The 288,358-nt window shown below is 39.6% G+C and overlaps 5 protein-coding genes, 1 long non-coding RNA gene and 1 other non-coding gene across 12 annotated transcripts in view; 3 read left to right on the top strand and 4 right to left on the bottom strand.

The window, feature by feature from the left end:
* Positions 1-62,587: 62,587 nt before the first annotated feature.
* foxd1 (forkhead box D1) lies at positions 62,588-64,454 on the bottom strand. Its single transcript, XM_073048315.1, has 2 exons — positions 63,623-64,454; positions 62,588-63,524 (listed from the first exon to the last, which is right to left on the bottom strand). Exons 1-2 carry the CDS (start codon positions 64,179-64,181, stop codon positions 63,223-63,225), a joined length of 861 nt encoding a protein of 286 aa, XP_072904416.1. The 5' UTR covers positions 64,182-64,454; the 3' UTR covers positions 62,588-63,222.
* Positions 64,455-108,505: 44,051 nt separating this feature from the next.
* On the top strand, positions 108,506-122,074 carry btf3 (basic transcription factor 3). 2 transcript variants are annotated; one of them, XM_073048314.1, is made up of 7 exons: positions 108,553-108,629; positions 109,741-109,783; positions 111,233-111,301; positions 115,664-115,777; positions 117,937-118,138; positions 120,117-120,173; positions 120,457-122,074. In XM_073048314.1, exons 3-7 carry the CDS (start codon positions 111,233-111,235, stop codon positions 120,501-120,503), a joined length of 489 nt encoding a protein of 162 aa, XP_072904415.1. In that variant the 5' UTR covers positions 108,553-108,629; positions 109,741-109,783; the 3' UTR covers positions 120,504-122,074. The 2 variants fall into 2 exon arrangements, with proteins under 2 accessions (XP_072904414.1, XP_072904415.1); XM_073048313.1 differs by lacking the exon at positions 109,741-109,783 and having other exon boundaries at positions 108,506-108,629.
* On the top strand, positions 115,160-115,287 carry LOC140729883 (small Cajal body-specific RNA 24). The gene has a single exon (XR_012099426.1).
* An 8,294-nt stretch (positions 122,075-130,368) lies between the features above and the next one.
* Positions 130,369-154,160, bottom strand: LOC140729038 (low-density lipoprotein receptor class A domain-containing protein 1-like). The gene is made up of 6 exons (XM_073048312.1): positions 154,027-154,160; positions 147,383-147,464; positions 143,218-143,340; positions 138,986-139,123; positions 135,425-135,547; positions 130,369-130,640 (listed from the first exon to the last, which is right to left on the bottom strand). Exons 1-6 carry the CDS (start codon positions 154,057-154,059, stop codon positions 130,501-130,503), a joined length of 639 nt encoding a protein of 212 aa, XP_072904413.1. The 5' UTR covers positions 154,060-154,160; the 3' UTR covers positions 130,369-130,500.
* A 9,846-nt stretch (positions 154,161-164,006) lies between these two features.
* On the bottom strand, positions 164,007-202,956 carry ankra2 (ankyrin repeat, family A (RFXANK-like), 2). 4 transcript variants are annotated; one of them, XM_073048310.1, is made up of 10 exons: positions 202,715-202,956; positions 200,299-200,620; positions 190,710-190,862; positions 187,967-188,032; positions 187,515-187,612; positions 185,420-185,545; positions 169,436-169,502; positions 168,031-168,111; positions 166,904-166,979; positions 164,007-164,561 (listed from the first exon to the last, which is right to left on the bottom strand). In XM_073048310.1, exons 2-9 carry the CDS (start codon positions 200,585-200,587, stop codon positions 166,936-166,938), a joined length of 924 nt encoding a protein of 307 aa, XP_072904411.1. In that variant the 5' UTR covers positions 200,588-200,620; positions 202,715-202,956; the 3' UTR covers positions 164,007-164,561; positions 166,904-166,935. The 4 variants fall into 4 exon arrangements, with proteins under 4 accessions (XP_072904411.1, XP_072904409.1, XP_072904410.1 ...); XM_073048308.1 differs by lacking the exon at positions 166,904-166,979 and having other exon boundaries at positions 202,715-202,868; XM_073048309.1 differs by lacking the exons at positions 166,904-166,979; positions 202,715-202,956 and adding an exon at positions 202,529-202,708.
* Positions 202,957-203,194: 238 nt separating this feature from the next.
* On the top strand, positions 203,195-262,023 carry utp15 (UTP15 small subunit processome component). 2 transcript variants are annotated; one of them, XM_073048307.1, is made up of 15 exons: positions 203,195-203,365; positions 203,864-204,066; positions 217,690-217,781; positions 218,617-218,748; positions 219,264-219,356; positions 225,214-225,398; positions 237,000-237,178; positions 237,381-237,506; positions 238,147-238,282; positions 243,329-243,413; positions 245,988-246,146; positions 247,675-247,776; positions 249,802-249,935; positions 253,780-253,838; positions 260,620-262,023. In XM_073048307.1, the coding sequence occupies exons 4-15, from the start codon at positions 218,659-218,661 to the stop codon at positions 260,850-260,852; spliced, it is 1,581 nt and encodes a 526-aa protein (XP_072904408.1). In that variant the 5' UTR covers positions 203,195-203,365; positions 203,864-204,066; positions 217,690-217,781; positions 218,617-218,658; the 3' UTR covers positions 260,853-262,023. The 2 variants fall into 2 exon arrangements, with proteins under 2 accessions (XP_072904408.1, XP_072904407.1); XM_073048306.1 differs by lacking the exon at positions 217,690-217,781.
* Positions 262,024-282,562: 20,539 nt separating this feature from the next.
* LOC140729036 (uncharacterized) overlaps positions 282,563-288,358 on the bottom strand; it is a 37,957-nt gene continuing 32,161 nt past the window's right edge. The window contains exon 3 of the long non-coding RNA XR_012099236.1: positions 282,563-282,652. This is a non-coding gene — a long non-coding RNA (uncharacterized lncRNA). The remainder of the gene's footprint in view (positions 282,653-288,358) is intronic.

Genomic DNA, 288,358 nt, shown 5'->3' with positions numbered 1-288,358 from the left:
AACACAGTACTCCAAGTGGGGTCTAAGGTCTTATTATAGCTGTAACATCAAGAATGCCTACCGTGCAATTCCACGCTCTCACTTCGGGAAGTCTGATCACCTGGCTGTACTTCTCCCTGAGTATAGGCAGAGACTGAAGACTGCAGCACTAACAGTGAGGACCAAGAAGGTTTGCACAAAGGAAGCACAGGAGCGCCTACAGGACTGTTTTGAATCGGTGGACTGGACTGTATTCAGGGATTCATCTTCGAACCTGGATGAATCTGCTGCAGTTGTCACCAACTTCATTAAAATCTGTGTGGATGAGCGTGTGCTTACGAAGACTTATTGCACATTCCCAAACCAAAAGCCGTGGATGAACCAGGAGGTACGTCGCCTGCTGAAGGCTAGATGTGCGGCATTCAAGTCTGCCGATCCAGGCCTGTAACAGAAAACCAAGTATGATCTGCAAAGGGCTATTTCAAGGGCGAAGAGACCACTTCGAACGAGGTTGGAGGTGACTTCAGATGCACGACAACTCTGGCAAGGCTTGCAAGACATTACTTCCTACAAATCGAAACCCAATAACATGAATGGCAGCGATGTTTCACCTCCAGATGAACCAATGACTTCTATGCCCGCTTTGAAAGGGAGAACACAACTACAGCTGTGAAGATCCCGACTGCACCTGGTGACCCTGTGATCTCTGTCTCAGAGGCCGATGTCAGACTGTCTAAAGAGAGTGAACCCTCACAAGGCGGAAGGTCCCGATGGAGTACCTGGTCAGGCTCCGAAAACCTGTGCTTTGAGAAGTTGACCATGACGAGACTGAACTTTTGCCTCAGCAAGGACCTGGACCCGTTGCAATTTGCCTATCGCCACAGTAGGTTAAGGGCAGATGCAATCTCAATGGTTCTCCACGTGGCTTTAGACCACCTGGACAACACGAACACCTATGTCACGACGCTGTTCATTGACTATAGCTCAGCATTTAATACCATCATTTCCACAATACTGAAAAGTTGCAGAACCTGGGCCTCTGTACCTCCTTCTGCAATTAGATCCTCGACCTCCTAACCGGAAGACCACAATCTGTGTGGATTGGTGAGAACACCTCCTTGCTGATGATCAACACTGGTGCACCTCAGGGATGTGTGCTTAGCCCACTGCTCTCCTCTCTATATCCACATGACTGTGTGGCTAGGCATAGCTCAAACACCATCTATAAATTTGCTGACGATACAACCATTGTTGGTAGAATCTCAGGTGGTGACGAGAGGGCATACAGGAGTGAGATATGCCAACTAGTGGAATGATGTTGCAGCAACAACCTGACTCAATGTCAGTCAGATGAAAGAGCTGATTGCGGACTTCAGGAAGGGTAAGACGAAGGAACACATACCAATCCTCATAGAGGGGTCAGAAGCGGAGAGAGTGAGCAGCTTCAAGTACCTTGGGTGTCAAGATCTCTGAGGATCTAACCTGGTCCCAACATATTAATGCAGTTATAAAGAAGGGAAGACAGTGGCTGTACTTTATTAGGAGTTTGAAGAGATTTGGTATGTCAACAAACACGCTCAAAAACGTCTATAGTTGTACCGTGGAGAGCATTCTGACAGGCTGTATCACTGTCTGGTATGGAGAGGCTACTGCACAGGACTGAAAGTAGCTAGTTGCAGAGGGTTGTAAATTTAGTCAGCTCCATCCTGGGTACTAGCCCTTTTCTCACTGTTACCATCAGGTAGGAGGTACAGAAGCCTGAAGGCACACACTCAGTGATTCAGGAACAGCTTCTTCCCCTCTGCCATCTGATTCCTAAATGGACATTGAACCCTTGGACACTACCTCACTTTTTTAATATATAGCTTTTCTGTTTTTTGCACAATGTTTAATCTATTCAACACACGTATACTGTATAAAGTATACTGAATAAGATTTACTTTATTATTATTATTATTATTATTATTATCTTCTGTATTATGTATTGCATTGAACTGCTGCTACTAAGTTAACAAATTTCACGTCACATGCCGGTGATAATAAACCTGATTCTGATTCACTGCTCTGGAAATCAATCCCGTGATTGATGAAGACGAACACACCATACCTTTTTAACAACACTGTCAACCTGCGCAGCAGCTTTGAGTGCCCTATTGACATGGACCCCAGGATGTGGTGGTGGTGGTGGTAGAGGAGTGATTTAATAGCGAGGTGTAAAGCGGCGTCCTTTGCGAGATAATGGATCATATTAGAGATTCTGCGGATGTGGGGAATCCAGAGCAACTCACGCAAAAAGCCGGAGGAATTCAGCAGGTTAGGATGCATTTTCACAAGCTGTGTACAAGTCTATTACTTTGTGGCTAGAGACATGTTACATTACGTTGTGAAAGGTGCATGGAGATCCCTCTGCGTGCAGATGCGGTTGTACAGCTGTGTGCGGTTGGCGCACTAAGAACCATTATGGGCGTAGGCAGGAGAGGATGCTGATGGCGGCATTATTCTGTTGTATGGGGATGGGGGTTGAAGTGTGTGAAGTCCTGTATCACCAGAGGTTGTGGCGCTTTTTGGGAGGAATGTTCCGCTGAGTGGAGCACTTGGGGAGGTGTTCTAAGCTAGGCAGGAGGCAGGGGCCCAAGACGGTAAGCAATATTGTAGAACAATGGCAGATTGGGAAAAAAATACTGCCTGACTGCCTCATTCCACAGAATAGCCAGCTACTAAATAAGCATAAATAACTGCCAAGCCGTTTTGAACCAGGATCAGGCAAGCTTTAAAATAATCTGTAGTTATTAACCAATCTGGAAATACATTTGTGGCTGCTTGTTTTGATAAAAATAAATCAAAATGCCATTCTCGGACAAGAAATCCCACCTCAGCGAGCCCCGTTGACCTCGGCTGAGTACTCAGGAAAGGAAGGAAGGATTTGACCCATAGCAATTCGCGAATTAGTACCTTTTTTTAAGAACTCATTGGCAATGTAAAGGAAAACTGCCCAAATGCAATTGCTGGTGCTTCCCCGTGGGGCCTATACTAATTTACTCATAACGTCTAAATATAGGTCTACACAAACTTAACTGAGGTGTTTTATTTCTCTCTAGATACATCCCGGAGAAGTCATTATGTGCATGTTTGATCTATATTCAAACACAGCACGTTAAGAATTGCATTAATTTAGCACCAATAACAGCATAAAGCTGCCGGCAGGAAAACATGAGAACTTATTTATGATTTGAGGAAATGAATTATTTACACCACGTTGTTCGAATACTCTGACGTTCTCACTATTTATGGTAAAACTACTGAAATTCTGTTCTGCACTGGTGACATAGCGGCACTGCATTATTTTCTAGTTTTATTTGTTAATGTCCGAGTGTTTGTGAACGCTCCAATTTATAATTTTCTGGTTAGTGCTCAAGGAAGGAGTAGGATCGGCCTTGTCGAATGAACTGGAGATCCGGAGGCCGGCGGTGCTAGAATCAAGGAGAAGATAATACAATGCGGAGTTTCGACCCGAAACATAGACCAGCGTTTTGACCTCACAGATGCTGCTTGACTCGCTAAGATCTTCCAGCGGTTTATCTTCTGTTTCCAAACGAATTGTTTATTGAACCCCTTGTTATTCTTTCTCATCAATTTTCAAATATTTTAATAAGAAATGCGAAGCTTTGGACTTATTAGTTCCTTAGAACAAACTCATATATGTCTATTCTTTATCTTATACTGTATTCCGAATGACCTTGAATTGCACAATGTAACGCATTTCATTATAATAGCCTGCTACATTTTAGCCAGTCCATAAGGGTATTCGTAATACAGTCAATGTGGAGAATCTGGAAACCTGTTAGCGGAATAAATAATTTTTAAAATTACTTTCAAAAATGAGCGACTTTTCCAATCATTTAAAAGAGAAACTATATTGCACTAGTTTTAATGAATGACGTAACAAGTATTCCAAATGACCCATGAATACTTCTATTAAAACCTTAGAGTTCGAAGTCTTTCTTTCCCCATTATTACTTACCATCTAACTTTCTAAACCCGCTTTCATCTGTAAAAATTATCCCGAGTTTCAAAAAAAAAAGAGATTTTGTTAATTACAAACTTGATTTTAAATGTTCTCCTATGCTCTGCAGGGAGATATTCCATCATTCGGCAATTATGAGCCCTGTGAACTCGCCCGTCAGGGAAGATTTCCCCCCTCCTTATTAATGATCCGAACCATCAAAGTGACCTTCTATTTCAGCTTATGCTCAATTGCCATATGTGAGAAAATTGTACCCACGGGAATTCTGATACACGGCAAGACTGGGCAATAAAATGTATAAAAAGTTACTTTGAGGTATAAATGAATACACTGGCCAGTGGATCGATGGTCAAGAATATAACCATTGCATTTTATTGTCCTGAAATACTGTGCACAAGCTATTTGCTAAGTTTCTTCCTGGACCTTTTAGATCTTTCTATCCAGGTGCTTCATTAATACCTACACCTTTAAACTTGAGTTTGGCTCGATTCATGGGTCTTTCAATATTGAAATGTTATTAAATCTAATTTGAGAATGCAAGAACACAATGAAACCAAGGTGCTGAGGTAATTACATTGTGATTACTAATACTCTTGCATGAGGCATTACAACACTTTTCAATAGCATTTAACTATGATCATCTCTTGCTTGGTTCATAAATAATACATACTTATCATCAACTACTTGACATCTAAAATGTGTACCTGAAAGCTTCCTTTCATTCTGTGGATGTGATACAAGGTTTCTGTATAAGTATCCACTGTTAGCAGGGAATCAAGCCAGCAGTAACATTATACGTGTGTTTAGAATTTTGCTTACGCGACATAAATTCCATAAGATGGGTACAGTTTGGTTTAAAAGGTTACATATCGTTCACACGGCCACAGGTAAGTGTCGTGTTTCCGTTTTGATTTTGACGTGGTCACTACAGCTTTAAAACTTTACAAAGTCACGTAAAACGCAGTAACAAGTTGTGGCGGTTTTAAAGAAGGTAGTTTCTCTTTTTCCACAGGCATAATAAAACATGGACTTGCCTGCTCTGGATAATTGCAGACGCGAATGTTGTGGGTGTAGGTGACATCAAAGGAAGGATTTATACATTAAAGATTAACTGGACTATTTGCTCATCCATTATTGGGAATAGTCGATTGTGTTGAGTGAGCTGCACTAAAAGGCAAGCAGTGTTCCGTTTCCGTGTCTAGGCTCAATACAACACTTAAAAGATTTGGGTCACTTCAAAAGGCTGAGTTTGTTTTGGATGCACATGTTTTATGCACAAAGGGGTTGTGCTGGATTTTAGTAGTGATTAATCTTAACCAGATAAGAACTGCAAACTTACCTCGCCAAGAGAGCAAAGATCCGTAGCTTCTGGTTATTTTACAAAATTCTACTTGAACTGCTGGCTTGCACTCCTGTACCATTGGCATTCTGTCAAAAGTATCTGGAAATTTCTTGAAAACAAGGGATCAGGATCAGCTCTCTACCCAGAGTGTGCTGAGCTCCAGACTAGACCCAAGTTTAACCAGCAGAAAAGACTACAGTGTACCTTGTAATACTGTTGAGTCATTCCACCATAATCCAAAAGTGAAAATGTGCAGAAGCTGTAAATCTGAAATAAAAGTAGAAAATGCTGGAAGAAATGGAAAATGCCTCCAAGACAGAGAAAGAAATACAGTTACCATCTTCCAACCAAATAAAGGACCAGCATGAAAAAAATTGCAGAGCCAAGGTGGAACAGGAAGATTGAAATGAAGTGTTTGGGATACTGAAAGGATGAATAATACAAAGTATAAGTAATGCTGATGCTGGGTGAGAGAGGGCAAGAATGTTTGTCAATCGCAACTGAGGTGTTGTTTCTAGAAATAAATAAATGAGAAGAGAGAAACAGGCACTGGAACTGTGGCATACAAACACTGCAGAAATTCTGAACTTCAACAAGTGTTCATTTAGCATGGCAAGAAACAAATGTGATGGAATGCATATGAAAAATATTAGAAATACTTAGTAGGCCAGGTAGAATCCATGGAGACGGAAAATCAACCTGTGGGATTAATTCTGGTTTTTTTTTCCTTCATGGATGATGACTGATTACAGAGTATTTCCAGCATTTTCTATTTTCATTCCACAGCAAGATGACTTCTTAAGAAACTGACACTGAGATTTAAAGCACAAATAGTACCTATTGGTAAGTCTAATCACAAAGTAATTTGCAAAGCAGAATCCACCAAGCCTAAATGCTTACATTGACCTAACCTTGACTGAAGTGATGTTTTAAAATTTAGCTAGGAAACAATTTGAAGCACCATTTTTAAAGAAAGGAGTCAAAATGGTGATAGGGTTGAAGAGAAGCTACAAAATGAAAGAACATGAATGATATATAAGATACTATAATGTGAAGGTGGTGGGGAAGATAGAGTCAACTCCAAAGAAAGTTGGGCACATGATCATAATTTTGATTTTAAAAAACACACAGAAGTCTGGAAACAAACAGCAGATCAGATGAGGGCAAAGATAAAAATACAGTTAACTTTCAGATTAATGAGCTTTGATCAGAACTGGAAAAAGGTGAAGATAAGATGTTGACAAATGGAGGTGAGGTATGGAAATAGAGCAATGGCAGTGATGATGGGGTTTGACATATGGAATAAAATGAATGAGATTAGAATCAGATTTATTACTGATTTATTACCGCTAATGTTTGTGATGAAATTTGTTGTTTTGTAGCAACAGTACGGTGCACCACATAAAAATCTAAGTTACAAAATTAAATAAATAATTCCAATGACGAATAAGAAAGTAGAGTCCACGGGTCCATGGTCCATTCAGAAACCTGATGACAAAGGGGAAGAAGGCATTCCTAAAATATTAAATGTGCATCTTTAGGCTCCTGTACCTTGTTGCCAATGAAAAGAGGGCAGGGTGACGATCCATATTGGATTTCACCTTTTTGAGGCACTGCCTCTTGAAGATGTCCTCCATGGTGGGGAGGGTTGTATGCATGATGGAGCTGGCTGGGTTTACAAATCTCCACAGCCTCTTGTGATTCTGTGTATTGGGGCCTCTATACCAGTCAGCAATGCGAGCAGTCAGAATGCCCCCCACCATACAGCTGTAGAAATTTCCATGAGTCTTTGGTGACATACTAAATTTCCTCAACTCCTAATGAAGCTGAACAGCTGGTGTGCCTTCCTTCTGACTGTATCAATATGTTGAATCAGGACTCAACACTTCTCATCTCCTCACACTTTTCTCTGCTGACCTTCAGTGAGGACTACTGTGTGTTCTTCTGAACCCCACTTATGATTTCCCATTGCTGAAGTCCACAATCAATCTCACTGATGTTGTGTGTGAGGTTGTTGTTGGAATACCACTCAACTAGCTGACCTACAATATCTCCTGTACACCTCATCACCATCTGAGGTTCTCCCAACAGCAGTGCCATCTCCTCTACCATCAGGGTATCGTGGGACATGAAAGCAAACAAAATTGGAAATGTAAATGGGCAAGGCAGAATCATTTTCTGAAACCAGTGAAATCTGCTTTGACCAGGCCACACCAGAACAACAGCATCAAAGGATGTATTTTTGAGGTTATACTGAGATTCATATGATTGGTTTGGAAGTCAAGCACAGCAAAGAAGTCATTGTGGAGAAATAAAGTAACAGGTAACAGGTAACCAAAATCTGGGAGATAAGGGAGAAGATAAGAAAATACCGTTGGGAAATGGACCGACCTATTCAAGAACATTACCTGCTATGCAAAGAGCAGGGATTCCCAACCCGGGGTTCATGAAGCCCTCAGTTAATCGTAGGGATCCATGGCACAGAAAAGGTTGGGAACCCCTGGTGTCGAGGAATACCTGGCTTAGGAAAATGAAAGGCACATTGGAAGCATTTGTGTAGCATGTGGCATTGTCAGAGGAGTTGTGACTATAATGCAGAAACTGCAGGTAAGGAGTGAGAAAATGTGGTTAAGAGAGTTCTGGGAGATATGAGCTCATAATATGGATATTAGAAAACTATGGGTCCCATTCAAAGAAAAATATCAAATCGCCAATGTGCAAAAAAAGGAACAAATGCAAGCGAAGAACACAGAAAATAAAACACAAAACCACAAAGTCATCATAAACATTCCGAGCATAATTCAGTTCAGCTCAGTTCATTTTAATCTGGTGCTGTGTCATTTGTGCCAGTCCGCCCTGGTCAAAATCACACAAAATAGCAGCAAAAAGGAGTGACCAGAAACCAGAAACACATCATAATGTGAACTAGAGTTCGATCCACAGTCCCAGTGATAGGTCTCAGCCTGATATATTGACTGTTCATTCAATTCCATAGTCGAGTTCCTCCAGCATTTTGTGTGTCTTGAATGGAATAGCTCACATCAGATTCTGAGTCAGATTTACAAACGTATAATTTTCAGGCATATTGAAACTTGCAGTGAAATGTGTTGTTTGTGTTAACAGCTAACACACCCAAGGACGTGACGGGGCAGCCTGCAAGTGTACTATTTTACTTCAGCAAATAAATTCTCCAGTGTTGTTTAATGAGTAATTTTAATAATTGGATAATTGAAACTTCTATAAAGATGAAAATATACTGAAAATAGATTAACAAGAAAAAGCTGTGCTTGGGTATGTTGTTGATTGATATTAATAGGTACTGTGTAGTCTGCAATATGTGATACAATATGATTTTATCTTGATTTCATCAAAATTTACCTCTGTTGAAAATGAAGGACAGTTTTAGCGTTCTACATTTGTCCAAGTGAATGACATATAAGTTTCCACTAATCTGCGCAATAAAATATATGGCACAGATTTCCTTGTTTTTCTCCATCTGATGACTTCACCCTTAAGTGAACTCAGTCACGGATCCATTCCAGCACGCTTTCAGACCTCATCTCTACACTTTCATTCAACTTGTTTGCTTTGGCAAGTTCTGTATTCTTAAAAACTAATTTAGCCGAGAATATCAATCACTCCAAGCACCCAAACACAAACAAAGTTGTGATGACAAAATGAAACGTACTGCAAGGAAAACATTTTGGGGTGAGTGAAAAATATATTCCATGCTTTTGTTATTGTTTCTGTCAAGCAAGTAAGGTTCATCTTGGGTTGTCAGGCCTTGTCATGTGAGCTTTTTACAATTGCTTTGCTAAAGAACCAAAACAGTTATTTCAATGGAATACCAATTGCTGAACTGCAATTAAGATAATTTTACCCTTTATTATAATCAGTGTTACACTGTAGTGCTGTACCAGCAATTAGACTAAAGGCCAAACCTGTAGACATGTTGACAATGAACTAAAGAAAATAGTGGCAAGCAAAAAATAAATCCAGAAATATGTCACAGGAATCGCATACACTTTCACAACTGTAGCAATCATGAGAGTGATCAACGTTTTACATTTTCAATGTTCTCACAGAGTTGCTCCACAATCACCAAAAGTAATAATGAGATTTTTTAGAATATCTTTACATACCTTCTGCTGTATAAAAGGAAGTAGGTAGAAACTTCCCTCAATCTAAGGGACTATTATCTTCAGCAACACAGACAAAATGCCAGAGGAACTCAACAAACCAGGCAGCATCTATGGAGTGAAATGAACTGTTAGCATTTAGGACTGAGAGCTTTCATTATCCTTTATGGATGCTGCCTGACTGCTGAGACCCTCCAATATTTTGTGTGTGTTGCTCCGGGTTTCCAGCATCTGAGGTTAATGATGAAGACATGTAACTGATGAGGTGAAAGCCTGATCTCTAAAACCATCTGAGGTTGAACAGCAAAATTCATCCACTTTCTCTAGAGTTCCCAAATGCTGTGCTCAGTTGATACAAAAGAAGCTGTTCTCTGTGAAGGAAACAAAAGAATACAAAAGCAAATACAAAAATGTGACGGAGTCCACTCTGGGTGTTTCTGATAGCTAGGTTCTTTAATGTAACCGTTTCAAGGACTATTTTTCATTCATTCACCTGCCTAAATCCCAATCAAGCTGAAGGCCTCCTCAGGCACTACAGTACATAGATTATGGTATAAGATTTGTAATAAGCAGTGTAACCTACTAAAGGGGGGATTATACTCTGCAACACACACAAAATGTTGAAGGAATTCTGCAGATCAGTCAGCATCTATGGAGGGGAATGAACTGTTAACGTTTCAAGCCGAGACCTTTCATCACCCTTCTTAGATGCTGCCTGAGTGCTGAGTTCCTCCAGTGTTTTGTGTGTGTGTTGCTCCAGATTTGCTCAGCATCATGTATCGCTGTTTCTTGGAAAGCAACTAGCCACATTTAGGTGAAGGGAAGTTTATGTAGGAATCTCCTAAGTGCAACAGACACCTAAACAGAAATATACTGAAGAAGGAGCTGTATGTACTTCACAACAAATATACTGGAAACTCAGCAGGTCAGTAGCAGAAAGAAAAACAAAGTATTTCAGGTCAGAGACCCTTCCAAAAAATCTTGGTCTTGAAACATTAACTCTGTTTGCTTTTCTACAGGTCCTGCCTGACCCGCTGAGTGTTTACAGTATTTTTTTTGTTTTTATTGCAGACTTCTAGCACTTGTAGTCTTCTTTCATTTTCATTTTCTGCATGCAGTTTTGACTTGTGATGGGAATTCTGAGGGTGGAAGACCAAGGAGCCCATTGAAAATTAAATCAGTGAACAAAATGATCTGTCATTCTGTTTGAGAAGATGAGAGTCTTCAACACGCAAAGAGAAAAATAAAAGTTTTCTTCGATGACTAAGAACGAGGGATGCTTATTCCATTGGTGTTAGGTCTCTTATTTAGATTTCCTTTATATAGTTCATGCTCAAATATGTATTTTTTTAGTTTGTTTGGCACTGTTTGTTATGTCCCTTTGATTATGTGGTCGATGCTGGTTAGACTAAAGAATGATTAAAATGTACATCCCAGCTATTTGCTTTGGATTTATGTTGCTGCTCCTGTAAGAGAGGTTTCCAGGCCGCTTGAAGTGTAATTCAATAATCCAACTGAAATTAATGTTTGCAACATTGGATTAAGACTGGTCAAGCCATGTTGACAACTCACAATGCACCTAAGGCTTTCAGTTTTTCACAAGAGCGCTATGGCTAAAAAGAAGGGTCACAGAAGAAAGCAGTGGAATCAGTTTTCACCAAATACAAAAGTATTCTACATCAAGCAGTGCATCAGAGATCAGGGCTGGGCTTCATTTCTTTGAAATCAATTCACAATCACTTGAATAAAAGGACTGAGTGTACTGTCGTCAAATTTGCTAATGGTATAAAGGTGAGCAAATTGTGAGAAGGAACATAGATAGGTTAAATGAGCGGCCAACAAGTTGGAAAATGGACATACTGTATTATTTTTCTCAGAGGGTTCTGAAACTTTGGAATTGTTTACCCCAAAGAGCTACAGTGGCAGAGTTGTTGAATATATTAAAGAGAGAGATTGACGGGTATATGAAGTACAAGTGACCTAACTTAAGAAGGATATGGAGAAAGACAGGGAAAGTGATATTCAGGCCAAGGCTGGATCAGTTTTAATTGGTGCAATGGGCTCATATTCAAGATTAAAGATTGTTTAATGTCATTTCCAGTATGTAAGTGTAAAAGAGAACAAATAATTGTTGCTCCAGATCTGATGCAACACAAAAAGCCGCAATAAGATAAAGAACATAATAACTATAAATACATAAGATAGCTTATATACACAGATTGATGACATGTCCAAAAAGTAATGCTAGGCAATTGAGCGTCTATACATAAGGTGACTCTGACAGGAAATTATAAAGTAGTAGTGGTGAGGGGTGTGGAGGGGTCAGTTAGTGGGTTGAGTGGTGATCAGCTTCACTGCTTGGGGTAAGTCACTGTTTTTGAGTCTGGTGGTCTTGGCAATGATGTTACGTAGCCTCTTCCCTAATGGGAGGGGATGCTGCCCTCAATCCTGGAGTCAGAACAGTTCTCAGACCAGCCAAGAGAAACTCCATCTTAGGCATCAAAAGAGCAAACACCACCTACAAACAAAATACTCAGGGACACCAGTCCGGTAATGATCCTCAGCATATGTGACTGGGCATCAAGGGCATTACTGACTACACAAGGAAAAGTAGCATTGACTGTACAGTGACACCTCCCTCGCGGACGCTCTAAACAACTCTAATGCATGCTTCAAGGAATGCAGTAGAACACCAGCCACAAAAGCTATGCCCCTCCCGGGTGAGCAGCCACTGTCTGTGACAGCAAAGAAGAACTCTGCAGAGAATCAAGGCAGACAGACCAGACAACATCCCAGGCCGGGCACACCAGCTCACCGATATCTTCACAGACATCTTCAATACTTCACTCATCCAGGCTGTTGTCCCCACATGCTTCAAAGCAGCCATCATCATCCCTGTACCAAAGAACTCTAAACCTTCAGAACTAAACGAATAGCGCCAAGTGCACTGACACCAATCATCAGGAAGTGCTTTGAATGGCTGGTAATGACATGTATCAAAAACCACATTCCTGCCACATTGGACACTCAGCAATATGCTTACTGACAGTACTGCTCTATGACAGATGCCATATCATCTAACATGCCCTTGGTTGTGACACATCTCGAAAACAAGGACACTTACATCAGAATGCTGTTCTGGATTTCCGCTCAACATTCAGCAGTACTGTCCCATAGGTGAACAAGCACTTCCTCCTCAGTCTAAATACACCACTGTGCATCAGAGTGTTGGACTTCCTCACCAACAGACCTCAGACGGTCAAGGTGCAGAACCACTCCCCCCTCAACACAGGTGCCCCTCAGGGCTGTGTACACTCTGCTCACACATGACTGCACAGCCAAACACCCAAGTAAACTCATTGTCAAGTTCATCGATGACATGAATTTGGTGGAGCTCATCATCAACAACGATGAGAGGAGGTGGAAGAGCGCAAGGTTTGGTGCCAGGCAAATAACCTCTTCCTCAATGTCAACCAGCAAAGGAGATGGCGATTGACTTCAGGAGAACTCGCACCACACTCACCCCTCTTTACATCGGTGGAAAGTTTCTAACTTTTGGGAGTGCACATCTCACACAACCTCTCATGGTCCCAGAAATCAAGAAAGCTGACCAGCGCCTCCACTTCCTGAGGAGGCTGAAGGCAGCTGGACTGACTGGACTGCAGCAGACAGGAAGGCTCTACAACAAGGGGAAATCTGCAGATGCTGGAAATCCCAGCAACACACACAAAATGCTGGAGGAACTCAGCAGGCCAGGCAGCACCTCTGGAAAAAAGCACAGTCATCGTTTCGGGCAGGACTGGAGAAAAAAAGCTGAGGAGTAGGTAGAATAAAGCTGAGGAAGGCTCTACAATGGGTAGACAAAACTGCCCAACGAATTACCTACATCAGCCTACCCAGCATCAAGGACATACGTATATACAGAAAGATGCCAGAGAAAGGCCATCAATATCATGAACCATACCACACATCTTTATGACTTCTTATGGTCTAAATGGAAAACATAAAAAACAAATTGCTGGGATTGCCCCCAATGGAGTTAAGGGGTAGGAGAATCAGTAGAGGTGGAAATAATGGGGAAATGAGAGGGAAATTGAATTAGTGCAGAGGTATGTGTTATGGTCAGCACAGATACCATATAACCATATAACAATTACAGCACGGCAACAGGCCATCTCAGCCCTTCTAGTCAGTGCCAAACGCTTACTCTCACCTAGTCCCACAGACCCACACTCAGCCCATAACCCTCCATTCCTTTCCTGTCCATATACCTATCCAATTTTACTTTAAATGACAATACCGAACCTGCCTCTACCACTTCTATTGGAAGCTCGTTCCACAATGGACCAGATTCAATGTACCAGAGTCTGATGACAAGCTGTATGACTTCATATTATACTGTCAATCAATTATTTTTGAAATCATTAATTTCTGCACTATGATACAAATGCTATGTATTATATAACATAAAGCCCAGAGAGTGTGCATTATGCTCTGTTTTTGATGTTAGAAATATGATAAGATAGAAGTGAAGAGTACAGGAAATACCCTGAATAGCTTTCTTTCAAAATATAACTTTCTATTAATTCTATTTCACTTAATAAAATTCAAAGCCAAGTTCTAACCGAAAGCTGATATGCCAGAATCCATATCTTTTTCATTTTCTGTCTCATTGTATTGCAACAATCCATTACAAATAAAAGAAATGCAAATTAAAACTAAGTTCTAGCTCGTTATTGTAGGATAAGAGTGTTAACGTAAGGTAGTGTACAAAACAATTAGATAATTAAAGCCTCTTGAGTTTTCAAGGTTATTGTGAATGAGTTATGAGGGGCATCTAATGGAGAAATAGAAAAGATTAACTCAGTGGTTTGAATGATCTTACTCCATGCCATAATAATTCTCTCAACTTTTCCATGAAAAAATTAGAATAAATAGTTGGCCCTGATTTTAATCAAAGATGATTATGTGGAAGCTGGCCCTCTGGAATAGAAAGCCTTGTCCTTATAGATATGCCAGACAACTGCTTTCTGTTTAGACTATGAATAATATTACAGAAATGGACATTTTTGCCATTAACTTCAGTCTGAGAGACTGCAATGGAGATGGCAGAATTGCTGGTGCACTACATGAGCTAAAATGATCTCCTGTCTTGTCACTATTAAGATGGAGTGATCAAAGGTTTGACCCTGCAGAAGCAGACAAAGTGTTGTAACGTCACAGATACAGAGGGTGTAGAAGGAAAGCTGAGTATGTGTAAGCAAGTTGTGAGACAACCACAATGACCTGCTCTCTTTTCCACCACAAGTGGCAAGAAATGTGTGGTTCCTGAATGAACTGAGTATCCCGAATTCACCAACAGATAAATAAACCAACTTCCAGGCTGTGCTCTGCTGCTGAACACCACATGGGACCTAATGGTAGTGGAGGAACTGGCTGCGAGTTTCCAACACATTATCTGTGAAATCCTCTGTGTGAGATGCTCTGTCAGGTAGGGCTTCCTAGCGTATTATTTGGATAAAGGTTCTGTGGAGAAGAAAGCTAGCTCCACAGTTATCTGAAATACATCTCCTCTAACCTTCTTTCCATTCTCCCTGTCTTTGTCTCTATCCTACTTGTGCTGATGATGAGACCAGCCTATGCTTCACAGCTGTCTTTTTTCCTGTCCACCATGTTCTCAAACACATCTCACTTATTTCCCATCGGGGACCTGAAGAATTGGAATGTGGAGTGCATTGCCTGAGAAGGTGGTGGAGGCAGATACTTTCACACCACTTAAAATGCATCAAGCACAGTAGACAATGGACCACATGCTGGTTAATGGGATTAGTATAGATAGGGGAGCAAACAGTCTGCTGGAAGAACTCAGTGGGTCAGGCAGAGTCTGCAGGAGGAAAGGAATTGTCGACATTTCACATCGAAACTCTGCATCAAGAATGGATCATGAACTTTCGGCTGGAGTTTCGTCAGTAAGTTTGGGACCATGTAAAGGAGCTGTTAGCAAACGTTAACCAAATCCAGGCCATAGCTTGATTATTTTATTTTTGGCTTTCTTCCACCATCGTCAAGATTTGATATGGCAGCATAAAGATCATGCTGAAATCAGACTGCCACAAAACAAAATCTCAATTACACATTTAGTGAGAGTGCTGAAGCCTCCAGAATCTGGATTACTCTTACCTACTTCCTTACTGGGAGGCTATTTGTCACTCACTATGTCTAGACCACAACTTAACCATGCTTTGCAATAAGATCTGTCTGTGTCTGAGCTAGTTGCTGCAGTCACAGAATGGAGTGTCTTTTTAATTCAGCTTCTATATTCACTTGAAAATTCCAAAGTGGAAGACATTTGTGGAGGAAATCATAGTGAAGTATATGGAGACCCAATGTACTTTCTTGCATTTTATACTGAACATCTACGTCCAAAACCACCACTGTTGCAGTAATTCATGGCCAATACCCTCTGTTATGATGTGATCATTGTAGGCAGTCAACTAGACCACATGTAGATTGTAAAAAACTTATGATACAGTGCTGTAACCAAAACCAGCTGGTGTGCTCATTGTTTCCTCCACAGGTAAAAATGCAGACACATAAACCAGTCACAATTAAATGAAAATGTTAACTTGTAAATGTGTCAAAACAAAGACAGGGGCAACAAATTTGCAACTTGGTGACATGTGGAGGTTGCTTTGACCTCCTATGAGAGAGAAATTGGATAGCACTGGAAAGTATGTGCCTAACCCCGGTTCACATTTAGCCCTGCGCATGTTCGACCCAGCGCAGATGCACATAAAGTTCGTGCTCTCGCCTCATTTTCATGACCATAGCACCCAGCTGTCATCAAAGAAACTGATGCTTGCATCAGCTTTGCCCACAGGGAACAATTTCATGAGTGGCTAGCATTAGTTCAGACTAGTTGGAACTGACTAAGGCCATATCAGAACCTCTTAAATCAAAAGTGTTCATTGCCTCTAGGATCTAGTCGATGGGAGGATTTTGGAAGCCGAATACAAGCCAGCTCCCCTGCATTGTGGCTTGTGTCACTCCTACTGGCTTCTCTTCTTCTTCTGCTCTTGCCTTCCAGGGTTAGGCTGCACTTTTAGACATGGTGACCACCATCTCAAGAATCTCAAGGTGGCACTGAACTGAAACCTCCATTGAGTCCTGGCTCAGATTTAGCAGTCTCTTTTTAATCTCTTTTTAGGTTTGTAAGGATGATTTAGTGGACAAAGAAGGGAGTTAGAGGTCATGTTAGGGTTTACGGACAGGGATGTGGGGGAATTTGAGGTCAAGTCGGAGTCTAAGTCTCCGTTCCATGTTTGAAGGGCTGTGGTGTGGACATGGGTCATCCGTGGTCAGATGTCAGGCCAGCAGAGAGTGGCTGAGAGCCACTTCACCAGGTCAGCAAGTTTCAGCAGGTTCAGGTCTCATCCTGAAACATTAACAGTTTATTTCCCTCTATAGATGCTGCTTGACCTGATGAGTTCCTCCAGCATTTTGTGTGTGTACCTCTCCTGTCAATTTCACAATAAGGGTCTGATCTTCTTATTCACTCCCAACTCCAAGTTTGCCCATTGTGATATGGTACATTCATACATCTGCTCCAAAGGAACAACTTCACAGGAGACTCTGGCCATCTCTTTGGTTGTCTTCGGAAAATCATTATCCACAATTAGCAATTGAAAAATGCTTAGTTCTAAATTAGTCACTACCTCCTTAAACTATATCAATAAAGCCTCTTACAGCTTCATTTGTAAGTTAACAGCACTTAAAACGGATGCTTACAGTGATACTGGACACTGGTCAAAGTCTTTGTAGACTGATCTCCCACTATGGCCGGTAGCTCCAGGTTCCTGGTCAGAAGGTCAGGCTCAACTACTTGTATGTGGAGACCTGTCAGGGAAGCGGGGTCAAGGGATTACATAGAGCCAGACATTATTTAAACGCTGTGCGAATTGGACATGTTATCATCAGAGGTGGACAGAGGTTGGTACTGCAATCACAGTGACTCAATTACCTCCCTAGAAATGATGGCCTTAGAAACATTCTTGGCCAATTGAAGTTCACTGTCAACCTTGCAAATAGGTAATTAAGGATCCCTATATCCAAGCTTTTGGTGGGATGCAATCCTTGTATTGCAGGATTATAGAGTAAGACAGCACAGAATGCCCCTACAGCCCACCCACCCATACTGACGAAAGTACCTTCCTGAGATAGTCCTACTTGGACCATTCCCCTCTAAACCTTACCTATGCAGCCAGATTCAATGTCAGATTTCCCAAAAGTGATATCCTGGTGAAGAGGTATATAGTCAGTGATGCATGGGGGTTAGATGTCACCATCTGTCAATCCTGCATACTTCTGTGGTACATGCCCAGTCATACTAAAATTCCGTGCTTACTACTTCCACCTGAAACTGCAAGCTAATTGATACCTGCAGCAGTGAAATAAAATTAGCACCATGCAGTACTACATTACAGCCCAAGTGTAACATTAAAGTGTAACAAGGCAGTTGCAACATTAAAGTATGGATGTTTGTACAACTCTGCTGGTAGCAACAATGGAACTTGCTCTGGATGACTGAATGACATAGGAAGGGTGAGAGAAGGAACCCAATCTCATCATTCCTGCATCTTATTCCATTTGATTCCAGTTATTTTGAATGGAAAGGATAACTTTTACTAAGACTTGAATGAAGCTGAGTTAGAGGGTAGGGGGTGTAGGGAGTGGTTACAAGAGACTTAGACAACTCCTACGATCACTCACTAAGTTGCATGTTTCAAATTCCAGACTTGGTTACCAGCCTATGTAAAACTGGTTCATCTTAGTCAGTTAGCAATAGATCATATGAGAACCATAGAACATAGAACATTACAGCACAGAAACAGGCCTTTTGGCCCTTCTTGGCTGTGCCGAACCATTTTTCTGCCTAGTCCCACTGACCTGCACCTGGACCATATCCCTCCATACACCTCTCATCCAACTCATCCTCTCATCCATGTACCTGTCCAAGTTTTTCTTAAATGTTAAAAGCAAGCCCGCATTTACCACTTCATCTGGCAGCTCATTCCACACTCCCACCACTCTCTGTGTGAAAAAGCCACCCCAATGTTCCCTTTAAACTTTTCCCCCTTCACCCTTAACCCATGACCTCTGGTTTTTTCTCCCCTAGCCTCAATGGAAAAAGCCTGCTTGCATTCACTCCATCTAAACTCATCATAATTTTATATACCTCTATCAAATCTCCCCTCATTCTTCTATGCTCCAGGGAATAAAGTCCTAACCTAGTCAACCTTTCTCTCTAACTCAGTTTGTTAAGTCCTGGTAACATCCTTGTAAACCTTCTCTCACTCTTTCAACCTTATTAATGTCCTTCCTGTAATTTGGTGACCAAAACTGCACACAATAGCTACAAATAGCTAATCATCATAGCGTTTCTTTCTAAGTACGGTGGCCAGGAAATTATTAGAGAAGAGCTACAGTTTGCGAAGAAGGAAGGAAAATTGTACAAGTTAAAATTTATTTTCACCTTCGCGAAAAGATAATTTTTAGTCCAAAGCACAATTTTTAAGTGATAATCTCTGATATTTTTCATACCCTGTGTGGAACAGTTACATTTGATATAATTCACTAGGATAAGATGTTCTTAAGGAAATCTGTCTCAAGTTCATAGCCATATTGCAATGCACATTGGCTTGTGTGGCTGATCTCCTTTGCACAGAGAGAGACCATTTTATGTAAAATAGATAATGTTATGAACTCTTAAAACTGCAAAATTGGTGAAAGTTTTATTTATGCCAATTTATTCTCAGAGCTAACATTTATGCAATGGCACAAGAAAAGATGTGACAAGCTGCACTATTTATCAAATGATTTGCAATGGGCAAGGAATAGGAGAGAGATGCCCATGTAACTCATTGTACCTGCTCATCACTGGTTAAGCTGCAGAACAACACTAAATGCAATTTTTTGTAGGTGACCATTCCAAACATTACTGCTACATGCATATGTAACACAATACAAATAGGTCAAATCCAATTGATAGGCAAAATGCAATTAAAAATACAGAGTTGCATGTATATTAAATAATGAAGCTCTTTCAAATGATTCCCATAGTTGTTTGATGTAATTGATACGGCAAAACATATCACAGCCCCGGTTAAGTAAGTTGAAACCACTGAACCATTTAGTTGATAACTATATTCTATTGAAAGCTAGTGCACCACTAGAAAGGAGCCAAGCATTGGCCTTAATCTAGTCAACTTTTATCATCTTTACAGACTGAAGCTGGTGTTTCATTACTTTAATTATGTGTGCTTGAAGCAACCATTCAACATTTTTTTGTAACAAGTTCAATTATTTTATTAAAATAGCATTTACTGAGTCAAGATACTAAGAATGCCTTCATTGTTATATAAAGTTAGAAGCAGTGGTTGATTTATGTTACTTGTTACCGTCAATGTAATGAATACTGGTTCTCCTTCGGGAATTCCTAATCCTCCCATTGTGGCTATAATCCCATGGATAATGTTATTACAGGACTGCACAAATAAACATCTCAACAAATTAAACAGAAGTTAAACGTGCAGAAACATTGATCACAAATGAAAAATGACTGACTATAACTTAATCCATCCTTTTTCTTCTTATTCAGTCAATATGAAATAATCATCATAGTGTTTCTTTCTAAGTACAGTGGCCAGGAAATTATTAGAATTGAATCAAAGAACAAATTGCCAAATAACACAAAAATTGGAGGACATTAACTTTGAATTCAAGAGTTGAAAATCTTTTGATATTGTATCCTGCACAACAATACGTTATCCGTATGTGTATCCATTAGCTGAACTCCTGGTTATGCTATACTTTTGCCTATACTTGGTTGATTCTACAGCTGTCAACTATTACATTTAGGCACAACTTTCAATAACATATTCTAAACATGGCTTAATAGCCAAGGGTATTCCTAAACACAAGTCAAGTAAGGTAAAAGTAGAACTTCACTTGCAATTTATATTGCTTATGTCAGTGAATTTGAGTGGAAAGTTAAAGGAAGTATCAGCAAGCATTTCAGAGTGGTAGTAGTTTAATTTTATCTGAAGGACTTGGGTTGACATGGAATTCTATTCCACAAACTTAGTTTAGTCCCATATAAAGTTGCTCCAACATTTCAGCAAGAATTGCCTTTTCTAGAGCGAGTAGAAGCAGATTTCAAAGATCAAGAAAATATTTGAAGTCTTGCATTTCTATTGTGCTTCTAACAACCTCAGAATGTTTCAAAGTTCTTTATGGTCAATTAATCCTGTTGATGCTTCATTGCAGTTTTAGTCAGGAAATATGACACACAAGTTTTAAAAAAGAAAACAAACAATTGATCCATTTTGTAATACTTAATGAGAAATAAATATTTTTAGGATTGTACTGTGCTCTTTTTTTAATAATATTCTGGGAGAGTGCTTGAGAGAGCAGATACTGTCCAAGAAGGATTAAAGTCTGATTTGGTGGATGCTCCATTGCGAGTACAGTATTCCCTCTCTACTGCACTAATCCCAATGTGGATTACAGGTTCAAGTCAAGAATGGGGATTGCAACACTTCATTTTGAGGTGATATTGTTACCACTAAGCCAAGAACGACACCTTCTTTTAGGAATCTGTGCTAAACTAGCTCCTCTCAGAAGGAGCAATAGGCAGGGGTTGTTGTTTTTTGATCATAGCTGTAAAAAGTGTTTTGAGTCAGATTTACAGACACTTGAGCTAGAAAGTAGTTATATTTAGACTGAATTGTCCATACTTAAAAAGGAGAGGTAGGAAACTAAGCAGGCTGTGATATGACCACCTAGATACATTTGTGAAAGATACTGTAGGCAGCTGAGTGAGAGCTGCTGATAATGGAAATGTACTACATATGGTATCAGTCTTTTTAACCAATCTTGGGAGAAAATTGTTGGAGCAGTAGGAGGTCTAGATAGTCAAAAAGATATTTTTATTGTCCTGAAATGGTATTGCTATATATTTATCCACAAAATTTTGGCACAAAGATATCAAGCAGTAGTCAAGGCCTTTTCTCCTCAGTGCCTTATGACTGGAAAGAAATATGAAAGTGAGTTAGCTAATGTTCATGTGACAGTCTGGGCACCATAGAGGTGAAGTTAACTTGAGTCATGATGCTATCCAGAGAATTTTGCTGGAAAAAGAATGTATGTGGACGTTTGGTGTCGAGCCTCAGCAGAATTGAGTCAGAAATTCCTAATCACAAAATAACATTTGAAAAACAACAGTTTAGTTGAGATTGAACTTGTGCCAAGTGCCCACAAAATGTAGCTCAGTGGGAGTCAATGTCTTTGGGAGGGCAGAAAACTGACTCAATTAATCTGATGTTTTCAGACTCATCTTATTACTGGATTCTCGCAACATGGAAATACTTACCCCATTAAGAAAAGACTTATTTTAGCCTACAGTATGGGTACCAAGTTAACTCCATCAAATTGATTTAAATTCTATAATATTCAGAATAATTTCCTGATAGACATAAATATTGGACTATTTGCAATTTTTACAACACTAAAAAAGAAGAGTGAAGCAATTCTGAACTTACTGTTCTGAGTTTTAAGAATATCTAGAATACTGATGTTATAATATATTAAAGAAAAAACTGGAAATGTTTAGCTTGTACAGATCGAAGCAACAGCCATCAATGATATTAAAATTCATACTTAATTGTTCACTTCCTCCCTGAAATTTATGTTAACATGTGTTTGTTAGTCACTATTTATTACCAATCATAGAACACAGCCTAGGGTTACATTAGGAAGTGTTGTGTGGAACAATAGTATCATCTATGTACTTTCAAAATTGTATATTGTACCTTCAGAAACTTGCACCAAGTTGCTACAAATATGAGTCCTAAGAGTGTAAATGGAGTTGGTTTAGAATTTTTACAAATTAAGATTTTGAGTGCTCTCTTCTCTACATATTTTAAGCTTCCATTCAGTACTCAAGTTATTCATAAAAAAATAAGAGAATAATCTTTGAGATTCACCTCTGTCTTGATTTCAAACCTTATGAGAATTGCACATAAATCAATATGACAATCAGGAAATGATTCAGATTGCAAGGAATCTAAACAGATACACATGAATTGAAGCTCAAGTTCCATAAACAGAAATAACTCAGAAAAGCATATTTGTTAAAATTTGAAATTTGGTGGAAATGTTTTTGACTTGGCTGTTAGTTTAAACATAGTTTCCTTTATCAAAACCCCTCAACTAGTGATAATAAATAATCTCCTTGAATACACCGAATTATCTATAATAAACTGAGAATGAATAATATTCAAGGTTTATGTTTTCAAAGAACAGTCATGCTTTAACAAGTATCATACAAGCTCTGATCTAATCAATAGTGGAAGTTTTATAGATATAATTCACAATTTTAATCATTGATATACAAATGGCATGTGTACACAGCTTCTTCTTAAGTGCGATCACTGCACCATAAACATTTAAGGTGTGGAAGTGGCTGCTAATGCATTATATCCAAACTGGATAAAACCAACAGCTGTTTAGATTAATCCCACTTCTCATCTACTCATCTATTACATTGCAGGTAACAGCTCTAGAATGGTTTGTCTCTTCATATGTGATGGGAATTCCTCCCACAACCATCCTTTCAAGCAGTAAATTCCAGACTCTCACAGTTCTTCAGTTGAAATTATTTTTCTTCAACTTTGCTTCAATCCTTCCATTAATTAACTGAATTCTATTCCCTCAAATGATAAAACATTCTAGTAAGAGAAATTGACCCAGGCTAGTCATTCTGTTCAGTCTGGAGTCATTTTATAGAGTCTATATATAGTCATTTGTATTGTCTTTTGTTTCCAATGTCACACAGTAAACAATGTTAACCTAGTCCTCCCCTTTTCTACCATTTAGCCTGCATTGTTTAATAACCTTCTATGTATTGTCTCCCACTTCTCTTGAATGACTTTCACTTGCAGCTTTTGTTCTTCCAGACCTGGTCACTAATTTCATCCTACAGCTGTCTACTTTTTACTATCAACAGAACTCCCAGTTAGTGTCATTGGAAAATATTTTAATTACGACCTCTAATTTAAATCCAAAGCACTAACATATATCTCATGAAATAAAGGCTCCCAGTACTAAGCTCTGCAAAGCTCCTTTGCAGTAGTGGCTGAAACTAGCATTGAGCATTATCCTTTCCTCACTCCCTCAGAGTCATTTTCAATCCAACTGGCCACTTGTTTTGGATCCCATTGGTTTTACAATTTGCCACTTTACTAAATGCCTTGCTAACATGAAGTAAGCTACACTGAATGTCCTTGTCCTGTCTCATAAAGTTCAGTCAACATAACTGGAGGTAACTTTCCCTTAATTTATTCCTGTTAACTGTCCTTGAATACTCTCTGTTTCTCTGAATGCAAATTTATGCTATCCATTGGAATATTTTACATCAATATACCCAGCACCAGTATTAGGTTGATTGCCTGTAAATATATGATCAATTGCTTTCTGTTTGCTTTACACAATAATACCACAGCCAGTCTTGAGTCCTCCTGCAACACAACTCTGGATGAAGAAGAGTCAAAACTGTTAGCTGCAGCTGCACTGTGTCATCCTTTGTTTCTTTTATGAGGACCTAGAAATTAGTCCAGTTTGAAGATTTCAAACTCATTCTTTCTCTCTACATTCCAATAAATTACCTTAATTTAAGAATGAATCAAGTGCCTTCATATTCATCCTCAGGGTACTATTTTAGATTCTGATTGGAGTTTCTCATCCTTTGAGGTCCCTTTATCCTGTATACATTTAATTTTACTTGTCACGATACCTTGTGTGCTCTTTTTGACTTTATAGCTTTCTTCTGAGCTTCTGTCTCGAGCCCCATCCACTTTATTGAAGATTCTCTAGGGATAGTTATTTACTAATGCCACATATAACTTAAAATGCAATAGCAAACTCTCCATAAAATGTATTGTGTACAGACTAATGTAATTCTGAATATAAATCTGTAACAAGCAAGTTTTATCATCTTCTTAGAAAATCTCATGGGATTGAGACTGACTAGCTTCCCACACCAGTTTTGTGGACTCTGAAGTGGCTAATGAAGCATATACAGGAAACACAGGGTCTTCCACAGAAAGGATAGGAGATGGCGAGTAATGGGCTAGAGGCTCCCAGGATATAAGCAATCACTGGGGATGTTTCACTTCTTTGAGAAGACTTGGAGCATAACATTGAAGTTTTTTTTTCTTTCTGACCACCAGGTAAATTTCTCCCTTTACAGAGTCTGGAGGAGGATGTCCAATAACCTACTGGAGGAACTCAGGAATGATGCAGGGTTTTGATCTGAAACCAACAATTTCCTCCTGCAGATTCTGATCAACTAATTGAATTCATCTAGCAGATTGTTTGTTATTCTAGATCCCAGCTTCTGCAGTCTCTTGTGCCTCCAGTGGAACAGAGTGCATTTAGGCAGTCTGATGTCAGGAATAGACAGCCTGATATGGCTGAATGAGAGTAGCCAGGGCCTCATTGATGGGAATTTTGGCTTGGGAGAGCACACTGATTCTGGTTTGCTTATGCTCCTTGTGGATCTGAAGGACTTTGCTGAGGCAATATTGGTCATACTTAACCATTGCTTTAAGATCTTAGCTGCAGGTGGTACATATTTCAGAAGCTTATACTAGGATACAGATCTCTGTGAGTTTTATGTCAGGAGCAAGGTCTTAATTTTCAAATAATCTTTTCCTAAATGTATCAAAAGCTGTGCAGATGTATTGAAATTACTGGTAAACTTTATCATTAACATAAGCCTTTTCCAGGAGATTTGAGAACTGGTCCATGTTTTCTAATGTTTCATCATTGTGAACATCAGGGAAACACCAGAGCACCTAGAAATGCCATAATCATGGCCATCTTCAAAGAAGGGACAAATGTGATTGCCATAACTACAGAAGGTTTCTGCCACAGTTGTTGTCAGGGTTCTCGTCAAATGCATCCTCAAAGTTGCTCCAGTTCTCCCCAAATGTAGAGTTATTTCTTTCTATCTAGATCCTGTCTAACTTTCAACATGACCTTCAGTGTATGGTAACTCCCAGGAATATGCAGCTATTAAACAAAGCCTTCTTTAATCTCACCATAGCTTTTGATTCTGTCAATCAGGAAGGACTATGAAATACCCTCTTCAAATTTGGCTGCTAATGGAAATCCATCTCTATTGAATATTTGATCCATAATAAAATGTAAGCCATGATACTAATAAACAGGCCTACATCAGATCCAATCTAAGTGAGGAATGGTTTCAAACAAGGCTGCCTGTATGTACCAGTAATGTTTTTCTTGCTCCAGCAAAGTTCCCATGGAGGTGGAACTAATCTTTAGAACTAAGAGATCAACCCACAGAAACTGAATCAGGATCACCCAAACCTCAGAGGTCCAGCTGCAGTAAGGAGGCACCATTTGCATCTGTGTGCACTGAGAGGCCAGGCTTCAAAACCTTGTCCAATTGTTCATGGAAGAACTAGAGAGGATGGACCTCATTGTTGTTGTTGCTTGTGTTGATCTGCTGAAGATTAAGGGCATGTTATGTTGGCACCAGAGTGTGTGGCGACACTTGTGGGCTGCTCCCAGTGCATCCTTAGCTCATCGACATGTCAGTCCGTGGCCTCCTCTACTGCCATAATGAGGACACACTCAGGATGGAGGAGCAACGCCTTATATTCCGTCCAAGTAGCCTCTAACCTGATGGCATGAACTTCGATTTCCCTATGTTTTAGTAATTGCTCCCCCCTTCACCATTTTCTCTCTCTCACCTTATCTCCTTCCTGCCTATCACCACCCTCTGGTGCTCTTCCCCCCTCCCTTTCTTCCATGGTCTTCTGTCCTCTCCTGTCAGATTCCCCCTTCTCCAGCCCTTCTTCTCTTCCACCAATCAGCTTCCCAGCTCTTTATTTCACCCCTCCCCCTCTTCTGGTTTCACCTATCACCTCTACCTTGTACTTCTTCCTCCCCGCACCCCACCTTCTTACTCTGACTTCTCACCTCCAGAAAGACAAGGGACAATAACAATCCGTGACCCCCTCACTTGCAGAAAAGGACAGCGACAGTAGCATCAAAACTCCTAACCACCCCACTTACACACAAAAAATATCAACAGAATGGTGTCCACAATTTATTCCCTTTGGCAATCCCAACCTAACCCTTTCGGAGCTATCCCCTTCCTCCTGTGTATTTCTCCCCATTCCCTGAAACCTAAAACAAACTTGTTTTCCCTGTTCCTCGTTTCTGACTAATGGTTTTCAACTTGAAATGTTAGCTACTTTTAATTTCATAGATATTTCCTGGCCTGTTGAGTTTTTCAAGCATGTATTATTTTTGGTTTGTTTTAATCCTGTTTGGATTGCTAACTGTGAACAGGTTTTAGGCATTTTTTCATTTTCATTGGTCTGGTAAAACGTAGCTGGTGGACTGCCACAGGCACCCACCATTCTCTGTAAAAAATGGGTGCCATATATCTCCTTCTTACCTTAAATGCAAACCCTCTATTATTAGATATTTCAAATCTTAATCTCCTTATTTAAGGAGCAATGTACGGGAAATGCATTGGAAGAGGTACAGAGGAGGTTACTAGACAAACACATAAACAGAAAAGCTGAGTTTCTATTGCTGTCCTTAATTGGTACATTCACAATTGGTATATGTTCTCCCTGCCTTCTACATCCTGTACCTCATTTGCACAAGACACTGTCTCCGTCATTGTTACTTAATTTTAAAGAGCAAGGAGATCAGTACCACCAGAGAATATTTCTCTACATATTTCTGGCACTATCATGCTATATCATTTGCCAGATAGCAGGAATGTTCCTAAAAGTGTGCAATTGATGTTGGAAGATGTTCAAGTTCAAGTGCATGCTCAAGTTGAATAAAAACATCAAATTGTAAACCATTTTTTGTGGCCAATACTGTGAATTTGCAAGAACAGTGATTGAATTATAAATATGAGCAGAGCATATCTAATAACAGTTACACCAATAAGAGTAAGTTCAGCTTGTCAGTTAATCATTTACCCAATATACAAGATATTGCATTTTATAGTTCAACATAGACAAGTGGACTACGTCAGAATGTAAATGTGTGCTGAATTTGTATTTATATTGGAGTAAGTTGTGGAACTTAAGACATATTTTCTTTATATTGTCTGGAATAACCATCAAGTCATTACATATTCTACCAAACATTCTGAGAAATATTTGTTTCTTTCAAAAGAAGGTTAGCACTTATAAGTTGTATGCTAAATTGAGTTTTTAGGTCTGCAATGAAATTATCCTTCTTCTACCAGCTTTTACATCTATCTACAGTCCAAAGTATAAAGTTTAAGCACCAACGACTTCATTTACAATGATAGGTATCTTAGACAACCACAACAAATGTTTATTGTCAGTTGTGTTAATATTTAGCCAAAGAAAATGACATAAGATGATTTAAAATTAAGTTGCCATGCATTGCATCCTGTCTCTGAACCTAGATGTCAATAGTGAGCTGGTGCTCCTACTAGGAAAAGAAAGTGAAACTAACTTACACTCCAAGACATTCCCCAGATTGGCATCAATGTGAAACATGTATTTAAAGTATCTTGAATTTACATATGCAAATATTTCATTGTGGGTAGCAGGGTGGAGGTACATCTCTACCAAAGGAGGTGTAAAGTATTCCTTCCTTCTGCTACCTGCAGGTCACCCTTGGGCAAGGTGTAGCACTTGCTTAGCCTCCCCTTCCCAATCAGGGTCATGTAAAGCCATGGGAGGAGGTGGTAGATGGTTGCATGAACAGCTGGCGCATATCACGAGTCCTGGTTATGCGACCACTGACGCCAAGCAGACAATCTCTGAAGGGTATTGGTAATGGCTGGGGTCACCTGTCTAGTAAAGACACTGCCCTGAAGAAGGCAATGGCAAACCACTTCTATGAAAAAATTTGCCAAGAACAATCATGGTCATGAAAAGACAATGGTCTCCCATGTCATAAGACACGGCACATAATGATGATGATGATGAAATATGTCATTAACTTTCATGAAGTTGTATAAATTTATTTTATATTCAAAAACATTTTAATACCTGTCAAATAACTAAATTAAAGAAATTGTTATCCATCTTGTACAAATGCAGCATAAAATATTTCTTTCACACACACATATCTATTAAAAGCCTATGTCAAGAATATCAATGAACTCCAGTCTCTATATTTTTATGTTTCACGTTCTTCTGTTATGGAGTGTTCACTCTATCATGGACGATATTATATAAACTGCTTCACAGTAACCATTTTGTAATGGAAGCAAATGTGTTTGAAACAAATTTATATGTCACAACTGACCGTTAAATCAATCCGTATATTTTTACTAATTATGCAAGCTCAGGACATATTCTGCAGCACTTTTTAAAGTTATTCTTTGGATTTGGACATTGTTGGCAAGGCCAGCATTTAATCCTCATTAATTGTCCTTGAGAAGATGGAGAACAACGTGTTTCCGACGTGACCTTCTCTGAATTGGTGAGAACTGTCATAAACTTGGGGTCACTTCGGCAAGCACTTCGGCAAGGCGGAACCTCCCAGTGGCCAATATTTTCATTCCAAATCCCGTTCCTGTTCCAACATGTCAATCCCTTGCCTCCTCTTCTGCCACAATGAGGCCATGCTCAGGGTGGAGGAGCAACATCTTATTTTCCGTCTGGGTAGATTCCAACCTGATGGCATGAACATCAATTTCTCCTTCTAGTAAAAAATTTCCCTCTCCTTCCCCTCTTTTTCTATTCCCTACTCCAGTCCTTTATCTTTTCTCTCCTGCCTACCACCACCTCCTCTTTCAGACAGACAGACAGACATACTTTATTGATCCCGAGGGAAATTGGGTTTTGTTACAGTCTCACCAACCAAGAATAGTGTAGAAATATAGCAATATAAAACCATAAATAATTAAATAATAATAAGTAAATTATGTCAAGTGGAAATAAGTCCAGGACCAGCCTATTGGCTCAAGGTGTCTGACGCTCCAAGGGAGGAGTTGTAAAGTTTGATGGCCACAGGCAGGAATGACTTCCTATGATGCTCAGTGTTACATCCCTGTGGAATGAGTCTCTGGCTGAATGTACTCCTGTGGCTAACCAGTACATTATAGAATGGATGGGAGTCATTGTCCAAGATGGCATGCAACTTGGACAGCATCCTCTTTTCAGACACCAACGTCAGAGAGTCCAGTTCCACCCCCACAACATCACTGGCCTTACGAATGAGTTTGTTGATTCTGTTGGTGTCTGCTACCCTCAGCCTGCTGCCCCAGCACACAACAGCAAATATGATAGCAGTGGCCACCACAGACTCTTAGAACATCCTCAGCATCATCCGGCAGATGTTAAAGGACCTCACTCTCCTCAGGAAGTAGAGACGGCTCTGACCCTTCTTGTAGACAGCCTCAGTGTTCTTTGACCAGGCCAGTTTATTGTCAATTCATATCCTCAGGTATTTGTAATCCTCCACCATGTCCACACTGACACCTTGGATGGAAACAGGGGTCATTGGTGCCTTAGCCCTCCTCAGTTCCACCACCAGCTCCTTAGTCTTTTTCACATTAAGCTGCAGATGATTCTTCTATGGTCCACCCTCCTCTCCTATCAGATTCCTTCATCACCAGCCTTTTAGCATCTTACCCAGCTGGCTTCACCTATCACCTTCTTGCTATCCCCCTTCCATTCTGCCCACCCCCCAGCCTTTTTATTCTGTCATCTTCCCCCTTCCTTTCCAGTCCTGAAGAAAAGTCTCTGCCTGAAATATCGACAGTTCATTCATTTCCATAGATGCTGCCTGACTCTGACAAGTTGTGTGTGTTGTTTTGGTGAACAATGTGTTTGGACTGCTACAATTCCTTTGGTAGAGTGCTTCCTCCGCTCTATGGGCAAGGGATTCCAGGAATTGGACCCAGAAATGATGATGGACTTACAGATTTCCAAGTAAGGATGGTGCATGACTTAAAGGAGAACCTGAATGTGGTGGTGCTCCCATGCATCTGCTGTCCTTTTCCTCCTACAAGGTCACGTGTTATAAGTGCAGTTGTTAGAGTAAACTGTGCAAGAGAGTGCAGTGCATTTTGCAGATGGTATGCTCTATGTCCATTACGTGCCAATGGTAGAGGGAAGGAATGTTTAGAGGTAGTTGAGAGGGTGCAAATCAAAAGGGTTGCTTTGACAATGTTGAACTTCTTAAGATTTGTTGGAATCATTCATTGCAGGACACATAGCCTCTAACCCCGTCTGGGAATTTAGATGACTGGACTACTCTGAAACCAGATGAGTTTCTAGTCTGTGGTGATCCACAGGCTATTGAAAGTGGGGGACGACAATGCCAATGAATGTAATAGGAAGATGGCTAGATGCTCTCTTGTTGGAATTGGACACGTCTGGCACTTCTGTGGCACAAATATTGCATTAAGATTAACTGTGCTGCAAATACTGAGCCTCAGAAGAATCATTCTAATTTGATGTGCACGTAAAAAGCTATAGGAAGTTCCAAATGGAAACAATCATGGATGAATGCATTTTCTTCACTTTGCCTGAAGTATGCCAACATAACTGTGACTATGGTTTGAATCAGAAGCAATCACAATTCTTATATACAGTATCTGATACTTCAATCACTTGATTCCACAACATATTGACTCATTTTCAAGGACTCTACAAATCATATATTTGTGTTTTTTGTATTTACGGTGTGTCTTCTTTTGCCCATTGGTTGTTTGTCAGTCTCCGTGTGTATTTTTCATTGATTCTAATGCATTTCTTTGTCCTACTGTGAATGCCTGCAAGAAAATGAATCTCAGGGTGATATATGGTGATATATATATTATGTACTTTGTTAATAAATTCACTTTGAACTTTGAACTTTGATCCTCCAATAAAACATTTCAATTATGAAATGCTATAAATTTTTATTTCCTGCAATCTGTATTTGGGCAAAACATTTCAGTTCTATTCATATGGTGGACATTTATCATGAGGTGATATGAAAAAACTAAGATTAATTTTACTTGCAACCTTTACACCCTTGGGAAACAAATATCTCAATCTAAGCAGAAGGTTGGAACGCCAAGGGAAATAACAGTTGCAGATTTATTCACTCAGAGTTCACTCACAGCTTAAATTAATTTCTCATATGGTCTTTACATCTATGCAAAGTTAATGTTCTTCATCCCTAAACATTATGCCTGGGTGGCCTTTTGAAGGGAAGTGAAAGTTCATAACAATAAGTTGACTGATAAATGCATTGTGTGTACTAAAACATGAAAAATAGCATACTTTCTAGCAAAAAAATCATAGTTTATTTCTAATGGAGCTATAAAAAAGGTAGATTATAAATAATCCTACATTTATGCCAATGCATGGAAACATCAATTCAGATGTTATTTGAAATTAGCCAAATGAAAAGCTATTTAATCATTGCTAATCCAGGGTTGACAAGAGAGGTGGTACATTTTGTTCACTTCTCAAGAAGAAAGCATACTTAAGGTTAGCTCAAGTTTAATTATCATTCAAACATACAAGAATATTGCCAAACAAAACAGTCTTTCTCTGGGGCCAAGGTGCAAAACACTTTACCAACAGCACACAGCACACTGCCCATAGTGCATAGCACAAACAGCACACATAGTTACGATCTCAGGAAAAGGTACAGTGATCTCAGGAAAAGGTACAGTCACAAAGAAAAAAATTAATATAGCCCCCAGTCCTTGAGTGGCATGACTGCATGGCATGTAAAGTTGTCCTGGTCCAGCTTGTTCTTCCACTGAGCAAACATTGCAGAGCAGCACCAAGCAAAAACCAGAGGGCAGCACTGAGCAAACACTGGAGAGCAGCACTGAGCAAACACTGGAGAGCAGCACCAAGCAAACATCAGTAGGCAGCACCAACACAAGGGGCCAGCCCCAACCTCAACCTGGAACAGATTCCAGTGCTCCCACAGAGGCGTCTCTTTCCCTAGGTGAATGCAACAGGTGACCCTTTGGACAAGGCCTATTCCTTGCATAACCGAGACAATGCAGCAGCCCCGCCATCAGTCTTGGCAATTAATCAATGAACTGGACTTACAGTATTCTATGTTACCAATGTTCAACAGGGTCTTGTGCTCATAATAAAAGCAACCAAGATAATCAGGGCTATTGGTAGGAAGCAATAATCAGACAGAACTCTTGAAAGTGATCAGGTAGCCTGGAAAGAACATAAGAAAGGCCTTAGGAGAGTTGGAAGGGGACATGAGAATGCTTTGGCTAAGATTAAGGAAAAGCCCAAGGCATTTTGCATGTATATGAAGAAAAGGAGGATGACTAGATTGAGGATAGGACCAATCAGGGATAGACAAGGAAACATATGCCTGGAGTCGGAGGAAGTAGAGGAGGTTCTTAATGACTACTTTGTTTCAGAGAGGGACATTGACAAATGTAAGGCCAGTGTAGAACAGGCTAATGTGTTGGAATATAATGAGGTTAAGAAAGAGGATATACTGGAACTTTTGGAAAACATCGTGATTGATCAGCCCTCAGGGCCAGACAGGATATATCCCAGGTTACTAAAGGAAGAGGTTGCTGCACCATTAGCAATGATCTTTGTATCCTCACTGGCCACAGAAATAGTACCAGATGTTTGGAGGATAGCAACTGCTATTCCTTTGTCTGGGAAAGGTAATAGGGATAATCCTAGCAATTATAGGCCAGTGAGTCTTATAATCAGTGATGGACGAACTATTTTGGAGGATTCCTAGAGTCATGGTTTCCTAGCATTTGGAGAAGCACAGTCTGGTTAAGAATTTGGTTTGTGAGGGGCAGCTTGCGTCTCATGAGCCTAAAAGAGTTTCTCAAGGAAGTAACGAAACATATTGATTAAAGTAGAGCAGCGTATGTGGCATATATATATTTTTAGCAAGACATTCAACAAGGACCCCCCAAGGTATGCTCATTCAGAAAGTCAGGAGGCATGGGGTCCAGGGCAAGAGGGAGTGGGAGAGAAGTAGGGGAGAGAGGGGGAAGAGAGAGGGGGAGAGAGATGAGATAGAGGGAGAGAGAGCAGAGAGAGAGTGGGAGAGTAAAGAGAAAGGTGGGGTAAGAGAGAGGGGGAGAGAGTGTGTGTGACAGAGAGAGAGAGAGAGAGAGAAAAGAGAGAGAAAGGTGGGGTAAGAGAGGGGGAGAGAGAGTGGGAGAGAAGGGAAGACGGGGGGAGAGAGCGTGTGTGACAGAAAGAGAGAGAGAGAGAGAGAGAGAAAAGAGAGAGAAAGGTGGGGTAAGAGAGAGGGGAGAGAGCAGAGAGAGTGGGAAAGAAGGGAAGAGAGGGAGGGAGAGAGCATGTGTGACAGAAAGAGAGAGAGAAAAGAGAGAAAGGTGGGATAAGAGAGGGGGAGAGAGAGGGTGGGATGGAGAGAGTGGGAGAGAAGGGGGAGAGAGGAGGAGGGCAAGAGAGGGGGCAGGGTGAAAGAGAGAGAGAGAAGAGGGGAGAAGACAAGAGAATGGAGTTTAGAGAGAAATAGATCAGCCATGTTGAAATAGCAGAGCAGGCTTGATAGGCCAAGGCTATATGACTATGTCTTATGGTCTTGTAACTTGGCTACATGGATTCAGAATTGGTTTGCCCACAGAAGGCAGAGGGTGGTAGTAAATCAAATGTATTCTGTCTGGAGGTCCATGACCAGTGGTGTTCTGCAGGGATCTATTCTGGCATGCCTGATCTTTGTGATTTTAATAAATGACTTAGATAAGGAAGTGGAAGGCCAGGTTAGTAAGTTTGTAGATGACACGTAGGTTGGTGGTGTGGATAGTGTGGAAGGCTGTCACAGGTTACAATGGGACATTGACAGAATGCAAAGTTGGGCTGAGAAGTGGCAGATGGAGTTCAATCCATTAAAGTGTGAAGTGATATGCTTTGAAAGGTTGAACTTGAAGGCAGAGTACAAGATGAATGGCAGGATTCTTAGCAAGGAGGAGGAACAGAGGGATCTTGTGGTCTGTGTCCATAGTTGATAGAGTGGTTAACAATGTGTATGGTGTGTTGTCCTTCGTTAGTCAGAGGATTGAGTTCAAGAACCACGAGGTAATGCTACAGCTCCATAAAACTCTGGTCAGACCACATGGGATATTGTGTTCAGTTCTGGTTGCCTCCTTAGAAAGGAAGTGGAAGCCTCTAACGGGAAGCAAAGAAGATTTACCAGGATGCTGTTGGGATTAGAGAGCATGTTTCAATAAGATAGTTTGAGTGAGCTGGGGCTTTTCTCTTTGAGTGAAGGACGGTGAGAAGTGAATTGATAGGGGTGTATAAGATGGTGAGGCATAGATAGAGTAGACAGACAAAGCCTGTAATCCCAGGGCGGCAATGGTTAATAATTTAAAGGTGAATGGAAGAAAGCAAAAGGGGGGACGTCAGAGGTAGGTTTTCTATACAGATAAGTGCATGGTATGCACTGGGGGGGGGGGATAGTCGAGATACATAGGGACATTTAAGAAACATGGGACATGGATGAAAGACAAGTCGAGGGGTATGTGGGAAGGTCGAGTTAGATTGATCTTAGAGTGGGTTAAAAGGTTGGCACAGCATTGTGGGTCGAAGGGCCTGTACTGAGCTGTAATGTTCTATGTTCTATTAATTCACTACACTTAGAGGTAGTAAAAATTAAAATTGTGACACAAGCCATGTTGTAATCGTAATGGTTACATTATTCAAACATGATTGAATATGGTTTGGCTTTATTAATAACTGTGGTCATAAAAAGCATTACTGAGCATAGCAGATCCTCAGTAGTTATCAGCCACCACTAATAAAATAACTATATATTTCTTTCATTACTACTTCTCTTTCCAAAATGTTTGTCTTGTGATTAGCTCTCTCCATTCGTATCACTATTTATCTCTTTCATTCTCCATACACTATCCACATACAACCTTCTTCCCCCATGTTCTTGCTTGTACATTAACTTAAACTGTTTTTATCCATACAATTCCCAACATTAAATTTCCGGCTAAGAAAGATGTAGATGCTAAAAGACAAAATGTGATGACAAAGCCCCCTGTGATGTGAATCTGTCAAAACAGTAAATTCTAACCAGAATTTTGGCAAGCTCTCTGCTGCTTTTGAAAGGCTGCCGTAGAATCAACAAAGACCATAGAACTGTACAGCACAGGAAGAGGATTTTTGGCCCATCAAGTCTGTGCTGACCATCAAGCACCTATTTAATCTAAAATGAGCATAAGTCTACATCAGTATACTTCCTTGGATCTATATTCCTGTGTAGGCTTTTTTTCCATAGATTGATTTATTTGTTCTGATTATGATTACGGGATTGAGAGAGAAAATAAATCAGCCATGAATGAATGGTGAACCAGACTCGATGGACTGAATGGCCCAATTCTGCTCCCAAGTCTATGGTTTTGTGGTCTTAACTTTAACATTTGGGCAAGCCATGCCCCTAAACATTTATCATAATTTTCTGTAATCTTTCTCGAATCTTCTAGTAAATTGCAGGCATTCAGAAACATACAAAAATGATCAAAAATCAGTTGACTAACTGAATAATTAAAAATTGCTGAACACTTTCTAAACTGCTTTTTTAAAGCACTAGAAATATTAACACAAACAGTGCTAATTCAATAAAATGTATATAAGCTTACCAGTCTTCTTTGCAGCCAGTCATTTCCATTTAAAGTCAATGAATGCATTTGCTGACCAGCACCAGGTCTAATCTAGCACATGTTCAGTGGATCGATTCCCCAATATAACTGAGGGAGATTTAGGAAGAATGTATGCTGTTATGGGGCTCCATATGGTACATACCTTGTCTGTTGCCATAGAAGAAATAATTTGACACCTGCAACACCCCAAATAATGGGTCATATTTTAAATCTACAAAGATCTAAAAACCTATAGTAATAAATCCTACCTTGTGAGAAAAGAATAACTTTTAATGACTAAACTAATGTATGCTGCTGAATGATACTATGACAGGAATAATTGGATGTCCATTTACAGCCAAGAATGCCTAAATTACTTGCTTATGTTTATACAGTAAGTACTGTTATAGACAATAGACAATAGGTGCAGAAGTAGACTATTTGGCCCTTCGAGCCTGCACCGCCATTTTGAGATCATGGCTGATCAACTACTATCAATACCCGGTTCCTGCCTTGTCCCCATATCCCTTGATTCCCCTATCCATAAGATACCTATCTAGCTCCTTCTTGAAAGCATCCAGAGAATTGGCCTCCACTACCTTCCGAGGCAGTGCATTCCAGACCCCCACAACTCTCTGGGAGAAGAAGTTTTTCCTTAACTCTGTCCTAAATGACCTACCCCTTATTCTCAAACCATGCCCTCTGGTACTGGACTCTCCCAGCATCTGGAACATATTTCCTGCCTCTATCTTACTCACAAAAGACAAAGATACTCCATCTTTTCTGTATTGACATTCACATTAGTGGTTCCACTCCAACTACTGACCTACACAAGGCTGTTTGAAGAACCACTTTAGTCAGTTGACCAGATGAACTCAGCAGCAAAACATCAAACATAAGCAGGTTAACTTGTGCACTGGAGATGAGTTTACAAGATAAAATAATTAGTTGTTAAATGCAACAGAAATCCTATCCGTAAGTTCTAGATTTCAGAGCTCTGGCAACACACAAAATCCTGGAGGAACTCAACAGGTCACGCAGCATCTGTGGAGGGGAAAAAGCAGCTGACGTTTCAGGTTGAGACCCTTCATCAGCATTCCCTTCAATAGATGCTACCTGATCTGCTGAATTCCTCCATCCTCTCGTACATTACTCTGGATTTCTAGCATCTGCAGAATATCCTGTGTTCAGAACATTGGCAGTGAGTTTTGATTGGAACAATAGATTCATGTTTGATTTGTACCCAGCATATTCTGACCAGTGTCATAGGTGATAGGTGCATAAAGGGCTTATCCAGTATAATTAGTTTTATGAGCCAATAGAGCAAGACTTAAATCTGCTGTCATTCCTAATACACACCACTTCTGCACACTCCAACTACCCACACCACCACCATCACACCCATCCCTGTACCACTGCCAGTACTGTCCAATATTAATCATGAGACTGGACACTCATTTTCTGTACCACAGCTTACCAATCTGATGTATTTGACCTCAATATTGAAACCATCACTCCAATATCAGTGTAGTACCCTGGCAACTGCACTCAGTATTCTCAACTGCACACAGTAACTGCCCATCCAAAACTGAACACTGAATTCAAATGGATGTGCTCAGATGAAGCCAGGGAATAATTGGGGTCACAACAAGCTGATGTAATTTACTCATTGTTAGATGTGGTGTAGAGTAAATTTGAGTGAAAAGGAATTGTAAAATAGTATTTATGAAGTTACACTGTGGAAGTAGCTGGCAGCAATCTTTTCAGCTTGTAGAATTCCAAAGTAGAATATGATGTCAAGTACACATTTTGCCAGATGAAGAATGGGAAAAGATTAATGTGGATGATGTGTTGCTGGAGCTTATAACCAGGTATGGCAGAAAGAGCAAGCACACACTTTGTTTACTTATAAATAAACTCTTAATTATTTGTCTTTGAAGTTACAATTGCTGACATAAAAATAGGACAGGCTGGAATATGCTGAAGCTGAGAATGGGGGAAGGGCCAGGAACAAAGCAAAATTTCTTCCAGGAATTTGGAGATCTGTATGAAATGTAAATCACGAGAGACAAGTTGATCAGTCTGACGACAGCTGGGAGATTGATGAATCTAACCTTCACACTTATCTTTCACATTCACAACTAATCCTCATTTTAGCATAATGGAGTGTGCATTTATGTGTCCACTCACAATTAACTCTCCAGACAAAAAGCTTTGAACAAATTTTAGCTATGAAAACTGCATGTTTTATATGTAAAAGTATGCAGCAATGTAAAAGTTCAGCCAGGCTGTACCTAGACTCACTTTCAAATGGAAGACCCAGAAACAAATGAAACTTAATAAGATGAAGCGGAAGAAACATTCACATATAGATTATTAACTGATTTTTGTTAAAAAGCATGCTTTGGAAAATTAATAATTTAAATGAACAATTTGGGTCCAAAAAGAGTGCAAGAATAACTAAATGATAAAAGCAAAGTCTGTTTATTTTGTCTTCTGTTTTCTTGGTACTTGCATGATACAATAGGAACAGGTACAGTATTTTGATGATCTGTGGCATTAAGTCATAGAATCACAGAATAATAACAGCATAAATGAGGCTATTTGCCTGTTCAAGGTCGCGGCGTATCTCTGTACAAGGAATACACCAGCCTTCCTCTTTGCCCTGTGCAGTCATTTCTCTTCCTTTAAGTGTTCATTCAATTCTAATTTGAAAATTATAATTGCGTTTACCTCCAACACACTGCCATGGCAATGCATTATAGTGCTGACTATTCATTGCATAAAGCGATCTTCCAGATGCCATGTTTGATACAATCACATTATATCTCTGGGTTCTGGTTCAATGGAAGCAGTTTGTCTCTGCCTATGCTGCGTGGGTTCTTGTTATTTGAACTATTCTTTCATGTCTCCTCCCAACCTTGAATAATCATTGTAGAAAACCCCAAAGCATTCCATCATTCCCGTTACCAATCTCATAAAATCATTTAATCTACAAGATTTACTGAGACATGAAGCAATGAAAATATACTATCAGCAAAAACTTGGAAATCACAGGCCCAAGGCAGAATCTACTTCAAGCATGCTACATGCAACATATGCTGTATTCAAAATTAATTTGATATAATATTTTAAAATGTTATTTTCTGAGTGCATTTTAATAAATTAATCCAAACTTCTTCCCACATTTTCTCAGTCTGTTCCATTGACTTAGAATTTGATCACTAGAATGCTTAGGTGAGCCAGTGATGATGAATGGAGGTGAGGTGCTGGATTAGAAACTTGGAGGACCTTCTGAATTTGTCGGCAACACATCGGGAACAGCCAGACTGGCTTTTCAAGTTTGGCCATTTCTTTTATACCAGGCCCCTTTCCCCCAACCATTCTGGATGAGTAAATATCAAGGCAGATGCTTGCATAGATTTGAGTTTATGTCTCTTCAGCTGATGGCTATTTTCTCAGGTATTACTGCTTTAGGCAGTGTATTGTCTATGTTAACAATCCCTTCGGAATACTTAAAATAAAATCATATCAGATTTTTCCATTCAGATATGCCCAATTTACATAATTGTTGCTCATAATTCAATTGCTTCATCATTTGGATAACCACCTCAGAATGCTTTCAACAATTTTTATCATTTTTGCACTGCATTATTGAAAGAGAGATTATAATTTTAATAACAATTTGTAAAATGGCAGGATTACATTACAACCAACCCTTTAATATACCCCTTGCCTTGAATTTTCTTTAGATGCTGATCTTGATATTGTTCATTTAAAAAAATACTTCTAATCAAGAGTATGAGAATGCTTTCATTGTGCATAGTCATCGGTTTCACTCCATCTGAATCCTGAACCTTTGCCCAAGACTTTTTATTCCACTGCAAATTACTTACTTTTTAAAATTTCCCATGGCTGAATTCATTTTGTCTATATATGTTTCAAGTGCAGTTGAGAGAGTAAAACAACTGTTCACCATAAACTGTGGGAGGAACACAGGAAAATATTTCAACCCTGATTTTTTTAAATTAATTTTATATTTGAAAATTCGCTTGCCCATTTTAAACTTACACAATTTGCCAAATGTATGACACATTAGATGTAAAAATATGTAGACTTGTGTAGCAGAAACTGTTAGGGAATAGATTCTAATGAAAAAAGAAAGGATGGAACAGTATTTACAAAGGAGGAGAAAAATAATATTTCCTTTCTTGGCCAGGAACATGTGGCAAAACTTCATAACTGCAGCTTATCATTCACTACCCATTAAACTTACAAAATAAAAATCCAGTTTCGAGTTCAAGATTTCCTTACATGCTTTGTTTTCTCTGGGAGAAAGTTTTATGGCTAATTTTATGAATACTGGTCCCAGATGAATCCTGCTACTATTTCACATTAGGAAGTTGCAGGCATAATCACGGCAAGAGTAACTATGAATTCGCTCTAAATATTTTTATTAGGTGTACTGTGAAAACTCTTCATTATGTTTCTGATTGCACATTACTGGAGATGAGAAATGAAACCATGGAAAAGCTCCTAATTTAGTAATTTAAAAAAACGTAAAAAATTGATTAATTATTTTGGACTGAATTATCATGTTTGAAAAGAGTTACAGATAAGTAAGCCTGCCGGTTTCAAACAAGAGCGAAAATTGAAAATCACTTCAAGTTATTACTGATGAAATTGCTAAATTTGAAAATAAAATCCTTATACAAATTTCCGATAAAAAGCATTATATACTTGCAAAATAATTGTGTTCATAAAATGGAGACAGGCGTTGGGACAGGTTTGCTCCCTTTACTAAGGAAATGAATCTGTTTTAAGTAACCCATACAATGTGTGGCTTAGCTAATGAGATATCCTATGGGAGTTATATATGTTTGACTCCTTACAAACAGAAAGATTCTGCGGTGGGAAACACGGCTTCTTCAAAGGTTCTATACATAAATTGTTTCCATTTGGTTAAAGCAAGGTCATCTTTTAGTGGAAAGATTACTAAAAGTGAACTGCTTTGAATTGCACCTTCATTCCCACACATGGTACTGTAGCAATAATTTGCATTCACAGTAACCCCTCTGGCTGATTGTAAGAACCACAGACATTGTACTCTGGATCCTAAATCAACCTTCAATTACATTTCAACCATACAAAATGAAACCTAAGCTTTTACATTAAACTTTCATTCATCTTTCATATATTTGACAACTTTAACACAACGTTATTGTTTCCTTGACCAAAGTTGTGATTGCTTGTCCTTCCACAAGCATCAGCTTGGACGATTTTTGTATGAAATGATTCCGCAAAGACCAAAATTTACACCTAATTATATTCCTTTGTTCGCAGAAAATTGAGACCAGTGTGGCAGCCACTGGCATTGATGCAGCCCATGCCATGTCTTACCCAGGAAAGAATTTTAATAGAATGCAGCCATTGGAGAGTGTCCCTTTAAACAGGAAGAAAAGCAACAACAGGCTTCTAGGGTCAGCAACCTGTGGAATCTCTTTAACAAGTTACGTGTGGCTCTTAACTCTGACCTGTGAAACTTCCTTCAGTCATTACCTACATGGGATCTGGTTTGCATTGGCCTCCTTGACAGTCCTACAAGTTCTGCTGCACCCAACAGTTACTGTGCCAGTGGTCATGACTATAGAGACACCAACAGAATTCATATTTCAAATTTGTCAAGATCAAGAAAAAGGCCATTTGGCCCATTGGGCATACACCAACTCCCATTAATACCATTCCCCAGATTACTCCCCTGAAATCTACTTTCTCTCACATACACATCAGTGCCACACTAGTTCCCCTGTTGCCCACCTAGGCCACGAGCATTCTACAGTGGCCTACTAACCTACAGGCACAGCTTAGAAAAATAGGCATGAGCTGGAGGAGCATGCCAGGTAACCCCACTGGGTCCCAGGGGGATGTGCAAACTCCTCTTAGATAACATCAGAGATCAGCACTGAACAGTACTACCTGCCGTGCCAATAATTCACTGACTTAAAAGAAGGGGCACTTGACGTTGTCAAGCAGAATACATGAGATTTGGAAGGAATGAAGTGAAAGTCTGAGATAGGAAGTATGGCTTGTTGTTTTCATTTCACTTTCTTCCCAGGGCCTGAAACGACTACCCCACATTGACTTCAAAGACCAGGAGCTCCATGTAGCACTTGACTGTCAATCCGTACCCTCTGGTACAGAACTACTGGGGAGAGGACTATGACAACACAACTGGGAGGGAGTTGTGATTGGAGAAAGAGGTGGTATGAGTGAAGAGTGAGGGGCTGTGAGTGCAGAGAGGAGGGGCAGTGAGTGGAGAGGGGAGGGGCAGTGAGTGGAGGGGGGACTGAGTGGAGAGGAGAGGACTGAAGGGCAAAGGGAGGGGCAGTCACTGGAGAGGCGAGAAGACTGAATGGAGTGGGAAGGGCAGAGAGTGGAGAGAGGAGATGAATGGAGTGGGAAGGGTAATGGGTGGAGAGGGGAGACGACTGAGTGGAGAGGGAGAGGCAGTGAGTGGAGAGGGGAGAAGACTGAATGGAGTGGGAGAGTGTGAGTGGAGAGGGGAGGGGCAATGAGTGGAGAGAGGAGAAGACTGAGTGGAGTAGGAGGGACAGTGAGTGGAAGGGGAGACAGAGCAAAGAGGGGAAGAGACTAATGGAGTGGGAGGGGAAGTGAGTGGAGAGAGAAGGACAGTGAGTTAAGAGCTCAGGGATAGTGAATGGGGGAAAAGGGGGCCTTGAGTGTTCACCATCAATGGTGGCATCTTCCAACAAATTTGTCTCCTAATCATAAAGAATGATCACCATTGAATGCACCAATGAGGACAAAAGGTTTGGTAGGGAATTGACAAGGTAAATAAATTCTGACTTCTTTAATCTTTGAATAGTGGGGCTGCAGAGTCTAAGAACGTATACTGGGGACAGGGGGAGGAGGGTATATCAGGGGATATCCATTTAAGGGAAGAGTTGTTTCATATTGTTGACATTTTTTACAGCTCTTTGGGGTGCCATACAACAAATTTGTGCAAAGAAAGGGAAGTTTAAAGAAATAACAGATGGCCAAAAATATTAATTTCAGCTGACATATTACAGTGAGAAAGATGCTCTGTAATTGCTTCCTGCTGGAAACAGGATATTTGATTGTGAAACCCCAGTAGTATCCTGTTAATGCATATAAATATTTTGTGTGAGTGTGTTAATCAGAGCAACAATACTTAAATTTCTAACTGTTGCTTCATGGGTGGCATTATATTTCGAAATGCTTGTCAATTTCTCTCTGTCACAGGCAGTGAACACTGGCTTTTCGTATGCAGTATTCTGTAAAACCTCATCGGCATTTCCTCTGCTCACTTACCCCAAGTGACGCTGATGAGGTGTCTGTCACTTTTATCGCTGAATGTGATGTTAAACAGATTTTTTTATTGTTCAGTGGTTCTATTTTCTGAGCCTCTTATATAATTTTTTGTTACTGTCTACTGTCAGCCAGATTAGGCCAGGGCAATCTTACCGCAAGATCAATGCTCGAGCCAATCCATCCGCAGAAAGCAGGATTTCCCAGTGGCCAACAATTTCAATTCCTATCTCCATTCCTGTTCAGCATACTGGCCCATGGACCCCTCTTCTGCCCCGATGAGGTCACGCTCTGGGTGGAGGAGCAACACCTCAAATTCTGTCTATGTAGCTTTCAACTTGATGGAATGAACATTGATTTCTCCTTCTGTGAATTTTTATTTTATTGTTTTATTTTTTCCCTCCCCCTCCCTCCTTCTATTCCCCGCTCTGGCCTCTTATCTCCTCTCCTCACCTGCCTATCACCTCCCCCTGGTGCCCCTCCGTCTTCCCTTTCTCCTATGGTCCACTCTCCTCTCCAACCAGATTCCTTCTTCTCTAGCTCTTTACCTTTCCCACCCACGTGGCTTCACCTTTCACCTTCCACATTCCAGCTATCCTCCTTCCCCTCCTCTCAACTTTTTATCCTGGCATCTCCCCCCTTCTGTTCCAGTACTGATAAACGGCCTCTGCCCAAAATATCAACTGTTTATTCATTTCCATGGATGCTGCCTGACCTGCTGAGCTCCTCCAGCGTTCTGTGCATGTTGCTCTGGATTTCCAGCATCTGGAGAATCTCTTGTGTTTAAGACTAATTTGAATATAATCTTTATTATTCTATTGACTTATTTTACAAAATAAAATGGAATCTATGTTCTCACTCATGTTTTTGTAAGATCTGAAGTTTTCATATTTTATTTACTGTTTTCTATTGATAAAACAGAGGAATTTCTTGGGGTGCTTAGTTTGAAAGCTTTGAGCTAACATGTACAGTGTTATTATAAGATCATTTAGCTGCCCAAGTTTAATATTTGTATTCATTGATACTAACTTTACTTTCTTATAGAGTGTTGGGACCAGTTCTCTGTTGTCATAATGGCTTGAAATTTAGTAAAAAAGAACCGCCATCTGGGATAAATTTCATGAGGACCAACTAAAGACTATACTTAACAGAACATATATTCCATAAATGCGGTCAGCACCAAGCAAATTCCACTTTTATAGCATCCTTAATGGATGGCAAGCCAAAGGAATCAATGAGCATATTGTTCCTCTTGGAGACGGAGGGTGAACGGCGCAGTGGAGATGTGCTTAAGCAGACAATTCATCACAGGGAAAGTAAGCTTGAATCAGCCTGGGTGGCGGCTGTTTCAGCTGAGGGAAATGAGACCAGACAGCACTCAGCAGGTTAGGGCTGGAGGTAGATGCAAATCCCCCTGAGCACCATAATCAGTCAAGTCTGAATCTTTTGGTTTGCACTGTGGCTATAAAAGGGAGAAAAACTGGGATGAGGGAGTGCTGTGTGTCAAAATGATCAAGGTTAAAATACAGGTAGTACCTTGACCAATCTGATAGCTGCAGAAATATCATGATGGTGGAAGACCAAGACCAGGCAGATGGGAATATGAATGCAGACTGGGAATTATTTCTGAATTATTTTTGAAGAAAATGAAGACATTTTGCAGGGATGAATGTGGAAGTGATATTGGAAAAGACAGAGTTTTAATTCCAAACTCTATCGCAGAGGGGATTAATGAGTGACATGGCTAATAGTCCATTCTTATTTTCACTGTTCTTACATGCAAGTGATCACAGTCAATCCTGATCTTATTGGTGATCAAGATTATAGAAGTGTGCTGGCCACTGGAGCTGGTGAGTCGAAAGGGTGCCCATTAATGCAGATAGCAGGATTGCTAGAATAGCTGATATTAGAAGGATAGCACATGTTAGTTATAATTGGGAGTGTAGAACCATGGTTATATTTGTCAGTACTATTGTACAGGCAACATAAGTTACTCCAGTATGAAACTAGTACAGTAGTGCCAATCAGTAGTGCCATTGGATAAAAAATTGGCTTAAAGGAAGAAAGCAGAGGGTAGTTGTGGAAGGAAAGTATTCTGCCTGGAGGTCGGTGACTAGTGGAGTGCCGCAGGGATCTGTCCTGGGACCACTGCTATTTGTGATTTTTATAAATGACCAGGATGTAGAGGTGGAAGGATGGGTGAGTAAGTTTGCGGATGACATGAAGATTGGAGGAGTTGTGGATGGAGCTGTAGGTTGTCGAGGGTTACAAGAGAATATAGACAGGCTGCAGAGTTGGGCAGAAAAATGGCAGATGGAGTTCAATCTGGACAAGTGTGAGGTGATGCATTTTGGAAGGACAAACCAGAAGACTGAGTACAGGATTAATGGTCAGTTACTTAGGAGTGTGGATGAACAAAGGGATCTTGGGGTTCAAATCCATACCTCCCTCAAGGTCGCTGCACAGGTTGATAGGGTAGTTAAGAAGGCCTATGGGATGCTAGGCTTCATCAACAGGGGGATTGAGTTCAAGAGTAGAAAGGTCATGTCGCAACTCTACAAATCTCTGGTGAGACCACACTTAGAGTATTGGGTTCAATTCTGGTCACCTCATTATAGGAAGGATGTGGAAGCTATGGAGAGGGTGCAGAAGAGATTTACCAGGATGTTGCCTGGTTTGGAGAACAAGTCATATGAAGCAAGGTTAGCAGAGCTGGGACTTTTCTCTTTGGAGCATAGAAGAATGAGAGGGGACTTGATAGAGGTCTACAAGATTATGAGAGGCATAGATAGGGCGGATAGTCAGTACCTGTTTCTCAGGGCACCAATAGCAAACACCAGAGAGCATATGTACAAAATTAAGGGAGGGAAGTTTAGGGGAGACATCAGGGGTAAGTTTTTTACACAGAGGGTTGTGAGTGCCTGGAATGACTTGCCAGGGATGATGGTGGAGGCTAAAACATTAGGGGTATTTAAGAGCCTCTTGGACAGGCACATGGATGAAAGAAAAATGGAGGGTTATGGGGTAGTGTGGGTTTAGTACTTTTTTTTTAAGGATTATATGGGTCGGCACAACATGGAGGGCTGAAGGGCCTGTTCTATGGTTCTGTGGTTCTATAATAACTGGAAATACATTGCAGTGGACAGTAGTCCCTTATTTGATTGAGGCAGCAGAGGTATGATTCCTAATTATACAATTAATGTTCACCTTCATGCTGAAAGGCTTAGAAAATCAGGTATCACATTATCTATTTGTAGGGACACATCAGAAAATCTTTTTCTCCTATTCTAAAATCATCCATCGGAAGGAAAGAACAGAGCAGAGCACATCGTATTGGTATTGGTTTATTTTTGACACACATACCAATGTACAGTGTAAAGCTTGTCTTGCATGCTATTTATACCGATCTAATCATTACACAGTGCATTGAGCTGAACTAAGGTAAAACAATAACAATGCAGAATGTAGAGTGGAGGCTACCAAAAATATGCAGTGCATGTAAACAATAAAGTGTAAGATCATAATGAGGTTGACTGTAAGGCCAAAAGTCTATTTTATTGTACAAGAGGTCCATTCATCAAGATTGAGATGACAACCAATACTATCGCTATGTATCATTTACCATTTACCCTAATATATTATTAACCTCACTCTTGCAACAATTCTTTATAAGATTACTGGCTATTTAGATTGTACTGATTTGTTTTTTTTCTGAACTATCCTTTCTCATTCCAATGCTAAATCATTTTAGTCTTCCTCAAGCACATGATTGCAATCACAAGGAAAGCACACCAGCATCTTCTCTTTCTTAGGAGAGCAGCCACAATCTTATGAATGGAGAAGCTACATGGTTCAGAGGGCTATATGGTCTACTCCTACTTCTTAAATTTATATCCTTATGCTCTAATGTTCAATATCAATGTTTCTTCAATATTTATATATACTTGCAAACTTTGTTCCAAATGTGAACTTAACTAAGGTTTTGCACATTCAACAATTGTGCCACACATGTAAATTTTGTGCCTTTGGATATAAATCCAAGATTCCATTTTCTTTTTTTTTCAAAATTGCTTGTAAGAATTAATATTTCTTACACATATATGTACATCCTTATCAACACCCTCCTCTACCCAGCTGCTTTCCAGCTTCTAGTTTGTTACCTGAGAGGTAACGACATTCATTTAGTGTCATTGCTTTAGAACATAGAACAATTCCTGTGATTTTATTTGAACATTTCTAATGCCTAATATTCCCATTAATAAATATAGATGATATCAGAATGCACATGAAACACTCAGTGAGTGTTAGGCAGACTCGTGGCAATAGATTGTTCCATGCAGCCATAAAGTTACACAGCATGGAATTAGGCCTTTTGGACCAGCTTGTCCAGGCCAACCAAGCTTAACTTAAAGTTCCTGCTCCTCTTTTTGAACCTTGAACACTCAAGCTGCAATGCAATTTTCTGGATTCTTCCACTTATTATTTTATTATCCAGCAGAAACGCTGCAGGAATATTTGCAATCATCTTCTCACACCCCACAATAGTAAATAAGTTAAAGAAGGAAACAATAATGCAGTGTGCATCATATTCAATAGTACTGTGCAAGGAGGTGCATTAAATTCAAAACAGTCCTTCTGTGTCTATCCATCATGTATAACTGGATTAAAGCAGAAACCTTACGTAGAAGGTGCTAACTTAAAAATAACTTTGTAATGACTTGCAAAATAAACCACAAAACATTCGTATTTCAAATGTATGTCAGATAAAAATTGACTTTCTCAATTTGGTCTTAAATTTACTCAACCTTTCTTTAAGCCCATTAACATCCTAAGACAAAATGAAAAGAAAAAAAACATGTTTTTCAAGTGTGAGAATGATCTGGGAAAATTTGTATCTATCTTCTGGCTATTTTAATTATTCTAATATATCATTCCTCACTAACTATAAAAGTAAAGCTGGGATGAAAATTCATTTCTAAGATTCTACTTATGAAATACATCTGTTGGACCCTGCACATAATTGTTACTATAAACCAGTGCAGATGCCATAAGCATCAAACGTAATCTCCAGAGGTGGTTTCCAGCTGTGACTTAAAATTAAATAGCAGATGTTAACAGCCTTATCCTCTACCTCTAAAAAGTACAGTATTTATTCTTAGTTTCACCTTAATGTTATCCCCTTCTCTTTCTCTCATGAGGGGTTTGGATGCCATGCTGAGTAGATCCTATAAGCCAATCATCCACAATACTATTATTGTGTGAGAGATTTCTCAGTAAATGTCAGCAGGTTATTCAAGCACAGGGCACCACAAGTAAACCCATTCACATTCCCACCTGGAATTCACATCAATTCATTTCACAGCATTGATTACTGCATAGTGATTTGGACCGAAACCCTAGCCACATTCCATCATAATACCCTACCACATTTTCTGGGATCAATCGTCAGCGCATACTAAGTATGAAACTTGGGACTTGCCTAATTTGTTGAGCTCAATGGTTCATCACATAAATTTATGGTCTTCACTTTTCTGAGTGAACTTTGTGTTTATTTTGAGGAAGAGTGTTTGAATAAGAATATTATTTGAATGCAAATTTATGTCTTAGATTAATGCATGCTGGATATTGGACTGAAACTGCCTGTGCCTATTTTCCATTAGAGCGGGCAAAGCTTTAGCTCATCAACTTGAAATAGATTTGAACTGAGGTCCTAGAGGTAACAGGATAATATTCAATTTGCCCAAAGGAAGGAGCTCTTTAGTAAAAGAAAACATACACAATATGAATTTGCACAACCCCTTCATCGGTTCAGCATACGCACAGAGGTGTATTCACTCAAGTGAAAGTGCCATCTATTTACAGAACAGCTCTATTCATTTTATGAGTTGGAACTGAACAGTACTAGAATCAAATTAAATGAGCAGAATTAATCCTCCACACCAAATATAAAGCACTAAAATATGAAAATAAACTTGAAGTAACTAAACTAGAATTTATAAAAAATAATTTTAGAGGCACTATATGTTTAAATGCAATTGTGGAAACATATTAATAAACCAACTTTTGTTGGGTGAGCAGAAGTCAAAATAAAGTGCAACTTATTCTGAGAATTGGTAATAAAACCAGATTCTCTTTCTGGATTTTACCTGACTTTTATGCAGGCCATCTGTATTGCTTACTTAGGAATAGTAAATAATGCTGATAAGATAACATGCCATGATCTCACATTATAGGGTCGAAATTGTATGAAAGTAATCTTTTTTTTAAAGTATTTAGTTCTTAGGAGGATGTTTTTATTAACAACTAGTGCAGAAAAATCAAAAGAAAAGGGTTTCCAGAAGCAATAAGATGTATATTTTCTTTAGAAAGTAAGTGGATGCACTGCCAGGCAGTGACACAGATCAATACATATTATTCATTGAGGAGTGAACAATTATCTGAAAATAATCTTCAAATGTATAGGGAGTGGACAGGGCAGTGGGACTGGCTACATTGAAAAGAGTTTGTACCATCTTGACAAGCCAAATGCCTTCTCTCCATGCTGCAGCCATTTTGTGATTCAATGATTTAAAATATTGTAATAGTCATATTGTTATTACTATACTGGATGGATTATTGTTTCCTTACTATTTTAAACTAGAAACCAGGATCTGTGTTCATTATCTTTATTTTAAAACAATAAGATGCCATTCTGAGCTCACTGTGTCACAAGTGTTCTGTGACACTCTGGAATTCACCTTTTAGCTTTGAAACAAATCCTTACTATATGCATTTAGAACAGGCCTACTTTAAAACGTATATTCCATTATCATTGCATTTTAGAATACAATATTTAATGAGTGATTAGCATCTTATCAGTTTATTCTGCGAATGTGATATATATACTGTATATTGCTCACTCAAGATGGTGTAATGCAGGATTCACAGAAGAAAATCTGCGCAAATTTTACTCATGGCTTATCAAGAAATAATTCTGCTTGTTTTTTGTGGAATCCTTTGACTAATACTTACTTTAAGTTTATGCATTGACTAAACTGCAATGAACTGAAGAGGGTAATGCTACTTTTCTAAATAGCAGACCTGTGCATAATCGATTCCATAATGTATACTTTGGTTCGATACCCTAATAGACATTATCTTATCATTTAACTACACCTATTACTCTTAAGGCGGCACACCTGTGCCAGAAAAACCTCCTATCCTGCAATTTAATCATAGCTTTTTTAACCAATTAATGCACTTTTTATAATGTGCTAATTTCTAAATAGAACAAAATTTTATCAGTTAAAAGCAATCCTGCTGTGATTGTTACAGAAAAACTTTGATATTTGATTTATTGTTGAGATATGGTGAAACTAAGTTTACATTGTAACTACATGAAGATCAAAAAATTGCATGATAGTTGCAACCATAATAGTTTTAAAATTTGATAGCAAATTCATTAGCAATAGGTAGACCCAGGTCATGTTATATAATTTATCTCAATTCTATTTCTTTTCCAAAAATTGCCACCCAGTTAGTCTATTATATTGTTCCTCAAAAGAATTCATTATCAGAAGGCCTTCAATGCCTGTATATAAAAAGTAACAATTTAGAAAACAGCTTCACCTGGAAATGTTAAATTATAATTGATGTAAAAGGTTAATCTAATTTTACCTGCATTATGATTAAGGTTCTTTAATGTTGTCATAGATACAGGTGGTAATGGGGATAAGCCCCTACTACCTATTAAATTCTCGCAATGGCATGCATCTCAAATAGGCTCTGACAACCAAGTCCAACTGCTGGCCTTCACGTGTGGCTTAGTTACTAAGCCTGGCGGAATGTTTCTACTGACAGGAGGAGGAGCAGGTTTCTGGTGCCTTAAAACCAGTTGCTTCAGATAGTTGGGGCTCATCAGCCATGGTTAGCAGCTCAACTAGGAGAAGGAAAACTCTGATCTCAAACCTCCACTGCCTTGCGGCTATACCCACTCATGGCAAAGGCTTTGGGAGTAAACCCTGGCAAAAAAATCCGGAGCTGGGGTCCCTAACTGCTGATTGGCAACCTGCTACGTCATTACTGTCAAACTGTATCGGTCTCTGTTGTTCCCTTGGATTGGAGGAAGAGATTGCTGCAAGGACAACAGCTTGTTCTCCATATTGTACTGCCCCAGCTCATGTACTGGCTTGTGTATCTCAACACTGGTGGGCCCCATGATGAATTGTGTCACATTTTGCATGGACAGGTGGGCAGACAGTAAATATGTAATATTGAGGAAAGTTAGTAAAAATCTAATCTGAATGATTTAGAATCACATCGGTAATATACAGAGAATGTTGTAACCATTTTTAAAAATGAGTTTTTTGGTGGCATGAATTGAGCTTTATTTGCTCATATTTTTCTAGGGGTTAATGGTCTTAATTGCCAGACGGATTCTATTTAAGGTTTTTGGCCAAGGTGAGACAGACAACAGATACATTAGATATTCCCTCTGACTGTGTGCACAGACTTACACTAATCACTTTGGCCTTGTGAATTTAGAACTCATTTCATTGCAGGTGCTGTTACCGAGAGACTGCAAGGAGAAACCAGAACTGTTGGGGAAACTGCTATTGAATAACCTCTTCAGAAGAATCAAAGTCCTCAAACCAAATAGCTCTTACCTGGAAAATCCTACTTGTGGAAAGCACATAATTAGACATGGAAAACACAATGATCTGTTTGTACTGGATTTTAGGATCAGAATACTGCAGAATACTCAATGCTGAGTGTTTACATTACTTCAGATTATGCTATAAACTGAAAATTTAGGACCTGGGGTACTCTAACAACAGAACAGGATAACCTGAATTACTAATGAACAAAAAGGGCTCCAGCATGTAAACTTAACCAAAATATCAGAGCACTGTGGTTAAATGGCATTTCATTATGCTGCACCCCTCCCAGTCCTGATATACTGGATTTTAATCCTCCTCCTCCTCCCCTTTCCACTCTTTAAAAGCTTGGTTTTGACCAGTTATTTTTGGTCCAAGGCTGACTCAAAGGAATAAAGCCACTTCAGGACTGGGCAATGCAGTCAAAAGGTCAAATCCATTGACAAACAATTTTAAAATCTATTTATAGATCAAGCCACTTACACCCCATCTATTTGTATCTGTACATTCTCTGATTACATTTATCTATTTTTATCTTTGTTTATTCCTTTTAATTTCTTTATCTCTAAATTAAACTGTCTGTCCATAATTATAGGCATCTAAGCATATTGAAAACAATTTGAATATCCGTATTTCTTGCCCTTTATATTAAATGTCTTTATCAATTGGTTATAATTATATTAATCAATATATAACTCTTTACATGCATTCCTATTCTTTACGGTAATTTCTTATTCTTTCTCTTTCTCTTTCTCTCTGTCTCTTTCTCAAACTTTTTCTCTCTCCCTGTACATTTCTGGATTCAGGACAAACGGCAACAAAAGAAATTACTGCAATATATTGTTGGCAAACGATATTTATTAGGCAAATAGAATGGAGAGATTCGGATAATTCACCTTGGAACAAAGAAAGAGAAGATTTAGTAGACGTTTTCAAATTCAGAGCTGAAAGATGAGCTCAATTAATATAAACTCTTTCCAGTTGTTGAAACGTCGATATTTAAAAGGCATAAATGTGATGTGATTAACAAACGTATCAGAAGTTGGTTAGAAAAGTATTATTATTTATCCAAAATGTTTTAGGACGTTTTGCTGGTGTCTTGGAAACAATTATGTAGTGGGACAGGAATATTTAAAAGAAGCATATAAATTATTTATCATCTATGATGTTATCTTTCGTAAATTAACGAGACATTCGCAATAAAATTTTCCGATATCTAAACTTTGTGTATGAGCTCAAAGCATTGATTATTCTGAATTACTATGTTTTTTAAAAATCTTTGATACTTTGCAAACTTGAAATATAAACCTACCAACTTCATTCACCTGAAACGCTCTAAAGTTCAGGGTATTTTAACCAATTTTGGACAAAATAGCCCAACTTGCGCATAAATACGTCAAACAGTTGTACTTTGGGATCTCACACATTATTTCATAGTCCTTTATGTGCTGCAGCAATATGCCAGAATTAATTATTTTCTCTTTTAACATTAGATCCCTAACGTCCCGAAGATTGCAGAATTTGACAAAAAAAAACCCCCATTAAGATATAGTTTGAATTCGAGTGCTGGGAATAGGTTGAAAGCCAAATGAAGATTCTCCGCTTGAAGCAACATCCCGGGTGGCATAAGTTCCCAGGCGTGAAGAGAAGAGTGAGTCAGAACTCCTTTTTAGTGATGGTAGATGAGTATAGCAACAGTTACCATGGGTGAATGACGTATATAAAGATTTTCCACCACCCATGGCATGTATTCAGGCCCCATTGTACAAGCTCCAAACTAACGTAATGCTAACAATCTATGGACTCTGCAACACTCCACATTTCTTCTAATTGGCCTCATTAGGGAGACGGTTTGAGCTCTTCTTGGTACGGAAACCTTCCTATCAAAATCAAAATTGCCAGATAATAACGAACAAATGCATCTTCTCTCCAACAGCAAGAGAGCTGAGGAGACAGGAGAGGCTATCTCACGATTTAAAAGATTATTTTCCTTGTGTGTAATGGACGGGCTGAGGGATATTAATGAGGAGACGCTCGATGAAAATTTCATGGTTCGTCTTTTCATTGTATTCTTAATAAAGCTTTATACTGATAGTTCAATTTAGGCTTAGAAATATAGGCAAAAGCACAACATGATCTATAAACAACCACATTAAAAAGACTGCTGTCATTTCTACATATGGTAAATACCACCAACCCCTTGCATGCCTCTTGCAAGTCCTCGACGTAATTTTAAAAAAACCTTATGTTTCAGCTGACCGAATGAAAATGCGCTAACATTCAACTAAGAATGAAGAAGGCTTGCTGGTATATTAATAAAACAATGCTTGATTGATATTAATAAAATAGACGCTGGATGAAAAATCCGTCGTTCATCTTTCATTGTTTTAAAGATAGCTCCATATATTACAGCAACTTCGTATGCTGCAGGAAGAAATTACGGAAAATATTTTGCTTATCGACCGGAAATTTAGTGTTGTCGAGAAAAATTTAGAAAAGTCTTTCTATCATTATAAAGCAAGAATACCTAATTCTATGAGATTCTGCTGCATATTTACACTGAATTTAGTAATTTATTATTGGTCAGACTACAACTTTATTACAAAAAGTCCTGTGTTCATTGAGAAATTCGCACATTCAAAAATGCACGATAAATCAGAACAAATTTAAATAACGGGTACTCTAACATCTCAATAAAATTATCCTCTGCGTGTGGTTTACTGGAAGTTAAGCTTTTAATTGGTCAATAAATTATAAAGGGATTTCATTGGTAGGTGCAGGTGTAAAAACAAAGTGCTTGTATTTGGCCAGGCTCATCGGGCAGGTCACCCCACACCCACACTGTCACCATCAGGTCAACTGACAACAAAACAAACAGCAGTCAAACAGAGAGCACAGCAGATGGGAAACGCACCCGTTTAAAGAGACAGTATCCTTGTGTTGGTCTAATTAGTCGGTAATTCGAACCCCCCACAAACCAGAATTACAAACTCCATCCTTTAAACATGCCGCCATTGCATTGATGTGCAACGTATTGAGGATGCAATCCAATTGTGCACGCTTTTAAACCCAACTACTATTGTCAACTCATTTGTTTTAAATAACTCCGTGTAATTAAAATTAGCTTCACTTTGTCAAGATGTAAAACATGTTGAGGCTGGCCAGCACTACTTGGTACCAGCTCTAAGCATATAAAATACTCACAACAAACCTGTCGATCTTATGTCGTGAACCTCGTGGCTTAGGTTCTAACTTTAGAACATTCAGTTGTCAATGTTACATCTTATCATATGTTCAACCGTAATAAATGACTTACAACATCTTATTTTTCTTACCATGTAACGCATATGATATCAATTGATTTGCGAAGATCTAAATAATATAACAGATATAAGAGCCTTAATTATTTCACTACTTTTCTTTAAAAAAAACGTGTTTACAGACACCAATCCCGTAACTCACAAGGTTGATTTACTAGAGAGTTACTGAAAACTTACGACATAGGAGGCTATTGGGCCCCTCGTGCCCTGCTGGTTATAATTAGCTACCCAATCCCATATTACAGCACTAGATTCTGTAGCACTGCAGGTCGGGGATCTTCAAGTTTATACATGCAAGCATCCAAAAAAAGTTTAAGTGCAATGAAAGTTTTTGCTTCCAGTGCTGCGAGGTTCCAACCCTTGCCATCCTTATTGCCCATTACTTCTTTAAGTGAATCCTCCATGACTTTTGGTACTTTGCGAAAGGAAGAATGTCCTTTCTGTATATTATATCTGGGCTTCGTGTTTTATACACAAGTCATCCCTCAGCATTCCTTCTTCCTAGAAAAACAACCCCAGCCTATCGGGGTTTTCCTCACAGCTGTAATTTTCCTGAACTAGCAATATCCTGGTAAATCTTATCTGTACTGTCTTCTGTCCTAATCACGTCCTAAATATGCATGTTACCTTACATACAGTATGAACTAGCTCTCTGATAGATTATAGAGTGACTCTATTTATTCACAAAAGTTTTGGTCTAAAAATGACCTTTGCAGCAAAAGAATCGTTTTTTTTTAAATTTGGGATTCTAGGATTAGGCGGTTTTTCCATGTGCTTCAGTTCCTGGTATTTCACGCAAAACTTGTGTACACAAAGGGGCACAAATTACTGCAAATCGTGCGATATAATCAGATACAGACTTAAACAAAGATATGACTGCTGACTGTAACACAAATATGGTCTGATGCCTTACAGACATGTGTAGTCTTGAAGAAGGAGACCGTGGCCTTCGGTGACTTTCGACAAACTGCGCCAACGGGCTAAACATTGGACCAGGCAGCGTTCGCTTTCTGGGCCACGACGTTTGTATTTCAAAGGAAAGCGATCGAAGAAAATATAATAAAATGTACATGCTACCTTATTTGCAGAGTTTCAGAAAGTATGCTGTAATTTCCGTTTCAAGTGAAATGGACGTTTTGAAATTTATGTGTTGAGCTCCTAAGGACATAAAATAATTTCCCAAAGGTGGTTTCTGCACAGGATGCCTTTAGATTTTAAAAAATTATTCCTCTAAAACAACTGGAGGTAATACCAACTATTCTTGCGATCAAGATCAACATAGCTGTTTTAAATAAGAACTTTAAATAAGTTTAACTATTTTCGTTGAGTACTCAATTTTGAAGGAATTAATATATATTTAGTTATATAATAATACCGAAAAGCTTGATTTTTAATGTGGTTTGAACTTGGCGAACCGACTGTTTTCTGATTGATTACAGACCATAATCACCTGCTTAAGTGTCATTGATAATGTCAGAGCAAGTATTCGGACAACAGAAGGAGCTGAAGCATAATAAGGCATTTCAAACATTAGTCCCTTCACTGATATGCAGATCAGTTACATAGAACCCGTCTACGCAAACAGCAATGGAAATTCTATGTACTCCAGTCTCCACATAAAGTACATTAGGGCTGGCGGGACGGTGATGTGGCCAGTAACAAGGGAAAGTGATGTTAGAAGGGATGTCAAGGCAAACATGGCCTATCAAAGCAGATAAGTGTGCCTCGTTTTTCACAGTGGGCAATGGTATTTAGTTTAATATTCAGCCGTTAAGTGTTAACGATGACAAGTTTGTTCATCACGCCGGTGCACTTTGAATAATCTCACGGTTATACACATGAGAATGAAAACATTTAACGGTGCTTGATAATTGAAACAGTTCAGTATTTCTGTAACTCTGTAAGAAAAGAAGCCTTTAAATCTTACTCAATTTATTTTTGTTTTGATGTTTATAGCTGTAAGGTCAATCCCAGTCACCTAAGAAATTCTAACCTTTTCCATTTACTGTTGTGGTCCGTCTAATCTGATTTATTACCCTGAATTCCCTCCCCCCCCCAAATTACTTCATACTTGACCTTTGTTTATTTTCCACCAGGGAATGTGTCTCGCCTCTTGTATTAAATAAAATAATAAATATTTTTCTCAACTGGAGGAGTTCAAATATGTTCAAAAGAATTTTCCTTTGATTTGCACGTACACTTTGTAATGAAACTAATTCTGCACTTGTGACTTGTTCAGTCAAGGTAATTTATTTCAAATGGTAAACCATTAATCTGCGGATATTTGTCTTTCTACAAGCGGTTATATAGAGATGGAGATCTAAGGTTTTTGACAGGCAACTTAATCAGTAGTTTCTTACTTTCAGTTTCAAATATTACTTTTTGTTTAAGATTCTGAGTATGGTTCAGAGAAAATGTACTCATCCATCGCCGTTTATTTAAAAGCTTTGCGAAACAAGGAAACAGAGAAGACATCTTGAGATAGCGTGAACCTAGTCACGCAATACCTTATAGAGCTGCTGACTTCCATTACTCAGGCGGTTCCGGCTGATGTGCGGATGTAAATGCTATAATTCACCTTTGGTTCTCCACTGGTTTCATTTGTGAAATGTTAAACCTTCTCTGAATACGTGAGATTGTCGGGAGGAAATGTGCGTTGATTTTAAAATAATTCAACTGTTTAGAAATATCTCAAGATCCGATCGAGTGTTTCCCTTAAAATGGTCAGATAAATCCTCTTCCCCTTGTTCTGAAACCAAATATGTGGCAGCGGGCCCCTATTGGGTTTAGTGTCCCTCTTGTGGATTGCGAAAATTCGGTTTAGATGTAATGCCAGGGCTTCCCCGTGCCATGTTTCGTTCAATAGGGAAGAATGGTTTCCATTTCAGCTCTTCTTCTGTGCATAAAATTCTTGAAGGTTAGTTAATGTTTTTAATAATCGCTAAATTACAGGACATCACCCTGCACAAGTCGCGGACCGAACTTACACCGGTGATAGCGGTGGGAGGCAATGATTTTTTTTAAGTACTTTGAACCATTTGGACAGTCGGGGGTCGTGCTCAAATAAGAAGTTATTTCAAAAACTGCAGTTCGAGAAGATCACGAAATGAAGGACAACCGTACAAGTTCGGCCAATGCTAAAACACGCCACGCATTCTAAAAAATGGAAGAGACCCTCGTTAGTATTGCACTGACCCTGAGATTTATAGCATTCATTACAGATAACAGACGGGGATGACGGTAATTATTGAAAATTCAATCTGAATTGAACCAAATTGAATAAACTCGGATAAGCACTGTCAGATGGAGTGGCCGCTTGGAAAAAACGTAATTCTAATGGAGTCTTTAGGGTCATCATTAAAAGCCTATTTTATCTGAAGTACGGATCGATCAACTGATCTGAATTTTAAGCTTTGTGCTATCGCTTTTTAAATACTCATTCATCCTTTACCTGTATAACCTAAAAGTGAACTGTCATAAGACCAAAGTTGCAGTGACTCGTGTTATCACAGATTTATCTATTTTGATCTACTTATTCATCTTGTCCTTTGCTAATCAAGTCATGAACTCTTTCATTATATTTGGATTTTTCATTGACAAGAAAGTAAGTAAAGACAAACTGCGTTTCATGTTGCCAGAGCTAATAGAATCTCTAATACAAACGCAATTTAGCCTGAACACGACTGTAACTTTGATTAGTCTGCAATTACTTTGCTAGCTTTTAGCCCAGTAAAATAGGGCCAGCCTTAATCTAGTTGATACGTGGATTCTTTGTGTTCGTTTATAACAAATAGAAACGCTCTCAATGAATTCTGTCAGTAGTATCAACGAATTGATTTGGAGTTGTCATTCATGTTAAACACGGCAATCTGACTATTTTAAAATACGAAACGAATAGTGTTTTTTTGTATTCCTTTCACAGTCTGGCGTTGTACAACGTTTACGATTTTTATAGAGAAGTCAGTTTCTCTGAGAAATTTGTTACTCACTATAGAGTTGAATGTTGCGTTCTTCCTGTTTAATGCGCAGCAAATGGATTATAACAAATTCAAAACTATTCGTTTAATTTGTTGCAGTATTTTGGAGTTTGTCATCGTAACTTTTAATTAATTTAGATTATATTAAATGATGACAGCCAAACAGTCCCTGGATTATTATTGGTTCAGAAAATTATAGAGGATGCCTTGGGCTTCAGATTAAAACTGTTCGTGTATCAGCCTGTATGTTGTTTTAAATCGAAACAACTATTTGTATCCAAGTACAGTAGCCGCCTAAATTTATCTAGATCGTTGGCACGATTAATAACATTTTTATTCGATTATCGATGGGCCAAATTGCCTAATCCTGCTCCAATGTCTTACGGTCTTCAACATTCGTACTTAAATAATCTTCGACTTCGAGAAAACCTCCATGTTTACAGTGTGTTGTCTGTGCGTCAGGATCGTTGATAGAATATGTGAACAGTGCGGCATATGATTGTAACCTAAATCTGAGGGTGCTTGACACAAATTCGTCGCATTGATTGTCCGGGTGTGTGGGTCTTTCCAACACGTCTGAACAGGGAAGGAAGGACAGAACAGAAAGAGCGGTTGAAAGGCGTTGATGATTCTCGGGCGGCAAGAGAAAGAATTCTGATATAAATTATTGCATTCAATTTTGATATTTAACGTATGTTACTAGACAATTTCTCATTTTCCAGTGTTTGTCGAAATTATACTTTTGACACAGAGATCATAAGTTTCACTCATTGCAACGATGGAAGAAGACGGCTATGACTGTTGCAAAGTGGTATTGAAATAGTTTCCGCCATCGTCTCTCCCATTTTTTGTAATAACTCGAGAAAGAAAAGTTACTAATTTGGACTCAGATGAATTTCTAGGTAAACATGCGTGTATTAATAGTTTCGTGTAATCTTAAGTGTTGTTGAATCTGTTCGGGCGCCCAATCTTCCTGTTTCTTGTTGAGAATGAACCGTGGTGTGATGGTCTATAATAGCGCTTTAACACAATTTACTCTAAATCATTTACCTCCTTTAAGTGTTGCTTGAAAACCAGAACTCTGCAAATTTCCAAATTGCCAGTACAAGGCGTGGGTAACCGAACGCATTAATTGCATCCCTGGTTGTTAGGCAGATAGCGGCGTTGATATTTCTGATTCTGTTTGCTGAGACACGTCTTGTGAACAGTAAAACAATTACTACAAACTGTTCCGCTCCATTCAAAGAAGAGTAGCCGTGTTGCGTACATGCTAAAGGAAATCCCATTGAAAGAAATATTGGAGTTCTTTGTTGTCACACTTGCAATGCACTAAATCATCCCGATTTGCGTTCCCAGTGCAGCTCCGCAGTTCGTCGCTTTGAATTTTACTTGTACTTCGTGCACCTGCTCCTGCTCCTTGGTCGTAAAGTAACCGCTGATAACTTTTAACCGCAGGGAAAACTGATTTTTCTTTTGAATGATACTAAATTCAGAGATTACTCGGCGGGAATTACTATTGCAAATGAAATTGACGTTTGGTAACATTACAGGTTGATTTTAGTGTATTCCAAGCTGAGAATTTCGGTCTGTTTCTCAACATTTCACTGATATTTGTCGCTTTCAGTGGGCGGCGCTGCTCAGTAGGTAGATAGAACTTCCCTATTAATATTGATGCTTGCTGTTACCAGCCGTTTTACCTATTTCCCACATCCGTGCGAGAGGGAGAATAATTAGTGGGCAATACCTAAATATATTCTTAAATAAACATCAAAGTTTAAGGTTATGAATTAATGCCTTCCTAAGCGAACTATATTATAATTAGCTACTAACTTAGTATAAAAAAGATGTGTGAACTGAAAGCCCTGAAGATTATCCGTATTCTCGGGGCGCAACAGAATTATTTTATTGGAATCGGGCTAATAAAATTAAATGTCTGTCAGTCAGATTTGAAATGATTATTCGACTTGCTACAGATGAGCTTTTATGAGTGTAACTCGTTCGCTTGGAAGTTATTTAGTATAATTGTAAAGTTCCTTATCTAAAATACTTCCATGTTGCACTTAAATAAAAATAAGAGTGGTAACAAGCATTAATATCTTTATGAAGTGTTTTGGACTTAATGGCTGTATGGTTTAGCTCATGTCATAATTAAACCCAATGCCAGTGTTTATTTGATGGGTGATTATTCAGGATTCTAGCAGAGCAGACTAGTAGAATGAGTAGAAAGTAACTCTCCGCCTTCAGTGTTTCCCCCACATATGTACCTCTCTCCATTACTGTGGTTTATGTGATTTTCTATTATTATCGTTTGATTTATTAATTGGAATTACCACTTTAAATGTTTCAATTAGTAAGTTCGATGCATGTCAATGTCGTGCCGCGTATCAAGAAAACACCGATAATAAAGCATTTTCCAAAAATCTTGTAACAAATGCAGTACCGCACAATCCATTGATGGGATAGTGTAAATGTGTGCACCAACACGATTTAAGATATAGGGAATCGCATCTTGCTTTCACCTTTCAGCAGATGGTTTGTAAAGTTTGACAAATAAACAAGTTTAGTTTTCCTGAATATAATAATAAAATATTACAATAAAATCCAAGTACGATAACGGGGTTATTCAGGTTCAGACAGTAATATTAAACGCGTAATACTATGACTTCATAATATAAAATACCAAATATGCCTTAAAACTGAAAACAAAAATATTTTATAGCTAATTGCCAGTATTTATCATTTTCTTAAAATTTAAGATGTTCTTTCCAATTTGGGTCTTCCATGTAAAACAGTGCATTGTGGACACAATAAAAAGACATGAGATTCTTCACGTTACATACTGTTAATATTAGTGGAAACTGCTTTTGTATTTCAACGGCCTGTCAGTTCGATTCTGAAATGTGATTTTTAATGATAAGCTAATTTTGTTATATACTGTTTTAGCAATCTAGGCTGCAAAATTTACGCGAAGCATAATTTATACGTTTAGGAAATCAGTCTCTTAAGAGCTAAAATCTCTTACGGGATATTATATTTCAAATATGCTGATACTAACATTTTAATTCGTTCCTAATTAATTTAATTAAACACACCAAGAAATATTTTAAGTTATAACTTTTATTTTAAGAAAGTGAGAAAACGTTGCATTAAAATAATACAGGAATGTTCGCCAGTAACCATTTCTTAAACAATTATTTTGTCTTAGAAAGGTACATAGTCTATAAAACGTAATATCCATATACAAAACACAGGTTAAAAAATATCAGATAGAAAGACATTTCAAAATCTTCTGTTTCACAGTTTTAAAACTTTGCTTTCTTTTAAATTTTACCCATTACATTCTTTTAAAAGGTTCTTATACTGTACATAGTGACCGGTCAATAAACTATCAGATGTGCTGCTGAAAACAGGATTTGCTTTTTATTGCCTTCAGTTCTCTTTATAATTTTCTGAGTCAATTTGATTTTTTTACACCTGAGATGTCCTATAAACACCACCGCCGAAGGTTTGCAAACAGTACCTAGTCAGTATCTTACAACATATCGCTTTACAGATATTTCTGTATTTTAACTCAAGTCTTTGGAAAGATACATAAATATATATACAAGATTAAGTCTGCTGAACTCATAGTTGTCCGCATTTTGTTGACGTATAGGAAATGTACAAAAATAATCCTACCTTCAGATAGACGTGCATTATACTTTATTAACAGCCGTTAACATTTGGAATCCTACCATTAAAGTTCCCTGCATTTTGTGTAGCAGTCTCTTGGAGCAGACTCGGTAGAGCCGATGAAGAGGAAGGCATTGATGATAATAGAGAAGCGGCTGGAGACTGGGATGCGCAGCTGGCTGGACTGGCGTTGCCTCCTATGATATTTTCGATGGAGAAGGGGGACCTCGATATGGTTGAGCTGTGTTTGACAGATTGCACTGAGGTTAGCGGAGGGCTGAGTTGCGGGTAGAAAGAGTTCCTGGCGAGTTCGCCTGCGGGCAGCATGGACGGCGGGGGGATGGAATGGGCCTGCCTTGATGGATGCTGAAAGGCAAAAACGGCAGAATGAGGATGATAAGCTTGGATCTGAAGCCCGTATCCACAGCCGTATGGTCCATAACCACAAGCAGGGATATAATTACCATGCTCCCGGAGCAGATCCGCTGATTGCTGCCTTTTGAACCGTTTACGCCTCCGTAAAAAGCTGCCATTGTCAAACATATCTGCAGATTCAGGATCCAGAGTCCAGTAGTTGCCTTTTCCCGGATTACCAGGCTCCCTGGGAATTTTTACGAAACAGTCATTTAAGGACAAGTTGTGTCTGATTGAGTTTTGCCAAGCGGGGAACTTCTCTCTGTAGTAAGGAAACCTATTACTGATAAATTCACAGATCTCACTCAGAGTTAGTCTTTTTTTTGGACTTTGGAGGATTGCCATTGTGATTAAGGCTATGTATGAGTAAGGAGGCTTCACCAGAGGGTTTTTACTGGTTGGTTTGTAAGGGTCCCGGTTCGACGAACTATCCACGCAGGAGGGCGATCGAGGCGTTAGAATATCAGAGTGCATTTGGCTAACGACCTCCCCAAAGGAGTTGCCCCCATGGGCCTCGTCTTCCTCCCCTTCCGCTCCGTCTCCCACCACATCTATGTCGGTCTCTTCTGAAACGATGGACGCATCGGACATTTCAGAGCTCAGAGTCATAATACAAACAGATCCGGGGACTCACGAGCAGATCTGAGAGGCTCTAGGGCGATTCTCAGTAACCCTCCACCAGCCTCCCACATAAGGAATCCGAGCGAAATAAAGGACAGTTGCGCCGAAAATTGTCCCTCCTGCCAACTTTCTCAGTTCCTCGGAAAGCCTCCGTTCTAAAGATCAGACAGGTCCCGAATAAACCGAAATGGATCTTCTTTCAGACTTTCATAAAGAATGTAAAAATCACCAATAAAGCGAGATCTCGGGCACAAATTGTAAGCAAAGGAGTGAGGGCGGATCTTACTGAAGCTTTATATTACAGCAGAGATCACATGGCCCCAAACGTCACTACGGAATTAGAAAATCTTATCACATTCCTGCTCCTGAAAATCGAAGCGCTTTGTAAATAAGTAATGAGCAGTGAGTTTTGTTCGCTCCACATACGAGTTCATATATTTGGCTTTTTTTTTTGCCTTTTATCTAAGATTTATTCTCTATTTCTTTTGTGTGAAATAGATATATAGTTTGGATTCTTTTCAAATCCACGCGAGGAAATATAATTCACTAAATATAAACTTTAACAGGATGTAATGATAAATGCAGGAATTGTTTCATAGATTTAACCGAAACCAGGAGTATTTTAATGAATGGCCGGAGGCAAATTGCAATTATGAAACCAAACGTTTAAGTTTCCTTTCTCGGCTGCAGTTTGCTTAGAAAGAAACTTTTTTTTCTTAACAATAAAGTTTTAAAGTCCCCGGAGAAAATGCAGAGGAGACAAAACATTTTGCATTCTAAATTGCTGCTTTCGCCTTTTGAAGTTTGCATGGAGCTCCGTAGATTTTGTAACTAGGTTGGAGGTCTATTAAAGCCTACTGTTGCAGTTTACATTTTTTCTATGAAGTTTGTATAGAAGACAAAGCAAAGAAACATCCCGAGGGGGGGAGTTGCCATAAACACACAAGGTAACCGCTTCCTCTCCATACTTCAGTTTTAATTAATCTTCACGCTTTGAGAACTTCCACTGCAAATGTTGTCGGAGCATATTCAATATTTCAACATTTAGCGTGGAAATTCCGAAAGATGGAGAGATTCGGAACCTTTTGCATTCATCCCTAGTCCCCTTGGCACATAACAGGAGAAAGATGCAGAATTCACCCAAGTTCATAACTTAGAATAATATATCAAAAGACTTAAGTGGTATTTATAACACAAATGTAGTATTTATAATACGACATAAGTAGTATTTATATCTTAAATAGGCTTCGGCCCCTTTACCAATATTTGGCGATGTCACAGAAATTTGATAAAAAGAAATGCAATATCGACTGTTAAGGTAATTAACAAGAGGAGCACAAAAATGCGATGGAAAACAGCTTCTTCTACTTACTCCCACTGACCCTAATGCCTGTTCATTCTCCAAAGCAATCAGTTTAAATGCTACAAATAACGCAATTCCATTGAGCTGCTTTCATCTCGAATTCTCACCAAAACCAACCTGCTGCAAGCCGTTACAGCTTTCCCGAAGCTAGTATTTACAAAATTTGTTCTGAAAGGAACAAAGTTTAACGGAATCTGTAAGAAAATGAGAGGTTTTTTGTTTGCTTGGGTGGTACATTGTGTAACTTTAAGGGAATGGTCAACATGCGTTTTTATGAATTACCTGTTGCATATCCTGCCATTAGATTGCTGCATTGTGTTATTCAGACACTACCTTCTGTTCTCTGACTTGTAAGAACTCAAGCACAGAAGAAAATATTGGAATAGGTCAATAAAATAACAATAAACTATTTCAAGCAAGGAAACTGTAAATTGTAGCTGAAGAGTTCTCCCTGAACAAGGATTTGAACTGTATATCAAGTGAGTGATTACAAATTCTGCAGGTCTGATCTCTTTTGTACAGTCTACATTTTTATAAGTTTATATTGAGAGACAAAATTTGGCAAGAGTGGACATATTAAATTAAACAAAAACTCAATAGCTGTATAAAACCAGTATTTACATAGGCAAAAACTGGAAAAAAATTATTCAAGACATAATTAGATACACAGCGCAAAATAATAACATTTAGTATTAAACGAACAAATCTCGGACGTTGTTGGAAGAATATGACAGATGTCCTTTCGAAAAGAGAAAGAACCTCAGCTCACCATAACATTGTCATTCATTATGTAGTCGATTTGAAGATTAATGGAGCCTGGTTCATACAAAGTTAACATAAATATTGTTCTTTTCATGTTTCATTTGGCATTGAGCAAAAAGCCCAACACCAGACAGGAAGAACAACGGCGAGGATGGGATCTTTAAAAGCTATATTTTACGATATGGCATGTTAGCAGAAAATTGTTTTAGTTAGCTTCACTTTATTTTCTATTGCCTACTTTGGATCCGGGTACTTTTAAGATCTCAAGATTAGTTTTTATCGTTTTGTAGATGCTCAGATAATGTCAATGATCTGTGATTTTACCGGTGTTGAGTTAAGTAAATGCTGGTTTTCATGAAAGTGAACATTCCTCGCGTTTTTCCCCCAAAATGAACGGGAATCCTAACCTCATGCGTTATCCAGAAAATTATACACCCTTCAGTTATGGAATACTTAATAAAATTCATCTTTGAATTCTGGATTGCGCTAAAAAGTACGAATTTGACTAACTTACCGATTTTAACGACTCAATTTTAGACCAGTTTTAATTGTTAATGTTAAGACTCAATGCAATGTCAATGAGAGATCGAATCTAACGAGTTATTTCGATAAGTCTATAATGAGATATATTGAACGCTATCAATACATCATTACACATTACAACTTGTTACTGTTTACCTATATAAATTGAGATGTGTGGTCCAGAAAGAAATCTTAATATATTCTACCAAGAAAGAAAGCTGTCCCCTTTTACTTTTGTTTAGTTGCATTGAGCGACCGGACTACTGTTCTATGATCCATGTTCTACTCCCAGACGCTGTCTATCGACAGCACATCAGTTGCTCTGCTCCGGGATACTATTTGTAGCTATGCAGGCGCAATTCCCTCAATTCGATAGGGAATTCTCCAAAGACTTGCATGAGAAACTAACAGGTAGACAAACTATTATGCGCATTTTAGAAAGACTAAGGAGCTTTAGCAATGGTTTAATACATGGTATTGGCATGAGGGTTACCGTGTCAAGAGACATCGTTGTATATGTATAATGCCAATCTGGACTAGTGGATCAAATGTATTGTTTAGGATTCTGTGATGTTTCGATTAGAATCATGCAAACGAAAAGTGATAAATAAACTTGTTTTCCACTGCGCAGCGAAAACAAGATGCAAGGTGTTCAGCACGAGAAAGCTGTTTCAATCAGCTTCACGATTACCTTAAGTGCCACTCTCCATTTATTCGAAATTTATAGACGAATTACAAGAACCTTTAGTTCTTGAAGTGCTTTAATCGACTCCAGCGATCCTAATCCATTTTGTTTCTCCCTACCTGTCTGTTTCAATATACCATCTGATCCTTCTTTTCTCCTGTCTTACTGCCACCTGTTTATCTCAACAGCTTTGAAAAAATAGATGGCTTGAAACGTTTTAACTGTTCATCTCCAAATCGACTCTGTTTGAGTGTTTCAAGCATTCTTTTTTTTCATTTCGAAATTCTAGCATTTATGGTTTTAAAGCTTTTTCATTAAAAGTAATGAGTTTTTGTTTAAATACAAAAGCAAGACACTGCAGATGTAGGAAATCTGAAACAGAAAGTGTTGGAATTATTGAACAGGTCAGGCAGCAACTGTGGGGAGAGAAACAAAAAGGAACCTTGATATTGCAGCTTGATGACCTCTCATTGAAATTCATTACAAATAAACCAAGCTTTGAATTGCACAGAAAGATAAAGATTTTGCTAAAAGCAAAAGAATATGGAGATGTGATGGTGCCAGCTGCAAGAATATGGAAAGGCTTATTAACCTTTAGCTACATTGTGTTTTCCAGTATGTGAAACGGGGTATTCCTGTCTAGATTCAGCACCAGATGGGACTTTTCTTCCAAATAAATAAAGGGAAGACCGAAACCATGCGCCAATCTGGAGTAAAGCATCAAATGCATTGTTTGGGATTCACTGATGTCTAGATGAGAATTGTGCAAGTGAAAGTTGCAAATGAACTTTACTTGTATCACACGGAGAAAACAAAAAAAAAAACGCAAGGTGTTCAACATGAGAAAGCTGTTTCAATCAGCACACTATTGGACCAAACTAGACTGCAATCTTGCAGTCCAATTTGACCCAGGACTGAAATTGGGTCAATGTATTGCCCAGACCACTTTGTTCCAATGTCCACGTTCCTCGAATTTCAGGTAATCTGCTACTGACACCCTTAATCCTGAACTTGTTACCTTCACATTTATGAGTTCCAATTATTTCTTCATCAACTTCTTACCTTCAGTTTGAGTTACCTAAAACTCTTGTCAAGTTCAATTCACCCATCATCTGCATACTTGCTGAACTGGACTGGTCACAATCCGGCAATACTTCACATTTAAAATAATTTTTTTGTTCAAAATCCCCTCATGGCCCCACCTCTGCCTATGATTTAACCTCTCCCTCTTAGTAATGCAAATTACAAGATCTTTCTGAACTGCTCATTCAGAGTTTTTACACATTACTGATTGAAAATTCTCCAACACTGCTGAACATGTCTTCAAATACCTGGGCATTTGGTTCTGGACTTACTAATCTAATTTGCTTGCATTTTCCAAACCTCTCTCCACTTTTATAGAGATCCTTAAAATATCTCTCTTTGAACAAGCCTTTGGTCATCTAATCTACTATCTTGTTATGTGGTTTGGTATCCAATTTTGTCTAAAAATAGTGCTGAGACATTTCAGGACACCAACATTATTATCATAAATGAAAATTGTGGTGGATATTGACACAAGCACCAGTAAATTTCCAGATATATAAAGGTACAACAGTACAGCAAAAAAAGCATGATTCCACCATTGTATTGTGTCTAATGAAGCAAGTTTCTTCCTGTTAATTGATGTGTATAAACAGAGAAAAGTTTAGAAAGTATACCAAAAATAGTAATAAAAACCTTATTGTGGATGAATGGTGTTGGAAGTTGCTGTACTGTGTCCAGTTATTAGTTGTACAGTATGTCTGTTTCTACAATTGACACAAAATTGATCAACACAGATCACTAATGCAGAAGAGTCATAATTACCACTGCATTTTACATGCCATACTGCCCAAATATGCTATGTGAAGCAGACAGGTCCAATGGAGCAGAATGTATGAGGCCTTATTAATAAACCTGTGAGTTACACTAAAATAGTGGTGTTGTGGACAGTGATGAAGGCGGAGTTTATAAAATGAGGAGCACAGATAAAGTAGATGGTCACGGCCTTTTTCCCTGGATAGGGAAGTATAAAACTAGTGGGCTGAGGTTTAAGTTGAGAGGGGACCAATTTCAAGGGCACCTAAGGGGCAAGTTTTCCACACAGAGGGTGGTGGATTTATAGAATGAGCTGTCAGCAGAAGTGTAAGAGGTTAGTAAAATTACAGCTTTTACAAGACTTTTGGACAACTTCCAGGATTTAGAAGAATTGGAGGGATATGGGCCTCTAGGTAAATGGGACTTTCTGAGGAAGGCACCTTGGTTGGCATGAATGAGTTGGAGCAAATGGCCTTTTTCATGTTGTATGAATCTATGGTTTATGGTTCAACTTGTGGCACTCATTTTAATCCTATCTGATGAAATGCTCTTTGAAATGATCCACCATGAAATCTAAATGAAACATGTAATAACACTTACCCCTCCCTCAGCTTAATGCACGCTGCATGAAGCATGACAGTAGAGTATTATACAAAAGAAAAGTAGTTTTCAAGACTAAAAAGAATATAGGTAAGCCAAAATACAAATTTCCAATGAAGTATATTATTCTACTCATAGATTACTTATGATTTATTCGTGATTCATAAAGTTGCTTCTGTTTAGCTGCTAGAGATTTTGTTCTCATAATCAGCAATATATGATCCTGCTAATTATAGATTACTTATGTCTTATTCATGACTTCTTATAATTGTTTCTGTTTAGCTTCTAGATATTTTGTCTTAATGATTAGCATAAAAAATCAGAAGGATTTTTTACACTGGAAGAAACTTAGAAGCACATAGAAATTTCACATGCAAGCGGCTGAGAAAAACACTGGTTAGGATATCAGTATTGACATTTTCGGTGGGGGGGAGATATTATTATGTTTTCTAAATTCTACAATAACTTTACAATTGTTTCCTACATTTAGGGTGCCTGTAGTTTTCAACCCAACTTAGAATCAAAACAAATCCAGCGCAATTAAATACAGAATTTATTAATAATGCTAAATCAAGTTAACAGTAATAAGCAATGAATTATTGTATCAATTGTTCGCCATATCAGAAATGTCAATAACAGAAGTCAGTGGGCAGGAGCATATAACTTCAATATTATCTACCCATATTACAGTACTCTAAAATGTTAATGGAGTTAAATCTGCTACATAGCCGTGCCATTTGTTATAGAATTATAGCTATATCATGTATAGCTGCTTTGGAATATATTACACATAGTTCTTTTCATTAAACAGGAATCCACAAATCTTTTCAAGAGTTATTGGTATCTCCTGAGGTTCGTAGAACTTTCCATCAAGTTTGACACTTTTATTAATTTTGTGAGGTAAATCTGAAATAGGGTTGTTAAGGAATGTTTAGTTTCCCTTTTGGTTTAATCTCCTAAATTAAGCACTGTGCTCAAATCTAAATTAAATAGATAATAATCACCTTGGCAAGAGCAAACAGAAGTTAATTATTTTGCAACATTTCATTCATATACTGTGTATAAATGTTGTTAGTTAAATTCTCAAGGCCAAGTGATTTATGAAGGGCTCATTTTATGAACATACTTTTTTAAATATACTTAAAGAGTTATGTGCTTTGAGCTATAGAGTCAATTTAATGTTTTCTTTTTGAAGGAATTTCACTAGTCTCTGTTTCCTCATACCTTATTGTGTAAGATTAGAAATGTGAGAATAAATCATTCCTGCTTGAAACTCAGTATACTGTAAACTCATTGTGACATAATTTACTTACTGACCTTTATACAGCTCTTTTCCTCTCACTGAAAAGCAATGCACTTTGAATGCAAGTCAACATTTTTATTAGATTGATACTAAATTCCAGCTTTGTCTTCATATGACTGTGAACTTCACTGTATTAAAATAAAGCTTAACTTACTGTTTAAAGTTAATTGAAAATTAGCAGCACTTTATAAACCAAAGTAGAAGGTACCCAGCTATATGTTCAAGAGATGAGCAGTGACCCATGAAAAGTAGCTCAATCTATATAAATAATTCAAGATAAATACCAGTGTACAATGCAAGGTTGCACTTTCTAAACATAGCTGAAAATAGCAATGGGTATCACGAAAAAGGGAATAGCAATGAAAATAAATAATAAATAATAGTAATTGCTCTATCCATTGCATGCAATATTTGATCAAACAAGGTTTTAAATTAATTAGTTATATGATATTATTTTTTTCTTACTAAGCCTTGTTTTTTAATGTTCTATTTTTACTGTATTTTAATGAAAATTGGGTATTATTAGTGGCCCTAAGTATTGTTAAATATGCTCTGATTATCCAGCTGAACAGCACCTATCATCTTTGTGAACACATTCCTCTTTAGGTGCACACGTAATTTATTTCAATTAGTTTTTTTGTATAATATTTTATAAAATCCTTGTGTAACAATAGATTGTCTTGGCTTTTATATAGTTTGAAAGAAGTTGTTTTCAATTAATTCTATACTTAATCACTTAAAATACAGATAAATATTTTATTAGATTGCTTTACTGAGCATTATGCTTCATTTCTTTCTCTGTCAATGTGTTCTTGCACTTTTTTGTTTAGAATAGAACAAAAATAAGATTAATTAATCAAAATCTTATAAGAGAAGCCATTTTCCAATTCAAAGAAGGATGATTACAATTGTGAATCCCAAATGTTAGAAAACGTCATCAATTGCCAAGACAGAGCAAATTCATATAATGATAAACAACTGAAGGCTAAACTTCTTGCTGATTTCAAAGAGTGAATCTCTGGAAAAACATAATATAATTTGAGATTACAGTTGGCAATTAATATCAACTAATACGTGTGGTTAGCTAAAGATTGTCCACAATTTTGTTAAGGTGATAGCCTCTTTTATTTAACTAGAAATGAACATATTCATCAATACCATAATTAGCATACTTTAACCACATATTCTTAAGGTTTTTTTTGCTTTATATGAAGTAGTTGAATAAATTGAGCAATAAATTAAATCATTTTGAGAAATCTGAAACACAGTAACTTTTCAAACAAAATTCTGATCCTTTTTAAGGTCAACTCATAAATGAAAAATGCTATTAATTTCCTGAGAATTTTGATTTATTTATTTCGTGAGATACAGCACAGAGTAGGCCCTTCCGGGCCTTCAAGCTGCACTGTCCAGCAATCTCCCCGATTTAATCCTAGCCTAATCATTGGACAATTTACAATGACCAATTAACCTACCAACTAGTAGGTCTTTAGACTGCGGGAGGAAACCGGAGCACCCAGAAGAAACCCACATTGTCTCCAGGAGAAGGTACAAGCTCCTTACAGCCAGCAGCAGGAATTGAACCCGGGGTTGCTTGTACTGTAAAGCATTGTGCTAACCACTATGCCACTGTACCGTCCTATATATGTACACACACAGGTATACATAGTCAAAATAAAAATATTGTTTCTAAATACTTGTATTTTATTTTGAAGATTATAGACTCTTGATATGTACTTTAGTTTAGAAAGCAATACAAGCAGGGTGTATAACAGATGGCTGATCCACTACTGTACAATCTATCTTGCAATTTTACTGAAAAGTAATTTCAATTTCTTAATCTAACCAGACAGTGTGAGTAAATTGACTTCTGTCTTTCCCACATAACAATCTTAAAACAGAGTAATTCACATAACCTATGTGGAAATCTTTCTTAGAGAACAGTGAAGTGTTGCATGAATTCAAGTCATTCTTCATTAAGAAATATGATTTTGTAAGGTAAAATATGCTAGCTAGTTCACAAAGCCAAATGTTTAAATTTATGGATGAAAATGAAAAATACAAACACTGAAATCAGAAAGTTCTGGTGAATTACTCTACCAGAAATATTAACCTTTCTTTATTTTTCAGGCATTGAACCCCCATACCTTTATAAATACAGCATAGCTTCAATTTTATATTTTTTTAAACACATGTGAAATATTAGAGTTAAGGTTAATTTCCACAAATCATCTGAAGAAGGAAACATCACCTTACTCTGCAATCTAGAATAAAAATCTCCAAATAATTGAAAGATGGTTGTATCTTGGAATGAAGATTTAATATACATTAGAGTTTATCAAACAATAAGTACACTCATATAATTAAACTTACAATGCCAAAATACACACAGCTAATTTACAACAAATTCATTAGTTAAAAAGATAGTTATTATACACTATAGACTGTTAAGATTTGTATCCTGGCTTTACTCGTTGTAAATGACAATATCAAAGCAAGACAAAGATTTTAGTTCAAAGTAAATGATCAAAGATTTTAAATTATAATATATATTTAAGGTAGCATTTTGTAAGTATAAAAAGGAACAGTAAACAATGAAGCTAATGTGTGAAATACTGATATGTCTAAAGCTGTGTATGAGGAAATAATGGCTTCTGCTTAGCATTTGTTTATAAGAAAGCAATTTTAATCAGAGGCTGCTGCAGAAAACATTATATTTTTATAGTGCTGATGTGATATTGTTGACAATGTGGGTGGCACTGCTCTGGTAAATGTGCCAGGAAAAACTTACTTTCCACAGCTAATCCAGAGTGGAACTTCAGTACATACTTTTAATAGCTGAGAATGCAAGCAGTAATCTAGTACCTTCAATTTATATTGGAATCTAAGGTCTTTTTGAGCGTAAGAGACAAATATTGGTCTGGCTTAGCTGGGAAGCATTTGTGAGAAACATCACTGGTGGAGAAGCTGCCCAAAGGCAGACTACGATTTATTATTGGGCCAGAAGAAACTTTGTGGCTTCCCAAACTCCACCAGATGTGGTCATTTTGTGGGTGGGAATACCAGTGGTTACACTTTAGAACAGAATATTTTGGTTACTGCATAGACTCGATGGTCCAAATTATTGCTCATAACTGCAGACATTGTATGTAGTGACTTTAAATATATAAAAATGAATATGTCCTGACATATGATGTTTATTGAAAACATTGAACTCCTTGAAGTGTGTTCTATTACATTCAAGCCTCACCTCTAAAACAATTTAAGAATGTAACTCTATTCAAAAGAGGAGGGAGGCAGAAAACTGAAACTAAATGATTTTGCCTAGAAAAGCTTCCCCACCGATCCTTGCTCTACTCTACCCGGCTCATTTCCCAGGACCAAAACCAGCAATCTTTCCTTCCTCATTGGGCCAGAAGCTTGCTGATTAGGAAAGCTCTCCTAAATGTAATTAAGTATCTCCTGTCCCTCTTTTCCCCTTATGTTATTGCCACCCCAACTCTATTTTAATAGTTCAAGTCTCACATTATTACCAGTTTTGCACATCTCTGCAATTTTCGTGCAAAGTTGCCTCTCAATATCCTTCCCAATCATTGGCCACCCAGCCATGGTTTCTGTAACTGCCGCAGCTTCGAAAGTCCACCCAGTTAATTGCAGCTGCAGCTCACCAACCTTGTTTAATGTTCCCCTTGGATTTACCCATTTTTGACATTCTTCTACCCTATTTTAGTCTGCTCCAGTCTAAATTCTTCAATTATTTGTTCTGGTGCTATTTAACTCTCCTGATCCTTTTTGTTTCCAACTTTCTCCTTTTAAATTCTACTTACCTGTGTCAATTCCCTGCCAAATTAGTTTAAGCATCCTTGCACCACATTGGTAAAATTTCCTGCAAAGTTACTGGTCCTAGATCCAACAAGACTCCACCATCACACACACTCCTCTTCCTTTTCAGCATTTTGAACTGACTGCTCCCATTTCCACCGATATTACATAGAATGCATTGCACATTCCTTTCCTTCTCCCACCCTATATCTCCAGTCTAGGGATCGAAAGAGTGACTCACACTCCTTTCTTTCTAGTGAACTCTATTCAGCGCTAACAATGTGGCCTCCTCTCTCGGCGAAACCAAACACAGACTGGGAGACTACTTTACAGAACACCTGTGCTCAGTCTACAGGAGTGATCAGGAGCTTCCAGCTACGGGCCACTTTAATTCACCCTACCACTCTGCCCCTGACCTATCTGCCTATTGCATCCTGAAGGCCCAATCCACACTTGAGGAACATAAACACAAGTGATTCTGCAGATTCTGGAAAACCGGAATAACAAACACAAAATGCTAGAGGAACTCAGCAGTTCCAGCAATGCTATTCCTCTCCATAGAAGCTGCTCGACCAGCTCAGTTCCTCCAGCATCTTCTATCTGTTGTTAATTGAATTGACTTTACTTCTTACATCCTTCACATACATGAGGAGTAAAAATCTTTACGTTATGTCTCTGTCTAAATGTGCAATGTGCAATTTACAGTGGTTTGTAATAAATACTCTGTTCAACAGGGCAGTCAATATAACGTAGAAATACAGCCGTGTCAGCATGAGTTAATCAGTCTGATGGCCTGGTGGAAGAAGCTGTCCCGGAGCCTGTTGGTCCTGGCTTTTATGCTGTGGTACTTCTTCCCGGATGGTAGCAGCTAGAATAGATTGTGACTGGGGTGACTCGGGTCCCCAATGATTCTTTGGGCCCTTTTTACACACCTGTCTTTGTAAATGTCCTGAATTGTGGGAAGTTCACATCTACAGGAGCGTTGGGCTGTCTGCATCACTCTCTGCAGAGTCCTGTGATTGAGAGAACTAGTTCCCATACCAGGCAGTGATGCAGCATTGAGGGACAGGTTGTTTTCTTGACAACACTGTGTCAAGGCGATGACTTCTTCTCTGTAAGCTGCCTTGTTATTATTTGAGATTAGGCTAATCAATGTAGCATCATCAGCAAATTTAATTAGCAGATTGGAGCTGTGGATAGCGACACAGTCTGGGTATACAGGGAGTAAAGGAGAGGGCTTAGGACACAGCCCTGTGGGGCATCTGTGTTGAGTGTCAGAGGGGCAGAGGAGAGGGAGCCCACTCTTACCACCTGCTGGTGATCTGACAGAAAGTCCAGGATCCAGCTACACAAGGCAGGGTGAAGGCCAAGATCTCTGAGCTTCTTGTGTAGCCTGGAGGGAATTATGGTGTTGAATGCTGAACTGTAGAACAAAAACAGCAACCTTCTTCTCCATATGCATAAGGACGGTGTGTAGAGCTGTTGCTATTCCGTCATCTGTTGCTCGGTTGTGTTGGTAAGCAAACTGTAGGGGGTCCAGTGTGGGTGGTAGCAAGCTGCAGATGTAGTCCTTGACCAGTCTCTCAAAGCATTTGCTTATTATTGAGGTGAGGGCGACAGGAAGCCAGTCTTTCAGACATGTTCCCTTGGTCTTTTTAGGTACAGGGTCAATGGTGAATGTTTCGAAGCAGGAGGACACACTACAGTGGGAGAGGGAGAGATGAAAAAAGTCTGAAAACACATTTGCCAGTTGTGCCGGGCATATCCTGAATATTCGCCCTGGGATGCTGTCCAGTCCCACAGCCTTGCGACTGTCCACTCATTGTAAGTACCTACGTACTTCAGCATCAGAGCTGACTAAGGTGCAGGTCGTTTAGGCAGCTTTGAGGAATAGCACTGTCTGAGCAGCTGTCTGCACTCAGTATTGAATTCTCCAATTTTTAGAAAGCTTGCTCTTCATTTCTTTGCATATTAGAATTATCCATTTCTGTTGGCTCTCATTTTGGCTCAGTTTCTCTCTTTCTGTTTGTGGTTTCTGCTTTGGTTAGTTCCACAACCTTGCTATTAGCATCTCAATGCAGTCAGGTAGGCCAAAGAATCATAACATACCCAGCCCAGAACTGAAGTGTCCATTTCCCTCCACAGATGCTGTCTCACCCACTGAGTTACTCCAGCATTTTGTGTTTGCTGCTCCAGATTCCAGTGTCTGCAGTCTCTTGTAATTGACTTCTATCTGGCACATTAAGTAACTGGGTCTAACCCAGAGCTGTCCTGGTGTTGGAGGACTGTGTATGTGTGCGGGTGGGAGTAAGGAAAGGGGTTTGTTTCTCTGTTGTCAGTTTGTCACTTGTGTTCTGTGTCATTCTGCTGAGAATTGGGGACAAACTACGTTGTCACCAGAATGTATGGAGACCCCCAGCACACCCTTAGGTGTGTTGCTTGTAAATCCAAATGGTGCATTTTGCCATACGTTTCAACGTACATACATGTGATAAACATGTCTGAATCGGAATCGTGATCTATTCCCTTTCAGAATGTATATTGTATACATTTCTCTGACATTTAATGTACCTATTGAAACCTATTGTTTGATTTATACCTCCCCCACCTGCTCTGTTACTAAAAAAAACTTGTTTTCTTTCTTTTTCAGTTTATATAAGAATCTTGGGCTTTTCTCTTTTAATACAAGCTTGACCTTCTAAGTGTTTCCAGCACTTTCAGTTTTGGGTCTGACCCTATGGCATCTCAACATTCTGGGCAGCAGGAGAAAGAGAGGTGTGTCCTCCTTTCAGACATCAACCTCAGCCTTCGAGGCACTCCTGCCCTATCCTCTGAGTGCTATTTCCATGATGACATCCCAAGCTGCTCCTAAGGAACAAAGAAACAGAGCAGTACAGGACCTTCAGCCCACAACACCGTGCTGAATCAAATAAATTAATAATCAAGAAGCTAGCTAAAATAATCCCCTCTGTTTACATAACGTCCATATCCCTCCATTTCCCTCACATTCATGTGTTGATCTAAATCCCTCTTAATAGAACACAATAGAATTATGGGCATCCCAGGTATTCCCAGGCCTACTCCCATGGCCTCTGGTGGTTTTACAAGAAAACTTGCACCTTGAATCAAAATAGTAGCGAAGAGCCTATTTTTCACTACTGTAGTCAGTTCTAGCCCAATGTGTGAGCCATGGTCCCTCCAAGAGAGATCTGCTATTTTCTCTGGAGCCCCAATTGGCAGGGAATTTGGGTCTGGGTCTATTCACTGTCTATTAATCTCCTTTGTGCTCCTTTCTCAGCATTGGTAATCTGTTTTAATTTTCACTCTTGATGGCTATGATGAAAGCATATGAACGAGCAATGACTGGGGTTTAACTCCTGCTGCTGTCTGTCAGGAGCTTGTACCTTCTCCCCATGAATGTGTGGGTTTCCTCCAGGTGCTATAGTTTCCTCCCACATTCCAAAGCATTGGGATTAATGAGCTGTGGGCACACAATGTTGGCACCAGAAGCATGGCAGCACTTGTGGCTGCCCAGAGCATCCTTAGACTGTGCTGGTTGTTCACTCAAATGGCGGATTTCACTGTATGTTTCGATGTACAGGTGACCAATAAAGCTAATCTTTAAAACATCTTTGTGTCCAATTGAAGCATTGACGGAATATCTTTTCACTATATGTCAAGTCAATACTTACACCGCTGATGTCTGAATTGTAATATTGGATATTCTGAATGGAAATGTTCCCTTAATTATTGATTTCTACATTGTGCATGGGCTAAAGTATATAAAGGGTAAAAGAGAGTTGAGTGTAGATATAGGACCAGCTACTGTCTTTCCATAGCCTTCATTCTTTGCAGTGAAATGATTAACCAAAGAAAGATTTTGTGTACCAGTGGGAAGACAGAAACAGACTTAGTTGCCATTTTGGGTCAAAGTAGACAAATAAGTTAACATCTTCAAAAAATAAGAAGAGAGGTAGCTAAATTATCTCCAGTCAATAGGACAGAGGAGTAGACAGAATCAGGAATTCCTGTATATAGGAGATGAAAATGCACAGTTACATTGCTCTTATGGATCTCCGTCACCTATACTTGACTCACTTCCAGAACAGCAAACTAAACTAGGTTGTTCAGAGATTTGTTGCCTAGATGCTCATGAGTCACTTACAATGCAATATGTCAATAAGGAATGAAGCAGACCTCTGGCCTCTGACTCAAGAACAGGATCAGCTGTATGCAGGCCATACACAACCTCAAGCCTGCTGCACCATTCCATAAGTTTTATCTACTTTCATGGGAGGTCTTTGACGTGAAGCTTTCAATATTTCTCTCTCCACTGGAAATACTGGACTGTCTAATCTCATGAGTCTTTTCAGCATTTTCTGTTTCAGTTTGGGTCTTTCAATTAGATCATGGAAAATCAAATCTTTGGTTTTCATTTTCCCACCTTGTCTCTGAAATACTTGATTCCATCTCTTAGTGTCTGAGTACAACCTATTAAAAGTTTCAGATTAAGAAATTTGTAGAGAGATCACAAGCTGATGCAAGAAACATAAGGTTCTTATAGTAGGTGATTTTAACTTTCCACATATTGACTGGGGCACCCTTACTGTAAAAGGAATATAGGATGGGATAGTTTTACAAATATGTTCAGAAAAGTTCCCTTAACCAGTATGGAGAAGACCCAACCAGAGCGTGTGCAATACTTGATCTGTTACTTGGGAGTGAGACAGGGCAGGTGACAGAAGTTTGTGTAGGGGAACACTTTGCATCCAGTGATCATGATGATAAAAGTTTCAAGGTAATTATTGAAAGGATAGGTCTGCTCTGTGAGTTGAGATTCTAAACTGGAGAAAGGCCAATTTTGATGGTATCAGAAAGGATCTGGCAAGTGTGGATTGGGACAGGCTGTTTTCTGTCCAAGGTGTACTTGGTAAGTAGAAGGCCGTCAAAAGTGAAATTTTGACAGTACGAAGCTTGTATGTCAGAATAAAAGGTAAAGATAACAGGAGTATGAAATATTGGTTTTCAAAAGATATTGAGAGCCTGGTTAAGAAAAGAAAGGAGGAGGTGCATTGCTGGTATAGGCAGACAGGAACAAATGAGATACTTATGGAGTATAAGAACATAAGAACATAAGAGATAGGAGCAGGAGTAGGCCAACCGGCCCCTCAAGCCTGCTCCGCCATTCAACAAGATCATGGCTGATCCAATCTTAACTCTAGTTTTCACTGAATCCCACAAGGCAACAGTGCCAACCAACAGGGCACCATGCCGCCCATTATATTTTATTATTCATCCCGCCCAAACCCATGTGATCACCCGGGGAAAAAAAGACTGAGTTGCCAATTGAGGAGAAAAAATCTGGAAAATTCCTCTCCGACCCATCCAGGCTATCGAAAACTGGTCCAGGAGATCACATGGCTGATCTAAACCTAGCCTCATGTCCACTTACCTGCTCGCTCACCGTATCCCCTAATGCCATTTTTATCCAGGAAAATGTCTATCTCCGTTTTGAATTTATTGAGTGTAGTAGCTTCCACAGCTCTCTGGGGCAGTAAATTCCACAGCCCCACTACCCTCTGAGTGAAGAAATTTCTCCGCATCTCAGTCCTGGAACGGCATCCCCTTATTTTAAGATTATGCCCCCTAGTCCTAGTTTCACCCATCATTGGGAACATTCTCCCCGCATCCACCCGATCAAGCCCCTTCACAATCTTATATGTTTCAATAAGATCGCCTCTCATTCTTCGGAACTCCAATGAGTAGAGTCCCAATCTACTCAACCTCTCATCATACATCAATCCACCCATCCCCGGAATTAACCTAGTGAACCTTCTCTGCACTGCCTCGAGAGCCAGTATGTCCTTTCTTAAGGACATAAGTATGTCCAGAACTGCACGCAGTACTTCAGGTGTGGTCTCATCAATACCCGGTACAACTGCAGTAAGACCTCCCTGTTCTTATACTCCATCCCCCTAGCAATAAAAGCCAGCATTCCATTGGCCTTCTTGACCACCTGCTGCACTTGCATACTAACTTTTTGTGTTTCCTGCACCAGGACCCCCAGATCCCTTTGCACAGAAGCACTTTCCAGTTTCTCTCCATTTAGATAATAACTTGCTCTATTATTTTTCCTGCCAAAGTGCAAGACCTCACACTTGTCAGTATTATATTTCATCTGCCAAATGTCTGCCCAATCACTCAGCCTATCTATGTCCCCCTGCAGGGGGTTTCAATCCCCCTGGAGGATAGCTCATGTTGTTCACTTGTTTAAGAAAGGCTCCAAAAACAAACCGGGAAAGTATAGGCCAGTGAGACTTACATCAGTAGTGGGAAAGTTACCGGAAAGTATTCTAAGAGACTGGATATACGAGTACTTGGACAGACACAGACTGATTAGGGATAGTTAACATGGCTTTGTGTGTGGTAGGTTGTGTCTAACTAACTTTAAAGAGCTTTTTAAGTAAGTTACCAGGAAAATTCATGAAGGCAAGGCAGTGGAAGTTGTCTACATGGACTTTAGCAAGGCATTTGACAAGGTTCCACATGGGAAGTTGGTCAAGAAGGTTCAGTTGCTTGGCATTCAAGATGCAGTAGTAAATTGGATTAGACATCGGCTTGTGGGAGAAGCCAGCATGTGGGTAGCAGATGGTTGCCTCTCTGACTGGAGGCCTGTGACTGGTGGTGTGCCACAGGGATCGGTGCTTACCCTAATGTTTTTTTGTCATCTCTATCAACAAACTGGATGATAATGTGGTTAACTGGATCAGCAAATTTGTGGGTGACACCAAGATCTGAGGTTTAGTGGACAGCGAGGGTTGCTATCAGAGCTTGCAGTGGGATCTGGACCAGTTGGAAAAGTGGCCTGAAAAATTGCAGATGGAATTTGATGCAGACGAGTGCAAAGTGTTACACTTCGGTTGGACCAATGAGGGTAGGTCTTACACAGTGAATGGTAGGGCACTGAGGAATGCAGTAGAACATAGAGATCTGGGAATACAAATCCATAATTCATTGAAAGTGGTGTCACATGTAGTTAGATTCATAAAGAAAGCTTTAGGCACAGTGGCCTTCATAAATTGAAGTATTGGATACAAGACATGGGAGTGTTATGTTGAAATTGCATAAGACATTGGTAAGGCCTAATTTGGAGTACTGTGTGCAGTTTTGGTCACCTACCTACAGGAAAGATGTAAATAAGATTGGAAGAGTGAAGAGAAAATTTACAAGAATGTTCTTGGAACTGGAGGACCTGAGTTATAAGGAAAGATTGAATTCCAAGGACTTCATTCCTTGGAACATTCGAAGATTGAGGGGAGAATTGATAGAGTTATAAAACATTATGAGGTGTATGGATAGGGCAAATCTAAGGGAGTTTTTCCATTGAGGTTGGGTGGGACTACCTCTAGTGGTCATAGGTTAAGGGTGAAAGGTGAAAAGTTTAAGGGGAACATGAGGGGAAATTTCTTCACTCAGAGGGTCGTTAGAGCGTCGTATGAGCTACCAACATAACTAGTGGTTTCATGTTTAAGAGAAGTTTGGATAGGTACTGGGATGGTAGGGGTATAAAGGGCTGTGGTCCTGGTGCAGCCCAATAGGTGTAGGCAGCTAAAATATTTTGAAATGAACTAGATGGGCCGAATGGCCTGTGCCTGTACTGTACTTTCTTATGATTCTGATTAGGTATTGGTCTGCAACTAACCACATCATGCTTACAATAGGCATTCAATGTCAGTTATCTCAGGTCTAAAGCATGTTAGCTGGTGCCCTCTAAAGAATCTGTGAAGACTGCCACAGAATGGTAATAGAGCATATTGTGTTTGAATACGGAACCAGGAGCAGCAAAACTCAAGGGATTAACACCAACATCCAAGTTTCATGCAGCTGTTTTGTGCATAAATGTTTCAATGAGACTTAATGCTCAATTCCATGTGCAGATACATTCTCATTTCTTCTAGTTCCACTGGGTGATGACCTCAGCATGGAAATTTAGGATCAGCAAAATGTGAAACACAATTAAGATTGCATATTGATAAAACATGGACCCACCATAATAGGGGAGTTACAAATTAGCCTCATTGCAAACACATCACTCTTGTAATGTTATTGCATCATCCTCTTTCTTAACTTACCTCTAAATTTGCTGAAAAAATTGGATCCTATTGCCAAAAAAATCAAATGATAAACATCGCTGTGAAATCTTGAATTAACTTTCATTCATTGAGCATTATTTGTTTAGCCCTGCTTTTATAGGCCAAATTGTCAATGTGTCGAAGCTGAGGTTTTAGGCTTTGCTACTGTATTCCTGTTTAACTGCATACACTGTTCCACAAACCAGCGGTAACTCTTTGCCCTGATGTAGCTCATTGCACAGGTAAGTTCTGAGTTGTAGGGGAAATCATTACTACTAGTACATTCTGTGAAAATCTCATTGTACTGAGTAGGTGACACAGCACATTGTGCCTTGACTGCACAATGCCAGTGATGCCGGTCCAGTCCTGGCCTTGTGTGCTGCATGTATGGAATTTCCACATTCTCCATATGATGGGCATGGATTTCCTATGGTTGCTCCCACACATGGGTCGGTAAGTTAATCATCCAATGTAAATCGAGCACTGGGTAGAATCTCTACTACTAGAACAGATGAGAATGTGGGAAGAATAAATAGAAGATTAATGTCAGATTAGTGTAAATGCATGGTTCATAGTTGGTGAACATCTGGTGAGCTGAAAGGTCAACTTCTATGCCGAATATCTCTTTAATTCAATGGTGATAGCTATGTTATCAATTGGTGATAACATCTCCTCTTCGCTGACAATCAACACTGGCACACTTCAGGGGTGTGTGCTTAGCCCACTGCTCTACTCTCTCTACACCCATGACTATGTGGTTAGGCATAGCTCAAATACCATCTATAAATTTGCTGACGATACAACCATTGTTGGTAGAATCTCAGGTGGTGACGAGAGGGCGTACAGGAGCGAGATATGCCAACTAGTGCAGTGGTGCCATAGGAACAATCTGGCACTCAATGTCAGTAAGACAAAGGAGCTGATTGTGGACTTCAGGAAGGGTAAGACGAAGGAACACATACCAATCCTCATAAAGGGATCAGAAGTGGAGAAAGTGAGCAGTTTCAAGTTTCTGGGTGTCAAGATCTCTGAGGACCTAACCTGGTCCCAACAGATCGATGTAGTTATAAAGAAGGCAAGACAGCAACTATACTTCATTAGGAGTTTGAAGAGATTTGGCGTGTCAACAACTACACTCAAAAACTTCTGTAGATGTACTGTGGAGAGCATTCTGAAAGGCTGCATCATTGTCTGGTATGGGGGAGCTACTGCACAGGACCGAAAGAAGCTACAGAGGGTTGTAAATTTAGTCAGCTCCATCTTGGGTACTAGCCTACAAAGTACCCAGGACATCTTCAAGGAGCGGTGTCTCAGAAAGGCAGCGTCTATTATTAAGGACTCCAGCACCCAGGGCATGCCCTTTTCTCACTGTTACCATCAGGTAGGAGGTACAGAAGCCTGAAGGCACACACTCAGTGATTCAGGAACAGCTTCTTCCCCTCTGTTATCCGAACCCTTGGACACTACCTTACTTTTTTATTAAACATACAGTATTTCTGTTTTTTGCACATTTTTAATCTATTCAAAATATGCATAATGTAATTAATTTACCTATTTATTTATTATTTTATTTCATTTATTACTTGTTTATTTTTTTTCTATATTATGTATTGCATTGAACTGCTGCTGCTAAATTAACAAATTTCATGTCACATGCCAGTAGTAATAAACCTGATTCTGATTCTGACTCTGATTCTGGTGGAGAACCATATTCCTTTCTAAATACTTCTTGAAGATATACTTTAAAGGAATTACTAACCTCTTGGTCGTGACAATAATGCAACCTTTATGGATATCTGCTCAGGCCCACAATTTGTAATTTTGTCCTATGTAATCATTGTTGTAAATCAGGGGTCACCAACCTTTTTCACACCGGGAACCAGTTTAAAATTGACAATATTCTTGCGGACCGGCCGGCGGGGGGTTGGGGGGTGGGGATGTTGATCACGACTGGAATATAGGTGATAAGTCAACTATAAGTCACTAATACACTCAATTTCGTTTCTAAAAGGGTTTATCTAACAAATTTAATATTAAATACACAGCATATATTTTCCTCACATGAATATTGTGATAAGTCAATTATAGTTCACTTATAAGTCAATAGCATCATAATGTTTTAAGTAACGTTTGGATATTAAACACATAGCGCATATTTTCCTTGTATGAACATATAAAATCATTGCAACACACCAATATCACTGAATCAGTGGGAGCCCTGGCCTTGTTTCCCTGAAACAAGACAGTCCCATTGTAGACTGATGGGAGACAGCGATACTGGAAGGGGGTTCCTTATGTCCAGTCTATTCCGCAACTTAGTTTTCGTGGCTCTCAGCACTTGTTTCTGTCCTGTTTGCTCACGTTTTATTCACTCAAAAAACTCAATGGGTTTGTCTTTAAGTGCAGGGTGCTTGGATTTAAGGTGCCGAAGCAGTTTTGAGAGCTTCATTGCCTCATTAGACAGCCTCCGGGCCCAAACTCCAGCATCCCGCCCATCCGCCACCAGACACCTTGGCCAGGTGTGGCTGGTCATGGGTGGGGTGAGAGGATAAGTTAAGAGCCGGAGGTCCCCGTGCCGGGCCGCGGCGGTCGCAGTCTGGAGAGAGCAACTGACGGACCGAGGAGTGCGACAGGGTGCGAGCCCGCCCCCCCGTAGGTAGGCAGGATCTATCGGCCAACAAAAGTTTGGCTGGAGGGATGACTTTCAGTAGGTCGCAGCGAGGTAGCTGCTCTGCTTCTTACCAAACCCTGAGCCCGAATTAGGTCGTCTGCAAATATTTTAGCACTGGGTTCCTCACGAACATTCGGTGTGCTAAACAGGTTTAGAGACGGAGCCCGTCTGTCTGCGCTCCAGGTCAGTAGCAACGGTAGGCACTTCTCGCCGGCTGCACGAGGTGGCTGCTTACCCTAGGCCAACCAGTGATCCCTGGTGCGAGGGTATCACTGCGTTTAGGCGACTGATGACCTCGCGTGGGTAATGACTTCACGTGCGTAATGACCTCGCGTGCGTTCAAGTTCAACAGTGGGTGTGACAGGGAATGAGGAAAGGTGCAGCTGACTCATATCGTTTCATATCGACAAATCATATCGTTTCCTCACGGCCCGGTAGCACATGCTTTGCGGCCCAGTGGTTGTGGACCACTGTTGTAAATGATACTTTTTGTTATGTTTGTACTGACCAAGATAAATTAATTTCATTGATTCATTCAAAAATAGCTCACGTCTGTGGTGCATGCCTCGGTTAATGGATTACCAGGTGGAGCACTGCAATAGGCATCAGGGCCCTGTTAATGAACCAGAGTATATCATCCAATGATGCAGCACTGAATTTAGGAATATGATGGGACTGGGGTGGTCAGCTTCTCATTCCTGATTCGCCACTCCCAAATTCCATGATTCCCTTAAAATCTAAAAATCCAACTACTTCTGTCATGAATGGAGTCTCCACAGCCTTCACGGGGAGAGAGTTTCAAAGAAGAACTTACCCTCTGGGTGAGGAAATTTCTTCTTATCGCTCTCCTAACCCCTTGTTTTGAAACTGTGACCTGGTTCTTTTTATTGTTCATAGCACATAAACATTCATAAAGATGTCCAGGGTTCTTCAGCTTTGCACTAACCCTGTTAAACCTACAAGAACTTTGTACAGTTCAATGAAAGCACGTCTGATTAATCTAACCTCTAGGCATGTCTGATTCATCTAACCTCTAGGGTACAGGCCAGGTCTGGTTAACTTTTCCTCATACAACAAATATGCAATCCCGGGAATCAATCTGGTGTACTTCCTCAATCATAGGCCTATCCTTCATGCTGGGAGATCAGACTTGTATATAATACTCCAGACTGGATCTATTTCAATGGCTATGGGTAGCTGCAAATTAACGTTTTTTGAGAACTGTGTGCTATGTTGACTAATTTTTAGGAGCTCTTAACTGTGAATGGATTATTCTCTTTAATTAGTTAAGAATTAACTCTCTTTAATTGAAGTGCAGGATCAATAGAGTTCCATAGAGTTCAATGACTTCTGGTCAAAGTAGCACATGTGTACAGTGCTCCTTTGGTCGACACCTGGATGGATCATGAAACAATATATTTCACTTCTGTTATGTCTTTTACATTTGTTTTTCATCTTGAATGTGATTCTGGAACAGTTGGAGCCTATGATTTGCAGTGTGGAGATCATTTAGGTATTTCAGCGCTCTGCAGTCTCCAAGGGGATTCCGGGAGGCAGAGGCAGCATGCAGGAACCTCATGGCAAGAAGGCTGCGAACTGATGTTCAACTCCACTTCGCCTATTAAAGTTTCCATTGTTTGCCAATTAAAGCAACAAGGGAGATTAAAATGCCGGCTGCCTGCCTCTTGATCACCGGGGGATCGCTCTGCTGCCGGAGAGGGGAGTCTGTCTTTTTATCGCTGCTGAGATTGCTCTGCTATGGAGAGGGAGAATGTTGCCCAGGTTTTCTGTGTTGTGGATGTGGACTTTGACTGTGGACTTTTTTTTTCAGTCTTATGGATTTGGAGGTTGATACACCTGTTCCATTTTTTTTTGTTTTTTTGTGCGGCGAGGAGGGATTTGGGGGTTGATCCTTTTGCTGCTGTTCTTTTCTTTCGTGGTTTCATGGTGACTATCTGGAGAAGATGAATTTCAGAGTTGTATACTTCGACAATAGATGAACCTTTGAATAGAGTTTATTCATATTTATGTAAATGGAATGAATTGAATTTGGCTTGACTGTAAAAGGGATTGAGTAAATTGTATGATCTGAAATTGTGGTAATAAAACCAGTAATTATATGTAATAAAATCAATATGTCAAACAGTATGTCGTTAAATGAAGCGGTAAAGCAATGTGCTGCTTTATGTAATGAATGAAGTTTCTGTGCAGAGAGGAGTAATTTGGCATTTGGTTCAAGTATAAATTGAGTGATTTCAAATCAGCTGCTTCACATTCATCTCCCTAGAATGGGAAACTGTTGCATGTCTGACATTTCCCATTTTACAAAATTCCCTCGAAATTACCTTCGTTAAGTGGCAACATTTTTCAACCATGCACCTGATATACACTCAGTAGCCAATTTATTAGGTACACTTGTACACCGACTCGTTAATGCAAATATCTAATCAGCCAATCATGTGGCAGCAACTCAATGAATAAAAACATGCAGACATGGTCAAGAGGTTCAGCTGTTGTTCAGACGCAACATCAGAATGGAGAAGACGTGATCTAAGTGGCATTGGGATAATTGTTGTTGCAGATGGGGTGTTTGAATATCTCAGAAACTGCTGATCTCCTGGAACTTTCGCATACAATAATCTCTGGAGTTTAAAGAGAATGGTGCAAAAAACAAAAAAACATCCAGTGAACGGCAGTTCTGTGGGCAAAAATGCCTTGATAATGAGAGAGGTCAAAGGAGAATGACCAGACTGGCTCAAGCTGACAGGAAGGTGACAATAACTCAAATAACCATGTGTTACAACAGTGGCGTGCAGAAGAGCATCTCTGAGTGCACAATACATCAAATTTTAAAGTGGATGGACTACAGCAGCAGAAGACCGGACAATTAGTGACCACTTTATCAGTTATCTCCTGTATTTAATAAAGTGACCACTGCGTGTACATGGACACAAATGTGTCCAAGCCAAAATGCTGACAAATATTTATGTTAAGTTCTTGTTTCTTGATAGGGCACAGTCCCTGATCCTGCCAGGGCAATCCAGTTCACAGTGCTTGAGAATATAGAACCAATTTTGTAAATGCCAAAGCTTAATCACTCCCCCAACACATAGAGAAGGTCTGTAGTTTATTTGGACATTGCTCTTGACTTTACCACCCTTGTTATACAGTTACAATCAGACTACTTATGCAGATAGTGGGGTTCTCTCCAACTAACTGGGATAGGTTTCAGTCCCTAGTGAAAATTCTCTGTCTCTGAAACCTGCCAATTTGCCAGTCTTGATCATCAATTCCAATCAAAACTTCCATCTATAGTAGTTAATAAACAAATAATGAGTGATGTTTCAACTGTCCTGAGATAAATAGTGCAACTCCTCTTGAGTTCATAAGGAAACACAAATGTAAAAGGCTTATGGCATCTGTCTTACAACTTTTCAGAATCTTAGTGGCTGATTTGCCTGAGGTCTCAGCTCCTCGTTCTGTGTTACTCGCCCATTGCCCTGGATTCCCTGACCTTTCATTAGTTCAATTTAATATCAGAGAATATATACTGTATGCAACCTGAAATTCTCATTCTTCGCAGACATCCACAAAACAGAGGGAAAAAACAACGGCTCAATGACAGAAAAACATCAGAACCACAAAGCTCCCTCTCCCCTCCCATGCACAATCAGCAGCAAAGGCACCAACTCTCTCCTGCCACAGCAAGAGGGGAGGCCAACAGCTCACTGTTTCAATGTTACAATTTGCAGTGTTACTTATTCGAGTTCCCCCAAATTGAGAACCAGCAAACTTTGACTCACCATGGAGAAAGAGATCAGTTCTGCACAGAGAACTCCAAAGGTTGCAGCTGCTGTCTCCGTGTGTCAATCACCTGTGACGCTTCTGTCGGCGACATCGCTGAGGAGTCGGGTCATCCACAGGGCTTCACCCCGAGGGGGCACATCTTCCAGGCTGCCCCTGGAGATACCAAAACACCAAGTTGTTCAGCAAGCTCTGAGATTGATAATCCACGGCCCGTGAAGAACATAGTTTGAGTGCAGCTGTAATCTATTGACTCTGACAGGCCCCCAGCCAGCTTGAAAAGAGGGTAAAAAGACATGAGAAGCAATTTAAACTGTTTCGTGAATGAACTGGAAGAAGTTTCCCCTCATGTTCCCCTTAAACTTTTCATCCCCTTATCCCATGACCTTTAGTTGTAGTCCCACACAATCTCAGTGGAAAAAGCCTGCTTGCCCTTACCCTATCTAATACCTCTATCAGCTCCCTTCTCAATCTTCAATGTTCCAAGGAATAATGTCCTAACCTATTCAATATAACTCAGGTCCTCCAGTACCACAACATCCTTGTAAATTTTCTCTGCACTCTTTCAGCCTTATTTACCTCTTTCCTGTAAGTAGGTGACCAGAATTGCACACAATACTCAAAATTTTCCATCTTCCTGTTTAAGGTGGCACTACTGAAGGTAGTCAACAGCTTACTGGTGGTTTTCAAAGCATAAAATATGACTAAATAATAACAATTTTCTGTGGAAAATTGTGGCAAATGATCACTACAATCAATGAAGAGACAAGTGAAGGTGAGGCTGATCCAAGGGTCGAGGGGTACGGGTGCAAGATGGAGTCAGGGCTTGGTCGAGGCATCTTCAACTGGCTGGAGTGAGGTTAGGGCATGTTTGCGATGAAGTTAGAGTCAGAGGTGGAGTTGGAATCAGAATCAGATTTAATATCTCCAGCATATATCATGAAATTAGCAGCAGCAGTACAATGCAATACATGATAATATAGAAAAATAATAATAAATTAATAATAATTATTATTATTAATAAGTATTAATAATAATAAAATCATTCAATTATATTAAGTATGTATATGTATATTAAAAAGTTAAATTAAAAATAGTGCAAAAACAGAGAAAAAAGTGAGATAGCGTTCGTGGGTTCAATATCCATTTAGAAATCGAATGGCAGAAGGGAAGAAGCTATGCTATGCCTGAATCACTGAGTGTGTGCCTTTAGATTTCTGTATCTCCTTCCTGCTGGTAACAATGAGCTGCTATATCTTGCTCCTGTCTGCCCTCTCCATTGGAGTGAACGGAGTGGAGAACAGTTGGAGCGGAGTTGTTTTGGAGCTTGTCCACCTAAACCAGGAGCAAGGTTGGATCCATCTAAGTGCCAGGCCAATGTGGAAAGGTTAGGTACAGGCTGGAAGCGGCCCAGAGCGTATTGCTGTGGCGGGGCTGGGTCCTAGTGCGGCGGGCGATTAAACACCGGACCAGATGGACTAGAAAGACAGGGTGTCGGGACCGGAGGTGAGGTTTGAACCAGTTCTGCTCCACCACGTCTTACTCCATTTTCTTCACCGATGACGCTAAAGCTATGTCATGCTCCGGCTGCTGTAGCCTTAGTGCCCGCGAGCTTTGCAGTGATGAACCGAGACCGACGGTGTGGGCCCGCACCGGCTGCTTCGCACTTTGTGTTTATGGACTCAGTTTCATTCTGAATGCTGATGCTTTCTTTATTGTTTGCATGATCTGTTTATTTTTTCACTCTGTGCATTGGGTGGTGGACGTTTTTTTAAAATCGGATTCTTTCAGGTTTCTGTTTTGTGGCTGCCTGTAAGCAGATGAATCTGAAGGTTGTATAATTTATATATACGGTACTCTGATGATAAAATGTACTTCGAATTTTGAAAATTACGCCTCACCAACATCTTATTCAGCTTCAACAGAACATCCCATTCCTGTACTCAATACTTTAATTTATGAAGGCCAATGTGCCAAAAGCTTTCTTCAAGACTCTATCTACCTGTGACAGCACTTTCAATGAATTACGGCTCTGTATTCCCAGATCCCTTTGTTCTATTGCACTCCTCAGAGCCCTGTGTAAGATGGTCCTACTGAAGAGCAATGCTCACACTTGTCGGCATTAAATTCCACCAGCCATTTTTCAGCTCATTTTTCCAGCTTGTCCAGATTCCGCTGCAAGCCTTGATAGTCTTCCTCACTATCACTACACCCCCAATCTTGGTGTCATCCACAAATTTGCTGATTCAGTTAAGCACATTATCATCCAGATTCAGAAATGTATACCATATACATGCTGAAATTCTTTTTCTTCGCAAACTTCCATGAAAACAGAGGAGTGCCCCAAAGAATGAATGATATTTAAATGTTAGAACCCCAAAGCCCCCCCCAGCTCCCCCCTCCCACATGTAAGCAGCAGCAAAGCAATGACCCCCTCCCCCACCAGCAAGAAGCATCAGCACTCCCCACTGGGCACTCAAGCGTGCAGCAAAGCATCACTCACCCGGTATTCGACATACCACAGACACTCTCTCTCCCTAATAAGGGGAAAAGAGGTGTCCCGGTTTAACAGCGAGAGGGGAGACATAACAAAACAAGCCGCTGATTTATGATGTTAAAAGTCTGTTGTGTCACTTTTTCCAAGCTCTGTGCCCAAAGAACCCGGGTCTCTGGGCACACAGCCAGCAGCCAGCTCACTGCTTTCAATCTTCCATCTCCCACGACACACCAGGCAGTGGCACCGGCCTCGAGTCCGCCCATGTCCAGAGGCACAACATCTGGCACCCCTGAAGGTGTACTAGTCTTTCAGGCCGCATCAAGGATTGTTGATAAAGATGACAAACAACAATGGAGCAAACACCGATCCCTGCACCGCTCCACTAGTCACAGGCCTCCAGTCAGAGAGGCCATCATCTACTACCACTCTCTGGCTCCTCCCATAAAGCCAATGTCTAATCCATTTACTATCTCATCTTGAATGCCGAGCAACTGAACCTTCTTGATCAACCTCCCATGCGGGACCTTGTCAAATGTCTTGCTAAAGTTCATGTAGAAAACATCTGCTACCTTGCCTTCATCAACTTTCCTGGTAAGTTCCATGAAAAACTCTATAAAATTGGTTGGATATGACCTACCACGCACAAAGCATGCTGACTATCCCTAATCAGTCCACATTTACCCAAAGACTCAGAGATTCGATTCCTTAGAATACCTTCCAATAACTTCTCCACTGCCGATATCAGGCTCACCAGCCTATAATTTTTTAGAGCCTTTCTTAAATGACGGAGCAACATCGGCTATACCTCAAACCTCTGGTACCTCACCTGTCACTAAGGATGGTTTAAATATCTCTGCTGGGGCCCTGGCAATTTCTGCATTTGCCTCCCGCAAGTCCAAGGAACGGCTTGGCAGTCCCTGGGGATTTATCTACACTAATTTTCTTCATGTCCATGAAGTCGATGCCATTTTACCTTACTTCTACAAACTCTGTATCTATCTCCTGAGTAAATACAGATGCAAAAAAATCATTTAAGGTCTCTCCCATCTCTTTTGGCTCCACACATGGATTACCATTCTGATCTTACCAATTTCATCTCTTGCAATACTTTTGCTTTAACAGATCTGTTGATTCCCTTAGGATTCTCCTTCACCTTGTCTGCTAAGCCTAAGGCAACCTCATGCCTCCTTTTCGCCCTCCTGATTTCTTTCTTAAGTGATACCTTGTATTTCTTATACTACATAAACAGATCATTTGTTCCTACCTGCCTATACCTGTTATGCACCTCCTTTTTTTGCTTAAACGGAGCCTCTTGAAAACCAAAGTTCCCTACACCTGTTTTCTTTACCTTTTATTCTAACAGGCACACACAAGCTTTGCACTCTCAAAATTTCTCTTTTGAAGGCCTCCCACTTATTAAGTACACCTTTGCCAGAAAACAGCCAGTCCCAATCCACACTTGCCAGATCCTTTCTGGTACCATCAAAATTGGCCTTTCTCCAATTTACAACCTCAACCCACGGACCAGAACTATCTTTTTCCATATTTACTTTGAAACTAATGACATTGCAATCTCCAGGTGAAAAGTGTTCCCCAACACGAACTTCTGTCACCTGCCCTGTCTCATTCCGAAATAGCAGATCAAGTATCGCACGCTCTCTCATTGGGACTGCTACATACTGGTTAAGGAAACTTTTCTGAACACATTTGAAAAACTATACCCCATCCAATTCTTTTACAGTTAGGGTGCCCCAGTCAATATGTGGAAAGTTAAAATCACCTACTATTATAACATTATGTTTTTAGAGGCAGCCTGCAATCTCTCTACAAATTTCTTAATCTAAGGCTTTTAATAGGTTGTTCTCAGACACTAAGAGACAGAATCAAGTATTTCAGAGACAAGGTGGGAAAATGAAAACCAAAGATTTGATTTTCCATGATCTAATTGAAAGACCCAAACTGAAACAGAAAATGCTAAGAAGACTCATAAGATTAGAGTCATAAGAATAGTCTGCGATCTCTCTACAAATTTAGCAGCTTTTAATTTTCTTCTCATCTTATCTGAAGCTGGTACTTGTAATTGGAAGGCAGTATACTGTAATTATTTGAAACCCAAATATCATTCTTCCTGTGTGTGGTCTCAGACAATGGGAGTTAACAGGCTCTACAATATATGAGGACAATCTTGCTGTTAGCTTACAGCCACACAATACACACTTTACAACAGCATCAGGATTATGAAGAAAATTTATTTTCTACCCCACCAATGATGAGATCAAATCTACCTATGTGCATTACCTAACCCATTTCAGTTAAATTCTGTTAATTGAGCTGAGATCAAAGCTTTTCTCCTTGCAAAGCTGTGTTTTGCATTAGAAACATAGAAAACCTACAGCACAATACAGGCCCTTCGGCCCACAAAGTTGTGTTTAACATGTCCCTACCTTAGAAATTACTACGCTTACCCATAGCCCTCTATTTTTCTAAGCTCCATGTACCTATCCAAAAGTCTCTTAAAAGAACCTATCGTATCCGCCTCCACCACCGTTGCCGGCAGCCCATTCCACGCACTCACCACTCTCTGAGTAAAAAACTTACCCCTAACATCTCCTCTGTACCTACTCCCCAGCACCTTAAACCTGTGTATTCTTGTGGCAACCATTTCAGCCCTGGGAAAAAGCCTCTGCCTAGCCACACTATCAATGCATCTCATCATCATATACACCTCTATCAGGTCACCTCTCATCCTCCATTCACTCTAGTGTTCACTCTATCTATTCTCTTAGGGCATGTTCCCCAATCCAGACAACATCCTTGCAAATCTCCCCTGCACCCTTTCTATGGCTTCCACATCCTTCCTGTAGTGAGGTGACCAGAACTGAGCAAAGTTCTCCAAATGGGGTCTGACCAGGGTCCTATATAGCTGCAACATTACCTCTCGGCTCCTAAATTCAATTACACGATTGATGAAGGCCAATACACCATACGCCTTCTTAACCAGAGAGTCAATCTACGCAGCTGCTTTGAGCTTCCTATGGACTCAGATCCCTCTGATCCTCCACACTGCCAGGAGTCTTACCATTAGTACTATATTCTGCCATCATATTTGACCTACCAAAATGAACCACTTCACACTTATCTGGGTTGAACTCCATCTGCCACTTCTCAGACCAGTTTTGCATTCTACCAATGTCCCGCTGTAACCTCTGACAGCCCTCCACACTATCCACAACACCTCTAACCTTTGTGTCATCAGCAAACTTACTAACCCATCCCTCCACTTCCTCATCCAGGTCATTTATAAAAATCACGAAGAGTAAGGGTCCCAGAACAGATCCCTGAGGCACACCACTGGTGATTGACCTCCATGCAGAATATGACCCGTCTACAACCACTCTTTGTCTTCTGTGGGCAAGCCAGTTCTGGATCCACAAAGCATGTCCCCTTGGATCCTATGCCTCCTTACTTTCTCAATAAGCCTTGCATGGGGTACCTTATCAAATGCCTTGCTGAAATCCATATACACTACATCTACTGCTCTTCCTTCATCAACGTGTTGAGTCACATCCTCAAAAAATTCGATCAGGCTTGTAAGGCACAACCTGCCCTTGACAAAGCATTTATTAAGAATTGGGTATGCAAGTAACTACTTTTTTTCAGTGAAATTTATCACTTGGGGTAATATTGTAATTATTATAAACCAAACCAAAGCATTCAACAAAATATAATTGGCTAACCTCATACCCAAAATGCTGGAGGAACTCAACAAGCCAGGCAGCATCTATGAAAAAAGTATAGTCGACGTTTCAGGGGATGCTGCCTGTCCTGCAGAGTTCCTCCAGCATTTTGTGTGTGTTGCTCTGATTTCCAGCATCTACAGATTTTCTCTTGTTTGTAACCTCACACCCAGTTACTATGGCTGTCAAAATGTGTATTTGTGACATTGTCGCAGTTTATGAGATATGGTTAAAAATTTGGTAACACTTGTGGCAAAAGTGTAGAGGATATGTCAAGCTGGTTGTAAAATATTAGTTTTATTCAACACGGAAGTAAGATAAAACATTTTGTATGTCCATGGACTACAATTCTAACTTCAGTACTATTATTCCAACGAAACCTTGGACCCAGGGAATCAATGCCTCGCTCTCTAACTGGAGATTGAAAATCTGGCTGAGTGATGTCAGAACAGCAACCTTTCACTCAATGTCGGCTAGGTAACAGAACTTATAGACTGCAGGAGAGGGAAACCAGAGGTCCATAAGCCAGTCCTCATCAGAGGATTAGAAGAAGAAAGAGTCAGCAACTTTAAATGTCTCAGTGTTACTATGTCAGAGGACCTGTCCTGGGCCCAGCATGTAAGTGCAATTATGAAGAAAGCATGGCAGTGGCTTTGTTTCCTGAGGAGTTTGTGGGAATTTGGCATGACACCTAAAACTTTGACAAACTTCTATAGATGTGTAGTGGAGAGTATATTGACTGGTTGCATCATAGCCTGGCATGGAAAAACCAATTACTTTGAGCAGGAAATCCTACAAGAAGAAGGATTTTTATGGCCCAATACATTACATGTAAAGCCCTCCCAACCTTTGAGCACATCAATACGAAACGCTGTTGTAGGAAAGCAGTTTCCATCATCAGTGATTCCCCACCACCCAGGTCACTCTCTCTTCTTGCTGCTGCATCAGGTACAACGTACAAAAGCCTCAGGACTCGCACCACCAGGTTCAAGAACAGTTACTGCCCCTCAACCATCAGGCTCTCGAACAAAAGGGGATAACTACACTAATTTCACTTGCCCATCATTGAAATGGTCCCACAACCAATTAAGGACTCTTTATCTCATGTTCTTGTTATTTCTTGATATTTATTTATATTAGCATTTGCATTGTTTGTTGTTTTCTGCACTCTGGTTAATTTTTCAGATTCTGTTACAGTTACTATTCTATAGATTTGTTGAGTATGCCCACAAGAAGGTGGATCTCAGGGTTGTATAAGGTGATGGAATGGATATGTACTTCGATAATAAAATTTACTGTGGCATTTGAACTTTGACTTCCTGACTCACAGACCACAATCAGTAAGGATAGACAGCAACACCTCCACGATGATTATTCTGAACACTAGTGCTCTACGAGGTGCATCCTCAGTTCCCTACTCTACTCCTTGTATATTCATGGTTCTGTGGCCAGATTCTCCTGTATCTCCATCTACAAGTTCACAGATAATAGCCACAAGAGATTCTGCAGATGTTGGAAATCCAGAGCAACACACACACACACACACACATAAAATGCTGGTGGAACTCAGCAGGTCAGGCAGAATCTATGGAAGGGAATAAACAGTTGATGTTTCAGGCTGAGACCCATCATTAGGACTGGAAAGGAAGGGGAAAGAAGCCAGAAGGATAAGGTGCAGGGAGGGGAAGGAGTACATGTTGGATGGTGATAAGTTAAGCCAGGTCGGGAGGGGGGTGTTTGGGGAGAAGAAATGAGAAGCTGAGAGTTAATAGATGGAAAGTGGAGGAGGAATCTGATAGGAGAGGAGGTTGGATCATGGTTGAATGGGAAAGAGGACGGGCACTAGGGAAAACGTTAGGCAGGTAAGGAGAAGAGCGAAGAATGGGGAATGGAGGAAGAGGGAAGGGAGAGGAAGAAATTACCATCAGTTAGGGAAATCTATGTTCGTGCCATCAGGTTGGAGGTTACCCTAACAGATTACAAGATGTTCTTCCCAATCAGTGAACAGGAGTACAAAAAGAAGAGGTGACTTCACATTGATCCACGCTTGAAGATGAAAAAGGCAACACTTGGTGGCTGTTTTCAGAGTTTGAACTGCAACCAATTAGTGAATGGGATTCATTAACAAGGGTAAATAAAAATAAGGTAAGGGCAAGTGGAGCAGCCGATGTGTGAGTGAGCCAATGTTAGAGTGGGGAGGCTCTGGCTCATCAGGCTTGGGCAGGATAAGTATCTGGTAAGTTCCTTCGTCTTCTTCTTTATTTTTCATTCCTCATCTGTTAATGCACAGTTATTGCAGCAAGAATGGCTCCAGGGGCTGTATTGTGCTCTTTGTGTGCGATATGGGAATTCAGGGAGATGTTCAGCTACCCAGGTATCCACATCTAGCAATATGCAGCTGTATGCAGAATGTGTTAATAAACTGGAGTTGCAGCTTGATGACTATAGGCTCATACAAAAGACTGAGGAAGTGATTAACAGGAGCTACAAGGAGTGAGTTACCCCGAGGTTGCAGGAGGCAGGTAACCGGGTGACTGTCAGGAGAAGGAAGGGAAATGGGCAGTGGGTGCAGAGTGTCCTAGTGGCCATTCACCTCAATAATAAGTATACTGTACCATTTTGGATACTGTCGAGACCCGTCGGGGGTTGGGGGGGTGTCATAGTGACTGGGTGTCTGGCATTGTGGCTCAGAAGAGGTAAAGAGGACTGCAGTAGTGACAGGAGAATCCATTGTTAGAGAAACAGAGATGAGATTCTGCGGAGCGATAAAGAGTCACGGATATGTTGCCTCCCAGGTGCCAGGGTCAGGGATGTCTAGGATCGGGTCCACAGCATTCTAAAGGCGGAGGGTGAGCAGCCAGAAGGCTTGGTACATATTGGCACCAATGACATTGGTAAGAAAGATGAGGAAGTCCTGAAGGGAGATTTTAGGGAGCTTGGTAGAAAGCTGAAAAGCAGGACCTCCAGGGTAATAACCTCAGGATTGCTGCTTGCACCATGTGCCAGTGAGGGTAAGATTACGAGCATTTGGCAGATAAATGTGTGGCTGAGGAACTGGTGGAGGGGGTAAGGTTTCAGATTTCTGGATCATTGGGATCCCCTCTGGGGAAGGTACAACCTGTCCAAAAGGGATGGGTTGCACCTGAATCTGAGGAAACCATATACTTGCAGGCAGGTTTGCGAGGGCAGATTGGGAGAGTTCAAAAGTATTTTGGCAGGGGCATGGGAGCTGGAGTGATGGGGCAGTTGGTTTACAAACAGATGCAGTGTGTAGTGACTCCGCTAGCAAGGTCAGGCTGATGACAGGGCAAAGTGCAGTCAACGGGATGAGTTGCAATGCAAAAGGTGGACAGAATTGAAAAGGAGATGAATACAGAATCAGAATCAGGTTTATTATCACTGGCATGTGTTATGAAATTTGTTAACTGAAGGTGTTGTATTTGAATGCAAAGAATATACGGAATCAGGTAGGTGAACTTGTAGCACAGTTACAGAGTGGCATGTATGATGTTGTGGGCATCACAGAATTGTGGCTGAAAAAAGGTCATAGCTGGGAGCTTAACATCTAAGGAAACACATTGTATTGAAAGGATACGTAAATAGGCAGAGTGAGTTGGGTGGTTCTGTTGGGTAAAAATGAAATCAAATGCTTTGAAAGGGGTGACAAAGGATTGGAAGGTGTAGAATCATCATGGGTAGGGCTAAGAAACTGCAAGGGTTGAAAGACCCTGGTGGGAGTTATATACAGACATTTGAACATTCCGATTTTTATATGTCCACTCATGGTCTCCTCCACTGTCATGATGAGGCCACACTTCGGTTGCAGGAACAACACATATTCTGTTTGGGTAGCCTCCAACCTGATGGCACGAGCATCGATGTCTCAAACTTCTGTTAATGCCTACCACCCCCTCCCTTCATCATTTCCCACCCCTTCCCCTCTCTCACCTTATCTCCTTGCCCACCCATCACCTCCCTCTGGTGCTCCTCCCCCTTTTTTCTTTCTTCCTTGGCCTTCTGTCTCTTTCACCAATCAAAACTTCCCAGCTCTTTACTTCATCCCTCCCCCTCTAGGTTTCACCCATCACCTGGCGTTTCTCTCTCCCCTCCCCCCCCCTTTTAAATCTACTCCTCAGCTTTTCTCTTCAGTCCTGCCAAAGAGTTTCAGCCGGAAGTGACGATTGTACTCTTTTCCATAGATGCTGCCCGGCCTGCTGAGCTCTTCCAGCATTTTGTGTGTGTTGCTTGGATTTCCAGCATCTGCAGATTTTAAACAACACACACAAAATGCTGGTGGAACACAACAGGCCAGGCAGCATCTATAGGGAGAAGCGCTGTCGACGTTTTGGGCCGAGACCCTTCGTCAGGACTAACTGAAAGGAAAGATAGTAAGAGATTTGATAGTGGAGGGAGGGGGAAATGCGAAATGATACGAGAAGACCGGAGGGGGTGGGATGAATCTAAGAGCTGGAAAGGTGATTGGCGAAAGTGATACAGAGCTGGAGAAGGGAAAGGATCATGGGACGGGAGGCCTTGGGAGAAAGAAAGGGGGGAGGGAAGCACCAGAGGGAGATGGAGAACAGGCAAACAACTGAATATGTCAGGGATGGGGTAACAAGGGGAGGAGGGGCATTAATGGAAGTTCGAGAAGTCAATGTTCATGCCATCAGGTTGGAGGCTACCCAGCCAGTACATAAGTTCCTCCAACCTGAGTTTGGATTCATTTTGACAGTAGAGGAGGCCATGGATAGACATATCAGAATGGGAATGGGACGTGGAATTAAAATGTGTGGCCACTGTGAGATCCTGCTTTCTCTGGCGGACCGAGCGTAGGTGTTCAGCAAAACGGTCTCCCAGTCTGTGTTGGGTCTCACCAATATATAAAAGACCACACCGGGAGCACTGGACGCAGTATACCACACCACCTGACTCATAGGTGAAGTGTCGCCTCACCTGGAAGGACTGTCTGGGGCCCTGAATGGTGGTGAGGGAGGAAGTGTAAGGGCAGGTGTAGCACTTGTTCCGCTTACAAGGATAAGTGTCAGGAGGGAGATCGGTGGGAAGGGATGGGGGGTGTTACGAATGAGGAACAAATCTGATGGGCAGAAGGGTGTAAAGTCGCCCCCCTCTTTTTGAGAATCGCAAAATCGCTATTATTTCGGGTCTGATACCCAGGAAATGAGAGAGATACACAGCATGTCAGTAATGAGAGAGAGACAACGCAGGGATACACAAAGGTTGGAATGTCTCCTATTGACAAAGAGAGAGATTACTGCTATTGTCTCTTGAAGAAGGAATTGTGTATTGAGTACTGTTCTATTCATTGAAACCCCTCAGGGGGCAACCAGAGTGGTCTGGTTGATGTGTTGCATCATCCCAACCTGATTGACACCTGAGACCCCGTGAGTGGGGATAAAAGTAGGGTCTGGGGAACACCCCTCAGACGCACCAGGAGTGACACTACGAGACCTGTGGGGGCTTGTGTGTGTGTCCACCCTTGCCTGGGTGATGAGTCCTCCATGGAACGGTCTAGCTAAAGGACGCGGAGGGGTCATACGAAAACAACGCATCGACGGATCAAGATCGTAAAAGGAAAGTCGGCAAGTTACTCTCTCTCTCTCTCCAATAATTGCAACACAGTGATCAGCAACTACCGCAGCCTGCATGAACTGAACTGAACTTTATATTTCCATCGGACAATTCATTATCCCCTAGACAACGATAGAGCTTATTTCTTATTTATTATTATTATACCCACACTTTTAGGTTTAGTATTGATGTCGTATATTATCTGTATATTTGCATTGATATTATATTTGTGTATTTTTACTAATAAATACTGTTAAAAATAGTATCATCAGACTTCAACGGATACTCCTATCTTTGCTGGTAAGATACCCAGTTACGGGGTTCGTAACAACTTGGGGCCTCGTCTCGAGATTTGATACCAAATTGGAGGGCCAGAGAATCGGGCTTTTAAGTCCAGACTTGGATCTGGTTGCACGGGTAACCAGACGGGAAACCAGCAAAGATGGACGTAGACGAATTTACACAAAACCCGACTTTGAAGGCGCTAGAGGAGGCCACAAAGACAGACTTGGTAAATATTGCGAAAGGACTAAATCTCGCAGAGGTGAGGTCGTCAATGAAAAAGTGGGAGATGTGGAGGGCCATAACTCAGTATTATATTGAGACGAATGTGTTTTCGGCTGAGGTATTGGACAATATCCCTGAAAAGGTACCAGCTATTGGGACAGCTCAGTTAGAGTTGGAGAAATTAAGGTTGGAACAGAAGAAAAGGGAGTATGAGCTCCAGCTAAAGGAGTTAGAGGCAAAGAGGGAGCATGAAATTAGGTTAAAACAGCTGGAAGCAGTTGAAAAGGAGAAGGAAAGAGCTGAAAACCAGAGGGAGCATGAACGTAGGTTAAAACAGCTGGAAGCAGAGGAAAGGAAGAAGGAAAGAGCTGAAACGGAGAAGGAGAAACAAAGGCAGCATGAGCTGGACATGGAGAAGTTAAGGCAAGAGTGAAGAGCTCAAGGGTCAGACCGAGAGGAGTGGTTTAATGTTAGTCGGGAGTTTAGGTTAGTACCTCCATTCAAGGAGACGGATGTTGATAGTTATTTCTTGCATTTTGAAAAGGTGGCAGTGAATCAGAAGTGGCCCAGAGATCAGTGGGTGGCGTTGTTACAAAGTGTGTTAAAAGGGAAGGCACAACGGGCATATGCGGCGTTGTCTGTGGACGAGGAGGAGTATGAGAATTACGAGGAAGTAAAACAGGCCATTCTTCAGGCCTACGAATTGGTACCTGAGGCATATAGACAAAAGTTCAGAGATTTAAAGAAAGTGTGGAATCAGACGTATGCAGAGTTTGCCTATGAGAAGGGTGTGCTCTTGGATCGCTGGTGTGCGGCAGAAAGGGTGGAAGAAGATTTTCGGCGTTTCAGAGAGTTAATTCTGATTGAGGAATTTAAAGATTGTGTTTCGGATGATATCCGGATGTATTTGAACGAGAAGCCAAATAAGTCCATATCCGAATTTGCCAGGTTCGCAGATGAATATGCCCTAACCCACAAGACAAAGTTTTCCTCGAATAAGAGTTACCAGAAAGACTGTAGGAACGGTAGAGAAAGCCCGCTGGCTGAGGCAGAGATTCAGCCGGGAGCTAGTGGTAAAAGTAAGGAGGAAGAAAGGCAGGCTGGCAGGAGGGTTCCTGGCTTGACCTGTTTTAATTGTGGAAAGGTGGGTCATATTGCATCTAAGTGCTTTGCTCCGAGGAAGGAGACAGGAAAAGGGAACGCAGCAGTCCTTACAGGGTGTATTGTGTCGATCAGCAAATCGACGAGAAAGCCCCAGGTAGATAAAATACGAGAGGGGCATGAGAAATTTATTTCAGAAGGGACTGTGTCTGTGAAAGAGGGAGAAACACCAGTTCCAGTGCGGATCTGGAGAGATACTGGAGCTGAGCAGACATTGATTCTCAGTAAGGTACTAGATTTTGGTCCTGAGATGGGAGAGGTAGTTTTGAGAGGCATAGGAAAAGGGACAGAAGCTGTGCCTTTGCATGAGATCATTATAAATTGTGATCTGGTATCTGGACCAGTTGAAATAGGGGTATGGTCAGAATTACCGAGAGAAGGCATGGACGTCCTTCTTGGTAATGATTTAGCAGGTGGTGACGTGTGTTCAGCAAGGAAGCTGACGAGCAAGCCTGTAAGTGTTGAGGACCCGCCCCTAGGTTCCAAGATCTATCCCGCATGCGCGATCACTCGCAGCATGTCGAGAAAGGCAGCTGAGAAAGAGACCAGTTTAAATCAGTCCAGTGTTGATTTGGCTGAGACGTTTTTACCGACCCTGTACCGAGGGGGTTAGAGGATGGTAAAACGGAGAATAGGAAAGTGAAAGAGAGTAAAGGAGAGGAGGTAGACCTACCCTTAGCCAGGAGGAAATTTATAGAGGCACAGAGTAAAAATGAGAAACAGATAAGGCTGTTAGAAGGTCCAGGGTTGGACATGGATGATCTGTCTGGCTTGACAGAACTGTTTGAGGAAGTTGAAGAATTTAAATGTATTCCCGATAATGATATAAGGGCAGTCCTAGATGAAAAGGATGCTGTTACTTTGAAGGAGTCTGCTGGGTTAGCAGATGAGGTTGTTTCAGCCCGCAGGGTTGAGTTTACTCCGGAAGGGAGTTGCCCAGAGAGTAACTGGGAGGATCAGGGGAACTTAGAATTTGAAAAGGGGACGGGTATTGAAAGCCTAGAAGAGGTCGATGTCCCATTTGAGTGTGTTCAAGATGTGGATGCACATGGTACTGAACCTAGTAATGAAACTCAGGAAAAGTCTGAGGTATCCGATTCAGTTAAAAAGGAATGCAGTCCTTTCGGGTCAGATGGACTTGGTTCAGTGAAGAAAGGGTTAACCTTGGTACTAGTGGGAAGTGAGAATTCCCAGTTGCTTGTGTTCGAAGGTGTGTTCAAAGTTAGTGAGGAGATAAAAGGTGGTGATGTGGATATTATTATTGAAGGAGAAGGGAAAAGTGTAGTTCCTAAATTGACTAAAGAAAATTTAAAGTCTGGATTGGTGTCAGAAGCAGTAACCAGGCTGAAGGAACAATGGCTTGTTAACAAGGTGCCTGCAAATCAATTACAGTTTGATTTGGACTGTAAAGGTACCCCACTCGCTAATGTTATTTAAGGGTGTGCTGTGAAGAGGCAGAATTTGAAATGTTGTTTCGACAAAGAGGGATCACTTGCAGATGTTAACCTGAAAACTAATAGAATGAAGGGTCCTGAAGATAAAACTAACAACTTGCTTAAAAATAAAGAATTGTGTGGAAGTTCAGAAGATGGGCTAAGTTTGAAAAACATTGTTGATAAAATAACTCCTATGAAAGGAGTATGCGAAAGCCTATTCCACACTGGTGAGCAAGCTAACCACGTGAGAGTTAAGTGGAAAAGGGGTGAAGGTTGAAAAAATGCCACTTTAAATAACAGAATTTGGTTTTAAGGGATTTTGACAAAGCATGTAAATAATAAAGACAACACCATGGAAGATTGACTGTTAAGTTTAAAAGTAAAATAAAGATTAGTATTTGCATGAACTTTTTTAATGTTCTACAGAATAATCACACATGTATTGGTTCACATTTTGTATTATATACTTAAGATCACAACCCTTTAGTTTTGTTTTGCTGAAGAAAAGGAATAAAAATAGGTGGTTATTAAATTGGAGTCTGATGCTACAGGAATTTATTAAGGTACAAGATATTAAGATATTAAAGGAAGCGACAATGTAATCGCTAACTGTTTAGATGCTAAATTGAATGTATAACTGTATTACTCTGTAGTGAAAAACTCTTTTGTATTGTGTTAGATTCTGAAATTCTGTAAGACTCTGTATTAGTTAATTTTCCCTGTGGTGAAAATTCTTAGAAGGATGGGGGTGTTACGAATGAGGAGCAACTCTGATGGGCAGAAGGGTGCAAAGTCGACCCCCCCCCCTTTTTGAGAATCGCAAAATCGCTATTATTTCGGGTCTGATACCCAGGAAATGAGAGAGATACACAGCATGTCAGTAATGAGAGAGAGACAACGCAGGGATACACAAAGGTTCGAATGTCTCCTATTGACAAAGAGAGAGATTACTGCTATTGTCTCTTGAAGAAGGAATTGTGTATTGAGTACTGTTCTATTCATTGAAACCCCTCAGGGGGCAACCAGAGTGGTCTGGTTGATGTGTTGCATCATCCCAACCTGATTGACACCTGAGACCCCGTGAGTGGGGATAAAAGTAGGGTCTGGGGAACACCCCTCAGACGCACCAGGAGCGACGCTACGAGACCTGTGGGGGCTTGTGTGTGTGTCCACCCTTGCCTGGGTGATGAATCCTCCACGGAACGGTCTAGCTAAAGGACGCGGAGGGGTCATACGTGAATGGCCACAAAAACAACGCATCGACGGATCAAGATCGTAAAAGGAAAGTCGGCAAGTTACTCTCTCTCTCTCTCCAACAATTGCAACACAGTGATCAGCAACTACCGCAGCCTGCATGAACTGAACTGAACTGAACTTTATATTTCCATCGGACAATTCATTATCCCCTAGACAACGATAGAGCTTATTTCTTATTTATTATTATTATACCCGCACTTTTAGGTTTAGTATTGATGTCGTATATTATCTGTATATTTGCATTGATATTATTTTTGTGTATTTTTACTAATAAATACTGTTAAAAATAGTATCATCAGACTTCAACGGATACTCCTATCTTTGCTGGTAAGATACCCAGTTATGGGGTTCGTAACAGGGGAAACGAGTGAGCAAGGGAGTCGCGTAGGGAGCGATCCCTGCGGAAAGCAGATTTTCTCTTGTTTGCGAACAGTAGGAAAGATGTGGTCTACAAGTTACAATGGGAGATGGAAAATGCATTTCAAAAGGGCAATGTTACAATAGTCATGGAGGATTTCAATATGTGGGTAGATTGGGAAAATCCAGTTGGTGCTGGATTCCAAGAGAGGGAGTTTCTAGAATGCCTACAAGATGGCTTTTTAAAGCAGCTCATAGTTGAAATCACAAAGGGGGTCAGATATTTGGATTGGGTGTTGTGCAATGAACCAGAATTGATTACAGAGTCTAAAGCAGGGGTGTCAAACTCATTTTAGGTCACGGGCCGGATTGAGCAAAATGCAGCTTCATGCGGGCCGGATCAGTCGGACGCGTGCGAACGCAGCTTTCGTTGCCTCCATTTTTTCAGCCTGCTCTCATGTGTCTCAGTCTCTGCTATAACTACAAAGTGTTTCACTTTACAAATTCCGTTTCTTATGAAGAAGACTGCCGAGCAAGACTGCCGAATAAACACTAAAAATCCTGAAAACCTGGTACCTGAATAAACTCAGCATTAGCCATATCATACGCCATAGGCGCTTCGATTACTGGGGCCAGCTTTAATAGTAATTAGATATTATCTCGCGGGCCAAAGATAATTCCAGCGCGGGCCGGATTTGGCCCGCGGGCCTTGAGTTTGACATATATGGTCTAAAGTAAAGAAACCCTTTGAAGGCAGTGATCTTAATATGATAGAATTCACACTGCAATTTAAGGGGGAGAAGTTAATGTCAGCTGTATCAGTATTACAGTGGAGTAAAAGGAGTTATAGAGGCATGAGAGAGGAGTTGACCAAAGTTGATTGGAAGGGGACACTAGCAGGGATAACGACAAAGCAGTAATGGCTGGAGTATCTGGAGCAATCAGGAAGATGCAGAATAGATACATCACAAAGAAGTATTCTAAAGGCAGGATGATGCAACCATGGCTGACAAGGGAAGTCGAAGCCAAAGAGAGGGCATATAATAGAGCAAAAATTAGTGGAAAGTTAGATTGGGAAACTTTTAAAAACCAATAGAAGGCAACTAAAAAGTCATGAAGAGGGAAAAGATGGAATGTGAACTTAAGCTAGGCAATAATATTAAAGAGGATACCAAGACTTTCTTATATAAAGAGTGAATATCGGACCACTGGAAAACAATTGTTGGAGAGGTAGCAATGGGGGACAAGTAAATGGCAGATGTAATGAATAAATATTCACTGTGGAGCACATTAACAGTATGCTGATAGTTCTGGAATGTCGAGGGCAGAAGTGAGTGAAGTTGGTGTTACTTCACTCAGGAGAAGGTGAATGGAGGTAGATAAATCACCTGACCCAGATGGTGTACAGCCCAGTGATCTGAAAGAGCTGGCAGAAGCAACTGTAGGGCATAATGATCTTTCAAGGTTCAATAGGTTATGACATGGTTCTGGAGGATTAGAAAATTGCAAATGTCACTCCACTCTTTAAGAAGGAAGAGAGGCAGAAGAATGGAAATTATAGGCCATTTAGTCTGACCTCAGTGCTTGGGAAGGTGTTGGAGTCGATTGTTAGGGATGTGGTTTCAGGGTTCTTAGAAGGCCATGATAAAATAGGCCGAAATCAGCATGGTTTCCTTAAGGGAAACTCTAATTCATATTTTAACATGTGTTCTAGTTCTGGTGGCTCCTTTTTCGTTACTACTTTTGGACGATTTTTTTTGAATCGGGGCGAACTACAGATAATGAAAACTGAGCTAAACTGTACTGAAATACGCCTTTTGTTTTTGTGCTTCCGATGTTTTTTTCGCGGGGAGGGCGGGTAAGGAGGGGTTTGGAGCTTTTATTTGAACTGGTTGGTTCCATGGTTTCCTTTCGTGATTGTCTGTGGGGCAGACGAATCTCAGAATTGTACACTGCACGGATGATTTGAAAATAAATGTACTTTGAATATATATTTGATTAGCAAGGGCATCAAAGGTTACGGAGAGAAAGCAGGGTGACCTTACTACCTGTGGCGGCACTTTGAAAGAATTACGGATCTGCCTTCCCAGGTCAAAGTATTTTATCCTGGAGCTTGTTTTGGGTTTTGTTTCGGAATGGTAAGGTGAATAAGGCACATTTCTCCGATCTCCACCGACACAGCTCCACAGCCGTCCATCTCCGGCCGCCTTCCCCTTTATGAGCCTTCTTCCGCTTCCCGTGCGCTGCGGCATCACGCGGTCAGCGTCACATCCGCTCCCTCTTTGGCGGCCATCTTGCTGGGCTCCTCGTGTGTTTCCCTTCAGCTGTGCGTGTGTGCGGAGCCTTTCACGCGTGCTACCGCCACGGCCCCGGGAATTGGACACCACGCAAGGTAACGTGGCAACCGTGCGCCTGGAAACCGGGCTGGACGGCTGAAGGTTTGGCCGGGGAGATGGGCGTAGAAACGTGCTTGCCCGCCTGCTCGTGAGCTGGGCCCAGGCGCTGCGGTCCCCGAGACTGGGCTCTGGGAAACGGTTCGGCCGCTCCGCAAGGGAAGAGTGTCGGTACTCGGTGCGGGAGGCGATCTGGGTTAGAACCCATTACTGAGGAGGGGTCAGAACAGGATGGGACAGTACGCATTCCTGGGAAGGGGCTTCACAAATGGGTCTTTTTATACTTTGTACAGCTGTTCTATATCAACACGCTCACGTATCTGTACAAAAGGTTGTTTCACCGATTGTGGGAATCGCATCTATATTTTGCTGCAGAATGCAATTTTTGTTGGATTAGACTAACTATAGTTCCTTTTGTTTTAGTTTGTCGCCTATATATCTTAGGAATTTGTCATATATCGAAATGTGGAAAGGTGAGAATAGAGCTAAGGGTTCGGTTTGATTACCTTTCATAAAACCTTGAAATGAACAGTAAGGGCCAAAATAAAATTAGGCTTTATGGCGGTTGTCAAGCAGGACCAGTAATGTAGGGTATCGTTTGAATCAAGAACTTAAAGGTACATATAATATTGGTTATAAAATGGGAGAACTTACTTTCATGTAGAATAAACAAATAGTAGCATGAAGGATGTTTCTTGAAACGTGTTTCTCAGATTAGTATGTTGTCAAACCAACGAGGTAAATGCTACTTTAGATCTGAACACAAATTGGAATAGGACATTTAGTCCTGCTTTGTTAATTCTGCTTCATCATTTTTTGTTCTGTCGCATATTCCTTCGTTCATTAAATATTAAAGAATTTTTTAAAAATTCAGTTAACGAATGAGTTGCCACTTCCCTCCAGGATGGAAAATTCAAAAGAATCACAGCTATAGAACAAATACCTTTTTCCTTCAGCCCCAACTTATTTGGAGGTTGCAATCACTGGTCTTTGGCTCCTCAGCCATGTATCTGCCATACTAAGCTGTCTAAATGTGCATGGTTCAATGAGGTCATTTAATTCTTTTAAACTTATGAGAATAGAGGCCAACCTTAATCTCTTCTATAATAGACTTGCCAGTCGTGGATCCTTCACTGCACTCCTTTTTTACCAGGTATGTCCTTTAAGGAGACCAAAATGTTATATAATGTTCCAGATATGGTCTCATCTACTCTCAATGTAATTGTAGTAAGATGTCTTTAATTTTATATTCCTTGTGTCTAGAGTATTCAGTTTAATATCACTTGTACATGATGTGAACTGTGTTGTTTTGTTGTATCCGTACGATGTAAAGTCATAAATTTACTATAGATTACAAAATAATGTAAATAAAAAGCAATAATAGCATTTGTTCATGGGCCATTCAACAATGTGATGGTGGGGAGGAAGTTGTTTCTGAACAGTTGAAGGTGGGTCTTCAGGCTCCTGTACTGTCTCCCTGATAGCAAAAAGAAGAGTGCAAATTTTCAATGGTGAGGATCCTTAATGATGGGTGTGACTTCTTGAGGTGCCATCTCTTTCGGTGGGGAATGTTCTGTCTGTTGGAACCAGCTGAGTCTACAGCACTCTGCAGCCTCGTTTTGTCAAATCTACTTGCACTTTACCTTTCAGTAAATTGTTTACAGGGATTCTTGAATATCTTTTGGCATCAACCCTTCTCAGATTCAACTTTTATATATGTTTTTCAGTACTTGGAGTCAAATGTTTCCACATTGTGCTTCATCTTCCATGTTAGTCACTAACTCAGCTTGTCTGTCTCCTATTAACACTCTTTGCCTCTATCATTATTGAGTTTAGTGTCATTAGCAAACTTGGAATGTTACGTTTGGTCCCATCTGCCAAATTGCTGATGAAAGTTTATAAATAGCTAGGACATAATCTGATATCTATCTATGGATCTATAAATGTAGCAGGGCAAGTAGGTATGATTCAAAAGGCATATTGGAATGGGATTTAGTACCTGAATTATTGAGTAAAAAATGACTAGTGTATACTCCAATTATACTCTAGTACACGTTTTTGAATATGGCTTGACTTGCGCATAATTTTGGTTACAACCTTATAAGAAAGTTGTGGTCACAGTGGAGAAGTTGCAAAGGATTTGTAAAAATATTCCATCCTTGTTAACATTGTAGCTATGTGAAGAGGCGGGATACAATTGTGATGTTTTCCTTGATTTGAGGGTTACTTAAGACCTATAAAATTGGGGGGAGGGGCTGGATAAACTTTTTCTAGCACAGAGATTTGAGGTGGTTTTAAGGAATAGAATGGAGAAAAAAAAGTTCTTGTCAACCAAATTGTTTAAGGATCTGGAACTCCCTTCTGCTATCATTCTTTGGCAGCATCATAAATGGGCCTTGATGTGTATGAGTGTTATTTATTCAGCTTGCTTACTTGTTACTTACTTACTTACTTTGGGCTGAATGAAAAGCTGCCAGATTTTCCATGATTTGCCTATATCTGTGACAACCTGCATGGAAGTCAGGTGAACTTAAGGTGAAACTTAGGGAAATGTGATTTTTTTAAAAATTACACTTCATAATTTTTAAACTTGTTATTTCAGATGAAAGAAATAATAATGAATCAAGAAAAACTAGCCAAGCTGCAAGCCCAAGTACGCATTGGTGGAAAGGTAAGATATTTCACAAGCTTTTCTGATTCAGCCTAATACTGGAAAAAAATTACATGATATGGCATTCCTGATGCTTGAACAATTTGTTTTTGGAATCAAGTTGGATTGATTAAGATTCAAGTGAAATTTCTTGACTGAAGGTAAGGCAGCTAAAAATCTGATTGGGAATGGTAGAGTGAAAATAGGAGTGTGCGCAATCCCAGATTTAGAGAAATGTGTGAGTTGGTGAAGGAAGATTTGAAAAGTTTAGATTGAAGGAAAACTGTGCCTCTCGTTGTGGTCATTTCCGCCCAGGGGAAAAAGCCACTGACTATCCACAAGATCGATGCTTCTTATCATTGTATACACTTCTATCGGGACACTTCTCATCCTCTGTCACTCGAAGGAGAAAAGGCCAAGTTCACTCAACCTATTCTCATAGGGCATGCTCCCCAATCTAGGCCACATCCTTGTAAATCTCCTCTGTGCACTTCCTATAGTTTCCACATCCTTCCTATAGTGAGATAACCAGAACTGAGCACAGTACTTCAAGTGGGGTCTGACTAGGGTCCTATAAAATTCGTAACATTACCTCTTGGCTCTGAAACTCAATCTCACGATGGTTGAAGGCCAATGCACCGTATGACACCTTAACCACAGAGTCGACCTACACTGCAGCTTTGAGTGTCCTATGGACTCAGACCCCAAGATTCCTCTGATCCTTCACACTGCCAAGAGTCTTCCCATTAATACCGTAGATTCCGGACTACAGAGCGCACCTGATTTTAAGCCGCTGGCACTAATTTTAGAAATAAAATCATTTTTTTAAATGTAAAGGCCGCACCGGATTTTCGGCCGCAGGTGTCCCACGTTGTAATATGAGATATTTACGCAGAAAGATATTACACGTGAGGATTTTTTTAACTTTTAATTAAATCCATATGGTAACAAAAACAAATACATATTGCAAATGCTTTTTTTCGAACCGTGCCCGTACGCGGCTACTTTTAAATATACGTTGCGTATACTTCTTTACTGAACAACATTCCAATATCTCCTAACGACTGGTAAAAAATATATATACTGCAGCCTACCAGGAAAAGTTATTGATACCTTTAACTTAAAAGCAGAGTTCGCTCGGATCCAAAGCCGCTCGCGTAATGCCGCTCCCCCCCCTCCTTTCCGTTTCATCGCAAACGGCATTTAAAAGCAGATTTCGCTCGGATCCAAAGCCGCTCGCGTAATCCGCTCCCCCCCTCCTTTCCGTTTCATCGCAAACGGCATTTAAAAGCAGATTTCGCTCGGATCCAAAGCCGCTCGCGTAATCCGCTCCTCCCTCCTTTCCGTTTCATCGCAAACGGCATTTAAAAGCAGATTTCGCTCGGATCCAAAGCCGCTCGCGTAATCCGCTCCCCCCCTCCTTTCCGTTTCATCGCAAACGGCATTTTCCCACAAGACACCGCGAAACCGGGTGTGTCGTCATAGCATCCCGCGATGTAGTACAGAAAACAAATATAGTTTAAACTAAGTAGGGTAGGTAGCACAATGCTTCGAGTGTTTTCCATGTTGATGAGGGTGAGTACAAATGACTGATTTACAATAATTTAATTGTGAAAGTGCGCTTGATTTATCGTACAATTTCATTGGACCTCTGTGAACTACTCATCAATTTTATTGGTCTACTGTTACGAGGCAAAATGTTTACGAGGCGGCATGAAAAAAACCTTGCATTAGCCGCTCTGGATTATTGGCCGCAAAGTTCAAAGCTGTTCAAAATGTGGGAAAAAAGTAGCGGCTTAAAATCCGGAATCTACGGTACTATATTCTGCAATCATATTTGACCTACCAAAATGAACTGCCTCACTTATCTGGGTTGAACTCCATCTGCCACTTTTCAGCCCAGTTTTGCATCCTATCAATGTCCCACTATAACCTCTGACAGCCTTCCACACTATCCACAACACCCCCAACCTTTCTGTCATCAACAAATTTACTAACCCATCCCTCCACTTCCTTATCGGTCATTTATAAAAATCACAAAAGAGAAGGGGTCCCAGAACAGATCCCTGAGGCACACCACTGGTCACCAACCTCCATGCAGAATATGACCCGTCTACTACCATTCTTTGCATTCTATGGGCAAGCTAATTCTGGATCCATAAAGCAAGGTCCCCTTGGATTCCATGCCTCCTTACTTTCTCAATAAGCCTTGCATGGAGTACCTTATCAAATGCCTTGCTGAAATCCATATACATCACGTCCACTGCTCTACCTTCATCAATGTGTTTAGTGAGATCCTCAAAAAACTCAATCAGGCTCGTAAGGCACGATCTGCCTTTGACAAAGCCATGCTGACTATTCCTAATCATATGCCTCTCTCCAAATGTTCATAAATCCTGCCTCTCAGGATCCTCTCCATCAACTAACCACTGAAGTAAGACTCACTGGTCTATAATTTCGTGGGCTATCTCTACTCCCTTGAATAAGGGAAGAACATCTGTAATCCTCCAATCCTCGGATACCTCTCCTATCTCCACTGATGATGCAAAGATCATTGTTAGAGGATCAGCAGTCTCCTTCCTCACCTCCCACAGTGGCTGGGCTATATCTCATCCAGTCTCGGTGACTTATGCAGCTTGATGCTTTCCAAAAGCTCCATCACATTCTCTTAATGTCTAATGCTCAAGCATTTCAGTCCACCGTAAGTCATCCCTATAATCGCCTAGGTCCTTTTCCGTAGTGAATACTGAAGCAAAGTATTCTCATTAAGTATCTCTGCTATCTCCTCAGGTTAACTTTATATTCTATAGTTCTATAGTTAATTTTAGAAAATCCATTGGTTGCATTTATTTGAGGGACTAGTAATTAGGGTTAGGGTTCTGAATAACTTACAGAAGTTAATAAAAATTTTTGGGTGGCCAAATACATACGTTTGTTTTCAGTTTGTTTTAATAAAATTGCCTAACAATGTAGTTGCATTTTTAGCTTTGAAGAATAGCTAACAATTTTAGAATTTGGGTACGAAAAAAGTGATTGATGGTTGGCATCATTGTAATATACTGCAAAATGCTTCAAATTCAGTTGAAGATCACATCAACAATCCCAATACTGAGGCCCTATTTATTCCTCATGCTGAATATTGGCATTCCAAAGCAATTCTGTTCCAAACTCTACCATGGGAAGAGATTAAATGGACAGAGGAAATTTAAGGATTTGCCCAAAGCAAGTTTGAAGAATTGCAGATTCCCCAGTAATCTCTGGCCCACAACAGCTCAAAGTAGAGAAGTAATGGGGTGGCATTCGGAACCCGAAGTTCATTCACTGGTAGTACATAGGAGATTAGTAGACCAGCTTACGAACTACAATCCTACCTGCCATATTCTGCCTCATCTATAAGAGTTTTCCACATTGGCCTCTTTAACCATAACAAAACTGCAATTAAGCCATTTCTAATCCTGAGGCAGGCACTAAGTAAACAATATTTTTTAAATGACACAGCATCCTAGAAGCTTAATGTACAGAATCAGTGTAACAACTTTTAATATTGGCACTACTTAAGCCTCGGGTTGCACATTGAGGCAATTGAGCTTATTTTTGAACAATGTTGGAGGTATGTGTTTGAAGCTGGGCTGTGCTTGATGACATACACCATGTCTGCTATCCTTGAAATTACTGTGCATGTTTTCAATTTAATTTTGGAGTTGATAGAGCCCTGTGTCCCAACCCAGGACCTGGTGCTTTCTTCTAAATGTTAGAGATTTGAACTATCGGGATTCAGTTTTATTTTGCATACTGTTACTGACTTGGATATTCTTGATGTGTATGAAAAATTCTGGATTATACTTGCTGGTAATTGATCATTGTTATAAGTTATTGATATGGGCATTGATCACCCCAGTATCTCCTAGGTTTTGAGATACCTGTCCAATCCATGCCCTAGAGAAAAGAGAAGCTTTCTGTTCAGCCTTCTAAAGTTTGAGGGTTGGATCGTTCCACTTCGTACATTAATTTCATTGAAGTTTCATACACAGCCATACAAACTAAATGTATAATTGCTTAGCTTAATAGTTCTGTACTTTGTAGGCTCATAATTTAGAATTGTTTTATTACACTTGCCCAGTAGACTACTACAAAATACACTTCATGTTTCATAATACAAGCTTGGATTTTATATATACCCTTCAGTAATTGAGGAAATAAAATGTTTCTTTGTCTTATTTGTCTGTCTTGGTGAAATATATAATGTATGTAATCAGTGCTGTGACCTTTTTGGAATTTAAAGCAAATTTCAGCAAATGTAATTTGGGTAGAGGATTTTGGTTGTTAATGTCAGAGTTCACATGTTAATATCCACTGTGACTATTTTTCTAATTTTGTATGTAGGGTACTGCCCGCAGGAAGAAGAAGGTGGTACACAGGACTGCAACAGCAGATGACAAAAAACTTCAGTTCTCTTTAAAGAAGCTTGGTGTGAATAATATTTCTGGTATTGAAGAGGTATTGAGATGTGTTTGCATTTTAGATGCTTTATTATTAGAACTTTGTCCTAGAAATCAGACTGCTGTTCCATTATCCTCAGATAGAAAAATGTGTGCATCTTGAAAATGAAAATGGTTGTTGTGTGACAACACTTTAAATATTTCCCCACCTGCCCCTATCATCTCTTCAGTTTTAAACAATGAGTTGGTAGGTGAATGGTTGATGGTTGACTGAATGGGACTGGATCTGGTCACCTCTTACTCTTTTGTTGTCAGTACTTAACTAATGCTAACTATTTAACCTACTGCCCACTGCAAGTGAAGGAAACGGAAGCAAATAGGTGAAACCCACATAGTCAGGGAGAGCATTTATATTCTACATAACACTCAAAGTCAAAATTAAACCTTTGGAGCAATGAGGTAGCATTGGTAGCCAGTGTTGCAAATCTGTGTAGCTCTGTGACAAGGCTAAGAACTCATTTAATCTACTTGGGCAAGATTTCCTATTTGATGGTTGCTGCCTCTGACTGCACAGATGGAATTCTGATGTGGTGGAGAACTGCAATGAAATCAGGTGACTTAGAATGTATCACTCAGACTGGCAATGGACCCATTTGTGTCTTGGGCAATTGGCAGTGACTAAACCCAAACTGTGTGACTTTGATCTGGCACCTTGAGGGAAATAGTGATGTCCAAGAACAGAAGCTGTTAAACAGTCTGAGCAGCCACTCATAAATGAAGAAATGAAGTAAACCAGGAAATTAAGCATCATTGTTGTCAACTTTTTATTCATCTTAACAGAAGGAAATAAAGTTTGGGACACAAAAAATGTAATAATGGAATGAAAATATTAATCTTCAGTCCTTGGATTTTTTAAAATCATGGAATCAAGTAAACAACGCTTCCGAGTTCTTTTTGTACCAAGAAATTTTCAGTTATAATTAGGGGGAAGTCATTTTGACTGGCCCATCTGATGTGACCAGTTGCTTGCTGTTGGAGTACAATCTTTTGTATCAGTCCTCTTGGCAGTATCTTTTGCTAGTGTTTATGGCTTCTGCTTGAATTGAGATACAAAAGGCAGAGGGATTATCTGTGCATATCTGTAAAACTTTACTTTGCATTTTCCACACAAAGGATGATCTTCCAGTGAGTTTGTAGGATTTTTATTGTAGGCCATGAGGCAGATTTCCTCTTTTATTGGAAGATCTCAGTAAGTCTTCTGCTCCTTGAACACACTGAGGGTTCTAATAGTGCAATAATCCTGGTACTGACACTTGGAGAAGATGACTGGACAGCTGGGGAATATTTTTACAGGAAGAAAGGTCCATAAGTTTAGGAGTGTGTTTCAAATCTCTGATATGAAGTTTTCTATGGATTAAAACCCACAGTGATATGCAGATTTGTACTTCAGTTTGTCCATACATGAAGCCAGGTATTGCTTTCAAGTTTACACAGTAAGTTTAATTTTAATTACAGCTTGTGTTTTGGTTAATCCTTCCTGATATTTTTTTTAATGTGAAATTCTAAATAGATTTATAAAGATGCTTCAGTTGTGGAATGTCTAAAAATAAGGATCACACTTCCAAGATGGTAGTGTGTGGGGGAGAAACAAGTAGAATAAAATGCAGATTACATTGGGTGCACAAGGATAAGGGATGTCTAATTAGATTACTTTGCTGTATCCATGATTAATTTTGGTTAAATGTGAATTGAGATTTTAATGCCTAATTATTATTGTGCTTGGCCTGATGTTATAAATGGGGAAATGTTCAGTAGAGACTGTATAATACTGAGTTTTTCCTCAAATTATGTAAATAATTTTTTTTCATTTTACATTGTTAAAGTAAAAACAAATCTATTTAGAGTTGCCTCTAATTCATGAATGATGAGGTTCCATTTTAAAACTAAAAGACTAATGAGTCATGGTAACCAGCAGTACAGTTGGCACTTATATTATCTATTCTAGGGGTTCCCTACCTTATTTATGTTCGGAGCCCTAACATTAACAAACAGGTCCATGAACTCAGTTGGGAATCCCTGATCTAATCTATATTAGAATTGATAAACATATTGTTGATAATTTTGAAGTGCAAACTTTGTTTTTGTAGGATAATTTTTGTATATTTTCCCCTTTCTAAGATGATAAAACTTAGTAAATATTTTTAATTTTTGTTGTAGGTGAATATGTTCACAAACCAGGGAACAGTCATCCATTTTAATAATCCTAAAGTTCAGGCTTCACTTGCTGCAAACACATTTACGATCACAGGACATGCAGAGACTAAGCAGCTGACTGAGATGCTGCCCAGTATCTTGAACCAACTTGGAGCTGATAGTCTGACTAGCTTGAGGCGGCTGGCAGAGTCTCTGCCTAAACAACGTAAGTATGTTGATCTTTGATCGTGATTGTACTTCACAGGTGATTTTAAACTATGGTGGGTTATCTATAAACACATTCAGTAATTCAACTCTGGCAAGGTAGCAGAACCCAGTGGTGTACCTGGTAGGGCTCTGAAAATCTGTGCCAATCAACTGCTGGGTGTGTTCAAAAACATTTTCAATCCCACATTGCTACATTCAAAAATTCCCACCTACTTCAAAACGGCAACAATCATACTATTGCCAAGAAGAGCAGAGTGAGCTGCCTTAATAGTAGCGCTCACATTTGAAGTGCTCTGAGAGTTAATTATGGCTAGAATCAACTCCTGCCTAAGCAAGGGCCTGGATCCACTGCAATTTGCCTATTGCTGCAATAGCTCTACAGTGAGTGCAATTTCATCGGCTCTTCATGTGGCCTTGGATGACTTGGACAATACTAATGTTTTGGTCAAACTGCTGTTCATTGACTACAGGTCAACATTTAACACAACCATTCTTACAGCTCTAAGATAAATATATTACACTCACTCACTCGCCCTCCCTCCCTCTGCAATTCGATCCTCCGCTTCATCACCAGAAGACCACATTCTGTGCACTGGAAGTAACATTTCCATCTTGCTGGTCTTCAACACTGACACATCTCAAGGTTTTGTGCTTAGCCCAGTGCTCTACCCTATCTTTCCACACCCATGACTGGCTAGGCAGAGCCAACAGGCCATCTCTAAATTTTCTGCCTGCACAAGTATTGGCGGAATTTCAGATGGTGGTGAGGTCATCCAAGAGTGAGACAGATCAGCTGGGTGATTGGTGTTGCAACAACAGCCCAAGAATTGATTGTGGCCTTCAGAAAGGGTAAGACAAGGGCAAACACACCAGTCCTCATTGAGGAATCAGTAGTGGCAAGGGTGAGCAATTTAAAGTTTCTGGGTGTCAACCTCTCTGTGGATCTATCCTAGACCCAGCTTATCGATGCACTTACTAAGAAGGCAGTTATATTTCATTAGGAGCTAGAGAACATTCTGTATGTCACCAAAGACACTATATTCTACAAATATACAGTGGAGAGCATTCTAACTAGCTGCATCACTGTCTGGTATAGGGGGGGGGGGGCACTGCACAAGATCCAGAAAGTTGTGAACTCAGCTCCATCGTGGGAACTAGCCACCCTGACGTCAGTGAGCAGTAAGGACCCCCATCACCCAGGGCATGCCCTCTCCTCCTCACTAACATCAGGGAGGAAGTATTGGTGCCCGAAGGCACACACTCACCACTTCAGGAATAGCTTCTTCCGCTCTGCTATTACACTTCCAAATAGACATTCAACAATACTTCACTAGTACCTTACTTTTTAAACATTAGATTCTTTTTTCAGTACCTCACTACCTTTTTTCTTTTTTTTTTGCACTGTTTACTTCTAAGATATAACCCTAACAATAAATGCTAGTGATATCCTGATTCGGAATCTTACAGTTAATTTATGTCAGTTCAGCCGCTAAAAAAAAATCATAATTGAGGTTCACTTTTGTATTTTGTTTTTGTTGACACAAATTCTCAGTTTCAACATGTGTGCTTATCAATTAACATTTCCATTGGATGCCAAAGGTATTTGAAATTGTTAGATATTAATGGGGGTCATTATACACCAGCTATTAAATCAGAGGCCCTGTCAGGAAAGAAGTGATATCATACAAAAAGATTGTTGGTTTGAGACATCTGTCTGATAGAAGCTTTTCCAGTAATTTGATTACTGAGCAATGAAGGGGGGGGGGCAGGGTATATGAGTGGGGGTAATTTTATTATACTTTTAATGTGCTTGCACAAGCATAATGAGCTTAAGTTTTCTTTCTAGGTTTGGTTCTGCATTCAGTTTAATCATTAATGTATTTAAGATGAAGTTCAATATATAAAGGGAAGTTTGACTTTGAGTATCATTTTGATTTTCATAATGCTCAATTTTCACCAAATTGTTTTGATTTCAGCTGTGGACAGCAAAGCACCACTTGCTTCTGGTGAGGATGATGATGATGAAGTTCCAGGTAATTAAAATATACTAATATTAATATGGGAAAAGCAAGGAGAGTTAACTATTGTTTCAAACCTAACTTCAGTTGTTAACAAGCAGGCACATAGCACTTGTGTTTGATCTCTCCCCAAATAAAACAAGTAGGGAAATAATTGCTACTGACAACAAATTAGGTGTCGTGAATACATTTATTTCTATATATTATTAGAATATTGATGTTCATACTTAATAGAGCTCACTTGACTGCTTCAATGTTGAAGTAATGCTGTCTAAACGGTGATTCTTGTTTCCTCTAGATCTTGTTGAGAACTTTGACGAGGCTTCAAAGGATGAAGCAAACTGAAGTTGACACCTGAGGATGATGTGAAGTTTAAATGACTTTAGAGGGCTGCTATTTGTATTAGTTTTTATTTTGCTTTTGTAATATTACATTTTTGTACTGTTACGCATAAGTTTGCAGTCACGTGGTGATTTGGTTATCCTGTTAATTTCTGTTATTTGTAGCAGCTCTTCTAATGCTAAATCATGCAAATAGAATGTTTACCAATTTTGCAGCCTGGTTTAAAGTAGAATTCTGCTGGATTGGAGTGGAAATAAAGGAGAAAAGTGTCTATTTTGGTCTATTGTGGATTATAAAAACAAGCAGCTGGCAAAAGAAGCATAAAGTTAACAATTTTTACATGGAAAACATTTTGGAGAGTGGGGATTAAAAATCTTGAGTGCTTCTGATTTATGATCAATTACCTTTGTAAAACATCTCGTGCCATTTCTTCTGGTTTAGGATTGTTGTTGATTTCCTAATAGCATTCCTCTTCACAAAGTCCTCCATGCACCTGAATGGCTGAATTCTGGAAAAATAACTGGTGTGTGTGCTTTTGAGAATCAAGCTGTGAACTATGCTGAAGTCATAGCATTAAATCACCAGGATTTAACAAAAAGCTTCTGAAAAATTATTGCTCTTTTTGAACAAATATTAATACCCAAACATTAAAACAAGCAATTTTTATATGTTAAATTTTATTTACCTCTAACCTGATTCATTGACAGTATTTTCTATTGAGTATTTACCAAATGTTTGTGTAATTACAAGAGCAGCTTAGAATGTGGAGTATGTCCACTGTAAAGTTCAATTTTTTTTCATAATCTGCATGAATCATAGTGGAAGCTTCTGTTTTGGTTTTCCTCAAACTTTTCCCAAAAAAGTATAATTAAAGCAGAAAGCAATTTCCTTAACTCACACCTGAATTAGGTTATTCTGTGGCTTTTGACTGAAGTTGTATTAATTGCCTGTTATGCTGTTGCTGTTCAGGGCAGCAATGAAGATCCTCCATCTGTTTGACCTTGGCCAAATAGAAGGAATTTTCATTGCTGTTTCTGTAACAATTTTTTTAACCAGTTAATATTGTTAGCCCTGAGCTGAGCCCCCCAAACTTGGAGTGCCAGTGGACCACTCTTAGCCTGGCCCCTACCCTTTGACCTGTTTGGTGTGGGTGACCCTACCAAGAGCCAAAGCACAAGACCCTGACTCCAGCCAACATAGCTCTCTGGGTCATTGAGGCAAACTAGTCTCCAAATCCTACGATAAGGTTGCCCTCTTGGAGATACTGATGTTTTAATATATTGAAATTGCTTTGTGAGCAAGTGAGGAGTCTAGTCTAAAGTGGCCTCCTTATTTTGTACAGAATAGACCAAATATGGGATACTACTTTGGCAAAGTTCACATTGTTAAATACATTCCCATGATGGGAGATACTTTTGTGGTTATGGGTACAAATATTGCACTTCATGCACCAACTGTTGACTACAGGTAATTCTTGGGGAAAAATATATTTCAATGACAGTGCCATCATTTTGTTTCAGTGATCAGGTGGATGGTAAACAGCTTGTATTTATTGGAATAGCAAGTATGCAGTATGGAATAAAATAAAGTTTTTTTTTTTGCGTCAAGGGAACTGGTTTTGTTAAATGCTTGGTGTACGGGACTGCCTGCCAGTCCTCCCAATATCTGACAATGTGGTTTTTTCCCCCCACCAATCAATAAAGCATGAGAATCTAATGTTTAGTTCTTGGTTAAAAGCTAAAGGTGCTCCTCTTTAAATGAACATGCCAAGCTACCTAGTGTAAACATACAGTATTTATCACAGTTTGCCAACAGCCATTGCTCTATGCAGGGTAAATGTTTTAAGTTCATTGCAATAAAGCATATTTCTGTCTGTAACTCGTACTTTCTAATGTGAAATAATGCATATGATTGTACAATAATTTATCTTCTACAGATCTTTATTTTTAAACTTTATTGAACAAACATCTACAAACAAGCATGGGCTATCAGTCCACGGTGGTAAATACCTATATTAATACCAAGGCTAGAGGAGAGTAGGAGCAAGAGAAAGCAACAGAGCTCCTCCATACAAACATACACATGATCTACATACTTTACATCACCCCTCAATGTAGATTTACATCTATTTTAAATAAAATCACAGTCCTCAGTAAATCAAAAGTCCTACATTTTATCAGGCCCTTGTATAGGCCTTTCACTGTGCCAGGTATACTATAACACAGTTCCATCTTTCCAAGTAAGAGTCCATTTTCAGTTGTAAACTGCAGTGATATTTTCCATACAGTTCACTTTCAGTCTCTATCCATTGTTCCAAAGTGGGTGGGTGAGATTTAAGCCATTTGACAGTTATAATTTTATGAGCAATCAGAATCAAGGCTAACGTGTATAGTTTATTCTTCTCTAATGCAGATTGCGGGAGGTTGTCTAAAATTAAATGACTAGGTTCAAAGGGTATACTTGTATCTAAAATCCTTATTTCCTCAGTGACCTTGTACCAAAATTCCTTTAATTTGGGATAGTCCCAGAATACGAGCAAAAACTCCCACAGCCACAGCTTCTCCAGCAAAGTCTGCTGTTTTTTTTTCCTGCATATAATATTACTAATGGGGTTGTAAGGTACCTCATCCTTTTTTTCCCCGCAAGCAAATTCCCTCCATTTATGTCTTGACTCTCAAGACCTCTCCCACTCTTCCTCTTCTATTATGGTATTTACCTCCAATTCTCACTTACGTTTAACGTCTAATGTGTTACCCATTGTATCCAGGTGTATTTTTTTTAATATTTAATATATACAAGATACAATTTTCTAGGATTGATTATCTATCCAAAATTTTTCCAAGTTATTTGGAAGTTGGGAGAAAGATTTGAGCGCCTCACCATCAAACATTTGGTCCACAAGAACCAGGCTTCTGCGCCCACCTGATAAAACCAGAATCCAGTCTTGCTCAAATAAAATCTGAAGTGAATGCAATTCTGGTTGCCCTTTATATAGTCCTTGGAAGATCTAATTTGTTTCCTAATTCTATCCCATACTTTCAATGTATAGTTAGCCCATTCATTTCTGAGTCTCAACATTCTTCCACACATTTGGATTTAAAAAGGGAAGAGCTGCAAAAGATAACACCAATTGAATTTTGCTCTATGTGAACCCATCTTGAATCCACATCTCTGACCCATGACACAATTGCTCTTAATTGGGCAGCCCAATAATAGGTCTTTAAATGAGGTAAAGCTAAACCTACCTGTTTTTAATCTGCGTATAATGCTTTTAGTCTCACCCTGGGCCTCTTACTACCATATAAACCTACTGATGAGTCTATCCAACATTTTAAAATTAGATATAGGAACTATTATGGGTAGAGCACCGAAAAAAATCTGGGCAAAATATCCATCCTGATGACTTCTACTCTACCTATTAGTGCTAAAGGAAGCATATCTCATGTTCAAGATCTCTCCTCACTTGATTAGCAAGTTTAACATAATTGGCTGCAAAGAGGTGGGAGGAATGAGGTAAGCTAACCCCCAAATTTCTAAAGCCCTGTTTTGGCCAACAAAAAGTCACTTCATCATCCAGCTGGCTTGGCCAGGTCCCTGTAATCATCATAGCTTCAGATTTGGTATTAACTTTGTGTCCAGAGAACTCTCCATAGCTTCTCAAACATTGCATAAGCAGGGGGACCGATGAAAGGGGATTCTTTATAAAGAGAAGAATGTCATTTGCAAATAAAGCTACATTATGGGTTATACCTCATCTATTATACCTTCAATTTGTTCATTTTGTCTTATTAACTCAGCCAGTGGTTTGATGCACAAGGCAAATAATACAGGGGACTCCCCTGTCTGGTTCCCCTTTTGAGCCTGAAGAACTTGGAACAGTATCCATTTACTCTAACCCTGGAAATTGGATCTTCATTCAGTGTCTTTATCTAGGTTCAAAATGTTGCATTAAAACCCATTTTTTTCCTAAAGTGCAGTCTAAGTATATCCAATCCACGCTATCAAATGCCTTCTTGGCATCTAAGCTAAGAAGCTTTGAAGGGTGGATGGATCTCTGCTCTGAAGACTGGATATTTAAAGCTCTTCTAACATTATTTGCTCCCTGACGGCCTGTAATAAATCCAGTTTGATCTGGGTTGATCAATTTTCCTATATATTTCTGTAGTCTCTTTGCTAAAATAGTACAAAGAAACTTCACATCTGTACCAAGAGGCTGATTGGTCTATATGAACTACATACTATAGGGTCCTTTCCATCCTTGTGGATTACTGATAGGATTGTCTATTGACCAGCTCTCCGGGGGAGGTGGGGGGGAGAGGTCATGTTCATTCAGAGCATAATTAAAAACTTTACATAAAACTGGAGTAAGTTCTGTTATAAATATCTTATAGAACTCACCTGGAAATCCATCCATATGCAGAGATTTATTATTTTTTAATGTTTTAATAACTTTTATTTCTAGTTCTGACATTGGTTGTGTCAGTGAAACAATCTCACTTTCTGAGAGTGTGTTTATGCAGATGTCACTGAAAATTCCATCCAGCTTGCCTTTATTTTGTGGTGGATCCAAAGAATCATACAGATCTTTATAGAAGGCCCTAAATGCCTCTGATACATCATTTGGGTTCGATACCTCGGAGAAAATTAAAGGATGTCTAATTTTTGGTGCCATTTATGCCTTTCTCAACTGAAATGCTGACAGACAGCTGGCCCGGTTCCCCATCTCATAATACTTTTGATTTGTGTATCTAAGTGCTCCTTCCTCTTTATATGTGAGCAACCCATTCAAGGCATTCCTACACTTTTGTAGGTTTTTCCAATCATCCTTGTTCAGTGTTAATTTGTGCCTTTGTTCTAATCTTTTTATTTCACTTTGTAACTGATCATATTTTTCGTTTCAGTATTTTTTCATTTGAACAGCCAAATCAATACACCTTCCCCTAATCACAACTTTGCACCTTCTCACAGCATTGAGGGGGAAACCTCCCCATTGTCATTTGTCACAAAATATTCGTCATGTGTTAGGAAAATACACCTTCTCTATACCAATGCAGCTCTGTGGGGATAAAGGTTGTGTTTAACCCTTTTTGCTAATGCAATGATGGCTTGGAGATGGGAATTGGGAGGGGTTGGTTGGGGCAGGGAGGCAACCAAATCAAGATTGTACTATGGGTGCATCTCTTTTATAGATGGGAATTGTACATTTGTTACATTCGTTGTATACTGCAGAAACCTCCTTTGTACCATGCCTTCTTGACTAAAAAAAAACAATAAAAATATTGCTGAGAAAAAAATATTCATCAATGCATTGTTTTAGTTGATTATAGGAGGAGGGGTCCATCAATGTGGAAACATTGCGCCTCCAATATTTTAAGTACTGTTCAGAGCCTACTTTCAGTACAAGTCTAACAGGAGCATGATCTGACAACGTAATGGGTTCAATAACACTTTTCCTTCACCTGATGTAGATTCTTCTTTGGGATGCAAATAAGATCAATTCTTGAATATGAACCATGGGCTCTTGATATATGATTGAAATCCCTGGCACCTGGATTCAATACTCTCCAGCCATCAACTAGCCCAAGCTCATCCAACATAATTTTTACTGCTTTAGACTTCTTGCTAAGGGTTCCCCATTCCAAGGTAATTTATCCAAATTAAGAATACAATTAAAGTCTCCTTCAACTGTATCAGTACCTCTAGCTTCCCTAGCAAGTACTAAAACTACTTTGAAAAAAGTGGGGTTATCTTCATTCGGTGCATAGATGCTCATGATAGTAAACTCTTCACCTCCCATCGAGCCCAAAGCTAATACATATCTACCCTGCTTGTCTTTAACCTCTTTTCCCACCACAAAATAAACTGATCTGTTAATTAATATTGCAACTCTTTTCTTTCTACTATTAGGGCAATATGAATAATAAACGATCTACCCACTCTCTTTTTAATATTTTCGTGTTCCTTGTCTCCTAAATGTGTTTCTTGTAATAGAGCTACAGAGCAATTAAGTTTTTTCAACTGAGCCAATATTTTTTTCCTTTTAATGGGGTGAATGATTCCATTAATATTATAACTAATCATGTTCAAAGTGGCCATGATATAACCATATAACAATCACAGCACGGAAACAGGCCATTCCGGCCCTCCTAGTCCGTGCCGAACTCTTAATCTCACCTAGTCCCACCTACCCGCACTCAGCCCATAACCCTCCACTCCTTTCCTGTCCATATACCTATCCAATTTTACCTTAAATGACACAACTGAACTGGCCTCTACTACTTCTACAGGAAGCTCATTCCACACAGCTATCACTCTCTGAGTAAAGAAATACCCCCTCGTGTTTCCCTTAAACTTTTGCCCCCTAACTCTCAAATCATGTCCTCTCGTTTGAATAATAAGAGATACAGTATCTCTTACTACATCACCACCACCCCCACCTTCAACCGAACCCGGCATTTTATAGTATAATAACTGAAAAACTTGTGATGACCTGCCAATGTCTAGAGAACTATTTACAAAAGAATATAATCCACTAAACACAACAAAACCAAACAAGACTTCCAGAAACCCAGTTGGTCTTTTAAAATTACTGATAAAAACAAATTATTATAATTGCTTTTTCTCTTATCAAGACCACCCCCTGACGACATTTAGGCAGAGAGTAATGACACCTGCTTCTCTCTGGGGAACACATACACAGTGTTCTCATAGCTACAAACCAGAGAGAAAACATATCGCCCTGGTTGAGTTGTTGCCCTCCCTTGGCGATTCCTTTTCCTTTTCTGTCTGCTTAACAAAATTTAACTCGCCCTCTCCCCCACGGAACTGCATTGTGTATCAAAATATGTCCGTTATGTTGGTAAATAGCTGTACATGTTGGCGAAGATAATTAAATGTTACTCACACCCTGAAGTTATTAATCAGTCCAAAGAAGACACCGTTCATAATATCTTCTCCTTTGAAAGAAAAAATATAATCGTCCTCTTCTTATGTCAGGAAAGCTCTCATGTCTGCCTCCGACAGCGCAGCGCACCCTCCTCCTCCTCCTCTGTCCCTCCGCTGCACCTGCCATACCTCACTGATGAGTTGCTGCTCCAGCTTCTCCCTCCCACGCACCGGCTCGGAGATGCCCAGGTTGTCCAGTGCAGGTAAAGCTTCAATCAGGGAAGGAAAGGTCTTCACTCCAGCATCCAGGTTTATTCTCAGCCGCACTGGGAAGCGACAACTCGCTTGCACACCTTTCTGCTTTAGCTGTTTGACCACGGCGCGGACTTTTGCTCTTCTTTTCTGGGCCTCAGGAGAGTAGTCCTGATCAAAATAGATGACTCTGCCTTGAAACGTAACTTGTTTATCAGCCCATGCTTGACGCAGTACTGCCTCTTTTACTGGATGATCCAAGAAGCGCGCAAGGACGGAGCTCTCTCTCAATGTGTACATACACGTGCTCCAGCGGCCGGAGCGTCGTTTTAATTCACTGTTTGACAAACCGCACCATGTCTCCTTTCTCACTATCCTCGGGTATCTGATAGATTCTCAAGTTATTTCTTCATAAGCGGTTCTGGAGATCTTGGCAAGCCATGAGCGGCTTCTCGCTTCAACAGGTACTCATGCGCTCTCTCATGCCGGAACCGTGCGACCTCGTTAGCACTAATTCTGGACTCAAACTCGTGAGATTTCTTCTCAAGCAGGTCCAGTCGTTTCTTCAGGTCTGTCATCGAGGTTTCCAGTCTAGACAGGGATGCCTTGGTGTCCGAAAATGACTTAATTTTCTTTTCTCAGCTCTTTCAACTCACGTAGTATCACGGCATTATCTTTCTCCTCGTCATCTTTGTCAGCTTCAGCCTGTTCTAGTGCTAGCTGTATCGTTTTGTCTTTGCTTTCTCTTTGTATTTCTTGTTTTCCAGTATGTTTTGAAGTCTGAGACGCAATACTCGTGTTCCTCTACTCTTTACTTAACAAAAATATCTTTCATAGATGGTCAAAAGTAATTTAACAGCTATTATTCTTCGAGTTTCGTGAGAGGGAATACGAGGCAGGTCAATACTGAATCGTGGCGACACGGAAAGTCCCTCATTATCTACAGATCTTTCAATGCAAAGTTTGTGTCAATATTAATATCCCTGAAGTGTTAAATTGGAGAAGCAGGTGTTCAAAATTACTTGTCCAGTTTATCATGAATCTTGCATGATATCTGTCCCAGATACCTTTCATATTTATGATGACATTGCAACTTAAGATTGAATTTGGATAATTGATTTACATTTAAAGTAAAATTTAGAATGAGGTTGAACATTTGAGTTATATTTTGATCTAAATTAGTGGACATTAAGTCTGCTCAAATAAAGATGAAACTGTAGCATGAAGTATATTTCTGATCTGCATATGGCAACACGTACCTCATAGTCCATCCTAATATAACCATTGGATTCTAAGTAAATGTCTTTGTGGATTGTGTTTCTTTGGAATATTTAGCACGGCCTCAACTGATGGTTTGAATCTTTGTAGAGACCATTTTAAGAAAAGGTAAACCATGCTGAATATTGTTGAATTGTGCAATGGTTGTAAAATAAATGGTTCCAGTGCAGAACCCATGCAGCCCAAATGCAAAGTTCATCAAATCTTTTAAAGTGATTTAGCCAGCGTATTAATTTAAGCATTCAGGTGTTGGTGAAAGTCTTTCTTTAAGTGGGCAAACATTATATAGTTAATTCAACTATTTTTAAACAGCTCTTTCTAGCTATCTAAGTGCTATTTAACCGTGACATGTAAAACCTCCAGGAGTATATTCAATTATGTATTTTGCAGGAATTTAATGATTTGGCACTGCTGATTAGAGGATTTAATGATGAATCCTTTTTAATTCTGGGGATGGTGCCTTTAGCATGTTGCAGTTCCTGAGATTCTTTTGAAAGGGAAGCAGAACTGCTTGTGTTAAAAGTTGCCTTTCATTTCTCTCTTGTAAAATCTGTATTGTTAGCTTGGCATTTAGCCAGCAAATATGCTATTAATACAGGTAAAGAAATGCATGGGTAGGTAGCTGCTGTTTGGGCCATGTGTCCACAAGTGTAAGCCATACACTGTTCTGTAAATGCAGCACTTGTCTTGACATGCAGTTTCAACAACACTCGATAAGGGTTGTTTGATTGGCACACTAGTTACATGGTACAATTTTAAAAGATGCACCATTGCAACTTAGCCTAAACCTCTGAAAACATTTCCAAAGCCCATGAAAACCAAAATGATTCAAGACAGCGTATGCGCAGAAATCCAGATACATATGTGTTATTCAGCTCGCTTCAGGATGTAAATTCACCCAGTGAGTGGCAATTATGTGGGTGAAAATGCCTAGTTAATAAGAGGTCAGAGGAAACTGGCCAGACTAGTTCAAACTGACAAAGGTGATAGTAACTCAAACAACTATGTTAGAACAGAGGTGTGCAGAAGAACATCTCTACATGCACAACACATCAAACCTTGAAGTGGATGGACTACAGCAGCAGAAGACCACATCTGTTCTACTCCTGCACTCAAAGTGGCCTCTAAGTGTGTAAGGAAAATACTTTTTTAAAATGCTTTCTTAAGAAATTGGCTTCACTAACCGGACTGATGTATTTCAAAAATTAATGTTTACCAACATCATCCTTGAACTTGCATATTAATGAATTGAAAAAAGTGGAAGAAATTCTGGAACCACTTAAATTCATATGAAGATACTACTATGGTGTGTTATCTAGGAAATTTTATGATTGCAGTTACAGTGGAAAATGTGTGATAAATATCCCATGTTATGCAACATAGATAATGTAGAACACTGGCTCACAAACTCAGATCTAATGACAAAATTGTTTATTAAATGGAGTTGCACTAGTTTTAGTCTTAGAAATTAGCTAATTCACATGTGTCATTTAACCAAAAAGAGCACAAAGTTCATTAAATTATGTGTATACAAAATCTATTATAGAAATAAATGCCAATATAAAGAGAGCAATTCATTCAGAAGTCATCTTTTACAGTTATATTCATCGCTCCAATCACTGCAGTCCTGAATGTAGTCATTGCAGCGACTCTTCGGTATGCAGTCACAGTCACTGAAGAATATGGTAGAACATTTCCATCCAGGACAGGCAGGGCAGTGCAGCTCTGTTTTTCAAAGCAAAATGATTGTTGGAATCATTGATCAAAGTATTGTACATCAGCTATGTTTTAGTGTAACACGTTTGCTGGTGTGAATGAAAGTAATTTACATTAGACCTTCCTTTTCTTGCTTCCTAGCTTTAATGATTATTCACTCTGGGATTCTTAAATACCAACATTAAGTTGGAGAGAGTTCAGAGAAGATTCACAAGGATGATTCCTGGAATACAGAGACTAACATATGAGGAGCGTTTGTTGGCTCTTGGATTGTATTCATTAGAGTACAGAAGAATGAGAGGGGATCTCATAGAAACATTTTGAATGTTGAAAGGGTTGGACAGAGTAGATGTGGACTGTTTCCCTTGGTGGGTGAGTCCAGGACAAGAGGTCACAGTCTTAGAATTAGAGGGTACCCATTTAAAACAGAGATGAGGAGAAATTTTTTTAGCCAGAGGATCGTGGATTTATGGAATTCATTGCCACATACAGCTGTGGAGGCCCAATCATTGAGGGTTTTTAAGGAAAAGATTGACAGGTATCTAATTAGTCAGGGTATCAAGGGATATGGGAAAAAAACCGGAAATTGGAACTAGACAGGAGAATAGTTTAGCTCAATGCAGAGTGGCAGAGCAGACTTGATGGGCCGAATGGCCTACTTCTGCACCTTTGTCTTGTGATTCACACTGCGCTGGCAGGATTGTTCATCTTGAAATAGTGGTATTTTCATTTCTGCTCAATTATTAATTTGGAGGCTGTACAGATACCCAGAAACTTACTGAAGCCAAGTTCAGATAAAGTTCTTCCAGATGGGAACTGCTAACTGAGGGGTATTGTATGGACATTATAGCTGGGAACTTGCAGTGTCTAGAGCAGCTTCCATTACTATTATAGACCTGGGAGTTAATAATTAAGTTTTTGGCTTAGGATGAATTTTATCATTTTAGTTATTAAAGAATTTAGACCAATATTTTGGCATATTCAGTTATACCATTTAATATTGCATCTAGAATGATGTTCAATACAGAAAATATAACTCCTAACACAATGTAATTGTGTGCATAACTTTACTAATGCTCACTAAAGAGCACTAAGATCAAGGAAGCATCTATAGATTCGAAAAAAAAAATACCTGGAGAGAAAAGAAAGATTTCAAGTCATAGCATATCATTTACTTGAAATGCTAACTATCTTTCTTGCTCATCTGTTGAATATCTCCAGGTATTTTGTGTTTTTAAGTTACTCACTTAAATACCTTTTGAGCTGCGGGAAATGGCCAGATTTATGAACTGTGATCTCTTAGCACATTGACGGCAAGACAGTAGTATATTAAAAAGACAAGAAAATCTGCAGATGCTGGAAATCCAACCAACACATGCCAAATGCTGGAGGAACTCAGCAGGCCATGCCCACCTATGGAAAAGGATAAACAGTCGATGCTTCGGACTGAGATCCTTCATCAGGATGGGAAAAAAAGACGTAAAGTTCGAGCAAGAAGGTGGGTGGAGGGGAGGAAGAAGTACAAGGTAGTAAGTGATAGGTGAAAACAGGAGAAGGGGAGGGATGTGAAGTAAAGAGCTGGAAAGTTGATTGGTGAAAGAGAGAAAGGGTTGGAGAAGAGAATCGGATAGGAAAGGATAAAAGACCATGGAAGAAAGGGAAGGGAGAGGAACACCAGAGATGAGAAGTAGATAAGGAGACAAAGTGAGAGGGGAGAACGGGAATGGGGAAATGGTGAAAGGAAGGGGGGCAATTACCAGAAGTTTGAGAAATGATATTCATGCCATCAGGTTGGAGGCTACCCAGATGGAATATAAGGTGTTGCTCTTCCATCCTGAGTGTGGCCTCATTGCAGCAGTAGATGAGGCCATGGACTGACATGTCAGAATGGGAATGGGAACTAGAATTGAAATGGGTGGCCACCAGGAGAGCCCACTTTTTCTGGTGGAGTGTAAGTGTTTAGTGAAGTTCCCCCCCCCCCCCCACCCAATCTACGTTGTGCTCATTGATATACAGGAGGCCACACTGGGAGCACTGGATACAGTAGATGACCCCAACAGACTCACAGGTGAAGTGTCACCTCACCTGGAAGGGCTGTTTGGGCCCCTGAATAGTAGTGAGAGAGGAAATATAGAGATCGGTATGGCACTTGTTCCACTTACAAGATTAAGTACCAGGAGGGAGATCAGTGGGGAGGGATGAATGCACAAGGGAGTCACGTAGGGAGCGATCCCTGCGGAAAGCAGAAAATTGGGGGTGGGGGGGAGGGAAAGATATGCTTGACAGTGGGATCTCATTGGATATGGTGGAAGTTACCAAGAATTATGTGTTGAACATGGAGGCTACTGGGGTGATAGGTGAGGACAAGAGGAACCCTATCCCTAGTGGGGTGAGGGCAGACGTGCATGAAATGAAAGACATGGGGTTGAGGGCAACATTGATTGTAGTGGAAGGAAAGCCCCTTTCTTTGAAGAAGGTGGACATCTCATTAGTTCTGGCATGAGAAGTCTCATCCTGCGAGCAGATGTGGTGGAGATGCAGTAACATAGTGATTAGTGTCGTACTATTACAGCACCAGAGACCTGGGTTCAATTCCACCAGTCTGCAAGGAGATTGTATGTTCTCTTTCTAACTGCATAGGTTTCCTCTGGGTGCTCCAGTTTCCCCTCACTTTCCAAAGACCAATGGGCTGATAGGTTAATTGGTTGTAATTGGGCACATTGGGCTGGAAGAGCCTGGACTGTGCTGTATCTCAAAAAACAAATGTGTGTGGGAAATGATATTGAGTTTCAAAACAAAAGAACCTGCACACATGAATGCACAGGTGCCGGATGGGAATTACGTGTCAAATAGAAGAACGAGGGGTGACATAATTGAAACCCATTGGATGGTGAAAGGCCTTGATCAAGTGTATATGGAGAGGATATTTCCCATGGTGGGAGAATCTAAGGCCAGAGGAAACAGCCTCAGAATAGAGGGGTGTCCCTTTAGAATGGAGATGAGGGGAATTTCTTTAGCCAGAGGGTGGTGAATCTGTGGAATTCTTTGCCACAGGCAGCTGTGGAGGCCAGGTCTTTACATAAATTTAAGGCAGAGGTTGATAGATCCTTGACTGGTTAGGGCATGAAGGGATATGGGGGGAGAAGGCAGGAAATTGGAACTGGGAGGAAAATTGGATCAGCGATGATGGGGGATGATCCAATGGGATGATTTGGCCCATCGAGCTTGAACTGGCTCGATGGGCCAAATGGCCTAATTCTGCTCTTATATCTTATGGTCTTATTGTCAAATCACATTTTGAACTCTGGGAAGGTAGAAGATAATAGTTTAGGGCCATTGCAACTTGGCAACCATTGTCAAAATTTATCTTCATCTATTGGGCTCCAGCCAGACCACAGCAAAACAGAAATGCAGTTCAGCTAGTGACCCTCTGCGGAGATGATGCCTGGGTCCAGACACTCTCTACGTTATGTTATGGGACAAAGAACTTCTAAGCACATTGAGAGTACATTGAAATCTTTCCAAATAAGTTTTTTTTAACCAGTCTGGGTGCTGGAAATCTGAAATACAAATGGAAACTGCTGGTCTGCAGGAAACAAAAATGTAAGGCTTCAGTTCAACAATATTCTTACATATTCTGTTTTATTCCAGTTTTACAACTTACACAATATTTTTTATTTTGTTAGAAATGTATTGTTTTAACATTCAAATCAGATTCCCATTTTTGTCTTGATTTATGAATTCCTGATTTAATTGTCTGTTTTTGAATCAAATTATACATACAAGATGTAAATTTTTAAATTTTCCTTTTTGAATTAATATTTCTATTTCACTAGGTTTTGGCATCAACATTGATGGAAAAAACTGGTCAAGATTATGTTCTGATAGTATGAGAAATACAATAAATGTTCGACTTAGATTAATACAATATAATTTTTTACATCAATTATATATAACACCACAGAAAATAAATAGATTAAATTCAAATATGTCTGACCAATGTTTTCGATGTAATCGAGAAATTGGTACTTTTTTACATTCTACTTGGTCTTGTTTTAAAATTCAACCATTTTGGATAAATCTAAGACTTTTATTGGAACAAATTACTGGAGTACAACTCCCACATAGTCCAGTTTTATTTTTATTAGGAGACATTGAAGGGACAATACCGAAACTTAAATTGAATAAGTATCAGAAAAAAATTATAAAAATTGCATTGGCAGTGGCCAAAAAAGTTATCGCAGTTACTTGGAAATCTGATTTATATTTAACTATGGATTGTTGGAATAATGAAATACATACGGTAGTTGTATTCCACTTGAAAAAATTACATACAATCTAAGAAATGAATATATTTTTGAAAATTTGGCTTCCATACTTACAAAAGATAGGACTAAATACATAGGTCCTTTGAAGATAAAATTATAAAGTAATTGGGGAAAGTAAAAATAAATATTAAAATTATTTTGAACTCCATGGAGCATGTGGGGATCCTCCGATATCCAGGCAATCTTTCTCTTCTTTTTTTTCTTTCTTTAGATAAGGGTTAAGGGGGGGAGGAGGGTTAAGGGGAGGGGGAGGGTTAATATTATTTTTCTCACTATTTTATCATCACATTTATTCTTTGTAATTTTCTAAAATTTAATAAATAAATAAAATTAAAAAAAGAAATGTATTGTTTTGGATTTTATTTTTGTTCCCTTTATGTGATAAGCAGGGATTTGTCTATATATGATTATAATATACCTGCAGTAGAAGTATATGGTGCTAGAACATTATGAATAATGTTTTACCTGATTCATCTGAGCAGTCTCCACAATGATTTTTTCCATCACACTTCTGATCTGAATAGATCCAGGACTTCTGGTTGCCACATGTAAAAACTAAATACTTAGGGAGGCTTTTAGGCAGGTCTCCTGCAGAGATAAGTTCATGGAAAACTCTGTAAATCTTGACCTCTTTATTTTTGTGTAAAATTATAAAATTGCATGCAGAATTTCTATGGAGATTTTCGCTTTCCGCCAGTTTACTGCAAAACTTGCATAGAGAGTTATTTACATTGCTATGCATATTTTAAGTAATCTTTATCTGAAATATGTTTCCAGAATTATAGGTTCATATGATGTAAATAACACCAACAATATTTATTAATTGTCCCCAGTTATGATGCTCCAGGTGTTGATCAGATAGTCTAGAATTGTGGTCACATTAAGTTAATTAAGTCTGTCAATCTGCTTCTTCTGAAGAACATCGTGTGCTAGGCTGCAACTCATTTGTTTCTTCAACTATTTTCAAAACTTCCCATTCTCTTTGTATTACCTGTGCAACATCATAACCAGTAGGCAATACCACTTTATTAAAATACGCCTTGGATAAATTTTTTTGATGTACCGACATTAAAAAAACACGAAGTAATTCCATCTATTAGAATATCCATCCCCTCGCAATGTCTAGATACTTGCTTTTCACATTAGCTTCATTCGGATGAAAAAAAGGCTGTGAGTGCTCAGTAACTAATCGATAAATTGTAGTTGTTGGAAGGCATTGTAGTGAGCATCCTGAATCCGAAGTGTGTTTTATTAATAATTGTGCAACTTTAACATGTGCACTCATGCCACTGTCACAGTTTGGCTCAATTAATTCCGATATATTTACTCATTTGAATTGGAGAGGATATCTTTTTTTTCTGTTCTGCTAAACTCTAATAGCAGAAGATAACCAAACGCAATGTTCACTAATAATAATAAAAATTTACAACCCAACAACCCAGAGCAGACTGGGAAATGAAAGAAATAACTAAGTCAGCAGACTGTATGTTGATATCTAGATTTTGAAGCATTGATTACTGACACTTCCAATCATAGGGGTTTAAGCATACAATTATATTTTTCACTCCAGTAAATATTGTGCAACACAAAAATAACAGATGTATTTTCTCTGGATCTTCACTTCAAACTCATCATCAGGTTTCAAGACCTGGACTCCCTACTGCTCTCTGCAACTGGATACTTGACTTCCTCGTTGGCAGAGCACAATCCGTGAGGTTTGGCAACAACACCTCCTCCTCACTAATCATCAACACAGGCGCACCTCAAAGCTGCTTGTCTATCCCTCACTCTACTCTTTACACACGCACTTAACTGTGGCTAAGCACAGCTCTAATGCCATCTTCAAATTGACTGACAGCACTATTGTTATTGAGTTGGGGTGTGTGCTTGGCCCACTGCTCTACTCTCTCTATACCCATGACTGTGTGGTTAGGCATAGCTCAAATACCATCTATAAATTTGCTGATGATACAACCATTGTTGGTAGAATCTCAGATGGTGACGAGCGGGTGTACAGGAGTGAGATATGCCAACTAGTGGTGTGGTGCCACAGAAACAACCTGGAATTTGACATCAGTAAAATGAAAGTGTTGATTGTGGACTTCAGGAAGGGTAAGATGAAGGAACACATACCAATCCTCAGAGGGATCAGAAATGAAGAGAGTGAGCAGTTTCAAGTTCCTGGGTGTCAAGATCTCTGAGGATCTAACCTGGTCCCAATATATCAATGCAGTTATAAAGAAGGCAAGACAGTGACTATACTTTATTAAGAGTTTGAAGAGATTTGATATGTCATTAAATGCACTCAAAAGTTTCTTTAGATGTACTGCAGAGAACATTCTGACAGGCTGCATCACTGTCCGGTATGGGGGAGGGAGGGTGCTACTGCAAAGGACCAAAAGAAGCAGCAAGGGTCATAAAATTAGTCGGCTCCATCTTGGGTACAAGCCTACAAAGTACCCAGGACATCTTCAAGGAGCAGTGTCTCAGAAAGGCAGTGTACATTATTATGGACTTCCAGCACGCAGGGCAGGCCCTTTTCTCACTGTTACCATCAGGTAGGAGGTACAGAAGCCTGAAGGCACACACTCAGCGATTCAGGAACAGCTTCTTCCCCTCTGCCATCCGATTCCTAAATGACATTGAGCCCTTGACCACTACCTCACTTTTTTAATATATATTATTTGATTTTGCATGATGTTTAATCTATTCAATAAATGCATATTGTAATTGGTTTACTTATTTATTTATTCTTACTGTTATTGAATTAATTTATTTATTTTTAATTTTTTTTCTTCTATATTACGTATTGCTGCTGCTAAGTTAACAAATTTCACAACACATGCCAGTGATAATAAACCTCATTCTGATCATAGGTGACAATGGGTCAGCTTAACCAGAGCAAGGTAGATCACCTGATTGATTTGTGCCACAGAAACAACCTTTTTCTCAGCATCAGCAAAACTAAAGAGTTGATTGTCGACTTCAGGAATGGGAAGCGGGGCAACTGTGTACCAATCTGCATTGGGGGATCAGTGATGGAGAGTCAGCAGCCTTAAATTACTGGGCAGTAACATTATCGGGTGACCTGCCCTGGGTCCAGCATTTCTATTTCTTAGGAGATTAAATGAGGTTCACCTTATCGAGCACTCTCACAAACTTCTGCTGATGTACTTTTGAAAGTGTCCTGACTGGTTGCATCCTGGTCTGGTATAAAATTCAAATGCATAGAAACGTAGTAAGCTGCAGAGGGTAGTGGACTCTGCCCAGTATATCATGAGCACATCCCTCCCCATCATTTGTAGCATCTGCAGGAGGTGCTGTCATAAGAAAGCAACATTTATCATTAAAGATTCCCACCACCCAGGCCATGCCATCTTTTTGCAGCTACCATCGGGCACGAGGTGCAGGAGCCTGAAGTCCCACACCACTAAGTTCAAGAACAGCTTCTTCCCTTCAACCATTTGGTCTTGAATCAACAACCAAATCCCTAATCACTACAGTAAAAACTTTGACTACTTTGCACTAAATGCACTCTTTTATTTTGATCCAATAATGTTAACTTGTAAAAAACTTGCATATAATTTATGTTTAATTAGTATTTTTCTTGTGAATGATGTTTATATGATGCAATAAGCCTGGAATACTGTTTGCAATTTTTTAATTGTACTTGTGCATATGTCAATAAATTCTGACTGACTTTAACAAATGATTAAAATACACAGAAGGCCAGGCAGCATCCATGGGAAAGAAACTTTTTAGGATGGTGACTTTTTAAAGCAGAACTCTCTAAGAGTAAATAAAGGCCATCAATCTGAAATGCTAATTTTGTATTTGTTTGCACATTTATTGTCTGACCTCTCCAATATTTCAGATTTCCATCAATACTCAGTGTTTTACTTTTACAAACTGCTTTCAGTAAATTGTTGGAGCAAGTCAAAAATCATGCTGCAGTATAGCTTTAAAATGAAGTCTTCCTATGTACCAAATACTTGAACCGATGTGCAAGGGTTAATTGATACATACCACAGTACAAGTCTGATTCATCTTCACCATTGCTGCAGTCTACTTTGCCATTGCACATCTGTGTTGAAATGATGCAAGTACTACGGTCATCACATAGAAAGCCAACTGAACGTGAAGTGGTTTTACACTGACGGGTTACTAAATCAGAAGGCATAGACAGCATTAACATTGATCAGTTTATCATAAAGTAACTAGACTTTAAAGAACATTTTATAACCATATAACAATTACAGCACGGAAACAGGCCATCTCGGCCCTTCTAGTCTCTGCCGAATGCTTACTCTCACCTAGTCCCACCTACCTGCGCTCAGCCCATAATCCTCCATTCCTTTCCTATCCATATACTTATCCAATTTTACTTTAAATGACAATATCAAACCTGCTTCTACCGCTTCTACTGGAAGCTCGTTCCACACAGCTACCACTCTCTAAGTAAAGAAATTACCCCTCGTGTTACCCCTAAACTTTTGCCCCCTACTCTCAATGGAAAAAGCCTACCAACGTCAACTCTATCTATCTCCCTCATAATTTTAAATACCTCTATCAAGTCCCCCCTCAACCTTCTATGCTCCAAAGAATAAAGACCTAACTTGTTCAATCTTTCCCTGTAACTTAGGTGCTGAAACCCAGGTAACATTCTAGTAAACCTTCTCTGTACTCTCTCTATTTTGTTGACATCTTTCCTATAATTCGGTGACCAGAACTGTACGCAATAATCCAAATTTGGCCTTACCAATGCCTTGTACAATTTTAACATTACATCCCAACTCCTATACTGAATGCTCTGATTTATAAAGGCCAGCACACCAAATGCTTTCTTCACCACCCTATCCACATGAGATTCCACCTTCAGGGAACTATGCACCATTATTCCTAGATCACTCTGTTCTACTGCATTCTTCAATGCCCTACCATTTACCATGTATGTCCTATTTTGATTAGTCCTATCAAAATGTAGCACCTCACACTTATCAGCATTAAACTTCATCTGCCATCGTTCAGCCCACTTTTCTAACTGGCCTAAATCTCTCTGGAAGCTTTGAAAACCTACTTCATTATCCACAACGCCACCTACCTTAGTATCATTTGCATACTTACTAATCCAATTTACCACCCCATCATCCAGATCATTAATGTATATGACAAACAACATTGGACCCAGTACAGATCCCTGAGGCACACCACTAGTCACCGGCCTCCAACCTGACAAACAGTTATCCACCATCTCCCATCCAGCCACTGTTGAATCCATTTTACTACTTCAATATTAACACCTAAAGATTGAATCTTCCTAACTAACCTTCCATGTGGAACCTTGTCAAAGGCCTTACTGAAGTCCATATAGACAACATTCACTGCTTTACCCTTATTTTGAATGATATTTGAAATTAATTCCATCAGTGGAACTAGGTGCACTATATAGTTTCAATCAGGGATGATTTTCTAATTGCCTTTTGTCGTCCCCTTGAGGGTGAAAGTTTGAAAAGGACCCTTAAAACACAGATTTTGATTTTATAGGACACATCATTGATAATCTAAGAAATAGAAGTCGGAGTAAGGCACTTGTTTGTTTTTTACTGCTCTCCACAATCATCATGAGGAAACGTTGGAGATGGATTGGGCACGTGATGAGAAGAGAGGCCAACTCCATCATCAAGACAGCACTTCGCTGGACACGGGAAGGATGGAGGAAATGCGGGACAGCAAAGGCAACTTGGTGCTGTACCACAGAGGGAGAAATGAGGGCCCTGAACCACACCTGAGGCACATAGAAAAGATGGCCAAGGACCTTCATTGCTGCCCAGTGCCAGTGGTGCTACGGGCAGTAAATAAGCACCAATCAATGTGAATTAACCCGATCCTTTAATTCAGTCCTGCTTTCCTGCACTAACTCAGCATTCCTCGATTATTTTCATATTTAAAAATCTATTGATCTCTGATTTGTTATCATAAGTTATTATGTGTTATGTGTCTACTGTGCTTTACACTCTGGATTGGAGAAACATCTCATTTCTATACACACTAAATGGTAATATACGTTATAAACATGTATATAGTTAAATGTCAATAAACTTGACTTAATTTGATTTGAATGTACTGAGTAATTAACCATCCATAGCCCTATTGGGCATGTGATTCACCTTCAATTGAAGATATTTATTCCCATCTCAGTTGCAGATGGAAAATCCCTTATCTTGAGAATAAAACCATTGATTCTTGACAGCCCAGTCAGGGGAAATACCAACAACTGGATCTCCCCTGTCAAGCTTTGATAGAATTTTTTATGTTTCAGTGTTATCACCTATTATTCTTCTAAACTGAAATGAATAAATGACAAGGTGACATAATCTCTTCTCTTATCTGTACATTATCAGCCCAGGATTCAGTGTTGAACATCTCCTACAATAGCTCTGGATGATCAGTCTTAAACATTAGCTCCTTTGCCTCATTTCTTGCTGAGGATTTCTAACCCATTTGTTTTTATTTCTGCCTTGCTCAGTTATCTAATTACATAATTAGCCAGATGGGTAGAACCCACTTCCAATAATGATGACTAACTTTTACTTTATCTTAGCTAGACCTGAACCTACCTCTCACAAAACATTTCAGCAAATGGAAAATCAAAGTAATTTAATAAAGTAATTCATTAGGTAATTCAAATTTGATATCAAGAACCACAATCATATAAAAATAGAAGATAACAATTACAGCACAAATTGCATAAAATAAAAGCATTAACTCAAGAGATTCAGCAGATGCTGGAAGTCCAGAGTAGCACACACAAAATTCTGGAGGAACTCAGCAGATCAAGAAGCATCTATAGAATTGAACAAACAGTTGACATTTCAGGCTGAGACTGAAGGAGGAAGATGCTGGTATAAGAAGGTGGAGTGGTGGGGTTGGGGCACATCGACAGTATCTGATGTTCCTGATGCAGCCTCTTCTACGTTGGTGAGATCTGACGTAGATTAGGGGGCTGCTTTGTCAAGCACCTTTGCTTCATCTGAAAAAAGCAGGACTTCCTGGTGAATGACGAGTTTAATTCCGATCCACATTCCCATTCTGAAATGTCATTCCATGGACTCCACTTCTGCCATGAGGAGGTCACTCTCAAACTGGAGGAGCAACACTTCATATTCTGTCCAGGTAGCTTCCAACCTGATGGCATGAACACCAATTTCTCCAATTTCCACTCATTTTTCCCCTTTCCCCCTTCTTTCTCCTTCCATTCCGACACTGCCCCCCCTTACCTTTTCTCCTCATTTGTGTATCATCTCACCCTGGTGTCCCTCCTCCTTTCCTTTCCCCCATGTTCCACGCTCCTCTCCAATCAGATTCCTTCTTCTTCAGCTCTTTACCATTTCCACTTTTCACCTCCCAGCTTTTTACTTTATTCCCCACCATTCTGGCTTCAACTATCACCTTCTAGCTTGCACTCCTCCCCCCTCCACCTTCTTATTCTCGCATTCTCCCCCTTTCTTTCCAGTCCTGACGAAGAGTCTCAGCTCAAATCGTCGACTCTTCATTCATTTCCATGGATGCTGCCTGACCTGCTGACTTCCTCCAGCAGTTTATGTGTGTTGCATAAGATACAAGATCTGTTTGGACATAACCAGTCATATTGAACTCTGAAGTTACATTAAATATAGTTATGATATTCATATAATGGAATTAGTATAATGGCCTCAAGTCAACAGTGTAAGTCTTGCTTTATAAAATGGAAGAATATTTGTGTCACAGTCATATATGCCACATTCTAGCTGATTATTATTACTTCAGATGAGCCCAGCACAAAGCACATGATGAATTCAGAAGCACCTTCACCTGCTGCGTTCAGCTGTGAATGACTAACAGACAGGCCATTGTAGAAAGTAGAAAAACACTTCCAAACAAATAGATGAAGGCAAACAGAGAATATTGGCTTTGGGCTGCTTTTTTGATAAGTTTTCTATGGCTTTGTTATCCTCTGAACATTTTTGTCACATTAGGTGTCACTGCTGGACTTTAGATGCAGCACTACGGGGGGTGTACTTCATTATACAGGAAAGAAAATATTTTCAAAGCTGTATCTAATCTCTGTGAAGGAGGGAAAATAAACTCCTCAAGTTTATCTCCCATGATTAATATCATTTAAACCTCCTGGGCTGTAATCACCACCAGGTGGCCATTATTCTTCATGTAGCAACATTTACATTAAACAAACGGAACATATTTGTATCATGGTTACATACTTGGCTCTCTGGGTGGTATTCCAAATATAACTGCACAGGTTAAAGCAACTGCCAGAGCTCCAAGAATGAGCAAGATTATACAAGTGATTATGCAGCATCTCCTGGGACAACAATTCCTGCAATCTGAAATAAAAGGTGGTGTTAATAGGTCACGTTTCAAACGCTGGAACTGATGTTGGCCCCACCACTACTTCAATGTAATTGCAAATATAATTTGTTAACGGCCACCCTGTAATGGATGAACTAAAATGTTAAATAATAGCTGATATGAGGGGACATAAAGTTTAGACAGTGCTGTCCAAGGTAAGAGTTTTCGCACAGAAAGCGGTGCGAAGAATGCCCTGCCAGGGTCAGCGGAAGAGGCAGATACATAAGAGAAATTTAAGAAACCCTTAGATAGTTCAAAGTAAATTTATTATCAATGTATGTATATGTCACAATATAATAATAATTTTATTTATATAGAACCTTTCATACATTAAGATGTAGGGTCAAAGTGTTTTACATAGATTATAAACATAAATCAATATAGTCACAAAAATATGAGACAAAATTAAAAATCATAAGTAAAGACAATCATTATATAGAATAAAATGTAATGGAATAATATAATCAACCCCAACAGGCATTAAGTAATCCTATAAATAGGTTAAATTTAAAAAGGTAGGGTTTTAGAAGTTTTTTGAAACTTTTCACAATACTAGCCTGGTGTACCTCAGTTGGTAGAGTATTCCAGATTTTTGGTGCAAAAGAGCAAAAGACTACATCACCAGTTTTATATATTTAGCTTTAGGAACACTAAGCAAACCATATTTACGGATCTAAGATTATTATTAGGGATGTAAGGGGATAGACACTATGGAGGAGCTAGATTATTCAGAGCCTTATATATAACTAAGAGTATTTTACAATTGATCCTCAAGGATATGGGCAGCCAGTGTAATGATGCCAAAGCCAAAGAATGTACTCAGATTTTCTTTTTTTAGTTAAGGTTCTTGTTGCTGCACTTTGAGCAAGCTGCAGCTGATTTCTATCTTTCTTCGGCAGTCCTGAACAGAGTGCATTACAGTAGTCTACTCAGCCAAGAACAAAAGTGTGTATCAATTTTTCTGCATCTTGAGATGTTATAAGAAATTGAACTCTTGCAACGTTCCTTAAATGAAAGAAATCGGTCTTAGTAATATGGTTAATAAGTGATTTGAAATTTAGCTCAGAGTCAATAATAGCACCTTTAATAATACTATATTACCCTGGGGATGGGGGTGGTTGCTGCTACTTGCACGGGGGAGGGGGAGAGGAGGGTTTCGGGGTTCTAATGTTTTTCTGTTGTTCATTCTTTTGGGGCTCTTCTGTTTATCATGGATGTCTGTGAAGACATGTATTTTAGGTTGTATACTGTATACATTCTCTGATAATAAATGGAACCATTTGAGATTCATTTTCACAGTAGAACAAAGAAATACAATAGAGAATCAATGGAAAAACCACACACTAAAACTGACAAACAACCACTATGTAAAAAGCAGCCACTCTAGGCTCACAAGATTCAAGATTCAGGATTATTTAGTAACATTTCCAGTACACAAGTGTAAAGGAGAACAAATAATCATTACTCTGGATCCAATGCAGCACAAAAAAATCACAATAAGCTAAGAACAGAATAATAATAATAATAATAATAATAATAATAATAATAATAATAATAAGAAGAAGAAGAAGAAGAGGAAGAAGAAGAAGAAGAAGAAGAAGAAGAAGAAGAAGAAGAAACACAATAAATACAAACACATAAGATAACTTATATACATAGATTGATTGTCTGTCCATACAGTGACACTAGGCACAGGAATATCTGAATATTAGGTGAGTGACAGGAAATGACAAAGTAGTGGTGGTGGTGGGTTAGGGGGTGGAGGTGTTGATCAGCTTGGGCAAAGTAACTGTTTTTGAGACTAGTGGTTCTGGTGTAGATGCTACGTAGCCTCCTCCCTGATGGGGTGGGACGAACAGCCTCTGGGTGTGATCCTAGATGATGGTTCTGGTACATTTCTGTATATATGTCCTTGATGGCAGGCAGGCTGGTGCTGGTGATGTGTTGTGCAGTTTTGATCAACCCATTGTAGAGCCTTCCTGCCCATCGCGGTGTAGTTTCCAGTGATGCTCTCTACAGTGCCTCAGTAGAATGACGTGAGTATGGATGTGCAAAGTCCAAATCTTCAGTCTCCTCGGAAAGTGGGGGCATCGGTGAGCTTTCTGGACTGTGTAGGATGTGCACTCCAAGGAGTTTGAAACTGCTTGCACTTTCCACTGATGTGAAGGAGAGTTTGAGTGGTCTGAAGTTAATAACCATTTCCTTTGTCTTATTGACGATGAGGAAGAGGTTATTTGCCTGAGACCAGGCCTCGAACTCTTCCGCCTGTAAGTCATCTCAAAGTTGTTGGTGATGAGCCCCACTGTGATCATATCATCGGCGAACTTGACAATGTGATCACTCAGGTGTTGGCCATATAGTCATGTGAGCAGGGAGTACAGCACTGGGCTCAGCTCACAGCTCTGGGGGTGGGGGAGGAGCAGCTGTTCATTCTGTCTGTCAGTTAGGACATCCAACACCCAGTTGCCCAGTGGTGTATTTAGACTGAGTTTCTACTTCAAGATCTGTGGGATAATAGTGTTGAAGGCCAAACTGATATCCAGAAACAGCATTCTGACAGAATTGTCCTTGTTCTCTAGGTGTGTCAGGACCAGGAGCATGACAGATGCTATGGGATCTGTTGTAGAGCAGTTCTGTCAGTAAGCACACTGGAGAACATCCAATGTGACAGGAAGAGAGACAACGTTTTTTAGGACCATGGTGTTACATGAAACAGTACAAAATCTAGACTGAACGACGTAAAAAACACTAGACTACAGACCTACCCAGGACTGCATAAAGGGCACAAAGCAGTGCAGGCATTACAATGAATAATAAACAAGACAATAGGGCAGTAAGTTGGTGTCAGTCCAGGCTCTCGGTATTGAGGAGTCTGATGGCTTGGGGGAAGAAACTGTTACATAGTCTGGTCGTGAGAGCTCGAATGCTTCGGAGCCTTTTCCCAGACGGCAGGAGGGAGAAGAGTTTGTATGAGGGGTGCGTCGGGTCCTTCATAATGCTGTTTGTTTTGCGGATGCAGCATGTCGTGTAAATGTCCGTAATGGTGGGAGGAGAGACCCCGATGATCTTCTCAGCTGACCTCACTATCTGCTGCAGGGTCTTATGATCTGAGATGGTGCAACTTACGACCCAGGCAGTGATGCAGCTGCTCAGGATGCTCTCAATACAATCCCTGTAGAATGTGATGAGGATTATAATGATGTGATGGAAAATGAGATATATTTAGAACTGTGGACAACTTGCACAGAAACCCTCTGAGAGATTGTTGTTTTCTCTGGATCCCCTTAATATTTCTCTGAGGAGAGAAGTATTGAGATTGTGGTGGAACAAAAGAGAAGGTTCCCTTTAGATCCTCAGGTTTTGAATTGAAGCTAAGGTGATCTCCATTTGGCCCTCTGTAAGAAACCTTGTTAACTGAGTTTAGTCAGTTCCCAAAGATCCATATATGAAAAAGATACTCAGTTCCATTTGTTGTTTAATCAGCTGTCATACTCAGAAAAGCTTTAAATACAATTAGCGGCAGAAATTTAAATCAGTAGTGTTGGAAGAATTAGGACAAGTTGAAGTAAGTATCCAGCTTTAATTTGCTGTTAATAATTGTTAGATTTAGTCTCAGAATTTTACTTCCCATGAGAAAAAGCAAAATTCTGGTTTCCCTTTCCCAATTAACATCTCTTTGGCACAGGAAGGTAGTCAATAAAGTGACCTTTGCTGGAAATTGATCTAGTTCTGATATTGGAAGAGACCAAGATCCTGCTTGGTTATGATATCTTCACACCCGGTCAGCCTCCCAATATTCCCCGTTGCAGAATGTGTATTTGGGTCAGTTACCATATGCTACCGAGGTAAGGATTAAGACCACCATGGAAGAGGTGAGTATGAGAACAGAAAAGGAGACATGTAAAAATTGTACTTTCAGATCTGCAGTATATAAACATTTATACAAAGGCTTGTTATGTTACAAAAAGTACTTCCACAGCCCTTTTTCAGAAAACATGGAAATGATTTACAACCTACCTTCCTGTTTATCACGAGCTAAAGAAACTTGGGATCCCAGATGAGAATATACATCAGATGAAACGGAAGTCACATCGCCACCCTACAGGGGGAAATTATTGTTATTTAGCATGCAGGCTTTCTTTAATTTGATTCTCGTGGTCCTTAAATATGTGTCAGTAATGTTCTGCTGCGTTACTTGCAGAGAAGTGCAGGATTTAGTACTCAGAGATTTTTCGTCTCACTCCTTACATTCTGTCACCCTTTTCTGTTGCTCCATCTCTTTAACTATATTAAAATCGGTTTTGTTTGAAAGTGGTCATTCAAATACAGAATAATGTTTCAAAATATTGTCTTTCTGCTCATCAAGAAACACCTGATGCTTATGAACCTTTGAGGTAAACATACAAGGCTACTAAGATGAAGAACAGTTGAACATCCAGTGTGGGACATTCAAGAAGTGACCTAATTGTACTCATGAAGGAGGTGATGGAACTGGAGAACTGGAAATGTGATGGACAAGTAATTTGTTATAAAGAATAATGGAGGAAAATCAAATAAATTGTAGTGCCTTAGATTCTTGACAGATACGGTTATTGGAAAAGGAGTGTGGCAACACTGCACTCTGATTCAGATGTAAGACCATAAGACATAGAAGCAGACTTAGGCCATCTGGCCCATCAAGTCTGCTCCGCCATTCAATCATGGCTGATCCTGACATCAGCCATATCCACCATTCACTGCTGTGGGGAATTGTTGTTAGAACAGTACATCCACTGTTGTGATGGCATTGGGTTTGCTGACTGCAAAGTTCTAAACTCAAACAAAGAACCTAACCCTATCCGATATATATATAGCTACTTACCATTCAAAAATTAATTCACTTCCCTGTTTGTCCTCCACAGCTGATTTAGCAACCAATACCCACAATTCGAATGGTGTCTGCTACCATGTTAGAAAGCTGAGCTTAGCAACAGGGACCCTGGACCTGGACATTGAATATCCTTCACACTGTCAGCACCTACTGTAATGGATCTGACTTTTTAGCAGAATATTTTAAAACCAAATAGGAAAATGAACTTGGTTGAAAAGAATTAGAAGTAAAGGGTTATTCCCATTGTTCATCATTTTAAATATCTACTTTTAAATATTTGCTCTTGAAATCATGCCAAAGTAGCATAAGTGATTTGCATGAGGGTTTAACAGCTCAGACTGTCGAAATTCAGAGTTCAATTTCAACGCCATCTGTAAGAAGTTTGTGTATCCTTCCTATGAACGTGTGGGTTTCCACCAGGTACTCTGATATCCTTCCACAGTCCAAAGACGTACCAGTAAGTAGGCTAATTGGTCATTGTAAGTTGTGCTGTGATTATGCTAAGGTGAACTAGGTGGGTTGCTAGGTGGAGTGTCTTGTTGGGCCAGAAAAGCCTGTTCCACACTGTACCTAGAAATAAAATGAAGTGGGTTTCAAATGCCTGGCGTATAACACTATTGATCAGAATAAGCATGTGAGTGTATAACATTGGAGTACAGTGCTTACAGGATTGTATAGGTTCATTAATACTTAATACCAGGAAAAATGCTGGTGGATCCAGTATTGTGCTGGTGTATAGAGATCAGTCATTGTGTAACATGGGTATAGCATGTTGGATACAAGTGTGTAACATGAGTATAATATGTTGGATACAAGTGTGTAACATGGATAGAGTATGTTGGATACAAGTGTGTTACTGTGTAACATGGGTATAGTATGTTGGATACAAGTGTGTTACTGTGTAACATGGGTATAGTATGTTGGATACAAGTGTGTTATTGTGTAACATGGGTATAGTATGTTGGATACAAGTGTGTTACTGTGTGACATGGGTATAGTATGTTGGATACAAGTGTGTTATTGTGTGACATGGGTATAGTATGTTGGATACAAGTGTGTTACTGTGTGACATGGGTATAGTATGTTGGATACAAGTGTGTTACTGTGTAACATGGGTATAGTATGTTGGATACAAGTGTGTTACTGTGTGACATGGGTATAGTATGTTGGATACAAGTGTGTTACTGTGTAACATGGGTATAGTATGTTGGATACAAGTGTGTTATTGTGTAACATGGGTATAGTATGTTGGATACAAGTGTGTTACTGTGTGACATGGGTATAGTATGTTGGATACAAGTGTGTTATTGTGTAACATGGGTATAGTATGTTGGATACAAGTGTGTTACTGTGTGACATGGGTATAGTATGTTGGATACAAGTGTGTTATTGTGTGACATGGGTATAGTATGTTGGATACAAGTGTTTTACTGTGTAACATGGGTATAATATGTTGGATACAAGTGTGTTACTGTGTAACATGGGTATAGTATGTTGGATACAAGTGTGTTACTGTGTGACATGGGTATAGTATGTTGGATACAAGTGTGTTACTGTGTGACATGGGTATAGTATGTTGGATACAAGTGTTTTACTGTGTAACATGGGTATAGTATGTTGGATACAAGTGTGTTACTGTGTAACATGGGTATAGTATGTTGGATACAAGTGTGTTACTGTGTAACATGGGTATAGTATGTTGGATACAAGAGTGTTACTGTGTAACATGGGTATAGTATGTTGGATACAAGTGTGTTACTGTGTGACATGGGTATAGTATGTTGGATACAAGTGTTTTACTGTGTAACATGGGTATAATATGTTGGATACAAGTGTGTTACTGTGTGACATGGGTATAGTATGTTGGATACAAGTGTTTTACTGTGTAACATGGGTATAATATGTTGGATACAAGTGTGTTACTGTGTAACATGGGTATAATATGTTGGATACAAGTGTGTTACTGTGTAACATGGGTATAGTATGTTGGATACAAGTGTGTTACTGTGTGACATGGGTATAGTATGTTGGATACAAGTGTTTTACTGTGTAACATGGGTATAATATGTTGGATACAAGTGTGTTACTGTGTAACATGGGTATAGTATGTTGGATACAAGTGTGTTACTGTGTGACATGGGTATAGTATGTTGGATACAAGTGTGTTACTGTGTGACATGGGTATAGTATGTTGGATACAAGTGTGTTACTGTGTGACATGGGTATAGTATGTTGGATACAAGTGTGTTACTGTGTAACATGGGTATAGTATGTTGGATACAAGTGTGTTACTGTGTAACATGGGTATAGTATGTTGGATACAAGTGTGTTACTGTGTGACATGGGTATAGTATGTTGGATACAAGTGTGTTACTATGTGACATGGGCTCACAGATGAGTTATCACATAACAGCAGGAAGTGAGTCTCTCACTGGCATCTCTGATGGAAACATTATGGTGTGCACTTGAAAAGCTCTTTTAATTACCTGGTTCAAACACAATGATTTATGATTCTTTAAACTACCATTCCTGTTTCAGCCTCCCTCCTAGATATTACTCTTTTCTTAGAGGCATGCACAGGGCACCAGCGCTTGAGGGATTGCCAGATAAAATTGATAGTGGTTATTGAGGACCGACAGGAAGGAGATTTGTTCAGCTCCTTGACTAAGGGGAGTGTGATGTCCTCTGGGAAGAATGATGCCTCTGAATGGCTTGGAGTATTGCTTTTAAGACTTTGCTTTTGAAAGCAACAGAGTCCACTTTGAGCATTACAGTGTTGTCAAGACAGATTCAGGTTTCAGGAATGGTGACTAGCATATTCCATGTTATATATTTTATCTTCTTTCATTTATTTAATAAAATTTCATACAACATGCAAGGTGTAACCGGCTCACAGGATCTTCTGTTATACAGTGAAGCTGCACAGTTCCATAATTAGCTTCAGCCACGATGAAAGGTGGTGAATGAATCGGGAGGCATTTTTTGCCATTTTCTTAACATTTGTCTATTTTCTTTCCCAAGGCCGCATTGCTAGCTCGACACTCAACCCAGCACAGATGCAGAATGTGTAAGCAGCCAGCCAGATTCGAACCCTGAACCACTCGCACTGAAGTGCAGTGCTGATACCACTACACCCCTAACCATAATGAAAGACTGGGGCTTTCAATTTTCTGTTGGACCTGGGTCTCAATAAATCCTAAACTGCCACTAACTGATGTTGTCATTGTGTCATGTGGGTACATTGTTCCAGACATGTGCCCTAGCAACACATTGTGTGGTTAAATGATTAAGCATAATTTCATGACATCACTTCGTTGTTTGTTGAATAATAGAAACAGATCGAGGGGAATAGTTAAGCATCTTGATCATTCCTAAGAACTATTTTCATTTATTGATCTCTGATGACAAGGTTCTGCTGTGCATTTCAAACTTAAATATTTTTACAAAATTTCACTGGACAGTTATTGTAAGAGCTTGAGCTAAATCTATAAAATGAGTACATAAGCAAATTCCTGTCAATACAGGAGGTCAAGCTTCAATAAGCATCATGTTTGGCCTCCTCACAGCAGTTTAAAGAGGAGAATTTAAATTACACACATTTAAGAACCTTAGGCAGAAGAAGGGGAGGCCATTTGGCCCCTCACACCTGACCTGTTATTCAATAGCAAAATAACTAACGTTTTTCCTCATCAAAAGTTCCCTGCATTAACCTCAAATCCCCTGAATCTTTCAATATTTTAAAATATGTATACCTTGTTCTCAAATTTACTTATCACTGAACCTCAGCAGCTCTATTAGGTAGACAATTCGAACATTCATCATTTCTGGGTGAAGAGGTTTCTTCTGGACTTAGTCCTGAATGGCCAATGCTTTATTTTGAAACTGTGGCCCCTTCTGGACCTGTCAGTGGGGGTAACATTATTCCCACATTTGCCATGAAACTTCCATAAGAATATTGTGTGAGATTGCATTTCATTCTTCTAAACCCAATCCATCATCAGAATAATGCTTCATCTGCATTTCCAGAAATAAATCTGGCCAATCTTTGTTGCTCTTTCTATATTGTAAGCACATCATTCTTTAGACAGGGAGACCAGATCAGCATACAATAATCTAGATGTTTATCCATAAATATTATTATATCTTTTCTGTTCCTTAACCAATCTTCACATCATGCCATTATATCTCCATTGTATACTCTCTGCTTTTGTTTAGAGTTGTGTGGTAAACTATGCATACCTTTCTGGACAAGCCCCCCTCTGCTGACTGCTCCTGTGGCCCCTCCCACAGACCCCTGTATAAAGGCGATTGGGGCACTGCTCCTCCCTCAGTCTTCAACATAGTCGAGTTCCCTTTTTCGCTGTTAATAAAAGCCTATCGTTCACTTCCAGTCTCCTAGAGTTATTGATGGCGCATCAAGTTGTGACACTTGATTGAAGAGCTTGTATATCTTCGAATACACCTGGTTCCTTATCTAGTTTGCTAGTCACAACCTTAAAAAAATCTGTAGCCAAGCATGATATAAATGGAGTAATGCATTGTTTTCATGAGGCAACGTACAGTATTGTATTTTAATCCTGTTGCAAGAAAAAGACTAATGTTCCATAAGTCCTTATAATTGCATGTGGTACCTGCATGCTAACATTCAGAGATTCAGACATAAGGACAACCAGATCTCTCTGAACGCACAGTTTTCAAACTCTCAACATTTCTTTTTCTGTCTACGCAGATTATTTTACCTTAATCCACATGGGATTCCATCCACTATTTCCTTGCCCAATCACTAAACCTGAAGCTTCTCTGGATCCTTCCGATTGTCCACGACTATCTATTACAGGAAAACATGGATATACTACATTGCTCCCTCATCCAAATCCTTTACATCGATGATGACCAGCTGGGATTTCTGCAATATCCTCTTCAACCAAAGATGATCCTTAGATCTTTTAATTAACCCATCTTCAAACCAATCCATTATATCTGCACTCTGTGCCCACTTGATTGAAGATCCTGTAAGTGTCCAAGTACACCAGATCAGCTATCTATTCTGCTTGCAACAACATCAAATTCAGTAGCCAAACGTCATTTTCCGCTCATAAATCCATGTTGACTTGGCCTATGTTCTTCTGTGTAACGTGACAACTGAGACCAAACTCTTTTAAATAGATTGCAATAGCATTTACTTTCTTCTGACTTCAGGGATCGTAAGATTTCCTCACAAATTTGATTATACCTGACGTCTTTTCTGGATTGGGATTAAGAAGTTACTAAATTCCGACTTTACCAAATCGGGAATATGAGGTGATTTGTCACAGGAAGCAACTGTGAACGATGACACTATTTTGTTAAACTTGGATTTACATGGCGGAGCGCAGGTAAGTTTACTGCGTTTTCCCAAGTTTTAATCTTTTATGGAATCAACATTCTGTTGGCGCTAATCTTTTAGTAATTGCATTTAAATCCATGCAGTAGAAATGTAAATGCTCCACTACTTTAATAAAAGGAAGTTTTACGGCAGGTGTGATATTTGAAAAAAGCACCAAAGGTCGTTTAAATCACCATGATTGTGGACTAACTAAACGCACCATTGGTTTTCTTGGTTAATTTATAAAAGGTAGTTTAATGGCTTTCTATTCTTACCTGTCTGAGGACTGCTTTGAAAATAATTTTCACGAAATTCCTCGCTTTGATATAAGAGCAACACAGTTGATGAACTATTCTAGTATGTGGCTATCTTCCTTTACATTTGTAAGCTCCATTTCCAGGATACGTTGGAATACCCACTTCTTACCTTGAACCGTGAAGGATAGACTCTGCTTGTCATTTTCCTTTTGCTCTGCCTTGTGTTCTCAAAAATATAAAACCAATGGCAAATGAAATGTCGAAGTTTTCGCCGACCTGCAGGGTTCGAACTGTTAGCCAATGTTTTAACCAACTCTGTCACTCAGCAACGCGTACAATAAACACACCGGGGAAAAACAAAGCTTGAACGATCAAATATCCTTATATCTGAGTCTGCGAAATAGAAAATCGCGATGCCTCCAAAATTTGTGATTAAAAAGAAGTGCAAATCCAATCCAGCTAATTATTATCAAGTTGTCTATATCATTTGAAGGTATCGCCAACATTGACATCAGACAGTACTGAATCACTCGCTTGACTCATTGGGATGAAAATGAACCAGATCTAAATCCCAAAGGTGAGGCCTGAATGATATTTGTTAGAAATAGATGTAAATCTGAATGCAATGAGTATGAGGGAAAAAGATTCCAGTAGTTTGAGTTGTACCTCTCCCTCTCTCTCTCACTCACACACACCACTAATGCACACACAGACCGCTCTATCAATAGACAATAGGTGCAGGAGTAGGCCATTCGGCCCTTCTAGCCAGCACCGCCATTCAATGTGATCATGGCTGACACCTCAGACGGTTGAGAAAGTTTGGTATGGGCCGCAAATCCTAAGAACTTTCTACAGGGGCACAATTGAGAGCATCCTGACTGGCTGCATCACTGCCTGGTATGGGAACTGTACTGCCCTCAGAGTGGTGCGGACAGACCAGCGCATCTGTAGATATGAACTTCCCACTATTCAGGACATTTACAGAGACAGGTGTGTTAAAAGGGCCCGAAGGATCATTAGGGACCCGAGTCACCCCACCCACAATTTATTCTAGATGCTACCATCTCGGAAACGGTACCACAGCATAAAAGCCAGGACCAAAAGGCTCAGGGACAGCTTCTTCCACCAGGCCATCAGACTGATTAACTCATGGTGACACAACTGTATTGCTATGTTATATTGATTATCCTGTTGTATATAATATTTATTAAAAATACTATAAATTGCACATTTAGATAGAGACATAATGTAAAGAATTTTACTCATGTATATGAAGGATGCAAGTCAATTCAGTTCAATTCACACATGTTGGAGTAATTGAAAAAAGATCCCCAAAATTAATGAGTAAGGGTAGTTCAAACAGAAACTCCTATATTTCAATTTTTCTTGCTTTTATTTCTCCTGAGACAAGTTTTAATTCAATCCCACTTCCCTGGGTTTCATAAGCAAACACGCGGAAATCTGCAGATGCTGGAGATTCAAACAACAACACACACAAAATGCTGGTAGAACACAGCAGGCCAGGCAGCATCTATAGGGAGAAACGTCAACAGCGCTTCTCCCTATAAATGCTGCCTGGCCTGCTGTGTTCTACCAGCATTTTGTGTGTGTTGTTGTTTGAATTTCATGTTTTTTTAAAAAAAACAGATAATTTAGTATGAATTTGTCAAAATTGCTTCTAACATCCACATGGTCTACATAAAATATGCTGCAGACAAACACACATACTCATAATATCCTCAAAAAAATTAATCTAACCAAGGTGCAACAGAAACCTTACACTCACGTTGAATGTCCCCAACTTGTAATATACCTTTCTAAAGCATATGCTCTGTCAGGATTTTTTTCCTAGTAACTTGCCCACCATTACCATTAGGCTAGTTGGAAGGATAAGAAGAGAAATTCATGACATGAGAAAAAGTGGATTCCTTCTCTCATTTCACATAATCTAAACATTTGAAACGAGTGTTTTACTAAAAGTTAAGGCTTTAGATAGATAGATAGATAGATACTTTATTCATCCCCATGGGGAAATTCAACTTTTTTCCAATGTCCCATACACTTGTTGTAGCATAACTAATTACATACAATACTTAACTCAGTAAAAAAATATTATATGCATCTAAATCACTATCTCAAAAAGCATTAATAATAGCTTTTAAAAAGTTCTTAAGTCCTGGCGGTAGAATTGTAAAGCCTAATGGCATTGGGGAGTATTGACCTCTTCATCCTGTCTGAGGAGCATTGCATCGATAGTAACCTGTCGCTGAAACTGCTTCTCTGTCTCTGGATGGTGCTATGTAGAGGATGTTCAGAGTTATCCATAATTGACCGTAGCCTACTCAGCGCCCTTCGCTCAGCTACCGATGTTAAACTCTCCAGTACTTTGCCCACAACAGAGCCCGCCTTCCTTACCAGCTTATTAAGACGTGAGTTGAAAATGGTATTGAATTTCTTTGACTAATCTAATAACCAAGCTTAAATATTGTGATTCTAGTTTTTTTCCCTGTCAAACCATAATGAACAATGTATAATAAGTGTTGTTTCCTGCCCTTTTTAAAGAAAACAATTGATTACACAAACTATAAATCATCCAGCATTATTATCAATGGACTGGATTATTACAGATTTTCAGTTAAATATAGCACCTTTAACACAATATCATCCCATGACATTTATTGAGATGGAAGCTTACACTTTGGGGAAATAACTGTAGACAGGGAGGTGGATAAGGAGAAGTTGTTGCATATACAGGCAGGATGGCCAACAGCTGTAACTGCAGCTCAAGAGAAAGTCAAACAGAATGAACATCATGGATGTCAGTTTGAAAGCAGACACAGAAAGAAAGCATTTGTAAGACGGAGCTAGAGAAAGCTGTTGAGTCAAATAGTGTGTCTGTGAGGCAGCAGTGAAGCTAGAACCAAATTTCTTAGTTAAATGTTTCTCCATGTGGGGAGATGGATTCAGAGTTCTGACTCAGTCTTAGAGTTATAGAGCAATACAGTGTGAATGCAGGATTTTTGACCCAGCAAGCCCTTGCTGATCACGGTATCAACCCAGCTCGTCCCAATTTCCTGCGGTTCAGCTGAAATCCTTCTAAGCCCTGCCCCTCCATGTATCTACCCAAATGTTTGTTAAGTCATACTACTGCACTTGTCTAAACCACTTCCTCTGGCAGCTTGTTCCATACACTCACCAGTCTCTGTAGGAAAAACTTGCCCCTGAGTCTCCTTTTAAACTATTCCTCTCTACACCCCCCATTTTTGGACTTCCTATCCTGTGGAAAAGACTGCTACCATCTATCTTAACTCTGACTCTCATAATTTTAAATATCTCTCTAAGGTCACCTCCTTTCCTATGTTCCAAGGAATGAAGAACTAGCCTGGCCATCCTCAGGTCCTGTAATCCTGGCAACATCCTTATAAATCTGTTTTTGCATTCTTTCCATTTTAACCACATCTTTCCTATTACAGGTTGACCAAAACTGAACATAGTACTCCTATAGCATTGACTTATACCATTCAGGATAATGTCTCTACTCCTGTAATTTCCTAAAGGATGAAGACTGGCATGCTGAATGCCCTGTCTACCTGTGACACCCCTTTCAATGAACTATGCATTGGTTCCTCTTGGTCCTTCTGTTCTATTATACTCTCCAGTGCTCTACTATTCATAGATGTAAGTGCTATGCTAGTTTGACTTTCCAAAATGCATCACCTCACATTTATCCCTATTGAAATCCATTTGCCACACTTTGGTCCACTTCCCAAACTGATCAAAATCTACCTGTAATCTATGATAGCCGTCTTCACCATCAACAATACCTCTTAACCTTGTATCATCTGCAAACTTACCAATCAGCTTTATGCATTCAAGACAAAGTCAAAGCAAATTTATTTACAAAGTACGCATATGTCACCACACACTACTTTGACAATCATTTTCTTGCAGGCATTTAAATGAAACTAAAGAAATATAACAGAATTTATGAAAAACTATACATGTGCAAAGACTGAAAAACAACCTATGTACAAAAGAAGACAGACAGTGCAAATTTAAAAAAGTAAATAATGCTGTAATACACTCAAAATGCTGGAGGATCTCAGCAGGCCAGGCAGCATCTATGGAAAAGAGTAAACAGTTAACGTTTCTGGCCTGGAAAAAAGAGATTAGAAATCAGAGTAACAAGGTGGAGGAAGGCAAGGAAGAGGTACAAAGTAGTAGGTGACAACAGGGCTTCACCTCCAGATGAACTCAATGCCTTTTATGCTTGCTTTGACCATCAAAACTTGGAGGAACTGTCAGAAACTCCCACATCCCCAATGATCCTGTGATTTCAGTCTCTGAGGCCAACACGTGAGCAGCCTTCTGAAGAGTGTGCCCACAAAACAGCATCCGGCCCTGATGGGGTACCTGGCTGAGTACTAAAGACCTGAGCTGATCAATTAGCTAGCGTTCAGTGAGATCTTTAACCTCTTGCTTCAGCAATTTGAGGTACCCAGCTGCTTCATGCAGGCTTCAATTACACCTAAGAAGAACATGGTAGCCTGCAACAACTATCGTCCAGTAGCACTTACATTCAATGAAGAAGTGTTTTGCGAGATTGGTGATGAAACACATCATCAATACCTGAGATGCAACTCGAATCTGCTCCAATTTGCCTACCAGAGCCACAGATTCACTGTAAGGGGTTAAGGTGTGAGGTTCAAAACTCAGCTGAGGATCAGGAAAGTGTCTTGGCAGACTAAATGTACCAGCAGCCAATTTGAAAGAATAAACCATAACTTTGGACTGCAAAAAGTGACATTTAATGCAAATAAGTGGTAAATGTTGAGAGGAAAAACAGTTCATGGTAGCTTCATTTGCAAATCCTCTGTAGTCTTAACGCTGTAGACAGTTTGAATGCTGAATTGAAGAGATACAAACAACAATTAATGTGGGAAAACTGGAAAGCAGTTAGATGGCAGACATCATTGAAAAGTTGAGGGAAGTGGAAGATCAAAAATTGGTTAATAATTAGAAAGAATGAGTGAAGGCTAGGCCATATGTACAAAGGCTGATAGCAGTTCTAAAACACAGGAAAAACTAGCCTGAATGTTAAATGACCCATTAGCAAAAGCCCATTAAGTTACAGGAGAGAAATATGGAGATGTAATGTATTTCTACAATTCGTTTGATCTTAAGATAGTCAAAGAGCTTAAAAGCAAAAGAGAAGGCTTACTTCCCTCACAGGAAAATAGCCACTCACAGGAGACCTTGCCCACGCCCAGGATTACGGCTGCACAGGTGGAAGGTCAACTGAGGAAGATCTGTACCAGCAAGGCGGCTGGACCGGATGGAGTTTCCCCACGATTACTGAGGGCCTGTGCGACTGAGCTGGGAGAACCACTACAGCGCATCTTCAACATGAGCCTGGAGCAGAGAAGAGTACCCAGACAGTGGAAAACATCCTGTATTGTCCCGGTACCGAAGAAACCACAACCAAAGGAGTTGAATGACTTCAGACCTGTTGCCTTGACGTCGCACGTTATGAAGACCATGGAGCGGCTGATAATACAGAATCTGAGGCCACAAACCAGGCACGCCCAGGATCCTCTTCAGTTTGCGTATAAGGAGAAGGTGGGAGTGGAGGATGCTATCACGTATTTGCTGCACAAATCACTCTCTCACCTAGAGGGGGTCAGTTGTGCTGTGAGGATTACATTCCTTGACTTCTCTAGTGCCTTTAACACCATCCAGCCCAAGATCTTAAGGCACAAACTAACGGAGATGGGAGTAGACTCTCACATGGTGGATTGGATAGTGGACTACTTGACAGATAGACCTCAGTATGTGCGGTTGGGAGACTGTAGGTCTGACACGGTGGTCAGCAGCACAGGAGCGCCGCAGGGAACAGTACTCTCTCCGGTCCTGTTCACCCTGTACACATCAGACTTCCAATATAACTCGGAGTCCTGCCATGTGCAGAAGTTCGCTGATGACACGGCCATAGTGGGGTGTGTCAGGAATGGACAGGAGGAGGAGTATAGGAAACTGATACAGGACTTTGTGATATGGTGCAACTCAAACTACCTGCGTCTCAATATCACCAAGACCAAGGAGATGGTGGTGGACTTTAGGAGATCTAGGCCTCATATGGAGCCAGTGATCATTAATGGAGAATGTGTGGAGCAGGTTAAGACCTACAAGTATCTGGGAGTACAGTTAGACGAGAAGCTAGACTGGACTGCCAACACAGATGCCTTGTGCAGGAAGGCACAGAGTTGACTGTACTTCCTTAGAAGGTTGGCGTCATTCAATGTCTGTAGTGAGATGCTGAAGATGTTCTATAGGTCAATTGTGGAGAGCGCCCTCTTCTTTGTGGTGGCGTGTTGGGGAGGAAGCATTAAGAAGAGGGACGCCTCACGTCTTAATAAGCTGGTAAGGAAGGCGGGCTCTGTCGTGGGCAAAGTACTGGAGAGTTTAACATTGGTAGCTGAGCGAAGGGCGCTGAGTAGGCTACGGTCAATTATGGATAACTCTGAACATCCTCTACATAGCACCATCCAGAGACAGAGAAGCAGTTTCAGCGACAGGTTACTATCGATACAATGCTCCTCAGACAGGATGAAGAGGTCAATACTCCCCAATGCCATTAGGCTTTACAATTCTACCGCCAGGACTTAAGAACTTTTTAAAAGCTATTATTAATGCTTTTTGAGATAGTGATTTAGATGCATATCATATTTTTTTTTTACTGAGTTAAGTATTGTATGTAATTAGTTTTGCTACAACAAGTGTATGGGACATTGGAAAAAAAGTTGAATTTCCCCATGGGGATGAATAAAGTATCTATCTATCTATCTATCTATAACATAGCAAAAAGTAATGGGAAGGTAGAGGATTGGGAAGCTTTTAGAAAACAACAGAAGGCAACTAAAGAGCCATAAGGAAAGAAAAAATTAAATGAGAAGATAAGCTAGCCAATAATATAAAATAGGATACAGAATGATTTTTTCAGATACATAAATAGGAGATGAGGTGGATATTGGATAATTGGAAAATGACGCTGGAGAGGGAGTAATGAGGGACAAAGAAATGGTGGACGAATTTGTAAGTATTTTGTGTCTTTGCTGTGGAAAACACCAGCAGAATGCCAGAAATGCAAGAATGTCAGGGGTCAGACGTGTCATTGCTATACCAAGAAGGGGCTTCGGATAAGTACCCTTATCCAGATAGACTTCACCCCAGGGTTCTGAAAGAAGAAGCTGAAATGATTGTGGAGGCATTGGTTATGAACTTTCAAGAGTCACTAGATTCTGGAATGGTTCAGAGAACTAGAAAATTGCAAATGTCACTCCACTCTTTAAGGGAGGATGGAGGCAGAAGAAAGGAAAGTATAGGCCAGTTAGCCTGACTTCAGTGGTTGGAAAGATGGAGTCTATTATTAAGGATGAGGTTTTGGCACACTTGGAGGCACATGATAAAATAGGCCAAAGTCAGCATAATTTCCTTAAGAGAAAACCTTGCCTGATAAATCTGTTGGAATTATTTGATGAAATTACAGGCAGGATAGACAAAGAAGAGTAAGTGGATGTTGTTCATTTGGAATTTCAGAAGGCCTTCAACAGGGTGCTTCACATAAGGCTGCTTAACAAGGTAAGATCCCATGGCATTACAGGAAAGATGAATAGAAGATTGGATGACTGGCAGGAGACAGAGTGGGAATAAAAAGCGTCTTTTCTGATTGGCCTAGTGTGTCAGTGTTGAGACCTCTTTTTTTTCACGTTATATGCCAATGATTTTGGATGAAGGGATTGATGACTTTGTGGCCAAACTCAATACAAAGATTGGTGGAGGGGCAGGTAGTATTTAGGAAGCATGGTGTCTGCAGAAGGACTTAGAAAGATTGGGAGAATGGGCATAGAAGTGGAAGATGGAAATATAGTGTAGGGAAGTGCATGGTCATGCACATTGATAGAAGGAATAAAGGTGTGGACTATTTTCTAAATGGGAGAAAATTCAAAAATCAGAGTTGCAAAGGGATTTGGAAGTCCCTGAGCAGGATTCCCCAAAGGTTAACTTGCAGGTTAAGTTGGTGGTGAGTAAGACAAATACAATGTTAGCATTCATTTCAAGAGGACCAGAATACAAAAGAAAGGATGTAATGCTGAGTTGTTAAAAGGCATTTGGCAGACCTCACTTAGAGCAGTTTTGAGCATCTTATCTAAGAAAAGATATGCTGGCATTGGAGAAGGTCCGGGGGAGTTTCATAAGAATGATCCCAGGAATGAAAGGGTTAACATGTCAGGAGTATTTAATAGCTCTGGTTCTGTACTCACTGGACTTTAGAATTGATGGGTGGGGGGGGGGGGGGTCATTGAAATCTATTGAATATTGAAAGACCTAGATAGAATGCATGTGGAGAAAAATGTCTTCTATACTGGGGGAGGCTAGGACCAGATGGCACAGCCTTAGAATAGTGACAACCATTTAGAACAGAAATGAGGAAAATTTTCTTTAGCCTGATGGTGGTGAATATGTAGAATTCATTGCCATAGAAGGCTGTACAGGCCAAGTCATTGGGTGTATTTAAGGTGGGGGTTGATAGATTCTTGATTAATCAGGGCATCAAATGTTACAGGGAAAGGGCAGGAGAATGGGGTTGAGAGGGATAAAAGATCAGTGTTGATGGAATGACAGAGAAGACTCAATGGGCCAAATGGCCTAAATCTGCTCCTGTCTTACAGCCCTAAGATGTTGGCAATATACAAATGTTTATGAATGTACAGTAATAATGCTCTAAAATCAACACAAAATCTCTTTGCTCATCTCATATATAAAAAACCTTTAGAATTTTAATAAAAATTATCTTTTACAAGCCTCCCTAACAAAATACAATTGTTTAAAATATGTTAGCAAGGACAGTTGGATCAAATACTTAATAGAACAGACAAGTTTTCAACAATAATAGGCAGCAAAAGAATATTAACCTGAAATTATTTCTGAACCTGCTGGTTAGATTTTGTCCTAACTTTGGAGGGTCATGCAATTTGAAATATACTAGATGAGGTCATCTGCAGTTCTTCCATGGATTTCCCAACATAAGTCATGCAGATACTCCATCTTCCCTCAACTACAAAACAACTTTGTCAGGCAAGCAAACTAGTAAGCAAAGCTTACTGTTATCAAAATAAATGAGAGAAGAAATATTAAAAATAATCTCTTCAAGTAATGTAACTGGAAATGCAATCTAATTGCCTTGTAAAACTAAAGTCCAATAAATGGATTTAAGCGTCAACCACTTTTCAGATTTGAACCGATCTGATGTCACCTTTAAACTGACATTGCAATTGTTATAGCTATCACTCTTGATTAAATTCTAAAGTTTTTAAAAATAATGTCAGTTCATTTACATACACCGTTAAATGTTCTGGTTTAATATTGGTACAGGAGCTTTTTAAATTACCTAAACTATTAAGTAGGGTGCCTTTTAAAGAAATTAGCATTTGGGATCTCCATTTTTAATTCTTTAGTCCCGGAACTCCACAATACATTAACAAAACTCATTCACACAATGTAGATTAGTACAGGTGCTGTGGAAACACATTACTGAGAACACAGGATTAAAGCTTTTAGAACAGTCAAAATGTCAAATTGAGCATTTTTATGTTTCTTTTAATGTTCAAAATTCAAACGCTTGGAAATGTTTATGCACCAAGATAATGTTTTGCTTTAATAGTATATCGTCTATTTCATATGGGGTTACTGCGAACTTGAGTATCTCATCTGATGTTTAAATAGATCTATCACTGGGAGCCAGGGTTCTTCTAGCCAACAAAAATCATTTGCATAATTATTTGGCAAAAAAATTACTCTTAGACTCTTACATCTAGTTAGTATTTGTTTACCTGAATTTCAGGAGCAGACTTGGAAAATGGCAGTTTCTTCCCCTCCCTCATCCATTGTGAAAGGTCTATAATTTCAGGTTCCACCAGTGAGGCAAAATGATCAGACATTAATCAGTACCATAGATTTTCTTTTGGCTTTAAGGCATCAGATTATCAGCCTGAAGCAGATAGTTGAAGTAGTTTCTAAACTTCCATTGTCAGTTTCAACATGAAACCAGTCAATATAAAATATCTTCTGTATTTCCACACAACCCCACTATGGTTTGACCATTCCAAGTTTTATTTTTTGCTTGACAATAGAGTTCCAAAAATCAGTAACAGGTTTACAAGAATTGAACATTATTCACTATGATTTCTATTCAATAATGACAGAGGCAAATGTAATATAAGTTATCTCTTCAGGAAATTTTATTCCCTCTATTTTAGACCAAAGTAATCTTGGTGCAGTTTTACAGTACTTCAACATATGGTTTCCCTTTATGGCATTGGGTTCATTAGTGCTCAATGCAAATAGTATAATATACCCCCAATAAATTACAAAGCAAGTCTTTAATCATATTCACTAGTCTTATCTTCTTCACCGGAAGATAATGAACATGTTACATATACAAAGTTGGATCAGGACTAATTTAAAATTGCAACAATCGGTAAGCTGACTAGCCGACTGTCAAACATAAACATTCTGGAACTTTCTCTCAGAAATCCAGACCATTCAGGTGAAGATTCATTCTGCTGTGATTGCTAGAAGTACCACATCATTATTCTCTAATGTTAAAAAGCAACTTCAGCAAATGGGCTTCAATAACCTGTTGAACTAAAAGAGAAAAAATACCAAATTAGAAAATACAAAGTTCTTATTTCCAATACAAACAGTAGTGCAAAAAACAATCCCAATGCAGAAAATCTGGGAAAACCCCCCCAGAAAATGCTATATACAAAACCATGCAGATTGAAAAGAGATCTAATAGATCAGATCAACAAACTCATCAGAAGAGAAATAAATAGAAAATAATAATCAACAGGCTTTGAAGAACTTCATAGTGAGGGCTACTTGAAAATTCTTATTAGCAAGGGAATGAAGTAACCAAAGAACAAACATGGAGAATTAAAAAAATGTGGTGATAGCAGGAATGTGGATGACACTAAGAGTGGGAGTGTAGTGGACAGCTAGAAAGGCTGCCTGTAGTGTGATCAGGATAAGGTGGAAAATTGGGCTGAAAAATGCAGATGGAATTTAATGCAGAGGTGTTGCTTTTTGGCAGGACAAACTAGTGTAGGGCCTACAGAGTGAAAGGTAGGACACTGAGGTGTGCAGTAGAACAAAGACATTTGGAAATATTTATCCATAATTCCTTGAAAGGGCTGACACAAGTATTCAGGGTCATAAAGAGAGCTTTTGGCACATTGGACTTCATGAATCAGAGTTCTCAGTTCAGGAGTTGGGATGTCATGTTGAAAATGTATAAAACATTGATGAGGCAGAATTTGGAGTATTGTGTGTGATTTTGGTCATCTATTACAGAAAAGCTGTCAATAAGCTTGAAAGAGTGCAGAGAAAACTTACAAGGGTGTTGTCAGGACTTAAGGACCTGAGTTACGGGGACATTTTGAATAGGTTAGGGCTTTATTCCCTGGAGTGTAGGAGAATGAGGGGTGATCTTATAGATCATGTAGGCCTTCGTTAGTCTCGATAGACCATGGATTTGCACCTTGGAAAGTTTCCAGGGCGCAAGCCTGGGCAAGCTTCTTTTTTTTAAAAATGGAAGACCGGCAGTTGCCCAAGCTGCAAGTCTCCCCTCTCCACGCCACCGATGTTGTCCAAGGGAGAAGGGAGAATTGTATAGAGCCATACAACTCTATGAGGTATATAGATAGAGTAAATGCATTCGGGCTTTTTACCATGAGGTCTGGTGAGATTAGAACTAGAGGTTATAGGTTCAGAGTGAAAGATGAAATATTTAAGGGGAATCGGAGGGGGAGTTTCTTCACTTAAAAGGGTGGTACAAGTGTGGAACGAGCTGCCAGTGAAGATGGTAGATGCAGGTTCAATTGCAACATTGAAGAGAATTTTGGATAGGTACATGGATGAGAGGCATATGGAGGGCTATGGTCTGGACGCAGGTGAATGGGACTAAACAGAAAATCAATTAATCATGGGGGAGGTGGACTAAGGGGCCTGTTTCTGTGCTGTAGTGTTCTATGATTCCAATATAGCTGTTACAAATGGAAAAATGACAACATACCTTTCCTGTGAAAAATATTCATAAAACTAATCTCATATTTTCAGATTATTGAGTGAATGAAATAGCTGAAATAATTATTCTAATAATCAACCTTCCAGACTACCTCAACTCATTGCAATTTTCCTACTGCTGAAACAGGTCAATGGCAGACATCATCTCCCTGGCTCTATATTCATTTTTGGGGCATCTGTAGAGTAAAGATACCTACATTAAACTAGTGTTCATTGATTACAATCTACCTTCAATCAAAGCAAACTCATCAACAAACGCCAGACCCTGGGAGTCAATGGCTTCCTTTGCCACTGGATTCTTGACTATCTGACCAGCGGAAGGCAGTCAGTAAGGATAAGCAGCAAGACCTCCACCATAATTGTTCTAAACATTGGTGCTCCACAAGGTTGCACCTTCAGCCCCTTACTCTTCTCCCTGTACACTCATGACTGCGTGTCCAGATTCTGCTCTAGACTCCATCAACAAGTTTGCAAATGATACAAACGTAGTGGACCGTATCTCAAATAACGAGTCGGATTACAGGAAGGAGATCGTGACATGGAGTCATGGAAACAGCCTTTTCCTCAATTTCAACAGAAGAGTTGGTCAATGACTTTAAGAGGGGCAGTGCATGTGCTCCTGTCTACATCAATGGTGTTGAGGTTGAGAGCCTCATTGAAGCAGCCAGCATAATCAAAGACCCCACCCACTCTGGACCTTATCTCTTCTCCTGTTGGGCAGAAGATAAAAAGGCCTGAAAGCATGTACCACTAGGCTCAATGTCAGCTTCTATCCCACTGTTATCAGACATCTGCATGGACTGCTTGCACGGTACGATGGATTCTTGCCCCCACAATCCATGAAGGTTACTAAACAAACTTATCCATTATAGACAATCAGACACATCCTCTCCATGACCTACTCTATAAGCAGCGGAACATCCTTTCAAACAGCTCATTCAGTCCCGTTGTCACAAGGATCGTTACGGAAAATCTTTCCTACCAAATACAATAAGCATATACAACAGTTCATCTCTGTGTGACAGGAGAACAGACATCATAGTACAAAAGTTTCTGTTTTTATTATTTTGTACATTATTATTGCACATTGGTAAATTATTGTGTATATTATTATTCTGTATTTTATTATTAGTTAATATTACTACTATAGCTAAGTGTGTTTTTAAATGTTGCTGCTGTAATGAAATAATTTCCCACTCGGGATCAATAAAGTATTTTTATTATGATCTTGCAATTTATTGTTTACCTGCACTGCAGTTTATCTGTAGCTTTTACACTTCAGCTGGTTTACCTTGTTCTGCCTCGATGCACCATGTAATGATTTGATCTGTATGGCTGGTTTGCAAGACAGTCTTTTCACTGTATCTTGGCATGTGACAATAATAATCAATCTAATTTTATTAAAGCAATTTTTGAAATTCTTTTGGTGTGCCTCATTAAAAGCTAGATATTAAACCAAACACTGGGCCCTGACTACTGACAGAACTGTTTAGTTCAGTGCAATATCAAAGACTGAGCATACATTCAAACAGCTAAATGAACACGGGCATAGTTAAAACTTATCATACATACAAAGGCACTCTTACCTGCAAGATGTACATAAATAACATAGATATAATGTTGGCTGATGAACAACTGAAAAAATTATTTGTTTTATGCAAATGTTTTTGAAACTGGGATCTCTAGTTGAGTTGCATGGTGTCAAATACAGTTTTAGTGTTTCTATAGCAAGGTGATGAAATTGTGAAGGTGGTAGAGAGGAAATCTCTGATCTACTTGCAGTCTCACTGAACGTACAAGTGTCAAGGCACATGGATGAAAAGAGGAACAAAATTATAGACCACAACAGGAAATTCATTTCAAACAATTTCAATCAGTAATTTTTTTAAAGATGAAAAATGCATCTTAAAAATTTTACTTGTAATGATAAATGAGAGATGGATTTTAGTTATTGCTGATTAACACTTTTAAATAAACTGTACTTAATCAAACAAGATAATTGCATAACAAAATCAAGTTTAATAATTACCATTTTTGAAACCCAGCCCTACCGCCATATCCATAGCATTAAATCCTGAATCCGTTTCAGCAGTTGGATCAGCACCATATTCTGTAAAGTGGGTAAGAACTTGTCAGATCAAACAATAATTAAAAGAACTTCAAAATTAACCTCATTTTATTTTGAGACCTATGAGTTACTGGCATAGGTAGCAATTAATGGACATCCATAATAAGGAAAAAAATCAGAATCTTGAGGCTACTCAATCCAAGTAGTTCTGGTACAACAGAATGGCTTCATTTGACCATTTCAGAGGACATTTAAGAGGCAATCATGTAGTTGGGTCTGGCATCACATTTAGGCCAGATGGAGTAAGTATATCAATGAACTGGTTGAATTTTTGCAACAATTCAATGGTTTTGTGGTCATTATTACAAGTTTATTATTTTGGAAGCTGCAGATTAACTGGATATTAATTCTAGATCTTCTAACATCAGGTTTGAATTTGGGTCTCTGGCATTTGTTAGTTACCTGAAAAACATCTGAAAACTTAACTGCAATACCACAATCATACACCGATATCAATGAATTGAATAGTTACCTACATTTTATTTGCATATTACATACAGTAGCATGCAAAAACTTGATATATATATACACACACACACCCACACCCACCCACCCCCCTATAGGGTGCCTAAGACTTTTGCACAGTTACTGATTTATCAACATGAAGCTACAATAGTAGGGGCTACGGTGGTAAATCTGGTGGGACAAATGATGAGAGTGGAGCGCCATGGTAGGGGTGTGAGACAAGTGGCAGAGAACGAGTGCCGGGGCAGAGGGTGGCATGGGTGCAGACACACCCAGCCTTCAGACACCAGGCAAGTAATTTGATTCCGAACAATTTATTTATGGATCATTACAGAAGGTCCCTCTGGTGCTTCCTGCTCTCTCCCTACTCCCTACCATGAATCCCTATCCCCTTCCCACTCTCATTCCACAACAGAGACCCATATCAGAATCAGGTTTATTAGCACTCACATAAGTCATGAAATTAGTTTTTTCTTCGTGGCTGCAGTACAGTGGAATATATAAAATTACTACAGTACCGTGTAAAACTTTTAGGCACCCAAGCTATATATATGTGCCTAAGACTTTTCCAGAGTACTGTTCAGAGGAAACAATAGAAATCAGAAGAACAAAGCTCCAACTGAAATTAAAACCATACCACCACCCAAACCTTCTGAGGTAAACTCAACAATGCTGCCTGAATCTCCAATAAAAAAAATTAGACCTGATATTTAAAAAAATCACGCAGCAATATGCAGTTTTAAAAGGTATGCCTGTGTTTCATACCTATGCATTGAGAATCTCATGTAAAATTATTTGCTGATGTAGAATTAGAAATCGGTTTATCTTTGGGCTGACTTACCCAACAACATCTCCACACATTTTACATGATTTCCGTGCACAGCATAAAGCAAAGGAGTTCCCCCATTCTGCAACAAAGGAAATGAGCAGTTTCTTTAAGCTATGACTGAACGAAATATTGCACTTAAGAAACCAAACTCATTAATAGAGTAATCGATTTATAATTTCTAACAAGGGCAACATTAACAGCATGACTACTTTGAATAGCATGACCATAACACTATAAGGTTGCTGCAAAAATCTTGCAAGTGCAGAGGTCCTCTGGGCAAAGCAACCTGCCTGTCATTCTTACCTAGTTCTCATTTATAATATGACCAGATTTTAATAGTTCTCAAAACAGCTTGGTAAACTGTGCAATTTATAAGCAAAACTTTGGTAAGGAAAAAAAATTGCATTTACGCAATGTTTTGTTTCCAGGTAATTAAATATTTAAAATCTTACCACTTTTTGAAGTATGAAATATACCTCTCAATATCAGAATAACACACTCCCATAATCAGCACTGTACTATTTACCAAAAAACCCTAATAACACTGCTTGAGGAATGAATATTAAAGATCTCACCTGCACTTCTTGCAGTTACCTCAAGGTAAGGAGTCAAAAGAATATAACGAGTTCGAGGTCAGCAGGGGATGCTCATGGAGTGAGCATTGTTTCAGATTCGCTCCATAACCTTTACTTTTTTTAACCTATGATCACCCTTATTTAACTTACTTTTTTTAATTAGTTTTTAAATACATTTTCTACATAGCTACAGATAAAAAACCCCAAATCAAAATGAAGAACATCAATACAGTGCAAAAATAAACATACAATAATAATATGATACAAAAAAAATTATTGAGAAAGCACCCAAATTGAAGACATGTAAAATTAGTATCCTCCCCAAGCCCCGCAACAAAAAAAACTCCAGACCAACCTCAACACAATATAGAGAATATAAATCAGGACAATCAAACCCCCAAAACTGTACATACACTTAGCAACAGAAGATATTCATGCCTACTACCAAAAAAAGAGGAGCTGAAAGCAAGGGACCGAAAAGAAAAAAACCCTAGTCAAGAGGAAGGTTATGAAAGTACTCAATAAAAGGTCCCCAGACCTTATGGAACTTTAAATCTGAATTGAGAACTGAATAATGAGTTTTTTCAAGGTCTAAGCAGGCCATAATATCGTTAAACCATTGAACATGCATGGGCGGGGCAACATCTCTCCATCTAAGGAGGATTAAACGTCTAGCCAGGAGAGAGGCAAAAGATAATATTCAACACTTAGTCGAACTCAGACGTAAATCTGTCTCACCCCAGAAACCGAACAAAGCAATTAAAGGGTTAGGTTCTAGGTGGTGATTCAGAATATGCGATAATGTTATGAAGACATCTTTCCAAAATTTCTCCAAGCTAGGACAAATCCAGTACATATGAATGAGAGAGGCCTCGCCCCTTTCGCATTTATCACAAAGCGGACTAATGTTAGGGTAGAATCGAGATAATTTAGATTTAGACATATGGGCTCTATGAACAATCTTAAACTGTAAAAGGCAATGGCGAGCGCAAAGAGAGGTTGAATTAACCGATTTGAGAATTGAGTCCCAAGTCTCATCAGATAAGGAGGTATTTAAATCATGCTCCCATGCCATTTTAATTTTATCCACAGGGGCACGTCGTAAGGCTGCTAATTTATCACGAATAAATGATATTAAACCTTTACCTAGTGGATTAATAGAAAGAAATAAGTCCATAACATTTTTCTCAGGCATTTCAGGGAAGTTAGGAATTAAAGGAGTAATAAAGTGTCTAATTTGGAGATATCTAAAAAAATGAGCATTGGGCAGATTGAACTTAGCAGAGAGCTGTTGAAAAGAAGCGAAGCGATTATCAATAAAAAGATCTTCAAAATGTCTAATGCCCTTCCTATACCAGTCATGGAATGCTGAGTCATACGTAGTAGGTAAAAAGAGGTGATTATGTAAGATAGGGCTAGAGAAGGAAAAACCATGGAAACCATAGCATTTCCCAAACTGAGCCCATATACGCAGAGTGTGTCTAACAAGAGGATTAACTATTAATCTGGACAAACTGCTAGGGAGTACAGAGCCAAGAAGTGCAGAGATAGATAATTCTTTAGTGGAGCTCAACTCCATTGCCACCCAATTAGGGCACTCGGGTTGACCATGAAAGAAAGACCAAAAGGTAGCACAACGTATATTGGCTGCCCAATAATATAAACGAAAGTTAGGTAAAGCCATGCCCCCCTCTTTTTTAGATTTTTGGAGGTGGATTTTATTAATTCTAGAGCGCTTATTCTTCCACAGATATGACAAAATAATAGAGTCTAAGGAATCAAAAAAAGACTTAGGAATAAAAATTGGGATTGATTGAAATAAATATAAAAGTTTAGGGAGAACATACATTTTAACAACATTAATATGACCTACCAAAGACATAGAAAGAGGTGACCATTGTAACAGACTCTGTTTAATAGTATATGAAAGATTGGCAAAATTTTCACGAAAGAGATCTTTAAACTTCCTTGTGACTGTAATCCCAAGATAAGTAAATTGATTATGAACTGCTTTAAAAGGGAGATCACAAAATGTTAATTCTTGTGCTTCTTTATTAATTGGGAAAAGTTCGCTCTTATGTAAATTGAGTTTATATCCAGAGAGCTGGGTAAACTGGTCAAGAAGTGAAAACATTGGAGGTAAGGATGTAGACGGATTTGAAAGAAAGAGTAACAAGTCATCGGCATAAAGAGAAACTTTATGCTCAACACCCCCTCTCCAAATCCCGGTCAGTTCAGGACAATTTTGAAATGCTATCGCCAAGGGTTCTATAGCCAAATCAAAGAGAAAGAGACTTAAAGGGCATCCCTGGCGGGTGCCACGCTTGAGGTTAAATAACTGGGATTTCTGAAAATTAGTTAAAACAGAGGCAGTAGGACACAAATACAGCAATTTGATCCAAGAGATAAAACTTTGACCGAAGTCAAATTTTTCTAAAACTGCAAAAAGGTAGTTCCAATCTATACGATCAAATGCTTTCTCCGCATCGAGGGAAATAACACATTCAGGAATCCCAGTTGGAGGTGAATATAAAATGTTAAATAAGCGTCGCATGTTAAAAAAAAGGAGACGGTTTTTAATAAAACCAGTTTGATCATCAGAAATAATAGAGGGGAATAACAGTTTCTAATCTATAAGCCAAAACTTTGGCCAAGATTTTAACATCAACATTAAGCAAAGAAATCGGCCTATACGAGGAACACTCTGTTGGGTCTTTACCCTTTTTTAATAAAAGAATAATAGATGCCTCGTTAAAGGAGGGTGGCAATTGGCCATATTTAAACGAGTCAGATAGTACTGAGAGTAACTGAGGAGAGAGAAGTGAAGAGAATGATTTATAAAATTCTATGGGGAACCCATCAGGTCCAGGAGATTTCCCTGAGGACAATGCAGAAATTGCAAAAGATATTTCTTCTGTTGATATAGGCGCATTAAGTTTGGCTTTAAAATCAGATGAAAGCGAAGGAATATTCAGATTAGTTAAAAAATGATCAACAGAGATATTGTCATTCAAAGATTCAGAGGAATAAAGTTGAGAGTAGAAATTTTTAAATGCGTCATTGATTTCTAGGTGATCCGATGTAAAGTCTCCATTCTCCTTCCGGATCTTTGTAATATGTTGTTTAGCTTTGGAACGCCTCAACTGATTGGCTAGAAATTTACCAGATTTGTCGCCATGGATATAAAAGCGACTATTACTTTCAAGAAGTTGGCATTCGACAGGTTGAGTAGACAGGAGGTTAAATTTAGCTTGAAGTTCTACACGCTTCTTGTATAGTTCAGGGTTCTTAGTTTGAGCACACAGTTGATCCAAATCTTTAATCTGATTAATGAGGTCTAATTGATCTGCACAGGACTTTCTATTAAGATTTGCTGTATAGGAGATTATTTGGCCCCTCAAATATGCTTTCATGGCATCCCAGACAATCTGGGATGACACTTCAGGTGATGTATTGGTGTTAAAATAAAAGGTTATCTGATCCTTAATAAATTTTAGAAAATCATCATCCGATAATAAAGTCGAGTCAAACCGCCAGTGTTTATTCCTCTGAGGGAGACCAGGAAAATTTAAAGACAGAGTAATTGGGGCATGGTCAGAAATCAGTATACTCTGATAGTCACAAGAATAGACAAATGGAATGAGTTGATTATCGAGTAAGAAGTAGTCAATTCTAGTAAAGGTATGGTGGACATGTGAAAAAAAGGAATAATCTCTCTCAGTAGGATGAAGGAAACGCCATATATCAGAGATACCATAATTAGAGAGAAATGATTGAATAGCTAAGGCAGATTTAGTAGGTGGTCTAGTAACAGAGGACGATCGATCCAAATTAGGATCTAACCAACAATTGAAATCACCACCCAGTATAAGAGAGTATGAGTTTAAGTCTGGTAGTGAGGAGAAAAAAAGTTCAAAAAAATTAACATCATCAAAATTGGGGGCATACAGGTTTGCTAGTACAACTTTAGTATTATATAATTTACCAGAAACAATAATAAAATGGCCATTTGTATCAGATATCTTATGATGGAGTTCAAAAGGAATATTTGAGTTAATAAGGATGGAGACCCCCCCCCCCCCCCCCCCCCCAGCTTTGGCGGCAAAGGATGAATGAAAATGCTGACCCGTCCACTTTGACAAAAGCCGGGAGTTATCAAAGCAACGAATATGAGTTTCTTGAAGGAAAGCAATGTCAGCTTTGAGTTGTTTAATATGTGAGAAGACCTTCCTTCTTTTAACAGGGTGATTCAATCCCTTTACATTCCAGCTCACAAATTTAAGTGTGTTAACCATTATCAATTGTTAGTATGTAGAAGGCAGCAGGCATATAAAAAGTCAAGCAGTACAATAACAGTCTGGGAGCAAAAATGTAAACATACATTCGTAGAATCAAAACAGAAACATGTCCTGAATAACAAAGGAAAGCAAAGGAAACAGTGAGTAGTGTTGGAACTGGAGAATCCGCCCCACTCTCAAAACCCAAAACTAGACGGCTACCAAAAAAAGCAGCTAGCTCTACCAAAAAAATTAACCCAAGTATGACTTCCAGTTCTATGTCATTAACAACAGTTCCGTCTAAATACTATAGCAAATGGTAACTAGTTTATGCACTAGAAAACATCATTACAAATAGGAACAACTTCAACAGAAGTATGACTTAATACAAAGAAAATCAAAAGAAAACCAAAACTAACCTACCCGCGAAAAGTTATAGAAGATTAAAAGAGAAAAGAAAAAAAAGAGGGAGAAAAGGGGGAAATTGTATATTCGAAGAGAGTACTTATCAACCATTTACAGAAAAAAAAGGGGAGCAAAACTTAAACTATGAATCAACCAACAGGAAGGCCTTCAATAAAAACTCCAAACCTCCAAAACAAGTTAAAAAAGTTATACAAGAATAAAATGGATTACCCAAGTACAATCTAAATGTCCGCAGGGAAACATTAAACTCGGATTATCTATTTAGAAAAAACGCACCAACTCCAGGGAGAGATTGTCTACAGCCCTTAGAATTTCAATAAATAATGTCTGAGTTATTCAAGAAAGGTCTGAGTCCGGAAAAAATAGCTTTACTACGAGAGGTACTTATCCACCATTTTAGAAGGTCAGACCAGGATCCTAAGGAGACGTGCTGGCCGGAAGACTTCCAACAAATGCCTCGGCATCCTTCACTGATTTAAACTTAACTTACTTTTACCTACACCAAAAGATTCTTGCTACTTTTTTGGACTTATCTTTAAGAGTTTATTGTGAATTTTGAAGAAATGAATACAGAAATGGCTCTTAGATCTAAAGGGCGAGAACCTGGGAAAGATTCTAACGGGAACGGGAAGAAGAAAAAGACCGATCCTAAGCGCACTGAATTGACTTATGAAATGTTATTGGAGGTTTTAAATCAAAAAGTTGAAGAACAACGACAAATTTTCAAACAAGATATAAAGGCTTTTCAAGATTATATGGATAAGACGGATTCAGTAGTTAACCAGCAGCAAGTTCTAATCGGAACTTTGCAAGAGGACGCTCGGAAGCGAGACTTGATAATCGAAAAACTGGAGCAGAAATTACTTTCGACGATTAAACAGGTGGAAACACTTAAAGCTAAGAGTGTCGACTTTGAGAATCGGTCCAGAAGACAGAACTTACGCATACTTCGTCTCCCGGAATGTATTGAACAAGGGGACCCCTTGAAGTACTTTGCTCAACTTTTAAAGGATGCGTTTCCTTCTGTATTAACAGACAGTCCTCCGTTATTCGATCGCGCTCACAGAATTATGCGTCGATCACCAAGTGCTTCAGCTAAACCACCGGTTGTAATTGTCCGATTTCATTATGTGCATGTTAAAGAGCAACTTATTCCTGTGGCTCGGCTTGTAGGGATGGTCAAATTTCAAGAATTCAATTTTCGATTAGTGGAGGATTTTAGTCCAGAAGTAATGAAGGCAAGGCTTCTTTTTAAACCTCTGATGTCCGAATGTTATGAGAAAAATCTAAAACCTGCGCTCTTATACCCTGCGAAGCTCAGAATATCGCCTCCCAATGCATCACGGCGTGTTTTCTTTTCTACATCTGAAGTGAGAAGCTTTTTGAATGAGAACTTCCCTACTGCTACGGATTCTCATCTCTAATAAATGAGTGATTTTGATTGTTACAAGATGGTTTTTGTTTCCAAAACTAGATTTTGTTTCTGGCTATTGGTGTAGGTTTACTCTATATTTTATACTCTAGTTAAAGTTTTTTTTTGATGTGCTAATCTTTTTATTTTACTTACTTCAATCACTGAAGTATCATATTTTTTACTGAGTTAAGTATTGTATGTAATTAGTTTTGCTACAAGTGTATGGGACATTGGGAAAAAAAAGTTGAATTTCCCCATGGGGATGAATAAAGTATCTATCTATCTATCTATCACTGTACTTTAGCTTTGGTCATTTTTATTAATCCTTCAAAGGTGAATTTTTTTTTTTACTAATTTGGCGGTTTCTTCTCTAAAATATTTTTGGCTTTTTTTTATTTCGCCCTTTTTTTTCTCTCGTCTTCTTCCTATAATGCATTTCTTATCACAGTTTAAATTTTTTTTTGGTTTGCTTGGGTTTTAACCCGATTTATAAGTTACTAGTGATTATATTCTTTTTGTTTTTTTTTTACTAGCAATTATATTAAGAAGTTTGGTTTTAGTATAGTGATTATTATTTCTTTAGAGTTTGGGCGGATCTTTTTTATCCTTTATATATGGAGTTGCCTTCTGCTGATATGGGGGTAGATTTAGTTTCATTTCTCTTTTTTCCCAGCCTTTTCCTGGCTGGGGAGATCTTTTCTCCTCTTGGGTGGGGGGTGGGGATCTTTTTCTAAATCTTATGTTCTTTACACCAGTTTTTTTTAGTTTCTTCATTTGGGCTGATTTTAAACTACTAAAATGTCCGCGATGTCATCACTTCCGGGTCCACCCCTTATTTTTGTTCCTCTTCCGGGTGCATGAGTTCATAATTTGGTTAACCCTTTATATACCAAAGGGTTGATTTCAGAATATGGCTCAGAGCATTAATTTTGTCTCTTGGAATACTAATGGCTTAAACCATCCGATTAAATGGAAAAAGATTTTCAAAGTATTCCAAAGACTCAATGCACATATTATTTTTGTACAAGAAACTCGTGAGGAAAGAAGACAATTATTGCTTTTTTAGGTTTTGGAGGGGTCAACAGTACCATTCAAATTCGAATGCTAAAGTAAAGGGAGTTTCAATTTTTATTGACTCCTCTATTGCATTTGTCCAACACGATATCTTTTCAGATCCAAATGGTAGATTTTTGTTAATTACTGGCTTACTTTTTAACAAAAAGGTTGCTATGGTTAATGTTTATGCTCCAAATGTGGATTATCCTGATTTTTTTAAGTCCTTATTAACTTCTCTACCTAATCTAAATGAATATAAGTTAATAATGGGTGGTGACTTTAATTGTTGTTTAAATCCTTTGTTGGACAGATCTATATCTACTCAGACTTTACCTAATAAGTCGGCCACTTATATTAACTCTTTTTTGACTGATAATGGAATTTTTGATATTTGGAGATTTCGGCATTCTAAGGACAAAGAGTTTTCATTTTTCTCACATGTTTATCATTCCTACTCGAGAATTGATTATTTTTTTTATTGACTTTTGTTTTATTCCATCGGTAATTGGTTGTAATTATGGTATTGTAGCCATCTCTGACCATGCTCCATTAAAACTTTCTATTAAATTTACGGATACAGCTTCTAGTGCTAGACAATGGCGATTTGATTCTACCTTACTGCAAGATCCGGGTTTTATTAAATTTATGAAGGAACAGATCGATTTCTTCTTTTCAACTAATTCCACAGATGATATTTCTTGCGGAACACTTTGGGACACTTTTAAAGCATATATACGTGGACAGATTATCTCCTACTCCGTTGGTCTGAGAAAACGCATTAAGAAGGAAACTCTTTTATTGGTTGATAAAATTAAAGAGATTGACAAAAAATATTCGACTACTCCTAGTAAGGAGCTTTACAAACAAAGGGTTGAACTTCAAATGGAACATAGTTTATTACTTACATCTTCGATTGAAAATCAATTAATGAAAACCAGATCTGATTTTTATATACATAGTGATAAATCGGGTAAACTGTTAGCTAGTCAATTGAAGAATGCTTTGGTTAAACGTCAAATTACTAAGATTCGTCAGCAGAATGGGGATCTGACAGTTAACCATGATGAGATAACCAAATCATTTCAAGATTTTTATACCTCCCTGTATTATTCTGAATTCCCTCATGATTATAATACCATGTGTGATTTTCTTGGGAAATTGAATTTTCCAAAATTATCATCAGATGATCTTTCAATATTAGAAACTCCTATTACGGATGCAGAAATTAAAGGGATCATTTCCTCTATGAATTCTGGGAAAGCACCAGGTCCAGATGGGTATACAGTAGAATTTTTAAAATGTTTTTCCGCTACTCTTTCTCCTTGGTTATGCAGGGTTTTTGAAGAAGCAATTAGATTGGGTAATCTGCCACAATCTTTTTATAGAGCTTCCATTTCTTTAATATTGAAGAAAGATAAAGACCCTACTGACTGTGCATCCTATAGACCAATATCTTTATTGAATGTAGATTCCAAGATCTTTTCCAAGTTACTGGCATCCAGGCTGGAGAAGGTATTACCCCAAATTATTTCGGAAGATCGAACTGGTTTTATTAAAAATCGCTATTCTTTTTTCAATATTAGGAGATTATTGAATATTGTTTATACTCCTTCACATAGCACTTCAGAATGTGTCATTTCACTAGATGCGGAGAAAGCATTTGATAGAGTTAAATGACCATACTTATTTACTGTGCTTGAGAAGTTTAATTTTAGTCCGACATTCATTTCCTGGATTAAACTGATATATCATACTCCAGTAGCCTCGGTGCTTACTAACAGTCAAAGATCTGCCTTTTTTCGTTTATTTCGGGGTACTAGACAAGGCTGTCCTCTTAGTCCATTATTATTTGATATTGCTTTAGAACCCTTGGCAATTGCTATCAGAGAATCACAGAACATTTTTGGCATTAATCGTGGGACAGATATACATAAGCTATCATTATATGCAGATGATTTATTATTATTTATTTCTGATCCTGAGAAATCCATTCCTGCAGATATATCAATGTTGGCTCAATTTAGTAATTTTTCCGGGTATAAATTAAATCTTAATAAGAGTGAATTGTTTCCTTTAAATAGACAGGTTCCAATTTATGGAAATTTACCTTTTAAATTAGTTAATGACTCTTTTATTTACTTAGGGATTAAAATCACAAAAAACTATAAGGACTTATTTAAGGTTAATTTTTTTACCCCTAATTGATCTGATTAAATGTTTGTTTACTAAATGGTCACCAGTATCTTTATCTCTGATAGGTCGGATTAATGCTATTAAGATGGTTATTTTACCCAAGTTTTTATATATATTTCAAGTGGTACCAATTTTTATTCCGAAATCTTTTTTTGCTAATGTTGATTCAAAAATTTCCTCATATATATGGCAGAAAAAAAATCCTAGATTAGGTAAAAAATACTTACAGAAGGCAAGGAAGGAAGGTGGATTGGCATTGCCTAATTTTAGATTTTATTATTGGGCAGTTAATATCCGATATTTGATATGTTGGTTAAAGGATTGGGATTTATCTTTTAGCCCTCATTGGGTGAACCTGGAAATTAAATCTGTACAAGGATTTTCATTGGGTTCTATTTTAGGGTCTTCTCTTCCCTTTGCTCTTTCTAAATTGCCGAAACAAATTAACAATCCGATAGTTAAACATACTTTACGTATATGGTTTCAATTTCGGAAATTTTTTGGGTTGACTCAGTTTGTTTTAAATATTCCTATTGTATCCAATTGCTTTTTTTATCCTTCTATTATAGACCAAGCTTATTCAGCTTGGAAGACTAAAGGATTACTACGATTTTCCGATTTATTTTTGGATTATTGTTTTATGTCTTTTGAACAATTATCTAATAAATATAATTTGCCTAGATTTCATTTTTTAAAAGATATTTACAGATTAGGAATTTCTTAAATACTGTACTTCCTACTTTTCCAAATTTTGTGTCTTCAGGTATTTTGGAGAATTTGTTTGAACTAAATCCTTCTCAGAAAGGGCTAATATCAAAACTTTACAATATAATTATGAAGATACGTTCAGAGCCCTTCTATAAGATTAAAAATGATTGGGAAAGAGAACTTAACCTATTGAGAATTGGGATAAAATTCTTCAATTAGTTAATACATCATCTAAATGTGCTAAACATTCATTAATACAGTTTAAGGTTGTGCATAGGGCTCATATGTCCAAGGATAAATTGGCTCATTTTTATTCCTATATAAATCCTATTTGTGACAGATGTCATTCTGAGATAGCGTCTTTAACTCATATGTTCTGGTCGTGTCCGCTTTTGAAAAAATATTGGAAAGACATTTTTGATATTATTTCTACGGTATTGAACATTGATTTACAACCTCATCCTATTACTGCAATTTTTGGTTTACCAATGATGGACTCACTCCATTTATCCTCTTCTGCTTGTCGAATGATTGCATTTCTTACATTAATGGCTAGAAGATCTATTTTGTTGAATTGGAAAGAAATTAATCCTCCTACTGTATTTCATTGGTTTTCTCAAACTATGTTATGTCTAAATTTAGAAAAAATTAGAAGTGTTGTATTTGATAATTCTATTAAATTTGAAAAGATATGGAGACCATTTATTCAATATTTTCATATGATGTAATATGACCCTGTTCCAAGCCTATTTGTTTTTCCAGTTTCGATTTTATATATGTTGAGAGGATCGGAGTTGACGACACTGATGATTTTGTATTTTTGTTAGGCATTATAAATAGCCCTTTTTTTCATTTTTTCTTTTTTCCCTTATTAGTTATTAGATTATTAGATTAGTTTTTTTGCATAATTTTTTTTCCTTCTTTTTTCTGTTTTTTAAAAATATATATTATGATATACCTAGGTTTGCCTTGTTTATTTGTTACTTGTATCATCCATGATTTGGGAATACTCATTTATACTATAACTATTGCTTATGTATTCTTTCATGTTCAGTTGAAATGTGTATGTTTGTAATCCCATTATCTATGTATCAATTTTATTTTGTTGATATTAATAATAATAATAAAAAAAATTGAAAAAAGAATATAATGAGTTCTGTGGTCCAAGTTTCCAGCTTTAGATATTTCAAACAGAACAGAGAGGGAGGCAAAAGAGGTGGGACCGTGACATTGCTAATTAGGGATAGTGTCACGGCTGCAGAAAAGGAGGAAGCCATGGAGGGATGGTCAACCGAGTCAGTGTGGGTGGAGTTCAGAAATAGGAAAGGGGCAATAACTGTAATGGATGTTTCTTATAAACGCCCCCAATAGTAAAAGGGATATCGAGGAATAGATAGGGAGGCAGATACTGGAATGGTGCAATAATAATAGGGTTGTTGTGATGGGAGATTTTAACTTTCCTAATATTGACTGACATCTCCATAGCACAAGGGATTTAGATGGGGTGGAGTTTGTTAGCTGTGTTCAGGAAGGTTTCTTGATGCAATATGTAGATAGAGAAGAGGCTGTACTTGATCTGGTATTGCGAAATGAACCTGGTCAGGTGTCAGGTCTGTTGGTGGGAGAGCATTTTGGAGGTAGTGACCACAACTCTATTTCCTTCACTACAGCACTGGAGAAGGATAGGAGCAGACAATTTGGAAAACATTTATTTGGGATGGGGGAAATATGATGCTATCGGGCAGGAACTTGGGAACAGAAGTTCTCTGGGAAATGCACGGCAGAAATGTGGCAAATGTTCAGGGAGTTCTGCATAGGTATGTTCCATAGAGGCAGGGAATGGATGGTAGGGTTAAAGAACCATGTACAAAGGATGTAGAAAATCTAGTTAGGAAGAAAAGAAAAGCTTACAAAAGGTTCAAGAAACTAGGTACTGTTAGAGCTCTAGAAAATTACAAGGTTGCTAGGGAGGAGCTTAAGAATGGAACTAGGAGAGCCAGAAGGGGCCAAGAGAAGGCCTTGATGAGCAGGATTAAGGAAAATTCCAAGATGTTCTACAAGTATGCGAAGAGCAAGAGGATGTGCTGTGTGAGAATAGGACCAATCAGGTGCAATAACTGGAAACATGCATAGAGTCAGAGGAGGTAGCGGAGGTAATTAATGAATACTTTGCTTCAGTATTCACCGGGAAAAACACCTTGGCAATTGTGGGGATGACTTACAGTGGACTGAAACGCTTGAGCATATAGACATAAAGAAAGAGGATGTACTGGTGCTTTTGAAAAGCATTAAGTTAGATAAGTCACTAGGACCGGAGATATACCCCAGGCTACTGTGGGAAGTGAGGGAGATTGCTGAGCATCTTGCGATGATCTTTGCATCATCAATTGGGACGAGAGAAGTACCAGAGGATTGGAAGGTTGCAAATGTTGTTCTCTTATTCAAGAAAGATAGTAGAAATAACCCAGGAAATTATAGACCAGTGAGTCTGACTTCAGTGGAGGGTAAGTTGTTGAAGATCCTGAGAGGCAGGATTTATGAGCATTTGGAGACACATAACCTGATTAGGGATAGTCAGCATGGGTTTGTCAATGGCAGGTCGTGCCTTATTAGCCTGATTGAGTTATTTGAGGATATAACAAAACATTGTTGAAGGTAGAGCAGTGGATGTAGTGTATATGGATTTCAAGTAAGGCAGTTGATAAAGTTCCCCATGCAAGGCTCCTTCAGAAAGTAAGGAGGCATGGGATACAAGGAGGCCTAGCTTTGTGGATCTAGAAATGGCTTGCCCACATAAGGCAAAGGGTGGTTGTAGATGGTTCGTATTCCGCTTGGAGGTTGGTGACCAGTGGTGTTCCACAGGGATCTGTTCTGGGTCCCCTCCTCATTGTGATTTTTATAAATGATCTGGATGAAGAAGGGTGGGTTAGTAAGTATGCTGATGATACAAAGGTTGGCGGTGTTGTGGATAGTCTGGAGGTTTGTCAGAGGTTACAGAGGGACATCAATATGATGCAGAACTGGGCTGAAAAGTGGCGAAGGCAACCCAAATAAGTGTGAAGTGGATCATTTTGGAAGGTCCAATTTGAAGACAGAATTCAATATAAATGGTAAGACTCTAGGCAGTGTGCAGGATCTGAGAGATTTTAGGGGTCCGTGTCCAAAGGACACTCAAAGTTGCTGCGCAGGTTGACAGTGTTGTTAAGAAGGTGTATGGTGTGTAGGCATTCATCAACCATGGGACTGAGTTGAAGAGCCGTGAGGTAATGTTACAGCTATATGGAACCCTGGTCAGACCCCACTTGGAGTACCATGTTCAGATCTGGTCACCTCACTACAGGAAGGATGTGGATACTAGAGAGAGTACAGAGGAGATTTATAAGGATGTTCCCTGGATTGGAGGGCATACCTTATGAGAATAGGTTGAGTGTACTTGGCCTTTTCTCCTTGGAGCGACGGAGGATGAGAGGTGACCTGATAGAGGTGTATAAGATGATGAGGGGCATTGATCATGTGGATAGCCAGAGGCTTTTTCCCAGGGCTGAAATGCTAAAATGAGGGGGCATAGTTTTAAGGTGCTTGGAAATATTTACTGAGGGGATGTCTGTTTTTCACACAGAGGGTGGTGGGTGCGTGGAATGCACTGCCGGCAGCCTTGGTGGAAGCGGATATAATAGGGTCTTTTAAGAGCCTCTTAAATAGGTACATGGAGATTAGAAAAATAGAGGGCTATTCACTAGGGAAATTCTACACAGTTTCTAGAGTAGGTTACATGATTGGCACAACATTGTGGGCCAAAGGGTCTTTAATGTGCTGTAAGTTTCTATGTTGTATGTTTTTCTGTTAAGGATGGAAATTTTTGACAGGGCACCTGCTCCACTGCTCCAGTTACCTGGGTTCAATCCTGACCTCCAGTGTTCCCTTTTGGAATATGCAGTAATAAATTAAAATTCATATTTTTTATTGATGGCCAGTGTAGTCTCTGAGCTGAAAAGCCTACTCTTATGCTCTACGACTCTCATGAAGCAGGCTGAGCAACCAATCAGATTGCAATATTTTCAAAGATAGAAAATGAAAAAAACCCACCACTGATAACTAACTCTTAAAGAAGGCAGATAGTTCGAAAATGTTGTTGGATTAATATAGAGGTAGAAGTAACAAACCTTTGGAAAAGTTTTTCAGATGACAGAGTTTTTCACATGTAACACGCTGTAAGGTTTCACTGCTGATGTAATGGCTTCTCTGTAATGTTCCACTGCTAAGGTAATGGTTTCTCTGTAGCAGAAATTTTTGGGTTATGACTAGAGATAACGGGGCATGTTAGCCACTGAACGGAATGTTATTCTTTCTTGTGTGTCTGGGAGACGGGAATTGCCGGGGAGAGATGAGGAGAGAAGATGCGAATGGAGAGAGTTGGTAGACTGCTGGACGGAGTGGACTTGGAGCGAGGGTCCAAAGGTCAGCGACGATTGGAGGAGGTCGATGGTGGACGAGTGGCCTTATCAGTGAGCTCCAACATTACGCATTAGATTGTTTCACGAGAATGGGCCCTTTTTCTTTTTTTGCTTTCTTTATTAACCATATAGTCAAATTTAGAATTATAAAGCTCAATCGTTTAATCGCATATTGTGTACTCTTTATTTCATGGTATGATTTTTAACAGGGGACACATCACGCAGCATCCACCCGAATGAGATTTCTTAAGTTTGGCCAGGCCAGGGGCTATCATCCCCTATATTAAGCCACTAGCCGAACCAAGAGTTACACATATTATTTGAAGGAAATGCAATTTCACTGACGTAAGTATTAATTACAGCTCCAATAACTTAAATATTTTACTGCCTATAAAGATTGCAACAGCACATCCTGTGGAGGTGCAAGATATTTCTCTACATTTGATGATAACTCAGGAAGAAATTGCTGTGAGATTTACAGTGTAATGAATGCAAGTGACAAATGATTTGTTGTCAACCACACATTCTTGTTCACTGTATCCACAAACGCTTAAGAGGTATTTAGCTTGGAAAAATGGGAAAATATACCTAGCATTCAAATCTCAAATGAAAAACTGCTGAGATATACGCATAAATGACTATCCTTGTTGATATTATTTCACTGACCTCAGGCTTTTGGCTCAAAAACTACCTCTAAGTTTCTCCATTATGTTATCAGAACATATGGTTTGAATAAGCAAATAGAGAGAAACAAATTACAGTAAATTCAATGACAAATTGCTCCAAGCTGAAGGTTTTTCATTGCACTTAGATTTGCTCAAATTTTGTTCAAAATATCATTTGATTTCTACATAAAGAAAAATATTGACAAATAAAATAATGATGGCACTTACCCAGTCATATTCATTTACATTACACCCATAGTCAAGCAGCATGTTTACAATGTTTGAATAGCCTTTACTGCTGGCCAATGAAAGTGCACTCTCCCTGCCATTTGCTAAAAGATGCGGATCACCTCCCTTTCAAATATAAATGTGCAGTGTCAGTTTCATTTTTAAAACAAAGCAAAAACCTGCACTTATAATGCCTTGTAATAAAATAACATGAGCATTTATTTTAGAATAAGAAATTAAAGTAGTTAGAACTAAATTCTGTACAATATTTAAATATTTCTTTGATCAAATATTTATGAATCATAATTTAAAGCTGCTTGTGTTTCAATATAATTGGAAAACTCAGCTATCCTTTAAGAGGGGATGTGGAAAGAGACATCAAATTGTGTACACAAGACAGAATGAAGGCTGGGAGAATAGACACAAATTGCTGAAGTTAGCATTAGATACATGTGCTCTACGCCTTGCTGAACTCCAGTTAAATTGTTCTTCGGTAGTTGCCATGCTCAGCAATGAGCTTGAATAACAAAAAGCAGGATAAATCCAAATGTGCTAATTAGTGTTATATCAAGCCCCTGTCATTTAGTTATTTATAGTCTTATCAAGTTGTAAATACTCATAAATAACCCAACTGGATTCCAATTGCACCATTTCAATTTCACGCTTCATTGCATACTTGACCCAATCATGGACTAAAAAATTCTAGTGGAGAAATACGAGTAGCTGACCCTGTAATTAAGTAATTATTTAGACGTAGCATCAAAAGACGAGTATAATGGAAGTGAATTAGAGCCTAGTGAGGCTGGAGGGAGACTACTGAGATAAGCTCCTCCAGTGGTTGCACTTATTTCTGCTTCAAAGGAAGACGATGTCGTTGCTGGAAGTCAATGCCACTAGAGTTCAGATTATTATGCAAACACAAGGAAATCTGCAGATGCTGGAAATTCAAACAATTCCTGACAAAGGGTCTTAGCCTGAAATGTCGACAGTGCTTCTCCTTATAGATGCTGCCTGGCCTGCTGTGTTCCACCAGCATTATGTGTGTGTTGTTCAGATTATTATGTTTTTTTTCAGCAACATCTCCCAAAACTGGTACTTCTACAATCTAGATGGACATGGACATAAAACTCATGTGAACATTGTCTTCTATCAGGTGCACGCAATTTCAATATTACTGTATTTCTATTTTCTCATAGCTCTGCAAGAACTGCTTTACCATATGGTCGTCAGTGGTTCAAAACTTACCAAAGGCACTCACATCCCACAGAATGAAAAAAGAAATAAAAGACCTTCTTTGCACATCAATTCATCAGCACATTTTCTTGAATGATATCTATGGGTTTTTCACTGCCCAGATGAATATTTATAAAATGGTGGATCACGGTAAAAGAAAAAGCAGCAAAAATCCACCTGGTTTCTAAACCCCTCAGAGGTGAAAATACGAAGCAGTATAATTATTTCATATAGAATACCAAATTCACAGCTGAATTCACTAATCTTACTAGAGATACAATCATGATGTAATTAGTCTCAGTGAAGTAAGAGTATTCCCCTTCCTTCTGTTCTTAAAAAAATGGAGGGTGGTGGGGGAAATACTGCTTATAATGTTGCTTAAGATCACACACCAAACTCCTATCCAGGATGGTAGCTATAAAATTTTTCTTGAATCAGTACCTCCAGTAGATGAAAGAACTAAAAATATATTAAAATAATTCCCAAAACATGAATGTTGTAGGGCAGATGGGCAGCTTGACCCCTTGGAAGGCTGGCACTAATATACTACACTTACAGGGCTTCAGTGAGGAACACTGGGATTATGATCCATTGAGCAGTGGGGATGGCTACATACCAACAGTTCGAGGTTTCCAAGCAAACATTTTCCAAATTTTACAACAAATTGTATCCATCAATCTTACCATCAAAAAGATAGGGAATCTCCTTACTAAGTGTACACACTTTACTAATTGCATAGAGGAGTATGAAAGAAACATTTTCTCACATTTATCTTGCTTCTTTTATGAGACCTATTCTAACAATAATATATTTCTGTTATTAACTACTGTTAGTACAGAAAGAACGTAGGTAAGTTCCTTACATTCTGTAGTAGAAACTCCACCACTGCAATTTGTCCATGAGCTGCTGCCCACATGAGTGGAGTAAACCCTTGCTCATCTTGCATGTTTAGAAGATTGTCTAGAAATTATATAAAACAGAGGCATTCACTCCATTTTGCACACATAAAAATAGAAATAGAAAATTCCTTGAGCCTGCTCTGCCCTTTAACAAAATGATGGCTGATCTTATATCGCAGCTCCACTGTCCCAGCTGATTTCAAAAGCCCATCATTTCCAGCCTTGAATATACTCAATGACTAAATGCCCAGAGCCCTGTAGGGATTGAGGCAGTGTGAGAGGGAAAGGGTTCAACAGATTAATAACCCTGAACAAACTTAAATCACTCTTGAGCTTAGTGCTAAATCATGCTCTGAGTTCAATAAGATATACAACAAGGTATACAACAAAACATGTCAAGTTGTGAAGAACTCACCTTGCTCTATACGGCTTGCCAAATAAAGCAATTCTCCTTGGGCTGCCAGCTGATGTACAGACAAAGCTAGAAAAAGATATTTAAAGTTAGATACACAATAGAAAATAAAAGCATTTGTTTGAGACAGTTTATTCTCAAAATCAAATTTCCAAGATACCAGCATACAGACCGCTTGTCAGACGCTCCAGACCAGTTCAGAAGCAGGTGAAAACCTGGCCAGCAGATCCATCTCTGCTCTTCAAAACTGCTTTGAGCACACTGACTGGCACGTTCAGGGAGGCTGCAACCGATGGCGACTCTACCAACTAAGAGAAGTACACGGCATCAGTGACTAGCTACATCAGCAAGTGCATCGATGACATCGTGTCCAAGACGATCACTACATGCTCCAACCAGAAGCCATGGATGACAGCAGAGGTGCGTGCGCTGCTAAGGACCCATGACTCTGCCTTCAGAGCAGGTGACAAGATAGCCCTGACAACAGCGAGGGCCAGACTGTCCTGGGTCACCAGAGGGGCAAAGTGTGGACACATCCAGCGAATCCACAGCCACTTCTAGGACAGCGGCGACACTCGGCACATGTGGAAGAGCATTCAGGACATCACCAACTACAGGACGACGTCACCTGACTGTGCGGGTGATGCCTCCCTCCCAGATGCGCTGAACAACTTCTACGCTCGGTTTGAGGCAGAAAATGACGTGGCGGCGAGGAAGTCCACCCCTCCTCCAAATGACTCGGTGCTGTGTCTCACTGTGGCTGATGTGAGAAGAACCCTGTGCAAGGTCATCCCACAGAAGGCTGCTGGACCAGACAATATTCTTGGCAGAGTGCTTAAAGGATGTGCAGACCAGCTTGCAGATGTTCTCACTGACATCTTCAACATCTCCCTGAGCAGCACCATTGTTCCAACGCGCTTCAAGGCCGCCACCATCCCTGTGCCGAAGTAGTCTTCAGTGTCCTGCCTAAATGACTACTGTCCTGTTGCACTCACATCCATCATCATAAAGTGTTTCAAGAGGCTCGTCATGAGGCACATCAAGCCCCTGCTGCCCCCCTCACTGGACCCCCTGCAGTTCGCATACTGGCCCAACCGCTCAACAGACGACGCCATTGCCATCATCCTCCATCTGGCCTTAACCCACCTGCACAAAAAAGACACATACGTTTGAATGATGTTCATAGACTTCAGTTCAGCATTCAACACAATCATCCCTCAAAAATTGATTGGAAAGCTGAGCCTACTGGGCCTTAACAACTCCCTCTGCAACTGGATCCTAGACTTCCTGACTGGGAGACCTCAGTCCATCCGGTTCGGAAGCAGCATCTCCAACACCATCACACTGAGAATGGGGGCTCCCAGGGCTGTGTGCTCAGTCCACTGCTGTTCACTCTGCTGACCCATGACTGTGCTGCAACACACAGCTCGAACCATATCATCAAGTTCGCCGATGATACGACCGTGGTGGGTCTCATCAGCAAGAACAACGAGTCAGCATACAGAGGGGAGGTGCAGCGGCTAATGGACTGGTGCAGAGCCAACAATCTGTCTCTTAATGTGAACAAAACAAAAGAGATGGTTGTTGACTTTAGGAGGGCACGAAGCGACCACTCCCCGCTGAACATTGATGGCTCCTCGGTAGAGATAGTTAAGAGCACCAAATTTCTTGATGTTCACCCGGCGGAGAATCTCACCTAGTCCCTCAACACCAGCTCCATAGCAAAGAAAGTCCAGCAGCGTCTCTACTTCCTGTGAAGGCTGAGGAAAGTCCATTTCCCACCCCCACATCCTCACTACATTCTACAGAGGTTGTATTGAGAGCATCCTGAGCAGCTGCATCACTGCCTGGTTCTGAAACTGCACCATCTCGGATCGCAAGACCCTGCAGCGGATAGTGAGGTCAGCTGAGATCATTGGGGTCTCTCTTCCCGCCATTATGGACATTTACACCACACACTGCATCCACAAAGCAAACAGCATTATGAAGGACCCCACGCACCCCTCATACAAACTCTTCTCCCTCCTGCCATCTGGGAAAAGACACCGAAGCATTTGGGCTTTCACAACCAGACATTGTCACGGTTTCTTCCCCCCAAGCCATCAGACTCCTCAATACCCAGAGCCTGGACTGACACCAACTTACTGCCCTCTACTGTGCCTATTACCTTGTTTATTATTTATTGTAATGCCTGCACTGTTTTGTGCACTTTATGCAGTCCTGGGTAGGTCTGTAGTCTAGTGCAGTTTTTTCTGTGTTGTTTTATATTGCTTCATGTAGCACCATGGTCCTGAAAAACACTGTCTCATTTTTACTGTGTACTGTATCAGCAGTTATGGTCGAAATGACAATAAAAAGTGACTTGACTTGAGAAGCCATGATGACAGAATTTCTTTCCACACCAGCAGCCAAAACTACTTCCTTTTACTTCAAAGTGGACCAAGTTACTTTTATAAACTTTCTTTACTTCACTGTGAAGCTGGTGGTATGCATATCTGCCAAATATGAGATAGGAGTCTGAAAAACTACATCGTCAGCTGACAATTACATATATAAAAGAAAAAATGTGATTTATTAATTTAAAAGAATAAAGAATTTTATCCATTCTTTTAAAAGACACTAATCCATTTTAGCTAAACAATTTCATACACTCATGCAAAAATTTACCTTCTTTATTAAATACTATGTAATGCAGTATGTAAAAGGCAATTTTAGTGCAAATAAATTAATACAGTATCAGACTTACAGTGCAAGAGTAAGGGTGCTGCAGATATTTCATTTCCACGATGTTTGTTAGTCAGGGTTGTTGACTGTTTAATGGGTGAGAAATGCTTGGTTACAGATGGTGTGTAGACGTGCCTTACTTGAATTCCGGGAGAAGTTTGTATATTGCACTCAGCTGCAAAAAATACAAGTATTTTAAACCTGAAAATATAAAACTTTGTATGAAAATTTATGCTGCTAATTCACAATTTTTTTTTAAATTAGTTTTTTCTATACATTTTACAAATTAAAAAACCCCAAATCACAATAAGGAACATTAATACAGTGCAAAATTAAGCATACAAAGACAATATGCTACAAAGGAAGAGAATTTAACAAAAAAGCACCTAAATTAAAGACAAGTAAACTTAGTATCCTCCCCAAGCCCCACAACACAAAAAAAAACTCCAGACCAACCTCAACACAATATAGAGAATATAAATCAGGACAATCAAACTCCCAGACTGTGAATACACTTAGCAACAGAGGATAATAATGCCTACCACCAGAAAAAAAACGGGAGCTGAAAGCAAGGGACCGAAACGAAAAAAACCCTAGTCAAGAGGAAGGTTATGAAAGTACTCGATAAAAGGTCCCCAGACCTTATGGAACTTTAGATCCAAATTAAGAACTGAATAATGAATTTTTTCGAGGTCCAAGCAGGCCATAATGTCGTTAAGCCATTGAGCATGGGTGGGCGGGGCAACATCTCTCCATCTAAGGAGGATCAAGCGTCTAGCCAGGAGAGAGGCAAAGGATAATATTCGGCATTTGGTCAGACTCAGACGTAAATCTGTCTCACCCCAGAAACCGAACAAAGCAATTAAGGGGTTTGGTTCTAGATGCTGATTCAGAATATACGATAACGTAGTGAAGACATCTTTCCAAAATTTCTCCAAGCTAGGACAGAACCAGTACATATGAATGAGAGAGGCCATGCCCCTCTTGCATTTATCACAGAGCGGACTAATGTTAGGGTAGAATCGAGATAGTTTAGATTTAGACATATGGGCTCTATGAACAATCTTAAACTGTAAAAGGCAATGGCGAGCACAAAGAGAGGTTGAGTTAACCGATTTGAGAATCGAGTCCCAGCTCTCATCAGATAAGGAGGTATTTAAATCCTGCTCCCAGGCCATTTTAATTCTATCCACAGGGGCCCGTCGTAAGGCTGCTAATTTATCTCGAATAATTGATATTAAACCTTTACCTAGTGGATTAATGGAAAGAAATAAGTCCATAGCATTTTTCGCAGGCATTTCAGTAAAGTTAGGAATTAAAGGAGCAATAAAGTGTCTAATTTGGAGATATCTAAAAAAATGAGCATTGGGCAGATTGAACTTAACAGAGAGCTGCTGAAAGAAAGCGAAGCGATCATCAATAAAAAGATCTTCAAAATGTCTAATACCCTTCCTATACCAAACATGGAATGCTGAATCGTACGTAGTAGGTAAAAAAAGGTGATTATGTACGACAGGGCTGGAAACGGAAAAACCATGGAAGCCATAGCATTTCCTAAACTGAGCCCATATACGCAAAGTGTGTCTAACAAGAGGATTAGCTATTAATCTGGACAGACTACTAGGGAGTGCAGAGCCAAGAAGTGCAGAGATAGATAATTCTTTAGTGGAGCTCAACTCCATTGCCACCCAATTAGGGCACTCGGGTTGGCCATGGAAGAAAGACCAAAAGGTAGCACAACGTATATTAGCTGCCCAATAATATAAACGAAAGTTAGGTAAAGCCATGCCACCCTCTTTTTTAGATTTTTGGAGATGGATTTTATTAATTCTAGAGCGCTTATTCTTCCACAGATATGACAAAATAATAGAGTCTAAGGAATCAAAAAAAGATTTAGGAATAAAAATTGGGATAGATTGAAATAAGTATAAGAATTTGGGGAGAACATACATTTTAACAACATTAATACAACCTACCAAAGACATAGATAGAGGTGACCATTGTACCAGACTCTGTTTTATAGTATATGAAAGATTGGCAAAGTTTTCACGAAAGAGATCTTTAAACTTCCTTGTGACTGTAATTCCAAGATAAGTAAATTGATTATGGAAAAGGGAGATCACGAAATGTTAGTTCTTGTGCTTCTTTATTAATGGGGAAAGTTCACTCTTATGTAAATTAAGTTTATAGCCAGAGATCTGGCTAAACTGGTCAAGAAGTGAAAACATTAGAGGTAAGGATGTAGACGGATTTGAGAGAAAGAGTAATAAGTCATCGGCATAAAGAGAAACTTTATGCTCAACACCCCCTCTCCAAATCCCGGTCAGTTCAGGACAATTTCGAAATGCTATCGCCAAAGGTTCTATAGCCAAATCAAAGAGAAAGGGACTTAAGGGGCATCCCTGACGGGTGCCACGTTTGAGATTAAATACCTGGGATTTCTGAAAATTAGTTAAAACAGAAGCAGTAGGACACAGGTACAGCAATTTGATCCAAGAGATGAAACTTTGACCAAGGTCAAATTTTTCTAAGACTGCAAAAAGGTAGTTCCATTCTATACGATCAAATGCTTTCTCCGCATCGAGGGAAATAACACATTCAGGGATCCCAGTTGGAGGTGAGTATAAGATATTAAATAAACGCTGAATGTTAAAAAAAAAGGAGACGGTTTTTAATAAAACCTGATTGGTCATCAGAGATAATGGAGGGAATAACGGTTTCTAATCTATGAGCCAAAACTTTAGCTAAGATCTTTACATCAACATTGAGCAAAGAAATCGGCCTATACGAGGAACACTCTGTTGGGTCTTTGCCCTTTTTTAATAGAAGAATAATAGATGCCTCATTGAAAGAAGGTGGCAATTTGTCGTAATTAAACGAGTCAGATAATACTGAAAGTAACTGAGGAGAAAGAAGTGAAGAGAATGATTTATAAAATTCTACAGGGAACCCATCAGGTCCAGGAGATTTCCCTGAGGATAGTGCAGAGATTGCAAAAGATATTTCTTCTGATGATATAGGTGCATTAAGTTTGGCTTTAAAAATCAGATGAAAGTGAGGGAGTATTCAGATTCTTTAAAAATTGATCAACAGAGATATTGTCATTCAAAGATTCAGAGGAATAAAGCCAAGAATAAAAATTTTTAAATGCGTCATTAATTTTTAAATGATCCGATGTAAAGTCTCCGTTCTCCTTCTGGATCTTTGTAATATGTTGTTTGGCTTTGGAACGCCTCAGCTGATTGGCTAGAAATTTACCAGACTTATCCCCATGAATGTAAAAGCTACTCTTGCTTTCGAGAAGTTGGCGTTCGACAAGTTGAGTGGACAGAAGGTTAAATTTAGTTACGAGTTCAACACGCTTCTTGTATAGTTCAGGGTTCTTAGTTTGAGCATATAGTTGATCCAATTCTTTTATCTGGTTAATGAGGTCTAATCGATCTGCACAGGATCTTCTGTTGAGATTTGCTGTGTAAGAGATTATTTGACCCTTCAGATATGCTTTCATAGCATCCCAGACAATCTGGGATGACATTTCAGGTGATGTATTAGTGTTAAAATAAAAGGTTATCTGATCCTTAATAAATTTTAGAAAATCATCATCCGATAATAAAGTTGAATCAAACCACCAGTGTTTATTCCTCTGAGGGAGACCAGGAAAGTTCAGAGAGAGAGTAATTGGGGCATGGTCAGAAATCAGTATACTCTGATAGTCACAAGAATGGGCAAATGGAATAAGTTGGTTATCGAGTAAGAAATAGTCAATTCTAGTGAAGGTATGGTGAACATGTGAAAAAAAGGAATAATCCCTCTCAGTAGGATGAAGGAAACACCATATATCAGAGATACCAAAATTAGAGAGAAACGATTGGATAGCTAAAGCAGATTTAGTAGGTGATCTGGTAACAGAGGACGATCGATCCAGATTAGGATCTAACCAACAGTTGAAGTCACCACCCAGTATAAGAGAGTATGAGTTTAAGTCTGGTAGTGAGGGGAAAAAAAAGTTCAAAAAAGTTAACATCATCAAAGTTGGGGGCATACAGGTTTGCTAGTGCAACTTTAGTGTTATATAGTTTACCAGAAACAATAATAAAATGGTCATTTGTATCAGATATTTTATTATGGAGTTCAAAAGGAATATTTGAGTTAATAAGAATGGCGACTCCCCTAGCTTTTGCGGCAAAGGATGAATGAAAATGCTGACCCGCCCACTTTGACAGAAGCCGGGATTTATCAAAACAACGAATATGAGTTTCTTGAAGGAAAGCAATGTCAGCTTTGAGTTGTTTAATATGTGAGAATACCTTCCTCCTTTTAACAGGGTGATTCAATCCCTTTACATTCCAGCTCACGAATTTAAATGCACTAGCCATTATCAATTACTAATGCATAAAAGGCAGCAGGCATATAAAAAGTCAAGCAATACAATAGCAGTCTGGGAGCAGAAATGTAAACATAGATTCGTAAAATCAAAACATAAACATGTCCTGAGCAATAAAGAAAAAACAGTAAGTACAGTGAGTGATGTTGGAACTGGAAAACCCACCCCATCCACACAACCCAAAACTAGACGGCTACCAAAAAAAGCAGCTTGCTCTACCAAAAAAATTAACCCAAATATAACTTCCAGATCTGTGTCATTAACAGCAGTTCCGTATAAATACTATAGCAAATAGTAACTAGTTTATGCACTAGAAAACATAACTACAAATTGGAACATCTTCTGCAGAAATATAAAACTTAATACAGAGAAAATCGGAAGAAAACCAAAACTAACCTACCCGCCAAAAATTATGGAAGAATAAAGTAAGAGAAAGGGAAAAAAGAAAAAAGGGAGGAAGGGGAAAATTATAAATTCAAGAAGAGTACTTATCAACCATTTACAGAGAGGAGAAAAAAAAATCAAAGATTAAAAAAAAGGTGAAAAAAAATAAATCAGCAATTAAACTGTGAACCAACAGGGAGGCCTTCAATAAAGACTTCAAACCTCCAAAACAAGTTAGAGTCAGTTGTAGAACTCTATAGATAAAGTTATACAAGAATAAAATAGATCACACAAGTACTATTTAAACGTCCATAGGGAAACATTAAGCACAGAATGTCTATTTAAAAAAGACACACCAAATCCAGGGAGAGATTGTCAACAGCCCTTAGAGTTTCAATGAATAATGTCTGAGTGATTCAAGTAAAGTCTGAGTCCAGAAAAAGTAACTTTACTACGAGAAGTACTTATCCACCATTTTAGGAGGTCTGATCGGGTTCCGAAGATGACTGGATAGCCGGAAGACTTGCAACAAATGCCTCAGCCTCCTTCACTGACGTAAGCCACTTATATTTTCCAGTATTAAGCGTGATTCGTAAATCGGCAGGAGTGCGAAGAGAGGGTTTAAAACCACGATCATAAAGCACTTTCATTACGCCTTTAAACTCAGCACGCATCTTTAAGGTCTGGGGTGCAAAATCTTCCACAAAGCGAATGATTGTATTTTGGAAAGTAGAAGTACCTCTGCGACGTGCCTCCATAATCAGACGGTGTTTTACCTGGTATTGATGAAAGCACAAAATTACCGGTCGCGGGCGGGAGCCCAGAATTCCGGGGGGAACGTAGACCCTGTGTGCCCTTTCGAGCTCAGGCGGGTTCGGAAGCAAATCTTTCCCGAATATCTCACAGAGAAACTCGGCGAAAAACTTCACGGTTGATCCCTGTTCGGTGGCCTCTGGCAACCTAAGAATTCGGAGGTTACAACGTCTGCTGCGATTTTCAAGATCCACCATTTTGGAAAGGAGTTTGTTACATTTTTCCTCTAGGCTGGAACAGAGAGTCTCCAAGTATCGAACACGACTTTCTAAATCTTCAGAAGTCGAATCGATGCGAGATAAGTGTTCAGCATGTTCGTCCACTCTATCGTTGATCCGATCCAGTTTGGCTTCCAGCTGTTTGAAAGCGGTTCTAAATTCCTTTAAAATATCGTCTTGGAGTTGTTCCAGCGCAGCGAGGGTCTCAGCCGACAGAGCCGGAACTTCCTTTCTCCCGGATTTAGAACTCTTGCTAGACATTGTAAGGTAGATGTGTTCACAGGCAAGTAAAAGAAACCAAAAAAGTTCCTAACTAAGGTTTAAAAAAAATGGAGACATTTAGTGCAAAGATAGCGACAATAACGGAACAAAAGTTCGGAGCAGCTAAGCAATCGCCATCTTACCGGAAGTCCCTAATTCACAAATTTGATGTTTTGGACAAATATTAACTTTAAAGTCAGTTATGAGCTGCAGAATGGAAACTAGGTTTAGGAAGGAAAAATAACTATTTATTTATTTATTCATTTACGGGATGGGGGGATTGCCAGCTAAGCCAGCATGTATTGCCCATCCCTAGTTGCCTTTGAGAAGGTGATCAGCTGCCTTCTTGAACCAGTGTAGTCCCTGAGGTGTAGGTATACCCACAGTGGCGTTAGGGAGGGAATTTCATGATGTTGACCCAGCAACAATGAAGTAATGGCGATATTTTCCAAGTCAGGATGGTGAATGACTTGGAGGGGGATTTCCAAGTGGTGGTGCTCCCAGGTATCTGCTGTTTTCATCCTTCTAGATGGTAGCGGTTGTGGGTCTGGAAGGTGCTGCCTTAGGAACTTTGGAGTATTGTTGCAGTGCATCTTGTAGATAGTACACACTGCTGAACTGTTCGTCGATGGTGGAGGGAATGGATGCTTGTGGAAAGGGTCCCAATCAAATTGCCTTGTATTGGATGGTGTCAAGTATCTTGCATGTTGATGGAGCTGCAGTTATCCAGATGAGTGGTGAGTATTCCAATACACTGCTGACCTTAGCCTTGTAGATGGCAGACATGATCTTCTCTCTTACACGTGATGCTAACAATTTTTGCACTTCATTATTGGTCTGCTTGGTGTCTCTTCCTTCTGTCATCAGGCCATGTAATAATACAATATTCACTCCTTCTGCATGACTTAAATAGATTTTACTTTAAATCTAATCTACTGCGAATACATCTGAAGCTAACGTATTGTTTCATAACAGCCAAGTTCTTTTTAGTCTGGGTATCATTCATATTGATGGACTCTATTTGGAAAAAATAATGACTTTTTAACTTGAAATGGATCATATTTATAGTCGCCTGGGACCTAGCAGATCTTTGCTGCTACATAGCTCCAAATGAGCTCAGGGATCTGTGAAAACAGAGTGATATACAGTGTTCATCAGGCAATGGATTCTGAGACCCAGTTGCCAAGGATCAGAAACATTTAAAGGTTGAAATATATTTAACACTGTTAAAAAGAAAATTAAGTTCTAAAACTAATTAAACATACAGTATTTACCTAAAACAGCAGCATTAACGAAAGCTTAAAGGCTAGCAAACCAGTTTTTGTTTTCATGCAAGTTGGTGACCCCATTTCAAATGAATAGGTCCATGCTAGGTAAAGTTATGTTAGCCATAATGGAACTAAAATTTGCAAAACAACTAACTGGGATGAGCCAAAGGCAGTGGAAGCAGACAAAACAGATGCATTTGTTCTTGCCATACGGTGGAAAGAATGGAAGATGTCATTTTGTGAGACTGTTCTTGTGACTACCATCTTGTAAATTGGTTCTTGTTCAGGGATGGCTTGATCACAGCAATTGAAAGTGGACACAATGAGGTCCCTACCAATAATCTGCTGAACGAGAGATCATTTTGACATAAGACACAGTCTGTGATCTTTATTTTAAGGCAGAATTTGCAGGCTCAGTTTTTGGGTGACTTGGCTGAATTGGCCTGACTCAGAGAGAGCAAAGAATGAGACATAAGGCAGGTCCTTATCTGGTGGAAAAGCTGAAAAATAGTGCTGCCTGTAGACTTGAGCGAGGTGCAGGAGAAGGTGACATGGGTAGGCCAGACCCACAACAGTTCAGTCTGATAAGCGGATAAAAATGGTTGACTTTGGGTGTAGAAGCATCAAAATCTCTGAAGATTAATCAGCATGGAAGTTGATGGAAATGTGGAGATTATGTCAGGATCAAGAAGACACCTGGCCACGTAACTTCCTATTCCTGGGTATATTCCTTTTCAATAGCTTGTTCAGGGATTGTCCAGGAACCCTAATGAGTGTGTGTACAGATATTTAGTCTTGTATGAATTGCATATTTGCTTTAACCAAACTATATGAATTGCATGTTTGTTTTTAATTGAACTAATAAAGGTAATTATTAATTAATACAGATTCTCTTTGTGCCTAATCAATCATTGTTGTCGAGGGTGGAAACAGACAACTGCTAAGAAACCAGATACAAAATGTTTCCAGCTCTCTGTGCAGGTATATCTAAAGTACTCCTGCACTTAGTGCTAGATCCAGGCAGAAAGTAAGGGATCACATGTGGTCTGCTGCAATGTGCAGATATGGAAATAAGGAATGCACTGGCCTACAAATAGCATGTTACCAGCTTTTTAAAAAAAAAAAATGGCCCCATTCATTTTCTTCTACTGGAAAAAGGCCACTGTATCTTTGCCATCTTCATTGATTCAAAACATTTAATTATCTCCAAGTAGTTTCTGAATTGTCCGTTAGATAATAGACACTCAGTATGATTTACTTTTGAACTTAGATGACCTAGCTTGTTTACAATATTCTAAATAAAGTTCAGTGAGCATTAAACTTTTCTACTGTGATAGCTATTTATACTTGGATATTTTGTGATAAAGGACCATTTAAAATTAAGCAGTCCTCTGGTCTTTTTATTTTATTTTTTAGTAGCTTTGTCATATGGATAACACACTTAATGTAGTGCCAATGGAGGACAGTTGCAAACATAACTAGACTAAAATCTTCATAGGGAAATATGTCACTCTTCCTGATCAAAGGTTAGTCTAAATCCCAGAATTCTCTATCTAAGTGCCTTCATCAGAATGACTGCACTGCTTAGATTATAAAACATTTCCAAGGTTTTTCAACATGACAACATGTAGTACAACAAGCTTAACTGCCCATTTAATGGCAATATTGTTTTGCCTACAGCTCCTCCCTAGGCTCTACGTATGAACAGTCTACCCCGTTTCCAAGATTTCAGGCAATGGACAATGAATGTTGGTTTTGCCAGTGACACCTTCATCCTGAGAAATGAACAAATACAATAAAAACTTGGCATATGGAATGAGAACTATGACTTCAAAATGATTGAGCTATCATTGGTTAGCTCTTCCTTCTTTGACACACGAGAAATGTGGCACATTGCATGATATTCAAAATACACTTCTGCAGATTTGTATGCATAGTTCTGCCAACAGGTAATCAGTTCATATGATTTATGGTTTTTCCAAGATTAACTGAGATTACTGTTATACATTAGCCAAAGTTTTTATCTACTTGTACTTTTTTTTTAAAGAATGATTTCCCAAGCTATAAAGCCCATTGGAATTGTCTCCTTAGATTAGTGGTACCATAATCAATAATTTTCTCTCTTTGTTTTGATATTTCCTTTGTTTCAGCCAATTATATCAAAGGAGTCATCCATATTGTTTCATTAACCCTGAACATGTTCAGAACCTAAACACTAACCACTACTTTTTTAGTTAAGGGTGCTACTGTAGAGTCAATCTAAAACATTTACTTATTACCCACCTTTAAATAATACAGAGGCCACTTCCAGGTCAGAATTCACCTGATCCTGAATATTTTTACTTTCTTCCTCATTCAGAGACTTCACAAATCGAGAGCAAACATTCATATCAAATCGATTGGGAAGAACAAATTTCATTCCCATAGCAACATTTTGTGAAGGAGCCACTTCTGCAAGATTTTCAGCATGTGGCTCCACCTTGATGTATGGAATTTCGGCAAATGAAGAATTATTCTCGTTTCCACCTTCAGTTGATTCAGCCTCAGCAGCCAGGTTCTCCACTGCAGCCATTTTTATTCAACTAAGTAAAATCTGCTATTCCATCTGTCAGTAAAATATTAAATGAGACCAGGTCAATGAACATTGAAGAAAGAAGTTATCATAGAGTTGTACAACACAGAAATGGGTCCTATGCCACACTGCCTCTGTGTTCACCTTTATCCCCATCTGCACTAACATTTGACTGCAGTCTTATTTAGAGTCTGTCTAAATATCCAAACTGACTATACCTTCTTAAAATGCTTTCAGATATCATTTGCTCTCTGCAAAAAAAAATCTTATTCCTTAGATCCTCTTAAAACACTTTTTTCTCAAATCACATCAGATTCCCAGAGACTAACCGTTTCAATTCCTATCCCCATTCCTGTTCTGACATGTCGGTCCCTGGTCCCCTCTTTTGCAACAATGAAGTCACTCTCAGGTTGGAGGAGCAACACCTTGTGTTTTGTTTAGGTAGCCTCCAACTAGATGGCATGAACATCAGTTTCTTCTGGTAATTTCCATTCCTGCTCCTGCCCTCTTCTTCTATTCTACTCTGGCCTCCTACCTCTGTTCCTCACCTGCCTATCACTACCCCCTAGTGCCCCCCCTTTCTCCCATAGTCCACTCTCTTCTCCTATGAAATTCCTTCTTCTCCAGCCCTTTACCTTTCCCACTCACCTGGCTTCATCTATCACCTCCTAGCTAGTCCTCCTTCCCCTCCTCCTTCCTTTCCAGACCTTAAGAAGGGTCTCGGCCCGAAACATTGAGTTTATTCATTTGCACAGATGCTGCCTGACCTGCTGAGTTCCTTCAGCATTTTCTGTGTTGCACGTACAACATTCATTTAGCTTTTCTGTTTTCAAAGATGTGCCCGATGAGTATTTCCATCATTCTCTTTGATTTCATGCCTCATTCAGCAACTTAATTGTTCCAGCACTTCTCCCTGTCTACTACCTTTATTCATTTCCCTGTGTTTATAATTTCCCAGGTTGGCAAGCTAAGCTGAACAATGAAATTATTAGTATTTGTGTCATCTCGATTGTTTTGCCCTTCATCTGATCCAACATATTTTCTTTATTCTCCCCCCCATGGCTTAAACGATAGTAGTTTTCTCACTTTACCAATTCTGAAGGATGAATTTTGACCTTAATCATTGACTCTGGTTCTCTTTCTACACAGATGTCCTATCTGTCAATTTTTTTGCTAGTTGGTAAATTTAATAGATTGTGATGGAGTAAAGGGATAGGTAAATAAAGGTATAGATTAAAAGAGATTAAAAGACAATGATTAGCTAATGATCAATTACCTTATAGGTACCTTATGTTAGTTGCCGGACAGCCAAAAGGGAACCTTACCTAGCAACAAGTGATGTACCAGACATTGTTCCCTCATAATGTTAGGCATAGGTTCAAATTAGGAATTATCTGGTCACACAAAGCATTTTGAAGTATAACATAACTAAATAGGGGAAGGATGGCGGGGGCGGGGGGAGGGGCAGAACGTTCGAGAGTAGGGGGAGGTGTCAGCATGAGGGATTAATGGCTAGCTTTGGCAGAAAATAATTATAACTAACCAATAATGATTTTACATCTAATTGTATCTTAGCACGTGAGCGAAGCTATTCTAAAACTGTATTAACTCTCGTAATTATAATATTTCCTGTAATGATTAATGTTATAGATCGTGAAGAATAGTGATTCGGGAGGGGGACAGTGTCCGGACAGGCTCTTTGGGAGATCAGTCTGCAATTTCCCTACAGCATGCTATGAATAAAAAGTAAAGGTTTGATAAAGCATCGCTTGTTTTATGGTCTCATCCTAGGTATATGCGCCTTTGTATCGGGTCGATCCGTCTTTGACAATTGGAGCGAGAAAGTCACAATGAAACATTTATTTTCCCATTCCATCGGGGCTCATTGCTTATTCGCCAAGAACAACATTTTAAATAGTTGTGTTTAGACAATATACTTACGAGGATTTAAATCTTAACATTAAGCAGGGGGCTCTCTTTCGTCGGAAGCTGTGAGACTGAGAGGTTAACGGGCAAGAGGGACGCTTCGTTTGTCCCGCTATTCGGGCGTTGGGTACCGCCAGCGACGGAAGAGCCTCGAATGCCCGCCAGTCGCCATGTCCCGACAGATTTATCAGCACCGCTTACCTTTCGGGACCGAGTTGTGCGGCTCCCTGGCGATGAAACCGCCAACGGGACGCTCTCCCGTCGCCTTCCCATGATCCCACCGGCGCCGCTGCGCTGACAATAAAGTTTGTTCAAACTCTGCGCCGGCTGCCGGCTGCCGGCCGAGTGAATGAATGCAGCTTCAGGAGATGATTATAATTCGTGACTTTCTCCGAAATGCATCGTCGTATCGCAATAATACACCCAAAACGCCGGAGGAACTCAGCAGGCCAGGCAGCGTCTACGTCCAGACTCTCCATCAGGACCGGTCGCCCGAAATGTCAACTGTTTAAAGAGCAAACACGAGGAAATCTGCAGGTGCTGGAAATTCAAACAACAACACACACAAAATGCTGGTGGAACACAGCAGGCCAGGCAGCATCTATAGGGAGAAGCGCTGTCGACGAAGGGTCTCGGCCCGCTTCTCCCTATAGATGCTGCCTGGCCTGCTGAGCTCCTTTTCCACAGACTGCCCGGCCTGCTGAGCTCCTCCAGCATTTTGCGTGGATTTCCAGCATCTGCAGATTTTCTCTTGTCCTTTAACCACAAGAGCATTGGGCCCGAAGCATCGTTGAGGATCCCTACCACAACCTCTTTGATCCACTACCATCAGGACTAGGATTGCCAGACGGGGTAAATTTCTTTTCTCAGGCTGTGAGATTAATAAATACCCTGCCACCACCGGCACTGGGACAGCAAACGGTTTCCCGTACCGTTTGTTTATGCACTACAGGCATTTTGAATTATATTTTAATGATTTTTTGTGGTAATATTTGTTTTATATGCTATGTGTTTTATGGGTGCACCGTGGTCCAGTGGAACGTTTCTTCGTTGGGTTGTATGTACAGGCAGATGACAATAAACTTGAACGAAGAGATTCTGTAGACGCTGGGGATCTAAGCAACCCACACAAAATGTGGAGGAATCTAACAGGTCAGGCTGAGGGGAATAAATGGTCGACCCTTCATCAGGACCAGTTCTAGCCCAACACGCTGACTGTTTATTCCGCTCCGTAGATTCTGCCTGACTTGCTGAGTTCCGAGTCCAGTGTGTTGTGATAAATAATCGCCGGTCCGTGCTTGTCTGTAGCACTTTAAGCAAGGCTTTAATTCATATTACATTTACATCTAGGGCATATTACATTTTATACGGCCCCGCTTTCGATTCTCAGACTGTATTTGGATGGATGGATGTCACGACTGGTCTTAAAAGGAAAGATAGGTGCTGTGCCTGCGCAGTTGGTGTTAATAAAGTTGATCGGGAAGCGGAAGTGACGCCTGGGTCGGTCGCATGGCTGCTGAGGGAAGGTGCTGACACCGCCGCACGCCTGCGAGGTAAGTGGGTCTCCGTGCTGTGCCTCGCCGACCTTTCCAGTTTTGCTTACTCAGTCCTTACAGCTCCAAGAGAATCAAGGCTGCTGGAAATCCAAACTAAAAAGGGAATGGGTGGAAACACTCGGCATGTCAGGCAGCCTCCCTGGGAAGAGAAGCGTTTCAGGTCGCAGAAATTTCAGAGTTGCTGGGGTTTTTTTTCCTGACCGGCTGAGTATTTCCAGCGTGTTTTGTTCCCCCCCCCCCCCCCCCAGAATCTCGCCTTCTCAAGTTTAATTAGTAACGAACAGTACTTTTAACAGTACAAGTTTTATACCACCAATGGAATGCATTAATAGAACTAAGTGATGTGGTTTGAGAGCCTTTGCAGATTGTGGGGTGACCAGTCGTACGAACTAGATATTCACAAATATTTTGGAAGGGTGTGAAGAAAGGAGACGGGAAGCGTCTGTAACAAAGGATGAGATTACTGTAGAGGTGAGGAATGATATTGCTTCAAGAGCTCGTGATGTAGTTTGTCTTATAAATAGTAAAGGGGAGAAGTCATTGGTGGTAAGTATGTTGATAACACTTGAAAGGAGCTCTGTTTCAGAGCAGAGGATAAATCAAATAACAGCTTTTGTGAGAAAGATACAGCAATAATAAAGCATAATTTTAATATTGCTGTAGATAGGGTAATTCAAAATAGAAAAGATATCCTTGGGAAAATGATTGGAAAAAAGTTCTTGGAACAAGAGATAACTGCTTTAGATTGGCGGTTGTTGATCAGGGATAGTCAGTATAGCTTTGTTAAAGGGGATCCTGTATAATTAATTTGATTTAAAATTTGAGATGAAGTGTGCCACTGAGGGCTTTGAAAATAACTCACATGGGAAACTGGTCCAAAAGCTAAAAAGTGCCAGGGGAGTGAGGTGAGCTTTTAAAATAGAGGCATAGATAGGATGGATAACTGGAAACATTTTCCCGTGGCAGAAATGTTTTGAGACAGGTCACAAAGGTGTAAGTGAGGACTAGGAGGTTTTAAGGGGATCTGAGGAAGAAGCTTTTCCACTCATGGTGGTTGCAGTCTGGAATGCACTGCCTGAGAAGCTAATGGTGGTAATTACTCTCACATTTAAGGATCAAGACAGTGGCATGCAAAAGTTTGAGCACCCCTGGTCAAAATTTCTGTTATTGTGAATAGTTAAGTGAGTAGAAGATGAACTGATCTCCAAAAGTCATAAAGTTAAAGATGAAACATTCTTTTCAACATTTTAAGCAAAGTTAGTGTATTATTTTTGTTTTGTACAATTTTAGAGTGGGGAAAAAAAGGAAAGGAGCACCATGCAAAAGTTTGGGCACCCCAAGAGATTTGAGCTCTCAGATAACTTTTACCAAGGTTTCAGACCTTAATTAGCTTGTTAGGGCTATGGCTTGTTCACAGTCATCATTAGGAAAAGCCAGGTGATGCAAATACCCTGACTCCTCAAACCTTGTCTCAACAATCAGCATCCATGGCCTCCTCTAAGCAGCTGCATAGCACTCTGAAAATTAAAATAAATGATGCCCACAAAGCGGGAGAAGGCTATAAGAAGATGGCAAAGTGTTTTCAGGTAGCCATTTCCTCAGTTCGTAATGTAATTAAGAAATGGCAGTTAACAGGAATGGTGGAGGTTAAGTTGAGGTCTGGAAGACCAAGAAAAGTTTTCAAGAGAACTGCTCATAGGATTGCTAGAAAGGCAAATCAGAGCCCCTGTTTGACTGCAAAAGACCTTCAGGAAGATTTAGCAGACTCTGGAGTGGTGGTGCACTGTTCTACTGTGCAGCGACACCTGCACAAATATGACTTTCGTGGAAGAGTCATCAGAAGAAAACAATTCCTGCATCCTCACCACAAAATTTAGCGTCAGAAGTTTGCAAAGGAACATCTAAACAAGCCTGATGCATTTTGGAAACAAGTCCTGTGGACTAATGAAGTTAGAATAGAACTTTTTGGCCTCAATGAGCAAAGGTATGTTTGGAGAAAAAAGGGTGTAGAATTTAATGAAAAAAAACCCCTCTGCAACTGTTAAGCACAGGGGTGGATCAATCGTGCTTTTGGGCTTGTGTTGCAGCCAGTGGCACGGGGAGCATTTCACTGGTAGAGGGAAGAATGAATTCAATTAAATACCAGCAAATTCTGGAAGTAAACATCACACTGTATGTTTAAAAAAAAAAGAACTGAAGATGAAAAGAGGATGGCTTCTACAACAGGATAATGATCCTAAACACACCTCAAAATCCACAATGGACTACCTCAAGAGTTGCAAGCTGAAGGTTTTGCCATGGCCCTCACAGTCCCCTGACCTAAACATAATTGAAAATCTGTGGATAGACCTCAAAAGAGCAGTGCATGCAAGACGGTCCAAGAATCTCACAGAACTAGATGCCTTTTGTGAGGAAGAATGGGCACAAATCCCCACAAACAAGAATTGAAAGAATCTTAGCTGGCTACAGAAAGCGTTTACAAGCTGTGATACTTGCCAAAGGGGGTGTTACTAAGTACTGACCATGCAGGGTGCCCAAACTTTTGCTTCGGACCCTTTACCTTTTTTGTTATTTTGAAACTGTAAAGGATGGAAATAAAAAAGTAATCTTAAAATATTAAAGAAATGTGTCATCTTTAACTTTATGCCTTTTGGAAATCAGGTCATCTTTTACTCGTTTAGCTATTCACAGTAACAAATTTTGACCAGGGCTGCCCAAACTTTTGCATGCCACTGTAGGTATTTAGTGGTTGATGTGCTCATGATGGGTTTGAGAGCTTGCTTCCATGCTGTGTGACAAAATGTAGTTAATAAGATGAGCAGAAAATGCCAGATACAGTTTAGTTCAGAAGAAATTGAGATAATGTATTTTAAAAGGACAGATAAGTCTAGGCTATGACATAGTGCGTGCTAGCAAATATTGAACAACAGAGGGACCTTGGTCTAAGGATCCTTGGAGGCAGGAGCAGAGGCGATTAAGAAGGCACAAGAACTGAGAGATGATGGTGCAACTACACAAATCATAGTTAAACCGCTGCTTGAATGTTGTGTTCTGTTCTGGTTGTTGCTTCGTAAGCAGAATATGATGATAATGGAAAGGCGAGAGGAGATTCACCAGGACATAGGCGGGGATGGAGTGTTTTGGGTAAATGTTACTGTTTACGTTTCCTACAATCTCCTTGCAAACCAGAGAATTTGGATTGTGCAGCCATACTTTCCCTCGTACTGTGGGAGCTCTTCAGTGCCCGTTTCCTCTTCTGGTTCTCGGCTACACTTGATCATCCTGTTCATCAGTGACCCTTGGGGTAAAGGTCTGTTGTTTAGATTGTAGAAGGCTTGGCATAGTGCAGTCAGCCATCCCCGTAAGGTGTGAGTTGGTGTCAATAAACAAATCTGTTGCTTTAAAAGTGCATTCATTCTTTCGATTAACCCTGATGCTCGAGGGTAATAGAGTATGTGGTACACCCAATGAATTCCTCTACTGGCAGCCCAGTCTTTCACAGCTTCATCTGTTATCTGACTGTATTTCTTGAGGGTCCCCATAACAACCAATTATCTCCTGTAATCCCTTCAGTGTGAATAGGAGTCAACCATGGTAAATACTTAAATCGTTGCTGCTGTGGCAGGGATCCGATGTAATCAACCTGCCATACCTGGGCTGGACCAGTTGCCTTTTTAATGTGGGCAGTCAGCTTCTCTGGGGTGCTCTTCTTTTGACCTGATAAATACCACACACATTAATAACTTCTTTTGCTATGTGTACTGTTAGTCATATACCTGGTTGTCTCACCCATTCCGTTGTGCCATCCACTCCCAAATGACCAGCCAAATAATGTGCCCACTGTCCCATCGTACAAAATTCAGGGTTGTTGACCTGACATACCCAAATTAACTGGTCCACTTTATTATTTGTTGTTTCGTATGGCAAAGTGTAGCCTGGGAGGGGCAGACGTGAGTCTGTCCATTTAGAAGCCAGGGTTGGATCACTCTTCATCTGGCGTCTTGTCCACAGCCATTCCAACATGGGTGGCCCTGAGTTGGCATCACCTGATGGAGTCCTTAAAGCACACAGACCTCCACACGAAAGCCAACATGTTGATCCGGGGTTATGGAGGAGTTTATTATTAAAGGCAGGGGATAAAGAGGCTTCTTTCTGGTGGTGTCTAAATGGAAAAACTGATTTTCATTTGTTAGCCACTGTAGATCTTTTCCCAAAGTGTCTGTCTCCACAAAGACTTTCCCTGTATCTGCCAGCTTTGCCGTTGCCACCCTGTCATCCACACTGCCATTCCATTCATAACCGTCCATGAGTCTGTGTGTGTAAATGCAGCTGACTTATTTCTTGCTGCATTGGTAAGGTGACTGCTGCCAGTTGAGCTGGCTGGCTGGCGGGAACTGCCCTCTTCCTGCTGTGGCAGAACTGCACTTGTGACTGAGTTCGGTATAGCAGCTCCCCACCCCTGGACACTGGCTTTCCAGTGATTGGATTGGATCTGTCCATAAACTTCAGACACCCCCAAGTAATAGGAGAGAGAGGCACTGGAATGGGGGGGGGGGTTTCTGTCCACTGGTATGTGGGCTACAGTTTTGTGTGATTTGCTGACTCTCTGTGAGCCCTTATTTGCCTGTTCTGTGATGTACCAGTTCTGTTTCACAATAGAGGCTTGCTGCACCCTTCCCACTCTGTTAGTGGAGCTCTCAGAGCACGCACATCACAATGGGGAGGTCAGGTCTTGTGAGGCCTCCATATCCACCAATGCCCAGTACAGGCTAGCAGCTATCTTTCAAAGGATGTGTATCTTCCAGCTGCGTCAGGCAGGGTGCAGGACCAAACCTCTAGGGGAATGTTCACCCCATTCTGCCTTTGCCATACACTCCATACAGCAGTTTTGTAGCTTAAAAGACAGTCTGGGCAAATGAGGAGCCATAGGCAGGGCGTGAGCCATTGCTTTCTTAGCAAGCTTGTGTGCCTGTTGTTGCTCCAGTTCCACTTACAAAAGCTACGTTTCTTCCTAATTGCTTTATATAAGGATCATAACAGGACAGTTTGGTGTGTATGCACCGCCTCTGGTAGCCCAATAGCCGTGAACCTTTGGGGCTCTTGCTTATTAGTGGTGGGAGATATTTCATTTATCTTATTCCATACTTTGTGATTATTTAATGTCCTGACACCCAGTGGATATCCAACAACTGGACAATCTGGCTCAGCCTGTGTGCTTCCTGTGGATTCACCACCCATTCTTGGTCCTTCGCGTGGCTTACCAGTATGCCAGGGCTTCAGCTGCCCCTTCCTCGGTGGATCCTCTTAGCATGATGTCATGGATAAAGGGCATTACCTATACATCAGGCAGCAGAGTACACTCATTGGGGTCTTGCACCATCGGTCCACGACAGAAGGCTATGCACTTATCCCATGAGGCAATCTGTTAAAAGTGTACTATCTGCCTCATGGACTCAAATTGATTCTGTGAGTCTGACGATATGGGAATGGAAAAGGTAGTGTTGGCCAGATTATTCTAGTGCACCATTTTGCATCTCCCGGTGACATTCTTTCCACTAAGTCACTATGTCCGAGACAGCAGTTAACGATGGGCATGTTTCTTTAACTGGCCGTAATCAACTTTCATCCTCCAGCTGCTGTCTGATTTCTTCGCTGTAGGGGTTCCCAACTTTTTTTTAATGCCATGGGCCCCTACCATTAACTGGGGGACCGTGGAATCAGGTTGGGAATTCTGCTTTACTGGCCAGAGAGGACTGTAAACTCAAGTTGCACATCTGAACACACCTTGTTTTTATAGCTGTGCTATGGAGTCTCTGACCATTGTATGTCCCCCTGTCAGTACTGCTTCACACAAACCATGGAACTTGATAGATAGATAGATAGATACTTTATTCATCCCTATGGGGAAATTCAACTTTTTTTCCAATGTCCCATACACTTGTTGTAGCAAAACTAATTACATACAATACTTTTCTTTCTTTTCAAATCTTTTTATTGATTTTAAGAATATAACATAAGTAAAATATAAGTACAAAAAACATTTGAGAGTACACAATAGATTCATTAATAATCAATTATATATTATCAATGTAAAAAGTCTCCCAAACTTATAATATTAATATGAAGGATTTAAGACGAAAAGCACAAAAAAAAACCCCAAAAAGAAGAAGAAAAAAAAACAATATATAAAAAAAAACTAACATGGGCAATTGTATAATGTTAAGTACATACAGTAGTGCCAATGACTCCGAACCTCCATTTATACAATTCAGGATGGTAACAATAAGGTTCAGGATCAGACCATTTAACTCGCATGAAAATGTTGAATAAATGGTCTCCAAGTTTCCTCAAATTTAACTGAGGAGTTAAAGACCACACTTCTAATTTTTTCTAAACTCAAACAGGAAATGGTTTGAGAGAGCCACTGAAATACAGTTGGAGGATTAATTTCTTTCCAGTTCAATAAAATAGATCTTCTAGCCAATAGTGTAACAAATGCAATCATTCGCTGAGAAGAAGCAGATAAACACATATTATCTATCATAGGTAGACCAAAAATTGCAGTAAAAGGATGTGGTTGAAGATTAATATTTAAAACTCTTGAAATGATATTAAAAATATCCTTCCAATAGCTTTGTAAACAAGGACAAGACCAAAACATATGAGTCAATGTAGCAATATCAGAATGACATCTATCACAGGTTGGATTAACATAAGAATAAAATCGAGCAAGTTTATTTTTAGACATATGGGCTCTGTGTACAACCTTGAATTGTATTAGAGCATGTTTAGCACAAATAGAGGATGAGTTTACCAATAATAAAATTTTTTCCCATTGCTCAGTAGATATAGGGCAATGCAATTCTTCCTGCCATTCCTTCTTAATTTTTTCTGATATATCCGGCTGTATCTTCATAATCATATTGTAAATGATAGCTACTAAACCCTTTTGATAAGGATTAAGAGTTAGAATTCTCTCTGTAATGTCCAATGGACATTCTTTCGAAAAAGACTTTAATTCATTATATAGAAAATTTCTAATTTGTAAGTATCTAAAAAAATGGGTTTTAGATAAATTGTATTTGTTAGATAACTGTTCAAAGGACATAATGTTATCATCCAAATACAGGTCACGAAAACATTTTATACCTTTTGTTTTCCATAGGAAAAAAGCCTGATCTATAGATGATGGCCGAAAGAAGTAATTAGATATTATAGGACTTGACAGTATAAACTTATTCAAGCCAAAAGATTTACGAAATTGAAACCAGATTCGTAATGTATACTTAACTATGGGATTAGTTATCTGTTTATTAATTTTGAGTAACGAAAAAGGAAGTGAAGATCCTAAGATTGAGATCAATGAGAAATCTTGCACAGATTTACATTCCAAATTTACCCATTGTGGGCCAGCTACTGTAGTCAATTCTTGTGTCCAAAATATCAAATACCGTATATTAACTGCCCAATAGTAAAATCTTAGGTTTGGTAAAGCCAAGCCGCCCTCCTTCTTTGACTTCTGTAAATATTTTTTACCTAATCTAGGATTTTTGTTCTGCCACAAATAGGAAGATATTTTAGAGTCAACCATATCAAAAAAAGATTTAGGAATAAAAATTGGTAATGCTTGAAATAAATATAGAAATTTAGGTAATATCATCATCTTAATGGCATTAATTCTGCCTACCAAAGACAAAGATAGTGGGGACCATCTATTAGCAAGTTGCTTAATTTGATCTATTAAGGGGAAAAAATTAGTTTTAAACAAATCTTTATGTTTTTTAGTAATTTTAATACCTAAATAGGTAAAATAATCTGTAACGATTCTATATGGTACATGATTATAAATTGGAATATACATATTTAATGGAAAAAGTTCACTCTTATTAAAATTCAATTTATAACCAGAAAAATTACTAAATTGAGCAAGTAAAGAAGAAATAGCAGGAATAGATTTTTCAGGATCAGATATATATAATAATAAATCATCCGCATATAATGATACCTTATACATCGTCTCTCCACGGGTAATGCCTAAAATATTGGGTGATTCACGAATAGCTATAGCCAAAGGTTCTAAAGCAATATCAAATAATAAAGGGCTCAAAGGACAACCTTGTCTTGTACCGCGAAATAATTGAAAGAAAGGGGATTTTTGATTATTGGTAAAAACCGAAGCTAAAGGTTTATGATATATTAACTTAATCCATGATATAAATTTTGATCCAAAATTAAAATGTTGCAATGTATTGAATAAATATGACCATTCGACTCTATCAAATGCTTTTTCGGCATCCAAAGAGATAATACATTCAGGGATTTTAGATGTAGAGGTATAAGCAATATTAATTAATTTTCTAATGTTAAAAGATGAATAGCGATTTTTAATAAATCCGGTCTGATCCTCAGAAATAATCCGAGGTAATATATTTTCTAATCTAATAGCTAAAATTTTACTAAAAATCTTAAAATCCGTATTCAGCAAAGATATAGGTCGATAGGATGCACATTCAGTCGGGTCTTTATCTTTTTTAAGAATTAAAGAAATAGAAGCTTCATAAAAAGATTGTGGTAGTTTACCTATACTTAATGCATCTTTAAAAATTTTACAAAGCCAAGGAGAAAGTATAGAAGAAAAGGATTTAAAAAATTCTATGGAAAAACCATCTGGACCTGAAGCTTTACCCGAGTTCATTGAAAAAATAGCCTTTTCTATTTCAGACTCGGTAATAGGTGTATCCAAAAATACGTTATCTTCAACAGTTACTTTTGGAATATTCAATTTCCCTAAAAATTCATTCATAATAGAAGAGTCCTTAGTACATTCTGATTGATATAAGGAATTATAAAAATCTTGAAAGGCTTTATTTATCTCTTTATGGTCAATCGTCAAAGTACCATCTTGTTTACGAATCCTAGTAATTTGTCGCTTATCTGAAGCAATTTTCAATTGATTAGCTAGTAGTTTACCTGACTTATCTCCATATGTATAAAATTGAGCCTTCGATTTAATTAACTGACTTTCAATCGAGGAGGTTAATAGTAAACTATGTTCCATTTGGAGTTCCACTCTTTCTTTATAAAGTTCTTTACTAGGAGTTGATGAGTAGATCTTATCAATTGCCTTAATTTTATCAACTAATGTTAATATTTTGGAATTAGTTCGTTTCCTAACTCCAGCAGAATATGAAATAATCTGTCCACGAATATATGCCTTAAAAGTATCCCATAAAATTCCACTAGAGATCTCTGCTGTAGAATTTATTGAGAAAAACAAATCAATTTGCTGTTTAATAAAGCTAATAAAGTCAGAGTCCTGCAAAAGAACAGGATTAAGCCTCCAACTTTTCGTACTAATATATGAATCCGTCACCTTAATAGATAACTTCAAAGGTGCATGATCAGATATGGTAATTGAGTCATATTTACAATCCATGACGTCTGTAAGTAAATGCTGATCAATGAAAAAGTAATCAATTCTTGAATAACTATGATAGACATGGGAAAAGTATGAAAACTCTTTGTCATTAGGGTGTAAAAAACGCCAAATCTCACAAATAGCTGAATCAACCATAAAGGAATTAATAAGAGAAGCCGATTTATTCGGCAAAATTTGAATGGGCTTGGACCTATCCATCACAGGGTTTAAACAACAATTAAAATCTCCGCCCATTATCAATCTATATTGATTCAGATTGGGAAAGGATGTAAATAAACATTTAAAAAATTCAGGACAATCAGTATTTGGAGCATAAACATTAACTAGAAGAACTTTTTGATTACAAAGTAAACCAGTAATAAGCAAAAATCTACCGTGCGGATCTGAAATTGTTTCATGATGTATAAAAGCAGTAGATGAGTCTATGAAAATAGACACACCTCTCACTTTAGCTTGCACATTTGAGTGGTACTGTTGGCCCTTCCAGAACCTAAACAAGCGCTGACTATCCATCTTCCTTACATGAGTCTCTTGTATAAAGATAACATTAGCATTCATTCTATGGAATACATTGAATACTTTTTTCCATTTGATCGGATGATTTAAACCATTAGTATTCCAAGAAACGAAATTAATAGTCTTAACCATCATGACAGTATATATTATAGTTAATACATAAGTTCGAAAGAAAAGTGAACTCATGAACCCGGAAGAAGGAAGTAAGTTCAAAAGGAAACCGGAAGTCATAGCACTGCAGCCATTTTTGTAGTTTCATATGCGCCCAAAAAATAAAACTAAGCGAAAAGCAAGCAAAAAACAAAAAAATAAAGAAAAATCCCCCTCCCACCACCCTTGAAACCCCAAGAAAAAAGCCAAAAAAGGCAAGCGAGCGAGCTAATACTAAAACTACCCCCATGTCTCAAGACGGCAACTCGAACGTAATAGAGTTAAGAAAATACACACAACCCACATTATAAAAAGGGTTAATACTATAAAAGTTAAGATATAAAATTAGTGTTATAAATGTATATAAACAAAAAAGTTAAAAGAAAAGAATTAAAACAATAAATAAAAGTTTCAAACTTTCAAATACATCAAAACAGTTATGACGCTCCAAACACTGGAGTCAGTCGGGAAGAAGAAACGCCATTTTTTTTTCCCTCAGTCTTAATATTCAGATGTTAAAAGTATAAAAGAAAGCGTATATCGTTTTTTATTTTAAAAAAAAAGAAAAACAAAAGAGAAACCCTAATCGGTCATTTTCAACGCAAATAGATTAATAATATGAAAAACTATAAAATCGGCATAAACCTAGCAGGAAAAAAAAAGAAAGCTTTAATCGTATATAAAAAGTATATGCAAGCCATATAAAAAAAAAGGACCCATATATCAAACCATAATAGATCCAAATCTATAGGCTAAATTACACTGATCAGCCCAATAGAATGTCATTGATCCAGGAAACCTTGAGCATCCGCAGGCGATTTAAACAGCCGAACAGTTCCATCATCCAGGGCGACTCTCAGATGTGCTGGGAATAACAGCGCTTGCTTGTAGCCTTTCTGGTGGAAATTCGACATAACCGATCTGAAAGCCAGCCTAGCCCGTAATACTTCTGGGCTATAGTCTTCCAAGATACGAAACTTGAAATTTTGATGGATAATCATACCTTTTTTACGAGCCACACGGATCAAGCGATCTTTGATATGAGGATAGTGAATCCTCAAAATTATGTGCCGCGGCTTCGAACTTGAACTTGCATAAAATCTTGTTACCCGATGTGCTCGATCAATTATTGGGGGGGGATCCAGGACCTCTTTGCCCAGGACATCCACTAGAAATTTAGAGAAGAAAACGGTAAGATCACCGCTTTCAAATCCTTCCGGGATCCCAATTAACCGGAGATTTTGCCTTCGAGAGCGATTTTCCAAATCCGTAATTTTAACTTTATAACGATCCATCTGTTGAGAAGTCGAGGTTTGCTCTTCTTGTATCTTTTCAATCATACGATCTTTCTTACGAGCGGCTTCTTCAAGAGCCAAAATGCTTGCCTGTTGTTTTTGTGATTCCAGTGAAAGTTCCAGAAACTTTTCTTCGAGTGATTTCAAACGATCGTCATACTTCGAAAGCCTTTGGAATAATTTTTCCTGCATCTCTTCAAATTTAGCTTCCACAATCTTCGCAACTGCTTCTAAAGTTACCAATTCTTTCGACTGTTTCAGTTCTTTTACTTTAGACATTTCAGCAAGTTGAGAATAATTCAAATAGTTTAAAAAGAAGAATTCAGTATATTTAAACCCCTTTAGAATAAGTTTAAGGGGTGTTTATAGGCTAAAAAACGTAAAAGTTTTGGAGCAAAGCCTAAGTGCGGTTTACTCCATGAGCGCCATCTTGAGACTCCTACATACAATACTTAACTCAGTAAAAAATATGATATGCATCTAAATCACTATCTCAAAAAGCATTAATAATAGCTTTTAAAAAGTTCTTAAGTCCTGGCGGTTGAATTGTAAAGCCTAATGGCATTGGGGAGTATTGACCTCTTCATCCTGTCTGAGGAGCATTGCATCGATAGTAACCTGTCGCTGAAACTGCTTCTCTGTCTCTGGATGGTGCTATGTAGAAGATGTTCAGAGTTTTCCATAATTGACCGTAGCCTACTCAGCGCCCTTCGCTCAGCTACCGATGTTAAACTCTCCAGTACTTTGCCCACGACAGAGCCCGCCTTCCTTACCAGCTTATTAAGACGTGAGGCGTCCCTCTTCTTAATGCTTCCTCCCCAACATGCCACCACAAAGAAGAGGGCGCTCTCCACAACTGACCTATAGAACATCTTCAGCATCTCACTACAGACATTGAATGACGCCAACCTTCTAAGGAAGTACAGTCGACTCTGTGCCTTCCTGCACAAGGCATCTGTGTTGGCAGTCCAGTCTAGCTTCTCGTCTAACTGTACTCCCAGATATTTGTAGGTCTTAACCTGCTCCACACATTCTCCATTAATGATCACTGGCTCCATATGAGGCCTAGATCTCCTAAAGTCCACCACCATCTCCTTGGTCTTGGTGATATTGAGACGCAGGTAGTTTGAGTTGCACCATATCACAAAGTCCTGTATCAGTTTCCTATACTCCTCCTCCTCCTGTCCATTCCTGACACACCCCACTGTGGCCGTGTCATCAGCGAACTTCTGCACGTGGCAGGACTCCGAGTTATATTGGAAGTCTGATGTGTACAGGGTGAACAGGACCGGAGAGAGTACGGTTCCCTGCGGCGCTCCTGTGCTGCTGACCACCGTGTCAGACCTACAGTCTCCCAACCGCACATACTGAGGTCTATCTGTCAAGTAGTCCACTATCCAATCCACCATATGAGAGTCTACTCCCATCTCCGTTAGTTTGTGCCTTAAGATCTTGGGCTGGATGGTGTTAAAGGCACTAGAGAAGTCAGATAGCAGTATTGTAAGAGACTCCCACTTTGTGAGCCCCACGAAAACAGTTCCTTTTAAAATGCCAAACGTGAACTTTTCCTGCACCGTCTGTCCCTGCTGCACATTTATTCCAAATATATTTTCATGTATTACAACTATCAATACTTGGCTTCCATCGGTGGTCCCTCCCCAATAGCCAATCAGATTGTTGTTTTCCGTTCTTGTAGTATATTTCCTCCTCAACCCTCCATTTGCACCAGAGGCCCCTGATACCAGTCAGGATTTCCATTTATAATTAAATGGTCGGCACCTGTGTCTTGTAAAGCATTAGTCTTTGGTCTGTTCCATTCTCTCCACCACAAAATAAGAGTTAAGTAAGGCCTGTGTCTCCTTGATGGAGAGGCTTCATTACTGACTAATCGGGGACCCTGGGCCCACCAGTACGCAAGAGGTTGGGTGGGGGTGAGGTTTTAGATCGGGCCACTGCAAATTGACCTTCGTGCCCCTGATATCCATCATTCTCTCTCTTCCTCTATCATTCTTTGCACCTCAGCCTGGGAGAGGTGCACTGGACACATCGCTTGTTTTATCACAATGATAAATGGAATTATCATTTCCTAAAATGGAAGTATATAAGGCAAAATGCTGTTAGATTGGAATGGGATTGTCTTGAGAAAGTACATAGCAATGTTTTGAGAAAGTTACGGGAGTATAAGTCTACAGATATGACAGTGAAACATGTTTTTCACAGGAAGGCAAGTGGAAGAGAGTTTTGTCCTATGCAAGGTCACGGCTGGTGGCTTGTTCTAAGATAGAGAACAGTACATTGAGTTGGAGAGAGAGGTGAGAGGCTGCATCATTCCACACATCAGCTCAATTAAAGAATAAGTATTAATTTTGATTTGTGTATTTCTACTACTTCTATAGAGATTTGTTTTAACTTTTGTATTGCACATCTCCCAGTTCTAATAGTGTTTTCTTGTGCCTCGAACACGTGTGTTGTCTTCTTTGTTTGCGTATACATATACGAATACCCTGAGCTAATCCAGAACAGAACCCACAACAATTTTTTGTTTACAGGGTATGAGATGGGATTGGATAAGTCGGGTTTGTTTTCCTTGGATTGGAGAAGGTTGTTGGTTACCTGATCGATATTTCCAAGATTATTTCCTATTGGATATTTCCATGATCAAAGGGCATAGGATTAAAATAAGGGATAGGAAAATGACAGGGCATTCAAAAAAGGATTATTTCACTGTCTGAGGGGATGATGGAGGCAGTTTCCTCATGATATTTATGACGTGTTTAGGAAAGCAGTTGAAATAAGGCACAGATGCGAAATTTAATTGAAATAATTGATGTAGACATCTGAACAGCTTTAGAATAGTTTATTATAGGGAAAGGAAGCCCATTTGTGTTTTCAAGTCTTCTTTTGAGGATACAGCACTGGAATGAATAACCAAGCAAACATTTTCTCTTCATCAGTTTAGTACATTTGCTTTTCTTTCTTGAATGACATATCTGATAAGGTATGATACATGAGTCATTTGTGGGCAGTGAACACTTTAGTTTCGCATGAGGTATACTTAATTTTATTTTGAAGTAATTAATTTTTCTATGTTTTATTGTTGAAGGGACGAACAATGGCTATTGTATTTCAATTTTTGATCTTGTACAGGTGCATGAGAAAGGGTGGAATTGGAAGACCAATTGAAAAGCAATGACTTTGTACAAACCAACTTTAATCCAGAAGTACCCAAAACTTGGTGAAGCTGTCACACGAGACACAGTTTACTGGAAAAAGTATAAGGTAGGATCATGATAAATAATCTTTTGGTGCTGGTCAAAGAGCAGATTTATTACATGTGAGCATATTTTTCTTTATTTGTTGGTGGAAGTATTAATATTCACTAATTTGTAAATTAAAAAGGAGAATGTCTGCATCCTTAATTCACTTGGCTGGTTTTCAAATGCCTCTGTAATATATATATATATATATATATATATAATAATCAGAATGCTTCTAATTACAGTAGGAGTATTTAGCTATAACACCAAGAAATATTAAAGAGTTGCCACTTCTGCACACTTCTGAATTTTGAGCAGCCTATTGCAGAATATATAGTTAGTAGAGTTCCACTGAACCTTCTTTGCAAGTTATTTCTCGTTATTTAACTAGAAATTGGTAGTCACTGTCCATATTACTGGATTTTAAGAAGTTCGAAGTATTATGTTGAGGAACTCATCTGAAGCCACATCATTTGTTTGTGAAAGAGCATTTGATGAAAATAGCAATTAGTTTATCCTTGCCTTTTCCTTTTTCAGGCTCCAGTTCAGATCAAAGAGTTTGGTGCTGTGACAAACGTAGATATTTCTTCAGTTGCTCCCTACAACTATGCAGTAACTGCCTCTACAAGGGTGAGTTCAGTATAAGTATATTTAATATCTGGGGAAAGGAAATAGAAACCCTTCCTTTGAACCTGTTCTGCCGTTTAATGCAGTCATAATTGAATAAAGAAATACCTCTAATTTGTCCTAAACAGACAATCCTCCATCCTGTGTTAAACCACTTATTTCTAACTGCCCTTACAAGGAGAAAGATTATTGCATTTTCTACCCTGTCATGCACCTCAGAATCTTTCAAATTATCTCTCATTCTTTTAAGTTATGGAGTAGCGATCTATTTTGCCCAGTGTTTCATCAGGAGTTAGTTCCCCTTCGAATGAAGGCATCTTCAAGGCAAGTCAAATATTTTTCAAACAAGGAAATCGCATAAATTTGTTACCATCAGTTTTGAATGGTAAACTTTGCCATTGATGGTCCCAACCTTGGCTATGAAGGAGGAGGGTTGAGCATGGGGCTAGCAACCCCATCCCATTATTATATATAAAAAAAAGAGCTACAGAAATGCCAACAGAAGTTCCTACGACCTCATTCCTGGGAGAGGAAGGAAGAAGTCTGAAGTCATATGGTGAAAGCAGAATCCACAGGGCCTATCAACTTTCTATCGGCCCAGGACATGGGGGCTCTGGTGACCTGCTATCAGTGGCCTATGCCCCAAGAAAAAGAAGTTTTGAAGGGTTGCTCAGGACCTGATTATTCATGTACTCCAATCCCTAACAATAAAAGCCACTATTTAAACCAGAAGACAACATGAATTTGGTGATGTCATTCTGTGTTTCTTGTAATTATTTCCTGTAAGGTTATCCTCTCAGCAGATCAATCAGTTTGTCAGATTTTAATTTGATTTGGCTCATAGTCATAATTTAACTAAAAAGTAATAATTACCTTGACTATAATGTTAAGATGCTATTCTGTTTGAATGATATCCAAGAAAATTCTAAATCAGAAATCTAACAATCAGTGTTGTTCCATGAGGTTTCAGTTGCGTTTCTCAAAGTTTAGAACCCTTGTTCTAATTTTAAAACATATTGAGCAGTTCCTTGATTGTATCGCTAAGTAAAAAATAAATAGTATTAAAGATTAATACTATTTATTTAAAGGTTAAATAAGATAAATGAAGGTAAGAGTAGATGATTGATGTTAATGGTCTTGCAGTATAGAAATGTTCTAAGGAAAGTAGAATTGTTATGTCTGCTTTGTATTAATGTGCTTTCCTGAATATTCCTTTAGGAGTTTGGTTTATCTGATCATTTGTTGTGCCAGTGAGATTGTAAATCATTAAATTGTACATTTTTGGAAAGAAATAATAGAAATAAATTTGTGCTGTCATAACAGACCTTTGTAGTCACTGGCTGCACTTTAGAGGACTATGGCATAAGATCACAAGAAAATATGAGAGGAGTGTCCAACCTGGCCCTTCACAATGCTCTTAACGCAAGCATGTCCTGCTATTCATTATGACCAGGACTCATCTGTGCTGGTCTCAATTCTTCTTCTGTGACTGTCCCAATTCCTCAAATTTCCAAATATTGGTATATCTGCACTTTATATCTATTGATCTGCCCTTCATCAGCCTCTGGGGCAAAGTGTTACATAGATTCACAACTCTGTTAGAGAAGAAATTTCTCCACTGCTCAGTTTTAAATTGGCCCCTGAGTCTGCAACTATGTCTAGCTATTTATGACTCTGCCACTACTAACAACTGGCAAATTGTTGCAGCGTAGTGTCAGAAACACAAATACGTTATTATGTGACTAGATATCTTGTAGAGGTAACCTATGTAGAGGGTTGAGAATTGGTTAGAAAACCTGAAGTACTTCCTGTTCTTTGAAAAGTGCCGTGGGTGATAGACTCCTGTCGGGCAGTTGCCTGATTTGCGTTATGGAGTGTTAGTCTGGATTGTGTGCTTAGGTCTTCAAACCAATGTTTGAATTCACAGATCCCTGACTTGTAGGATAATTGCCACTTATCCAAACGTAATGATGAAAGAGCACTTGTTGGTGGATATTTTCTTGCATATATATAATTGGTAGAAAATACAAACCCCATTTCCATAAAGTTGGGATATTTTCCAAAATGCAATAAAAACAAAAATCTGTGATGTGTTAATTCACGTGAACCTTTATTTAACTGACAAGAGTACAAAGAAAAGATTTTCAATAGTTTTACCGACCAACTTAATTTTATTTTGTAAATATACACAAATTTAGAACTTGATGGCTGCAACACACTCAACAAAAGTTGGGACAGAGTTAAAATAAGATTGAAAAGTGCACAGAATATTCAAGTAACACCGGTTTGGAAGACTCCACATTAAGCAGGCTAATTGGTAGCAGGTGAGGTATCATGACTGGGTATAAAAGTAGCGTCCATCAAAGGCTCAGTCTTTGCAAGCAAGGATGGGTCGTGGCTCACCCCTTTGTGCCAAAATTCGTGAGAGAATTGTTAGTCAGTTCAAAAGGAACATTTCCCAATGTAAGATTGCAGAGAATTTAGGTCTTTCAACATCTACAATATATAATATTGTGAAAAGATTCAGAGAATTCAGAGACATATCAGTGCGTAAAGGGCAAGGTTGGAAACCACTGTTGAATGCGGGTGATCTTTGAGCCCTCAGGCGGCACTGCCTAAGAAACCGTCATGACACGAAGCTGGGCGGCGGTGTTAGCTGTGAGGAGGATGCTATGACACAAAGCTGGGCGGCGGTGTTAGCTGTGAGGAGGATGCTAAGAGGATGCAGGGTGACTTGGCTAGGTTAGGTGAGTGGGTAAATTCATGGCAGATGCAATTTAATGTGGATAAATGTGAGGTTATCCACTTTGGTTGCAAGAACAGGAAAACAGATTATTATCTGAATGGTGGCCAATTAGGAAAAGGGGAGATGCAATGAGACCTGGGTGTCATTGTACACCAGTCATTGAAGGTGGGCATGCAGGTACAGCAGGCAGTGAAAAAGGCAAATGGTATGTTGGCATTCATAGCAAAAGGATTTGAGTACAGTAGTGGGGAGGTTCTACTGCAGTTGTACAAGGCCTTGGTGAGACCGCACCTAGAATATTGTGTGCAGTTTTGGTCCCCTAATCTGAGGAAAGACATTCTTGCCATAGAGGGAGTACAGAGAAGGTTCACCAGATTGATTCCTGGGATGGCAGGACTTTCATATGAAGAAAGACTGGATCGTCTAGGCTTATACTCACTGGAATTTAGAAGATTGAGGGGGGATCTTATTGAAACGTATAAAATTCTAAAGGGATTGGACAGGCTAGATGCAGGAAGATTGTTTCCGATGTTGGGGAAGTCCAGAACGAGGGGTCACAGTTTAAGGATAAAGGGGAAGCCTTTTAGGACCGAGATGAGGAAAAACTTCTTCACACAGAGAGTGGTGAATCTGTGGAATTCTCTGCCACAGGAAAAAGTTGAGGCCAGTTCATTGGCTATATTTAAGAGAAAGTTAGATATGGCCCTTGTGGCTAAAGGGATCAGGGGGTATGGAGAGAAAGCAGGTACAGGGTTTTGAGTTGGATGATCAGCCATGATCATACCGAATGGTGGTCAGGCTCGAAGGGCCTAATGGCCTACTCCTGCACCTATTTTCTATGTGCTACTGTGACATTTATAGCCACCTGGGCTCGGAAGTACTTCGGAAAACCATTGTCACTTAACACAGTCCGTCACTGCATCCAGAAATGCAACTTGAAACTGTATTACGCAAGGAGGAAGCCATACATCAACTCTATGCAGAAACGCCAGCGAGTTCTCTGGGTCCGAGCTCATCTCAGATGGACTGAAAGACTGTGGAACCGTGTGCTGTGGTCAGATGAATCCACGTTTCAGCTAGTTTTTGGAAAAAACGGGCGTCGAGTTCTCCGTGCCAAAGATGAAAACGACCATCCTGACTGTTATCAGCGAAAGGTGCAAAAGCCAGCATCTGTGATGGTATGGGGGTGCATCAGTGCCCACGGCATGGGTGAGTTGCATGTATGTGAAGGTACCATTGACTCTGAGGCGTATATTAGGATTTTAGAGAGACATGTTGTAATCAAGGTGATGTCTCTTCCCAGGACATCCATGCTTATTTCAGCAGGACAATGCCAGACCACATTCTGTACGGGCTACAACAGCGTGGCTTTGTAGACACGGAGTGCGTGTGTTTGACTGGCTTGCTGCCAGTCCAGATCTATCTCCTATTGAAAATGTATGGCGCATCATGAAGAGGAGAATCAGACAACGGAGACCACAGACTGTTGAGCAGCTGAAGTCTTATATCAAGCAAGAATAGACGAAATTTCCAATTGCAAATCTACTATAATTAGTATCCTCAGTTCCAAGACGATTAAAAAGTGTTATTAAAAGGAAAGGTGATGTAACACAATGGTAAACATGCCTCTGTCCCAACTTTTGTTGAGTGTGTTGCAGCCATCAAATTCTAAATTTGTGTATATTTACAAAATACAATTAAGTTGGTCAGCAAAACTATTGAAAATCTTTTCTTTGTACTTTTGTCAGTTAAATAAAGGTTCACGTGAATTAACATATCACTGATTTTTGTTTTTATTGCATTTTGGAAAATATCCCAACTTTTCTGGAAATGGGGTTTGTACATTACATCCAGTAAAGTGGCCAAATGTTTAATACTGTTTTAATTATTGATGTCTTTTCAGAATTACTTAGAATTATGTGAAGGGTTAGTTGATGCTAAATTCAATATACAATGGATTTCGGTTAATTGGGACACATCGGGACCAGTACATTTTGGCCCAGTTTAGTGGCTACCCCAATTAGCTGAAGTTTTATGGAAATAGTAAAAAAGTTATAAAAAAGACGACTACCATTCATCTGAGTAACAAATTATGCATTTAAATGAAACATGAAACAAATTAGAACACTACTAGTACTACTAGTGGTTGTCTGTTGTATCCAACGCTGACAGAAACCCTGTGTGGAAGAGTTTTTAAAACGGAAAAGCCATTACACTGGGACAATTCCACTCTCTTGGATTTTGGAGTCTGGATCAAGTGGTGTGAGTAGACATTACAACTGGGGTCTTCCCTGGTTGTAGTGAATGGCCATTATTTCTGTGCCTCATCATGCCCTTGGCTCACCACGGGGTTTTGCAGAACTGCCTTCCTGGCTCACTATAGATTTCATCCGCCCAGTCCGCCAGACCTGACTTTGCATGCTAGGATAGGCATGTGCCTATCTCACTGGGATATGAAATCTGTTAGCTATCCTTATCTGGTTTAGCCTGCCTGTTGAGGCAGTGTACAATACTGCTGTGTTGCAGCTGTTACATGCAAACAGCTACTTGGAGCCATGGGTGAGAGCCGAGTATCTGATGGGGACCCAAGGTAACATTTAAGATAATTGTCAATACTTTCAAATTCTTCATAGTTCCTGACTTCTTGTAGTGAAACCATTTCATTTTCACTCCCAGCTGTTTCTGGCATCTCCAAGTCTGAATACGTGAAACTCTTTTGAATTGTCTTGCTGCTTATTTCTCACCAACTATTAGTGACAAAAATCACTTTTTTGAACACAAACACTCATGTAACTGACGTTATTTAACTTGCACGTGACTGATGCTAGTTAGAAAATGTTGTGCATGTATCCTGCCCCAATTAAGTGAAATAGTGCCCCAAATAAATGAAGGGAATACTGGCTATTTTCTCAATTTGTTTTTCTTTAAGAGTTGTCCCAAACAATCAGCTGCCCCAATTAACCAATGGTTCAATTAACTGGAGTCTATTGTGTATAATATAAATAAGAAAAACACTTTGGGAACTTGAATAACTATGCATTGTTTATACTCTGTAATAGTTTGTTTAGCATGATAGACTTGTAAATTAACGTAAGTCTACATCCTTTTGTCCAGATCCACATATATGGGCGATATTCTCAAGAACCAATAAAAACATTCTCCCGATTTAATGATACAGCGTACTGTGGCACATATAGAGATGATGGAAAGCTGCTTGTTGCAGGCTGCGAGGATGGGATTGTTCGTCTTTTTGATGTTGATGGGCGTGCAGCACTTAGACAGTACAGTGGACATACAAAGTAAGTTCTTTCGTAAGATTAGACTTGATAGAAATAGTTAAGTGTGTGCCCAAGAATTATCTGTGATAAGTACTTGTCAATAAACTTCTTTCTTCCTATCTGTTTCATAAAGGCATTATTTTGAAGCTGCTGTGTTCGCATGTCTGTGGCTTCTGATGAGACTCAAAGCCAGGAGATAGAACAAAGCCAGAACTAAAATAAACATTTATTCAGTAAAACCACACAACTACAAAAATCTCAAACTCCACAGTACAGTCCAAGTATGACTATTTAAGTACCGAAAAACATTCAAGATGTTGATACGCACAGCGTCCAATCAGTGAAAGTCAGCCTGAGAGTGATTGTCAGCTGACCAATAGATAGATAGATAGATACTTTATTCATCCCCATGGGGAAATTCAACTTTTTTTCCAATGTCCCATACACTTGTTGTAGCAAAACTAATTACATACAATACTTAACTCAGTAAAAAATATGATATGCATCTAAATCACTATCTCAAAAAGCATTAATAATAGCTTTTAAAAAGTTCTTAAGTCCTGGCGGTAGAATTGTAAAGCCTAATGGCATTGGGGAGTATTGACCTCTTCATCCTGTCTGAGGAGCATTGTATCGATAGTAACCTGTCGCTGAAACTGCTTCTCTGTCTCTGGATGGTGCTATGTAGAGGATGTTCAGAGTTATCCATAATTGACCGTAGCCTACTCAGCGCCCTTCGCTCAGCTACCAATGTTAAACTCTCCAGTACTTTGCCCACGACAGAGCCCGCCTTCCTTACCAGCTTATTAAGACGTGAGGCGTCCCTCTTCTTAATGCTTCCTCCCCAACACGCCACCACAAAGAAGAGGGCGCTCTCTGTAACACCTCCCTGTTGAAGATGATTACCTGTAGGATTTGAGCCAAGGGTTGAATTGGAATGGAATAACTAGCTTATGCTGGTGATCAGTCTCTTAGTGGCCGCCTGCAGTCACTTTCTTGTCGCAATGTTGCTTGCGGCTGTGCTTGTGCTGGTGGTTGGTTTGGTCAGGGTAAATCAAACCTTTCCAGGAGGAGATGAAGGTCCAGCTCTTGTGTTTAATGATCTGCTTGATCAACTTGTGCCTTTGGGAGCATGTAGTTGCAACTAGTTGATGTGGCTATGCCAGTGATGACTTTCTTCGATAACTTTGTAGAGCACTTTCCCCATTCCTTTGACAATCTGACTTGGTACTTAGGGGTCTTGCCCATTGTAATACTATCTGGCCCACATTGCACCTCAGGGCTTGAATGACTTCATCCATTGACCAAGGTTTGTGTGACTGCTTTGTGCACCTGTCCATCTGCTGTCTCAAATGTGGCAGCATTGCATCCAACACTGCAGTTTTCTTTCCAAAAGTGCTTTAGCAGGAAACTTGTCTCAAGGCCTGGATGCAGTATAATTTGATGTGTCATCAGGAAATAATCTGAGCCGATGTTCTTACCCCCTGATTTCTGAAGTGACTGTTTGAAATTATCCACAAACCTCTCTGCTTGGTCATTGGACTGTGGATGATATGGGGGTGAGCGGATGTGGATAATTACGCTGTTCTGGCAGAATGCAGCAAACAGCTGTGAACTGAATTGAGTGCCGTTATCAGAAACAAGCATTTCTGGCATTTCAAAGTGGCTAATGATCTGCAGTACCTGATGAATGGTAACCTCTGTCATTGCTGACTTCATAGAAAATACTTCTGGCCATTCGGAATAGGCATCAATCAGGACAGTGTAGATTGGGCCAACAAGGTCAATATGCATTCGACTCCAAGGTGTGGTAGTGTGAGGTCATGGTTGTGGATCAGCTCAACTTGGATTCTTTGCTACCGTAGAGCACTGAGTTCACTGCTTGCATATGGATGTGATATCTTCATCCCTGCCACCTGGCCATTGTACAAAGCTTCTTGCCATGGCTTTCATTCAGTTGATACCTAGGTGAATGCAATGGAATAGTTTCACTAGTTTTGGTTGATGTGTTTGTGGAATCACTATTCTGTCTCCAAACATTATGCAGGAGTCCACAGTTGAGAGCAATGTATGACATCGATAAAAGGGCGTACCCTTACATCTTCCTCTACCTGGACTGGTCGGTCGTCTGTCAACGAGGTGTCTGGAGGTACACCGAAGAAGACAATCTGCAGCTGGTTCTCTCTGGTCTTGTCAACCATGACCAGACCTTCAGCAGCATCCAATACAACCAGGTTGACTTAGCAATCAGTTGGAGTTGCAGCCCTGACTGAATCTCAGTTGTTAGTAACCTACTGATTCAAAAGTCTAGAGAGAGCATTTGCCTGACCAAGTTCCTGGGTTGATGTGTACTTAATTTCAAAATCATAAGATAATGGCATCATTGCCCACCTTTATAAACGGTTAGCTGTATACACCGGGATGTCTGCCTTAGACCCGAAGATGGAAAAGCATGGCTTGTGATCAGTTAGGAAAGTGAAGCATCTGCCGTAAAGCATCTTGTGGAATTTCTTCACAGCAAAAATGATTCCCAAGACATCCTTCTTGACTTTTACATAGTTCCTTGCTGCTGCATGCATGATGGCTTTCTCGGAACCATCAGGGAAGATATGGGATATGCCAGCTCCCACCCTGTAGTTGGATGCATCCATCACAACAATGATGGGCAGCTCGGGGTTGAAATGCATCAAGAGAAGGTCAATGACAGCATACTTCACCTGATCAAAAGCCTCTTGGCAATGTTCGGACCATTTCCACGAGGTGCCCTTGTCGAACAGGACATTGAGTGGCTCCCTCAGCCAGTGTATTGCTGGGAGAAATGCTGACTAGCAGTAGATCGTGCTCAAAACTGTTTGTAAAGTGCTGACATCTGATGGTGGAGGCATCCTTAAAATAGCAGTGATGTTTTCAGGATCTGGGGCGATAACTGCTCATCTATGAATCCCAGATACTTGATTGAAGACATCAGGAGGGTACCTTTTTCCTCCCGAGGTTGCAATCCAAAGTCTTGTAGTTTGTTCAAAGCATTATCCAGGTGTTGACGTAGTTCTGTCTGATTCATACCCATCAAATGATGTTGTCGAAGTACCGTAGATTCCGGATTTTAAGCCGCTACTTTTTTCCCACATTTTGAACAGCTTTGAACTCTGCGGCCTTTAATACAGAGCGGCTAATACATGGTTTTTTTTCATGCCGCCAAAAACATTTTGCCTCGTAACAGTAGACCAATAAAATTGATGAGTAGTTCACAGAGGTCCAATGAAATTGTACGATAAATCAAGCGCACTTTCACAATTAAATTATTGTAAATCAGTCATTTGTACTCACCCTCATCAACATGGAAAACACTCGAAGAAAAGCATTGTGCTGCCTTTATGGCAGTTATTTAGTTTATAATATTTTCGCTTAGTAATTCATTTTCTAGTTAAAGTTAGAAGAGTTTTAACTATATTTGTTTTTTGTACTACATCGCGGGATGCTATGACGTCACACCCGGTTTCGCCGCGTCTTGTGGGATACCGGTTTGCGATAAACGGGAAGGAGGGGGCATTAGACCCGAGCGAAACGCTGCTTTTAAATGCCGTTTGCGATAAACGGGACGGCGGGGGGGAGCGGCGGAGCGAAAACGCTGCTTTTAAGTTAAAGGCGATCAATAACTTTTCCTGGTAGGCTGCAGTATATATATTTTTTACCAGTCGTTAGGAGATATTGGAATGTTGTTCAGTAAAGAAGTATACGCAATGTATATTTAAAAGTAGCCGCGTTACAGGCACGGTTCGAAAAAAGCATTTGCAATATGTATTTGTTTTTGTTACCATATGGATTTAATTAAAAGTTAAAAAATCCTCACGTGTAATATCTTTCTGTGTAAATATCTCATATTACAACATGGGACACCTGCGGCCGAAAATCCGGTGCGGCCTAAAATCCGGTGCGGCCTTTACAAGTAAAAAATTGATTTTATTTCTAAAATTAGAGCCAGCGGCTTTTAATCAGGTGCGCTCTGTAGTCCGGAATCTACGGTATGTGGCAACACTGACATTATCTCTCAGCGTGGTGTCCATAAGCTGTTGGAAAATTGAAGGAGCTGTTTTTACCTTGAAAGACAGATGGAGGAAGGAAAACAATCTCTTGTGTATTGTAATGGTGAGAATCTCCTCTGAAGGCAAACCCTGTCAAGAGCAAGTTCATTCCGGTACTGGTAAAAATGGCGGAGCTAGGATTTTTGCTCCACATTCCAGCAATTTGGGTGGGCATGTAGACCTGAGAAGGTGAGGAGTCTTTTGTTCCCCTTTGGGTCATCTCTGCCATAATAGGGAGACTTTCAATTTGTATTAGGGAGAATACGTCAAGAGGAGTGCCCTCTTTTGTAAACTTTTAAGATATTTCCTTTTCCAAGGGTAAACAGAACAATCCTAGAACATAGAACAATACAGCACAGTACAGGCCCTTCGGCCCACAATATTGTGCTGACCCTTAAACCCTGCCTCCCATATAACCCCCGCCTTAAATTCCTCCATATACCTGTCTAGTAGTCTCTAAAATTTCACTAGTGTATCTGCCTCCACCACTGACTCAGGCAGTGCATTCCATGCACCAACCACTGAGTAAAAAACCTTCCTCTAATATCCCCCTTGAACTTCCCATCCCTTTCTTTAAAGCCATGTCCTCTTGTATTGTGCCATGGTGCCCTGGGGAAGAGATGCTGGCTGTCCACTCTATCTATTCCTCTTATATCTTGTATGCCTCTATCATGTCTCCTCTCATCCTTCTTCTCTCCAGAGAGTAAAGCCCTAGCTCCCTTAATCTCTGATCATAATCAGTACTCTCTAAACCAGGCAGCATCCTGGTAAATCTCCTCTGTACCCTTTCCAATGCTTCCACATCCTTCCTATAGTGAGGCGACCAGAACTGGACACAGTACTCCCAAGTGTGGCCTAACCAGAGTTTTATATAGCTGTATCATTACCCTGCGACTCTTAAACTCTATCCCTCGACTTATGAAAGCTAACACTCCATAAGCTTAACTACCTTATCTACCTGTGAGACAACTTTCAGGGATCTGTGGACATATACCTCCAGATCCCGCTGCTCCTCCACATTACCAAGTATCCTGTCATGTACTTTGTACTCTGCCTTGGAGTTTGTCCTTCCAAAGTGTACCACTTCACACTTCTCTGGGTTGAACTCCATCTGCCACTTCTCAGCCCACTTCTGCATCCTATCGATGTCTCTCTGCAATCTTCGACAATCCTCAGCACTATCCACAACACCACCAACTTTTGTGTCATCTGCAAACTTGCCAACCCACCCTTCTAGCCTCACATCCAGGTCATTAATAAAAATCACGAAAAGTAGAGGTCCCAGAACAGATCCTTGGGGGACACCACTAGTCACAACCTTCCAATCCGAATGTACTCCCTCCACCACGACTCTCTGCTTTCTGCAGGCAAGCCAATTCTGAATCCACCTGGCCAAACTTCCCTGGATCCTGTGCCTTCTGACTTTCTGAATAAGCCTACCGTGTGGTACCTTATCAGGTGCCTTACTGAAATCCATGTAGATCACATCCGCTGCACTACCCTCATCTATATGCCTGTTCACCACCTCAAAAAACTCTATCAGGCTTGTTAGACATGATCTGCCCTTCACAAAGCCATGCTGACTGTCCCTGATCAGACCATGATTTTCTAAATGCCCATAGATCCTATCTCTAAGAATCTTTTCCAACAGCTTTCCCATGCTTTCCAATACTTACAGCATTTCCATGATTATTTGTTTTCTTGAATTCAATGTACCGTAGATTCCGGATTTTAAGCCGCTACTTTTTTCCCACATTTTGAACAGCTTTGAACTTTGCGGCCAATAATCCGAAGCGGCTAATGCATGATTTTTTTCATGCCGCCTCGTAAACATTTTGCCTCATAACAGTAGACCAATAAAATTGATGAGTAGTTCACAGAGGTCCAATGAAATTGTACGATAAATCAAGCGCACTTTCACAATTAAATTATTGTAAATCAGTCATTTGTACTCACCCTCATCAACATGGAAAACACTCGAAGCATTGTGCTGCCTACTTAGTTTAAACTATATTTGTTTTCTGTACTACATCGCGGGATGCTATGACGTCACACCCGGTTTCGCGGTGTCTTGTGGGAAAATGCCGGTTTGCGATAAACGGAAAGGAGGGGGGGAGCGCATTACGCGAGCGGCTTTGGATCTGAGCGAACTCTGCTTTTAAGTTAAAGGCAATCAATAACTTTTCCTGGTAGGCTGCAGTATATATATTTTTTTACCAGTCGTTAGGAGATATTGGAATGTTGTTCAGTAAAGAAGTATACGCAACGTATATTTAAAAGTAGCCGCGTACGGGCACGGTTCGAAAAAAAGCATTTGCAATATGTATTTGTTTTTGTTACCATATGGATTTAATTAAAAGTTAAAAAAATCCTCACGTGTAATATCTTTCTGTGTAAATATCTCATATTACAACGTGGGACACCTGCGGCCGAAAATCCGGTGCGGCCTAAAATCCGGTGCGGCCTAAAATCCGATGCGGCCTTTACAATTAAAAAATTGATTTTATTTCTAAAATTAGAGCCAGCGGCTTTTAATCAGGTGCGCTCTGTAGTCCGGAATCTACGGTAGTTACTGTCCTTCAAAAAACAGCCCATCTCTGCATTTATGCTGCTGCTGGTAGTGGAACACCCTCCTGCGGATTGAAAATTGATACGAGTGGTAGATGGCCAAAATTGTAGGTAAACTCTCCCATACAGGTGTTGGTTGAAATGTTTTACACCTCAAACCGGACTCAAGGCCTCTCTGTCAATCTGTTCATAAATTTTCTCTGCAGCGGTAAGTGAATGCGATGCAAAGGCTATGAGGCATTTACATCCATCACTCATAACATGACTGCACCTATACCATAAGCCAAGGCGTTCCAGGCAAGCTTCATTGGATGATGTGGATCATAAAGTGCGAGTAGTGTCTGCTTTCACCATTTCCTTTGCCTTTTGGAAATCCTCACTCTGCTTTGTCCATTGCCATTTCTTCTGATCTGCAGTCATGAGTTCAAAGTGTTACGAACCCCGTAACTGGGTCACTTACCAGCAAAAATAGAGAGGTCCATTGAAGTCTGATGGTACTATTTTTAACAGTATTTATTAGTAAAAATACACAAAAATAATATCAATGCAAACATACAGATAATATACGTCATCAATACTAAATCTAAAAGTGCGGTTATAATAATAATCAATAAGAAATAAGCTCTATCGTTGTCTAGGGGATAATGTATTGTCCGATGGAATATAAAAGTCACTCAGTTCATTCAGGCTGCAGCCTTTGGTTGGAGTCAAGAGAGAGATTTTTAGAAACTTGCCGGCTTTTCCTTTTATGATTTCGATCCTTCGAGAGTTCCGTTGGTGTGGCCGGTCACTTGTGGCCTCTCTTTTAGCTAAAGCCGTTCTTCCGTGGCGAGCCCGCCAATTCCCAGGCAAGGGAAAAGGACGCACGTGAGCCCCCCACCGGCTGTCGCTATTAAACGCTGTCACTGACTCGATTCTCAAATCGGTTAATTCAACCTCTCTTTGTGCTCGCCATTGCCTTTTACAGTTTAAGATTGTTCATAGAGCCCATATGTCTAAATCTAAATTATCTCGATTTTACCCTAACATCAGTCCGCTTTGTGATAAATGCAAAAGGGGCGAGGCCTCTCTCATTCATATGTACTGGTTTTGTCCTAGCTTGGAGAAATTTTGGAAAGATGTCTTCATAACGTTATCGTATATTCTGAATCACCACCTAGAACCTAACCCTTTAATTGCTTTGTTCGGTTTCTGGGGTGAGACAGATTTACGTCTGAGTTCGACTAAGTGTCGAATATTATCTTTTGCCTCTCTCCTGGCTAGACGTTTAATCCTCCTTAGATGGAGAGATGTTGCCCCGCCCACACATGCTTAATGGCTTAACGATATTATGGCCTGCTTAGACCTTGAAAAAAATTCATTATTCAGTCCTTAATTCGGATTTAAAGTTCCATAAGGTCTGGGGACCTTTTATTGAGTACTTTCATAACCTTCCTCTTGACTAAGGTTTTTTTTCAGTCCCTTGCTTTCAGCTCCTTTTTTTTGTAGTAGGCATTAATATCTTCTGTTGCTAAGTGTATTTACAGTTTTGGGGGTTTGATTGTCCTGATTTATATTCTCTATATTGTGTTGTGGTTGGTCTGGAGTTTTTTTTTGTTGCAGGGCTTGGGGAGGATACTAATTTTACATGTCTTCAATATGGGTGCTTTCTCAATTATCTTTCTTTGTATCATATTATTGTATGTTTATTTTTGCACTATATCAACATTCTTCATTTTGATCCGGGGTTTTTTTAAAATCTGTAGCTATGTAGAAAATGTATAAAAAAAACTAATAAAAAAACAAAAAAAAACGCTGTCACGTTTCTCCTGGTGCGTCTCAAGGGGTTGTTCCCCAGACCCTCTTTTATCCTTACTCATGGGGTCTCAGATGTCAATCAGGTTGGGATGATGCAATCCCTCAACCAGCCCACTCTGGTCGTCCCCTGAGGGCTTCAATGAATAGTACTGTACTCAATACACAATTCCGTCTCCAAGAGATAATGGCAGTAATCAATGGTTCTGTCCCACTTTTGTTAGGAGGCATTCCCCCTACCTTGTGGATTCTGCGTGTCTCTCTCTCATTTCCTGGGTCCCAGACCCAAATTAATAGCGATCTTGCGATTCTCAAGAAGGAGGGGGGCTACTTTGTACCCTTCGGCCCCTCAGAGTTGTGGCACATTCGTAACAAAAGGGTGGAGCACAGTAGCCAGTTTTGGCAGAAACCTGTTCTAGTAATTGGCAAATCCTTAAAAAGATGGCAAAAGTGACATTTCCTTTGGCCTTGGGGCATCCACTACTGCTTGCATTTTCTCAGCACACTGATGTAATAGTTGTGTATTAATGGTGTGACCACAGTAAATGATGCTTGGTTTAAGGAATTCACACTTGTTGCATTCTGCTCTGAGCCTGTAATCTGCTAATCTTTTTAAACCTATCCAGGGATTTTGGAGATATTCTTTCTCATCCTCATTGGTAACTCTGAGTGCCTGAGCAGCCTTGCAGCCACCTGCTCCATAGCTTTCTGCCAGAGTACAAGTGCAGATTCTACAAAAAATGAGCCTATTATAGTGATAAAGCCCTTTGTGAGTTTATGGTGAGAAACACTTTGGACTTGTCTTCCATCTCCATCTGTAGGCAGACCTCAGCTATGTCCACTTTACTGAAGTGTTTCCCTCTAGAAAAGCTTGCAAGTATATCCTCTATCATAGACAGAGGATATTGATCTACTTTCAGTACAGGATTGATGGTGATCTTAAAATCACCACAGATCCTGACAGACCCATTCTTCTTGGCTACTGGGATCACCGGCGTTGTCCATGGTTCTGCTCAAGCTTAGAAAGAATTCCTTCAGCCTCCATGCAGTCTAGCTCACTGGTTACTTCATCATGGATGGTATAAGGAACCAGATGGGTTTTGTAAAACGGGTATTTCTTTTTCATTTAACACTTTTATCCTTGATATGTTTGAATTTTCCAATGCCATCCTTGAACACTGCTGTGGCATCATCCAGTACCTTTCTTGATTTGCTTTCAGTTGACTGTATTCCAAGGGATGTGGCATGCAAATAGTGAATGGACCAATCAAATTGTAGTTGTCTCAGCTAATCACAGTCCCACAATACTGGCCCTTCTGTTTATACCACTGCGCAGTGCATTTATTTTAGTATGTCTGACATGTTCTTTGTATGTGTCCTACTTCCTTGCATTTTCTGCAAGTGTTGCCTTTAAATGTACATTTGTCTGGTGTATGTGAGCCCCTGCCGCAATGGTAACAACTCGTTCTGCCAGACAGGTTTCTGTTTGGACGATGCACTTTTGTTCAGGCTCACTTTCATTCCTGACTGCAATGAAATTGAGCCTCTGACTGTTGCTTCCCATTGGTATCAAAGCGGTTTCAACAGCTCAAAGTTGTGTTTCAGTTAGGAGCTGCTTTTGAATGCTTGGTTGTAAGATTCCACAAACAAAACTACCTTCAGCGCATCATTAAGCCCGTCACTGAATTGATCATGCTCAGGCAGTTTCTTCAATTCAGCCACATTAGCTGAAATGGACTCTCCTTCCTCTGATTCTGCTTATGGAAACTGAAGTGTTCTACAATCAACAATGGTTTTGTTTCTAAATGTTCTTGCATTACATTCACAATATCAGCAAATCTCATTCAGCTGGTTTGGTTGGAGCAGTTAAGCTTCTAAGCAAACTGCTTTTCCACCTATTGCAATCAGCAACACTGGCACTCGTATTTCATTGACTATTTCATTTGCTTCAAAATACTGCTCAGTTTGTTCAGCATACATCATCCAGCTATCGTGTGCAATTAACACATCTATCTTTATGATGTAGCCAGCCATAGATGCTTTTTAAAATAAATTATTATTTTCACCTTGTACTCTCTGCTTATGAACCCAAAGCTTGTTAATTTTGTCCATTTCTGCCTGTTTATTTAAACTTGAAAGTCCCACTCCTCTTCCGAAGAAAAACGTGCTGCACTTGAACTTCTCTCTCTTCCCTCCCTTCCAAAGAAAAACATGCTGCACGTCAACAGGTAGTTATTTGTCTTGGAATCTTCCCTGTCACCAAGGTTATATTTTGTAACTCTAGAAACTAATCAAAGAAAAACACATGAGCCAGTAGACTGTATCGTGTCTACTGTAGTTTTTCTTTTAGTAAGGTGCTTACAAATGGTATGGTGGAGTAATAATATATGCCGCTCACATACTTCTCACGTATAACACAATGAATTATGTAAATAAAGAATGCTTAATCAAACAATATATTTATAATACTGAAATATTAAATACACTACAGGTACCACTATGACTTCTGAAGGCATCGAGGTTAAGAGGTTAACTGATATGATTGAATACTTATTTAAGACAATGATAGGAATGTAAAAGGTTCAATTTTAAGAAATCTTGGAACCCAAAGAGAATGATTTGGCCTGTTGTGTCTCTGCAAGCCCCTTGCTGTAGCAATTCAAAATTTTGCACTTCTTTACACTTTTTTGCACTTTTTACTTCAAATATTTATCGACAATCATCTAAAGGCTGTAGTTACAATGTGCCTGATGGTTACATATTAATCTATGCCCTGCAACTTCGGAGCAAGAACCTTCCCATCCGTTCTCTATCATGGCTGATCATATGCTGACCCATTTTCTTACCTGGTTCCCATATCCTCAATTTTGGATACTATGGAAATCATCAGTGTTCCTAAAAAAGAAAAGAAATTGAAATTAGCTACATGTATTTTAAAATGAGCTTCTGGGCTATCGCTTTGTTCCATATGTTGTTTTGAGTTCCTATTGTTAGCAAAATTGAAAAGACAAATTAAAATAAGAATTTTATTTCCCTTTTGATAATTTATTAAGTTTTCATATTTTTAGAAAATATGAAGAGATGTGACTTGAAGGTGATGAATATTCTTAAAATTCAGAATTGATGTGCTTGTTTTTAAAATAGAAGATCAATTCAGTCTACACTTTTTTTTTGCCAGAGCGGTTCAAGTCACTGCATTCTTATCTGACAAAAAACGTTTAATGTCTGGATCAGACGATTACTCTGTCCGTCTCTGGGACATTCCAACTGCAGTGGAACTTCACACCTTTGCAGAACATACTGATTATGTACGATGTGGTTGCACTAGCAATTTGAATACAGATCTCTTTGTTACAGGTATGTACTGTTACAGATAGCTAATTGGCACCGTAATAATATAACAGTTAACATATTGTTGACGTAATTGTATGGGAAAAGACCAAAAGAGAAGTCACAGCTTGATGCAGACACAAGCAGGCACAAAATCAACAGTCTATCTAACTGGTACCATGCTTTTCTTGTGCTGAATCAAAAGATTGTTATTTTTCCTTATTTACAGGTTCATATGATCATACTGTGAAGGTGTTTGATGCCCGAATGGATCAAAGCGTAATGACAATGGAACATGGGCAACCAGTAGAGAGTGTGTTGCTTTTTCCATCGGGTGGACTTCTTGTATCAGCAGGTTAATGTCCTTTGATTGTTTGGAAATAGTGATTTGGATCATTCGGGTTTGTAGTTAACTGTGCTGTTAAAAGAATCATTTAGGACTCTAGAATTCAGGGTTTTTGACTCAAAACATTGACAATTACAATCCCTCGCTACAGATGTTTCTCGGACTGCTGAATTCCTCCGGCAGATTGTCTAGTGAAGGAGCCTACTGGTTTATTTTGAATTGACAGTTATTCGTGTCTTTTCTCTCCTGGCCTTACTTTGGCAATGGATCAACTTATTGATACAGATATGTCACAATGTGATTTGTAACCTCCATAGAGCACCTAGAGACTATCAAATTGATACCAAAGCATGGGCACAAATCTCAACATTGCTGTTGGGTATTTTAGAGATTAAGTAAACCAGGGATAAAGAAGGAGCTAGTATCAGAAATGCTGACCAGCCAAGTATCATTGTTTATAAGATCTGGGATTCTTTAGGAAGGAAATCGGCCATCCTGTCTTGGATTAGCCATTATGCAATGCCAAGTGGCTCTTAACTGCCTCTTTCAGTTATTGCCAACAAAGGTTACATTGTGTGAATGAATGGAGAAAGCAGTTTGGTTTAATTAATGTAAGTTATTCTAATTGAGTGCTCTTGCCTTTGTGAAGGTGGTCGATCTGTTAAAGTCTGGGACCTGTTAAAGGGAGGTCAGTTGTTGGCTTCTTTACGAAATCACCACAAGACTGTCACTTGTTTGTGTTTAAACAGTTCAGGGCAGAGGCTGCTCTCAGGTTCCCTTGACAGGTAAGAAATTGCACTTATATATTTGAAATTGAGCCAACAATTATTCTTCTCAGTTCAAAATTTTTTAAAATATGGATTTAGCCTTCGGCAACTGGAATTTTGCCATTTGCCATCTAATGTAAAAGATCTTGACCTGTGACTCTATGATTAAGAGGTTTTGCTGAAATAAATAGTCATTTCTTGTATGTTACAAATGCTGTAACTGGAATGTATAAAAAGTGAAGGGGCAGGGTGTCCAGCTATCCACCTTTGATATTTCATAAGACCATAAGATATAGGAGCAGCTTTAGGCCATTTGGCCCATTGATCCTGTTCCCCATTTCCATAAAACAGAGGAGCAGAATTAAGCCATCTGGCCCATCGAGACTGCTCCGCCATTTAATCATGGCTGATCTCTTTTTCTCCTCCTCAACCCCAATTCCCAGCCTTCTCCCTGTAACCTTTGATGTCATGTCCAATCAAGAACGTATTAATCTCTGCCTTAAATACACCCAACGACCTGGCCTCCACAGCTGCAAGTGGCAACAAATTCACCACCCTTTGGCTAAAGAAATTTCTCCATGTCTCTGTTTTGAAAGGGCACCTCTCTGTCCTGAGGCTGTGCCCTCTTGTCCTCTCCCACCATGGGAAACATCCTTTCCACACCTACTCTCTCTAGGCCTTTCAACATTTGAAAGGTTTCAATGAAATCCCCACTCATCCCTCTGAATTCGAGTACAGAGCCAGAGCCATCAAAGATTCCTCGTATGATAACCCTTTCATTCCTGGAATCATCCTTGTGAACCTCCTCTGGACCCTCTCCAATGCCAGCACATCTTTTGTAAGATGAGGGGCCCAAAACTGTTCACAATACTCATGATGAGGCCTCACCAATGCCTTATAAAGCCTCAGCATCACATCCTTGCTCTCATATTCGAGACCTCTTGAAATGAATGTTAAAGATGGCATTTGCCGCCCTCACCACAGTTTCAACCTGTAAGTTAACCTTCAAGGTATTCTGCACAAAGACTTCCAAATCTCTCTGCATCTCAGATTTTTGAATGTTCTCCCTGTTTAGAAAATGGTATTTATTTCTACTGCTGAAGTGCATGACCATGCATTTTCCAACATCGTATTTCATTTGCCATTTTCTTGCCCATTCTCCTAATCTGTCTAAGTCCTTCGGCATCCTACCTGTTTCCTCAACACTACCTGCCCCTCCACCAATCTTCATATCATCTGCAAATTTGGTAACAAAGCCATCTATTCCATCATCTTAAATCATTTATATGCAGCATAAAATGAAGTGGTCCCAACACTGACCCCTATGGAACGCCACTAGTTACTGACAGCCAACCAGAAAGGGATCCTTTTATTCCCACTCGCTTCCTCCTACCAATCAGCCAATGCTCTAACCATGTTAGAAACTTTCCTGTAATACCATGGGCTCTTAACTTGGTAAGCAGCCTCATGTGTGGTACCTTGTCAAAGGCTTTCTGAAAGTCCAAATATACAATATCCACTGCATCCCCTTTATCTATCCTACTTGTAATCTCCTCAAAGAATTCCAACAGGTTTGTCAGGCAGGATTTTCCCTGAAGGAAACCATGCTGACTTTGTACTACCTTGTCCTGTATCACCAAGTACTCCATCGCCTCATCCTTAACAATTGACTCCAACTTCTTCCAACCACTGAGGTCAGGCTAACTGGTCTATTATTTCCTTTCTGCTGCCTTCCTCCTTTTTTAAAGAGTGGGGTGACATTTGCAATTTTCTAGTCCTCTGGCACCATGTCAGAGCCCAATGATTTCTGAAAGATCATTTCTAATACCACCACAATCTCTAATGCTGCCTCTTTCAGAAACCTAAGATGCAGTTCATCTGGTCTGGGTGACTTATGTACCTTTAGATCTTTCAGCTTTTTGAGCACCTTCTCTCTTGTAATAGTAACAGCACCTACTTCTCTTCCTTCACACACTACAATATCAGGCATACTGCTAGTGTCCTCCACAGTACTGATGCAAAACACTCATTTAGTTCATCAGCCATCTCCAAGTCTTCTGTTATTATTCCTCCTGCCTCATTTTCTAACAGTCCTATATCCACTCATTTTTCTCTTATTTTTAACATACTTGAAAAAACTTTACTATCCATTTTGATATTATTTGCTAGCTTGCTTTCATATTTCATCTTTTCACTTTAAATAATTTTTTTTTTGTTGCCCTCTGTAGGTTTTTAAAGATTTCCCAATCCTCTATCTTCCCACTAATTTTAACTTTGTTGTATGCCCTTTCTTTTGCTTTTACAATGGCTTTGACTTCCCTTGTCAGCCACAGTTGTACTATTTTACCATTAGAGTACCGTAGATTCCGGACTACAGAGCGCACCTGATTAAAAGCCGCTGGCTCTAATTTTAGAAATAAAATCAATTTTTTACTTGTAAAGGCCGCACTGGATTTTAGGCCGCACCGGATTTTCGGCCGTAGGTGTCCCACGTTGTAATATGAGATATTTACACAGAAAGATATTACACGTGAGGATTTTTTAACTTTTAATTAAATCCATATGGTAACAAAAACAAATACATATTGCAAATGCTTTTTTTCGAACCGTGCCCGTAACGCGGCTACTTTTAAATATACGTTGCGTATACTTCTTTACTGAACAACATTCCAATATCTCCTAACGACTGGTAAAAAAATATATATACTGCAGCCTACCAGGAAAAGTTATTGATCGCCTTTAACTTAAAAGCAGCGTTTTCGCTCCGCCGCTCGACCCCCCGCCGTCCCGTTTATCGCAAACGGCATTTAAAAGCAGCGTTCGCTCAGATCCAATGCCGCTCCGCCGCTCGCCCCCCTCCTTCCCGTTTATCGCAAACTGGTATCCCACAAGACGCGGCGAAACCGGGTGTGACGTCATAGCATCCCGCGATGTAGTACAGAAAACAAATATAGTTAAAACTCTTCTAACTTTAACTAGAAAATGAATTACTAAGTGAAAATATTATAAACTAAATAACTGCCATAAAGGCAGCACAATGCTTTTCTTCGAGTGTTTTCCATGTTGATGAGGGTGAGTACAAATGACTGATTTACAATAATTTAATTGTGAAAGTGCGCTTGATTTATCGTACAATTTCATTGGACCTCTGTGAACTACTCATCAATTTTATTGGTCTACTGTTACGAGGCAAAATGTTTACGAGGCGGCATGAAAAAAAATCATGCATTAGCCGCTTCGTTTTAAAGGCCGCAGTGTTCAAAGCTGTTCAGAATGTGGGAAAAAAGTAGCGGCTTAAAATCCGGAATCTACGGTATTTCTTCATTTTTGGAATACGTGTGTCCTGCACCTTCCTCATTTTTCCCAGGAACACATGCCATTGCTGCTCTGCTGACATCCCTGCCAGAAGCTCCTTCCAATTTATGTTAGCCAACTCCTGTCTCACAGCACTGTAATTTCCCTTACTCCACTGAAATACAGCTACATCAGACTTCACTTTTTCCCTATCAAATTTCAAGTTGAACTCAATCATATTGTGATCACTGGTTCCTAAGGGTTCTTTTACCTTAACCTCTCTAATCGGCTCCTGTTCATTACTTAACACCCAATCCAGTGTAACTGATCCCCTCGTAGGCTGAACGACAAACTGCTCTAGGCAGTTAGGCATTCAACAAACTCACTCTCTTGAGATCTATTGCCAACCTGATTTTCCCAATCAACCTACATGTTAACATCTCCCATGACTACCATAACATTGCTTTTTTGACTTGCCTTTTCTATTTCCTGTTGTAACCTGTGGTCCACCTCCCAGCCACTGTTGGGAGGCCTGTATATAACTGTCATTAACATCCTTTTACCCTTGCAGTTTCTTAACTCAACCCACAAGGAGTCAACATTTTCCAATCCTATGTCACATCTTTCTATTGATTTGATGCCATTTTTTTACCAGTAGAGCCACACCACCCCTCTGTCTACCTTCCTCATTCCTGATCCATTTCCCTCTCAGCCCCAGTCTCCTGCTCTTCATGCCCTGACTAATCATGAAACTATCAGCCTCTGCCTTAAATATATCCAAAGATTTGTCCTTTACAGCCACCTGTGGCAACAAATCCAATGTCATTCCAGTCCCAAGGGCTGCCACACTCAGTATTTTGAAGGTAATTATTGATTTGAGACTTGGCAAGTGGCCAGTGGCACATGACTCACCTCCTCACCCCTGAAACCTTTACAAATCAGGAGTGAGATGGATGATCCTATACTTACCTCTGAGTATGATTGTAATAGAGACTTGCTATCATTCAAGGCACAGCAGTCTGTTTGGCACTCTATCAATCATCTTAAACTTTCACTCTGCCTGTTTTTTAGTAGCTACAGTCTGTTCCGTTTGCCAAATGTGCTGCAGTTTCTAATCCTATATTTCTAACTATCTTTTCTAACCTCTGCACTGAGAAGGACAAAGTCAGCAGGTCTTATTATACTTATGTATATATGATACAAGTTGTACACTATTGACTTGGAAGTAATTTGTCGTCTTCATCACTAGATCTCAGTCATACAACTCTATTTAGCAACAATGTGGTAGTACCTTAATCTGAAGAATTGCTGCCATTCAGGATGTGGCATGCTAGCACATTTTCAGATGCAGCTTAGAGGAAATGATAAATGCTTGCTTAAGTAGTAAACCCAAATCCCGTAAGTGAAATTTATAAAACCATCATGAGGAAGAGATAAATAACTGGAGCATTTACTTATGCAGATATTATAATGTGCAGTGCCTACCAGAATCAATGATACGAATCAAACCTCTTAACAGTTTTTAAAATGGAGGGGTGCATTTTTTGTTAAAAGAGAAAACAGTCTGAGAATGTCCTTTTGTTGGAACTGAATAATTTTGGATGTCACTGTGGTCTTGACCAAATTCTGTAGTTCTACAGTAAAATTCTGATTTTATGATTAAACAATTCTCCATATGTTCAATGTTTTGCATTTACATCTGTACTGCCATATGGTGGTTTTCTTTGATGTTACATTTTTTGGTGAGTTTATTTATTTTTGAACTTCTAGGCATGTCAAAATATACAGTACATCGACGTACAAAGTAGTACACACTTTGAATTATGCAGCATCCATTCTGAGTTTAGCTTTAGCGGTGAGTATAAGATTTTGTTCTGCTATGATATTTTGTTTCTTCTCCAGGTATTTACAGAATGACTTGAAATTTTTATAATTTGTGTAAAACACTTGAATGTTGTTTGAATAGTAATATATTTAGTTGCACTGGACATAGAGCAGTAGAGTACAGGAAAAGGCTCGTTGGCCCACCATGTCTGAGCAAACTATGATATCAGTCTCATTAATCACATCTGCCTGCACGTGATCTGTATTTCCTGCCTGTTGATATCTATCTAAAATGTCTCTTAAATGTCACTATTGTATCTGCTTTTACCACCTCCCCTGCGCTTCTTAAGTACAGTTGCAAGAGAGTTTGTGAACCCATTGCAATTACCTGGTTTTCTGCATTAATTACTTATAAAATGTGGTCTGATCTTCATCTAAATCACAATAATAGACAAACACAGTCTGCCCAAACTATTAACACACAAACAGTTGTACTTGTATGCATATATGAGTGTCTGGGGTAATGCTTTCTACAAAAGCTATTTAGAGTCAGGTGTTCCAATCAATGAGATGAGATTGAGTGTAGAGACACACCAAGTCAGGTTACTGACAGAGCATGTTCTTTTCAAGAAAGATCTGTTCATGTGCAGTATGCCCTGATCAAAACAATTTTCAGAGGGCCTTAGAAGAATTGTAGAGAACGTGAAAAGGCTACAAAAGCATATCGAAGTGTCCACAAATGGAGTAAATTCGGTACTGTTGCTACTGTCCCTAGGAGTGGGTTCCCTGCACAGATCACAGCAAGATCACAACCAATTTTATACTCAACTTGCCAACACACCATGGATACTACAGTGGCATGCAAAAGTTTGGGCATCCCTGCTCAAAATTTCTGTTACTGTGAATAACTAGGTGAGTAAAAGATGAACCGATTTCCAAAAGGCATAAAGTTAAAGATGACACACCTCTTTAATATTTTAAGCAAGAAAGCTTTTTTTATTAATATCTCTTACAGTTTCAAAATAACAAAAAAGGAAAAGGGGCCTGTAGGAAAATTTTGGGCACCCTGCATGGCAGCACTTAGTAACACCTCCTTTGGCAAGAATCACAGCTTGTAAATGCTTTTTGTAGCCAACTAAGAGTCTTTCAATTGTTTGGAGGATTTTCACCCATTCTTCCTTGCAAAAGGCTTCTAGTTCTGTGAGATTCTTGGGCCGTCTTGCACGTACTGCTCTTTTGAGGTCTATCCACAGATTCTCAGTGTTCAGGTCAGGGGACTATGAGGGCCATGGCAAAACCTTCAGCTTGTGCCTCTTGAGGTAGTCCATTGTGGATGTTTAAGGATCATTATCCTGTTGTAGAAGCCATCCTCTTTTCATCTTCAGCTTTTTTTTTTACAGACGGTGTGATGTTTGCTTCCAGAATCTGCTGGTATTTAATTGAATTCATTCTTCCCTCTACCAGTAAATGTTCCCCGTGACACTGGCTGCAACACAATTGCAAAGCATGATTGATCCACCCCCCCCCCCCCCCCCCCCCCGTGCTTAACAGTTGCAGAGGGTTTTTTTTCTTGAAATTCTGCACCCTTTTTTCTCCAAACGTACCTTTGCTCATTGCGGCCAAAAAGTTCTATTTTAACTTCATCAGTCCACTGGGCTTGTTTCCAAAATGCATCAGACTTGTTTAGATGTTCCTTTGAATATTTTGAATAGAACTTGTGGATAGACCTCAAAAGAGAATCTGTGGATAGACCTCAAAAGAGCAGTGCATGCAAGACAGCCCAAGAATCTCACAGAACTGGAAGCCTTTTGCAAGGAAGAATGGGCGAAAATCCCCCCAAACAAGAATTGAAAGACTATTAGCTGGCTACAAAAAGTGTTTACAAGCTGTGATTCTTGCCAAAAGGGATGTTACTAAGTACTGTCATGCAGGGTGCCCAAACTTTTGCTTCTGGCCCTTTTCCTTTTTTGTTATTTTGAAACTGTAAAAGATGGAAATAAAAAAGTAATCTTGCTTAAAATATTAAAGCAATGTGTCATCTTTAACTTTATGTCTTTTGGAAATCAGGTCATCTTTTACTTGCTTAGCTATTCACAGTAATGGAAATTTTGAGCAGGTGTACCCAAACTTTTGCATGTCACTGTATGTGACTTTAACTTCTGGGCCAACCTTCCACGAGGGACCTTGTAAAGCCACATAGATAACATTCATTGCCCTACCCTCAATCGTCCTCAACACTTCAAAAAATACTTAGCTTGTGAAGTGGTATCTTTCCTGCACAAATCCCTGCTGACTACCCTTAATATGTTCATGCGTTTCCAAATGTGTGTCAATCCTATCCCTAGGAATCTTCAGTAAAGCCAGATTTCTTTCGTAGTAGTAGCACAGCTGTGATTGGTTCCGTTTCTGATTATTACCTATCCTTGGTTGCTCAAGTATTTTATAGTAGTGGGTGCTGCTTGGTAATCTGGAACTCTAACCCCAGAAGGTTTCTGACCTTACTGCTATGTCAGTTTGTACGTTCTGCTTAGTGAAAAGCTTGTATTTTAAATAGCAAACTTTGGTTGCTCAACTCTTTGCAATTTATTTTATATATTATTTTTAGCCTGAAGATGAAGCCATTGTTGTCGGAATGACAAATAGTGTCCTGAGTGTTCAACATCGGAAACAGAATGTAAAGAAGCACGAAGTGGTTGATGCAAAAGCGAGAAGAGGACCTTCTTACAGATATTTCATTAAAGGAAAAGATTACATAACAAAAAAGGTGAGCGATAGTGAGATGTTAATATTTAGTTTAATTTTAGTGAGGTTCCATATGTGTATTTCAACTACTGACCTATAATGCAGGTCCAGAGGACAGAGTTATATGAGAATACACACAAAATGTAGGAGGATCTCAGGTCAGGCAGCGTCTGTGGAGGGAAATCAACACGATGTTTTAGGCAGAGACCCTTCATCAGGGCTGGAAAGGAAAGGGACCAATATTAGAATAAAAAAGGGGTGAGGGGAGGAACATAAGTTGGCAGGAAATAGGTGAGTCGAGGTGAAGTGGAAGGTAGGTAGGGGAGGAATGATGAAAGGAAATGATTTGAGAAGCTAGGAAGTGATAGGTGGAAGAGGCAAAGAGCTGAAAAAGGAGGAATCGTATTGGTCAAGATGATGCTAAGCTGCAGTCTCAAGTCATGGCTCAGACATAGTTGTTTTCTGAGTTTGTAGGGATGGTTTTGGGGACAGAGTGGAATTTAGGACAGGAATGTGGGGGAGTTGGAGGCCAGATTAGGGTTTGGGAACAGGGATGGGGGATGAGTTAGAGGTCAGGGTGGGTTCTAGACTTCTGCTTCACTTTCGAAGGCTGGTGATGGTGGATGTGATGAAGGACATCCATGAACGTTGTGCTGGCAAGCGCTGTGGATAAGGGTTAAAGAGGCTGAAGACTGGTGGCCCCCACCCTCCCAATCTCAAGATCGGACGTCCAGTTGAGCAGGTGTCCCAAGGGCCGGTCCCCACCCCCATTTTCCCCAGGTATGTGAGTTGGCCAGTTTGGAGTTTAAAGCCTGGAGTTCCAGATCCTGTCATCAGCTAGTGCTGGGGTTGATAATGAAGATCGAAGCCCAAAGGTCAGTCGGAAGTTGAAGCTCAGTGGCTGTAATCCTGGGTCCAAAAGTCTGAAGGGAGGCCCATTGTCTGCGAGTCACTGTGTCCACTGGAGGCTAGAACACGGGGGGTGGGGGGGGGGGGGGTGCTGCTTCATCGAGCACTCTGTCTGCTGCATCAACCAGGAATCTCCATTATGTTATGTGAATTCTGTTTATTAGCCAAGTTGATTGATACAAAACCTATTGGAAATGGTAACAATTCGAACTAAATCTCTACGAATGATATTACAATCGTTAAGGACTCATAATGAATGCCCATTTGTGTGTCAAGTTGTCTTAAATTGCCATCATAACCACTTTCAAATGCTATTTTTACTCATTAGTGACTCTTTTTAAGTTCCAATTGTTCTTATTGTACTTCATATGTTTATCTTATAACAGTAGATCCATGTTGAACAAAATGTAATTATGTCTTCAATATTGAGCCCTGCATCATGCAGTTGTGAAATTGATTTCACAATTTTTTTTGGATTCTATTTAAATAGGCTTATTGTAATATTTGTCTTATATTTTTAACTATTTAAAAATTACATTTAATGGTGAAAAGCACAGTCTGGAAATTGATCACTTTCTAAAAATTAAATACTATGTTTTTAACTAGAACAAATTTATGTTTACATTCTTTCCCCATTCAAGGATGACTTTTTGGTCAACAGGCCTGTGCGGCAGCACCTAAGCAAATATGACAAGCTATTGAAGTCTTTCCAGGTGTCCCTTGCACTTGATGCTGTATTGAAGGTAAAAGCTCACCCTGATTGTTCAATACACATGGAGAAATTTGTCCTTGAGATGATTGTGCTGATTTAAGGACGGCACATGCATATGAATGAGGGTTTGAGAAACCAGCTGACTGGATAGGGATGGATTTTTCAGCTGCTGGCATTTCTTGCTGGTTGGGGAATGGGGCATTTGCAAGTGCATCCATGTGTCCGCCATCACTAAGCCACAGCAGTCGGGTGCTGGGGCAAGCTGAACAGGGGTGGGAACGTTGGGCTGACTCACTGGCTCACTTAGCGAGTCAGCAAGGACAGCTTTTGGGAGCTCTTCCTGTGCCTGTTCATTTTCTTGTCACAGCTATTTGTGTGGTCCTCCCACAAACTTTATGTTCATTAACAGATTGGGAACAGTTTAGGTTATGAACATTTCTCAGGAATAGAACTCTTGTAAGCTGGGAACTGCCTGTATGTTGCTTCTGGTGTTCCTTGTTTTGAAATGAACCAGTGTTTAATTTTTTTGTAGTACATTACACATTTTAGTGAAGAGAATTAGATTTTTGATGTTCAGATTGTCTTTCTAAAGTATATTTTCTTGAAGTAGGGTTTTGCCAAGAGCAGTGTCAGTGTTATTAATAAGTAAATGTTTGTAATGGGGGGTGGGGGAAGGAAGGAAATAATTTTTTAAAATAAAATTATTTTATTACGAAATTGTAGATTTTTATTTCTTAATTTTATCAATGAATGAACTATAATTTTGATGACGATCCCTCAAAAAATCTGGAGCAGGTATTCTATTTGAAGCTTGCAGAGTAGCACAGTTAGAGAGTTGGCAACTAACATACATATGTACAGTTGCAAGAAAAAGTTTGTGAACCCTTTTCTGTTTCCTGGTTTACTGCATTAATTACTCATAAAATATGGTCTGATCTTCATCCAAGTCACAATAGTAGACAAACACAATCTGTCTAAAGTAATAACACACAAGCAGTTGTACTTTTCATGTCTTTATTGAACACAATGTTTAATCACTCACAGTCCAGCTGGAAAAAGTATGTAAACCCTCGTACTTAACTAGTAGAACCTTCTTTAGCAGCAATAACCTCCAGCAAATGTTTCCTGTAGCTGCTGATCAGATTTGCACAATGGTGAGGAGGAATTTTAGATCATTCCTTCATGCAAAAGTGTTTCAGTTCATCAATATTTCTGTGATACCTTGCATGAACAGCCCACAAGTTTTTTGCTATTATCCTTGGGTTCTTTTTCACCTCTTTCAGCATTGCACATTGTGTTCTTGTTGTGAACTTTGCAGGGCACCCACTCCTAGGGAGAGTAGCAACAGTACTGAATTTCCTTCATTTATGGACAATTTCCTCTTACTGTGGCCTGATGAACACTCAGGTCTTTAGAAATGTTTTTGTAGCCTTTTCATGCATCTCCACAATCCCCCTCCTAAAGTCCTCTGAAAGTTGGTTTGATCGAAGCATAGTGCAAGTAAACAGATCTTTCTTGAGAAGAGCAGGCTCTGTTAGTAACCTGACTTTGTGTGTCTTTTTTTTATATAGGCCTCCAATCTCATCTCATTGATTGGAATGCCTGACTCCAAATAGCTTTTGTAGACTGCTTTACCCCAGAGGCTCACATACTTTTTTGAACCTAGTCTGTGATTGTTTAAATGGTGTACTCAGTATTGATGAGAAGTACAATTGTTTGGAGATTGTCTATTATTGTGACTTGGATGAAGATCAGACCACATTTTATGAGTAATTAATGTAGAAAAACAAAGGGTTCACAGATTTTTTCTTGCAACTGTATACTGAGAATACTACCTGCAGCTTTTTTGCTTTTTGTGCTTCACAGGGCAAGTTCATGTTACTTTTGAGGATATTCAAACTAATACCAACTCATAATCAAGCTAATGGTAATCTAACTTCTAGCCAAAAAACACTTTGTAAGAAATGCTTTTGAGTTCACCGTTTTAGTGTATTTACACTGTGCTTAATATATGGTTGAAATCCTGCACTGTTCTGAACTGACTGTTATTTTGCAGTCACATGTCAGGATAAAGACCCCAGAAGTTACAGTTGGTGTAATGCAAGAGCTTAAACGCAGAGGGACACTTCAAAATGCACTGGCAGGACGAAATGAGAAGCAACTTGCTGTCATACTTGACTTTCTTATCAGGTAATGAATATTAATGGTTGAAAGTGCTATTCATAGAATAATGTAGCATTGTTAAAAGTGCCAGCAATAAAGTGAATTGTTGCTACCTGTTCAGCATGACTGCAGAAGTAAATTCACAAAAATGGTCCCTCTTGGTCCTGGACTTGGTGAGTGATAAAGTCCTGTATGTCAATCTGCTTTCTTGCATTGGAGGCAGTTTTTTTTTTTTCTTGAGATTTCCAGCAATGTGCTAGAAAATTGTTCTACACTATGTCATACCTCGGGTACGATCAAAGAGCCCATTAAGTTTGTTGCACATTTGAGAACTTTGGAATTTGGAAGGTGGATGTAATTTCAATTATTTAAGTTGAATGTATTTTAATAAGATTGTTTAGATCTTCTAAATATATTTTATATCAACATTAACAGTTTTTAAATGCTTCTGAGTACCAGGTACATTTAAAACCACATTAATTGCTTCACAAATTTTGACAGATGGCAAAGCTCCAACTGTAACCTTGGCTTCTGATAAAACTCATCAAGGCCATTGTGAAGCCTTGGTACCACCACTTGAGACTATGTGTTGCTTGGCCCACTTCTGGGTGAAAGTGATCACTGAGATCTGCCTTCTGCAATTGACAAATGATTCCAGAGATACACTGAGTTTGGGAACACCTCACCTACTCAGTTACTTAACCACTTATTAGCCTATTTTTTAAAGATTTAGTTTTGTTATTAGTGATATTTTCGGCAAAGTTCATGCACGTGCTCGGGTTTGGAATATGTCGGAATTGTTCATCTCTGTTAGAAATGAAAAGTGATAAAGTTAGAATTCAAGACTCTGAAATTTATTTCATATTCAACACTGGAAACCTTGGGTTGGTGTAATTGGGTGACCAGAGTGATAACATGCAGATTCCTGAATCCATCTAAACATTTATCATAAAAATAAACCTCTGATCTTAAAATGGCTGTCAGTACAGAGTGAACCAGAAATTGCTTTTTGATGCATGCTGATAGATCCTTAGCAGATAAACTCTTTACTATGCCATGGCATATTTAAGTGAGCTGAATTTTAAAAATGTATATATATTTAAAAGAAAATAATAAAATTCTCAAAGTATTTGGCTCTCTTAGACTCATACTACTGCACAGATGAGCTCCATTTGGCCCGTACTAGCACAATGACAAACGTTGAGCAATCTAGTCAGTTCATTGCCTTTTCCTTACAGCCTTGTTTTCCTTCACCATCTATTACCTTTTGAAGACATTGTTTTTCTTTCTATCACGCTTGCTACCAATGTCCTGGATCTGAAACTACTCTATTGTTTAAAACAATCCGTGTATCCCCTTGAAATGTGTTCTGAAAGGAACAGTTTTCTGCTATTTTTTTCTCAGACTGTTATGGTTATTTAACTTCAATTGTTTGTTCATTTCCCTGACCTACTGAGTTTCTTCAGCATTTTGTGTGTTGCTATGGTTATTTATTCATTCCCAGAATGTAAATATTGTTGGTGAAACTGGAATTTATTGTCAATTTTATTGAGCATAGATCAGACAGAGTAGATGGCAAATTTCCTTTCCTGAAGGACATTGTCATAAAAATCCTATCTGATTTACCTATCTGGTAGGTTTGTGGATGCTGTTATTGCTAGTTTTTTTTAAAAAAAACTTTAAATTCAGCAACTGCAGTGGTGCAATTTGATCTTGTTTCTGAATTAGCAATACTAGTTTCACCATTACAAATCTAGTACCTTAACTATGGTGCTATTGTACTCCCACTAAACTCCTGTCAGTCTCCTGTGTTGCAAGGCAGAACAGCCACACCACCTCCTCCAGCACCAACAAACCCCTTATCCCTGAATCCTCTTGGATATTTAAATCCTTTAAGGTGGAAGTTGTAACTTAGCCAATTATAAGTTCATTGTAACTTCCTGCTTTTGAACTGTTTGTTTCTATTTCTGTTTTTGAAGCTGATTGTCCTATGTCCATTACTAACCCTACTCTTAACAGATCTTGTCACCTTTAAAATTCTGTGAATACAGTCGGCCCTCATCTGTGAGGGATTGGTTCCGGGACCCCTCGTGGATACCAAAAAATGAGGATGCTCAAGTCCCTTATTCAATCTGTCTCATTGGAGTGGACCTTAGGACCCAGCGGTACCCCAGACCTTATCTAACCTGTCTCAATGTGGTGGACATTATAATCCGGCGGCAGAGCTCTGAATCTGCGGTGTTTCTGTTCACGAAAATAATCACGATCACAATTGAAAATAATGTGGAAATAATAAAGCGATTGGAAAAAGGTGAAACACCATCGGTCATTGGAAAAGTGTTAGGCTACAGTCGGTCAATGATCTGAACAATTTTAAAGGATAAAGTGAGAAAGGCCCTGCCCCGATGAAAGCTACAATTATTACTAAGCAACGCAGTGGTTTAATTATTGGGTTTTGGGTTTTTGATCCTCCACGTCAGCCTGGCACGGTGGAGAGTGTACTCGGGAGCGGTCTGTCACTGGATCGAACTCGGGAACATACATTCTTAAGCATTTTATATGCATAGAAAGGTAAAATATATACTATATACTAAGACAAACGTTTGACTGACGCTAAATAATACTGGATGTACCTGTTTCGACTTACTTAGTAAGAGTACTTCCGATTTTTTTCGATCCTGATCCACGATAACCCACGCACATCCTCCCATATATTTTAAATCATCTCTAGATTACTTATAATACCTAATGCAATGTAAATGGTATGTAAAATAGTTATACTGCATTGTTTAGGGAATAATGACAAGAAAAAAAAGTCTGTACATGCTCGAATAACAAGCATGCTGTGCTGGAAGAGCACTTCTGGGTTTTCGCGATTCGCCGTTGGTTGAAATCGAGCTTGTGGAACTCGTGGATAAGGAGGGCCGACTATATTCAGATAGGTCCCTTTGCACTCATTACAGAAAGTGTGTTAGTTCACAAACTCAGTAATGGAGGCAGACATCCTCATCATTTGTACAGTCATTGCCACCTTCATATATTGTTCAATATGTGCTGCGTCACATGATGTAGGCGATCATGGTCTTTCCATGACCGTGATTGTTGTTGGCTAATTTTTCTACAGAAGTGGTTTGCCATTGACTTCTGTGTGGTACCATTACAAGACAGGTGACACCAGTTGTTACCAATACTCTTCAAAGATTATCTGCCATGCATCGGCAGTCGTACTGCCAGGACTTGTGATGTGCACCGGCTGCTCATACGACCATCTTCCACCTGTTCCCATAGCTGCACATGACCCTGATCATGATGCTACACCTTGCCCAGACCAGCAGGCTAGTGGAGGGAAGGAGCACCTTACCCCTCCTTTGGTAGGGACATATCTCTACCCCGCCACCCAACCTTTATATGTGTATTTTTTTTAAATGAGGCACTCAGTCTGAAGGGGCTCCAGTCAGATATCAAACAGTGCAATTAATCAGGGTTCTTCCATTGGCAGGGACATGTTGAGCAGAATGATTCAATGCAGAAGACATTCCGAGTGACACAAAAAAAGAAATGTTGTTATGGTTCCATTTGTGACAATGAAAAACATGTCTATCTTATGAGTCTATCTTAATATCTTAGAAGTGAACCCACTTCTAAGAAGTAGAAAATGAGTATCATTTTCTACATTTTCATTTTCTACTCCTAAGTAGAAAATCAGTCTATCTTAATATCTTAGAAGTGAACCCACATTCCTGAAAGAAAGAAATTTGTTAAGGATTATGGTAACCTCTGTATTGGGTATATCTGGAACTGAAGACATAATGTATGCTCAAATTTCATGTGAGAATTGCCATTGTTTAGTGACATACCTTTGTATTTTTAGGAATGTTGTTAAGCCGAGGTTCACTTCCATTTTAGTAAATGTTGCTGAGATTATTATTGGTAAGTATTTTTTTTCATTTTTTGCTTGATCTTGTAACGTTAATTTTCAATGTGTTGTCCTTGGTGATACCAATTGAAAACATTGCCTCAAATTCCATGTTCGGGTTGGAATTGCAGCTCTGTTTTCAGTGGCTTCACTGTCTGTTACTTGACATGTTGTTTGCTCAATATCGACTAATGAATAAGCTGCAATTTCCTTCGGTAAAATACCAGGGAGATTAAAACCCATTAGTTGGGTCCCTGCTGCACACCATGTTTCATAGCATGAGAGTTTATTCCTGTGATTTGTGTGGGATGTATATATGCCAGAAATTTATTATTTGCCTATTAATATATATTGAATAGTTACTAGTACTAACTTTCCACTGCATGCCAGTGAAGTACATTTTCTTTCTTCACTGTTAAGCTGAAACTTACTAAATGGATAAACGAGATTTACTTTTTTGCGACTACAATCGATTTTGGTGATTTGAGACACATCAAGAAAAATGCACTTTGGCCCAATTAAGCGGCTGCCCCAATTAGCCAAAGTTCCATGGAAATGGTTCTAAAAATTTATTTAAAAAAAAAAGGCAAACTACCATTTAACTGAGTCATAAATTATGTATTGAAATGAAATACAGAACAAATTAGAACATTACTAATACTACTATGGAACTATAAAACTTATTGATGGAGGAATTCATCCAGTGTAAGCTGCTGTGTTCTTTGATTAATTAAATGAATAAAATCAGTGCAGATAATGGACTGCCTTCATACAAAGCTTTCAATGATTGCATCCTCCAAATTTTCATTTTCATTGTAACATTCCAAATGATTGTCAATACCTTCAAATTCTTCATAGTTCTAATAGTAACATCATTTCATTTTCATTCCCTGCAGTTTCTGACATCTCTAAGCCTGATTGCTTGAAACCGCAGTGTGCAAAACCGTTTTAAATCGTCTTACTGCTTATTTCTCAGCAACTATCAGTGGCCAAAATCACTGCATTTTGAATACAAGCACATGTAACTGATGCTGGTTAGAAACCATTCAGCATCAATCTCCTGCCCCAATTAAGCAGCATACAGTCCCAAATAAGCAGCTGTCCCAATTAATCGGTGGCCCAATAATCTAGAATACACTATCTATGTTTATAAAGAGAGCCTAATTGGTAACTGCAATATCTTTTATGTACTTGTGAACCTAGTGGATTCTAATATGGTTTCTCACATTGCTGCAGCAATGTTGGAAAAGCAGCTTCAAACTATGTCAGAAAAGATTTCTAGTTGCAAATGCAAAGAAAGTGCTGCTGAAGGAACTCAGCAGCTCAGGCAGCATCAGTGGAGGTGTTTGGAGTCGAGGCCTTGCATCAGGATTTAGGATCTAAAACAACATCCAGCCCTCTGCCTCCACAGATGCTGCCTGAGCCACTGTTCCTCCAGCAGATGTTTGCAACAGATTACAGCATCTGCTGTCTTGTGTTCCTGAAAAACTGCGGATGCTGGAAATGTAAAACAAAATCAGAAAATTTGGGAGCTACTGTGACAAAGATTCTTTGAACGGAAATGTCAACTCTGTTCCCTTCCCACTGATATTGTCTGACCTGATGAGGATCTCCAGCACTTTTTGTTTTTATTTAAGATATATGGTTGTATCCCTTAACTATAAATATTTTAACATATCATAGATTATACATCTTTGAGCAGTTGTTTTTATGTTTACTTTTTACTCTTCTCTTTCCCTGATTCTTCTTTGAACAAAATACAAGTTTGGCAATTTGTGACACACTTTTTTGCATTTTAACAACAACTTGATTCAGCAATATTGTCCTCATGCTATCCAAAATACTTTCCTCTGCTGCACATGAAATCCATTTGTGAGATGGGTCTTAAACGTTTATTTGTACTGACCACATTCTCTTAATTACACTGCTAGTTTGGTAGGTTAGCTTTATTTGTCACTTACTCATCAAAACATACAATGAAATTCATCACTTACGACAAAGTCTAATCAAATCAGTGAGATTTTGCTCGGTGGACAACTAAGCTTTTGGCACTAATGTAGCATGCCCACAACTCACTAATCCTAACCATGAGTCTTTGAAATGTGGGAGGAAACCAGGGTACCCAGAGAGAATCCATGCGCTCATGTGATGAATGTACAAGCTCCTTACAGGCAGCATCGGGAATTGAACCCTGACCGATGATTTCAGGCATCGTAAAGTGATGCTTTAACTGCTATTGTGCCACCCTATTATAGATGTTAATATTATGTTGTACAAGTTATTTTTCCCCTTTTGAAGAGCATAGTTTTGTCTCATCAATTTATTCTGAGTTAAACATAGTGCCTGTAAAAAGTATTCACCCCCCCCCCCCCCTTGGAAGTTTTCATGTTTTATTGTTTTACAACATTGAATCACAGTGGATTTAATTAGGCCTTAATTAGATCAACAGAAAAGGTCTCATGTCAAAATGAAAACAGATCTTACAAAGTGATCTAAATTAATTACAAATATAAAACACAAAATAATTGATTGCATAAGTATTCACCCCCTTCAAATCAGTATTCAGTAGATGCACCTTTGACAGCAATTACAGCCTTGAGTCTGTGTGGATAGGTCTCTATCAGCTTTGCACATCTGGACACTGCAATTTTTTCCTATTCTTCTTTATAAAATTGCTCAAGCTCTGTCTAATTTCATGGGGATCGTGAGTGAATAGCCTGTTTTGATTCAAGCTACCAATTCTCAATTGGATTGAAGTCTGGACTTTGATTTGACCACTCCAAGACATTAACTTTGTTTTCAAGCAATTCCTATGAAGCTTTGTCTTTTTGCGTGTGGTCATTGTCTTGCTGGAAAACAAATCTTCTCCCATGTTGCAGTTCTCTTGCAGAGTGCATCAGGTTTTCCTCCAGGATTCCCCTGGACTATCTGCATTCATTTTACCCTGTCCCTTCACAAACCTTCCAGCACCTACTGCAGTGAAGCATCCTAACAACATGATGCAACCACCACCATATTTCATGGTAGGAATGTTGTGATTTTGATGATGTGCAATGCAGTTTGGCTTATGCCAAACATTGTATTTAGCCTGATGACCAAAAATCTCAATTTTGGTTTCATCAGACCATAGAACCTTCTTCCAGCTGACTTCAGAGTCTCCCACGTGCTTTCTGGCAAACTCTAGCTGAAATTTCATGTGAGTGTTTACAGCAGTAGCTTTCTCTTTGCCATTCTCCCATAAAGCTTCGACAGGTGAAACACCTGGGTAACAGTTGTATGCGCAGTCTCTCCCATCTCTGCCACTGAAGCTCCTAACTCCTCCAGAGTTGTCATAGGTCTCTTGGCCTCACTCACTAGTCCCTTTCTTGTATGGTCATTCAGTTTTTGAGTACGGCCTGCTCCAGGCAGATTTACAGCTGTGCCATATTCTTTCCATTTTTTGATGATTGACTTACATCAACAATTTTACAGTAACTTGGAAATTTTCTTGTATATGTAGTACTTTTCAATAACCTTTTCGCGGAGTTGCTTGGGGTGTTCATTTGTCTTCATGGTGTAGTTTTTGCTAGGATACTGACCCACCAGCAATTGCACCTTCCTGATACAGGTGTATTCTTACTGCAATCAACGGAAGGACCTTGACTGCACACAGGCCTCCAGAAACTGATCTCCATTTAACTAATTTTGTGACTTCAAAAACCAATTGGCTGCATCAGTTATGACTTGGTGTGTCATATTAAATGGGGTGAATACTTATGCAATCAATTATTTTGTGTTTAATATTTTTGATTAATTTAGATCAGCTTGTAGTGATATGTTTTCACTTTGACACGTATGTTTTTTCCCACTGATTAGTGATAAGAAATCCAAATTAAATCCACTGTGATTCGTGTTGTAGAACAATGAAACATGAAAACTTCCAAGGGGGGTTGAATACTTTTTATAGGCACTGTATATTCCATAGATGAAGGGAGAATGTGATTTAACCCTTCAGTAGCACCTGGAGTATGATCGAAGATGGAATCTTCATTTGTGATTGTGGGAGACTTGGGATTTTTCTATTTGAAATTGAAGAACATAAAATATAGGAGCAGCTGTAGGCCATCCGGTACTTTTATTCTTTAAGGTCATGGCTGATCTTCAATCTCAGTGCCATTTTCTACAACTTCTTAAATTTTTTTTAATGTCTGAAAATCTATTTGTGTTTTGAATGAACACAGTAAGTGAGCCTCCACCATCCTCCTAGTTCAGGGAATTTCAAATGTTCACTGTGCTCAGGGTAGCAATTTTTCTTATCCCTATGATAAATAGCTGCAGATTCACCATATTTTTTGGTTGAGAATGAATTTCTTCATCTCAATTCTAAAGGGATGCCCTTGCACCCTAGATTTCCCAAATGGAAACATCCTCTTCCTGTCCACTCTGCCCAGGCCTTTCAGTATCAGTGAGATTCCCTCATTCTTTTAAGCTCTAAGTATAGGCCCAGAGCCGTTAAACACTCCTCTTAGGTTAACCTTTTCATTCTCTGGATCATTCCTGTGTATCTCCTCTGGACCTCTCTAGGTCCAGCACATCCGTCTTGGTACAGGGCCCAGAATTTCTCTCAACCTTCCAAATGATTTTGACCAATGTCTTATAAGGCTTCAGCAATACTTTTGTATTCAAGTCCTCTCTGCATAAATTTTCTACCTCAATTCCTATGCACGTTGTACCCAGTGATTGACATTTCTTATAAGAAATAGGCTGTAAATTTATTAGATTAGATGGTGAGGACACTCAGTCCTCGTTTATTGTCATTTAGTAATGCATGCATAAAGAAATGATGCAATGTTCCTCCAGTATGATATCACAAAAACACAAGACAGACCAAGACTAACTTACAAAAACCACATAATTATAACATACAGTTACAACAGTGCAAAGCAATGCTGTAATTTGATACGGGCAGACCATGGACACGGTAATAAAAAGTCTCAAAGTCCTCGATAGCCCATCATCTCACGTAGACGGTAGAAGGAAGAAAAACTCTTCCTGCCATGAACCTCCAGCACTGCAAAGCTTCCCGATGCAGCCTCTGGAAGCATCCGACCATAGCCAACTCTGAGTCTGTCCGAAAAACTTCGAGCCTCCAACCAACTCTCTGACACCGAGCACCATCTCTGCTGAGCACTTCGACCCCGGCCGCCAAGCAACAGGCAAAGCCGAGGATTTGGGGCCTTCCTCTCCGGAGATTTCTCAATCGCACAGTAGCTGCAGCAGTGAAACAGGCATGTCAGAAGTTTCACCAGATGTTCCTCCGTGCTTCTCATGTCCGTCCCAATCAAATCAGGATTGTGCACGGCCCCTACTCACAGATAACAGATATTCATTCCTGGAATGACTGCGTGCGCGGCCGTCGCGCTACCATTTCAAATTGACTTGCAAATATAAGCATAGTAACTTGCATGCAAAGTGATGGGTGTCAGATTCATTGCAAAGCAAAATACCCAGTGTATTCCAGTAAATTGTGGTTGTGTCATCACTCAACCATGTTCTGAAGGTGACATTATGAAAGACCTGAAAGCAGGTTAGTTGCAGTTGACATATGGGAAGTTGACTCTGTGAAGTTTAAGATGAAATAACTTTTTCAAAGTTCAATTTACAACTACAAGAAGAACTTATTAAAATTAGAAATTATTTAAGGGAGTCTTACTAACTGACTAAAAAGATTGATTTTAAATAAGTTAAAATATCTATTGTTTTGAATGAAATTATAACATAACAAGAAGCATCATTTACAATGATAATTTCATAGAACAAAATTACAACAAAAAAGTAGATATTCTTTAAAACAGACTGAAAGGGTGTAGGCTGAAGCTACAGCTTATTATGCCTACCCCTCTTATACAACATATTTGGCGTCAATCATCACATCAAAAACAAAAAAATTCATAATCTTTTAACACAAAATCCAATTCCAAGTATCATTTATTTACATTACTCCTATTCATTTTAAATCATGTATTTTATATTTGTTCATTAAATAATTTTTTAAACAAGTGTAGTGCATGTTTTTAAATTCTTACTACAACTGTTCCATAGATTCACCCCTCTGACCAAAATACAATGATTTTTTAACATTTGTTCTTATCCTTTGCTTTTGAAATGTATATGTTCCTCTCAAATCATGTTGACTTTCTCTCATTTTAAACAACCTTTGGATACTTTGTGGTAACTGTCCAGTTTTTACTTTATACATAATTTGTATTATTTTAAAATCTACGAAATCTCTGAATTTTAAAGTGTTTAGTTGAATAAATAGTGGATTGGTTGGCTCATAATAATTTATTTACAATTCGTATAACTTTCTTTTGGAGTAGAAAAATGGAGTTTGTATTTGTTTTGTATGTATTTCCCCATACCTCTACACAGTCAGTCACATATGGGACTATAAGTGAACAGTATAATGTATACAAAGATTCCTGATTTAAGAAATCTTGTGCTTTATACAGTATTGCAATAGATTTTGTCATTTTTGCTTTGACATAATTTATTTGTGGTTTCCAGCTTAATTTACTGTCTATTACCACTCCTAAAAAATTTAGTTTCAAATACCTTATCAATTTCAACATCATTTATTCTAAGTTTACTATATGAGTTTGGTACAGTATTTCCAACTATTTCCAACTAGTTTTACTTAGATTCAGTGATAATTTGTTAGTATCAAGCCATTTCTTTATAATTTTAATTCTTTCTCCACTGTATCCAAAATATTTATTCAATTACAGTTTTATATTTACTCATTGTTGCTTTTAGGTGTGTATAGTTCTGTGATCGGTACGTCACCAGTGATTGACAAGCAGTTCATAAACTTACAGCAACTGGTGGGAAAAGAGATTGATTATCGGGAAGGTCTGCTTGGAGTGCTTGGAATGATGGACACACTTTTTGCCACCATGACAACTAAAAAGGAAGCAGTTGTACCTGGAAGTCAGATTTGTGCCTTAATTTCTGGAGCTGCACAAGAAAAAACGACAACAATTGCATAGAGCCAGGCCTCTTCATTGTCAGGTTGTAGTACACTAGTACAAGTTTATCCTTAAAGCTCTCTGATTTAAAAGCAAACATTGTAGAATGCTCTTGTGCAATCGCCAAAAGCAATGTTATATCTCTTTTCCATTGGTTTAATGTCAAGAAAATGTAGGATCTATGAATATCTGAATTTTATTCAGAGATAAATATTTTTGTATGTTTTCTGAAGGAGCAACAAATCTTTACCAATTGTGAGGTTTCCCGTTTAACATTTTAGGTGCTAAGTGATGGACAAAAATGCAGCTATGTTCTGCAGAAATGATAATCTAGATCAGAGCCTCGTATAATGGACAAATAAAGTTTAACTTAAAGTCAACAATGTAACCATGATGCTGTAGCTATTACAGTAAGACGAGCAAAAGCGCTGTAAATTAGAGTACAGAGCCCAAATTGTACACTGTTTTCTTGAAATATGTTCAGCATAAATAAAAAAAACCTCTTTATTGAGAGCTAGTTGTTAAGATAGCTCCTATTACTAGGAGGTAAAGACCCAGCACCAGTTGCTTACTGTCTAGCAAGCAATTGCTAAATTGAGTCAAACTTCGTAAATTCATGGATCTCATGTAACATTTGGGTGCTTATTGGATAAATATTTGTGAGCATGTAAAGGTCAAGAGAGTTTGAAGAAGTGTCCTGAGGAAGCTAACCTTAGTCAAGTGATGGATGAGCAATTATCTTTACCTTTCCTGGCAAGGGAGGTGAAAAATGCAACCATTTTCTTTCCTAATTGTTAGACATTATTAACTTCACACCAAAAGATTTTGACTGAGAAGATCAACCTCTCCTATCATCTTATTTAAGATCAAAAAGTTAGTCATCTTGCTGAGTTACTTTTAAAGAAATCTCTCATGAAATTTTGCCTTGTACTGGAAGTTCTGTATTCTTGAGAATCCTTTACAATTGAGAAGAATGAGCCAGTGAAATAATTATTTATCAGTGTTCCTACAAGAAGTTTTATCTTGATGGGAAGGTCTCAGAATTTGCTGCAAAAGCGATTTGAAAACACACTCTTTGAAAATATTCTGCACAGTAAAGAAGTTTTGAGATAGAAATATAAAAGAAGAATGCTTGATATGGTGGTCATTGTGAACAAATGTTGGTCATTGTGAATAAATGTTATTTCAACAAGTAGTTGTTTTATTTTTATAGCTATGTCTCATTATTTGGTCTCATAATTTTCGAAGACCCAATCTGCTCAGTAAGAGTGAGTTGGGATGAAAATATGAAAGATATACTGATCATTGTGAACAAGATCTTATAAAGGAACTGTCAGTAGTAGAATTAAGTCAGATGCTAATTCACTATATTTGTTTTACCAGGAGCAACCCACTATTAGTTTATAAAATTATACCCATTGTACATGTAACTATAACATAATACTGATCAATGGAAGAGCTAATTCATAAATGGTTCTGTAATATATTTAATGTGTCCATAGCTATGCATGCCATTCTTGCATTCAGCAATTGGGTAGAATGGAGGGCAATTATTAGTAGCTAATTTTAATGCTGAAATCTCAGGAAGTTTATGATCAATTTTCCCAGCGTAGGATATCAGATTGTGGCCTAGATAAAGAGATCTTCTTTCCTGTAATTGCCTAAAAGATAGTTTTGAGGAAAGATTTGATGCTAGTTGAGAATCAAAGTATGGGAATGGTTTGAAGATGGCAAGTACTTTGGAAAAACAATTGTCAAGACATTACATTTCCCTTCAGTGTGAATTTCAATGTTGTGCCAGTGTTAGGTCCAATCAATTTCCATTGTCCAGAGTGTATCTGTCTAAATTATAGAATTATTTAAAAATAAATAAGGTTGCTGGTTCACATAACTATTTATGAATTATTAGTTGAATTTCAATAACATACTTGAATGTTTTTATTATATACAGAGCCTTGATTAGGCCCTGAAAATGCATACATCAATACTTTTTATACATCTATTTTGTTAGTACAGTAGTTTACTTGTCATGCAGTGTCATTTCTGTATTGTTTCTGATGGTTTGATTTTCAAATCACTGACTATAAACACATAGTTCTGTCTTGGTTATTTATCCTCTAATTTCTTTAAGTCTTGTAGTTAAACCTTCAAGACAAGGGGTCAGCAATTTAGAATTCTGTAATCTAATGACTAGATATAAGCCCTATGCTGAAGATACTGGCTAATCAGAGGGCAACACCACTTGATTTTGACTTCCACTTGCCTTTGAAGCCAGGGCTTCTTCCTTGTCACTCTTCTGTAAACACCCTTTTTGTGCAAGTCCTGAGACTGTGGAGCCATGAACTTCATCTCCAGTTGCAGCCACTGACTTCTGCAGCTCCTTCAGAGTGACTGCTGGTGCCACAGTAGGCGCTCTTACAAGCGCCATTCTTCTCTGGTGACTAAGTTTAGTGGGGTGGCCTGACCTAGGCAGCACGGCTGTGGTTTCATAAATTTTCCATTTTTTTCACTCTGAGGTATGTTTAGTGCCTGTGAGATCCTCTTGTACCCGTCCTCAGATTTGTGCTTCACTATCATTTCTCTTACTTGCCTTTAATAGTGCTTTGTCTTCATTTTGGTTTGGTCTGAAAAATCTACCATACTGTTGAACGTTACAGAGAGAAGGGGTAATTATTCAGGTGATCCTCCAATTTTCTACATCAACCATTTGGATGAGTTAGTAGGGTAATGTACAGTATTATGCCAGAGGAAATGCAGTAATTACAAAGGAGATGAATACTTTTTCAGCCTCAATATTAGTTTTAATTTTTAGTAAATTATTGACAGGTTTTGGAATTTTTCTTTTGATTTGATATGCACAATGTTTTGTAGATTAGGTCAAAAACATACTTCAACATATTGTAGAAAATGAGACAGTAAAATGTGAACATAGTTCTGGGGGTTGAATACTTTTTCAAGGCACTTTACAATAAGCAATTTGACCTACTGTGCCTTGAAGTGAAGTGCATCATTTTTTCAAGGTATTAACTTGCATTGAGAGACAATTAGACAGTAATCTGTTCAGTTTCCTTTTTATTTGTGGTCATTGAGCCTGCTATAAGTGGTAGCAGCGCTGTCTCTGATTCTAGCTTCCTAGCATTGAATTAGACATTTTTCATCAATATAGCACTGTTGAAGAAGACTTTTAGTTTAGCCAAGATGTATTAATTTCATTGGAGCACCCAACTGCTTTCCCTGTTGAGCTTTTTTTCAACAAAACCTCTCTGGGAATTGAGTCCAGTTATGCATTGGGTTTCGTTGTTGAATCATTAATGAAATCCCCAGTTGAGTAATGAATGAATAGTACAGGCCTTTTAAAAGTTTACACGTATTTTTTCCCTGTAATTTAAATTGTGGTATTAAGGGACATGCTCTTCAAGAGATTTCTCTTCCACAGATAATCTGCTCTTTCCCTATCTTATGTTTTCATTTTCTCGTTCCCTCTAGTTTTAAAAAAATATTAAACTGAATTTGAGTCAACTAAAGCTACGTTTACACACAGTGCCTATAAAAAGTATTCCACCCCCCCCCCCCCCCCCCCCAGCAGAAGCTCTCATGTTTTATTGTTTTACAACATTGAATAATGGTAGATTTAATTTGGCTCTTTTTGACACTGATCAATTAATCTTTAAAGTGAAAACAGTCAAAGTGATGTAAATTAACTACAAATATAAAACAAAATAATTGCATGAATATTCACCTCCTTTAATATGATACACCAAATCATTACTAGTGCAGCCAATTGGTTTTAGAAGTCACATAATTAGTTCAGACAAGGTGATTAAGTTGATAGTAGTAAAAATACACCTGTATCTGGTAGGTCCAGCTGCTGGTGAGTCGGTATCCTGGCAAACATTACTCCAAGCAAATCTGCAAGAAGGTTATTGAAAAGCACAAGTCAGGAGATGGATACAAGAGAATTTCCAAGTCACTGAATATCCCTTGCAGTACAGTTAAGTCTATCATCAAGAAATTGAAAGAATATGGCACAACTGTAAATCTGCCTGGAACTGGCTGTCGTCAAAAACTGAGTGTGCAAGAAGGGAACTAGTGAGGGAGGCCACCACGAGACCTATGACAACTCTGGAGGAGTTACAAGCTTTCTTGGCTGAGATGGGAGAGACCGCATACAACAAATGTTGCCCGGGTGCTTCACTAGTCATAGTGTTATGAGAGAGTGGCAAAGAGAATGCCACTGTTGGAGGGAAAAAACTCAAATCTCAGCTAGAGTTTGCCAGAAGGCATGTGGGAGATTCTGAAATCAGCTGGAAAAAGGTTCTATGATCTGATGAAACCAAAATTGAACTTTTTGGCCATCAGACTGAACAGTGTGTTTGGCCTAAGCCAAGCACAGCACATTATCAAAAGAAAATCATCCCAGCACTGCAGAAGGTCCTGGAAAGCTTGTGAAGGTAGAGGGTAAAATACAGGGAAATCTTGGAGAAAAACCTGATGCAGTCTGCAAAAGAATTATGACTTGGGAGAAGATTTGTTTTCCAGCAAGACAATGATCCCAAGCATAAAGCCAAAGCTACTCAGGAATGACATAAAAACAGCAAAGTTAATGCCCTGGAGTGGTCAAGCCCGAGTCCAGACCTCAATCCAATTGAGAATTTATGGTTGGACTTGAAAAGGGCTGTTCACTCATGATTCCCATCTGACAATCTGACAGAGCTTGAGCAGTTTAATAAAGAAGAATGGGGAAAACTTGTGCCCAGATGTGCAAAGCTGATAGAGACCTATCCACACAGACTCAGGCTGTAATTGCTGACAAAGGTGCATCTACTAAATACTGACTTGAAGGGGGTGAGTGATTATGCAATCAATTATATTCTGTTTAATAATTGTAATAAATTTAGACTATTTTGTAGAAATTTGGTTTACTTTGACACAAGAGTCCTTTTCTGTTGATCAGTTTCAAAAAAGCCAAATTAAATCCACTGTGATTCAATGTTGTAAAACAATAACATATGAAAACATCCAAGGGGTGTGAATACTTTTTATAGGCTCTGTATTATGAATGAAAATGCCTTAAAGATACTTTAGTGATTTTAAGAAATGTTATTTCAATTCAAATTACATGTGGGCTGTCAACATTTGTGATTTATGATCCGAATTGTATGTAAATATGATTAGGGTTTAGCAAAGGAAGGAATTTGGTAAGTATATTTGAAGGAGAAAATATTATAGTGATTTACATTTTCTGCATTTTCATTGGGTTGTAAATATAGACTGCAGTTCACTTAGTTAATTTCATTAACTTTGTTATGTTAACTTCCAGAAGAGTGAATATTTCAGATAAACATTTTGCCAGAAATTATGCAGTTCTGTTGAGTGTATTATATAGAAATATTGGTTTTATATTTGTGATGCTATGTATTATTATAATTAGATTTGAGATCCTGACCACAAGAATTAAATGGTTGTGTAACAGAACAAGTAACCCAAAAATCTGACCACACTAACTCTTCTTGCACCAATGAGAGAATATGCTTTTTTTTCTTTTTCAATCTTTTTATTAGTATCAACATATAAAGATAACAAATATTGATACATAATTATTGGGATTACAAAATTAAAAGCTAACATAGATGGATATATAAACAATAGGTACAGGAGAATTAAATCTCTCAAAATCATACATGGTTCAAATATAATGTATACAAGGCAAGAAAACTAGGTATAACAGTAAGAAAAAAAACAAAAGAATAAGAAAAAATTATATACCCCAAACAAAAAAAAACTACTCTATCAAGCTAACCACTAACTAAAAAAAAGGAAAAGAAACATGGGCTGTTTATAATATCTAAGAAAAGAAAAAGAATCATGTGTCATCAACTCCGATCCTCTCTACATGTACATAATCAGAAACAGAAAGAAATAGGTAGCTTTGATAATAAATCCTGGGGAAAATAAAATGTAAAGGTTACAGTGACTATGAAATTACAGCATTGTCAATAAACCTATATGACTCATTATTTCTCTTCCTGTTTAATCTTGACATCTCTATAAATCTCAAGGTTCTTGGCCTTTGTTCCAAGGGGAGAAAAACAAGCTTATCCAACATTTTCTCAGAGTAGATTTTTGTTCCCATTCCTTCTTGGTTGTTCCTGGGTTACAAACACGCAATTTATGCAAAACTACATACAAATGAGAAGCTGTGGTACTGTATTACTAAATTCAAAAGTTGGACACATTTATAAGAATAAATGCATGACAGATCATAAACACAAGAAATTCTGCAGGTGCTGGTAATCCAAAGTAACACACACAAAATACTAGAGGTCAGGCAGCATCTATGGAAATGAATAAACAGTGAGCATTTCAGGTTGAGACCCTTCATGTTTGGAAAGTAAGGGGCAGATGCCAGAATAATAAGGTGGGAAGGAGAAGGAAGCTCATTAGAAGGTGATAGGCAAAGCCATGTGGGAAGGATTAGCAAAGGGTTGGAGAGGAAGGAATCTGATAGGAGAGGAGGGGGGACCATAGGAGAAAGGGAAGAACAGTACTGGGGGAGGTAATAGATGGGTGAGAAGAGGTAAGAGACTGGAGTGGAGAAAAGAAGCAGAGGGGAAGGGACAGAATCATTTTTAACTGAAAGGAGAAATCAATATTCATGCCATCAGGTTGGAGGCTACCCAGATGGAATATAAGGTGTTGCACCTCCACCCTGTCTGTGGCCTCATCATGGCACAAGAGGAAACCATAGACTGACATGTCAGAATGGGAATTGGAATTAAAATGTTTGGCCACTAGGAAGGTCTGCTTTTGGTGAATGGAGCTGAGGTATCTGACGAAGCGGTCCCCCAATTTACAACGGGTCTCACCAATGTAGAGCAGGCTGCATCGGGAGCACTGGACACAATAGACAACCCTAGCATACTTCCAAGTGAAGTGTTGCCTCACCAGAAAGAAAGACTAGAGACTAGGAAAATTCCAGGAGATCATTTTGAGAAATCCAAACCATTCAGGTCTCGAGAAGTGGGGAAGGTGCGCCAGTCTACAGGTATGATTAAAACCAGAGGCTTTAGAGTCAGACAATTGGTGAAAGATTAGTAATGCCTGCTGTATCAGAAGGGCTCATCACTGTTCTCAAATAAATTTGTTTGGGTAATAACTCTGTAGCTCGTTGTATTGATGAAATGAGTGAAAACATTGAGAATCAACTATGCATAGAGCTACGAAAAACAGAATTTGGGATACAACTGGATGAGTCAATTGTCGGACAACATTCCATTGCTAATGGCATATTTACAATTTATCAAAAATGGAAAAGTTTATGAAGAAATTCTCTTGTAAAAATTTTTAAAATATCAGTGGAAAATCAACGAGCTTAAAATGTATATTGAGGATAAAAGTATTCCGATTGGGAACATGATTTCTTGTGCAAAGATGGAGACTATTAAGTAGCAGAATATTTTTATGCCAGTATAATGATGAAGAGTTTGAATGTTTGCTTCTTCACACTGGAGTGTGTTGGCTGTCAGAAGACTAATGCTTAAAATGCTTTTTAATCTTTTTGACACTGGTTGAATTTTTGCCCAAAGTTGACAAGAAAAGATTCATGAAAATGATTTCAGGAATGAAAGACTTAGCCTATGAGGAATGTCTGGCAGCTCTTGGGCTGTATTCCCTGGAATTCAAGAGAATGAGGGGGGATCTCTTAGAAACATTCCAAATGATAAAAGGCCTGAACAGATTAGATATGGCAAAGTTATTTCCCATGGTAGGGGTTTCCAGGTCAAGAGGGCATAACTTCAGGTTTGAAGGGTGTCCTTTTAGAACAGAGATGTGGAGAAATTACTTTAGTCAGAGGGTGGTAAATATGTGGAATTTGTTGCCACGAGTGGCTGTGGAGGCCACGTCATTTGGTGTATTTAAGGCAGAGATAGTTAGGTTCTTGATTAGCTAGAGCATCAAAGGGTATGGGGTGAAGGCAGAGGAATGACGCTGACTGGAAGAATTGGACCAGCCCATGATTGAATGGCGGAGCAGACTCGATGGGCCAAATAGCCTACTTCTGCTCCTATATCTTGTGGTCTAAGATCGAGTGAGCAGGATTGAGACAGATCACTATGTCTGTGCACCACAATGAGTTAATCATCAAGTATACTCCTCTACCTTTAAAAGACTGAGCTGTGGAGAATGGTGAAGCCATCAGGTTGCAGCACGGCATCTGAAATGACGGAGGCTAGCCATGATTTTGTGATATCCCTCTGGTACTGCAATCTTGCACTGAGGTCTTCAATTTTATTTTCCAGCTACTATTTGGAGGCCTGCATACAACTGCCATTAGGCTCCTTTTACCCTTGCCATTTCTTTCCGATACACCGTTTATCCTTGGACATTCAGCTCCCATCGGCAGCCATCCTTCAGCCAAGTTTCAGAGATGGCCACAACATTATATTTGCCAATCTGTAGCTGAATTTCAAGATCATCCATTTTATTCCTTATGCTGCTTGCATTCACATATGACACTTCCAGTTCAGTATTTGTTGCTTTCTGTTTTAACTGCACCATGCCTCTATTGTCCTGTAACTCATCCAACTGGTTGTGATTAAGCCTCTTTTTATAACCTCTGCTTCACACTACCTTTGATTTATTTCTGTTTTCCCCTTCCTCAACCCTATGACTCCGGTTCCCATACCCCTGCTAAATTAGCTTAAACTCTCCCAAACAACAGCTCTATCAAATGCTCCCCCTAGGATATTGGACCCCTTTGGGTTCAAGTGTAACCCATCCGTTTTGTACAGGTCGTACCTCCTCCCTTTTTCTACCCATGTCATTGGTACCGATGTGTACCAAGACTTTGGCTGTTCACCCTCTCCCTTCAGAATACTCTGCACCTGATCCGAGACATCCCGTACCCTGACACCTGGGAGGCAACACATCATGTGAGTATCTTTATCAGGCTGATAGGATCTCCGGTCTGTTCCCCTCACTATGGAATCCCCTATGACTACTACATTCCTCAACTTCCTCTTTCTCTTCTGCACCACAGAACCAGGCTCAGTGCCAGAGACCCAATCGCCGTGGTCATCCTCTGTCAGGTCACCCCACTCAACCTCATCCAAAACGAGATAACGATTACCGAGGGGAATGGCCACAGGGCTGTTCTCTACTATTTGAGCTCTTTCTCTTGCCTCCCTGACGGTCACCCACTTGTCTAACTCCTGCATCCTCAGGGTGACTAACTCCCTGTAGCTCCTATCTATCTCCTGTTCACTCTCCCTAATAAGCTGTAGACCATCGAGCCACAGCCCAAACTCACTAATACTGTCTCTCAGGAGCTGCATCTTGGTGCACCTGGCGCAGATGTGCCCATCTGGGAGACTGGAAGATTCCCAGGACTCCCACATCTGACACTCAAAGAAAAATACTAACCCTGCCGACATACTCTCTATTCCTCAAAAAAAAAATGCAAAGAAAAACCAAAAAATGAAGTCCACCCCACCCGCTTACCTCGCCGAAGCCTGAATGACCCAAAGCCTATCGCTTCTACTCTTGCCACTGGCCTATTCCCAACAATGGCCACCTCGACACCAACCGGGAACATCTAGAAGTCAAATGTCGACCATTTCATCTGCTGAGGGAGTTTCCTGCCATCATTCTGGTAGCAGTTACATCCTACCCCTGCCCACCATCAGGCAGGCAGTGGAGGAACTGAGCACCGTAATCAAAAGTGTACCCAGGTACTTCCCCTACCATTGTGGGGGATTTCAACCAGGCCAGCTTGAAGTTTCTGAACATATCGCCTGTGGAACTAGAGGAGCCAACACACTTGGCCACTGTTATACCACTACAGAGAACGCTTAACATGCATCCCACACTCGCACTTTGTAAAGTCCGAAGTCCTGGCTGTACTTCTATTCCTGGCGTGTGGGCAGAGACTAAAGACCACAGCAACAGTAGTAAGGACCAAGAAAGTATGGTCTAGGGAGATGGAGGAGCGCCTGCAGGGCTGCTTTGAGTTGGTAGATTGGACAATATTCAGGGATTTATCTTTGAATCTGAATTAATAACACCATATTTGTCACCAACTTCATCAAGACCAGTGGATGAGTAGGTGCCTTGGAGAACATCCCAGACATACCCAAACCAAAGGCTGTGGATGAACCAGATTCGTAGTCCGCTGAGGGCTTTGTCTGTCGCATTCAGAAATTTGCAAGAAGTCCAGGTATGACCTGTGGAATGCTATTTTATTAGGATACATATTAGGGTTTGCAGGCCATTACTACCTACAAAGTGAAACCTAACATCAGGAATAGCTGTGATGCATCACTCCCAGATGAGCTGAACGCCTTTTATACACACTTTGAAAGGGAGAATAAAACCACACCTGTGCTACTCCCTGCAGCGTCTGATGACCCTGTGATCTCTGTCTCAGCGGCTGATGTCAGAATATCTTTCAAGAGGGTGAACCTGATGGTGTACCTGGTACTACAAACCTGCGCCAAACAATTGGCGGGAGTGTTCAAATACATCTTCAATCTCTCACTGCTGCAGTAGGAGGTTCCCACATGCTCATTAATAATGACAATCATACCAGTGCCCAGGAAGAGCAGGGTGATGCTTCAATGATAATCGCCCAGTGGGACTCGCATCTAATGTGATGAAGTCCTTTGGAGAGGTTGATCGTGGTCAGAATCAGCTCCTGCCTAAGCAAGGACCTGGACCTGCTGCAATTTCCCTGTCACCACAATAGGTCTACAGTGGATGCAACCTCACTGGCTCTCCCCTCTGACATGAATCAACTGGAGAAAAGCAATACCTACTGCAGTCTGATGTTCATTGATTGCAGCTCAGCATTCAACACATACCTTCAGCTCTAATCAACAAGCTCCAAACCCTGGGCCTCTGTATCTAATCAACAAGCTCCAGACCCTGGGCCTCTGTATCTAATCAACAAGCTCCAGACCCTGGGCCTCTGTATCTAATCAACAAGCTCCAGACCCTGGGCCTCTGTATCTAATCAACAAGCTCCAGACCCTGGGTCTCTGTATCTAATCAACAAGCTCCAGACCCTGGGCCTCTGTATCTAATCAACAAGCTCCAGACCCTGGGCCTCTGTATCTAATCAACAAGCTCCAGACCCTGGGCCTCTGTATCTAATCAACAAGCTCCAGACCCTGGGCCTCTGTATCTAATCAACAAGCTCCAGACCCTGGGCCTCTGTATCTAATCAACAAGCTCCAGACCCTGGGCCTCTGTATCTAATCAACAAGCTCCAGACCCTGGGCCTCTGTATCTAATCAACAAGCTCCAGACCCTGGGCCTCTGTATCTAATCAACAAGCTCCAAACCCTGGGCCTCTGTATCTGATCAACAAGCTCCAGACCCTGGGCCTCTGTATCTAATCAACAAGCTCCAAACCCTGGGCCTCTGTATCTGATCAACAAGCTCCAGACCCTGGGCCTCTGTATCTAATCAACAAGCTCCAAACCCTGGGTCTCTGTATCTAATCAACAAGCTCCAGACCCTGGGCCTCTGTATCTAATCAACAAGCTCCAGACCCTGGGCCTCTGTATCTAATCAACAAGCTCCAGACCCTGGGCCTCTGTATCTAATCAACAAGCTCCAGACCCTGGGCCTCTGTATCTAATCAACAAGCTCCAGACCCTGGGCCTCTGTATCTAATCAACAAGCTCCAGACCCTGGGCCTCTGTATCTAATCAACAAGCTCCAGACCCTGGGCCTCTGTATCTAATCAACAAGCTCCAGACCCTGGGCCTCTGTATCTAATCAACAAGCTCCAGACCCTGGGCCTCTGTATCTAATCAACAAGCTCCAGACCCTGGGCCTCTGTATCTAATCAACAAGCTCCAGACCCTGGGCCTCTGTATCTAATCAACAAGCTCCAGACCCTGGGCCTCTGTATCTAATCAACAAGCTCCAGACCCTGGGCCTCTGTATCTAATCAACAAGCTCCAGACCCTGGGCCTCTGTATCTAATCAACAAGCTCCAGACCCTGGGCCTCTGTATCTAATCAACAAGCTCCAGACCCTGGGCCTCTGTATCTAATCAACAAGCTCCAGACCCTGGGCCTCTGTATCTAATCAACAAGCTCCAGACCCTGGGCCTCTGTATCTAATCAACAAGCTCCAGACCCTGGGCCTCTGTATCTAATCAACAAGCTCCAGACCCTGGGCCTCTGTATCTAATCAACAAGCTCCAGACCCTGGGTCTCTGTATCTAATCAACAAGCTCCAGACCCTGGGCCTCTGTGTCTAATCAACAAGCTCCAGACCCTGGGCCTCTGTATCTAATCAACAAGTTCCAGACCCTGGGCCTCTGTGTCTAATCAACAAGCTCCAGACCCTGGGCCTCTGTGTCTAATCAACAAGTTCCAGACCCTGGGCCTCTGTATCTAATCCACAAGTTCCAGACCCTGGGCCTCTGTGTCTAATCAACAAGCTCCAGACCCTGGGCCTCTGTATCTAATCAACAAGTTCCAGACCCTGGGCCTCTGTGTCTAATCAACAAGTTCCAGACCCTGGGCCTCTGTGTCTAATCAACAAGCTCCAGACCCTGGGCCTCTGTATCTAATCAACAAGCTCCAGACCCTGGGTCTCCATAGCTCTCTACGCAACTGGATTGTTTACTTCCACATGGGGAAATCACAGACAGTGCAGATCGGAAATAACATCTCCTTGCCGATTATCAGTACCGGGACGACTCAGTGAGTTGTTTAGCTCACTGCTCTACTCTCTCTACACCCACGACTCTGCGGCTATGCATAGCTCAAATGCCATCTATGAATTTGTCAATGGCATAGCCATTGTTGGTTGAAATTCTAATGGTGACGAGGAGGCGTACAGGAGCGAGATAGTTCCGCTGGTTCAGTGGTGTTGCAGCAACAACCTTGTATTCAATGTCAGTAAGACCAAGGAATTGTTTGTGAATTTCAGGAAGGGGAAGTTGAGGGAACACACACCAGTCCTCATTGAGGGATCAGCAGTGGAAAGGGTGGGTGGTTTCAACTTCCTGGGTGTCAACACCTCTGAAAATCTATCCTGGGTCAGGCATGTTGATGCAATTACACAGAAGGCATGACTGTGGCCATAATTAATTAGGAATTTGAAGAGACATATGTCATCAAAGACACTCACAAATTTCAGGAGATTTACCATGGAGAGCTTTCTCGTCGGTTGTACAAACGTCTGGTATGGAGGGGCTACTGCACAGGATTAGAAAAATCTGTAGAAAGTGGTAAACTCAGCCAACTCCTAGTTTCCCAGCATCGAGTACACCTTCAAAAGGTGATGCCTTAAAAAGGCAGCATCAAACATTAAGGACCCCATCATCCAGTGCATGGATCATTGAGGACCCCATCATCCAGTGCATGCCCTCTTCTCATTGCTCCCATAAGGAGGTGGTACAGGAGCCCTAATACACATGCTCAACATTTCAGGAACAGCTTCTTCCCCTCCACAATCAGATTTCTGATTGGACAATAAATACACTTTTTTTCCTCTTTGAACTACTTTTTTATTTTAATATATGTATTTGTAAGTAGCTTTTTATGATTATGTATTATAATGTACTGCTGCTGCAAAACAACAAATTTCATGACATATGTCAGTGATAATAAACCTGATTGTGATTCTCGCTCTAGTAATGTCATCTTAGATGAAGAGCAGGTGATTTGATTCTTACCTTGCTCAATGTTTCTGTCTGGCATGGTGCAATTACAGTACTGTGCAGAAGTTTTTGGCACAGGTATATAGCTAGGGTGCCTGACTTTTGCACAGTACTGTCCTTGTCTATGTGGAGCAGAGAGAGAGTTTGTAAATCGGACAGGTGCAAAGGATGTTGGGAATGGTGAGAACTGCATGAAGGGTGTGGGACTGGTGGCAGAGAAGGAGTGCCCGGCGGGGGTTGGTGTGGGTGCAGACAAACCCAGCCCTGAGACACCAGGCAAGGTAACTTGATTCCCAACAATTGGTTTATTGATCATTACAGAACATCTCTCTGGTGCTTCCCATTCCCTCCCATTTCCCAACCATGATTCCACTCTCCCTGTCCCTTCTCCACTCTGTCTACAGTAGACACACATATCAAAATCAAATTTATCATCACTCATATATGTCATGATTTTTTTGTGACAGCTGTATAGTGCAATACATAAAATTACTTCAGTACTGCGCAAGACTCTTTGGTACCCTAGCTATATATACAAGATTGCTGCACAGTATTGTAGATGGTGGAAAAACTAGTTTTCACTTATTATTCTATGTCAGATTGGTATTTACAGTAGGCGTTGATTTGTTGGACTAAAGATCAAGAAATTAAACAATTAAAAAAACAATGAAATCTGAACTGCAACTGAATGGAGATCACAGCTTGTCGCCATCTTGGACTGATAAATAAATTGAAATTTTCGATGAGATTTTAAGATATTCTTTCTGAAAATATAGTTACACTACTTTTTCTGTAAGGACCTTTCAAATCATTCATAGTCAAAGAAATGCAGCACATGAGTCCACTGCATCTATGCCAACCATCAACCACCCAGACACACTATTTCTACATTTATTTCCTCCAAATTAACAGTTTCTCTTTCCTTACATGCTGGCTACCCTGCTGAATGCTTCAGATACTTCTGTTTTTTTCTTATTTCAGGCCCCCTTAAATGTTTACAGCCACAATTCAAGTCAAGTCAAATCACTTTTATTGTCATTTTGACTATAACTGCTGGTACAGTGCATAGTAAAACTGAGACAACGTTTTTCAGGACCATGGTGTTACATGACACAGTATAAAAACTAGACTGAACTACGTAATAAAAAAAACAACACAGTGAAAGCTACACTAGACTACAGACCTACACTGGACTGCATAAAGTGCACAAAAAAATGCAGGCATTTACAATAAATAATGAACAGGACAGTAGGGCAAGGTGTCAGTCCAGGCTTTGGGTATTGAGGAGTCTGATAGCTTGGGGGAAGAAACTGTTACATAGTCTGGTCATGACAGCCCGAATGCTTTGGAGCCTTTTCCCAGACGGCAGGAGGGAGAAGAGTTTGTATGAGGGGTGCATGGGGTCCTTCATAATGCTGCTTGCTTTGCGGATGCAGCATGTAGTGTAAATTGGAAACAGAACTATAAATCGATTATGGTGATGCAGCACTTAGCAAATGGCTTAACTCCCGTTACATTGAGCGTGGCCCTATGGCACAGCCAGAAAAAGCACTACCTCATTTGTGCCAGAGCCCTCAGGGTCTCTGTATGCAGTTTGCACATTGGTTTCTTCCTAGAGCCCTGATTTCCCCGGACATCCCAAAACTGTACGGGTTGCTGGACAATTGACCACTATAAATTGCTACTGTTTCTCAAAAAAAAATTTCACAAAGGAGTGACCCAATGAAAATAGATTTATGAAGTTATTGTAAAGCTGAGCATATGCAAGGCAAAACAATTTTTGCTGCATATAGAGCCAATTTGAGTTTGATTCTAACAAATTAAGTTTTTATGACATGCCCGTGTGTTAATGCAAGTATAATGTCAATAATAGCATGTTTATCTACACAATAGGAGTTAGGAAATGAGCAGAGACATTAAATTGGAAGGCCATAGAAATGCAGATTCAAAACATTGTAGATGCTAGAAATCTAAAATAAATTAAAAATCATTGAAAATAATCAGCAGGTCATGCAATGTCTATGAAGAGAGAAACAAAGGTAATGTGTTGGGTCAATTAATTTTCAATTAGGACAAAATCTGAAATGTTGAATTTATTCCTCTGATTAAAATTATTGGAATTGTTTGACTATCAATATTTTGTTAAGAGTTTCTTGGGGGTTCCTCTACCAAAATGACATTTAAAAAAACCCATTTGATTTAAGAATAAGATTTCTTAAGATCCTATTCTTTTATTTATAAGTCCGTTGATAGAATGTTCAAAATTATTGCATCATTATGTGAAAATGCAAACTAATCCATTAGGGGGCGATATAACAACATAATGCAACAGCACTCTGCAGTTGACGAGATTATGACAGCAACAAATTGTTGTCGCAGACCCACGTGAGTAATATAACCATTTTAAAAATCTAGTAAGTACTAATAAATTATTTGACATAACCATCAGTTACGTAATTTTTGAATCATGCATTTAATTGATATACAATTGAGGATGAATCTTCACATCAATACCTGCAGGGAATTCCTCCCATGTGCCTATCTGCTCAAGTCAAGTCAAGTCAAGTCACTTGTTACTGTCATTTCGACCATAACTGCTGGTACAGTACATAGTGAAAATGAGACAATGTTTTTCAGGGCCATGGTGTTACATGACACAGTACTAAAACTACACTGAACTATGTAAAAAAACAACACAGAAAAAAACTACACTAGACTACAGACCTACCCAGGACTGCATAAAGTGCACAAAACAGTGCAGGCATTACAATTAATAATAAACAAGACAATAGGGCAGTAAGGTGTCAGTCCAGGCTCTGGGTACTGACGAGTCTGATAGCTTGGGGGAAGAAACTGTTACATAGTCTGGTCGTGAAAGCCCGAATGCTTCGGTGCCTTTTCCCCAGATGGCAGGAGGGAGAAGAGTTTGTATGAGGAGAGCGTGGGGTCCTTCATAATGCTATTTGCTTTGCGGATGCAGTGTGTAGTGTAAATGTCCATAATGGCAGGAAGAGAGACCCCGATGATCTTCTCAGCTGACCTCACTATCCGCTGCAGGGTCTTGCGATCGGAGATGGTGCAATTTCCGAACCAGGCAGTGATGCATCTGTTCAGGATGCCCTCAATACAACCCCTGTCGAATGTGATGAGGATGGGGGGGGGGTGGGGGGGGGGAGGTGGACTTTCCTCAGCCGTCGCAGAAAGTAGAGACGTTGCTGGGCTTTCTTTGCTATGGAGCTGGTGTTGAGGGACCAGGTGAGATTCTCTGCCAGGTGAACACCAAGAAATTTGGTGCTCTTAACGATCTCTACTGAGGAGCTGTTAATGTTCAGTGGGGAGTGGCCGCTCCATGCCCTCCTGAAGTCAACAACAATCTCTTTTGTTTTGATCACATTCAGAGACAGGTTGTTGGCTCTGCACCAGTCTGTTTGCCGCTGCACCTCCTCTCTGTAAGCTGACTCGTCGTTCTTGCTGATGAGACCCACTACGGTCGTGTCATCGGCGAACTTGACAACATGACCATGCCTAACATGTAATTCCAAGCAGAAATCTTAGCACTGATTATTACAATCGAATGAAATAGGCTATTAAAATAATAATCAGGGACAGGTAGTAATTGTGGGGTTCTCTAGTATCATCCAAATTCTGAGAAGAACTCCTGAAATTCTCTCAGATTCTTGGATAAACTTACTTACATTGATCACTTATTAAGGTATCATTCAACAAAAGTCTGTCTTCCATAAACAAGGGATGGTTTTGAAAAGAATTAGTTAATATCAACATAAAACAGCCTTGTAGAATTTCTTATTTTAGATAAAGAAATTCAATCATAGTTGAAATTGTGCACTGGAATCTTGTTTCACAGTGAAATGGCACCAAGTTGATGCAGTTTAACTGTTAGTGCAAATATCAATGTAAAACCAATCTCCAACCAGCACTAATTATTTGCAGAGATCCGCACAGGTTAATTCTTAAATATCTTCTGAAGTTGTCATTCAAGGCTCTCAATTGTAACAATACTCTTATGTTTAAGCAGAGAAGAGTTAAATCCAGATGGACCACTTGGTATCCAAATGGGCATTAACATCACCCACAATAATATCATCATTTCAAACATATGGGATTAGTGTTTTCTCTGAAAATTGATGTAAATGTCCCATCAACAAAGGTAGTGTAGTAATGGTAACTGGGAAAGAGTCAACTTTTGAGTTCTCTGGAGTTCTGTCCATTGTCAAACATCAAGTCTTATGAGAATACAGTGAACATTGCCAAGGAAGTCTCCTGATTACCATGTATTGTCTTCATCTGTTGAACAACTCTTGGAAGTAGCAGGGGAACAGAGCTTTCCCTGGACAGGGAACTTAATTGTCCATCAAGAGTGGCCTCTACAGACCTAGCTGACCATGGCTTGAAGTATATAATTGCCCAGTGTTTAATTCAATTCCCAGTTTCTCTCTGAATGAAGTATCCATTCCTCCACATGGAAAGATCTAGGTAACATTTAAGAAAAAAATCTGACAAGTGGCCAAGTAACTTTTGTGTTACAAAATTGCTACATCATAACCACATCCAGTAAGAGTGGGTTTAGAAACTATTCTTGGCAGCCAGTGACAATAGCCAAATACTGCAGTCTTGAACAGAAGCTCAGTTGGGCCAGTGATAGATGCTGTGACTACAAGAGTGGTTTAGATGCTGGGTATCCTGCAGAATGTGATTCACCTCGTGACAGCCCATGATCATTCTACCATCTGGAGTGTGCAAGTCAGATTATGATGGAATGTTATCCAGTTGTTTCATGACACATGCTTGTGATAATAAACTTGTTTCTGATTCTGAATGCAGCTCCAACACCCCATGTGAAAGTTCAACACCATCCAGGACAACTTGTCCACTTGCTCAGCGAGCTATCAATCACCCTGAACATTCACCCCCTCCATCATCTGCACATAGTGAGCAGTGTACAAAGAGCCCTGCAATTACTCAGTGGGCTACTCTTCCAGTACTTCCAGAGCCTACAGTCTCCACACCAAGTGGAATGAGGAATACAGAGCAAAGGGATATCTACAAGCTGCAGGCTAACCTCCATGTCACACATCATGCTTACGTAAAAGTTTACAGAGCTTTATAGTCACTGGAATCCTGAAACACCTTTGTAGAGAATTATGAAGCAGCTTATGTAAAACACAAATTGTTGCCAGCCTGCACCATATGGCAAGGCTTAACTATCTGGGCATATCCGTGTGTCCACATATTTTTCCTCTACTGGTGAAGAAAGGAGCAGTTAACCCATCACCTTGCAGAATGCCTCTAGAAAGTGGCAGGACTCTGTTGCTTCTTCCTGATGTGACTATAAATTCAGGGCCATTATATAGCATCAATACAGTCATTGAAGCACCAGAAAAAATGCCACTAATTGTCCTGTAACCAACCTGTTATCAGTTAAGCATCCCTTTATTGGTGCAGATCTGGGTGAAAGTGGCACTTGCTGCTGTACCCTGCTTACCTGTGTGCAGTACATACTGTATTTTACATCTCCAGTTGTTAGGGCAGCCATTAAATCAACATTGCGGCTCAGTCGCACAGGATGTAATGCCGCTGCCCCTCAGCTGCAGCGACGTGGGTTTGATCCTGACCTCCACTGCTGTTTGAGTGAAGTTTTCCTTGTGACCATCTCAATCTTCTTGTGTGCTCCTTCCAAGAGAAATTCTAACTTACTGTCAGGGTAACTGACCATCAGAAACTAACCTCAGTGTGGGAAAGTGATGGTGGAATTGGGGGAATTTAATGGGTTGGTAAGCAAGAAAATGCAAGAGAACCATATGGTTGAATATATTTGAGGGGATTGGTATGAAAGTTAGTAGAGACTTGATAGGTCAAATGGCATCATTCTACATCATCTGGAAGCATGAATAATACCCCTTAAACTCCCAACACTGCAGAATTCTAGGATAGATGCACAGTGTGTAACTTTTAATGGGTCACACAGAACCTGAAGGACTAAGTATAATAGATATCTATAGAGCCTAAGCAAACACAGTGGAGACCTGCGGTGAAATGTCCTGAACTCAGAGTGCATTGACTTTTTATACACTTTGGGTGTAAACATATGATTTATTGGAGTTACACATTTACAATGGGATCACAGCATAACTGACAAGGCAATCAAACATCTTTGTTGAGGCAAGGTAGTTTACATCAATAGTCTATTAGCTGCAGCAGACACCCGAGATATCTCACGTATCCTGTATTGTGAGGAGTAGTTTTTTGACCATGACCATGTTTTATATCAAAGGTGGCAAAATAACAAGTCTAGAATCTTCACTCCCCTTTCTCAATCTCACTGTCATTATCTCTGGAGACAGCTTATCTACTGATGCCTATTATAATCCCACAGACTCTCACAGCTTCTTGGACAAAACCTCTTCCCATCCTGTTATTTATAAAATCCCCTTCTCTCAATTCCTGTCTCCGCCATATCTGCTCTCTGGATGAGGCATTTCATTCCAGAACAAAGATGTCCATCTTTTTCAAAGAAAAGGGCATCCCTTCCTCCACCATAAACGCTGCCCACAACCGTATCTCTTCCATTTCACACACCTCTGCTCTTACCCCATCCTCCCGCCACCCTACCAGGGATAGGGTGCTACTTGTCCTCGCCTACCACCCCACCAGCCTCTGTGCCCAGCACATAATTCTCTGGAACTTACACCGTCTCCAACAGGATCCCACCACCAAGCACATCTTCACCGCCCCCCCCACTTCCTGCTTTCTGCAGGGATCGCTCCCTATACGACTTCCTTGTCCACTCCTCCCACCCCACTGATCTCCCTCCTGGTACTCCTCCCTCACTATCATTCAGGGCCCCAAACAGTCCTTGCAGGAAAGGCGACACTGTTGGAGTCATCTACTGCGTCTGGTGTTCCGGGTGTGGCCTCCTGTATATTGGTGAGACCCAACGTAGACTGGAAGACCGTTTCACCGAGCACCTATGCTCCATCTGCCAGAAGAAGTGGGATATCCCAGTGGCCACCCATCTTAATTCCACTTTCCATTCCTATTCCGATATGTCAATCCATGGCCTCCTCTCCTGTCATGATGAAGCCACACTCAGGTTGGAGGAACAATTCCTTATATTCCATCTGGGTAGCCTCTAACCTGATGGAATGAACATTGATTTTTCGATCTTCTGCTAATGGCTCCCTCCCTCCACCATCCTGTCCTTCACCAGACCTTATCCCCTTTTCCCTCTCTCACCTCATCTCCTTGCCTGCCCATTGCCTCCCTTTGGTGCTCCTCCCCCTTTTCTTTCTTCCACAGCCTTTTGTCTTCAGACTCCCCTTTCTCCAGCCCTGTTACTCTTTCACAAATCAACTTCCCAGCTCTTTACTTCATCCCTCCACCTCCTAGTTTCACCTTTCACCTTGCTTTTCTCCCTTCCCTCCCCCCCCCCACCCTTTAAATCTACCCCTCATCTTTTTTTCTCCAGTCTCGGCCCAAAACATCGACTGTACTTTTTTTGATAGATGCTGTCTGGCCTGCTGAATTCCTCCAGCATTTTGTGTGTGTTGCTTGGATTTCCAGCACCTGCAGATTCTCTCTTGTCTAGAATCTTCCTTGATCTCATTCTGGGGTGGGGGGGGGGGAGTTTACTGTAGTCCAATTGGCACAGCTCTATAGCTTGTACATATGGCCAATACATTCAAGGATTTCTTACAGTCTTGTCAGTTTCAGAAGTATGTTTCTCAAGTGGCCTGACGCTGTGAGCCGGTAACTGTAGAGAGCAGTTTTCAGTCATGAGGCTGTCCTATGATGTTAAACCAATATCGCCTGTAAGATGCACTTGAAAACATTTTGAAAGCTGGTTTTTGTTTGTATTGATGTCTATTACAGCATGACCTGTGATCACAGCTGCTTCTCCTGAGCATGCATTATATACAGAACCTTGTGATTCAACTATGAGGAGAACTATGGACTCATTTTCAATGACTCTACAACTTATGTTCTCAATATTTGTTATTTATTTATCTATCTATTTATTATTCTTTTTTTTATTTGTATAACTTTGTTGACTTTTGCACATGTTTGTTGTGCATAGTTTTTCATTGATTCCATTGTGCTTCTCTGTATTTACTGTGAAGGCCTGCAAGAAAATGCAAATAAATATATGGTGACATATATGTGCTTTGACAATAAATTTATTTTGAACTTTCAAACATAAAAAAGTCATGTGTCTATGAGGAATTGAGCAGAGTTTGAGTACAAGTGTGTTAATCTAGGAAAAATGTCTAACTTTTTGTTGACTGTTTTTAGACCTATCAGGACTCTGCTGCCTCCCTCACTGGACCCCCTGCAGTTTGCGTACCGTCCCAACCGCTCAACAGATGATGCCATTGCCACCACCCTCCACCTGGCCCTAACCCACCTGGACAAAAAAGACACATACGTTTGGATGCTGTTCATAGACTTTAGTTCAGCATTCAACACAGTCATCCCTCAGAAACTGATTGGAAAGCTGAGCCTATTGGGCCTGAACACCTCCCTCTGCAACTGGATCCTAGACTTCCTGACTGGGAGACCTCAGTCAGTCCGGACCAGAGGCAGCATCTCCAACACCATCACACTGAGCACAGGGGCCCCCCAGGGCTGTGTGCTCAGTCCACTGCTGTTCGCTCTGCTGACCCACGACTGTGCTGCAACACACAGCTCGAACCACATCATCAAGTTCGCCGATGACACGACCGTGGTGGGTCTCATCAGCAAGAACGATGAGTCAGCTTACAGAGAGGAGGTGCAGCAGCTAACGGACTGGTGCAGAGCCAACAAACTGTCTCTGAATGTGATCAAAACAAAAGAGATTGTTGTTGACTTCAGGAGGGCACGGAGCGGCCACTCCCCACTGAACATTAACAGCTCCTCAGTAGAGATCGTTAAGAGCACCAAATTTCTTGGTGTTCACCTGGCGGAGAATCTCACCTGGTCCCTCAACACCAGCTCCATAGCAAAGAAAGCCCAGCAGCGTCTCTACTTTTTGTGAAGGCTGAGGAAAGTCCATCTCCCACCCCCCATCCTCATCACATTCTACAGGGGTTGTATTGAGAGCATCCTGAGCAGCTGCATCACTGCCTGGTTTGGAAATTGCACCATCTCAGATTGCAAGACCCTGCAGCGGATAGTGAGGTCAGCTGAGAAGATCATCGGGGTCTCTCTTCCTGCCATTACAGACATTTACACCACATGCTGCATCCGCAAAGGAAACAGCATTATGAAGGACCCCATGCACCCCTCATACAATCTCTTCTCCCTCCTGCTGTCTGGGAAAAGGCTCCGAAGCATTCGGGCTCTCACAGCCAGACTATGTAACAGTTTCTTCCTCCAAGCTATCAGACTCTTCAATACCCAAAGCCTGGACTGACACCTTGCCCTCCTGTCCTGTTTATTATTTATTGTAATGCCTGCACTGTTTTTGTGCACTTTATGCAGTCCAGTGTAGGTCTGTAGTCTAGTGTAGCTTTCTCTGTGTTTTTTTTATTACGTAGTTCAGTCTAGTTTTTGTACTGTGTCATGTAAACCATGGTCCTGAAAAATGTTGTCTCATTTTTACTATGTACTGTGCATAGCAGTTATGGTCGAAATGACAATAAAAGTGTCTTGACTTGACTTGACCTCATCTTCCCTTAGGCAACTCTAACTCTTTACTGTTAATTACAGTTTACACATATATAACCTATTACCATAGGCTTAAACATATGCTAGTAAAGGTGTGGGTGTCCAGTATATAATCTGTGAAATAAAAATCAGTTGTATAGCAAGCTGTTAATCTGTTTACCTGCAATTCTGACCTGACAGAGTTAAAAGCCTACTCTTTCATCTCTAAATTACTCATGATCTTTCTTATTTAAACTGGGCTGAGCCGTATGTCAAAACATATCAACAAAAGCAATTAAACACTGAAGGTAGGTTCCAAAGTACATTGTACCTTCAAGGAAAGTCATGGGAAATAAGTTAGTACAGTCGGCCCTCCTTATCCGCGAGTTCCGCATGCGTGAATTCAACCAACCGCAAATCGAGAAAACCCGATAGTGCTCTTCCAGCACTCGTTGTTTGTGCATTGTTCACCTCGCGTCTCATTCGTTCGCCACTTTGTTCCTGTGAAAAAATGGCTCCTAAAAAGCAATTACATGGTCAAAGCAATTCCTCAAAGGCTAAGAGGGAGCGTAAAGTGCTATTTCTCGCCAAGTGTGTGGCTAGAGGACATGTCACAGAAGCATACCCCTGTCGATGGCCAAATTATACGCGAAAAAGCTCTTAGTCTTTCTTTCTTTTAAAATCTTTTTATTAATTTTAAGAAAAACATAAGTGAAATATGAATACAAAATGTTTGAGAGTACATAATTAATAGTTTAAATAGACAATCAGATATGTAATAATCAATATATAAAGCCTCCCAAACTCATAGTATTAATGTAAAAGAATCGAAAAAGAGAAAAGAAACCCCCCCCCAAAAAAAACTAGAAGAAAACTTAAAAAACACTAACCAACATGGGCAATTGCATAATGTTAAATACATACAGTAGTGCCGATAACTCCGAACCTCCATCCAAATAATTAAGGATAATAACAGTAAGGTTTAGGATCAGACCATTTAACTCATATGAAAATGTTGAATAAATGGTCTCCAAGTTTCCTCAAATTTAACTGAAGAATCAAAAACCACACTTCTAATTTTTTCTAAACTCAAACAAGAAATAGTTTGAGAAAACCACTGAAATACAGTTGGAGGGTTAATTTCTTTCCAATTCAGTAAAATAGATCTTCTAGTCATTAGTGTAACAAATGCAATCAATCGTTGAGATGAAGCGGATAGATGATTATTATCTATCATTGGTAAACCAAAAATTGCAGTAAAAGGATGTGGTTGGAAACTGATATTTAAAACTCTTGAAATAATATTAAAAATATCTTTCCAATAATTTTGTAAACAAGGACAAGACCAAAACATATGAGTCAATGAAGCAACATCAGAATGACATCTGTCACAAGTTGAATTAACATAAGAATAAAATCGAGCAAGTTTATCTTTAGACATGTGAGCTCTATGTACAACCTTAAATTGTATTAGGGCATGTTTAGCACAAATAGAGGACGAATTTACCAATGACAAAATTTTTTCCCATTGCTCAGTAGATATAGGACAATGCAATTCTTCTTGCCATTCCTTCTTAATTTTTTCTGATACATCTGGCTGTACATTCATAATCATATTATAAATGATAGCTACTAAACCCTTTTGACAAGGATTGAGGGCTAAAATTCTTTCTGTAATGTCCAATGGACATTCTTTCGAAAAAGACTTTAATTCATTATACAGAAAATTTCTGACTTGCAAATATCTAAAGCTCTTAGTCTCTATGAGCACTACTGTGACAGGGTTGATAACAGCGAGAGAAAAGAGCTTACGGCTAGTAAGAGATCACAGGCTGGCTATATAAAGCGCTACAGCCTCAAGAACGTAAAGATCACGGGAGAATCGGCGTTGGCTAATGCCAAGACCGCAGCAGTGTTCCCAGAGGAGCTCAAGAAACTCATAGAAGAGAAGGGCTACCTTGCAAGATTTGTTTGATGATGCAAAGAAAAAGAGACAGCTTCCTATAACAATGTTTCTGACTAAAGCATCTGCAATTCTGAAGTCTCGTCGTTCAACACTTGAAGATCCTCAGCCCTCAACCTCCACAGTTCCTGACTTTAGTATTATTGAGCCTCCTCCAAAGCGTCCTCATTCTATAAACAAGACAGTGTAACAACTCGAGGAAATCTGCAGATGCTGGAAATTCAAACAACAGTGTAGCAGTGTAACAACTACTGTACAGGTATTGCAAGTTTTACTCGTTGTTTGATCATTGTTCGCCTCGCGTGTCATTTGTTCGCTGCTTGTCTTCTGAGTGAGAGGAACATGTACAGTGTTTTTCCTTGTCAATATTCCCTAAACATTACAATATAACAACTATTTACATAGCATTTACATTTTATTAGGTAATATAACTAATCTAGAGATGATTTAAAGTATATGGGAGGATGTGCATAGGTTATATGCAAATACTACGCCATTTTATATAAGGGAGTTGAGCATCCACAGATTTTATTTTTGTTTTTGCTTATTGCGCCATTTTCTATAAACTCTAGAGACTGTTGTGCATGAAAATCCCAGGAGCTCAACAGTTTCTGAGGTATTGAAACCATCTTGCCTGGCACCATGGTCAAAGTCACTTAGATCACATTTCTTCCCCATTCTGATGTCTGGCTTGAACTGCACTGAACCTGTTGATCATGTCGGCATGTTTGTATGCATTGAGTTGCTGCCACATGATTGGCTAATTGGATATTTGCAGTAATGAACAGGTCTACTTAATAAAGTGGCCACTGAGTGTATAATAATTCAGTTGAGATTATGAACATACTATTCAAAAAGTTTTGAGCATAATTTCATTGCTCATCCTGCTCTGACAAGGCATTAGATATTTCCATAGAGCAGTTGCAAGCAGTTACTCAAATGCAGTTGAGAAATACAGTGGATTCTGGTTAATTGGGACACACTGGGATCAGTACATTTTGGCCCAATTGCGCAGTTGCCCCAATTAGCTGGTTGCATGGAAATACTTAAAAAAGGTAATAAAAAGACAAACAACCATTTCTTCTCCTCTTCTTCGGCTGTCCATCGATTTCGATGTTGACTGTGCTGAGAGTTTAGTCTCTGCAGGCACGTTTATGGGCCACACGACCAGCACTGGATCGGCACTGTCTCCCACATCAGTTGCATTTGTGATTTGACTGGTCTAGCACCGAATGTCTGCGTTCATGACCTGCTTCGTATTCCTTTTGCCTTTTCTCCTCGATAGCTGGGATTGACTTCTTGACAATGCGACGCCAACTTCTTCTGTCCAAAGCATCTTCCTCCCAGGTGTTGACATTCATGTCAGTGTTCATCATATGGCACCTGAGCACTTCTTTGTAGCGCAGCTTCTCACCACCATGCTTCCTCTTTCCTTCATGTAGCTCCCCATAGAAAACAGCTTTGGGTAAACGATCATCATTCATCCTTGTGACATGACCAGTCCAACGCAGCTGAGAAGCTGTGATGAGCGATTCTGCACTGACTGTCCCAGCATGTTTGAGCACCTCCACATCTGGTACCCTCTCTTGCCACTTGATGTGTAATATTTGGTGTAAATGCCTGAGTTGTGTCTTGGTCAATTTCTTGATGTGCTTCTGATACAATGTCATCGTTTCAGTTGAATAAAGCAGAGATGGTAAAACAGCTGTGTTATACACTTCAACCTTGGTTGCTATGTGACCAAAGTTACTTCTGCAAAGCACCAAAGACTTTTGTAGCTGATTGAATTCTGCTCTCAGCTTCCAGATCTGATAAGTTGGTGTTGGTTACAGCGCTTCCTAAGTCAGAACATTTCAGCACTACCCCATTGACTGATATGACTGGTGGTTGGGTCTCATTGGGACTACATAGAGGAGGAGGCTGGTACAGAAATTCAGATTTGGAGATATTGATTCTTAGGCTAAAAATAGTGGTCTACAATTTCTTGAATCACAATGACATCAGTAGCAATCAGGGCTGAGTCGTCTGTGTACAGAATTCTCTGACACATATCTCTCTTCATTTGGTTGAGGCTTTGAGTCTTGACAGGTTGAACAATTTTCCATCCGAGCAAGTCCTGATGTACATACCTTTGTCCAAATTATGGTCCATTATTTCCAAAACTGCAGCAAGATATAGTGTGAACAAAGTTGGAGCAAGAACGCATCCCTGTTTTACCCCGTGGTTGATGGTGAAGGC

This window comes from Hemitrygon akajei, chromosome 6, assembly GCF_048418815.1.
Source record: "Hemitrygon akajei chromosome 6, sHemAka1.3, whole genome shotgun sequence".
Lineage (NCBI taxonomy): Eukaryota > Metazoa > Chordata > Chondrichthyes > Myliobatiformes > Dasyatidae > Hemitrygon > Hemitrygon akajei.
The sequence above is the reverse complement of the archived record's forward strand: the minus strand, read 5'-3'. Positions and strand labels throughout refer to the sequence as shown.

What these genes read in the sequence shown, in the direction of transcription:
- foxd1 (XM_073048315.1), bottom strand. Translation starts at nt 64,181, where the DNA reads ATGACTCTGAGCTCTGAAATGTCCGATGCGTCCATCGTTTCAGAAGAG. An exon ending in GGATCTGCTCCGGGAGCATG is followed by an intron (nt 63,525 to 63,622) that starts GTAATTATATCC and finishes TTTGCCTTTCAG; the next exon opens with CATCCATCAAGGCAGGCCCA.
- btf3 (XM_073048313.1), top strand. Translation starts at nt 111,233, where the DNA reads ATGAAAGAAATAATAATGAATCAAGAAAAACTAGCCAAGCTGCAAGCC. An exon ending in ATATTTCTGGTATTGAAGAG is followed by an intron (nt 115,778 to 117,936) that starts GTATTGAGATGT and finishes TTTTTGTTGTAG; the next exon opens with GTGAATATGTTCACAAACCA. An exon ending in TGATGATGATGAAGTTCCAG is followed by an intron (nt 120,174 to 120,456) that starts GTAATTAAAATA and finishes TGTTTCCTCTAG; the next exon opens with ATCTTGTTGAGAACTTTGAC.
- LOC140729038 (XM_073048312.1), bottom strand. Translation starts at nt 154,059, where the DNA reads ATGACAAGCAGAGTCTATCCTTCACGGTTCAAG. An exon ending in TCTATCCTTCACGGTTCAAG is followed by an intron (nt 147,465 to 154,026) that starts GTAAGAAGTGGG and finishes TTCCCCCTGTAG; the next exon opens with GGTGGCGATGTGACTTCCGT. An exon ending in AATACCACCCAGAGAGCCAA is followed by an intron (nt 139,124 to 143,217) that starts GTATGTAACCAT and finishes CTTCTGATTTAG; the next exon opens with TAACCCGTCAGTGTAAAACC.
- ankra2 (XM_073048308.1), bottom strand. Translation starts at nt 200,587, where the DNA reads ATGGCTGCAGTGGAGAACCTGGCTGCTGAGGCTGAATCAACTGAAGGT. An exon ending in AGCACCCTTACTCTTGCACT is followed by an intron (nt 188,033 to 190,709) that starts GTAAGTCTGATA and finishes ATCTTTTTCTAG; the next exon opens with CTTTGTCTGTACATCAGCTG. An exon ending in GGCAAGCCGTATAGAGCAAG is followed by an intron (nt 187,613 to 187,966) that starts GTGAGTTCTTCA and finishes TATAATTTCTAG; the next exon opens with ACAATCTTCTAAACATGCAA.
- utp15 (XM_073048306.1), top strand. Translation starts at nt 218,659, where the DNA reads ATGACTTTGTACAAACCAACTTTAATCCAGAAGTACCCAAAACTTGGT. An exon ending in CAGTAACTGCCTCTACAAGG is followed by an intron (nt 219,357 to 225,213) that starts GTGAGTTCAGTA and finishes CCTTTTGTCCAG; the next exon opens with ATCCACATATATGGGCGATA. An exon ending in AAGATTACATAACAAAAAAG is followed by an intron (nt 246,147 to 247,674) that starts GTGAGCGATAGT and finishes TCCCCATTCAAG; the next exon opens with GATGACTTTTTGGTCAACAG.